The sequence below is a fragment of the Miniopterus natalensis genome, chromosome 4 (genome assembly GCF_054644295.1).
Source record: "Miniopterus natalensis isolate mMinNat1 chromosome 4, mMinNat1.hap1, whole genome shotgun sequence".
NCBI lineage: Eukaryota > Metazoa > Chordata > Mammalia > Chiroptera > Miniopteridae > Miniopterus > Miniopterus natalensis.
In genome coordinates, this window is record NC_142084.1 from 33,705,697 (window position 1) to 33,994,054 (window position 288,358).

Consider the following 288,358-nt stretch of genomic DNA (forward strand, 5'->3'; position numbering starts at 1 on the left):
CAAATTTTCTTGACAACAAATCCTGGTAACTGCAATAAAATACTTCTTTGCTATATAATTGCACAATAAATATCTAGAATTCTACCTGGAATTTGTGGGACACTAGCTATAATTTTGTCTTCCACCTTAATGGTATTATAGAAATGTAGACATTCCCTTATTATGATAAAAATATGGCAAAATAGACAGTAAATTAAAGTTAAAGTCTTTCTTTAAGAATTATTTATGCATTTATGGAATAAATATTCAAAAATAAATGCAAAATATTGATTCCTCAGGTTGGCATGTTTTCAGCCATAGTTTCTGAGTTTTTCTTCAGATGTGTGTGTATTCACAGAATTGGCACTCCTGGTGTGCCTTTCCCGTCAGATGCCGGTCGGTCAGTGACAACGTTGCCCTACACATGAGCACCCCCTGCTGACACATTCTGGAGACCCATTCCTGTTATTGTAAAGACGATTGATCTGAAGCACCCTTCCCACCCATGGTTTAGCTATGTGCTTGCATAGGTGATGTGGACTGACACGGTACACATAGTGACAGACAGAGCGTCATCTCAAGGACTTAGCTCGAGGCGCTCTGTCGACATTTGTCTCATATTTTAAAATAGCAAACAAAGTGACAAAAATGAAATATTTCCCTGTGCTTAACATTTTTTAAAAAACAAGTAGATTCATTTATAGCTGTATTAGTTTCCTATTGCTACTGTAACAAGTGACCACAAATATAGTGAATAAAAAGATTACAAATTTATTATCTTATAGTCCCGGTAGGTCAAAAGTCTGAAGGGACACAGTGGACTAAGTTCAAGGTGCTGACATGACAGGGCAGCACCCTTTCTGGTGGCTGTGGGGGAGACTCTGTTACTTCGCTGTTTCTAGTGTCTAGATGATGCCCCAATTCCTTAGCTCACAACTCTCTTTCTCTACTTTCAAAACAAGCCTCATGGCATCCCTCCATACGTTTCTGCCACAGACACATCTCCTTCTGACTCTCCCTTCCACCTCCACTACCATCTTTAAAGTCTTTTGTTATTACACTATTTCTACCCTGATAATCAGGATAATGTCCCTGTTTTAAGGTCAGCTAACTAGCAATGCTCATCTCCCTTTGCCATGTACCCTAACATATTTAGAAATTCTGGGGATTAGGACATTTTTTGGGAGGGGGCTGGGAATCATCTACTTCTCACAGCAACCAATAATCTATTAAATATGAAAATATCATCTAGTTAGAAACTTAGAAAAATACATATTTTCAGATTAATGTCTCAAAAATATTGCCACATGTATACTATTTGCTCAAACAAACAATAGTAACAAAGTTTCTTAATGTATATATTTTCTTCACATTGGAATGTACAAAAATAAAAACTGTTATGTTGGAGAGTGAATAAAGCTTTAAAGTAAAAAAAAAGTTGAATTAGAAACCCTATCTTATTATAAAATGTTCAAGATTTTTAAGATAAAAATACAGTTAGGGAATTTTATTTCATTGCAATACCAATCAAACAAACTTTAAAATATTACATAAAAGTAAAACAATAACTTTGTTTCCTTAACTGCAATTCCTTTTCAAAATTTTGTGGTTGGGCAATATGGAATCTTGGTAAAGAATACAAGTTTATTAACAAGATTTTAAAAAAATTCCTGCTTCACAATTTTCTAGGGGTGCTACCTCACTCAAGTCCTAAATCTTTCTTGGTGCTCAGATATTGCATCTGTCAAATGGAGACAATAATTAATAATAATAATAATAATACTAAATCTATCTCAAAAAATTGGTGTGAGAATAAAATAAAATAATCCATCAAAAGTAACTTCCACTGGGTGAAACACCTAGTAGGAAATCAGTGGCAAAAAAAAAAAAAAAAAAAATCATCTTTAACACAAAACAATCTCTATTCTGAGGTAACAAAAGCAGTTCTCATCTTTAACAATGCACCAGTTTAAAGTTTGCAATATGAGGAGCATGAATTCCTTCAAATCTCTTTCAAAGAAAGAACATGAATTTTAAGTCTATAACACATCAGTTTGGTTGGTAGACATCAATCAACCAATTTCATTAAGATTTTAGGACTATTAGTCTTTCTTCTTTTCTAAACCATTAAAGTGAAAAAATAAAAATAGTTTATGGATCAAAACCAATTAATTGTACCCTGGCATGCACAAAGTTCAGGACACAGTTGTTTTAGCTAAATAGTCAGGGTCAGAAAATTTAATGTGAATTCTTTCAGACCCAAAGAGTCATATCTTAAATGCAATTTATTTATTTATTTATTTTTAGAAAACAACAGAACACTCACACAAGGTAATGACTGGTTCATTTTCCTAAATGCTTGTTCTGCCCTTCTTATTTTTAAGAGAGAGGGACATACGAAGAAACGTAACTCTGACAACTTTAAGACTTAATTGCATGCCTCTAATGGGCACTGTAAGAAATGTTTTTAAAAAGTGAACAAAACCAGGGAATAGACTGACCCTTTCCTAAAGCATCACCCTAATGGAGTGGGGATATTTTAAATAAGCAATTAATTACATTTTATAAATAAAAACATCTATGCTAAGATTCCTGAGAAAACATGGAGGGTAGAGTACCTTAGAGAATGAGAATCGGGGTCTCTTTCAGGGGAGAGCTATCAGGCCATACAAGTCCAGCAGGGAGGGCGGCAGGCACTGACAGGGAAGGGTGGAAAATCACATGTTCGAGGGAGGAAAAGTAAAATTTGGGGGGACTGAATAATTACAGTGAGTGGTGTCAAGTTGGAATGAGGCAAGCTTTGGAATAAATAGTACATCAAAGACTTCAATTTCTGGTCTAGCAAAGAAGGAGCTGAGAAGCTGTCGCTCCACTCTAACAAATAAATGCTGAATTGGCTGAAAAATCAACCACTCTTCTTAGACCTGCCAGAGAAGTGAGGTCAAGGGGCAAAATGCTGGGCAGTTTGGAGAGAGAAGCAGATACAAAGACCCCCGCTTACCAGAGCAGAAATCCTCCTCTACCCGAACCCATACCAAGGGAGGAAACCTGAACTGTAATTGATGAGTCACTGGAGGTCCATGTGGATGAATCTGAGACATAAAACCTCCACACAGCCTCCGCTGTAGGAGGACACTCACACTTTGAGGGGTTTTACTTCCAGGAAACACTGCCAAGTTCTCATAGTGAACATCAGAGAAAAATCGCTTTTGTTTTCTGGAAGGACAAGAAAAAGAACCATTTTGAAATTTACCAGAACATGATGTTCTTCTTAACAAGGTCTGCTCTCAGACTAAATACGTCAACAGTGTCTAACCTACTGGGATTTTGGGGGGAGCCTAACTCACCTGGGGGAAATGAAACACCTAATTCTAGTCTACCTGTGAAGGTCAGAGCCCAGGGGCAGAGACTCACTAAAAGACTGAGACCTAATCATAGGACTATAGCACCTTTTACCCCCCAGCCCCACACCCAAGCTCACCACCACATCACTAAAGCACTAGTTACAGCAGTTCCTTTTACCCAGTACATCACGTCTACCTTTCAACAGAAAAATATAAGGATGATAAAAGGCAAAAAACATAGTTTGAAGAGATAGAGCAAACATCAGAACGAGACCCAGATATGGCAGGGGTGTTAAAATGATCATGCCATGAATTTAAAACAACTAATTGCTAAGAGCTTTCACTAGGCTGTGTTCCCCAGAGAGAAACAAAGAGAAGTGTATTATAGGAATTGGCTTACACAATTAAGGAAGCCAAAATGTACCAACATCAGCCACCAGAAAAACCAGGAAACCCAGTGGTTGTAATTCAGTCCAAGTTCGAAGGCCTGAGAACCAGAGGAGTCATGTAAGTCCCAGTTTGAGTCCAATGGCCTGAGAATTGGGGGTCCAATGGGATAAATCTTGTTCTGAGTCCAAAGGCCCAAGAACCAGAATGGCATTGTCTAAGAGCAGAAAAAGATGGATGTCTCAGCTCAAGCAAAAAGCAAATTCTCTCTTCCTCCACCTTTTTGTTCTACTGAAAGCCTCAACTGATTGGATTGGCGAGAAGAAAAAGTCACTGCACCAATTCTAATACTAATCTTTCCCTTCAACACCTCACAGACACACCCAGGCAATGTTTTACCAGTTAACTAGGCATTCCCAGCCAGTCAATTTTAAAATTAAACATCACAGAGTTCTAATGGAAGAAGTAGACAACATAAAAGAGCATATGAAATAATGTAAGCAGAGAGATGGAAACTTTTAGAGAGAATGAAAAAGAAATGCTAGAGATAAACAACAGCAACACTGTAACAGAAATGCCTTTGATGGGCTCATTAGACTGGATATGGCTGAATAAAGGATCTCTGAGCTTGAGAATATGTTAATAGAAATTTCCAAAACTGTTTATTTGGATTAAAAATTACAATGTAGGTTTTTCAATATTTATTCTTGAGTATAGAGAAATCATTGCATAGAGAAATCATTGGTAATCTTTAGAAAACATTTCTTTCAAATAACAAGCATGTTACTTTATTGTAGGCTTTAATGCAAGTTCTTAAAACATTTTAAAACCTTCATAAGAAACCATTTTTTACAAGTGTTAAACAATATGCTACTTTTAATCACCTACCTATACATTTCAATACAGCAATTCAAGATCAAGTAGCTCATTTAATATATCACTTTTTTTTTTTTCAGACTAAGTGTAGAAAAGAAAAGATGCCAAGAGATATAACTTTTCTTTATGTTAGGGGGAGAAATAAGCCTGTGAACCTAAGATACCTAAAATGATATTATTTATAGAAGCTAGAATATGAAAGGAAATAACAGGAGATGTCAAAATTGATTGAGACACTCAAACTTGACAGCTCTGAAACATGCAGGTTGAATACCTGCCACAATTTGTGAATGATTCTCTATCTTCTTAAACTGTATGGTTTAGCTAGCATTGTGATAGAAATGGATGAGCGAAGCCAAGAAATTACAATCCATATACTTGTTTCATTTTACTCCTATGTTATTCTGCAATAAAAATTTTTAAAAAAACACTGGAAAAGTACTTATTGAAGTTGATTGATATTTTTATCTTTAGTGACTATTTTTTATGTTACATATACAGAATTTCAAAATGTAAGCACTTTTAAAGAGCTTACTATTTTTTACTGAGGTGCTCACTTCCAACTTAAGTAATCTATTTTTGAATATACATATGTATATATATTTTTATTTATCTGTTACTATACATTTACTTGTATTCTCTCTCCGTGTGTGTATAACAATTCAATGTATGGCAATGAAAAATCTGTGGCAGCTTTAGTGAATAAGACCGGCTGAATTGCCAAATGCTCTAAATAACCAGGCAAGAAAATAGTCAATGAATATTGTCCAAGTTAAATGCACAGAAGACAGTTAGGGTCTCTTGGCTAATAAAGGGTAACACAGGCTAATTAAAGCTTGCTGATGGGGATGTTTGCAAGAGTCAGGATAAAATTAGAATGGAAATGAAATTACTTGATTTTAGTTAAATTAAAACAAGATAAATGGCAAACTAGGGAGACTTTTCTACTAATGTAGAGAAAGTCTTTTTAGTCTAAAGATCCAAACTCCCCTCATCCCCACCCAACATTTATAGTCTTTAAACACTCACACACACAACACATACAAAGAATCTCAACTATAGAAAGATTTAACTATTGTTATTTGAGTTAAAATACTGTTCTAGAATATTCAACTCTATTTTTTTTAATTTTAATTGATATTTTCTCATAAAGTAATGCCAACAATTACACACTTCTAGAGACTGAACATCTTAATGGTGTTCTCTTTTCATTGTAAATATTAAGGCCACAATGATACCTTTGTTTAAAAACCATACATTTTATTGAATAAAATTTATAAATTACAAATCCCCAAACAATTTTTCCAAAAGAAACAGTAACTCTAAGTAAAATGTACAGAACATTTATCATTTAACTTCCAAGGACAACAAATAATATAATATCCTCCTTTCTTCACAGATATTTTTCAGAGTGAGGAGAAAGTGAAATCATGACTTGAAAGTAATTTTGTGAACGTACAGTGACGTTCCCATAATATCGAGAGGTTAAGAAATGAATTCAAGATGTATTTAATATTTTAAAATATTAATTCTTAAACATTAGTAATTGGGCCAATGATACTTAAACATCAAGTTTAATGATTCTGTCCGACGACCACCATCAGGACCACCAATAAAATGTCCTGATCCAATCACTGTCCAAGAATATCACTGGCCTGCTCTACTTAATAGAAAACAGGGGGAAAAGCTGATAAGTTGATAAAGAGAAACACTATAGTACTTTCCTTTAGGGATAATGTACACTTTCTATTTGCATGAAAAATACATCCTTACTTTGGCATTTGTTTATCAGTCTGTCTTCTCATAATAGCAGTTCTGCTAGCCCAATCACGCCCAACCCACACGCCCCAACTTGGGCGCCTTCCCTGATTGATTCTGTCATTCTGTTCCCTACCTTTTCACGCTTGAACGCCACTAGTCCCCTTGCACGAGGCAGCGAACTGCTGCCCAATGATTGCAACCTTAGGGCCAGTTATAGTGCTTGGCAAATACTAAACTCTCCAAGGTCTTTTGAATAAATGAAAAAAAATAATGTATCAACATGATACCTCCAGATTGTATAGTATTTGCTGGAAACAATTTATGAGTAAAATGAACTCTCTTTATATAAATTGCATTTAAATATTTCAATGTATTCTAAAGGATAGCCAAATTGTCAGTATCATCTGTCAGAAAAGTTAAAAAGAAAAACTTATATGAGAGGAAGTTTGCTGAAACTAAATATGTGAGAGATACCTAGAAACATTTGTGCGATGAGAGAACTACTAGCTTTTTGTTTTACATAAAAGTTAAGTTTCACTTTGTTTTTTAAAACTCACTGACCTAGATTTGGAAATGCCAGGGTATAGTAGAAAGAGCATGTTATTTGCAACCAGTTGACCGATTTTGAATTTCAGGTTTGCTATTTTGTTGTTGTGTGACCACGGGGAAGTTCCATACACTCTGACGCTCAGTCACCTTGGTGGGCAAACTCGTATCTGATTAGCAATGTTTTAAATGAGAAAATGTCCCAGCACAGTGCTCACATTTAGAAGGCAGTTCGCAATAGTTGGTCTCCCTATTAAGCTGTCAAACCCGACTTTCCCTCAGAAGATAATCCATTCATTTATTTAATTTTCAGAAGTCAAATGTGAGATGAAATCACAATCCAACAAAGGGTTAAGCAAAGACGGGGGATTTAGTAACACCTCTCCCACTTAACGGGTGGGCACCATTAAAGAAAACATTTTAAAGCTCAATCCTCAGTTTCATGTAAATTAAGGACAAAAATATGCAACTTATCTACTTCATGAGAATGCCCTGAGGATCAAGTTAGAGAGGATGTGAGTGACTTGTCAATTATGTTAGTATTAAATTCAAATTAGGCTGAAACTAAAAGTATAACTTATCAAACTAAATAAAGGTGAAAGAAAAGTGGAAGAATAAACTTCACTGGGTGATCCTTCTGTTGGAGTGTGTCATACAATTCATTTTATCAAACGGATGTTTATTTGAAATAACAAGCACCCTTTTAAACCTACAAAAAATCACATAGAGAATTTATTCAGACAATAGTAACTTGAACCTGCAGATTTTTCTGTAATTAGAAAGGTGGAGATAGAAATGTTGTAGGAATCTGAGGCACAGCAGTTGCTGAGATTCCTGTATTAGCACAGGATGAAGCTTTGAGCATGTCAATAAAAAATCAGACTTAAGGTTAACAGGTAGAGGGAGAGTTGGAATGAGGTACAGAAACTAGACACCTCCAAGATGCTGTTAGTCCCAGACCCACAGGGGGTAGTTAACTTGTAAGTTCGTGGCAGAAGGATCCAGGTTTGTATCAAACACAGGGAGTGCTCTCAAAAGTAGTGACTCTGGGAGATTGGATTTGAAGGCAGGAAAGCAGTAGGTGGAACATAACATTGATGAGAGTCCATAACCACGAGGACAGAAATGAGTGGGTGAGCAACGTCTTTCTGTGGAAATGCCTTCCCTAATGGAAAGAAATAGGAGAAACTGATCTCGTTTGAGAAGGAGGGGAGGGCAGGGAGCGTCATCTTATGGGTGAACTGCAGGGAAATTGAGGAGCTTTATATAGGACGATTTATTATTTATTTATTTATTTATTTAAATCTAGCTTTATATAGCTAGATTTTCACAGGAAAGGGCGGCTGGATTTCACATGCCTGGGTATTTTCATGTAAAAAGAAAAGTATCACTAAGAATTTTAGAAATAGAACACTTTTGATGAAAAAGTATTAAAATATAGAATGATTGAGGATACTTTTATTATAATCATTCCAGTCATGAATTGTGGCAATTCTAACAAGTTTCTAAGAGGTTCTCATCTTTTCACCATCTTGTGTTGTTGTGGTGGTTCTTTCTTCTTGGTGAAATTTATTAGAGCAACTTATTCAGAGGATAGAAACTTTATTACATGTGTCTTAAGGAAATTAGCCATACACCTGAGGTGAAGTTTGCCATGGAGATAGAAGCTCTCTTAATCTCCAAACATATAAAATCTCTCATTTATTTGATTTTTTTATCAATTACTAAGTTATTACTTATTGATTCATTTTATTAAAGACACTGAAACTTTAAATTTACTCAAGACTTTAAGACCATTGAAATCCCAATCTGCTGGTAATGATAAAAGAAATGAGGAAAGATTTGATCACTGTCTCCAAAAAATATTCATTTTGTAACATCACCTTTTATTTACCCTGAATAATCTTTCAATTTCTTAAAGAATTATTAATCATAGTTTTCTTGCTACTTTAAAATGCAGATATTGTCATACAATGTTACAAAAGAACCTATAAATTTTTTCTACTCATACATGCACACCTAGAATACCTACAGTTATTTTTTTGTGAAGGTGATTTTTAAAATATTAATGACTTTAAAAATAAAGTATAGATTCTTACATAAACAGGTACTCATCTGAGAAGATCATTAGCCCTTTTAACCAAAATGCAAACAAAATTTATAGTTTGTAGTTTAAGGAACAGAATTTTATTACTGTTGTCTTAGTAAGGATAAATCATAATAACAGGCAACAAAAATAACTCATCTGTACACAATGTAATAATTGTGTTTAAATTATTTTTATTCTTTATAAATGCCAACTTTATCCATAGACTAGTAAAACTATACTGCAAGTGACTGGCATGCTAAATGCAATTCTTATTAAAGTAATATAATTCTTCCAAAGATACATTTCATTGAGTTATTTTAAATCATATTAACCCAAAACACTAAAATTAACAATCTACTACATTTTGTGTTAGCCTCATAAGTCAAACTCGAAAAGGAAATTCTGTTACTATGGAAAGATAAAGGAAAAGTGACTTTCAACTTAATGGCTTCTGTATCTGGTGGTGAGTAGAAAATTCAATTTTCTAGTCTGTATTCCTAAGATTTTACTATTACTCTTTGTTTGGGGAGTCTGACTCCAGTGTTTGATGTCTGACTGGTGACAGCTTTAAGCTGAATCCCACCCTCTTCACCCCGCGTCCCACATCTGATCAAGATGATAAGAGGGCCTGCCAATAACTGGAGTATTCAAATTATGCAAGTCCCTTCCCGCAAGAACCCTCAACCAGGCCCCACCCCAAACCACAGAAAAAAATCCAGGCCACTGTCCTTTACTTGCTCTCTCAAACCATCCAGGACCTGCTTGAGAGATTTTTCCAGAGATCTCAATTATATGTATCCCATTAATTTGCTTTTAGGATATAAACTGTGATTGAAACTGAGCATAAAAATGGCAGTTAAGAATGGTCTTAATTCTCAAGGAATCAACACTCTGTGGAAGTCAATGGTAGGTAAACATATAATTAAAATAGATATTAAATACTATAGTAGGGAGAAGCTATACAAAGGAAGCTCCTAAGTGTGAGAAACAAGTAGAAGTAAGTAAGCAATCGGGGTTAGTGAAGACTTTCTGCCTGAATGACTTAGGTTCTAAAGGGTGAGTAAGGCACAGCCACATAAACAACTGCGCTAGCGTTACTGCGGGAAAATAAAGCAGTATGGGGAAAAATTACGAAGGATTTCTTTGGAGAAGCAAATTCTAGATTCTGTTAGTTACAAGTATTTTGCCATGGCTAGAAAGTCTATTTTAAAGTAAGAAATGAATATAAATTTAGCCCTTTAATACGGGCCAGATTAAATAATCTTTTAAGGTCATATTTTGAGTTTAGATTTTATGACTATTTTTATTTTCAGCATTATTCCATAAACTACAAAATAATGACCCCCCTCATCTTTATATGTTACCTTCAGTGCACAAATCATTTCTAATACTTATCTTGCCTGTATTTTAGAGAAAAAAAAGTAGATGACTAATTTATTTTTCACTCAACACAACAAAAAATTAATTATTGGGCAAATAACTAGACCAATTGACATATGATTTATGGTTATACATAATAAAATCTATTTTATTTTATTTTATTTTATAGCAATTTATAATTGCTATCTCAATCTGTAAAATGGGTCCAGCATTATCTTTCCAATTTTTTTTGGCAAAAGACACAAAACTATTGTGGTGTGAACTTCATTTACCTGCCTTCTTTTTCAGTTAGAGACCCTTTGTAGTTAGCAGAGCCATATGACGCTACGTTTAATGACATGGAAGCAGACTTGGCATGTGCCTCTTTTCAACGTGTGAATTTTCCTGATAAGCAGACCTCGGCGATTACAACGTTCAGATGGTGTAGCGCAGTCAGGGATTTTCAGCCTTTTTCATCTCACGGTGCACATAAACTAATTACTAGAATCATGTGGCACACCAAAATATATATTTTTTGCCAATCTGACCAAAAAAAGGTATAATTTTGATTCATTCATATTAGATGGGGATTGTTGTGTTGGCTGTTGTCATTTTTTTAAATTTGACAATCCAAATGGAAAAGAGGTCACTGCCCCTGACTAAATAGTCAAGTATTGCATGTTTTAAAAATCCTTCTGGCACAGCCGTGTACTATGGCATACCAGCTGAAAATCGCTGGCACGGCTAATGGATGGTGGCGTCTCCCTTAGTCTAACTGATGATTTGCTGCAATATGAATGATTGACCAGGATATTCACAGAAGGATTACTGTGAGTTAGAAATACAGCTCATTAAGCCACTGAGATTTAAGGGTTAAATTACTGAGACTGCAGTTTGTCATATTAGTATAACATGTAACTATTAATATAACTTGTGAAAATGTCTAAAGACTACAATGGATTAAATTTAATAACCAGCAATAAGAAAACAAATGATGAAGACATGAGGGCAATAATGGAGATAATATCTTCTGAAATTTATCTCAATTCATTTATCCATACTTTCAAGAAACATTTAGTTCATTTCTACTCTATGGAAGCAGGGTACTCAGAATACATCACTTGTGGAGGTTTCTGTGGTAAGTAACAAAGAAAGACCTTGCCCTCCAGATTGTTATGGTTTATTTAATAAAAGAATCATAAGAGAAATTTTTAAAAAATAACTAGATGATTTAAGAGAGAGAAATACTTTATATTCAGCACTATTAGGTCAACATTCATGAATGAAATGACATTTGGGCTATGTCGAGTTTTTAATAGTATCTACGTATACCAAACTTGTCAACCTTTAAAAATAACTGACCCCCCGTAAAGAAGGTCTAACTATGGGAAACCCCGTCCCCCCTCTCATCATCCATAGTCATCCTCCCACCTGGATGTAACCTTCTGAATGCAAATTTTGTTAAAATTAGACAATAACATATAAATATTGATATTCATGTTTCCTAAATATCTGTGCACGTAGTTCCCTCTCTCCAGGTGCCAACTTAAATGTCCCTTCTTCATAAAGGCCTACTTTAGAAAGCAGCTTCAATTTTCCTCTTCAAAACAATAACCCATATGCTGTTACGTTAGATGTTTAAATATGTCGTTCCTGTCTGAATCTTCCACTTGGATGTAAACTCTATGACGGTAGGCACTGTGTTTTATGCGGCATATTTACCCAGCTCTAGTTTAGTCCTTGGAGTGTGATATTTATGGAGTGAATTAATAAACAAAAGAATGACAGATATCTATAATGACTATTTTCTGAACTTTTCTTTTGGAAGTTAAATAATTATTCCCTACCTTTAGTGACTAACAGTGTAAATCTACAGGGTGTGCTTTTCTATAAAGGAATAAATTGGATGTAAAATGTTTGAGGATTTTGATGGCTAACATATCTGAATAAGTATCACAATCTTTCTTTTCAACATTCTTCTGTATTTTGTAAGAGTGGTAAGATATAAATGAATAAATTGTTGTTTCCCGCCCCCCCCCATCAAGGACCTTGCAACCCTAAAGCAAATAAAACCAGTATATTTCACTGTAGTTTAAAAACACAGCTGGAACTGTTTACTCTCTAGACAAGTTTTGATTACAAACAGTACACTTGGCTTCTCTTTTCCAATCTCCTAAATAAAGCAGAGGAGTGACATCTGCGAAGTGAGTCAGAGAAGTGAGTCAGAGGAAAGCAGAAATAATAGCACTGATGTTATACATATTGTTTAACTTGCTCTAAGTCTAATATAATATAAATTACTAGGATAAATTTGAATAAGGTAAAATTGACTATTTAGTGGCATGTATGATTATGACTTTAGGGGGAAATGAATTCTTTATCACTTAAACCCTTTCATTTGAATGCAATAGTGGCATACTAAGATTACTTCATATCTAATATGTCCACTTTATAAATACTGGAGGAACCAGTATTTAACTCTCTCACCAGGTTTCATGGAGAATTAGGAAATATAGACTCAAGGTAACTCTAGTAGATTCCCAGTAACTGTAGTTTAATGCATTTTTTTCTTAATCAAAACTTTTACTTACTCATGACTTCTACTTTTATGGATCCTTGACTTCCTGATTTCTCTGTGTTTCAAATTGTAGTTTCCCAACACAAAGGTAAAAATTAGGTTAATTAACCAGCTACTAACCAGGTTGTACTTCATGTATTAGTGAGGCATCCTCTGTCCCACTCATAGCTGCTGCCCAACATACAAGTGTGACTATTTTTATTTCTTTAATGATACACTGATCCCTGATATTATCTATGTGGACAGTGTAAGAAGTTGGTGAAATAGTACAGAGCAGAGTAACTTACACATAAGTAATCCTACTTCAGAGAACTCTGTGGTTTAAAATAACAACTGTTTGTGTTCATGCTCAGAATGTCAGTAAGTCATCAATAACTAGAAAGCGAATCAAATCAGAAAACAATTCCAGATTTCAGCCCTAAGGTATTTCCCAACACCCCCATCCCTGAAACCACTTCTGGCAACATTGTTGGTATCTGAGTTTAGTTAATAAAGTAGAACTACTACAAGTAATTTGGGAATCATCCACTCACAGGAAATGGAGCTTAAGGAACTATGGAATGGGCTACGGAAGTCAATTTTGGAAAGTTTAGCCACGTGTTTGGAAAAACATTTACCAAAGACTTCTATCCTAATGTCATGAAAGGGGCTAGGGATCTCTCTGGACCCTCTTTGACAAGGTACTAATTCTATTCATTTGGGCTCTATCCTCATGGCTTCAGCACCTCCCAAAGGATAATAGGATGCTCCTATGATCAACGTCTTTAGAGTTTAGGATTTCACCACATGAATTTGGGGGGGGAGGGGGCGGGGTGTAGAGTGATGACACATTCAGTCCAGAGCAAGATTTAATGGGATGCATGACCTTCCAAAGATGCAAATCTCACTGTTAAAATGATATTTAATTAGAGTCTTGAAGGAAGTGAGAGGGTTGCCATTTGACAAACTATGGGATGAATGTGCAAGGCACAGGAACCAGCAAGGGAAAAAGCCCTGAGGAGAGACTCTGTGTAAGAAAAGTCCAGGTGGCCAGTGTGACCTGAGCTCAATGAGAGAGGGAGAGATGGTCAGAGAGGCTGATGGAGATTATGTCATGGGGGTCACAGTCCTACTTTATCAACAGGAATGTTTTCAGTTCCCGTTATTTGTAAGCAACCCCGGTAATCACAGGTCATTACAAATGTGGAGGAAATGACTCTTCACTCATTGTTCACAGTCTAGTAGTAGACACTCCCAGTGACAAGAATATCACAATCAAAGTGATAAAAACATGATTAAAGCCTCTTTTATGCACTACAGAGAGTAATTAAAGGAGCTACAAGCCCTTGTGGGATGATTGATGCTTGGTTTCGGAAACAATTTAATGTTTGATGTAGATTGTGGGTTCAGCATAGAATGTTATCAGCCAATGAAATTGAGACATTGATTTTCAACAGAAGAAATATCGTGCCCATGCAAATGGACAGGAAAAGTGTTTCAGGCATGTGAGGAACAGTGACCCCTTGGCTGAGTTGGAATACAGGATGTATTTCAGAGAGTCCTGGGGATACATAAGAAAAGCAGATTGACTTAGGATGGTGAAGTGCTTTGCATTCCACAAAGAAAGTGTGAGATTCTCCTACTGGTTTTAACAAACCAGTTCCAACTTTCACAGAGTCGACGAGATCCACTTTACTTGGTTATAGTAATATATGGAGGTAATTGCATTCGGTTAGGAAAGCTAGGCTGGACAAGAGAGACCCTAAGGCTATTGTAGAATTCCAAGCAAGAGTTGAGAAAAATTGAACTAAGAAAATAACAGTGAGTTGAGGACCAGAAGGTCACAATAGTCTTGAGAATCGCTTTGGAGACAGTGAAGGTACTTTTGGATGGGCCACCAAGGCCACCGAGGGAAATGAGCAATTTAGTCATTTTATACAAAGCTGCTTCTGATGTCACTTAATTTGGGTTGGTGATAAAAATCACAGTGTATATTACTTCAGAAAATAAGTAGAGGACATCAGTATCACAGGTCTCCAGAGAGAAGATCATGCCAACACTGTTTTATTTCTACCTTGACTAAATTAGATAATGAAGGAATGAAGAAATTATAATATATTTTAATTTCAGTAGAGTATTGTAGGGGTGTCTCACAAAATAATTTTTGGATAATTAAAGAAAATTGGCTTGCCTATGAATACTATTACATAGGCTATGGTTGGGTTGTGATGAAGGACCGGAAGTCAAATATAACATAAATTGTTACATATCTACTTCTGGGAGATGATGTCAGTTTTGATTAAATGTCAACTGAAAAGAAGAAATTATTTATCTTAATCCTAAGAAAATCCCAAATTAAATAGCCATACTGTTTTCTGAAAGATGATGAAAGTAGTAAAGTAACTAACGAACATCTTAGAATAAAGCTAAAAATATATTCAACTTGTTTTAAGCATCAAAACTTGCAAATGTGTAAATTAACAATATAAAATACAGCATTTCTCTGGCATCACACATATTTGCTACATAGTAACCCCAGAAACCCATTTCTAAAAAAAAAAAAAATCTTCCTTTGTTTATGATTGTTCAAATAAGGATCACATACAAATTTATGAAGAAGAAAAAAACCTTTTCATACCTAAATACACTTGTAAATTCAACAAAGGGGAGGTTTTAAATATAAAAAGCATTAGCCCAGAACGAATGGGGACTGAATGGAAGTGGTTGGAATATCCGATTTCCAAGAGCTAGAGGATCCCTGGTGATGGACAAAGAACAAAATGCCCCAAAAAAGTGCAAAGCAGAGCTACAAGGTGCAGGCAACACCTTTATTGATTTATTTTTCTTGATGTGGTAGCTCAGAGAGCATAAAGCCAGATGAATGATTCCAGATATTTTGATATTTCTGTGACCAAGCCCAGAGGGTGCTAAGGTGAGAGGAACAGAAAAGAAGACGACTAACAGAAATACTTTTTGAGTTGGTGGTTTCCATGACTATACCGAATCATCTGATACAATTTTGAATCCAATTTAAAACTCCTCACTCTTCTCTCCAAGGTCCTGAAAAGGCTGGGCCCTCCCCACCTGAGCGACGGCTGGGCTGCGTTCGGCCCCCTGGTCGGACCCCCTGACTCACAGTGTTGTCTGTCTCAAGGTTATTCTTAAAGAAACTGAGTAAAGGGGATTTTGTAATTTTGTTTTTGTTTTTTTTGTTTTTTCTTTTCAGTCAAAGGACAAAATCTATAAGATATATATTCTTTTCTCCATCTCCCAATATTCCTTTGAAATTTACTTAAGTCTGGATCCAGTATATATATATGTGTATATTTTAGTAAAAGCAGACTCACTGTTATAGGCATCCAGTTAAGATTTTTAATGAATTATATTTCCATCCACTTTAGTATTTTTTTCAACCTCCTCTATATTTTATCAGTGGATACTTTTCTAAGACCTAATTTGTTCAACAATTCAATAAACTTTTTTTTTAACTTTTTTTTACAAGGATCCAAGTAGCTACTGGGAACAAAGAGATGAAAAGGAATCAAGCCCTGACTACAGTGATAGAAGTATATCAGCATGAGCATGAGAAGTAATGGGATCAGTGGTTGCCAATATATTATCTGTGTACAGACATCATCATATGTTATTATACGCTTGATCCTGAAATGGTAATTTGGAGCAATGATTAGAAGGTAAAATGTCTGAAAACAAGTCAGCATACTGTCTGATTAGGTTCAGGAACGTCATGTCTTAATTTGTCTCCTCTGAGAGGCAGATACCAAATGTGATGAACTATGCAAAATATTTTTCACAAGTCCGGCCAGCGTGGCTCAGTGGTTAGCATTGACCTGTGAACCAGGAGGTCACGGTTCGATTCCCGGTCAGGGCACATGCCCGGGTTGCGGGCTCCATCCCCAATAGGGGGCGTGCAGGAGGCAGCCGATCAATGACTCTCTCTGATCATTGATGTTTCTATGTCTCTTTCTCCCTTCCTTGCTCTGAAATCAATAAAAATATATTTTAAAGATATTTAAGATGTTTTAAGTTGTAAAAATATATTTTTCTAAAGTATATTTAGGAAACACATGAAGTAGAAATTACAAAAACTTCAGGTGGGGGGATATAAAGAAAAAGTGAACAGAATATACATTAAAACAAATCCACAGGGTGATGTATCAACATAGGCTAAGAAACAGCGAATCTGAGGTGAATAGCATGTGTCATTAAATAGGCCCTGAGCATGTTGGACGGCAGATCTCACTGCAAAACACACCTGTAGCGTGATCATGAGATGAAAGGGTGAAGGAAGATGGCAACAAACATGGGCAAATTACCCCCAAGGCAGCCTTATCATTGCTAATTTCTAGTTCTTTCTATTACTAACACCAAATTGTCCCATCACTTGGCATTCTAAGAGTTGGTGGAATTACATAGAATACTTGAGATGATATATGTACAGTTAGAAAGACGACCAATTACTCTCAGTGATGGAAATATTTATATAAATGTTGAGAGATAGATGATGCTTGATGGCCCTTAGAATCTACCTCTTCAATCTTGGATTGCAGGGGACCTAACTGAGTGAAGCCGTCAGCTGTGCAGCTATGAAACCCACCAGATTTTCCATGAAACCCACCTCTCTCACTAGCTGTCCCCATCCAGGGACTAAGCAGGACAAGACTACTAAGGCTCTCCCATTCCTAAAGACACTGGAATCCGCTGATCCTGGGGGACTTTGACTCTTGGCTCCCCAGAAGCTCTGCTTGAACTCTCAGAACTGCATCGCGATACATTATTATCAGCGGAAGTCCCCATACTGTACATTAATATACTTGCGTGTCGCTGAGAGTGTGGATCTAAAATGTTCTCACCACACAGAAACAAACGAAAGAAAAACAAATGAAAAGGTAATTACATGGAGGGATGGATGTGCTAACTAAGCTTATGTGGGGAAGCAAAAACCCTGAGGCTCTCGCCCTCTGCCAGCAGAAGGCCCCAGCTGTATGAAAGTGACACAGCATCGTTACAACAGATGTCATGTTAGCTGACTCACGTCTGACCCATTGCCTGAGAACCACTCTTGTTCTGGTTCCTATAAAACTGGCCTGGGACTTTCAGGGGTGCGGTTTGTCCCCCGGGTACACCACTGGGAAGAGGCGGTTTGTCTCTTGTGTATGTCCAGCCCCTCTGCCGGCTGAAATAAAGACACGTGCCATCTCCTTCAGCTCCCCAGTTTTGCTTCGGACTGTCCGGATCCAGCGCCGCCCTCTGCGGCCTTGCCTGGTTGCGTTGCAGCTACCGTGGCAATCATTGCACAGTACATGTGAGGGTCAGGTCATCATATCATAACCCTTAAACCTGCACAGTTCTAGCTCGGTAAGGTTCCAGGTGGGGGCGAACTGCATTGCAGTTTGAGATGCTTCCACCCAGCCTCCCTGCTGTCCCCCCTCTCCCTCTTTCCTTTACCCTGAGTCCAAACTGCATCAAGGCCTGATGGGCCCTCTTGCTGTCCCCGGATTCCCTCCTTTTTCCAAAGTCATTGTTCTTAGTAAATCTCTTGCAAGGGTAGTTTAGTTTGGGGCTCCGCTTTTCAGAAGACCCAGGCAACTCATGATGTGTCTAAAAGTAATCAAATTACGGTTGGTTTGTTTTTTAATTTTCCAATCTTCGTATTGTTTGAATCACCATTTCAGAACAAGAACATGTGAAGGAGCCACCGCTTAAGAAATGTGTCAGCTTTGGGACTTTGTTTCAAAGGAGTTTGCTAGCTTTGTGTCCCTGTTGCTATTTTTGTGCTTCTTTGTTTCCTCCTTTTTGGGTGCAGCCCAGAAAAGGAAAGCTAAGGAAATGGGTTGCTACTTAATGTACAAGGGCTGAAAGAAAAGAAAAATAAAACAAAGCAGGAAAGCAGAGTAAAAAAAAATAATCACCTTGGAAGAAGAGCAACAAGGCAGGATAAACCCTGCAAAAGAAAAAAAGGAGGGTGCAGCAGGGCCTGACAGGGAGCCCTACAGCTAACAGGAAAATCTATCTGAAAAACAGAATTGCATCTCCACATTTAGTACAGACTCGGCACACTGATGATCAAATACATATTTACCAAATGTTCTTACTAAAACATTAACTTCAGTGAATGTCAGCAAGATTGAGTTTCACCTAAGTTAAGTTTGCATAGTCCATGGACGACCAATAGTGTGGGGAAGGCCTGGGGAGGGGGGTGGAGGGGGGTGGAGGGAGTCAATGGGACAAAAGGGGACAACTATAATACTTTTGAGAAGAAAGATAAATAAATAAATAAATAAATAAACCTTGAGTCATAGTATTTTTCACAGTTTCTCTTACAAATCAATGCACAGTAACACACTAAATTAAGACTAACAGACAGATGTGGCTAGACATAATCTTTCATAGTCCCTTAGAATGCTTTTAAAAATATACTAGTAATAGTAATTTCTATTTATTTTTCAAGAAGAAAAGTATTATCAATTAAAACTGGTTTAAACCATTTAATATGGAAAAATGTATTAATTATTGAAGATAAAGATGTAGATACTTACCAATTAACTCAGTAAAATGTAATAGGTGAACAGTTAATCAGAAAATCCAATCATGTACAAAAAAAAACTTGAACACGTAAAATAACAAAACAATACAGTAATTTTATATGTTGTTTCTAAAGAGAAATACTTAACACTACATTGGTGACATAAAAGAAATAATATGAAAAACTGAGATGGTTTAGAGCAGATATTCACAATTTTGTCCTACTGAATATATTCTTGTGAATTATTCTTTCAAAAGTGTTATCCTTAGTCAAGCTACTTTATTAACACCGTAGTATTGTTTGTCCTCTGTTGGAGGTGTGCATAATGCGTTGACATACAAAAAGCCTTCTGCGTAGGTACACACGTAAAACATACACATGTGCTTTTGAAACTGTTAAACTTGTTTGTTTGTTTGGTAGCTTATTGCAGCCTTTAGGAGATGAAAATAGCAAGAAGATGGAACTTCCCCTAAGCCTCCAGAAAGAAGGGCAGTCCCCCGAGCACCTTGGTCTCAGCCCAGCAAGACCTACTGGAATTTCTTAACTACTGAACTGTAAGTAAATAATTTGGCGTTTTTGTAGGCCACTAGGTCTGTAGTAATTTGTTACAGTAGCTTTCCCAACAGATACATTCCTGCTCCATCAAAATATGAGCCTGGATATCGAACTGTACCTAGTCTCTATATCTTTTTAAAATTATTATTCTAAAAGCTGCTAGTAGAAGGCCTGCCGGGTTGGTCTTTGCTGCCCTGTCTGTAGGAATGACTGACTGTGAGTATACAACACCCTTTAAACTCAATCACCTTTTAGTTTTTTTCTTATTTTATTTTTTTAAATATATCTTTATTGATTTCAGAGAGTGGAAGGGAGAGGGAGAGAGAGAAACATCAACGCTGAGAGTCACTGATGGGCTGCCTCCTGCACGCCCCCGACTGGGGATCGGGCCCGCAACCCGGGCACGTGCCCTGACCGGGAATCGAACAGCAATCTCCTGGATCCTAGGAGGGCGCTCAACCGCTGAGCCATGCTTGGCCGGCCAATCACCTTTTTAAAAAATAGTTTAAGTGAGTCTTCTTATTTTCCAGTCTTGCTAGGAAAGAAAAGTGGCTATGGGGAAAATGATGTAAATGGAGTATGGGAAGATGGTATGAAGGGCTTCTTACATTCCTTCCAAGAGAAAGGTTGATGACTCTGACTTCCTAGGCAACAGTTTTTCAAGGGGAAAATGTCTGGTTGGTCCAGGTTGCTTCACAGAGTAAAAGGTCTTCTTACAGAATCGCACCACAGCCCTAAATATAGAACCTACTGAAATCCACCAGTAACCATATTTCTAAACAAGAAGAAAGATTGGGAGCTCATTTAATGCCCACTCTCATCCCTGGGTTATAACCTCCTCAAGACTACTGACCCTGTCTTCTGTATCTTGGTTGAGTATTTCCTTGTCTAACTTTCTGCACATTGAAAATGTTCTGTAATGATTTAATGATTCCCCGAATGTTCACTAACCGGGAGGATCTCTTACAGGGTAAGTGTTTTGAAGTCTAAATGTTTAACTTTGTAGCATGGAAGGGCATAACATTCCTTCTTGTAGTCTTTTTCACACCCTCATGCTGAATTTATACACGAGAATTGTTCTTCAAATAAGGAAAGGCTTCTTGAACTTTCCATGGCAACATGATAGACAAGACTGTGATCTGCCAGCGTTCTAAGTCTTGCAGACACTAATAATAGCTGACGGATTAAGAATAATTGACAGTGTCATTGTGAGTGTTTGTACTAACAGGAAAATGGGCTTGACTGATAGCTGGAGGCAAAGGCAAGGGACTATCAGACAGAAATAAGTGATTTCACAGGCATTAGATTTCCGGTCTAGCTTAATAAACTCCCAGTTCTGTGGCCCATGGAAGGCATAGTCTGGGGTGTTCATACTATATGACTTTCCCCATGATATGTTTTAATTAAATTCAGGGCTGTTGGTAGTTTCTACTTAAATGACAAAAGAAAAGGGATCAGTAATCTTTTAAAAAGTTCTGTAGTTAGTGACATGTATATGTTACATTTAGGCATAGATTGAGCTACAGTCAAATGCTTTTAAAATCACCTGCCTACACTCTTCTTATTTTAGCCATAGTATGAAACACATTTTTTTTAAACCCATGTCATTATTCTAATTAGCACCCTTTATAATGATTTTGGGGAGGTGTTAATTAGTTTAATTCCATTAGCTTTTAAACAGAAAGCATTCATGCAAAAATACTCATTAATAGGTACTTGAAATTTAGGTCTTGACCATTAAAAAATTATAGCTTATGTCAAGGTTAGGCATGCCATGAAGAAAACCAATCAAGGTATTTCACAAGAATTTTATTAAGTTAAATATCTGTTATAGAAAAAACCTATGGTAGGTTAAAATGACCAATTTCATTCTAGCCCTGCTCTTTACTAAATGTCTAACTCTCTCAATCTGCTTCAGTCTTATTTTAAGGATCAGATAAAATGATATATGTTCGAATATGTTATACACAATAAAATACTATGTAATTGTATCAGAGGTGGTCAGCAATTCACAAAGTTTCATACAGTTTTCTGCCATAGAGTAGAATTTTTTATCCCTGACCAGGCATTGGGTCTTTTTTTTTTTTCAAATCTAAAGGGTGTAGCTCTCAGCACTGGTGTGTGAGTGAGGTGTGTGACCTTTCCAATCTTGGAGCTTAGGAAACAGGAATGCCTTTTCCATGATTTCTGTCCACCCGAATGCAGAGGACTTGGAAAATCAGGAGTCTGAGTCTCTGAGTCATCACATGAAAAGACATTTTCCTGCCACAGAGAGGTTCATTGGACTGTAATGTAAGCAAGGAAAAAATTGTGTTAGAATAGTTGAAATTTAGGGTTCTGTTTGTTACAAAATCTAGCATGGTTATATTATCAAATACATCCATGCAAGTATTTTGAATTAGCCTTAATATAGAAACATTCATACATTCACCTGCCTTAAGTGTGTACATTCTTCAAAATGTGTCTTGTGACAGAGGCGTCAAGATTTCTACATATTACACAGAAGATTGTTTTAGGAGATTTCTTACATATTTTACTTTTATAACTTATAAAATAAAACCTGTTTAGAAATATAAAGAAATATGTTTCAAATGATTGAGGTTTTAGGTAACCATGAGTATAAATATGGTCACCTTAGTATAACTCCCAAATTGTAGCTCTTGTCCCTGACCTAATGACTCGATGTTGCCCGTTTCCCAAGTTTCCATTCCCATGTACAACTGGGGCTACCCAAGGCATAATTTGCTCCTGTCCACGCCTGCTTTGCTGAAGTCTCATTTCCCAGCCCGCTGCCCTGTATCCCCCAGCTCCACGCACGAGGCATGAATCTGCAGCCCCCCCAGCTCAGCTGGAACCCGCGGTGGCAGCCTCGAGGGGACACACATCTGCCCCTGCGGGCTTGAGTTGCAGTTCAGAGTTCAGACAAGCTGAGCGTCAGTGTCCTGACGACGTGCTGAACAACACGCCTACAAAGCGAGGACAACGCCTTCCTTTCCTTCCGTGCTGTATTCAGTAAAATGATAAAAGGATGTTTGTCGCATTCTAGTCTAGAAGGGGCCCATGGACATTTTGCCTACAGCTTGGCTGGGCTCTAAAGATCCAAGGAGCAGCCACAGATAAACCCACGCAGAGCGCTCCCTCAGACTCTCACGCGTATTGCTAGCACTGGCTTTTCATTCCAGATGTTTCTTACTCAGAGGCCTCACTATCCAACCCTGCAAAGCCTTCAGTTCCTTCTACCACATCTTTATATGTCTAAATCCCATGTATGAAACAGAGTTTGCATGTCTTCCCTCCTGGCACCCTACGAGGAGCCCTTTTCCCAGACTCCGCAGAGAGCGGTGGAAGGAGAGGAGGGTGCCCGTCTTTCCTGGACAGAGGCACCCCTCTCCCTCTCTGGCCCAGCAGGACATTGAGTTCCAGAAACGCACACTGCCATCTGAGGTTATTTGCCTGTTCCTTCTGAAAATATTAAGACTGTATTCCAGGTTTTTGGAAAAAAGCTTAGTTTTAAGCTAATTTTCTTGAAAGTAGCTCTCCCATCCCTAATGGTAGCTGTAATTTCATGCAGAGTAGGAATGAAATATGGACGTCTCATGTGGAAATAATCTTTTTCCGGAGTGAAACCAAATTAAGAGAAAAAATGTTTAAATAACTACCCATGAGGGATAATCCTTTCATGCATTAGCTAGCTGACAATCACTCATGAAATATTAAATTTGACAAGTTTTTAAAAATATTTTCTTATTTCTATGTTCTCCTTTCATTTTCTTCCTAAATTTCAATCTGTAGAAATCGATTTTAAAGGCTACAGAGTCACACCTGAGTCTCGAAGTAGAAGTTCCACATTAGGAATGTTATGTTCTAATTATTAATAAACTGAGGTTCTTCTAAATACACAGATGTTTAAAAAAATGGTAAAGAAGCAGGAAAGGCAAATGCATTCAGTTCTTAGGAGTATAACACATCACACACATTGCCCTGCAAAAATTTCTCAGGACATTTCAGGAAAACCTTTTAAGCAGCAGTTCATTGAAAGGCTAGTTTAATTTATTCAACTTCACATTTCTAAAAACTTTTGACATTTGTATTTTGCCATAAAGGCAGCACAGTGGATATGGGTCTTGTGAAAGGACGGTTATTTTGCAATTTCAGATTAAGTCAATACGTGTATTACCATGTAAGCACTTTCATGACAGAAACTCAATAATCCTTCGTTTAACCCGGACTGAATACCATGGAACTGTCTAAACCTTATAACCTGTCTAGTCAAATCAGAAAGTCAGGACACATATCTAGTAACCTTGCATTTAAAAAAAAATCAGACCTCATTCAAGTAGGAAATGTCCATATTTTATATGTGTATGTCTATGAGAATATATAGCTATTAACCTTTTAATGAGAAATAATTCAGATAAAATTTATGCTGATTATCCACATGCAGAAATAGCTACTATACCAATACATAGTTTTCTAATTAAAAAGAGCATTAAATATTAAGAAAATCGATAATTTTGTAAATAGCAAGCTGCAGAGAGTGTTTAAGGAGGAAGAGGAACTTTGTCTTATTACCTATAATTTAAAACTCCAGGAAATAGGCTTTCCATACAAGATATCCCTATTTTTATAAATAAATATTGGCTATAGAGTAGACACCTATATCTATCATCTCATTTTGTTCTCCCAGAAACCCTGTGAGAATGGCAAGGCCGCTGTTTTTGTACCTGCTTTATGGGGGAAACTGCCGGGTCAAATGGCTGGAGAGCAGAGTACGCTTCCCCAGGACTCTTGTTTTCCTGTGAAGGTAGAGGTTTCTGATGATAGAATATTGCCCAGAAGTGAATCCATCCCCTAAATGTCACCTGACAAGTGCACTAAAGAAAGCTAAGCATTTCTTTCTTGTAACTACTAGATTAAGTCAAAACATTCTGTGATTGCCAATAATCATATCAAAGCAGGTTTTCCAATAATAATAAATGAAACATTTCAATCTAGGCCAGTTATCCTCTAGACACAACAGAGATGTTATTACTGGAACATTATTATTTATTAAAAACAGAGAGAATATTGTCTCAAAATAAAAATAATTAATTATGTATTGAGAAATATTAAACATACTTAACATTCAATATGTTTCCAAGGAAGTGAAAGGGTTTCTAGATAAAAGCAAATGTTTGAAACAAAATGTTGTAAAAAATTTTTAAACTGTTTATTAGCATCAATATCTCATTTATTTCTACATTTTATTTTGTTTTTTTTAGAACTAAAAGAGCACTGTTTCTAGTCCATAATAAATATAGCACAAAAGCAGTTGTTTCCGATAACCCACTTGCAAGGTCTATAACATTTAAAAAAAATACTAATAAAATACTTGATAGAATACTAGAACATGTTTGCTTCTAGGTGAATCATTAGTAATTTTTAATAACTTCTATCCCCTACATAGTCATTAAAGTAAGACAAGGAACTTCCCAAGTTATAATCCACTATAAAACTATCTGTAATGTGACATTGCCATTATAGGACAGGCTGGTTATTGGACAACTGACAATTACTCTGTGATGGTATCATAAAAAGAAAGAGTTATATGTAAACTATATTCACTTGCTTGAAGTTCATATATGTTGTAGTATTTGATTCACTTGTGAAATCTTGGGTGTAAAACTAAACAGGACTGTCAAATTTTAGATGAATGATATTTATTTAAGAATTTAAAATGTATGCAGAGAAAAGAGAAGCCGTATTTTAAGAAATGCAGTAAACACATTAATCTGATACACAAGTTATTATATTTATGGTATTCAGTGCAATATGTGTTTAATGGAATGTAGGTCATTTTAATGTGTATGTTATTGGCAACAAGTCTACATAGTTAAATATATTTAGACATTAAAATTTGAATCAAATAATCTGATAAGAAAAAAATAGCAAAAACTAACCTTTTAACGCTTGAGGGAAATTTAATAACATCCTAGAAATAAAAGAATAGGCTTACAGCAAAATGCATTCATTCATCAAGGTCAATGCTAAAAAATATATGTAGCCTGAAAGAATTAAACACATTTCTAATCACATAATTTTTGACTAAAGAATGACTTAAGAACCAGGTGGCATAATGTCCACCATTAATTCTTTATTTCCTTCAAGCCAAGTGTGAATAGTTAAGTGACCTAAGTGCTGGTGATAGAGTTTTGGTGTCTTTTGTCCTGTAATAAAAACACAAAAATCAATACCTTTAAGATTGGGAGATCCCCAGTCTTAAAATTTTATTGCCCATTAACCACTAATGTTTGCTTGTCAGTACATCTTAAAGTCCTGCCCTTGATCTCCTCTCATTTCCACCTATTTCCTTTCCTACACACTCTGCTGCACACGCGCCCACCTCTCTTGGAACCTCAGTGCTTTGTCCTGCTTTTGTTCACAGCTTTACCGCCCTCCATGACTTTGCTCACTTGAGAACATTGCTTCAACCACCACAATTACTCTCTTTTGGGTTAATATGGTTTACTAGTGATAAATAAATATGAGTGAATAACTTTCAACCATTGTAACAAGCAGAGAAAAAGTGTTAAACCATAAGCCCTGAATGTAAAATTTGTAAACAGTACTATAGTTTATTATTTCATCACAAAAATAATATTTATAGTTACATATCACCACTTTGTGAAACCATCTAATTTTTCCTCATTTCAGTTACTATAGTTATTGGTGGGTTTTTGAGTAACTTATTATAAAATTTATTAATGAGTACAGGATATGAACTACTTATAAATAAAACAGCCGGGAAAGTCACCCACATGCAAAAAAAGAAGGACATTAGATTATAGAATTGGCATAAGCCCAAAATTTATTTCAGGAAAGTGTTAATAACTTTCCCTAAACCTTTAGATTTTAGTTACCTTTTGAATATAATAAAATTTAACTTAGAGTTATTAACCATATCACCTTTATGTTTCACAATTATATACTTTATTTTCTAGTGAGGCTGATCAATCAACACAAAGGAACACTATTTCCTAAGCTGAACAACACTCACTGTGCTGTTTATACCACACAGAATAACACTTAAGGAATTTCAAAGTGTTTTTCTTTCCTCTTAGATATTCATTGTATTGGAAATTGGTTTCTGTTTCAGTTTTTACTCTCACTGACATATATTCTTGAAGAATGCATTCCGCTATGTCACTCCTTGTCTTCTGCATATCACTAAGCTATAATTACTCAAAAATTAAAGTGAAAGAAGATTTTTTAAAAGTACATTTTTTGGGGGAAATGGATCCATTTCCAAATATTGCATCCAATTATTTTGTGTTTACTGTGAAATCTATGTGTAACTAGGAGATCCTGCAGTAAAAACATCAATCTCAATTATTGCACTCTTAAAATTTAATAATGGTAGGTGCCTGAAGATAAAAGTATTTTTCCATAACCAACATTCATTCATTCAACTTGGAGAATTATTAGATACATATTCTCTATACTTATTAAAATAGTTTTAATCACCTCAACTAATGCTATCTTCTTATTTATAGTCTATAGAATATCTCTCCTATTTGTAGGAGAGATGTTTTAAAATCACTGGATTTGAATTCTTATATTTCAAGTTGTTGTTATGACATGCACAGATCAATAAATCTGATCACTGACAATTCCTCATGTCATTGCTGAAGCTCTCTTACATTTTCTCAGACTTTTATACAGAAAAGCTTCACTGACAAGATAAAGAAGTGCATCGTGTGTTCTAGTTAGAGCTGCTCTGCAGAGCTGCAAACTGCTGTGCACCTGAGGGCCATGAATGTGTAAAAACAACTTTACCGGCCATGCCCAATCATTATGCAATAAAAAAGCCATGTTATTTCAGCACTTAAAATGGTGTAAAGTGATTAATTTTCTGAAAGCTTAAATTGAAAGTGCATAAGAGTCATTAAGGCCATGCCTCACCTGGGTTTGTGAAAATATATTATCATATTTCTCTTAAAATCTAGCATGTTTTTTAAAGTCATAGAATATTTATTTTAAAAAACACAGAAATGTAAGTGACATAGATATTTAAGTCAAATTTACATATGTAGGTTCATATAAATATATACATGTGTATATATACTTATATAAACACATATAAAAATTTGTATAGTATATCTCATATGTAAATATATTATAAAGAGTTTTAAAATTAGTAATAGAATTAACCAAAAACTAGATGAGTAAGGTTTGGAATGAAAGTTATAAATAATAAATAATATTTCTCTTATTTTAGTGTGTTTTTTATAAGCACTTTTTAGTGTATATTCTTATAAATTATTAAGAACCATATGTATAGCTATAATTTAATTATAGCTATCTTATCCAACTCATCACATAAATATACTCTTTTGCACAAAAATTTTTGATAAGTTCTCTCCTCTCTTGCAAAGCTCTTCCAATCATTTCTCCATATTTTGTCATTAGAAAATTTTTAAAGGTGGTTCTCCAATGGTATAATATTAAATCACCATGAATTATTAAAAATTGCTAATGCTTCTAGAAGCTGTCTCAGATATTGGTAGACGATTGCTTCTGGGTTTTTCATTCCTGGTGCTTTCTCTATATATTGACCTTGAGAAGGAGGGCACTTCCTCCTGCTTCCTGAACAGTTAACAAACTGTCAATCACCTCCCTGGGTACCGATGTTAGGCCTTTATCCAGACTGTTGCTGAACATTAAAAGAACCTTCTGGCCACTTTCTCACTTCCTTCATTGCCCAAAGCATCACTGAAAAGTGTTGTTGAATGTGACACACCTTACTGAAGTTTCACAGTAGAAGAAGGTAATTCCAACACAGGGAAGAGATGGCTTCCTGCTGAATGCCGTGTGTCGTTGTTTCTAGAGTCTCAGGGGTCCTGCCTGATGGGAGGATGGGGGAGCTCAGTGGTCCACCCACATGGGCCTTCGCCTGCCCAGCCGCACCCCTGCCCCTCGCAGCCTCGCCTCAGCCGTCTCCTCATGCTTGCTCCCAGGACCCCTGCTCCATTTTTAAAGCATCACCTGTCAAGCACAGAATCCCTCTCACATATTTTACGGAGCAATTTAATTCTTACTTATCTCAATATCTCCCGTGGAGACAACAGCAAAGGTGCCTCGCTTTTCATCGCCAAAGAGGCCAATCATGATGTGGGGTTTTTTCCAGCAAAGATTAATTTTCTTCCTGTGAATGGCTCTGCCACCCTCTCAAAGAAAGTCATTTAAACTGCAAGCAACTTTTTAAAATAATATTTTTTTCTTCCTTTTTCACTAACTTGGCACAGAGCATTCTGTCAAAACCTGATATACTCGTTAACGTTACCCTGTCGTGCTGTTCTGTACCCTTTTCATACAGTAAGAAGAGGAATTTCACATCAAAATGCATTGTGTTTTTCTCAAAGGAGAGTTTAAATGCTACTTTTTATATTTTGGTAAAGAAACACAGTCAACCTAAATAAAATATTTTCAACATTTAAGTATTTTAATATATTCATCGACATCACCATTTATGCTTGTGTTAACATTTGCTACTTGAAATATAACTAGATCTATCAGTGAAATAGAACTGACTGTATCCATCTGTGAGTATTTGGTCAGTGATATGAACTTGCATTAAAATGAGAATGTGAAATAACATCTCTAACAATGCCTTAACCTATTTACTATATACAAAATTAATTTTTCACAAAATCAGGTGCTGTATCTGCCTTTTAATATTTATCATGAAAATTTATATATGGATTTAATTTATTAATTTGGTCACAAATGACAAGCACACCCTACTTGTTTTAGTTTTATTCAGGTGCCTATTAAAGTGTTTGCCAAAATAGAAAGGTACTGTTAATAAAGATTCTGACAGCTGCATCATAACAATCTTTCCTCTGTAGTTGTTGATTTTGACAATTTCTATAGGTTTTTTTTAAAGTCTAACACATAAACTACTGATTGGCATCATCACATGCCAGGCATATATGAATTGACATCAGACCAGGACAAATAAATAGAAATGAATCATGAGAAAACACATTTTTACTCATTTCCTAAATAAACCTTTTCAATGGTGAAATGTTTAATTGGAAGTATTTCAGTAAACTCTACTCAGAGTGTTCAAAATTTACATTGACAACATGATTCTATATCTATTAACAGAGTTTGGGCATAATGTAATATTTAAAAATAAATAACCTACATTACTTTTTCCCTGATTTCCTGATTTTTCTAATTAAAATAAACTGAAGAGTAATGCTAATGCATTAAAACACAGTGTACTTTCCATTGGCCTAATAAAAGTGTCATTGTTTAAGACAGTGTCTACATTTTTGTCCTTAAAATCCAACAAAAGATAATTTGTAACACCAGGAAAATCTCCATCTTTTATTTATTGCTATAAAGGATAACTGATCTTTGAATTATTAAGCAAAATTGGAAGGGAGAGGTGTGGGTAGGTAGAGTGGCAAAGTCCCATGATTATTGTTTTAGCCTTTTGCCTTTCTTTTATAAGGAGAAAGGCAGAGAACTTCTCAATCTCAGAAAATCACGCATGGGATAATAACCATAATGGGGGCAATAATCCGGCATACATTATAACTTTAAAAAGACTGGATTATATTCATTCAAATAATATTGAGCCATAACAAATATAAAATACTGATGTAGGCAGAGTTGCTTTACATGTGAAAGTCTCACTTTTTCCACACACAATAAAACAAGGGCATTTAATTAGCATTCTACCAAGCTGGTTTCAGTGTTCTTCATTAGCTAACTTTCAATTGTTCATGTCAAGCCTGTCTTTCTGCAAAAGGTCTCTGTCAGCCCAGGAACCCACTTGAAATAATTAGTATTCTGTTGGTGTTAGAACAAAGTCTGTAGAACAAAGTTATAACTAGAGACACATCAGCATGCTTGGGACTCCTCAACAGCCAGAGAACGGGCATGCTCTGTTCACTATGTTCTGTAGTTCAAACAACATTTCAGGTTAAATATAGTCACAGGTTACAAAATACTATTCTCTACGATCTCTATAAATGGCTTCATCTCTTTCTTGGTCACTCCACACTTTTTCAAAAGCGTAGTCAAGTTCTCTCTTAATCTTTCTCATTCTCTCTGTCTCTATCTCTTTTAACTTTATAATCCTTAAAAGAAAGGTACCTGTAATTATATTTCAAGGACAAGTATACCCCTTCACTCTACACGCTACTCAGGAAAAAAAAATAATTTCATCGAGTGCCCATTAGGGATGAGATGCTACTTTGTGCCTACATACATTTCCTTTAACCTTGGTGACAAATCCACTCTTATTTCAAATTTCAGACTATGTAGGCAGTGTGTCTTTATTTCGTTAGTAAGTAAGGCGTTTGGGATTTTGGCTGATGCCTGTTTCATGAGTCAGTGTTCTAGCAACTAGGCTATAGTATATTCTCTTTCTTTCTGCTACCTGATCATTTACAGTGGACACTACGCTCAAAGGAAAGGTACGGCCCTCAGCATCCTTTCTAGTTGCCGCGTCCTATTCTGCATGTCCAGGCATCTACAGCTAAATGCACCTTAAAACTGAAACCTAATATTTATCAAGGTAATCTATTGTTATTATTGTGTTACTCATTTCAGTCATTTTAAAAATCATATTTCACATTTCATTATTTTATCTTATTTTATTTGGGCAAGAACACTTAAGATCAGACCCACTCTGCCTTTCTGTGGGAATCTTGATTGCCGCCTTAACTCCTCCCCTTTCTCTCACGCCACATAAAATCACCAAATTCTCTCACCTGTATGCCATAGTAATTTCCTGCCTGGAGTCTCTATTAATATTCTTAATTACCCTCCCCCCCCATGTGTTTTTATCATAATTAATAAGCTCATGCTACTCTCGGGCTTAAAAACCCCACAATACTATTCACTTGCTCCAGAATACAGTTGAACATCCTGATCTGAGACCTCAGATGACAAGGCCTGTCCCTATCTACCCCTTGAGTCTTTTGTGAGACTGATGGCTTAATCCCTGGAATTGACAAGCTCCTTCCTGCTCAGCACTTTCACAGATTCTGTTTCTTCTGCTTCAGCTACTCATTTTTTTTTATTTCTTTGCCTGGCAAACTTCTACTTTCGTTGTTATTCCTCTAAATATCACTAGATCTTGCCTGGCCGGGACTGCCTCAGTCAGTGGTTGAGCGTCAACCCATGACCCAGGAGGTTGCAGTTTGATTCCTGGTCAGGGCACATGCCCGGGTTGTGGGCTCGAGCCCCAGTAGGGGACGTGCAAGAAGCAGCTGATCAATGACTCTCTCATGATTGATGTTTCTATCTCTCTCTCCTCTCCTTCCGTCTCTCTTGAAATCAATAAATAAAATATTAAAAAATATATATCACTAGATCTTAATAATCTTCCTTTATTACACTCTAATAAGTTAGCTATTTCTTTTACCCCATAATATACATTTATTGCATTTTTGCAATTTTGGCTTGTGTCACAATCATTGTTGAGAAATGAGTTTGTAATTATTCGTTTAATGTTTGCTTGTCTTGCAAGGTTATAAAGCTCCATGAAAAAAGGAATGGACTTTGTGTAGCTCACTACTGAAATCCCAGGTCCCAGCTCAGTGACTTTTTTTCTTTTTAATGAATCAAGACATAAGTAATTGCATTGGGGCTTACAAATTTAATTATCAAGTATATGTTAAAGAAATGATTCTCAGAAATTCATATATCAAATATTTTAGTAAGAGGTAAGAGACTAAAAATGACATATTTTGTGAGCAAGTTATTGCTTTGAAACACCAACCTTTGGGATAGTTGTTTAACAAAGTGATTTCAGGTATTCATTGTAACTTTTACTATATTTACAAATTGGCTGTTTCAATATGCACACATAAAGAAACATTAATATTTAGCTTTTTTTTATTTTTATTTTTTAGGGCTAAGCTTAAGTTGGATCTTGATTTGCCAGGGGAGTCTTATTAACTAGCATTTTTGTCATTGCTTTTATTCTTTTTAAATAACAAAAATACTTGAGGGATTGAGACAATTGCAAAACTCCAATGAAAGAAATAAAGTCATTCTAAAGTGCTAGTGTACAGTATCTCTATGATTTTATCACTTATAATAAAAAAAATTGGAATGTGTCCAGTGGGTAAGAGGTTTGGCAACAGGAAATACATGAGGAGAAAAAAATCAAAGCAGTTACATTTAAATGGATTTTTTCAAGAATGGCATGAGCATTTCTTCAATAAAATGAGCTTCCTTTATTCTATTTCTCAGTAGCAGTTGCCAAAGTTTAGATTACAATATATTGAATATATCTATGCCTATAAAATTTCATATTACTGGAAAGAAGGCTTATCCTATTTATGAACTATTTTATTTTTTAACTGTGATGATGTTAATTTGGGGTACGCCTTATAAAAAAAATCAGAAAATTTCCAATATATAAAAATGGAAAATATTTTTATTTTTCCAATGATATATTTAATCCAACTTTTCCTTTTTCTTTTTCTTTTTTCTTTTTCTTTTTTTAAAGTTTCTTCATCTTTATTGTTGAAAATATTACAGATGTCCCTTTTTTACCCCCATTGATCCCCTCCAGCCTGCCTTCCACCTCACCCCCAAGCCTTCCCCAGACCAATGTCTGTGTCCATGGTTATGCTTATAAACATGTAATTCTTTGATTAATCTCTCCCCACCCACTCCCCCACCCCAGCCCTCCCTCTGAGATCCCTCAGTCTGTTCCATGCGTCTATGTCTCTGGATCCATTTTGTTCATCAGTTAATTTTGTTTATTATAATCCACATATGAGTGAGATCATGTGATGTTTGTCTTTCTCTGACTGGCTCATTTCGCTTAGCCTAATACTCTCCAGGTCCCTCCATGCCATACCAAAGGATAGAAGATCCTCTTTTTTACAGCTGTATAGTATTCCATGGTGTGAATGTGCCACAGCTTTTTATCCACTCATTTACTGATGGGTGCTTGGTCTGTTTCCAGATCTTAGCTATTGTGAATTGCACTGCTATAAACATAGGGGAGCATAAGTTCTTTGTGATCGGTGTTTCAGGTTTCTTAGGATATATTCCTAGAAGTGGGATCACTGGGTCAAAAGGCAGCTCCATTTTTAATTTTTTGAGAAATCTCCATACTGTTTTCCATAGTGGCTTCCCCAGTGCATTCCCACCAGCAGTGTACTAGGGTCCCCCTTTCTCCACACCCTCGCCAGCACTTGTAGTCCGTTGACTTGTTGCTGGAGCCATTCTGACAGATGTGAAGTGATATCTCATCATGGTTTTAATTTGCATCTCTGATGATTAGAGACTTTGAGCATTTTCTCATGTGTCTCTTGGCCATCTGTATGTCCTCTGGAGAAGTATCAATTTAGGTCCTTTGCTGGGTTTTTAATTGGATTGTTTGTCTTCCTTTTGTTAAGTTGTATGAGTTCCTTATATATTTTGGATATTAACCCTTTATCAGGTGTGTCATTGGCAAATACATTCTCCCATTCAGTGGGCTCCCTTTCCGTTTTGTTGATGGTTTCCTTTGCTGTGCAGAAGCTTTTCATTTTGATGTAGTCCCATTTGTTTATTTTCTTGTTAGTTTCTCTTGCCTTAGGAGATGCATCAGCAAACATATTGCTAAGAGATTAATCCAACATTTTTAAGAGATATGCTAATAATATAAATACTTACACATCAATAATGAAAATGAAAATAAGCCCAAAATAGCAGTAGTAACTGTGCATCCTAGCCAATGGATAATGGAATGAAAAATATACACACAAACACATGCACACACATACACACTTGAAAATAAAAGAAACCAGAGGACTTTAACACATAAAAAAAGTTTGATATTTTGTACATTTTAGGGTAATGGACAATGGGTATGATACTGTAGAAAAGAATTTTATAGGTGCAAGCAATAAGATTTAAAAAGCAAATATACTTTACTGGAAAGAGCAGTGCTCACTGAGGAAACGGATGGGAATTTGCCTCTAATTTAAAAGAGAACATTGAAAAATTAAAATCTCTCATAAATTGCAATCTATTTTAAAAATGAATTAGAGGAATAAAGTGTTCTTTCTTGGTACTTATGCCCTAGCAGGGGAGAACACTCTTTTTTTGATATTGCTTATTATAAAAACCACAAAGTGTAAGTCTCCTAATAAGAAAAAATTATGTGGCCTGGCCAGGCGTGGCTCAGCAGTTGAGCGTTGGCCAAAGATCCAGGAAATCACAGTTCGATTCCTGGTCAGGGCACATGCCTGGGTTGCCGGCTCCATCCCCGGTCAGGGGCCTGCAGGAGGCAGTCGATCAATGACGACTCTCTCATCATTGATGTTTCTCTCTCTCTCCCCCTCCCTTCCTCTCTCTGAAACCAATAAAGACATATTAAAAAAAAAAAAAATTATGTGTTTAAGCTCTAGCCCATTTAGCTCAGTGGTTAGAGCCTTGGTCTGCAGACTAAAGGGTTGAGGGTTAGATTCGGGTCAAGGGCACGTACCTTGGATCATGTGCTGGACGGAGGTAACCAAACCATGTGTCTTTCTCACATCTCTCTCTTTCTCTGCCCCCTCTTCCATTCTCTCTAAAAAACAATGGGAAAAATATCTTCAGATGAAGATTAAAACACACACACACACAAAACAAAAAAATATGTGTTCAGAAGTTTTGTGCTAACTTTCTATGAACTTTTCTTGAGAAAGTTAAGGAGGATCTTATTCAAATAGCCACAAAAAATATCAATGACATAGGCAAATTAGGTTCTTTCTTATTTAACCAGTTGGATACTTTATCTGCAAATGTTTTTTAATTATCTAAATAATTTTCCACTTGCTTTTATAAAATTCACCATATTCATATCTATGTATCAACACAATATATCTTTTAATGGTTTAACTATCCTAAGATTAGTTAAAATTTTAGAATTGTAGAGTTTAGAAAGTATTTTATTTATATTTGTTTGTTTTTTATTGTTTTTCTATTTTTTAGAAAGTATTTTAGAAAAATGTATTCTTTAGACTATCTCTTATTGAAATTGAATCATAAAGATATTAAAGCTTTTCAAGCATGTGTGGAAAATACTGTTTAAACCTTTGTAAACTTGAGAAAGCAGAATGAAATAAATTTTGGCAATGAAAAGTCATACAAATATATATTTCAAAATGGTAATTATAATTAATAATACGAACATTTCCTGCAATCTGATGAAACAGTATTATTTATTTATAATTATTAGAACTATTATTTTCATATGAGTGTTTAAAATGAAATTACAGAAGAAACTTGCAAAAGCATTTAGACATGGATATTAGTACTGAGGGTTCTTAAACAGTATCAGAAGGTGATGCTTAAGAGTAAACCCGTGCACTGAAATACATTCCTTGAACAAATGAAAGGTTATTTCAACATGTCTCAAGGCCTGGTTTCTCAACAGGCTTGTTCCCCCCAAGCCTCCCAAAAGGAAGTTTGTGATCCCATTAGACCGTGGCTTATAGACTCCCCTGCCCCAGGTTTCCCCATGGTGGGTCACACATCCTCTAGGTTTCTGATTTCCTTGGAGGAAAAAATTAGCAAACACCAGCAGTTTCAAAGAGAAAGATGAAAAACTACCCAGACATCCTGATCCCTTTGTATTAGCTTCAAAACTCCCCAAACAGATAAGTTTTAGAACTGTTTGTTAAACAGGTGGAAGCCATCTGTGCCTTATTTTCTGTTTCATAGCACAGGACACATTTTTTAACCTAAATTAGTTCTCCTAACAATCTCTTATCAGCACTATATAGGGAGTCAGATATACCATAAAAATCTGACATACTTTTACAAATATAGCATGCAATAAAAGCATACAAATATATTAAAGGAAAGCACTTTAGTAAATTCACGTTGTTCCAGTTTAAGATTATTTTTTGCTTTTCGCTGTTCTTCAACTATGTTTTACTTCACTTTAGTTAACTCATGCTCCTCATGTCTGCATTACATGGTCTAAAATGTTTTTATGCTCTTTTAAACATACTAAACAGTTTTTAGTAAAAATAGAACAGCAGCGCTTACTTACAGAACTCTGTGCTATTCAACATCACAGGATGTTCTCTTAGAACACAGGCCTCTGCCTTATCCGCAGTGTGATTGCCGGTTCCATACTGAGTAGAACAGGGTAAAACGCTATGAAAAGTATATGAGAAAATACATGTCCGAAGTCCTAACATAAATTGGACATAAATTTTAACACTAAGCTTACATTGTAGGTTAACATATCAGCACAAGATAAATGTTTTTTGAATTAAAAAAAAAAAAAAGTTTCTCCAGATGTCATGAAGAACGTTCTAGATAGGCAGATAGGAGGAATTAATTATTTTAATCTGTTTTAAAAATCAGTCATATGTGGGTATACTGTGTTGTACAAGCAACAAACTAAGTTTGAATGAAATTTCACAACTTTTGAAATATTTTCATAACATGTTCCATAAATAACACAGTCAAGAAGCTAAAAAAAGGAGAAAATAGCACTTTAATAAGTGAAAGTAAATTTTGAATCTCAGTGGAATATATTTTGGTACAATTCAATTAGCAATTTAATAGAAATAAAGCAATTAAAATAGTAAATGTTTATGCCTGAAACAAAAATTTTCTTTTAAAATCTCTACCTTGCTTGATAACAGATGTAATAGTCTTTTGTTCATTCAGTACTTTTTTCAACAACTACTGTACTTACGGAGGCGGTCTTACAGTTCCAGGTGATGTTCTAGAGTCTGAGAAAGAGGCAATGACTAAAATAACCTCCTTAAGCTCTGGAGCCTAGGTTCTCGTGGGTTCCGATATATCTGTGACTGACACATTTGTTTATCCATATATGCAAAATCAAGTATGTGTAATTTTCAGATAGTGATATAATCTTGATGCCAAATGAAGCAAATGTTACTGTGGGTTTGTTCTCTCATAGTCTCTGTAGTACTCTGCTTTGTATGTACCTACATATTCAACTTTGATATTAGAGGCATCATCTCAGACACTGAGCTGACAATTTTTATTATGACAAAATCAGAGAATTTATCTGATGTGTTACCATTGTCCCCAAAGTTTCACAATTGCAGGACTCACCTATACAATCCATATTTCTGAAGATGGGCACTACCATCAACCTTGGCTATCACTGCAGTGCCCAGCCGATCTCACTGCTCTAGCCAATGCCCCTATCCTCTTCTCAACACACCATCCAGAGATCCTTTAAAAATACAAATTAGCCCTGCCCAGTGTGCTCAGTGGTTACAGTGTCAGCCCATACACCTCAGAGTCTTGGGTTTTACTACTTGTCAAGGGCACCTACCTTGGTTGTAGGTTCTTTCCCTGGAGGCAACCAATTGATGAGTCTTTCTCACATCCATGTTTCTCTCCCTCTCTCTTCACTCTCTCCCTCCTTCCCTTCCACGTTCTCTAAAAAAAAAAAAAAAAAAAAAAAAAATCAATGGAAAAAAAATACCCTTAGGTGAAGATTATCAACAACAAAATACAAATTAGAAAAAAATCACTCATAAAATCGGACCTTTACATCCTCTCCAGCTCATGTGGCTAATTTTTTCTTTTTCTGTAGAACTGTGGAAAATAGTTTATTTGTGCGTTATTATTTTTTTAATCCTCTCTCTGCCCACAGGAATATAAATTGTACCATGTCTGTTTTATTTACTTACATATTTATTTATTTATTTACAGACAGTTTTGAGTTCATAATAAATGTTGGGTCAGTATTCCTTGAATAAAGGAAAATTATGCTTTCAGGCTTGATTTTTCACGTTTTTAAGTGTATTTGGCGAGCCTATGGAGATTCCTATTCTTCACATTTCAATGGCTCTCTCTCTCTCTTTTAAAATATATTTTTATTGATTTCAGAGAGAGAAAGGGAGAGGGAGAGGGAGGGAGAAACATCAATGATGAGAGCGAATCATTGATCAGTTGCCTCTTGCAAGCCCCCTTACCAATGGGGATCCAGCCAGCAAGCAACTCGGGCATGTGCCCTGACTGGGCATTGAACTGTGACTGCCTGGTCCACGGGTTAATGGTCAACCACTGAGCCACACTGGCAGAGCTCAATGCCTCTTAATTCACCTAGAGTTTTACTTCAGCGTTTTTTTATTTTACCTCCTATATATTACCATATGCTCTGTCTTTGGCGTTTTTCAGTCACAATATATGATTTAGCCATTTTAATTTTAATATGTGATTAAAACTAAACCAAAAAAAAAAGATATTTAACTAAAGTAATTGGTAGAAAGCATACTAATGTTTTAACAATGTATTACTAAGAAGAAATTGGAAGAAATTTATTATGTATTTCAGAAAATTAGGCTTATTTTTAAAGAATTTTAGATAAAGACACTTTTAAAATTACTCAACTCATATCTACAGCGTCGTTTTCAACGGACATTCTGGAGGCTTTCCAGTTCATTAATTGGATGTTCAGATCAAAATGCTTAACAGCTTAAATTTATGAAAAACATAGAATTTTAGATAAAGGCACAAAATACAAATAGGTAGATAAATAGATGATGGGTAGGAAGGCAGACAGATGATAGATAAATAGGTAGATGTATATAGAACGAGTTTACCAAAAGATCATGCCTCTGTAATCTTAGGCAGCTTTTCTGGATATGCTTCATCAATAATGTATAATTTACTTCAATCTGCCTTGACCTTACTATACATATCTCAAATCAATCATGGCTACAACCTTTGGTATAAATTAATCCAATAATTATCTCACTCATGCTTTAATCTTATCGATTTCAAAATGAATCACATTAATCTTGTTTCTGCAGAATCTAATCTGTTAATCCCATCCAGTCTAGTTTTCATCAAAGTCAAAACAATACAGTAACTGTGCCCAAGTCCCTCAGGTCTTTCCTAATTGTCCTCAGTTAAGAAGCACTCTTGTGAACTAGTTGCTTATCTGGGCCACCTAGAATGCTAGTGTAGTCTTTCCGATCTCCACCAAGTAAATCTTATTTAAATCTTTAGCTTTACTATATTATTTTTAAAAATATATTTGTATATGAATTTTTAATATACATATATTTCTAAAAGTTTTTTTAAATTTTATGCAAAAGCTGTGTGTTCCTAATTTTTTATTCAGTAGTATATTGCTAATATTTATCTATATTTTTCATTTAATTATAGTTCATTTATAATAATATTCTCTTGTGTGACTTTACCAGAGTTTATGTCCATCTCCATTGTAGAGGAATAAAGTTGGTATTTGCATGACACCTGAGGTAGCCCTAGGTTTTGAATGTTATGAATAGGACTGATAAAAACTTTCTCAAACATATCTCTCCTGGTGAACATGTCCAAGAGTTTCTTTTATATACAAAAGTATGATGAGTCCTATGGAATAGGAATGATCAATTTATACAGTACTGTCAAATGTTTAATCAAATTTTTATGAAGGTAAATTACAAATGGTTGTAAAGCTTAAACAGTTATTAATAGAAAATGCAGTGGAAGAGAAAAGAGTTTCAGAAGAGTGCCCAGGTGTGAGGTGAACACATAGTGTCTGTTTCAGTCAAATACGTCCCATAACTGTCTAACTAGTATTGTTTTATCGTTTAAATTTTTCTTTGTCTTTTCCAATGCTGAAAACTAAATCTCTATCCACCATCCCATCATTGTGACAGATCTAGAAAAGATGTCACTAGCCTTATTACATATTAAAATATATATGTATCTATGTGGGTGTATATATGCATATACACACATATTTTAATGAATTAATCCACAGTAAATAATACCAGTCTCATCTTGTAAAATAAATAGTCTAAATTATGGTTTAAAAATTATTTAAACCTTGAAGTTGTCATTTTCACTCCTCAAAAAGCAGAGCTAATAAAATTAATTATTCAAACATAATAAAATAAAAAATTTTGATACACTGTTAGAAAACTTTGAGTATTATAAAATAACTTTAAATATGAATTTAAAACTAATTTATTATTGATTACTGTTGCTATTAAGTAAAATACCATTTTAATTTGGAATAGAAAGAATTAGGTTACTTGTCAAACAGTAGTATGCCATGCAATTGAAACAGACAATTGTGCTTTGTATTTAAACAGACCAGCTACTTAATATCCACATTAAAGCACCCTTTTCTGCTTCTACTACAGGACTTCTTAATATATTTTGAGGCTTTGATAAGTTATTATTAACTGTTCGAGTAAACCTTTTCTTACACCATTTCACTTTTCTTTTGCAAAAGTCGTAACATTGAAATTGCTAATATTTTTTTATCCTTACTTGCCAACTTCATTCTGCAAGTAACATGAGAGGCTTTACAATCTGCGAAGCAGGTTATGCCATTTTATTGACATAAATCAAGTCATAAGGAGCTCATTTTTGTTTCTCTATGGAAGAGAAAGAAAAAGGAAAGTTTCAAATCTCATGAAGACTTTCAGAACTAGGATGATAGGCAGGTCCTAGTCCTTTGAGGCTAAATCAGGATTGTTAGAGATGAGACTGTTCTTGGGAACCTTGACCCTCTATCTCTCTCTCTCACCTCTAATCCCAAACAGGCCGGTTCACTTTCAAATATCCTCAGGCTAATTATTTCCTGATTGATCTTTAAAAATGAGCTTTTCACTTCCTCATCAAACAGATTTGTGCCCCTCCCTAAATCTTTTGTCAAATGTACTTATATAAAGATATATCCTCCAGAGGTGACTTTAGTTTTCTTCTGTTAAATAGGTCATCCTGAAACAGAATGGAGACCAGGAATTTAAAACTTTTACGCAATTAAAATCCAGTGTTATATCTTTGTTACCATGCTGTATCTTTCATAGAATGTGAATAAATATGAAGATGAACTTCTTCAATAACCAATGGCAAATTATCTTGGAAGTTAGTCTTGACAACAGTAGGGTTCCCAGGAATACCTATTTTGTCAGTCAGCACATTTGCAATGAAATTTCTATATTAGTCACTAAATTAATGCAATGACCTTCAATGACATAATGTGCATTTGACTTTCCTGAACTTCACCTATTGAAATTCTATTATTCATACTTCAAGGTTAAGTTCAGAGAAAAAGTTTATAAAATTCCACTTTAAGTTGAATTCTATTATATTTTTGCTAGAGTTTTAATTTTACACTCTGTTAAATATGGAATCTTTATTTCTCAGTGTTTGACTATATCTAGAATATTGGACCAGAGTATGTGGTTTTCTAAGCCAAGATGCCATGAGTTTCATTATGTAGATTCATTACTCTTAAAAGCTAGAGAAGTGAAGTATTTGCCCTTAACCCCATACATACAAGGCTGACTTCATGGGTGTGGGGGCTGATACAGTTGGACAGGTCTCCAGACTCAAAAGGGCCTCAGTGCTTGGGATAAATGCCATCTGTACACTATCTTGAAATTCTTAAAAATTTTACCTTTGAATTTGTTATGGGATAATGGAGCATATCCCAGGGGCTTGGCCACTGGGCTCACCCATGGTCCCGCCCATATTCCATCACCTCATGTTGTCTTCCCAGGATGTGTTCTAAATAGCTTTCTTCCCACCCCTTGGTGTCCCAGGACTTGCCTGCCTTTCCCTCTCTGTCTCTGTCCCTTGACCTCTGCTACATACCCTTCAGCCCTGACTAATATCTGTAAGCAGATGGAGGGGAAGAGAAGCCTGTGTTCTGCTATTGACTTCTGCCCTTCTCAGGGATCTGGGTACAAGTATGGGGAAGAGAGGGGATTAGACCTGCACACTCCATGACATCTGAAGGAGGAGGTGGCAGGCATCTCTGTCCTAGGTTGGCAACACCATACTATGTTAATTAAGCAAGTTTGAACCTCTTGCTTACTGTTGATCCAGGTGTCAACAGAGGAGGTCCTGGAATGAAGGTTGCAGTTCCTTAGAGGTCACCCTTCCACTGAGGATTGAGGTGGTGGATTGTTGGAGGGGAAATTGATTTCATAGCATTTAAGTGGGGCATTATGCCTCAGTCTAAGGGCTGGTAAGTGGGGAATCCTGGCAGATGGTGGATCAGATTCTGTTAGTGTCTGCACTTGCCCAGTGAGTATCTCCATGACCAAGGCAGCATAGCATTAAATATAGAATAAAAAACACTGTCACATGCTACAAATAGATACTGAATGCTCTATTGTTAATGATCAAATAAGTACAAATCTTTGAATTCTATGTAAAAAACACGTTACAAGATACAAATATGGTATTAAGATACTATTAATGTCATATCCATACAGTCTTCTGCAAATTTCAAAGTAGATGTTCATATCTATTAGGGTGTACCTAGAAAGCAGAACCAATAAGAACCAATATGAATAATATGTGATTTTCATATATATAAAGTATGTATGAATTGTACACAGTGTATGAATTACAGTAAGGATCAGAATTTATGCAGTTGTGAGAGCTAGTAAAGAAGTCTCTGAAGGGCTCTTGCCTCTGCTTGTGTTGGTGAGCCTATCACTGTATGTTAGCAGAGTTGGCAGTTATGAAGAAATGGGCATGGAACAATAAAGAGTGAGGACAAATTAGAACCCACATGAACAATCTATAACCTACAAGGACACACTGAAACCCTCATCTGTATTTTATTGCATTCAATATCTATGACATGGTTGACCTGTTGGGATCTTTACAACAGAAGCTGGGATCATTTACAACAGAGCTACACAAGTACTGAACCTAGAAAATTAGTTACCTAAAAGAGGAGTTGTCTATAGACCCACCTTTTGCCTCATACCAACACGTGTTTGTGTTCCAGGGACACCTGGCATGATATAACACCCTTTTCACAGTATCATGGTGCTGCTTCACTTCCAACTTTAAACTTTCATGCAACTATCTCTTGTTGACCATCCTTCAAAGGAATCACAAAGGAAAAGGAATTCAAAGGGAAGTTAGGTAAGTGAACACAGCACATGGCCACCATAAATTCCAATGTTATTCTACATCAAACATGTCAGTGTTTTGAGATATTATCAATTAAATAAATTTTATTAGGAAGACTTCTTTCTGAGGAAATATGCTGTGAATCTCATTTCACTACATCTCAAGACAAGAGTGGTTACTACCTCCTAAACCCAAGATTAGTGAAAGAAGCTACAAATAAACTACCCATTGAACTTGATATACACTTTTGTGTGTGTGGTTGGCTGGATACAGGGGACAGTTACATGACTCACATCTTAGAAAGTGAAAATGATGACATCTACAGTGTAAAAGTAGAAGTCAAGGAAATAGCTGCATTGGCTTATGACAGCTGGTCAAATATGTATCATGGAGACCAGGTGAATAATCATAGTAGAGATCCTTTCATTCTTATTCTAGGTTCCTGAGATAAACACTCTGAGGATTCTTGTTCAAGCAATATATTAGCAGAGTGCATTCAATAAAAGAAGGGTTTTATTAGTGTTTTATTCTGTGCAACAAATTATGACAAAGTTGGCAGATTAAAACAACCCTCATCTGTTATCTCAGTTACCAGTGTCATCTCTAAGCTGGTTGCTCAGCTGTAACTTCAAGGGACCATTCCCTTACTACATCATATGTCTAGCAGCTTCTGGGTGGTGTGCTATGTGGTAGGATCAGTTGGTCCCATGTTTTGTAACCTCAGCTGCCTCTCCTTAGCTGTAAATATGTTCCTTAAGCCTAGCAGATATTATGCCAGATCCCTTATCATAAGACACTTTTTGAACTTACTCATAGTGGTGATGGTGAAGTGCTATTTGAAGTAAGGCAAACTTCTACCCATCCCAGTCTAGAGGAAAATTTTCCAGTTCCAGGGATGAAGGGGTCTGATGTTAGAAGTTTCTACCAAGTAGTAGGCTGATCTCCACAAAAGTTGGTTTCATGGATTCAGTGTTGGAGTCTATTGCTTATAGGTCAGATATCCAGGGGTGACCTTCATCAAATCAATATTGATGAGAGAGCAGATGTTACTGATACCGTGAATACTTCCAACTCTGTTATCATGGCAAGTTCTCTCTAGAGAACAAAGGAAAAGTCCAGAACTATCAAGCAGCTAGAGGCCAGAAAGTTAGGTCCAACTGGAATTGGCCAGCCCAAAGAAGTAACACTGCTTTTTATAGGAAATTATTGTAGAGAGGTCCAAAAAGAAAGCCTCTGAAGAAGCTACATGCCTTATCATGAGATAAGGCATAATCTTTGAATAACTTTCTTCATGAGAAGCACATGAAGGCATTGTTCAGTAGACTCAGTTACATTTTTATCTCCCTTCCCTATGCTTAAGCTTCAGAGATATCAGGAAATATGGTTAGTAAGTAAAAAAGAGAAGATATTAGGTGTTTAACTAAACACCTAGCCTGGAAAAAAGCTTTACTTACTAAATTGAGGCTATATTTGTAATTTAAACTGTAGGTTTAAATTAGGTCTCTGAATTTCTTATAAATTGGTCTCTGAATTGCTTATGAGTGACTAGAAAAGACATGAGCATGTGGGAATGTTTATTCACTGTCAGGGAAAGAATTACTACATCCCATGAGTCTTATTTACTTCAAAATATTGACTACCTAAGTATGTCCCACAAATTAGAAATTGACAACTTTTTTGAAAATACAAAGAGAAAACATAAGATGTAAGTGCTTTTCATAGACAGAACCTAGACTGGCACAGACCCAACAAACACTATAAGAGATGAAGTCAAGAGGTGCTTGAACAGGAACCCGCAGATCTGGCAGTGACCTCACATACCTAGACTTGATGTCAAACATGATTACTAAGAGAAGGTAAGAAAGTTGGCATAGTGAACACTAAAATTATACTCTTGTCAAGAAGGCTTGAATCTTGGCCCTATTTCAGGGAAAGGGTGGTTCATAGGCCTCATTTTTTTAAATCTCTCTTTTTCCCTACTGTCCAATAGGTGTGCTCAAAGACGCAATATTTGACAGATGATATATGATTTTCAGTCAGCTCCTTGCAACTTTTACCCCTCACCATACATTTATTTTCAATCCATGACTTCTTTTGTTCTTTTTTTTTTTTCCCCAAAAGATACAGAGCTTTTAATTTGTTTTTTATTTTTCTGAAATACTATTCTTAAAGCAATCTGTATCCAAAACACTTTGAGAAAAGGTGTTGCTTAGCAATACTAACTTCAACAATAAGAAATGAAGAAAATACAACTCTTTTCTTCGGTGTTTGTCTAAATGGTATCCTAGTTTTGCTTCTGCATTTTCAAATGATTTCCAATGCTGCTTACATTACTTTCAAAATAGATTTTATAATTTAAAAATAAAACATTGTTATAATATTTTCCCAGATTTCCAAAATTGTATTTTCAGAAAATCTGTTGTACAGGTAACCAAGGCATAGCTAATCGCTTGGGAGGAATATAGTTCAATTACAAGCCAAGAGCCACACTGATCTAAAACTTCTGAAGGCCAATTCTGTAATCCTGTAATATGATAACAATGTCACAAATCATTACCCAAGAAAACAAATTATTTAAATAAGGCACTTATTCCTTCAAGAAATATGTCATATTTTTGAGTTAGCTAAATTTAATACAGAAAATTATTTATGAAGATAAAGTTGTTGATTTTTCAGATTTAAGATGTGAGTACGATTCATATCTCTGACTGTATTTTGGTCATGTAGTTAAGTTAGAATATGGTTCTAGCTATTAACTTATGGTGTCATAAATATAACATTTACATCATCAATTTATGCCCTCAAGAGCAAGAAAACACATGCAAACTCTTCTGGAGACTATTAATATAATGCAAAAAAGGGAAGTACATATTTAATTACATTAGTTGCATAGAATAAGACTTTTGTGTATCAATTCCATCTTCTGTATCGCCACTCACTTCATATTATAAACTCCCACACATATGTATGTCTGTGTTTGCTTTTGCTCTGACAGAGAATAGTACAGAATGATTCCAGCGCTGCAATTATTCAATAAAATGTTATTTAAATAAAAATGTATCGTCTATTGATGGGCACTTGGGTTGCTTCCATAGCTTGGCTACTGCAAATAACATAGGAGTGCATATATTCTTCCAAATTATTGTTTTGGGTTTCTTCAGAGATATACCCAGAAATGGAATTGCTGGGTCATAAAGTTCCATTTTTAATTTTTTAAGATGAATGGATAAAAAAAGTTGTTGTACATATATACAATGGAATATTAATTAGTTGTAAGAAAGAATGAAATCTTACCATTTGTGAAAACAGAGGGATCTAGAGGGTATTATGCTAAGTGAAATAAGTCAGTCAGAGAAAGACAGATGCCATGTGATTTCACTTATATGTGGAATCTAAAGGACAAAATAAATGAACAAACAAAGCAGAAGCAAACTCATAGATACAGAGAACAAACTGATGGTTGCCAGAGGGACTGGGGAGCTGGGTTAAAAAGTGAAGGGATTAAGTACAAATTGGTAGTTAAAAATAGTGGGATGTACAACGTAGGGAACATAGTTAATAGTAATGTAATAATTATGTATGGTGTTAGGTAGGTACTTGAATTACTGGGGGGATCATTTTGTAAATTATATAATTGTCTAACCACTGTGCTATACACCTAAAACCAATATGAAATAATGTTAAATATCAACTGTAATTGAAAAATAAATTTAAAAAGAACTAAAAACCATATGATAATATTTTATTAGTGTATACATAGAAGAGAATTAGTAAGATCTTATACACAGATAAGTTATTGTATTGACATTGAGATACATATTTTATTATTTACATTTTATTTTCCAGAACCAGTTGTCAAAAAGTTTTAAAGCTTTTTCCAGTTCTCTATAAAATTACCTGTACTATCTTTGTTATACCCAATACAATTATTTAATTTTTGATACTAATTAGTGCATTTTTAAGTTAACAAATAATTTTATCATTTACTCTTTGTCAGAAAATCCAGAATATAAAGATAGTCTATAGCTAAAAATTTTATGATCTTGGATTCAAGTATAGGAGATAAAACTATAATATAAGAAAAGTTTGCAATTGTCATGACTATGATATTCTATAGCATTTCAGAAGGTACTAAATCCTTCCAAAAGGAGTTAGCAGTGAATCTTTGAATTTAAAGATGACTTTGAGTGAGACATAAAACAATGAATGAAATTTTACTAGGTGGGTATTGGATATTGAAGGTAGACAAGTAGGTTGTGTAAAGGCACACAAACATAAATAGCTTGTTTACTATAATAACACGATCAAAAAGTCCAACCTGTTTAACCACCTTCTGTGTTTGTGGTTACCTTTGATGTTTTCTGAGGGGAAGTTGTAGACAATGTTCATTTAAAGTCTACTAAGAATAGGTAATCAGTTAAAGTGATATAATTTAATGAAAGTTGTGTTCAGAATGAGTGCTCATATGAAGAAATTAAAGTTTAGTTTTTAAATTTTGCTTTTTGCTGACACTTTTCACATGACTTCATGTTTTTATAAATAGGTTGTTTCTCATAAGTTTATAATATTAAAAGCTAATGTCAGCACACTATATTCTAATTTTTTATAACTTTTTAAAAAATCTTCACTGAGGATATTTTTTCCATTCTTTTCAGAAAGAGTGAAAGGGAGAGAGAGAGAGATGGAGAGAGGGAGAGAGAGAAACATTGATGTGAGAGAGACACATTGATTGGCTGACTCCTGCACTTGCCCCAACCGGGGCCAGAGGGTCGAGCCTGCAACCGAGGTGTGTGCCCTTGGCTTGGACTGAACCTGGGACCCTTCGGTCCTTGGGCCAAAGCTCTAACCACTTAGGCAAACTGGCCAGGGCATCTCTCTACTTTTTTTGATGTAAGCCTCCACGAGTTCCACCAAACTGCCTCTGCCCACTGGGATATGACAGGAAATGGGTAGGAAGGAAGAAGTTTTATACTCTCCTGCCTGAGGAAATCTGACTTTATATATTTATATAATGTGGTTCTTTAAGTTTTTCTTTGAATACAAGATGTGACTTAAAAATAAATGAACAAATCAAAACTTGGTAAACTACTGCTAATAGAGTCTTTATAGCAAAAATGTGAAACCCTTAAAAATATTAGGTAACGATTACCTAACAATATCAGGTAAATGTCATCACATGAAAGAGAAATATTCAGAAAAACACAATAGTTTGAACCAAAAGAGCAGCAGAATCACTGAAAATTGCTGTTATTGTTGAAAACACCTGGCAGAATGATGTGAAACCATTCTTTCACCCTAACGCAAAAGTACTAGGGCGACCTTCTGTGCAAGGTTGGTGCAAAGCTGAAGACCGTTCAGAGGCCCCCTGCCCACCAAGGTGATTGTAGAATGCCCAACACAGGTAGCTACCTTTCTGTGACTCAGGTGACCTGCTCTCAAAGATGCTATTATATTGTCCCCAGAGCAGGTCATACAACCAAGCTGCTTTGTGTGCACATCACTTCAAAAAGGTACTTGCTCATAATTACTCTAGGGCACATGGGTTTATGTCACATTACAGAGTTGAACCAAGGTAGTTTTGTAAAGTGGTTTCGGAACTTGCTTCTACTGAGGCTTAATTAAGTATCAAGGACTCTACAAAGGATATACCATAATAAAAAAATATTGTTAGACTAGTGCTATGCATGAAAGAACTAGGTATCTGTGACACCAGGATATGGTTTTCTTATTAATCAACTTTAGTTATCTATACTTTTCAAAACATATAAGGAATTCTCTCTTCTTTATATAATCTCTTCATTCAAACTTTTGTTCGACATTAAATTTTTCTCACAAATTAACACATTTTTCTTTCTTTTAAAACCTACCAGTGACACTTTTTGAATATTTTATTTTTTTATATCATTGATTTGGAATATATACTTAAGAATTTTATTAATATCAGGGACCATTATAAGCATAGACAAAACAAAAGAAATAAAATATTTACATTTGAGGAACAAAATATATCAATGTCATTTTATTTATGAGGATTAAGAATGTGTTATTTAAGGTGATGAGTATGAAACACCAAATCAAATGAGCTTTTTGAACAAAGCAGTGTCTGGATTTAAAATGATAAACACATTAGGGATCAGTGTTATGGTTGGTGATTGGTGCTTTGATTTTTAAAGATTATTTTACTTAGAAGCAATGCACATGCTTCATGTTTTTAAACTAAATATATCAGTTCTTATAATTCTTCCACTCCTCATAATTCATGTAATATTTAACACTAAATTTTTTATTATACTATTTTCAAGTTTGAAAACACCTCTCTCCTTTCAAAATATATACTATTGAATGTTCTCTTATGAACATCTGTACTACCATCTACTGGATAGGTAAGTATATATCAGCAATCATATTTTTATCAACCATTCAAAACAGAATACAACTAATTTGAAATGCAAAACAGTATCATTTTTAGTAATCAAAATCTGCCAGTCAATAACAATAATAATGAATGATTACATACACATATATCATACTGAAAAATATATACATATGCATCTGTACTGTATATAAATTGCATATGTGCACTGACCATAAATTTTTTAAATTAAATTGCACAATTATTTGGCATTTGATTGTTTACTAAAGCTTTCATTTTTATCTCATGATCTAAATAGTAGTTTTCAATTACTTTTTGACTATAGAAGTCAAGTAAAGTTTGGATGTAGTGAATTAATTTTTCATCTGTCAACATTTATGTACCTTTGTTTCCTTAATGGCATATTTTTCAAAGCAGTAATACTCAAATTGTGAATGGATGTCAGATAAAGCATCTAGGTGAAATTCTGAAATGTAAAACAGAGCACTATATTTGCAAGTAAGAATAGGACAAAAGACTCATCTTCATGGACATCGAAGCTGCCTGAGTTCACTAAGCACTATAACGACTTAGCGTTCGTATCAGGAGAATGAAAAACTGGACGCATGGAACATGCACAAATGCTTTATTGTAAGAAGCCTGAGCTTATATCCTGTAAACTGTTAAAACCTGAGCAATTTAAGTAACATTTCTGAGACCCAGAACAGACATATTATCACTTTTGAGGACATCAGAGAGAACTGATATACAGTGCCTATTAGCTCTTCTTGTAATAGCAAGATAATTAGAAAACATTCTGGATTATTACAATGTACAGACACCTTTGAATTTATTTTGCATTCTCTCCGGGGACTCCTTAGTCAGTTAGCGTTCCTTAGTCAGCCAGTGTGTGCTGATGAGTTCACAAGAGTAGTTTAGTCAGCAACGAATTGGTTCATTGTTTGAAATATAAAAGAAACATCAAAGTTGACTTTATTTTTACTCTCAATGTATGCACATAATGAGACAATGTATGTGTTTTACCAGTACTTCTTTTGGTTCCGATAATAAATTGTTTGAATAATGCAGCAAAATATGTAAGCCACAAACAAAAAAATAGATTGTATCTTATGTAGATGGAAATTACTTTCAAAATTAAGGACTGTATCCAATTAAATAGTGGGACAGCCAAGTCATAAATTATTTTATTGTTTTTGTTTTTAGTGTTGGTTGTTACTATTTATTGTTAGACAAGACTTAGTAAATAAGATCAACATCCATTTGAATTTAGAATTGATTTGCAAGACACTGTTTCTTCTGGGTGAGTACAAATGGATATTTATTGGAAGTGAAGAAATGGTTAAAAAACAAAACAAAACAAAAAAACCCCCAGCTACTTAAAGTCAGGCATATTTAAGGAGCTCATTATTTCTACTCAAGTACCCACTAAGTATAGTTGGAAATCAACATTTAGTGATTTTGGTTAAACATCAGAGTAAGAATGTATAATCTCAAATTACAGAATCTGTTTTTGTTTTGTTTAGGAGTTGAAATAAGGATAATAGAAAAAAATTACTTTTCAATAAAGTTTAGCTACTGAGGTTGGCAAGTAATAAGATAAATATGTTGCTTTAGAATTATTTACTAGAACAATGACATCTGTATATCTGCAGTTAAACTTTTATGAGTTTTTCTGTCCGGTGTTGAATGTTGTAAAGTGTTGTAATAAATTAAACAATCTCATTTATGTTATTCACAAAGTTTTTGTATTCTATTTTGTAATAACTTTTAAGAATGTAAATGTTAAAAGACAATTTATATGCTATTCCAAGAATCAAGATTAAAAAAAATTAAATGTATTGGGGTGACACTGGCTAATAAGATTATATAGGGTTCAAGCGTCCATTTCTATGATACATGATCTGTATATTACATTGTGTGTCCACCATCCGAAGTCAAATCTTCTTCTCTCACCATATCCTCTGCTAACCCTCACTCCTTTCCCTCTCATATTAGACATTAGAGCAGTGTAAAATACATTACAAAATATAGCATCAAAAGTAAAATTAATATAAAATTATTAATGATAATATGTTGTTTTAACTTTCAAAATCATCCTTATAAAACACATTATTCATATAAGTGAAAATAAGAAACTACTTTTTCAAGCAAATGTATTAATTATATTCTGGTAATTAGTGACAAAACTTGTTAAGTATAATTTTGTAAGATTTACTTACTCAATTTTGATAATGCCACCTATTTAAGAAGTTCTATAATGGAGACTAGCATGTATTTTAAATACTTTTACAAAAAAGTTTACAATTTTTGCAAAATCTAAATTTGTAAATTTTACAAATTATAATTTATAATTCTACTGTGAGCAAATTCATGTTTCCAATCATCTTTACTTTCTATTATTTATCTAAAGAAAAAAATTAAAAAGAATAGCTATGATCAAGTGTCAATAGCATGTTCAAACAACATATAAACGGCATTATAACAATTATTTAGATTTTGCTTTTCAAAGTGATTATCTGGATTACATTTCCTTCTAAACAGCTTTACAATTAAAGCATCACATGCAAACAACTTAGCAGAATTTCTGTTTTATAGTAGTTTTGTTATGCATGTTAGTTTCATTCTTTCATTTTTTAAATGATTCAAGCAACTGTTTCCCCTACTTTATTGCCATTCTCTTCAGCCTCAAGAGTATGCAGAAAAAATAACTGGCCCCATCATTTGGAGATTCTCGGTTTCAGAAAATCAGTTAAGAGATATGACAAGCAGAAGGTCCACAGTTAAATAGGCATATAAAATCTCTTCATTTGCAGGGTCTTAATATTGGTTCAAGTTAAACTAAGATTATTCTTGGATTTATATACACATTCCCAATGTCAACACCAAATTCAAGAACATTAACATTTCATTTTCTTCTCCATCTATTTTTTTTTTTAAATTTGAGCATCCCAAGAAGCCATCCTTTACACGTACATTTTAATATATCCAATGACTTCTTCTAATACTGAAATAAAATACATCAGGAAAGCACTAAATTTGAGACTTTATCTTGTCCTTGTGTGTGTGTATGTTTCTTTAATATCTTTGAATTTCCCAAGCATAAGAATAGTAGTTTTGTGATTATGCATCCTTAATAAAATAAAAATAAAAAAGTAAAGACAAACTTGCCATAATCATTATCCAACCCTCTGAGAGCAAATTAGTTTCTGGTGATCACCTGTGAGAAGCAAATATCTTCCTCCAGAACACTGGGGTTCTATTTCTGTTACCTTTTCTGGTACAGTAAACGACACTTCGGTGCCTGGTGGAGTTCATTTGCCTCTCAGGTGTACCAGGCTCACTGAAGTATCACACGATAATATTAACTTGGATTGTAAACTCACTGAGCCAATTCATATCATCCCCAAGTCTGTGCTATGCATAGTACCTAATTAACTGTAGGTAACTGTGCTTTCAGTTTGAATATTGTCCAGGAAAAAAATTAATTTTATAAGAAAAAAAGGTAGAAAATTATGAGCCATAGCATTCAAAATTAAGATATACATTACAGTTTTTCTTATCAATAGCATATCTAATATACTTAATCTGTTCACTTTTCTAGACCTTAGTTTTATAAAGTAAGTTTATTATCTTTCTATGAGCAGTTGTTGCTCTTTTTAAAAAACTTGGTAGTTTTAAAAATATCTTTTATAGTGCTGTTCTCACACTTGGTATTGCTGATTTCATTGCTAACCATTTCATTTCACTTTTTTTCTTAGTCACAGAACAGAAAAGTAGAAGAAAGCTAAAACAAGAAAATTGCCCTTTTTAACATTACATAAAAATTAGTTTTATCCCATAAACTTAACTCTTATACCCTTTCCCAACTTCAACTAGAAAAAAATGTATAGTATTAGAATTCATTTATACCCTCCAACTAAGACAATATATTTCCAGAAACTTTGTCACATGTTAACCCCTTCCTTGTTTCATACAAAATATATTAAAATAAAGGAAGAAACACAAAAGAAAAAGAAAAAGATCAGTAAAGCAATAAGCCTAGATTTAAATTTTTTTGAAAAACATATATGTATGATTTCAATACAGCTAATACAATGCTCAATTGTGTGTTTGTGATGAAGACAGTAATAAGCAATAGAGGATAATTTTAAAAACAGTTATAAAATCATTTAAGCTAGTCTTGAGGAAACTTACTGTTAAGAGAATATTATATATCTTTCTTTTGGTCCAGGATAACTGAAAATGCTAAAATCTTTTCCACACCCCTCTAAACGGACTGTCCAGTCTCGGTGGCCCATTCCTCTTTAGATCACTCTGCGTGTGGCGGACCAGGTGACACCACGGAGCAGCAGGGCGAGTCCATTTGGAGCTGTCTGAAAGTAAGGAGCAGAATATAAAAATTATTTCTTAGAAGTTGAATGGAGAATGGTAAAAGGAGATTAAGAATCAGTTTGCAAGGGGGGAAAAAAGAAATTAAATGGGGGTTTAGACATAATGAGAGGAGAGAAAAAATAGAGAAAGAGGAGGAATCAGAAGGGATTTGTTACATGATGGTCACTAATTTCCCTTTGAGGCCCAACTCTCAGGTTGTCTTAACGCAGGCAGCTTCCAAATCTCCATTATGAATTAATTTTATGTTAGATTTTCCTTATAAGTATTAAAATTTGCAAACTCTTCTCTTGGAGCCTGTTTGTTTTTTTCTAACACCTTCCTACTTGTATAGTCTTCAGATGATCGGTGGCAGCATTACCTGAGATCTTGTTGGAAATGCAGACATCGAGCCCTACCCCGACTTAACCAGACCAGAATCTGCAATACAATAAGACCCCAAGTAATTTATAATACATATAAATTATAAACCACATATTACACATATTTCATTTTTTTAAGTAAAACCAATTTAAACTCTCTGAATTGTCAAACCAGATTGAGTGTAGAAGAGCTCCTTGAAGGCTTGCATGAATTTTACACTAGGAATTCAGGATTATATCAGGGCACGCTATGGAGAGAAGCTGGAGGCCGTGGCGAGCAGAGAGCATATATAGAAAAGACTCTTGGAGGCTAACGACAGCTTTCTGGCAAAGTTAGGAAGAGTAGTGTAACTCATGGTTCCATCTGATAACCTTTGAAACAAATGTTAATCAACATTTTACTGGGAATGAAGGAAATCACTCATTACCTTGCATCTCTGGTGTGTCGTGTAAGAATACATTGGGCCTTAGACATTTTAGATTATAGCAAGGTGTCTTCGCTGAACCCTAAATTTGTTAGGAATCGGTCTTCAAGAGTTGATGCCCGTCTTTTGTTTGTGGGTTATTTGTTTTTTTTAAAGTAAAAGGGAAAGAATGGGAACAATGAAAAAAGTGTGGCACTTTCTGAAACTTCACTGACACCAAGATGGTGTTCTGAGCTCCCAAAGTCAGAATGGATGAGGTTATTATTACTTTATCTTCACAAAACCATGTGAAATTAAACACCATGGAATACTGGCTCTAAAAATATCACCAAAACACCTATTAGTAACTTTATTGCTTCTATGAAAAGGGAATAAGTATATAATTTATATTTTATTTATTTTATCCTGACAGTAAATACAAGGTTTCTGGATCAGAGGCAGATTGATTATTTAATTACAAAATATTCAAGTACTGCTTTTCATGCTTCATTTTCCTCCATGGGGCAACATGGTGAGAGCCAGATGGAGGCTGCATGTGGAGGAGAGAGGAAGGGGACCCATACTGGGAGAGGAGCTCAAAATTACAAAATTGGAAGCTTAATATATGTGTTGGCATATTAATCCCCACTCCCCTCTGGAGAGAGAGTTGTCTTTTTCACTCTGGAATGTAAACAAATCTTCTGTTTCGAAGACAAGGGGAAAGTCACCTAGGTTGTCACACCTTTTAAAATGTAATGAATGGCGCTGGATTTATTTATGTATTACCATTTGAAACATAACTCTAACCCCAACCCTACAGAACAGAACAAACAAAAGGAATATTCACTTGTCTAGTGTTTTCAAAGGATAACAAGAAAATCACATGTGTATGTGCAGCATACTCACTTTACAATCCAAAGCATGATTTATTTTTTCTTTGTAAAACCTATTTGGATTTGTAAATAAATTAGAATCATTAAGTCGTGAATCAGATTAGGAAACTGAAAGCAAAACAGTTAAATAGGTGTTTTGGTAATATTTTAAGCTTTTAAGGAAGTAACAAAGATTATTTGCAGATAGCTCAACCTCTGCATTACTACTGGTTAGTAAATTTTGCAAATCCCTAATCCTATAACAAGTTCCATAAAAACAGGCTTCCGGAAAAAGAAACTTTACAAAGTTAGCCATGAAAAATCCTTCAATAAAGAAACCTCTCTAACCTTGTTTAACTCAGTTTGCCAGACTTAATTAACTGTAGAATCTTTTACTTTATACGTCTTTTAATTCAGAACAACTAACACAAATACTTTCCAAACTATATCAGATGAATGTTTACTGCGATATTGCTCTATCATGAATTTGAATAGCACTGCCTTGCTGTGTAAAATGTGGACCAGCAGCGTGGGAATCACCTGGGACATTGTTAGGAATACAGTTTATCACTTTGAAAAACTGAATAAGAATTTGAATTTTATAAGACCTCTCAACGAGTCACAAGCATATTAAAGTGAAAAAAGCAATAGTACAGAGCCTGGTTTTCGACCATGGCTGAACATTACAATAATGTGGAAATCTTTTTCTAATACTAATGTCCTGGAGCCACACTAAAAAACTTCTGTAAGTGTTTTTGGGAAGAATCCAGGCATTTTTTGGAAAGTTTACTAGATGATTCTAATTTGCAGCCAGATTTGAGAACTGTAGATAAAGAACACTACCTCTCAATAAGCATGATTATGGAGGTTTTTCTGTCTCAATTAATAGCAACTTCATATTTACAGTAGTTAAATCCTTGCAGTCTTCACTGGCTTTTCACATTTTTTTCACACATCACATTCAGTCCATCAGGAAATATACAGGCACTGTAATCCCACTTTTAAACAAGTAAGAGTATCAGAAACAAGGTTTAATCTCACACTTATAAAAATCAAACATTATAACCCCCTCAAATGGACCAAAACCATGAAGCAGCCATTTTCAAGACACTAGAATCAAGAAAGTAAGGACAATGAGCTCTGAGAAATGGGCAAGGAATGAGGGAAAACCTACAACCGCCCTGACTAACTGACTCAGGGGAGTTTCCAGGCCCCCAGCTCCGGGAGTCAAATGTTTTGTTGCTGTTGTTGTTATTGAGACATAATCAACACATAACAGTATATTAGTTTCAGGTGTACAACATAATGATTTTATATTTGTGTATATTGCTAAATGATCGCCACTATAAGTCTAATTAACATCCATCACCACTCATAGTTACACATTTTTTCTTGTGATGAGAACTTTTCATATCTCTTAGAAACTTTCAAATATGCAATGCAGTATTTTTAACTGTAGTCACCATGTTGTACATTATTTCTCCATGTTTTGTTTATTTTAATACTGAAAGTTAGTACCTTTAAACTGCCTCCAACCATTTCACTCAATCCCTCACCCTGCCTCAGGCAACCATCAGTGTGTTGTTCTCTGTATCTATGATTTCAGTTTTGTTCACTTGTTGTTATGGTTTTAATCTATTTATTTATTTTGTTAATCATCAACCCAGAATATTTGCTCCATTGATATTTTAGAAAGAATCAAGGGGGGGGGAAGAGAGAGAGAAACATTGATGAGAGAGAGACACATTGATTGATTGCCTCTTGCACGTGCCCAGACCGGGGGCAGGGATCGAGTCTGCAACGGAGGTACATGCCCTTGACTAGGATCGAACCCTTGACCCTTCAGTCTGTGGGCCAACACTCTAACCAATGAGCCAAACGGACTAGGGTATTGTTGTTTTTTTAGATTTCAAATATAAAAAAGGTTGTATGACATTTGTCTTTCTCTGTCAACTTTTCAAAATCTCGTATTGAGTTTTCTAATATTTGAATCCTTGTTTTCTCAATTCTCTTTCAAAATCAGCCTTTTGCAAAACAAGTTCTAGTTCCATTACTTCAATAAATCACAACTCACTTCCATGTAACTAAACCCACTGGGAATTTTTCCTTTTGGTATTTACTCTAGAAGCTTCCTAAACTTTTGAATCTTTCTCTTTCTTTAAACTATCTTCCTTTGGTTTTCTTGACATTAAACACTCCTAGTTTTTCTTTTTCTTCATGAGTTCTTATCTTTGAAGGCTCACTTTCCTCTTCAGTGTAATTAAAATCTCTAATCCATCATTCAAACTTGGGTGTTTGCTTTTATCAATGACCTCCACTCCACTTGCATAGAGATGATCATCTAATGTGTACCTCTAGCCCAGTCTTCTTTTTTCTTATTTTATATTTCCTTTTGGATATTTCAAACTTAATATGTTCATAACTGAAAATAAGACTATCTCTTCCAAACCTGGTTTTATAGTATTTCTATTCCTTTTCATGAATGTGAAAAAACACGCATCCACCTAAGAAAAATAATAGCATAGAAATAATGCTTGATGCCTCTCTCTTCTTCAAACCCTCTTACAAAATTTCTGCTGATTTACCTCCTAATTATTTCACAAATTGATCCACATTTCCATGTCTCTAGCAGCACATTGCATCTAGCCTTTAAAGTTTTTCATTTTGAACACTGCAGTAGATTCTCAACTGGCCCTTATAAATCTACTTCTCCCTCGCTCAAATCAATTTTCTATAAGGTAGATTTTTTAAACTCTAAACGATAATCTGATCATGCTGCTTCCTGATTAAAACTTTACAGTCACTCTCATTGCTCTAAGGATATAAATGAAAACATTTTTGTAATTAGAAAGGCCCTCATGATCTTGTATCTACTAATCCCTCCAAAGTTGTTTGCATCGTGTCCCCTCACTAAAGACTGGAGGTATAAGCTTGCAGTGCTGGTCCCTCCACTCTTGCCTGAGTAATTCATAATCATCCTCTTCATTAAACACCTCTTACTTTATGTGATTTTCTTTCATCTCCCTGCCCACGACATGTTCCCAGAGCTCAGTATATCATTTTTATGGTACATCACAGTTGCATTTTTACATTTTTTTGAATATTATTGCAGCTTCTATTTTTCTTTCTTTCTTAAAAAATCAATGTTTGTTTCCTCCACTAGACTTTACATTCCAGGAGGGCAGGGTCAGCATACATTTCTGCTCATCACCTTCCTCTATGTCTGATATTGTGCTAAACATATAATAGGTACTTAATGTTTGTTAAACAAACAAACAAACAAAAAAAACAGATATCTTGGTTGAGACAAGAGATGGGAACTTGAGTTAAACATTTTTTAAGGCTCGTATAATCTTTGTTGTGTTTTTTGAGGGATTTAAGATCGTTTTTTATTACTACTTGGAGGACAGAGCACATAGTGTACTTTACTGTACCTTCAATCTATCTGTCTTCCTCGAGTCAAACATTTACTGAAAACTCTGAGTGTCTGAGCACAGTTGAAGCCCTTTGCTTTGTAGAAGGTCTAGCAAGGAAATCTGGTATGAGTTCTTTTTCTATAAGTTGGTCATGCTCTTGCTAGAGCAGCATCATAAAGTTCTTGAAACACAAAGCAGTAGATTCTGGTAAGTTTGACATGAAGATTCTTTTTTTTTTTTTTTTTAATGTGTCTTTATTGATTTCAGAGAGAAGAAGGGAGAGGAAGAGAGAGAGAGACAGAAACATTGATGATGAGAGAGTCATTGATCGGCTGCCTCCTGCACGCCCCTGACTAGGGGTTGAGCACGCAACCCGGGCATGTGCCCCGACTGAAACTGAACCACAGTCTCCTGGATCCTAGGTCGATGCTCAACCGCTCAGCCTTGCCAGCCAGGCTGACATGAAGATTCTTGATTCACTGAGAGAAGTTGTATATACCATCCCATGTCTTTGATTTCCTTTCCTTCCTTGAAGTGAAAAATGGGGTTAAAAGTTGGGCTGAGATAAGGGATTGTAGTAATGAAGGTGGCGGAGAGGTTTCCTCCCAATGTACCAGCAGGGGGCTGTTAGCTGGTTTCTTAAATCCACCAGCTTGTGATAGAATTATGACTTCACATTCAAACGTTTATCTGCCTGCTGACACTTATGGCACTCCAACAACCAGGGAACTGAAAACTGGAATAACATAACCGTCAGAATCAAGAGAACAAATGATCAGAGGAACGGGGCTTTTATAACAGAAAGACAGGCAATACAACGAAAAAGTAATAAAAGCAGTAAGGAAATAAAGTGAATTGTAACTTCAAAGAGGGTTTGTAGCTTGCAGCAAAAAACTAACAAAAACACATATCTTTATTTTCTACATAATTTAATAGATAAATTTAAGGAAAAGCATGAACACTGAGCAGACCCAAATTAGTGCCCTGGAAGATCAATAGAATAAAACAGTTAAAGCATGAAACAAGAAAGGAATGAATGAATGAATGAATGCTGAAGTATCATAATGAAGAAAGACTCAAGTGACATAGTGTGTAGATTCAGAAGATCTGAAGATTTAACAGTTGAATGATTGTACTTTTAGGAGTAGAAAAACAAATGCATTGAGAAGAAATAAATAGAATTAAGAATGGTAGAATGGGACCTTAGCAAACTTGAATGTGTAAATTGAGTTTTCAAGTAGTTACAGGTAAATCTGGTAATAAAAGGCAACCATCTGAATAAGAGGATGTCCAAAATGAATAACAACTGGTAGCATCCAGACTCTAACCAATAGGCACCCATACCAGCTAAAATTCTCAGGTGGCGTTACTGGTACTCATGACCAGCATTCAGCCTGGAATTAAAGGTCAGTTTTTTCAAATATCCTCACTCTTTCAAGAATCTAGCCATAAAGAGTTATTATTAAAGAAAAAAATTATTTACTTCATATCAGATGTCCCACTTATAACAAATATAGAAGAGACAATTCTAGACAACTGAGAGAACAGGGCCCCAGATACAAGGTTTACCCAGTCAAGGTGTATCATTCGTCTGTCAGGACAAAAGTATTTTGAACAAATCAGAAAGGTTTTCTTATTGCAGCACTTCTGAGATCCTTTAACATTCTAATTTGAGTAATAAAAATGAGAGAAGGATGTATGATGTATAGCATGTCAAAAGGTGTTTGGCTAGAGAAGACCAATCTTTTAGGAAAACTATATTGTGGGAAATGCTGAATTAAATTTTACAACATTTGTTAAACATTATAATGTTGTCATTAGAATTTCTGAATGCATAAGAAGAGTTTCTGAGGAAAAGGTCCTTGCTTGTACCCCTGTTTATGGGGATAGGCCAGAACATTTTAAAATTTCCTTTGTAATGTAAAATAATTTTGGAGGCTTTAGTTTTCTGCACTTAAACTGTAATAAAAAACAAAAGGAAGATTCCCAAAAGTAAAATGTATTACATAATAAATTGTTTATAAAATTTATTGAAATCAAGTTAATTTCAAATCGTTTTTATATATACTAAAATGTTGCAGCTATAAAAAAGAAGGATCTTTTATGCTTTGGCACAGCATGAAGGGAACTAGAAGGTATTATGCTAAGTGAAATAAGCCAGGCAGAGAAAGACAAGTACCACATGATCTCACTCATATGTGGAATATAATAAACAAAGTAAACTGATGAACAAAATGGATCCAGACACATAGAAGCATGGAACAGACTGAGGGATCTCAGAGGGAAGGTGGGGAGGGGGGAGTGGGTGGGGAGAGATTAATCAAAGAACTTATATGTTTATATGCATAACCCATGGACACAGACACTGGTCTGGGGAAGCCTGGGGTTGGGGTGGATGCGGGGTGGAGGGGATCAATGGGAGTACAAAGGGGACATCTGTAATAAATAAATAAATAAATAAATAAATAATCAACTAAAAAATTAAAAAATAAATAAAATAAAATGTTCATTGGTTCTTCTATCTTGATATTTTAACACACACATAGTAAATAGATGACAGGATTTTTTTTTAAACGAATCATCTATTAATGAATAAATGAGTAAATGTAGTATTTGAAATGAGCAACTAAAATCCAAATTATAATTTTTTATAAATATGCTAAATTTTCATATAATAAGAGTTTATGGGGAAAAGGAAAAGAGTAGAATTGGTGATGATGGAAGAAGAGAAAAAAACACAGTAGAGTAAGACATAGAGACGGAAAGGGCGGGAAGCAAGGGCAGGAAACAAAGAGAAGGAAAGAGAGCGTAGAAACCCTTACATAGGTGTTGAAAATAATCTCAGCTCACTCTGTAGCTAAAGGTTAAAAAAATAACTTAATTGCTCTATCTAAACACACTATTATGCCAGTTGTCTGGGACAAAATAAATGTGTAATTTTATATTTAAAAAATTTGTTTTTCTATTTTAATTATTTATTTCTTTTTCCATCTCCACTTATCCCCTCCCCCACCTCCACCCCCTCCACCCCTCGGTAACTACTGTTTTCCATGCCCATGAGCTCTCTCTCTTTTTTTTTCTGTTTTACTCAATCCCTCCACCCCCACCCCTCGACACCCCCCCACCGCCCCAGCCAGGTGCCTGCCTGCTCTCGAGTCTGTCTCTATTTTGCTTGGTAGTTCAGTTTGTTCATTAAATTCCACATATGAGTGAAATCATATGGTACTTGTAGAAATGTATATTCTCGAAAAAAAATGGCAAGACAAGCTACAGAAGTTAAAGCAAATTTCACAACCAATAAAGTATTTTAGCAGCATATAAAGAATGAAGATTCTTGAGGATAAGTAAGAAAACTGAGACATTCCTTATCTCATCTAGATGAAACTATAGAATGGGACTTCAGGGTGTTATAAGTTATTGTCAATTTTCAAATTTTGTCTCAAATTTGAATTTCTTCTGTCGAACTCTATAATAAACACCATGTTCTTAACCTCTAAATAAATGATGTTATACACAGTCGAGCCTTATCCTTGGGTAAATATTGGATTTTTAAAATAAACATACATAATTTATGTCTGAATTTCCCACAGTACTTTACACATTGTCTTGCTCAGCAAGTGCTAAATATTTAATATATTGTTTAAAATTAACATCATTAACAGGATTAGACACTATAATAGATCAGTCTAGTTTAATATTATTTAAATCAGATAGTACTTACTCCATTTAAGGAAAAAACTGTTGTTATGTTTTCTTAAATAGGAATATGCTATCTTTATATGTTTGATGGAGTGATCATATCTATTAATATTTTCAGTGACCTTTCTTTGCTGTTTAACAACATTAGTGCAAGTAACAATCAGTCTTGCTATGACTGAGATTGATATTATCAATTTAAAAACACATCAGACTTGTATCTGGAGACTGTTGATTTTCAGTAATTAGACACACTCTAATGTTTCTAAACAATATTCACTTATTCTAACCAAAGTTTCTCACTTTAACAAAATTATATCTAGAATTAATGGAAGCACTGGAATTTATAAGTGTTATATTTATAAACCAACATAAGTGAGCACAGACTCAATTAGATTAAAGATATAGTGCTGATTTTCTGGGGGTGAGGGAGGAAATACCACATACCAGTAATAGTCAAATCAATATTAATGAACTCTTTTCAATCTCAATCTGCAATAAATATGTAAACGTTGGTAACAGCCCATTAGGTCAGTCTCTTCATGTAAATGATCTTTGTGTTAAACTTTAGTTAGAAGTACTAGTCAGTGTAACAGCTGAGGTAATTCTTGTGATGTTGATAAAAATTAAAAAAAAATAAAATTGAAGATTAATAGACTGCCTGCCACTGATTTTACCTGGTTTTAGGCCTTCTTCCCTGGCCTTTGTCACCCACCTGTGAGGCTGCTGCTAGCGTTTAACTAAACTGCATGACCCTCAGGAGTGTGCTTTACTTCTGATCATTCTTTCACCCTGAAAAACTGAGTTTAAGGAATTAGAATGGCGATGCGACCTCTCCAACCATGAACATATCCCTGTGTGATAACAAGGCGAAAATTGTTTTTCTTACAACAGTCTCCTTTTCAAAGGGGAAAACTTGAGCTCTGATGTTTCCGGTCCTGTTGCTGTTCCTGCTCACACACACAGTGCCATGATCTGCGGCGCTTTCACTGAGGAATTCCTCTGTGGCAGGAGTGAAAAGCCACAGCCAGCCGCTCCTATTACATATTTTTTTAGACATGAACCCATCTCTACAGGCTGAGCAGTCTCCATTTATGTCATATACACAATGTGCTCTTGCAGGATCGAACACAGACAGCATTATTTCATTTCATTTGAAGAAGAGACTTGCGTTGCAAACTCATTGCCATCCCTCGGGTCTTTGAAGATGTACCACATTTTGAAGTCCCGTAACCTAGTGGCCAATTTTAATGTCAACCAACCATGACATGAAATGAACAAGCAAGTGGCAAACAGAAAGCTGTTAATTTGTGTACGAAGTTAAAAAGAGGAAAACAAGGGGGAGTAAAAGCAGTTAGTTTGTGCTTCTACAGCCCAGAATGCCCAACTCATGTCCTGGGGGAGCGACAGATCAGTCATTTAATGCTGTGGCAACACGTGTGACTTGTCTTTCACTAGCGCGCACTCCCGCAGGTTCAGGCGCTGCCAGGAGGCCTCCTACCCGCTTTCACAGAGGCGTGGAAACTGGGATGGTTTAATAACGCTGTTTTGTTTAAGTTCCTTTCTTATCTTACTCCAAACCAGGTGTTTTTCTTTCCCCCTTTGCTTTTAGAACAAGTACCCATTAGCTTCATTTATGAAGAAAGTGTTTAAAATGTTTGTGATTCAAATGACCTACTTTCCTCTGGATTCCTTAGAGCGCCCTGACTGCAGCCAGCCGAGGGTTACAGCTGCCTGTAAATTACCCAGGCTTTCTCCCCGCTCACAATCTGCCCACATCATCTGCGAATAAATAACCATAAAAAATAAATGGAGAGGAAAGACGGCAGCATCCATCTCCCTTTCTGAAAAGTGTTCTGTTGAGATGTTGGTTAATGACCTAAGCAGTGTCATAGATCCAAAGGATTTTTCGCCCCTCCGGCCCACCCCTGCTCCTACAAACCTTCAATTTAACTCTTATCTGTTTATCTGTTTTTAAGTAGTATTGCTCAGAGTGGATAAGCGAGTAACTATTTAGATGACTATATATAGAAGTCATGCAAAACAATCACATAAAAGTGTAGATAACTAGATATAGAATTTTTAGGTACACTACAACTTCTTCAAACATTTCCTAAGCACAGCCAGGGGTCAGAAGAAAGCAGTCCAAATTCTCTATTTTAACTAACAAAGCCATATTTATTTTAGGAAATGTTATGTTATTTGTAAAATTAATTCCTGGGATTATTTTGCAATAATATAAATCATCATGACTTATTTTTATTAAGGTGTAGAGTACTTAAACATAAATTGTGTTGTAAAGGAGCTTCATATGTAAAAAGTAGTGTCCATGAATTGACAATTTAAATTACTACTTCAATAAAAAATATTACCCCTATTTAAATTGATAATTCCTCTTCTAATGAAACTGTCTTTATTTAAACTACTTGGTTGCCTTCTTGGAACTACTTCAAAAATTTATATTTCTTTCTTAAAAAATTTTAGATTTTGTTTGTTGGTTTTAGAAATGATAAAGTGACATAGGTTAGTAAAAGGTTTTCAGGAAAAATCAAGGACTGTCACAGTGATTTTGAATGTTCAAATATGTACTTTAGAGTCAAAATATAAGCAAAATCTAAAAGAGAGATATTAAAACTTTTAGAGAATTGACTGCACTGTTGAAATACAAATGTAGCCATCCATAGTGATTGATTTGAAGTACAATAGATATTTAAGAACATAAACTTCTGCATATTTGTTTTAAAATCCTAAATACGTTCTGTATATTTTATATCACAGTATTTTAATTAAGAAGTTTGATATTTAATATTTAGTAAAAGGTTAATTTTGAGCTTTTAAAGAGCTATAAGCAACCACCCCTCCTCAACATAAAAAACACAAACAAATATCTTCTTTTTGTTTTGTTTTGTTAATCTTCACCCAAGGATATTTTTTCCATTGATTTTTTTAGAGAGAGTGGAAAGGAGGGAAGGGGGGGAGAGAGAGAGAAAGAGAGAAACATTGATAAACATCCAAGTGAGAGAGACTGGGTCTGAGTATCGAACCTGCAACCCTGGAAATTGAACCTGGGACCCTTTGATGCATGGGCCAACACTCTAACCACTGAGCCACACTGGCTAGGACACAAATATCTTTTAATTGAATATTAAGTCACTAGAATTAAAATGTTATTTTTTGTTTTTTAATATTGAGAATTATTTTTTAAAAACCTGTGGTTCTAAAATATTAAACATTTTATAAAATTATCTTCTTTATCTAGGACCTATTTTTAAATTTTTTGCTTATTTTGAACAAACTATTCATCATAGAAAACTAAGGTCTTCATAAATATGCTTAATTGAGAGAATGTGCAAAGTTATTAAAGAAGAAAACAAAATTACTTAAAATATTGAAATTTAAATGAGGCTGTAATTTCCATTACCTAGATGGAAGACACTTTTTGAAACACATTGAATTACAAACCTTTGAATGGAAAAACATTTTATTTTAAATAATTAAACATTAACTTTATAATATTTGACCATTAGCTTGTTCACAAAAGACAAGTCTTACTCGATTTGAATCAATTACTAACTGATTTATTGAAATTCAGTTACAAGACTTGCATAATAAAAGTAGTTCAGATTTCTAAACAGACTTTACGGGAAAAAAAAAAAAAAAAAAGCAGGAGAAAGTATTTTCTATTGTTCAGGAAAGCCCACAATTATAAAATACTGAAGAACATCAACTTCAAAAGGAATTTTCAAAGCTTTTAAGATTTTCTCCAGTTTCTTATATTTTAAAATCTGTTATGGCACTAGGTTTATAAATAACTACCTTAAACTGTAAATAGATTTTGAGTATCTCAAACTATAATTTCTATTTCATATAATTTTCATCCTTGAAATATTACAATTTTTATTTATATTATCAAATATACATGAGAATGTTCACTTCTAACGAGCACTAGTTTGTTACTAGCTCTTTAATAATGAATCTGTAAAAAATATGTATTAAAAAATACATATTATTAGTTTTAAAATCACAGCCCTTCTTCACATTCTTATTTTACAAAGTTTAAACATATGCTGTTTGGGTTTTTTGTTCGTTCATTTGCTTTGTTTCTCTGCCTGCTCTTCGCAGGGGAAGTTTGTGGCTCTGTCTTTTCCTTTTGTCTGTGATTCTTTACATTGATTTTAGATTTCCCATGAGGAGCATGCTGTATAAGATTACGATGATGAAGTTTTAAGGTAATTATGTTTCTGCAGCAAGAAGTTAAATGATTGTGCATGTGTGAGTGTTTATGTTTTCACTCCCTAAAATATTAGGAAGTATCAGATGCCTTAGAAAAAATTGTCATCAGATCTGTCAAAATGCTAGAAACATTTCTTAGAGAACCACAACTCGATTTTTTCACTTAATATATCTGGTTTTGGTTGCCTAGAAGACGTCTGTAACAGAGCATTAACAAATACTGTAATTTGCTGGGGTCAGCGAGGTCTGTAGCTTTGAGATTGAAAGTTGTCTTAAATTATGCTATCAGCTTTCCAAACCTCATCAGGCTTAACCCATTTAGGCGCCACTGACTTCTCGGAATCACCAATAGAACCCGAATCAGAAAACCGCAGAGCAGCCAGTCTCCTGCTATCAGAAACCTCAGTACAATTTTGCGTATTAATATTTCAGAAAGTTTGTAGGAACACATACTCCCTGCTGAGCACTACAACCAGCTCAGACACAGTTACAGTCAGTCAACTGGGCCAGAGCGGCTGGCTGCTCCCTGACTGTCTCTGGACCTGGCAATGGGAGAGAGAAAAAGAAAAGAAAATGAAATGAGTGCCTTCACTTGATTTATGATTAATAAATTCCCATAATTGGAGATTCATGTAACCAGTAAATGGAATAACATAAGGTTACAGGAAAATGCCAATTTTATACTGTAATGTAGCCATAAAATTGTGAATACAAATATTACTTTACTTTTCCAGGGGAAGCAATTTTTGAAGGTTTTGGTGAGATCACTAGTTCTCCATAATGTTCTGCAAACCTTTTCATCTAATTTTCACCATGTGTTTGCCAAAATAGAGTCTAAGAGATATCCAGCATAGTAGTGCAATTACATATATTTTGTAATTTGTAGAAAGATAAGTTTAGTAATGAAAACCCATGTGGACTTTTAGTGACTTTTAGACAGGTGTGCAATAGAGCCAAATATAATTTTTGTATTGATAACCAGTGACCAAATTCAGTGAAATACAGTAAAGCTAAATTTTAAAAATAGAAACAAAGCAGAAGATGAAACTTTAAAGGATAGTTGAATAAATAATTGATTATAAATAATAAAAACTATGCATATCAATGATCCATTTGTTTGTAATGGGAAGATCTAATAAGACTTACGTTTACTTACTACACAATGACACATATTCATAGTGCCCTAGCTGGAAAATATTTACAGAATCTCCTAATAAGGAATGGTTTTAATTAAGAAAAAAATGTTTAAAATGAAATCAAACCAAAGCAAATGAAATTGGATTATTTTTCATTAAAATTTTATTGCTTGGCATACTACCTAAAGAAAATGACTAGGGCGTTGAAATGGTAACAAGCTTGTTCTTTTTCATTTTTCTTTTTCTATAAACAAATGATTATAACATGCATATTTTCCATACTGTATAAATCTGAATATGGCATTTTCCTTGATTTATATAATTAGAAATGAAGAACATAAAAATCTGTTAGGTCATCATAGTCCTTTGATGGTGCTTGAACACTATACTTTCTAGCTGTTGTCAACTGCCTGGTAACACACAGGCCCTGTCCAGAGCCAGGTCTCCTTCTAGTGGCAGCTCTGCCATGAGCTATGCGGGTAACATTGACAAGCCAGCTTCCTACCTCTAATGTGAACTGACACCTGAGAACCCACACAAGATCCCTTATTGTATGGCTACATCCAAACCTTACATGTGCATTCACACACACATTAATATAAATGTGTTCTACTGTGTGGATGTATTTTATTATTATTCCTTCACGTCCTTGAGCTTTCATTAAAGTATGTTTGCATAATACTCAAACATTAGTAGTCCCAGATCTGACCTTTTTTCTTAGCTTTTCACAATATTCCTTTGGTTGCCCTAAACATCTGTGTACTGTTACTAAAAGCTTGGGCTTAAATTCAGTCATACATGTGTTCATGGACAAGCTCATTCAGTCTCAGTCTGAAGTAAAGAAAATGCCAAAATCTGTTCAATAGAATTGTTTTGAATATTAGATGAGAAAGCATAAATAAATTGCCTAACAGTTTATATTAAGATTTTCATTCTTTATGAGATTAAACTGTCACTCAATTTGATTAAATTAATTTTTTTCTCTTGACTTGTGATTGGCTGGAAGATTTAAATAACATTCCAAACCCTCCATACTTATACTTGCCTCCCTGGTTATGAAAACCATTGTTAGTTGTACCAATATCAAGGAAGGATTGGGAGAAAAATGATATGTGTAATTATTGCAGTCTCAGATCTAAATGTTTTCTTAGTCACTGAAGTCGAAGAAATGTACTGAATTACTAGACGTATTGTCATTGCATAGCCACAATTGTTCATCTTGTTTGTCTTCTCAGTGCATCTGAGGTTTGACCTGTAGCATGGAGTTGCATACTGTACAAATAACTTCTAGGGTCAACAAATTACTCTTTTGTTGGGTACAAAGCACTTTGCACCCCATAGGTAGATCATAAAAGCCAAAATGGAATCCTGGATTTTTTGAGTGTGGTTATGATTATTGACAATATTGATAATACTATTCCAAAGTCTTCATCTTGGGCAAATGGAGGAGAATTTTGACAATATCTACTTGATCACCTAGTCAGATCACCAACAGAAACTTCAAGAAGCCCTTTGAAGGTATCAAAACTTTGCTTTCCCCCATTAATGAATATAATTTTTCTCCAATTCTATTCAGCACTGGCACTTTTGACTTTCCTCTCTGAATATATGAAAATGTTAGAACATTCTGAATACAATGTCTAGCAAATCCCATTTCTTTTTTTAATTGAATTTGTTGGGGTGACTTTGGTTAATAAATTAATACAGGTTTCACGTATACAATTCTACAATAAGTCATCTGTGTATTGTTTGTTTATCACCCCAAGTCAAGTCTCTTTTCATCACCATTTATCCCCCCTTTACCTTCTTCTACCTCCTTCCCTCTGGCAATCACCATAATGTTGTCTGTGTGAATATTAACCCCTTATCAGATGTATTGGTGAATATAAATGGTGTTGGGAAAATTGGGCAAATATATACAAAATATTTCCCCATTCAGTGGATTATCTGTTCATTTTGTTGGTGGTTTCCTTTGCTGTGCAAAACCTTTTTAATCTGATATAGTCCCATTTGTTTATTGTTTTTCTTTTAATTCTCTTGTCCAAAAAGATATATCAGAAAATATATTGCTACAAGAAATGTCTGAGATTTTACTGCCTGTTTTCTTCTAGGATGTTTATTGTTTTGAGTCTAACATAAGTCTCTTTTGAGTTTATTCTTGTGTATGGTATAAGAAGGTGGTCTAGTTTCCTTTTTTGTATATGTCTGCCCAATTTTTCCAACACCATTTATTGAATAGACTATCTTTTGCCCAATTGTATGTTTTTGCCTCCTTTATCAAATATTAATTGACTATAAAGGTGTGGGTTTATTTCTGGGCTCTCTATTCTGTTCCATTGATCTATATGTCTGTTTGTATGCCAGTACCATGCTGTTTTGATTACTATGGCTTTGTTATAGTATAGTTTGATATCAGGTAACATGATTGCTCCAACTTTGTTCTTCTTTCTCAAGATTGCTGCGACTGCCCCGCCGGGCGTGGCTCAGCGGTTGAGCGTCCACCTGGGATCCAGGTGATCGGGGTTCGATTCCCTGTCAGGGCACATGCCCAGGTTGTGGGCTTGATCAATGACTCTCTCATCATTGATGTTTCTCTCTCTTCCTCTCCTTTCCTCTCTCTGAAATCAATAAAGATATATTTAAAAAAAAAAAAAAAAGATTGCTGTGACTATTCAGGGTCTTTCGTGATTCCATATAAATTTGGGGGATATTTGTTCTAGTTCTGAGAAATGCGCCATTGGTATCTTGACAGGACTTGCATTGAATCTATAGACTGCTTTGGGTAGTATGGACATTTTAATGATGTTAATTCTTCCTATCCATGAACACAGTATATGCTTCCACTTACTTGTATCTTCAGTTTCTTTCTTTAGTATCTTATAATTTTACAAGTACAGGTCTTTTACATCCTTGGTTAAATTTATTCCAAGGTATTTTATTTTTTTGGAAGCAATTGTAAATGGGATTGTTTTCTTATTTCCCCTTTGTGATAGCTTATTATTGGTTTACAAAAATGCAACTGATTTCTGCATCTTTATTTTGTATCCTGCTACTCTAATGAATTTATTTATCATTTCGAGTAGTTTTTTGGTAGACTCTTTAGAGTTCTCTAGAAACAGAATCATGTTATCTGCAAATAATGACAGTTTATTTCCTCCTTTCCTATTTGAATGCCTTTTATCTTTTCATGTCTGATCGCTGTGGCTAGGACTTCCAGTAGTATCTTGAATCAGAGTGGTGAAAGTGGACATCCTGTTTTGTTCCTGATCTTAAGGGAAACACTTTTAGTTTTTGCCCATTGAGCATGACATTGGCTGTGGGTTTGTTGTATATGGCCTTTATTACATTGAGCTATGTTCCCTCTATTCCAACTTCACTAAGAATTTTTATCATTAATGGGTGCTGGATTTTATTAAATGCTTTTTCTCCACCTATTGATATGATCATGTAGTTTTTGTCCTTCATTTAGTTTATGTGTGTATCACATTTATTAATTTGCAGATATTGTACTAACCTTGCCTGCCCGGAAACAATCCCAGCTGATCATGCTGTATGACCTTTTCATTGTATTGCTGGGTCCGATTTGCTAATATTTTGTTGAGGATTTTAGTATCTATGTTCATCAGGGATATTGACCTATAATTTTCTTTCTTTGTAGTGTCTTTATCTGGCTTTGGAATTAGGATAATGCTGGCCTCATAAAATGAGCTTGGGAGTCCTTCCTCTTGAATTTTTTGGAATAGTTTGAGAAGGATAGGTGTTAGTTCTTGTTTGAATGTTTAGTAAAATTCACCTGTGAAGCCATCAAACCCAAGACTGTTACTTGCTGGGTTTTTAAAAAGAAATTTTTATTACTGCTTCAGTTTTACTAGTTGTAATATGTCTATTCAGATTCTTTGATTCTGCCCAGCTGGGCATGGCTCGGCGGTTGAGCATCGACCTAGGATCCAGGCGATCAGGGTTCGATTCCCGGTCAGGGCACATGCCCGGTTGCGGGCTTGATCAATGACTTTCTCATCATTGATGTTTCTATCTCTCTCTCTCCCTTTCCTTTCCTCTCTCTGAAATAAATAAAGATATATTTAAAAAACAACAACAAACAGATTCTTTGATTCTTTCTGATTCAATTATGGAAGATTGCATGTATCTAGAAATTTATCCATTTCTTCCACATTGTCCAACCTGTTGGCATAGAGTTGTTTGTAATATTTTTTTTAATAATTCTTTGTATTTCTTTGGTGTCAGTTGTACTTCTTTTGTTTCTGATTTTATTCACTTAGGTCCTCTTTTTTTTTTTCTTTCTCAAATTCCATTTTTAAAGGAGTTTTCAAGATCTTCATTGTTTTCTGAGATGATTGCTGTTGCACTTGCAAATGTGTATCACTCGAAGGAGTGTTTAAAAATATACCTGAAACCTGGTTGGAATTTTGTTATTTGAGTCAAGGGCCTTTGGTAGCAGGTGAGTGTAGAGATTAGGTATTCTAACAAGTGTATGTATTCATTTTTATATTCTATTTAAATTCTTTTGGTTATAATGTTACTGGTTAAGAAATACTCAGTGGTGTCTCATTAGTAAAGTTATATACATTTCCCTCAATCAAAATGTCATTTTCTAGTGCTTTTATTCATTTGCTTAAATTAAAGCGTTCTTTACATTTCAGTTAGAAAGTTCACCTGTATTTTGAAAAAAGATTCTGTCTTAATGTATAATTTATATAACACTTACAGATTTAAAATATACTCAACCAATTAACCAGATAGCCCTAAAAGAAATAGAATAAAATAAATTACTTATGATAGCTATTATTTCTTCATTCGTATATGTATCAGATATGTGTTAAGTGGTACATGTTGTCTCTGCAACTCTGTAAAACTGTAGCTGGATGTAGATATAGTTGGATTTAGGCATATCTATTACTTTTAGGTTTGGTATTTAAAGTGATAGACAACAGAGCATCTGCCTCATATGTAATCATATGTGTGGAAGACTAAGTTTGGCTACACTGAGTGAATGAAAATGATGTGAAGTAATTACTTAGGAAAAAAGAACCTTTCAAAGGAGTATACAAAGAACTTTATGGTATAGCTTCTGGGCGCTGGATTTTAAGTGAGAAAAGACCAAAATTTCTCAGACAAGCAATTGTATTAACTCAGCCTACAAATAATTTGGCACTTTATGCACCACGTATCGAAGTTTTTACTTCCCCCAAATGTTTTAAACATATTGATTCAATTTTAGAAACAGCACTTGAGGCTTTTATTCACCAAGATTAAATTAGCAGGTTTTGAGAAAAGCCGAAAAGAGGACTGAGACCTAAATACCTTCTATAGCATTTTAGAAAATATAAAACTGTTTTAAAAAAATTCTTAGAGACCATGAATCACATATTCAAATCCAGGATATAACACTTATAGACCACCAAAGTATTGCTAACCTGGATGTTTAGGGGAGTAATATTTCCATGGTAATGACCTTTATTTTTTTTATATATTTGTTATTATCTGTGTATGTCTCAAACCAAGTTAATCGTTACTGTTTAAGACAGTTCTTTTTCTTTAAAATGCATCTGTGAAATGCTTACATTTACCTTTTCTTACACAACAGATGTTCCACAGAAAAGTTGTGGGGGAAAAAGTAATCTTGTTTTGCCATAAAATTGCATTATAATCATAAAAGTGTGTTCCCTTCATTTTTTATATATCTTCAATTTACCACACTTTCTAACACTTCACATGCATTTTCCTTTGCCACAGTCAGATAATCAAATAGTTTATAATCAAACCTGTGTGAACTGTTTTAAAAATGAACTGATAGCAAGTCTCCACCTATAGTGATTGTGATTTACTTCTCTGGAGTGAGATTCAAGCATCCGTATATATGAAGTGCTTTCCCGTTCTTTCCAGCCTTCAGCTGAGATCTAAAAGAATTAGGGAAAGGTAAATATAACTAAAATTGTGGTTTCTTTTTTTTTTAAAATATATCTTTATTGATTTCAGAGAGAGGGAAGGAGAGGGAGAGAGAGGGCTAGAAACATCAATGATGAGAGAGTCATTGATTGGCTGCAGCCCGCAACCCGGGAATCGAACCCTGATCGCCTGGATCCTAGGTCGATGCTTAACCGCTGAGCCGCGCCCTGCCGGGCAAATTGTGGTTTCTTGATTCGTAAATCAAAATTCCTTGGAAACAAATGACTGATGACAATTTTACGTATAAAGTTGTTATATTGGCTTTCCCCCCCCCTTCCTTCCTTCCTTCCTTCCTTCCTTCCTTCCTTCCTTCCTTCCTTCCTTCCTTCCTTCCTTCCTTCCTTCCTTCCTTCCTTCCTTCCTTCTTTCTTTCTCTTCTCTTTCATTTATTTTAAAATGATTTTAGACTTATTAAAGTTGTAAAAATAGTAAGATACACATATCTTTCATTTAGCTTCCAATAAAGTTAACATCTTACATAACCACAGTACAATTATCAAAACTAAGAAATTAACATTGGTATAATACTCTAAACCAAGTTACTGATTTTATTCAGATTTTTAATTTTCCATTCATGTTCTTTTTTTCATTTTAAGATCCAATCCAGGGTCCCACACTGCAATTAGTTATTGTATTGACTTAGGCTTCCCAAATTGTGCCAATTCTTCAGTCTTTCCTTGTTTTGTCATGACCTTGACATTCTTAAGTGTTCATATACCATAGTATGTTGGTGCTGGAGGAGGGGATTGGTTCATATGTTGTCAATATGTCTTATTATCACTGATGTATCTTTGATATTTTGGTTAAAATGGTATCTGCTAGATTTCTCCAATGTAAGTTATTACTATTTTTCTCTTTGTAATTAATAAATATTTGGGTTGAGATACTTTCAGAATATACAGCTATCCTATTTCTCTCATACTTTCACCCACAATATTTTTTATTTATTGACGTATTAGAGAGAAAACAGCCTTCAACACTACCCATATTTCTGACACCAATTGCAAGTTTGAAGGTCTCCAAGATCACCCTCAGGTTTGATAATTTGCTAGAAGAACACACAGAACTCATTGAAAGCTGTTACCTGCACAGTGACAGTTTGTTTATTTATTTTTATTGATGAGAGAGAGAGAGAGAGAGAGAGAGAAACATTGATTTATTGTTCCACTTATTTGTGTATTCATCGGTTGCTTCTTGTATGTACTTTGACCAGGGATTGAACCCACAACCTTGGCATATTGGAATGATGCTTTAACAAACTGGGCTACCTAGCCAGGGCACAGTTACAGTTTATCACACCTAAAAAATGCAGACTAAAGTAAGTCAGGGGAAAAGTGCATAGGCGGAGTTCATGAAAGTTTCAAACACAGTTTCCATTTCTCCTATCATTGTTGAGTATTAGATAGCTCTATTTTCCTGCATGGATATGTGACACTAACACATGGATGCCAACCAGGTAAAGTCACCTGCACGTCAGTATCCAGAGTCAATGTTGTGGCTCAATCATGTAACCGTGGCTGGCCACCTAAATGGATGACCTTAATCTCCAATCCCTCCAAAGGTCAAACTGGTACCATGTGACTCAAAGCCCCTACTCTAAATCATATTGTTAAGCTATTTGATATGACTAACCTCTACTCTAAATCACTTTATCTTGAACAAAGACCCCTAGACAAACCTGGACTTTTTAAAATCAGGCATGACATTTTAAAGACTTAGAGATTACCTCCCAGAACCTGAGAGCAGTGGCCAGACTGCTAAACCAAGACAAGATTCCAAAATGTGACGAAGCCAGCCCAGCATATCCCCTTTCTGATTTCTACAGCTTTAGGGAGACAGCTGCTATCTTATATCACACTATTTTTTGGTCCTGTGAGGAGGTACTTGAAATCGAGTAAAACTCTGAAATTCACCTGCTCTCTCTTGTTCTCTTTTTTTGTATAGACAATATATATTTCATCTTCAAGTGTTGTAAAACCAGGTCTAGAGTTTATCAGTGAATGATGTCTGGCTACGTCTGATTAAATCAGGACTGCCATGTAAGAAAGGTAACTGAGCACTAGTATGGCTGTTAATATCAGACAAAGCAGATTTCCTGCAGGAGTATTACAGGAGATAAAGGGAGAAATTTCCTTACTATGAAATATTAGAAGCTTAAAGAAGCAGTTCAATGCAGTTCCCCCACCCCTTCAACAAAATGTTTGGTTTTATATAGTCACATATATTTGTGGCTTATTGAGGACCTACGAAATGAAGAACAGGCCTTAGCAGGTCTAGATTATGTGGAAGAGGCCAACTGAGTCCTTAGTAAATGGTTTTTAGAGACTAGAGACCTATTTTGGCTAATTTAAGCAGGTGTGCTAAAAAGAAGGCATCTCAGTTTTGCCTCGTACTAAGTATTAGTAAAAATCTGGATTTAGATTGCTAGTGCCAGGCCAAGTAGAAAATAATGATCACGATGCCAAATGTGTATTTTTTTAATCTTTTATTTTCTTTAATAAGTATGTCTAGAAGGTAATCAATTTTACTAATGACATTAAAGAATCAACTTTGGTTTCATGTATTTTATCTATTGCTTATGTTTTTTTATTTCATAGATTTTTATCATGATTATATCATTATGATTATATTATAAAAATATTATTTCCTTTCTTCTAGCACTTTACGCTTACATTATTTTTTATTTTTTTGGCTCCTAAAGGTAGAAACTTATGTAATTGAGTTTAAACAGTTTGATCTTAATGTAGCAACTTAAAACTATACACTTCCATCTAAGCAATGCTTTATTGCATCTCATAAATTTGGAGATGTTTTTTTTTTTCTGATTTCTTTTTTTTATGATTTTTTTTCTGATTTCTTTCTTTGACTCATGGGTCATTTAGAAGTTTTTAATTTTTAAAAATTTTTTATTTCTCAATATTTAGAGATATTACAGATATCGATATCTTGTTGTTTCACTTTTTCAAATGCATTGGTATTTGTTTTTATATTCCAGCATATGGTCCATTTTGATTAATGCTTCATGTACACTTGAAAAAGGATGTGTATTCTGCAGTTCTTAAATGTAATGCCAAATAAAGTTTGGTTAGGTTGAGGTGGTTGGTATTGTTCAAATTCATACATTACTGAGAAGGATATTAAACCCTTCACTCATTATTGAATTTGTTTCTTCTTTTAGTTCTGTTAGTCTTTGCTGTGTGTAGTTTGAAGCTCTTATTAGGTATATATGTATTTGTACTGTTTAATCATTAGGAAATTTTCCTCTTTATCTCTTGTAATATTTCTTGTCTGAAGAAATATTAATAGCTACACTAGGGCTCTTATGCTTCCTGTTTGCATGGTATACATTTTTCTTCTTACTTTTAAGCTATCTGTGTTTTTATATTTAAAGTGTACCTCTTATAGAAAACAAGAGATGAGTCTTGTTTTTTAACCCAGTCTAAAAATCTCCACATTATTAGTTCATTTAGAGTTAATAAAATATTTATATAGTATGTATATTGTCTTGCTAAAGATGATAATATTTACTTTTATTCCTTCTTTTTTCTCTCTTTTTCTGTTATAACTCTACATTTTACTTTTTTAGTGGTGTCTAGTATATAAGTGCCATCACCTAGTAGATTTTACTAGTTCTTACTACACATACATACAAACTGTAACTATGTGAGGTATTGGATATGTTAACTAACCTTACTGAGGTAATCATTTTGGAATATATACTTGTACCAAATCATTATGTAGTACACTTTAAACATATACAATGTTATATGTCAATTATATTTTAGTACAGCTGAAAAAAGACCATTGGACATTGATAAAATCTGACCACAGAGAAATCCTCACTAAATCTCCAATGAAAGCCATACAGATGACATTTATATTGATGCAATGAAACTAGAAATTAAACACAAAATGGCAGAACAATAAATAACTAAATAACTAAACAAATAAATAAGGAAAAATCAATGTTTATGGTAAAATTTAGGGCATAAGGAAAAGAAGAGAGGAGGCATTATTGAAATGAGACCTTTTCTTTGCTACTAGAAACACAAGTCATAAAAATATCTTGTCATGCTTCTTACCAGCATTTGTAGAAAAGACAGGGGAAAAGGAATTGTGTTGATCTACATTATTTGATTGCATCATTATGTTCCATAAAGTGTGCTTGGTTTGTTAGATCTCATTATATGTGTTCATGATGCAAAAATACAATTTCAAATTCTATTGTTATTTTAAATGGCTAAATCATTGTAGGACCCTACAGATGCTGACAAATATTATTTCTTTATGTAGCAGTCAACATTAAGTGATAGTTCATATACATATGAAGACTAAGTTAAAGAAACAATAGTAGATGCTGTAAATTACCCCAGAAAATGAGAACAAAAGCACAGCAAAAAAAAAGAGGAATGAGTTTGCATTTATTATTTCCATGCACCAATGTGTTCTTTCATACCATGGTTGATAATTTAAAATGCTAGGTTCTGGTTTGATTTGAAAGAATGGGAACTTTCCTAAGTGATTCATTAGTTTGTGAAATTATAATATGATTTATTCAAAATCACATTCCTTATCTGAAACAATAATCTGTATTATAGACAGAAAATGTGTTAATATGTTATCTGCAATGAATAGCATTTGCAAGTTAGGCCTCACTAAAAGCAGCCATCTCTGCTTTTTCCACCTCTCCCCGATTAATTTATTTTAAGTTATGAAACCTAAATAAATATCTTCAAAACTAGCAATAGGGAGTGAGTGTAAGATTTGTGAGTGAGATTTTATGAAATAGTTTCCCATCTTGCACAATAAAACTTTGACTTCAGTTAGAATTATAGCACAAAGAGGATTTTGAGGCCCATTCTTTAAAGTACAAGAAAAACAGCCTGGATTATTTATATTATTCAAATTCAGTGGATAAATACAAATGTTGGTTTAGTTTTACTTATGTGAAGCAAGAAAGTAAAATAAACAATCTATTTTCTACTTTTTAGGAGTAATTTATTCATCTTAGATGTTCAAGTAATATAGAAAGGTATTATAATATAGTGGTATGCAGGTTTTTTTAAATTGTGCTCTTCTTTCTTTTTTAAAAATACATTTTTATTGATTTTAGAGAGAGAGGAAGGGAGAGGGAGAGAGAGAGAGAGAAACATCAATGAGAAACATTGATCAGTTACCTCCTGCACCACCCCCCCCCACCAGGGATCAAGCCCACAACCCAGGTATGTGCCCTGACTGGGAATCGAACCCATGACTTCTTGGTGCCTGGGATGGTGCTCAACCAACTGAGCCACGCCAACTGGGCTATTGTGCTCTTATTTCTAACACAGACTGTGAGTCTCCAAAAAGAGCACTCACTTTAGAACAAGCACTCTTCATTTTCTTTGTGTGTCTATATTTTTAAATTTGGTTTTTGACCCTGTGGCATAGGCATAGTGCACTACAGGAAGCCCATGCCCAAAATTTCAGTGGTCCTGAAATCATAATGAAGCAGTGAGTTGGTGTGATAGAGGAACGCTGCACTATGTCCAGGACACTTTCTCTGCTTTTGGCATCACCCCCCTTTCCTTATGCTGTTTACTGTGTAAGCCTTTGGAATATAGTCAATTAAAGGAACGCAGCAGGAAGTAGGTGAGGTTGTCTTATGGGACACACGTGCAAGCCACAGTCCCCGTTGATCAATTTTCTGCATCTTTACCAATGCCTCGTTAGGCCGCCGTTCCTCTCAGCTTCTGCAGTTTCCAAAGGGGTTTCTCTGTTCTTTCCTCAAACTCACACATGGAAGTGAAACGTCTTTTACAAAATAAATCAGACTATGTCTTTTATGCTTAAATTGTTCTACTGTCTCTATTATACTCAGAAAAAAATTCAAATATCTTCCCCAGGTACTGGCTCTATGTCACTGGACTCTGCCTAGCTTGTCTGGCATCTCCCTCCTCCTTGCTCAGTGGTCCCCAGACATCTGACCTTTTCCTGTTCCCTGAGTTTTCCAAACGTCCTCCCATATTAAGACTTGAACTTGATACCCCTTCTGCCTGGAACTTCAACCCGAGAGTGCTGCATGCCTGAATCCCTTTCTTTTCAGGTCTCAACGCAATCGTCCCACCATCAGCAAGACTTTCTATAAAGTAACTTAGAACCTGGAAGTTCTGTTATTGCATCAACTTGTATGTGGACATTTTCTTAAAGCATATTTAAAAATATCAAAAAATGGTTTATTCATTTTTATATGATTATATGTGTTTTATCATCCCACTAGAGTATAAGTTCCAGGAGAGAAGGGACATAATTTTCTTTCTCACTGTGCTATCTCCTTGGTGTACTACATAGGTAATCAATAAATATTAAATGAAAGACTAAATCTAAAAACAGATGTGTTCCCTGATTCATTCTTGACTTTTTTACCACCACCTGGTCAGGGAACTAGTTACAAGGGTCTTTATCCCTGTTCTTGCCAATGACCAAACTGCCTATTTGTGGATGTGAAAGCAGGTTTTCCAGGTGAGACAGTGAGTTAATGCAAATAAGAAAACCCCGAGGACAGAAATGAGACTCACCCTCTGCCAATTTGGACAAAAATTGAGTCATCTCAGAAAAGTCGTCAATGAGATAATACAGTATTACGATCGGGTTCTAGAATCAAACTGTCTGGGTGCACATCAGGACTTGGCACTTACAGGTGATGTTAATTTGAACACATTGTCATCCCATCTTCTCTGCATGCTTATTCTTTCGTACACTAAGGGACAGTATGATATCTGCCTCATGGAGTAATTATAATAAAGTGACGTGACATATGTCAAATTCTTAGAGAAAGGTCTGCAGTATTTTAAGGGTTCATTAAAGCTTAGTTATTACTGTTTTAATGCCCCATGTTAGTCCTACAACCTACGCTGAGAATAAAGTAAATTGAAACTGCCCTGCAGAGTAGAAACACTGGTTGCCACTGGCTCAGTTGCTTAACACCGAACCCCAGCTCTGCAATGGAGTAAATCCCATTCTTAAGCATCAATGAAGATGCTTAGATATAATTTTGATCTTGTATCTCTTAATAAGATAAAGTAAGTAGCTCCTTAAGCTGTCAGTGTGCATTCGTTTGGTTTGTCCATGAGCAGATCAAAGATAAATATCTGAGTACCAGCAGCAAGGAGTGGGAGGGTGATTCAGGAAAATGAAAGCAGCTAAAGAAGGCTACTTTTCCTTCTTCCTTTTAGTAGCTATGACTAGATGATAACTTGAGAATGAAGCCAGAGAATCTCTTCTCTTAGACTTTTTAAAAGATTTATAACTTCACTAGAAGATTTGATGAAAGTATTTTTTTTTTTCAGATTGCATAGACATCGACACCCTTAAGAAAATTCCACTTGCTTTCTCTAGAAAATAAATTTATTTATATAGATCTTTCTCAACCAGAGCTATTCTGTAAATACATGATTAAGAAAAAAACAATAAACCCATGTCATAAAACTTGTTTATTCAAAAACTAAGGTTGCAAACAAAATGATAGTATGGTCTGCTATGGTAGGTCTTAAGCCATTGTTAAAGTAGGAGGCATATTTGAATATATATATTGAACTGAATTGAAGAACTACTTCATACTATGAAATAATATTTTAAAATTTAACCTCATTATTCCATTGATCATCACAATTTTTCTGTCTCAGGAGAAAACTCAACATAGAAATTATATATGCCTATAGCAAAATCTTAAAGTTTTTACTAGATGCCTGCTCTCCAGGGAGTTTTGTGGGTTGCAGAGAAGGAGACTTACAGACACAAATATCTTCATGTCAATTAGACACTTCCTTGCAGACTCTTGGCACCTCTGGCACCCAACAACTATCTCATACACTGAACAGCTGAGGACTGGAACAGCACTCATGGCCCTGCCCGGAGGCCCACCTCCAAATCTTTATGGTTATCAAACTTTCACTGTGATGTAAAGCACCTGCCTGGTGTTGCCTCACACACACACTGCTCTCCACAAGCACCAGAGAAGAAGTGCTGGAAGATGCACACATGTGCATGAGGGGAATAGAGTGTGAACTTTTTTTTTTTTTTTTTTTATGGAAAAGTTGTATAGTTGTTCAAATTCCTACACCTCCTTGTGATTTAATGGGAAACTTTCTCATGTTTTAAAACACTTAAATTAGTGTTAATACAAGATTTTTAAAAATGTTTCTTTATTGTTGAAACCATTACAGATGTCCCCCTTTTAACCCCACTGATCCTCGCCACCCCACATCCATCCCATCCCCAGGCCCTCCCCACACCAATGTCCACGCCCATGGGCCATGTCCATAAACATACAAGTTCCCGGATTAATCTCTCCCCACCCACACCCCCTTCCCCTTCTTCCCTCTGAGATCCCTCAGTTTGTTCCAAGCTTCTATGTCTCTGGATCCACTTTGTTCATCAGTTTATTTTGTTTATTATAATCCACATATAACTGAGATCACCTGGTACTTGTCCTTCCCTGACTGGCTCATTTCACATAGCATAATACTCTCTAGTTCCCTCCATGATGTGCCAAAGGCCAAAAGGCCCTTCCTCTCCACAGCCGCACAGTACTCCATGGTGTGAATGTGCCACAGCTTTTTATCCACTCATCTACTGATGGGCACTTGGGCTGCTTCCAGATCTTAGCTATTGTAAACTGTGCTTCTATGAGCATAGGGGTGCATAAGTTCTTTGCTATTGGTGTTCCTTAGGATATATTCCTAGAAGTGGGATCACTGGGTCAAATGGCAGGTCAATTTTTAATCTTTTGAGGAACCTCCATACTGTTTTCCATAGTGGTTACACCAGTCTGCATTCCCACCAGCAGTGTACTAGGGTCCCCCTTTCTCCACACCCTCGCCAGCACATGTCATTTGTTGATTTGTTCCTGGAGCCATTCTGACAGGTGTGAAGTGATACCTCATTGTGGTTTTAATTTGCATCTCTGTGATGATTAGGGATGTTGGGCATTTTTTCATATGTCTCTTAGCCATTTGTATGTCCTCTTTGGAGAAGTGTCTATTTAGGTCCATTGCCCATTTTTTAATTGGATTGTTTGTCTTCCTTTTGTTAAGTTGTATAACTTTCTCATGTTTCAAAACACTTAAATTTGTGTTAATGTAAGTTTTAATGGGAACCACAAACTCAATTGTCTGTATGTCATATATAGTTCTCTTTTAGTCTTTCCCACCAATACAGTAACTATTTCATATATATGGATATTACTATGGATGTATAATGGTTTACATTTTCCACATGGCCATGGCATTATGGATACTTCTAATTTGATATTTAGATAGTATGCTTATACATACTTGGAATAATTTTTTTTATATAAGTGAACTCTTCTTAATGAAAAAACCACATATATAGGAAAGTAAGAATTCAGAGCAAAAATGAAAATCAGGGAACTATCAAAAAGTCTTCTGAGTAGATGACATATATATGTGAACATAAAAAATACCTTCATTTGTATATTGATTAATAGGTGTGAGTAGGTGTGATTGATTCAACACAAAATTACTTAACACCTTCTGTGTTTGAGCCAATATGTTTAGATTGAAGTAGTTTCCTTTCTAGTTGAAAAGATAGATGATGAAGTAATTAACTATATTACTATATCATTAGTGCTATGATGAATGTTTGATTCAAGTATAAATATTTGAAATTGGGAATTAACCACTGACCTCTTGGTACATGGAACAATGCTCAACCAACTGAGCCACACCAGCTGGGCTATTTTCAATTTTTTAAAAATAAGACTTCCTTATTTGAAAAATAACAGACTAGGTAGGTAATGACTAATACGTTATACCACTGAAACAGTTTAAATATTTAGTTATATTTCCACAAACATTGATGAAGCCCATACTACATACTACACACTGTGCTATATATTTTAATAGGAGTATTATTATTAATAATAATGGTGATAATAGAAACCAACACTCATATAGCTCCTGATACATGACAGGGACTTTAAGTGCTCTATGTAAATTAACTCATTTCTATCAGTGGTAAGAGAGAGTAAATGCTATGGAGAAACATCTGACCTGTGAAGGAAAAAGGAAGTGTCTGTGCTAGAGGCATTCATTGAAAAGAGGAGAGCCTGGGAGGTCCTCACTGAGAAGGAGACCTTAGGCGATACACATACCCGGCAATTTTCCAAGCAAAACTTTCAGATATCTGCCTAGTCAAATGCCTGGTGTTTCCATGGAACATCAACGAAGCCTTAGTTGGAAAAAAGGGGAAAGTAGTTTGAAATGAAATTTTTAAAGTGGAGTAATGGGCTCATAATATGTATAGATTTATGTGTCATTCAAAGGATTACAGCATTTATTTCCAAAGAGTGGGGAGTTATTGAGGGTTTTTTTTTTTTTTTTTTTCAGAAAAGTGTGCGTGTTCTCTTCTGATTGCTTCTGTTTTCTCAATGAAATAGAAAGTAGATTCATTAGGTAAGAGTGAGGATAGAGATGTTAAAAGTTTAATGAGAGAGGGAAGGTACAAAGCAATTGTCTAGGAGCAGGAGAAGTAAACAAACTTGGAAAATGTAGTGGCATTAATTGTAGGAGTGTTCGTGAGAAATGTTGCTAAGTAACTTAAACTGAGCACACTCAGCATGAATAAACTGAGAAGCAGTCAGATTCAGAATAAGAAGGTAAGATTGAAGCAAATTGTTTTGTATTTGTTTTCATCTTTTTCCAGAAAAGTATAATAAAGCAGGAGGTGGGCAAAGCAATTCAGCGTGGACAAATGAATGATTATATCAAGGGGCTCTGGTTAAGCAAGGAAATGAAGATTACAGTATTCTCTAGCTTGTGTTTGGACATACCAATGCTTTTTTTCCTCAACATAACTACGTGGAATAAATACATCTTACAGCATATCTTGTTGAGACTCAGATGTTACCCAGCGGTTATACCATAATTTTAAGAAAATCCAAAAAGTTTAGCTTAAAATATAATGTGCTTATACTTATTTCCAAAAGAACCATATAACCTAAACCCAAAGAAGTTAAAAAAAAAAAGTTTGTTTTTTATACTGTAGAAAGCCTGTTGAACATATCCAGTTGATATCAAAGGAACTTTTATTAATAAATCTCTGAGTGAACAGATAAAGGGAAAGTGATATTGATTTGTAAATAAATTTCTGTTATTTCTTCAGGAACTGTTATATCTTTTACTGAGTATTGTTCTTCTGTTTCTTATATCCCTGTTCTTGAGGGAATAGGAAAGCTCCCATACTATCAGACGGTAACTTCCCACTATTTATTAGTTTCCTGTTCTGCTAAAACAAATGATTACAAACCCAGTGGCTTGAAACAACCCAGATTTGTTAGCTCCTGCAAGGTTAGCAGCCTGACACAAGTTGTGCTGAGCTAAAATCAGGTGTCCACAGGGCTCTGCACTCACTTTTCAGGAGAGACTGAGGGGATTCTGACACTTCATGAAAATATATTTCTCTTTCCACTGGTGAAATTGTACTCAAAAACATGGCCCTGCGCTTTTGTGACAGTGCTCTTGCCTTTTTTAGCACCTAGAGTCCACCTCCATTCCCTGGCTCAAGGCTCCCTTCAGCTATCCTCGGTGTCGGGAGGCTGCATCTCTCTGGCCAGTCTTTCATGTCACATGTCCCTCTGACCAGTCAAAAATGTCCTCAGCTTTTAAGGTCTCATGTGATTAGTTAGCGTGGGTAGCTAGCTAGGTATGAACAAAGGAGACGGTTGCTGACCGGGCTAAGCCTGATTAGGTCCAGAAGTGACAGCTTCCCAGACACCCCAGGGGACAGCGCACCCTCAGCCAAAGGGGCTGAGTCCCTGAGCAGGCAGGAAAGACCGGCTTTCCAGTCTCCCCTGGGAACAAGGGTGGGGGGAGGAAGAGGATGGGGCGGGGCCGAGGGGTAAACCGTCAGGGGGGAATTGCTTTGCTGGGCATTTGCCCAGGGAGAAGCCCAGGTGGTGAGGGGGAAGGCCTTCTCCCAAGCACATGCGCAGTAGGAGCCACGTGAGACAGCGGGGCTTTGAGGCATGCGCAGTAGGAGCCAGGTGAGGCAGCGGGGCTTTGAGGCATGCGCAGTAGGAGCCAGGTGAGGCAGCGGGGCTTTGAGGCATGCGCAGTAGGAGCCAGGTGAGGCAGCGGGGCTTTGAGGCATGCGCAGTAGGAGCCAAAATGACGACCATAATGGGGAAGACCCCAGCTTGGGCAAATGTGGGAAAAGGATCAGGCAGGATAAAGGCATGAAAACCCCCGAAGATCCAGGAAAGGACTTGGGTAGGGGGCTGGCCCAGCACAGTCCCAGGACAACCCAGGAGACAGGCTGGACAGTTTGAAAGACTTGTTTCTGAATCCAAGGAAACAGGAGGAGGGTTAGCAGGGACTCAGGCCGCTGCTGCGGGAGCCTGGCCGGCCCACCGTCTGCGTCCTCGGGGGAGTTTATTCCTTTTCACCCCGGTACGTCGTGCCACTCGGCTGTAACTGCTCCCAGGCTGCAGCGCTGAGATGCTCTTCTTGCAGCTCCGAAAGCGCCCGTCGGCCGGCAGCAGGAGGCCCGGGCGCAGGCCGCGGGCCCAGCGCCGCCCCGCCCGCAGGCCCCATGGCCGCCTGGCCGCCGCGCGTCCTAGGGAAGGGGGCGGGCTCGCCGGACGTAAGGGAAGTAAAACTTCCAAACTGTCATGTGTCCCCTTACGTGTGCAATGAAAAGGAACTTAACGGATACTTGTTTTTACAATCAAATAACCCCTTTTATTTCTCAAGGTGAACGGCAAATAAGAAGCCTGACTTGCTCTCTGTGATAACAGGAAAGGGAAAAACGATTCTCCCCCCTCTTTTTCCTCCCTGCCCCCCCCCCCCCCCCCAGTCTCTCGGTCTCTCTCCCTATCCAGAAATAATAATATGTTTGTGTTTGGAATATAATGAAAAATATTCTTGTTTAATAAATCAATTCATGACAATGTCTTAGAAATTTTATTACTTCAACATAAATTTCCCCGATTTCAACTTTAATTATTTTCCCCTGTGTGCATGCGATGCTGCCTATAAATTCTCCTTTGTCTGCCTGACAGAGTGGGAAGGATTGTGTGTATTCAGATGGTATATTTTAAACGCACGGGCTACACGGAACAGCCAACGCGCCGTGGAACTGCTGTCAGCGCAGGAAGGTTTAGGTTGTCGCCTTGAGACCCAAAAGAAAGATCTGTTCTATCCCAACTTAAGTTGGTTGTTGCCGATTTATGTAGCTTTTATTTTCTTATATATTATACAATCACAGAAGTCGCTGAGAATATCAGGGTCATTGGAGAAGGTCAGCTGTAAGACTAGATGAAATGATCTTGGAATATTGATTGTTCCTTTGCAATAGTCTAGTTCAGTAGCCCCCCCCCCCCCCCCGACGTACCTTCTTTTCACTGCTCAGCCATTCAGTTAATGAGGCAATGCAGTGATTTCAGTGTAAGACAAACCTTGATTTGCTGCCAATAGTTTCTAGCTCAGCGCAGTTCCACTGGCACAGTGTTAAGTCCTTGATTGATGTACTTCAGTGTCACTTCCTATTCCCTTTAGCTGCCTTAAGTCTCCTATGACTTGTCACCACCTCAGAGATGTATTTGTTCATTTTCTGAGTGCCACACTAGATCACAGGGTCTGTGAAGAAAGGCAATTTGTCTCTTTTGCTCACCAGTGTATCCCTAGTGCTGATAGTTACTGGCATATAGTAGGTGCTCAAAAAATATGTGACGAATGATTGCCCACATGCTTAAAGAAATATGGTTAATTTCAGTCACAATAACCTTGGGAGGTTATTACAAGCACCACATCAACTTTATGTTTTAATTGCCTTCAAACTATTTACCTTTGTGGCGTATGTTTAAAACCTATTTGAAGAATAAATGAGTCCATTAATGGGTATTTTTCACATATTCTCTAGCTTTAATGATTTTAACTCAATAACTAGCATGTCAGTGCCATGCTGAGTTCACACTGTATGCTGTCAAGCTACGTAATTGTGTGTGAATTCCAATTTGTTGCAAATATGCTTTGAAAAGTCCTTCATGAAGAGCTAAAGGCTTTCTACTTGTTAGTAGTCTAATTAATCTTGTGTTTCTTTGAATTTAGGTGATCCATAGTGTTTTCCATAGGTTTGTTACTATTTGATAATCAGTTACAACTCTATGAGATCATTTCTATGTTAACCCATATAATTGTATTAGTATAAGTTGATCCACAGTTGCCAAGAAACCTAGTGTTGGACATTAGGCATCAAGGATATAACTTTGTTAAAATTATGCAAAGCTTGTGTACTGAGATTACTTTTTTTAAAGTAGCCATTCAGTGTGATGTACTTTTGACAGATAAGACTGACAAAAATAGCAATGCAGATAACTGTATTTTAATGTAAATTTTATCTACATATTCAAAGATTCAACTTTGTGAATAAAAACCATACAAAATATTCTTCACAATGGAAATGACTTAAAGCTTTTAGCATATTTGTGGGAAGGAAAACTGACAAATTTTACTATAGTTAAAATTCCCTTTACTCAAACTTCTGTAAACTTAAGTTGTACATATGGTATATACATATCTTAACATTAAAAAATTTGACAGCTTAAAACTATTCAGTCTTGCCATGTACTTTTCTTAACTTTTGACTCCGCATGTAAAAATTTAAATTCCTAATTTTATATTTATTCCATATAGCTACAACATGCCTGCTTGAGCAAAACACAGTATTTAACACTGAGGCACTACCCATTCTATCTTAGTAATTTCATAAAATTGTTCTACAGGTATGATATAGATTTTGGGAAATAATAATTTCCAGGTTTTAAGAACATTTTTTAGTTTAGCTTTTTTTTTTTTTGTATCTGCTTTCCAAAAGACAACTTTACACTTTGGTTGCTTCCCCATATCTCCTATTTCTTTCATCTGGAACTTCATCCACATACACATCTAGCTGATAAGTGAATATATATGTTTTTGAGAAATTAAAATCCTTCATCTTTTCTCATTTCTACCATCAAATCTAATTACAGAGATGGACCTACATGGACTTTTTCTTTCTTCTTTTAAAATGGGGCAAACAACTTTTGCCTTCTCAAGATCACTTTTCTCATATGGAGTCATCACTCTGAATATCACACCTCTCTTTCCACAGTTCTCTGCTCCTGCCATTAGTCTTTGTTTCTCCCACATTATTAGTCCCCACAATTTATGAAATCATTTCTAACAACATTTATATTTAACAATATTGTCTTCCTTTAAAAATGTATTTATTGAATTTATTAGTGTGACATTGGTTAATAAAATTATATAGGTTTCAGGTGTACAATTCTATAATACATCTTCTGTGTATTGTATTGTGTGTTCACCATCTCAAGTCAAATCACCTTTCATACCATTTTAATATTGTCTCTTTTTAGAAACATTTTTGTTTGAGCTTAAATTATTCTCCAGATACTCTATCACTTATCTTCACAAAATTCTTAAAAGAGTAGATCAGCTATGCTGACTCTGTATACTTTCATACATTTATTTCTCCACCCATTGAAATCTTATTTATGCCTTCAAAATCCCATGGATGCCCATTTGGCCTTAGTTGCTAATAATAGCTTGAGTGCCATATTTAATCGACACTTTACTACTGAATAGCTTTTAGCAATTTATATTTTGCTAAATATTATTACATCGATTTTTAAAATTTATAGTCTTTAAATTGTTGTAGTATAATATAAAAAAATTAAAAACTTTCTGTATTTTTAACCATGTCTTGTTTAAATTTGCATGTTTGTTCACTTTATTTTTCTGAAAGCAAGGCTTTTCAAATAATGTCTGTATCAGTTAAATATTGTGTAGCATACCACCCCCAAGTTCAATGGCCTTCAAAATCCATCAAATCTAACTCATGTACAGTTTTATTTTATTTACTATACAGTGCTAGTTCCTCAGACTGATGAATCTCAGAGGGAAGGAGGGGGTGGGTGGGGGGAGATTAACCAAAGAATTTATATGCATGTATGTGTGACCCATGGACACAGACAATAGTGTGGTGAAGGCCTGGGGCGGGGAGTGAGTGTGGGTTGGAAAGGGTCAAGGGGAAAAAAGGGGACATCTGTAATATTTTCAACAATAAAGATACATTTAAAAAATATACAGTGCTAGTTCCTTTATCACAATTTGAATTTTTTGTGATTAGAGTTTTGTTTATGTATTATATGTCTTTTCCAAAAGTTTAAGTTTTAAAAAGGTAGGCATCATGCCTGTTATGTTCAGTGTATGTATCCGATTTCTAGTTCAGAATGAGATTATAGGAAATAATCAAACATTTGTTTAATAAGATACATTTACATTTAATACATATGTAATTCACTGAGATTGTTTTTATTTTTAAATCTTATATGTGAAAGCATATGCTATCCCATTTGTAGTTCTTCATAATTGGTAAGATAAGTTAGAATTATTTAATAATTTAACACAATTTAACATTTTTATGGTATTGACTTCTCACTCAGATATTTATCAATTTATTAATTTAAATATATTTGTTGAATGTATATTATTTTTGGCATATTTAGCTAGTCTCTGAGGAATCAAAGACAGGGTGATGTTTACAAGAGAATTCTAAGGACAGTTGTCAAAGAAGTATTTCACATTTCTAAACTCTTCAGAAACAAATTGGTATAGAATAACAAGATTACATGTAGTACAAATTTTGTCTTATTGCTGATTAATTCTAGAACAAAATTTTCCTGAAATTTTGTTAATATTTATGGTTATGTTTTCCAAAGGTGTAAAGTAAAAGAATTTTTTAAATAATTACTAGACTACTGAAATGTGACCCAGCTTATTTAAAAGTTTAAACTTTCAGAAACATAATGAAGGTCAGTGATATCAACTCCTACAATCTCTATTTTTCTATAAAAATAAACACCTGTTTTTCGTTTTATAAAAGCAATAGATGTTTGTTGTAAGAAAAAAAAAATATATATATATATATTTGAAGTTGTACATGCACTGTGAAAATCATCTTTGATCCTAACGTCTTAGAGATAACCATAGTTAACTTCTTATACTGTATATTTATTATTTTTTATCAATTTATACACAGGTAAAGAAAGGTAAGGTTGGTATAAAAGCATTAATTCGGCGTGATTAGAGGAGCATAAGAAAAAAATCAATTTTATCTTGATGTTAGAAACTCTTCTTTGAGTGGGTTAGTAGTTAGGATTGAATCCCTTGAGAATGAAATATTGCCATAAGAAACTATTCAGTGATATATTAAATGATATTTGCATTACCCAAATTATTTTATGCTGTTTATGATTTTTAACTTTTGTTACCTTAAAGATAAATGAAAAAGTTCCTAATTATCATCATATAACAGATGTAACAGGTTCCCTTTGACAATATAAAAGTCCCTCCTTCTCTCCCTTCTTCCATCTCTCCTGATAAAAATAGAAAGTAGAATGTGAAAGAGAGGTGGAAAGAAGGGCTATGATATTTTCAATTTTATCCTAAAAAATAGGGAGCAAAAGCATATATTTTTTTTTGATTGATAATGTAAGTAATGGAACTTTTGTTACATGGTTTCATATTTCAGAAGTGGTCATTGCAAAAATAGTGACTTCATAAATGTAGAGATGATATGAAAATAAAAGTCAATAATTTCTAGCTGTGATAAATGAAAACATAATGAAATTAACATATTATTTAGAGATAAAATAACCCAAAGTATTAAGAAACAGAAACATATAATTAAATACGGTTTCCTCTGAGTACTGAGACTAAAAGTGAAGAAAAATAAGGAAAGCAACTGTGTCTTTTTGACCTAAATGTTTAAATCTTGTTTACTTTCAGGCCTGGCCAATGTTGCTCAGTGGTTGAGCATCGACTTATGATCCAGGAGATGGCGGTTCAATTCCCCATCACAGCACATGCCCGGGTTGGGGGCTCGATCCCCAGCACAGGGCATGCAGGAAACAGCCTATCAATGACTCTCTCTCATCGTTGATGTTTCCATTTCTTTCTCCCGTCCTCTCTCTGAAATCAATAAAGATATATTTTTTAAAATATTACTTTCATAAGTTGCTTAAAAATTTAAATATAGAGGAAATAATGTGAAAAAAACATAGACTACAATAGTCATTTTGAACACTATATAATTTTATATCTCATACATAATTTAAAATTTATATTTTCCAATTTCTAATCAATATTCCAAATATTTGGACTAATATCTACACAAGTACATATACAATGACTGTGAAGTTTAGAAATAAATTTCACTTAGCTACCATCAAGAGAAAAAGTTATCAAAGAGAAGTAACTGTCATTTAAGAATGAAATGGCAAGTTCTAGCACTTGCCGGCTGACATTTTATCCCTGCACCTAACTATTCTGTTTTACTCTACATTAAATTCCAAGTGTGCCAGGGTCTTCACATGCCTTTTCTCCACTTAGTCTTATTCTTCAATAATATAGAAAACAAATTGCTAGCAGGGTGCATTTTTACTTTGAGAATATCTATGTCTTGACTGCCCTTCTATTATTTACGTTTCCTGTCACGCCAATATACATCAATAAAGGGCCTGAGAAGACGACTTCTGCAGAGACATTTATGTTTGCAGCATCGCCTGTGTGTTAAAAACCCATGACTCGTAAAAAAAAAAAGAGAGTTGCTCTTTTGTAGTATCGGTTCAAAAAAGAAATAATCACTTGGGAAATTTTACTCTGTATCTGCTGCAAAGAAACCCAGCAGAGAAGAAAGGCCTGCAAAACCATAGAAGGCAGTAAATGTCAGAAAAGGTGGATCATTCTTGCTTGTAGCCATAAGGGCATTTCACTTATACTCAAGCTCATTGTTGTGCTTAGTCAAGTATAACCTTATGTCAAGCTCATCTCTGCACTGTGGAACTCGAGATGGAACTACAGGTAACAAACTCTGAAATAATGTAGTGCCCCCAATTTAGACTAGAACTTTGCAGCAGTTCAATTCTAAATAAACTTTAATTGCAGTTAAAAGGTAGGCCAGCCTTGCATATGCTATGTAAGTAAATCCAAATAACTCTTAGATCTTATGCTTTTTCATCTGTGCAGTATCCAAGTGCGTTTAACTGTTATATAGCACAGTGAAGGAAATGAACAATTGTGAACATCCTCTAGGGCAATGTACTACTTATTTTGATATATGTGTGCATGTGTGTGTGTGTGTATACAGTTCAATTTTCATAGTGCCCTGAAATGACCAACATTTGATAAAAATCAGCAATTTAATTGAAGTAAGAAAAACATATAGGTCAAGTATATTGACATTCCCATCTTGTTTTCCAAACCAAAAATCGTAAGACAAATTAGATTTAGTTTGAACATCAAAAATGGTCAAAAGTACAGACAAATATTACCTCCAAAACTCCAATTGTTCAAATGTCCATGGTTTCTAAATTTAAAAATAATTTTTGAAAGTTGCTTGACCTGGGTTAGTCAAGGTTTCAGTGGTTCCTCACTTTGTTTACATCTAAATACTGGCGAAAACAGCTTCCCTGTCTCTGTCCAATATATCTCACAAGATTTCTCCATGTACTGGTATTGTTTGCTTTCTCTGATCTCCATATGTGCAGGTTCCTTCACTTTTCTTTATGTTCAGAACATCAAGTTAATATAACATCTATTGTTAACATGGCTATAATTTTAACCTATATTTAGTACACATTATGATTGTTTCTGGGATGGCAATGATTGTGTATGGAGTTGAACGGTTTAAATTTGTCTTATTGGATGATTAGAGCCTTATGACCACATCAGCATGAATATTCTGTAAAATTTTGAATGACTTATATGTCCAGATATGTATTCTGTGGTTAATCAGGCAAGTTTGTATTCAAGAAAACAGCTTATTAGACTAATATATCGGGATTAAAAAAATCAATTAGAATGATGTTAATTAATACTCTTTTCACTTGTTTCTTTATGCTATATAGAGCAAAATACGTTTTATTATTATGATTTAAAAGTAAACACTAGTAAAAAAAAACTTGGTTAAGTCACTAATACACAAGCCTCAGTTTGTCACAAGAAAATTGTGTGTGATTGAGATGAAATTTCTGTATTTTCTTCCATATCTAATTACTAATAAAATTAAGGGGATTCCTGGCTAGTGAAGATAAACGTGTAATGTACCAAATATACTTTTTTATTTTATATTAAATGTCTTCTTTCTTTAGAGATGAAAGTTTTATGGATTTAGTCAATTCCTGTAGAAATAAAGAGCTCATGCCTGTGTTAGATGCTATTACACTATTAAGTGGCATTCCTAGAAGAAATTTTAAATTTCAGAAAAATAGCAAGTTACTGAATATCAATATAGTGAGAGAAGATGTAACCAATATTTTACAAGCTCCTACTACATGGAAGCCATGCACATTTGTCTGGTTTTCTTTATTATCTTATTCTCCAGTGTCTAGCTGAGTACCACACATGGTATTCATGTGTCTGTTATTTGTTAAATGTGTGACCCATGTCGAGTAAATCCCCAGGACAAAGGTCTGATGTAGAGATTAGTACCCAAGTAGCAGATGAGAAAACTGCTATGTAGAAGTTAGGTAAGTTTGAAAGCTTGACAAGTTTATAAAACATTCAAATCTACAACTCTCTGACTCCAAGAACATTTTGCTCAAGACAAAAATTAAAATAATGTACATTTTAGTTTTACAAAACAGCTAGAAAAAATTAAAAACAGTAAATTCACTTTCTCTTTTCTGGAATTTAAATATTAAAACCATTTTAACAGTATGTATAAAAATCCACTTTACTTTCCATTTCATTGCCTTCCTGCTGCTATAAAATGTCAAACACTTTATATACTTGTTGAAAATACTGAATTTAAAATACTTATAAGATAATGATTATTTTTAGCTTTATGGGTGTTTATATTTCAGAAATTGAATTTTTAAAATATCAATTTGGCACACCTTAATCTTTATGAACATTAATGATAACTAGAGTTTCTTCTAATTTATATTTGTATCAACCATTATAGAGCAGATGAAAACCATTTTTACCCATCAGGGGGCAATCTATATTTAGTTTAATTTATTCTCCATTTAAAATTCAAAGAACTCATAATAATTTTGTATAGTGTCTATTCAAACAGGTGTTTAACAATTTAACTTTAATTACAGGATAATCATTAGGTATAATTCAGCACTCAAAAATCTTCTTACGCTTTTTTTTTTTTTGCTGTTTTTCTGAAATCAAAGCATAGAACTATTTCTTCTGTATATATAATACATAAACAATTATTTATGTTAAATTAATGTTAAATATCTTAAGCTTCAGCTCTGATCAAATCATATATTCATTCTTGGTTTAGCTTTGCATGAGGTAAAAACATACATCCTCGAGGCCCCCAGAATGTCATTGTTCAGATTTCTGAATGTGTTATAACAGCAAAGGGGGTCTGACAGTAAATTTGAGTATTTATAATTTTCATCCCCGATGGTGGTTGAGAGTCTTTGGTGAGAAGCTAGAGCCACTGCATTAATTCACAATAAACACATTGAACTTACACAGATTCATAAGTAAGTGGATTCTGTTGTGCTCTTGTTTTTGCTTCCACCATTTGAATGGGTCAAGAGACATTGCTAAAAAAAAGAACTATCTGAGAATAAATTTTTACTTACCTTATTTTATGAAAGCCACCCAACATCACCTTCATATTATTACATAAAGCTATAATTTTACTCAAGAGAGCTAAACTAAAATACATCTTACTGTATCTCAAAAAAAAAAAGGCATTTTAACAGTGTTAATGCACAATACAGATAACATCAAACACTGATTAGAGTCTCCAAACTGTGACCTTTCCTCTTGTTGATTGGGAGCATGGGCAATTACTATTATCTGCGTTCCCCATTTATAACATTTTGTTTTTATACACTATTGTTAATAGAATTATAGGTCATTTAAATTACACGTGATGCTAAATGTTTCTATATCTGAGATTGGTGTAAACAGAAGTCTTTAAATATTACGAAAGCCAATTGTCTAAGGAATAGTCAAAATAATAAAATTACCTCATTTAAATGTATATTTCAGTAATCTCTAAAGTCATCATTGAATATTATTATTAATATTTTTAAAAATATATCTTTATTGATTTCAGAGACAGGAAGGGAGAGGGAGAAAGAGAGAGAAACATCAATGATGAGAGAGTCATTGATCGGCTGCCTCCTGCACGCCCCCGGTTGGGGATGGAGCCCTGGCATGTGCCCTGACCAGGAATCGAACCTTGATCGCCTGGTCAACGCTCAACCCCTGAGCCACGCATGGGCGGGCTGAATATTATTTTTTATTGAAAGCTCTTTGAGATGTAGGGAAAGTGACATTTTTGCAAAAATTTAATCAAAGTGGTAATATTTTGACTGAAAATTCAAAGATAAAAGTTCATATTGATTGTCACAATGATATGATCCAATATTTTTTGAAAGATGTAGGGATGTGGATTGTATAATCTTGATATGTAAAAGGTATGTGTTTATTTTAACAGACAATTATCAGGTTTAAAAGATAACATGTTCCAAATATTTGTTTGGAATTCTAATACGAAAACTTCTAAAAAAATTTACATATAAAAATATGCATAATAACTATGCGACCATATGGCCCACAATAAAAACAAAACCATATTATGGATAATTTTATTAGAGAGTTTAATCTAAGATGGCAATGAAATCATCTCATTGCAGACCACAATCAGAAGAACAGGACTTAAAAAGCAAAACAACCAAAAAACAGGACTTCTTTCTCTCTGGTTTGCCCCATTGTCAGGCAATAGATCATGAATAGATCATGAATCTTATAGGTCATGGTTTCTCTGAGGATAAGCTGTAGTAGATGGGGCAACGATCTCCAAAGAGACCTGTTCATGATAATTTACTAGATTTTTAGAAAAATATATTAAAATATTTTTTCTGAGGTGTCTATTTTGCATGCATTCATTAATGCATATATTATATAATAACATAATGTACAAGTGTGTTTAATCATGTATAATAATGTATATTTTAGTATAATATGTAGAACAAATATATTTACTATGCTTTGGGAGCTTAATCTGTCTTATTTTGTTTTGTTTGTACATAGCATGCAGAATTAAAAAAGACAGACATTTATACACTCCCGGCTTAGGAGATATTGGGCCATACACAGGGTGTCCCAAAAAAATGTATACACACTTTAACAGCTGATAGCTCAATTTTGAAAATGAAATATATTTTAATAAACATTGCCTTTATAATTATAAAGTGTGTGTATACATTTTTGAGACACCCTATATTTATAAAAGAAACTCAGTTATATTTCTTATAACCGGGGTATTGTTGGTTTAATGGCTACCTTTGGGTTGAGGCCAAGCAAACTAGGCCTGTAACTTCTTCAGTGAGACACATTTGACTGTGGTACTTAGCACTGTTTTTTGTTTGTTGTTTTTTTATGATTTTCATGGACAGAAGGATTTTGTAGGCATATACCGTAGACAAACAGAATACAGTGTAGAGAAACAGAATACACCGAGTGGAGCAGATAGCAAGCTTTGGGATTATAGGACAGCATTCCACCTAATATGTGTTTTGAATATTTGATGCAGAGAAAGAAAAGAGAAAAAGTTAATGATCTATTTACCATTCTCCTCCCCCGGTAAAGCGAACTGACACTGTAAGCAGTCCCCAGCACTCCTTCTGAAAGCCAGCCCCTTCAGTAATATATGTATATATTCCCTGCAAAGTCTCTATCAAAGTCTCAAACATATTGTCCTTGGGATTTTGATTCTAATAAGAAAACAACAACTTTTGTTTCAGTCCACTACAGGCATCAAGACTGCAGTCAGTAGGTCTATTTTGATATGCTTCTCCAAATTTAGGCTGACAGGTATTTAAAACTGCTTTGGGACGATTTATTAAAGAACATTTTAAGAGAAAATATCTTATGCCACCCATATATTCAGTTTATGGCTATATAGTTACATATTCTGAGCAAAGGGAGTTAAAATATTTAAGCTACTTTGCATTTCCAACTCACCTGTCAGGTGTTTAGGCATCCTGGAGGAGCCTGAGCACTCTGTAGATATTATAAAGTTTAAGTACTGTACAGCTGTGGATGTTCTTGTTTTCTTCTTACGTATTTAACTAAGTTTCTGCCCTCTTCTTAAATGCTGTAACTGCATCAGACAAAGGGAATGTAAGGAACAGAGCTTGGAATGAAGCAGTGCTCTGTGTATTTGTACATGCACAACAGATGTGCAGTAAAATATTGTGAGCTTTGAATCGATAGGACTACCATATAAATACAAAGGAATGAAAGAGGAGATATAAATTATCATTGATTTTTGCTCAATATCTCATCAGTATTGGAGAAGCTGCAGCTTCCTTACCAGACTTAATGAACGACTTTTTGCTCACAGTTTTCCTATTACTTCTGAGATGCGACTAGTCTGAGGTGCAACTATAAATATAAGCACATTGTAGCCAGTAAGAGGCGTACACATTCATAAAAAATAAATTTCAAAATATTTCAAGGGATTTTTAAGACCCAAAATGCAATGAGAAAAGTATTTCTTTAAGAAGACATTTTTCATAATTTTCAAAACATATTACAAATCTCAAAACATTAAAAAATGTATTTGGTTTTCAAGTTGTCATTAAATATAGGTAACTTTAGAATAGGAAACATTAAGACATAATTTATCATGTTTTAGAGAAGTTTAGCATTTTATGTCTCCCAAAACTTTCCTTTATTCCTTGCCTTCAGCATATCTGATAATGTCATCGCCTTTCACTGAATGACAGGCTCAAAGCCCTCTTTTTCTCAGCACCTTCTTTCAGTCACCACGAGATACTGAAGGTACACTTGAGTAATTTATGACAAAGTCTTCCAACTTTCCATTTCTATTAGTCGAGATACTTGCAATTAATTGCTTGGCATATTGTAATAATTTTTAAATTATTTCTGTACATCTTTGTCCAATTAAAAATGTTTAATTGTCCTCCATTTCTATATGAGTAATGAACTTCTTTGGCCCGAATTCACGCATGTTCTCTAGCCACACCACAAATGTTTCCAATATTATATGTAATATAGATCAGACGTTCTGTGTAAGATGAAGTAGATATCATTCCCTAATTAAGTCCATTTTTTATTGCCTTTAAATTATTACCCTATCAAATTCCTATATAGCTTTTCTATTAAACCATCACTAATTAACTTTCCAGTCTTCCCTATTTTCTGTTTTATTTTGTCAAATTTTGTATTTTAAATTTATCAAGCTGTCTTACAATAATTTTAAAATCGAGTATAATATATATGTATTGACTTTTAGTTTGATTACTACATATGATTATATATATTATTACACACACTATAGGTACAACTAGAAATTTCAAAAGATGAATAGAGTTGTTATTTTATAAGCTCTCTCTGTTCACCATATCCAGATGATCAACTTACCCCCAAATTTAGTACTTTAAGGCTACAACTATTTTATTACTTGTCACAGCTTGGAGCTGTGAGCCAGGAATATGGGCAGGGCCTGCTGGATGAGTCTTTTGTTCCATATGGCATGAATGAACATCACACAGTGAAGGTTAGCTGGCTGGTGATCTTAAGTTTTAAGGAAGTTCCATTTACATTTATATACAGGAGTGGGCAAAAGTAAGCTTACAATTGTTATTATAGAAAGTAATGCAATAATTACTAAACAATAATACAATAATAAACTCTGTGTTTTGCATACTCACAAATGTAAACGTACTTTTGCCCACCCCTGTATATATATAATAATACATATATAGGGTATAAAATATACCCTTCTTGAGGATGACTATAAATCCAGATCAGCTAGATTGATAGTTTAAGCATATACCTAAACACCCATTCCTACATGGCAGTCTCCGAGTATTTGAACGTCTCCTTTTATCAGAGGCTGAGCACGCCAAGAAATACATCAGGAACATGTATATTCTTCCAAGTGACTGGTTTGGAGTAATTTATTGCCTTATATTTAAAAATTCTTGACATTTCTATTTTTAAAAAGTTCCCATTTTCTTGTAGCCATACCTAATACATGTAAAAATATGCATTATTGTTTTAAATAAGTACACATTTCAAGTAGTTTTCCCAGTTTTCAATGAATATTCATAATAATAATTTTATAATAATTCTTGTGGGATATAATATAAAAATTATCTTCATTACTTAACATATTTACAAGAGTAATATTGAGGTTTTTATTTGTGATCATAGGCTATGTGTGTAGATTTGTAACTTATATGGGAACAGAGAAGCTGTTCATCTTAATCATTTTTTTCTTTAGTGTCTAACAATGTGTTTGGCACTAGAAGAGACAGTACATTAAATACATAAATGAAACACCTGAAAGATTTGGTTGAAATCAGTGACTTCAGTTCTCATTCAAGTCAAAACAAATGATCTCTCAGTAATTCTCATTTTTTCATGTGAGTAATTTATATTGAGGTTAATACAGATATGAAATATAGCATAGGCTAATCACTACCCACTAATCATATACTTAAAAATATTGATTTTAGAAATTTTCATATTATTGCTTTCTGCACAGTCTTTTCTGTGCTGAAGGATGTCATATCTAGGCCAATGTTTCTTTGCATTTCTGTTCTAAATTCCAGGACTCCTATTCAATCCTAAATATGTGACATTTTATAAACGAGTTCATTAAAATATTTGATGTTTATTTATCACCAAGAGCTTAACAACATTTACTTCTCTCTCAAATTCAAAGTTCGTATAACAGGACTAAATTTAATGCTTTTAGGGAAAAGGCATTTTAATTAACAGTTTGATAAACAATGATGAAAAATGATACACATTTTTATTTTTCTAAACAACCTCTGGCACTCCTATGTTTCAAATTTAAAAATATTTTTTTATACAAGAACTCAATTCCTGTATTGAATTTATGTTACTTCACTAAAAAGACATAACTATAAATTAAAGAGCAAAATTAGGAAAAAGCATAATGCTTATGTTAAAAATTTTCAATGGTAATATTACTTTCTTCATAGTTTGAAAAGTCATTTTTTAAGGAATGCCATTGCAATTCATTCTTTAAATATTTCATTCCGTCAAAAAATGGAATTATTATGGGCAAATATCTGCTAAGGTGTCTAAATTAACGCATATCATTAAGGCAATATACACAAAATCATTCTCAATTATAACATAAAATCATTCATATAAGCTCTAGATTACTTCAGAAGCATATGAAAATCTTTCCACAAGTATTTAACATCAAATCACTATGACAAAGGAAATAATAAATAAAAGTATCTATCTGAAGATGTTATATTCTTGAAATTTATTATGACCCTGTTTTTAATCATTTATGAAAAGCATTTATGAAACAGCAAATTGAACTAAATGTGTTTATGACACACTCCCAGCACCATTAAGAAAAACGTAAAGGAATACTATATTTTAGGAAATAAAAAAAGAGTAATACAAAGCCCTTATGAACAAAGGGAATGATCAAAGAGACAAAGTCAGTCAATGAAGCCAATACATTTTGGGCAGGTGGAATTCAGCTAGAGGAGGAATGATTGATATAGCGAGGTTTAACTGCAACCCAGTGGGCTAAAGAAATAGCTGTTCTTGAGATGGAATTAAGTTTGTGCAAATGGTTCTTGTTGTTATTGTTCTTAATCTCTTTCTCTGCCTAATTTGTAAATTAAACTTTATCATAGGAATGTATGAACAGAAAAAAGTATAATATATGTAGGGTTCGGTGCTATCCATGGTTTCAGGTGTCTACTAGGGGTCTTGGAATGGATTTTCCATGGATAAGAGGGAACAACTGTATTGTGGAAACTGGTAGTGTGGTTGAATTTGAAGGTAATTCTGTCGTGTGGTTATAAAAGCTGGTCCCTCTCCGACCTCTATTTCCTAAGCAGGGAGAAGTGAACTGGTATTTCTGCAGAAGAAAAAAGTTAGACCCTTCATTTGGTGAAACCTCATACATTGATGTGTGGGAGAAGCATAAGGCTATAAAGGGAGTTGCTAGAAAAGAGCACACTCCTTGGTGAGTCCACCTCTATCACCTTTACCCTTTCTATTCCCAGAACGTTAAGAGCCAGAGGTGTTCCCTCCTCATGGGAAACATACAGGGCACTTGTAAAAAGAGATTCAGATACTTACTTACCTTTGGGAGTGTGGGGCAGAGAGCAAAATGGCCTGATTGCTATCTGACCATTTATTTATTCAGAAGTCAAACACAAAACTCCATGGATATGTAGAGATTATTCTACTTGCATATCAATCTTTGAAATGTTCATTTATAAGTTATAATACATGTTCCATGACTACCCTCTGCTCTCATCACTGTTGAACTCTATCTTACTATTCTGCTTTAGTCCTTGTAAAGTTTGCACAAACATTTGCATTTTTAAAAATTTTATTTGAGTACTGTTTTATTGTCTGTACCTCAATATGATCAAAGCTGCATGAGTTAAGGAGCTCCGTCTGGTCTGCCTTGTTCAGGGCAATAGTACCTAATGACATTCTCCTGGGGTGGCGGAGGTACTACTTACGCATTTTCTAAAGGCAGTGCAGATTTGTAGATGGGACACGAATGGAGAGAAGGGGCTGGTCTTGCAAATATATGAGCAGAAGGGTTCATGAACAAGTAGAAGAGTAAACACAAATGTCCTAGGGCATAATCTGACAGAAAGAGGGCTATCGCAGAGTGAATGAAGTAGAAAATAGCATGAAACAAGTAGAAAAGAGATAAGCCGAGGCAAAGTAATTCGGGCAGAAATTTCACGGCACCAGTCTATAAGATTGGCCTGAGCATATTTTCATTTCCTTAAAAAAATATTATTACATTACATTATTATCTATATTATATTTTTACAATTGTTACAGTGCTCTGCACTTGAGATTTTCTAAATTATATGTCTAAATCCAGAAAATCAACCTTCGCTACATATTTAATGAAGTTTTTCCCTAAAATTTTTGCTGTTTTACCCCAAGATTTCAATATATTCTAGCTCCTCTTTTAACACCTCCTGGCATAGGATAAATTAGTAGAGACAGCATACAATTATAATTCTAGTATCCCATTTGAGGCAATACTAATAACAGACATGCCTTTCACATATATCACTATGACTTGCCAAGACTTACATATTTTATTTGTTGCAGTAATGTGAAGTGTACACTCTGAGGAATATGCACACAGGACAGACATATCAAGATAAGACTTATTTAAGGACAAGGGCATTTTTTATTTGCATTTATTTTTCTTAAGAGGAAGAATCTTATTAAATATATGATGGCTGGTACAGAGTCTGAGTTTTTAAAAAATATATATTTGAGATTTTTAAAAAATATATATATGTTTTTATTGATTTTAGAGAGAGAGGAAGAGAGAGATATAAACATTACTGAGAATTTCTGGAAATATCCATCAGCCGCCTCCTGCATGCCTCGGCTCTAGGGATGTGCCCTGACTGAGAACTGAACTGGTGACCTCTTGGTGCTAGTGAAGGTGCTCAACCAACAGAGCAGAGCCCACTTTGAGTCCTTAAAGGAGACTATAATCGATGACCATCTTGGCCAATACTTTGCCGTGGCCTGCAGTGTGATGACTAGATGTGGTCATCGTAATAAATAACATTTCTTGTTCTGTACTGAACCACAGCTTGTAGGTTCTTATTGCAGTGATAAAAGTGAATCTACAGAGTGTGCTGTGAACTTTACCTGAATCCGGGAATCCAGAAATATCACTCCAGGACAGAACTTGTCTCTCCGGCGCCCATACTCTGAGTCCCATCATCCCCATGATATACAGCATGTTAATCTCTCAACCAGAATCTGCCCTGGAGGCAATAAGCATAATAGTTTCATTTTGCTGCATCTCTCTGGAGCCAGATTTTAGCCATTCCTAATGTGCAATTTTGCAGACTCAGGTACTGAAAAGGTTGACAAAGTGGCAGGAAATAAAAGCACTCACATCAAAGCCCATATCTAATGATAGAAAGTTTACCCTGAAGACTTGAATGACTTCAAGGAAGAACGTCAGAGTAATTGGGAGATTTTTGAGATATACACTGTAATGAAAATAGAGTGATCATCAGTGGAGGGCTGGGGTTTTCTATTTGCTGCATCATTTTTATAGCATTGTACACTATGGCACAGCGTGGCCCTCGGTGAATTTTCTCCCTTGCAAATTTTTGTGTTACATGGAAATTCACAACCCTGAATTTTTATTTATGAATGTGGCTTTTGATATTCAAGTTTTTATTTTAGAAACAGGGGCTTATTTGTCCTGTCTGTATGTCCATTGTAGAATTGGTAACTTTTGGTAACGAACTCTGGAGTCTTTCAAAAATAGAATACTATAGAGGTAAAGCACAAGCGTTTCCATATTGAAAAGTAAAGACTTCATCAGCTAAAAGTGACAAATATTTTATAGTAGAGTATTTATTAACTGCGTAAACATTACACTCATAAAATGAATAAGATGTGAATTCTCAAGGAACTGAAAAATTCCTGAAGAGTAATGAATGTTCATCCAATAATTTCACAACACAATGGGGACAAGGTAGCGGTAAGAGAAATGCAAACGCAGATCTGGGACATTCCAGTATTTGTACACGTGTAAACATTTTTTTTACCTAGGTCGTTTGAGACAGTTTATCAAAGAGGTAGACAGTGAAATAATCCTTTAGGCGAAAGAATAGTCATCATTAACTCTTGACATGCATGTAGCAGATATGTCTCTGAGGCTCCTATGTGGCCAGCACAGTTCACCTCCAGAGAGGGTGTCCCCATCCCTATTGAAAATTGCATGGTAGCCAGTTACTACCACTCCTCCAGTTACTTCGCCTTTCTATCTAGCACTTCTAGCCTGTGTCAATTAGTCACACACTCATAAAGCAGAAAAAAATCCAAACTCCTCAACAAGGCCTACTGCCGCCTCGTAGGCTCTTTACATGTTTGATCATAATCCAGGTCTTTCGCATTTGCTTTCCAATTCATTCTTTTACTCTGCTACTCTTTTATTTACACAGCCAGTTCCATCTCTTCATTCAGCTCTAATGCAAATGTCAACACAATTTAGAAATCTTGGAATCCACCATAAATTATCACCCCTTCCTTCCACCCTAGGTGCACTCTATTGCATAATCCTGATGTACTCTTACTAAAACCATATGATCAAAAAACAAACAACCCAATTAAAAATGGGCAAAGGACCTGAATAGATACTTCTCCAAAAAGGACATATAGATGATGTATGAACAAATGCTCAATGTCACTAATCATCAGAGAAATGCAAATTAAAACCACAGTGAGAAATGCAAATTAAAACCACAGCTGTGCACCTCACAGCTCTCAGAATGGCTACAGTCATTAAATCCACAAACAAGGATTGGCCAAGATGTGGAAAATAGGAACCCTCATGCACTGTTGCTGGGAATGCAGGTTGGTGCAGCCACTGTGGAAAATAGTAGGAAGTTCCTCAAAAAATTAAAAATGGAACTGTCTTATGATCCAGCGATTCTAATTCTGGTTATATATCTGAAAAGACTCAAAACACTAATTTGAAAGAATATATGCACCCCTATGTTTATTGCAGTGTTATTTAAAATAGCTAAGATATGGAAGCAAGCCAAGTGCCCATAGTGGATGAGTGGGTAAAAAAGTGGTGGTAGATATGTACAATGGAATTTAATTGTATATTAAATGAAATGAAATCTTACCGTTTGTGACAGCATAAACAGACCTAGAGGCTATTTTGCTCTGTGAAATAAGTCAGTCAGAGAAAGACATATACCACATGATTTCACTTATATGTGGATTCTAAAATACAATATAAATGAACATACAAAACAGAAATAGACGCATAGATTCAGAGAACAGAGTGATGAGGGTTGGAGGGGGTGCGGTCTGGGAGAATGGGTAAAAAAGATGAAGGAATTGAGAAGTGCAGAGTGGTAGTTATAAAATACTCATGAGGATGTAAAGTACACCATAGAAAATATAGTCAATAATATTGTAATAACTGTGTATGATGCCAGTTGAGTACTGGAAATATCAGGGGGGGTATTTTGTAAAGCATATGATTGTCTAACCTCTGTGCTGTACACCTGAAAGTAATACAAAATAATATTGAGTTTAAACTGTAATTTAAAAAATTAAAAATATTTAAAAACCATATGAGCCTGTACAATTATTTTCCTTATTCATTTAATTACCTGCTTATTATATCGACCATGGGAGAATGAAGGTTTTATTAGTTCGAGACTCCTGTCTGTTCTTTTCATTGCAATAGTATAGGATACAGAATATTCATTTAGTAAATATATATCCACATATTTCCCCCCTCACCTTTTTCTGGGTGGGAGACTGTTGAATTCCCCACTTATCAGTCTTTCCATGCATAAAAGATTACCTGCTTAAACAATAAGAGTTTAAGAGTATCCATTTGAAAATAATTTAGGAACGATCAAATCTGAGACGGTGAACTAAAGGAATGTGGAGCTGATAAATGAACTTTACGCCTTTTCCTGAACAAGGTGAGGTGCCACACAACAGAAAAGGTAGTGGTCTTTGCCATCAATCTCACCAGGTTTGAGTTTTACCTGTGCTGTGGGATTTGAAAAAGTTGTGTTCTTTGGAAGCCCACCTCTCGTCTAAAAAGGGGAAAAAATGTATAATAACACCTTTTTCAGCTGTGAGAATTAAATGAATTAATTTACATGAAAGGATATGTTAAAAAGCTTTCTGAGGCACAGTTGCTATTCAATAACTGTTTCTTCCTTCCTGTGCTCTTTTCCCTTAACCCCTCAGGCTAATCAAGGTTCCAGACTAGTCAGCATTCGAATTTGCATCAGGCCTACGGGGTGGTGACTAATAAAAGCCTGAAGGAAAACATTTTGCCCTGAGCTTCATGGGCAAGTATTATTTGAGATCTCTGCCATAGAAATGTTGGAGTTTTAAATGCAACTGCAAGAGGGAATATTCATTAAATTAAGACCTACATCTTAATTTAAGAAAGCTAATTGATTTGTGAAGAAAAAAGCTACTCCTTGAATGTCTGGTTTTGGAAGATATAACGCAAGAGTAAAAATGTTTAAAGAAATCATCAATATCCTTGAGATTTCAAATGTATTTTCACATGGTAAAAAAAACTGTTTTCATTATTTTATGATCTTCCATATGTTTGAGTATGTTATCTTTTTATTATAGCCTAATATTTTTGTTTTGTTCTTTATTTTTATTTTTTCATTAATAAATCTTAAAAGACATTTACTATATCAAAGAATAAATTCTTTAAGATCTATTTATCTTTCACATTCATTTATTGGTTTTCTAGTTCATTAATTTTCTTTCATCGGTTTTCTTTACCATTTTTTGCTATTGTTATTGTTGCAATTATTAAATTTAAGTACAAATATCTTCTCTTTAATAATGTTGGAATAATGTAATAAAAACAAAATCTCACAACTGACAAAACACCTCCACAGGAGTAAAAGACAAAGAAAACGTTATCATTGAATGAACATTAAACCAGAATGTGATTCGCATCACGACCTATCCATTAAGAGACTGGCATGGAGGAAGTCTCACCCCAAGCTAAGAAGATATGACCCATAACATATGTGCCCTTAAGATAAATAATAACTGGTCCTTAAGTAAAAGAATTGACAGCCACATTTGTCACACACAGTTCCTCTAGATTCACCTGGTAATTGCAATGCCCTTCTGTGTTTACTAATTGGCTTAAATTCAAAGGAAAACTAAACATTCCTCTGTGAATAGGGACAGAGTTTCAATTTGAAGGGAGTTGCCTGTGGAAGTTGGACTCTTACCTTCTCTAGAAACTGGGGAATTTGGGCACTCTTTTCCTTGATGATTAGAGTACCAAAAAATGGTCCTTGAGAAACACTTTTCCAGGGTTATAAATCAGGCAAAAAGCTTATTTTACTTTTGAAAATATTTCCATGCATTTGAAAGAGACAAAGAAAGAACTTACAATTACACATTTTGTAAAGCAAATGCTTTAAGAAAAGGGAGGGTGAAAGATGTCTTTTCCTTTATTTTCAACAGGGAGAATTAATTTGTACTTGCCCTTATAAATGAAAGCTTTTTCAGGCTCTGAGCTTCTGCTCAGATTTGGCTTTGCCAGAGGCTTCTCTCTCTGCCTCCAACCTTCAGCATTTCCAGCCTCCGGTGAGAAACATTAATTGGGTTAGATCTAAGGAACAGTGTAGCTTGGACTCACTGGAGCGTCCGTGCCCCCAGCATTCCTGAAAAGAACCCAAGAAAAAGAGGAAATGTGATTCACAAATCACTGTGGTGGAACAGATCAGAAAAATTCCTAGAGAGTTATCCTTAAATGAGAGCATGAGGATGTGCTCCCTAGTCTGATACAAAGGAGAGGGCCTGGTACTGGATTATTTTTTAGCAAGGACCACACCTTGTGGGATTCTGATGCAACTGTACCCACTTTGAGGAACACGCATTATAATGCTGAGAATCTGGGGAAGATGGAATGTGTGCAGCTCTGTCTCAGAAACATTAATCTGATGGCTGAACGTACATGGGAGACTGGAAATGAGAAAGCAAATTTGGAATCAAAGCAGGAAAAAAATCTAGATTTAAAAGCTGGTAAAATATGTACGTATTCTTGCTATAACAGACTCAAAAAAGTGATAACAACGACCCATCAGAATGTTTAGCCCTCTTCTATGCCCCTCTAGCATTTGATAGGGGTTGATATTATTATCTTTTCAAACAGTCCCCCTCAACATTGAATACTTTAACTGAGTACTTGCATTTTATTATTTCTTTTTCTAGGGTTGTTGTTTTTTTTCCAGTTTTTTATTTTATTTTATTGCTTCTTTTATATCCCTTGTTCCAAAACACGGGATCATTCAAGTCGAACTGGCTTTTGCTGTTCCTCTTCTCAGTTTCTGCCTCAGAATGATGATATCCAATCGTAACTTAATTTCTCATCAATACCTTTTTATGGTGATTTTCACCAATGGCATTTTCATTAGCCTCAGTCACCATCTGCTTCTTTTGACTGCTGGAGAGCACATGGTGGTGGTCCTAGAAGGAATGCTCAGGCAGCCAAATATATTAGTGATGTATCTGATCTCCTGGGAGGCAAGGAGTAGGAGTGGGGTGACTTGTAACACAACTCCCAAATCCTTGGCGAAGTGAAAACTAATGTGGGTTGATCTGTAAAGAGTTTTTGAGAGCTGAGGAAGAAGATGTGTGCGTGAACTAGGCATCTAAAAGAAAAGTTAAATTAAGAGCTTTCATAAAGGGGATAGAATACTGCATGGGGCATGGTTTCTGTGGTGGAAATGTAAATAATGCAAGAAAAACAAGGGGCCTAGAAAGAAGTTTAAGTATCAGAGCTTTTCGATGCTTTAACTTCCAAGGGTGTGACCTGTAAGCTGCATCTGGTCTATAATAAGCGTTAGACCAGATGTTTACAAGATTCTGTAGATCACCCAAATGTTATGAATCTATAATTCTTACAGCCAAATAATTTAGAGATGTAATGTTTAGTTGATATATTTTATTAAGGCAGTGTAAGGCTTAACCTTGATTCATAACTTTATTTATAAATCTTATCCTAGGCTCTGAATTTGATTCTGCCCAGCTTTGCCCACAGAGTAGTAATTTAAAGTTTCTATTGATGCGGTGAGTTGGTAGAGTTTCAGCACCTGGCTTGAACACCGAATCTCTGGGAATCGATGCCCCAATCTGCAGCAAAATAGCATCCTCCACTTGTCCCAAGAGATCATCATGGTTCCCACACAGTAGCACAGAATCAGGCATTTCGGAGAGTCAAGAGTCACCGATCTTTCCTTTTTAATTTTTATTCTGACTGTAGTATGTGAATGTTGCAGCTGTACATGGCTAGAAATCTATTCTTTTTTTTCTTTCTATTTTAATAATAATATGATCAGTAAGTAATTATAGGGTTAGCTCACCTGCCTGCGTGCTTATGTTCTGATCTCTCTGTTCTTTTATTTTTGTCTCTACTCCTTCCCTATTATGCAGTTTCTTCTTTTCAAATTCCTGAAACTTACTTAAAAACTGAACTTCAGGCCACTGTACTGATAAGGCCTTCTGTGTTTGAATATGCTGTTAACTCAGCTTAGCACATGAAGGACTTCAGTCTGTCCCAAAATGTGGATCATCACAGGAGGAAAAATCATCATGCAACATACCAAATATGTGCTGTTTTAGATTAGTTAGTGCTGTGTTTTGAAGAAAGATAGAGGAGGGCTTACCAAAGAAGAGCGTGAACCTTGGTGTCTGTTGGTGCTAAGAATTCATATTGTTCTCCAGGTATTTGGTTACTGCTGTGATGCCCAGGGCCGAAACCACAATTACTATCAACGACCTGGCAAGTGGGTGTTGGTTGGTCTTCTAGCACAATTGGTACTTTTATCAGAGGAAATTGACAATGGAAAATGTGTATTCAAATGGGAAATAGTAAATATAAAATTAGTCCGTTTACGACTCTTGAGAATTTTCAGTCACTGCTAAGTCACAGGCAAGGTGCAGATGTGTTTGGAGTGTGGAAGGCTTGAGAACAGTTCTCAAAGAGTTTAGACTGGCCTCTCTGCAGTTCTGCTAATCCACTTTCTGAACCATGTCAGTGTGGGCATTTGATTCCCTTGTGCGTTTGGTAACTGAGTCACCAGTTTTTTTGGGTCTCTTAGCACTAATTCTTTTATCACCCACCCCGTGCCTGCTAATCCTTACTGTGACCCTCTTTTCTATTTTCATACTATAGTTATTCCTCTGTTCAGAGGAAAGCATTCTGGTCTTCCAGCCTGCCTTAAGTCAGCATCAGTAATTCATTTATTCTTTCATAAATATTTATTGCATTTTTTTCCTTTGCACCAGTTCTTGTGCTAAGCAGTGAGGATACATATTGAATCAAGACTCGCATGGTCCCTATTCTTAGAGCTTAGAGTTCTTTGGAAGAGAAAGATGTTAAGCTAGTAATATCTACAGAGCATGGTAAGTGTTAGGATGGGGAAAGTAGAAGGATCTTCGTGACTTGTAACACGTGGAACTTATCCTGTTAAAGAGTCAAAGAAGGCCTCCTGGAGAAATAGATGTGCAAGGTGAACTTGAAGGATGTTTTGGAAAGAAGAAGTAGAAAGTGTGCTAAGTGTAGGAAAACTATGAAAATGCCTTCAGATGAGGTTAGTTGAGTATATTGGAAGAGTATTAATTAATACAGCAATTTAACTTTATTTCAAAACAAATGAGAAGCTGATAAAATGTTAACAGTTAAAATTGGATGTGGAGATGGTTTGGAGACAGAATGATCAGAGGAAATGCACAGCCTCTCAGGTGGCATCAGCAGCCACAGTACCTCAGGTTCTTGCTCACACTGTGACTTGCAGATCATTACTCTCCCACCTTCTTGTGACTCTGGAAAAAACCCCTCTTTTTAGAGGCTGAAGCTACTGGCCACATATCTACAGCTCAATAGGCAGTCATTAAAGGCTGACAACTGAAAGCAATTTTTTTCCTTTAAATCATTCCTTTGGGGTCTCACTTATGTTCTTAGCTCTCATTCTAAATTGGATCTATATTTCTAGGTCACGATGAATTTTAAAATCAATGTGTTCACAACTGAATCACAGAAGCATAGAATTCTAGGAAACATTTTTTTCTTCTTGTTTTCTTAAAATAATCTCTATCTGACACTTCAGAATCATCTTTAACTTTCTCTTCTACTTTTACTATTCTAGTTGGTCCAGCTCTTTCCTCAGGAACAGCATCTGTCTAACCTATCTCTCTGCTATTATCTGCACCCTAATATGATATGTTTTAGCCCAGATTTATATTAATAACTTCAAAGCATGAATCTCATTATGTTGCTTATGTCCAAAAAGATCTTGGTGAGGTCATACTTGGCCATAGGATAAATAAAAAAATATGTATTTAAACTCCACTTGAAGCAATCTTTAATCTAGCCATATTTATTCAACAATATCAAAATAATTACTCAGAAGCTCTCTGTGTTCTAAGATCTGAATATTCCTCTGTGATTTAGCTTTTGCTTTTGCCACAACTTAGAATTCTCTCCCTATTTCGCTTCTGTGCTTCTACATGTCTAAACATTGCTTATCTTTCCGGGCAGCACTCAAATGCTGCCTTATTTATGATTCTCAAAGCCAGCATATACTCTGATAAAATTAAATTGGTAAGAGAAAAGAATAATTACAGGCAGAACTTGGAAAAGAAATTCAAGCTATCTCTGAAAAGCATTGATATAGCCGTTAATGAGTGGAAAACAACAAAAACAGAGAGACGACTGTGAAACTACTTATATTTCATAGTTTTTAGAAATTCTGTCCTTCGTTCTAAGAGTCAGAGAATCACTTCAATAAATATCTAAGCAACTAACAAAAATTAAATCAATTGATAAGTAAAATTAAAACATTTGGTGTGAATTGATACAGAGCCGTTAGAAACATGCAGTTGTATTTGTTTACCTTGATTCTAAAAGATCTTAAGGGAGAAGAAAGAACCGCATCTAGCACTTAAAGTTGTGAAAGTAAAACTATAATGAAGCAATGGAAAGAAAGAAGTGGCGTTTGGATTGACAAGAAAATGCAACACTGAAAACTGAAGGAAACTTTAAAAAGATGGAGGTTCTAACACAAACCACACAACATAACTGCAATAACATTTAATTCATTTTTGTGGGAAAAGCTGAGTCACTGTTGTCCTGTTTTGAACTTTCAGTGGTGCCAGGATGTATTGAAGTTGATCCTTAGTTCAGTAAACCATTTATTTTGGCTAACACAAAATGCTTTTCTGAATTTCTGCAACAGGTATAAGCAGCTCTGGAAAACTAATAGGCACTGTACGTGGGTGTATGTACACACATATATGGGTGTGTATATATGCTAATTATACTAAAATAAAAGTACATGCACACATACAGATGCACATATGCATACACATTTATTTCCTTTGTTAAAATATATATGTGGCAAAAATATAAAAAATTATGAAAAGGGCATCTTAAATATAGAAAGGTAACAATGTAAATTTATTTTGTTTGGTTATAATCATGATAAAATTATTATTTAATCTTAAAAAATAAATCACAATTTTGAAATTAATAGCAACACAACGCTTTGAAATACTCTTTAAAATGTGTCTTATTATCCAATGATTATTTAATGTTGTAATGAATACACATCAGAGATTTGAAAGATATTATAACATACTTTTTTTCTATTTTTAAATAATGTAAAATAATAGAGAAACATTTCTAGAAGAACTGCAGTAGTTAAGTATAATAAAATAATTCACTGTACTGGGATACATTCCAAGAAAAAAAATTCTGAAGAGCCTTTCGATCTAATAAATTTATTCTAATGCCTTTTTCTTTTTGGTAAGTGCTCACTAATTTTGGAGGCTATCAGCAGTTTAAAACACTTGAAAAAATTTAAACATGAGAATTCACAATGTAATCATGACTATTTAAGGTCTCGTATATTCATGCTATTAGTCATCACAATAAATACTCATTTCAGGAGATCTCAGTATCAGTAGCGCTGGCTGAGAATCAGTCCAATTTTCCTCTTTGCAACCAGAATTAAATAACAACCCATACAAACTTAGGAGAGAGAAGAAATTTCAAACACTTCCTCTGAGATAGTCTCTTGAGCTAGATTTTCTTTTTTGGCAATCATTTAATCGGGAAAGGGCAAAAAGGATTCTGCCTATGACCAAAGTCCATGACCACCAACTTTACAATACATTATTAATAGGTTTTGCTCTGCAGAATTGTTCATTGAAAGCATTTTAAAATAAAGAAATGAAATGATGATACACCTGTTTCACTGGAATGTTTATGTGAAAGGAAACTTTCCAAATAGGGTCATTTTATTTGATTAAGCATGTTTCTTAACATTACTTTTCACAAATTCAAAAGTTTTAGTTGTTAAGATCTACAGAGTTTTTACATAACATAGATGTATAACAAATGGATCAATGGGTTGATCTATTATAACAATCTATATGATATTGAAAGTATCCCACAAATATTTATTGAGCATCTGCTACCAGTCAGATACTGTGCTATGTGCTAAAGAAAATTGAAACACCTATAACACATATATGTTTAAATATGTATATGATATATTTGTAAGATACATATATTTATAAGTAAAATATCTAAAATATTTTTGTAAATAGGCTCTAAAATTTTTAATACTTTGGTAATTTTTAATTCTGTGTTGTTGGTTATTTCACACACACACACACACACACACACACACACACACACACACACACATGAGATTGGTGGCCAAGAATGATGCATGACTCCTTACTTTCAAGTCAAAATGTGACTGGAGTATTTTACTTTAATTAGTAGTTTATCTACTTAGTAATCCTACACTACTATATAAGCCCTATTTACAAAAAAATCTATAAACTAACAACAAAAGCAAAAGTGAAATTATAGCAGATATTGTGGAATGGTTTGCCCAGCATCTGTCTTCATTTCCAGTGTATCTCTCTATCAGTAATATCTAAACAAGAAATACAGAAACAACAAATAAACAAAAAAAATAAAATAAAATGTTTTCTCAGGCTCACTTGCAGCTAGGGTTTTGGATGTGAATTGGGCTTCCTGAATTGTTACACTTGTGGAAGATCTAGACACAGAAAGTCAGAGTCCTTCTTGCTCCTTCTGGTGCTATTAGCAAAGCTGGTACAGAGTCATTGAGCTTTCAAGAATAATATATTACCCTTAGCTTCTTGAAAGACCAAGAGGCATGGTTCTGCCAGCTGTGGCCCAATGGGGCAATCAGTTGTCCCATCTCTAATTTTCTTTTTTATCAGGAGTTTGTAATAGGTCTAACAGAAGCACCTTCCTAATTCTTGAGTCACAACTTCTGCAGTGTATTCTTGAACTCAAATATATACAAGCTTCTCCTTGGACCCTAGCCTTTACAGGCATCTCCAAGTCCTTCTAATAAATTGGTTTGCATGTAATTTATAGTATAAAATCATTTGCTGATCAAAGTAGTTTTCATAGTTGCAGTTTTCCTAATCTGGTCGTAACTGGTGTATCAACCATCCAAACAAACATAATTCTTTAAACTGTGTAACAGTTCAAATATCGACAGAATAGTTCCCCAAACTAGGGTTTAACTAGTGGTTAACAGAGGGGACTAGAAGGGAAAACTTTGACTTGTGTGTTTTATCATACAGAAATGGCAAACTACACAAATGAATAATGATGTGATTATAATAGTCCAGTTTTTTATGTTTGGGGGTGAAAGGGTGCCAACTTAATAAATGCAAAAAAGTGAAACTTACCTCAAGAATTTACTCTTCACCCTTTGTCTTTGAGGTTTAGTGAAATTAAGTATTCAAACACAACACATTATTTTGATAGCATCGTAGAACGTCTGTCTATTGATAGAGATATTGATATAAACATTCATATATATTCTAGTCCTGCTGCTTAAAATTCCATCTATATGGAAATTTATAACTTTATTCTCAAACTCTTCTCCAAATGCCAGGCTTGTTTATTCAAATGTCTGTTTGACATCTCTTTGGATGTTTTGTAGGCATCTCAAATTCATCTAGAACAGCTATGCATCCCGGATTCTTCTGCCTCCCACATGGTCTCTACTTCAGGAAATATCACCACCATTTGCCATCTGTACTCATCTTTCTTTTTACTCTCACCAGCAGCATACATCTTGGAAAAAATATATATTTTAAATGTATGTACTTTTAGTTATGTCCACTGTTATGACTATTATGTAAGCACCATCATCTCTCCTTTGGATATTTCACAGGCCTTCTAAAGAACCTCTCTGCTTTTCCTCTTGACCTCCATAAATTATAGCCTCTACACAGAAACTAGAAGGATTATCTAAAATATAAATCACATCATAACATTGCTCTGCTTAGTAATCTCCAATTACTTGGAATGAAATAACACTTGAAATAAATTCCAATGTACTTTACGTGACCTCAAATGTCTGACCTGCTTTGCTAATAATAAAATCATGTTGAGCATCTTTTCATAGATTTAGTTGCCATGTGTATATCTTCTTGGATGAGGTGTTTATTCAGATATTTTGCCCATTTATTAAATTGAGTTATTTGCTTATTGTTGGGATTTAAGAGTATTTTTTTATATTTTGGATATGTATCCTTTATCAGACATGTTTTACAAATACTCTTTCCCAGTCTGCATCTTGTCTTTTCATTCTTCTGTCTTTTACAGAGCAGGCATTTTTAAGTTTACTAAATTTCAACTTATAATTTTTTTTCTTTCATGGATCATACTTATGGTATTGTATCTAAAATGGCATTACCTATCCCAAGGCCACAGGGTATTTCTCCTATGCCTTCTTCTACACCTTTTACACTTTTGCACTTTATAGTTAGTTTTATGATCAATTTTGAGTTAATATTTGTCAAAATTGTAAATTCTGTGTTTAGGTTCACTTATTTTTACATATGGACATTCAATTTTTCCACCACCATTTGTTAAAAAGACTATTCTTTCTCCATTAAATGACCTCTTCTTTTTTGAAAATATTTTATATTTTCTTTGTGTTGATCTGCTTCTGGGTTGCTTATCATGTTCCCTTGATCTATGTGTCTTTTTTTTTTTTTTTTTTCCATACCATGTACCTTGATTACTGTGGCTTAACAGTAAATTTTGAAATTGGGTGGAATGATGCTCCAAATTTGATCTTCTTTAATGTTTTCGTGGCTACTCTACATCTTCTGCTTTTTCAAATACAGAATCAGTGATGATGGCCAACTCTTAAAGTTAAACTACTCTAGAAGCTTATGATTTTCTATAAGCATAGAAATAGCAATACAGCTTATTGCCCATTTTAATACATTTTCAGAACTTAGAACCAAAAATAAGCTATTGATGTTTTGAAGACATGGGAGAATTATCAGCTCCTCCATTTGAAGTATTTTTAAAATCCTCACTGTTTTTATCATTGTATATTCAACACATTTTGCCTGGCATTCTAGGGATTTAAAAATGCCTATTGTCAGTATAAAACATTTCCACTTATTTTATTTTCAAAGGAGTTCATGGTTATGAAAACGTTAAAGAATGCATCATTTTTGTGTGTAAATGTTACAGGCCAAGACATATTCATATTTTAAAAAGCTGATTTAAAGAAATGATAAATATTCACTTGGGGGAAAATGTCAAAAATCCAAACATCAATATATAAAACTTCCCCAGGAGTTAATACTCCACAATGTGGATTATTAAAATCTACCTTTTGTAGAGCCTAAAGATTAAAGACTAAGATACTGAATTGTATTTGTGGAAAACTTAAATGATAAAAATTAGAAGATGAATTTTGAATACTTGTGATGCTAACAAATCAGTTTTACTTATACTTGTCAAGTCAAAATATGATGTAGACCAATGAATATTCCTCTTCAACATGCTTTTATATCTACAGGGTACCATTTGTACCCCACTCTTTCTTAATCAAAAAGTTATTAATTTTTTAATATATTCACCTCTTCAGAGGTTACTGTATTTCAGATGTTATTTGATTCTGCCCTTTACTCTGTTATTCAGTCAGATGCAGCCTAGGAAATCTTGTTTAAATGTTATCATTCAGTTAAAATGAGAGACTTAGGGTAGATGCTCCATATGTTGCTTTTGTTTTCAATATTCTTTGATTCTGTGAGTCTATAATCTGGTTGTTTAATTGTACAACCTCACAAAACACATGTAACTTAAAAAATAACAGAAAAATAATGAAATGAATTTTACCTCTCTCCCTCTCCCTTCCTCTCTCAGAAATCAATAAAGATACATTTAAAATAATAATAATAAAAAGATAAATAATAAAAAGATAAATAAATAAAATAAATCTTTACCAACTTTAATTGTGCCTCTGGTTGCAGATATAGATACCAAAGCAGAAGGAAATAGTAAGTCCTTGGAAGATCAAAACAACTAATATCAACTGCTGAATTAAATAAAGAAATACTGGATGTTGGCTTTTCATCCGCCAATGTAGTGAAAGTTACAGTCTTTTATTTAGAAAGTGAGATTTTTTTTAAAAATGTGTGTTTATTATTCAGAACAGAGTCTTTAATGTGAAGTTTACCAATCTCTTTCCTGGTTTAGTCTGCCCTCTTGATGTATGAAAACTTTTATGGTACAGGTTAGTTTTCCCTAAGGGAGACTATCTCATTGTGAAGCATCCCATATATCTTCCAGAGACTTTTAAGATAGAAAGCATTGCACAATTCAGTCATCTACAAGTCCTATAGCATAAGTTTCAAAAGAATGTTGTCTTAGGTGACTAGTAGGGTGAGCATGCCCCATAAAAGGTTGACTTTCAATGCATCTCATATAGGTGTTGTAATATAATTATAATGTCAGTACTCTTACTCAACAAAAATGGCTTTTAAGTCATATTTCCTCCTTCTTCAACTTGTATTTCCAAACTTTTGAAAGTAAAACTCATTTTCAGTAGTACTTATCTACTCATTGTATATTAAAGCCATTTCATATTTCTGAATTTTGTTAAGAGGCACATTTTCCTCCCATTATGGTACAAAGATCATCTTTTCTTTATCAGCTCTAACTAAATAATGCTGATATTCTTCACCTTCATACTATGTCCTTGTGGAACATACATTTTTTCGTTTATTTTATGACATTTTAAATTCCTTCTTTTGCATGAAGTTCATTGTGTTCTAGAGTTTATCTCTCATGCAAGATTTATACAATATATAGGCTGTGACAAAATTACTTATGCCTTTGTATCCAGATCAAGACCCTCCCCAAAGTAGGAAATCAGTAAATAAATTAACAAATGTTTGTTTTGAATTCAGTTTGTAAAGATCCACAATGTTGAAATTTCTTGCATTAATAATAGATTAAAATGAATTGCAAAGGAGAAGTGAAAGAATAAGAGTCAGAAGCCCCAAGTTCAAATGCCAGAGCCACCTCAGTATTTGGACAAAATTATTAATCATTCGAGTCTATTCCTTGCATTCACAAAATGTTAATAGTAATGATTCTCCAGCTCTTAGCATTGCCATACTGCGCCTTCAAATGAATTAATATCTCAACAAATACAAAGCAAACCATCCCTAGCCTGGCCGAACTGGAAGGCGCCTGCTGCCTGCTCAGCCCTCCTTGACTGACTTCTTCAGTGTGGTTACCCCCTGAGCTCCGGACACCTCACAATTACGTAGATGGCTCACTGCATATTTCTCACAATTGTTGCTCTATGTATGTGCATTACAGTCTCTGTGAATGAATGTTGATAACAAGGCAAAAGCCAGTTTTCACTTGTTTGCTATAATGATATCTAAAGCTTCTCTAGTTCTCTAATTAATGAATATCATTATCATGGAAGACAGGATATATACAAGGAAATATTACTTGGCCATGCAAATAAATGAAATATTATCATTTGCAACAGCATGGATGGACCTAGAGGGCATTATGCTCAGCAAAATAAGTCAGTCAGAGAAAGACAAATACCATATGATTTCACATATAAGTGAACAAAATAAACAAACAAATAAAATTGAAACAGGCTCACAGACACAGGGGACAGACTGATTGATGGTTGCCAGAAGGGAGAGGAGTCAGGAGACTGGGTAAAAAGGTGAAGGGACTGAGAAGTACAGATTGGTAAATAAAATAGTTATTAATTTTCTGATATAATATTTTCTGATACTGATGACAAAGGACTAAAATAGTCATGGGGATGTAAAGTACAACATAGGGAATATAGTTAATAATATTGTAATCACTATGTATGGTGCCAGGTGGGTACTTGAAGTATCAGGAAAATACTTTGTAAAGTATATCACTGTCTAACCCCCTGAAATTAATACAAAATAATATTGAATGTAAACTGTAATTGAAAAAAAAATAAAGAAGACAGAATATAAAGCAATATGTGTTAATACCTAGTATTTCCTTGTAAAATTTTAATAACTATATGCTTTTGATATACTAATGGTAATTTTCTGAATAATACTTTCTGACGCTGCCAAAAAAGGACTGAAATTGTCTGACCAGGCTTTACAATAGCTGAATAGCCTATGAGACAAAACTATGTAGTGCATGGAAGCATGCATAAAAAGTTAAATTCATTATAAGTTTTCTAAGAGCAGAGAGGTTAAAACACTTTGTGTATAAATTAATGCAGCAAAATCATGATGCAAATGATTTATGACAGCAGCTCTTCTTATTGGATTGTTTTAGCCTTTATGTTAATTTTTTAGAGTTAATTTTAAAAAGCATGTGTTATTCAGTCCTAGATAATTTTATTGTCTATTTCATAACTAATTTTATCTTGACTGCAATATTTTTATATGTTTCAGCATAGTATATTAGACATGTAGACCTTTCATGATTCTGTTCTGGTTTCTGAGATGCAAATGTTTTTTGTAAGTGGTAACATGATTATAAAATTTCACTTTAAATAAGTATAGTATTTTTACAAGCTTCACTTAGCCCAGATGAATCATATTTCAAGAACAATATTGTTTCTACAACTAGACCAGCGTCTCAAACTCAGGACCATTGAAATTTTGAGCCATACAGTTCTTAGGGGAGGGAGGCTTTCCTATACTTAAAAGACTTAACATCCAACCACCTCCTTGCCCTCTACCTTTCCTGGGGGTAAAATCAGACCCAGCTCTTACCATTAAGTTAGACCAATGGAAAAATCATACAACTTAGAAAAATTAACTATATTAGTATTACATCTTTGCCTTCATATTCAAATAGTTAACATTTTATATTAATCTATATAATATTTCTATCCCTTTGTATTCCAACCTATGACCCTTTAAGTTATATTTGACTTTAGTGTAAGTTGGCAGCTTCTGAGCAGCCCCCAGCTCCCTTTTTGTTTGCTCGAACTAATTTAATGACGTAGGTTATTTCTGAGTAGCTCTTCCCAGAAAGCTGCTGTTTTTCTAACTTGTAAACTCTTCACTGCACGTACAAGTTTAGTTTATAATATAAAAACTGAAAAATGTTGCTTTTACTCAGGTGTTTATAAAGAAAAATTGTGACTTATTCTACATTATCAGCTACAGTTTTGCAAATGCGTGTCTTGCAATAATACACTCTTTCGATCGAGCATTAAATTCAGTCCTCACTGAGGAGCTGGCAAGGCCATGCGTGTGGAGAGAGTAAGGAAAATGCCACCGTCCTGGGTGTTTCCAGGCCTCCCTTTCCTTTTCCTGGTGCAGTATTATATTACCTGCAGATTTGTGGTGTTGCACTCCCCATATTTCTCTTTTCTTAATGGTTGAGTCCTTATACCAGACAACCAACAATATATAATGGTTATGATCAGCAAAAAGACTTAGTTTCAATTTCTGGCTCTGCCATATATTAGCTGAACAACCCTCAGTCATTCATTTATTCTCTTTAAGCTTCAGATTTCTCATTTGTGAAATAAGAGATATTATTAGCTTGGTTCAAAAAGTATGTGATAAAGCCTCAGCTGGTTTGGCTCAGTAGTTAGAGCATCGTCCCTTGGAGTGAATGTACCTCAGCTGCAGGCTCCATCCCAGACCCTGGTCAAGGTGGGTGCAGGAGGCAACCAATCGATATGTCTCTCTCACATCGGTATCTCTCTCTCTCTCTCTCTCTCTCTCTCTCTCTCTCTCTCTCTCTCTCTCTCTCTCTCTCTCTCCCTGTCCCTTCCACTCTCTCTGAAAAGCAATGGAGAAAATATCCTTGGGTGAAAATTAAAAAAAGAAGTTTGTAATAAATCTATTATACGTAAAATGCGTAGGACACTACCAGCACAAAGAGTGTTCTATAAATGTTAGCAGCTGCTAATATAGTCATTGTTATTATACAAACAGAAATTTTCAGGTTTTTTAAAAAAACCAATAGTTCACAATATAGAGCTAGCTATAGTTCTAAGTATTGTCTAATTTTATGGCGTAGGTTACTGTTAGCCCTTAGAGATGTATGTGTCTTCTAATAAACTTTCTGAAAAAGGAATATTGACAGCTGTGCATTTTGGAATAGATACTGTGCACATATACTGTCTTTCTTTTTCTTTCCAGAAAGGAAACTTCCAGTATGGTAAAGACTGATAGTCATGTCCACTATTCAAAAGTAAGTGACTCTTGTGTTTTATGTACCTAGAGTCATTCCTCTATTCCTCTGGGGTTTGCTTTGTTGTTTCATTACCACAAAGGGTAACCAGTGAAGGTTTTATGTTTAATGTCAGTTTCAAAATACTATGTGTGGAAAAAACACACAAATAAATGATCAGGATAACCTTTGGGTTAACTATTAAATTTAGAAAGATAAATAGAAAGATTAGAATTTGGATTAACTGGTATAATAAAGATTTTTTAATGAGTGGAACTCTTTACCATTATAAAGTAAACAGGCAAGGTAAAATATTTTAAAGGGGAAAATGCATCTGAAAGGAGAAAGAAAAGTTTTTTAAAATGAGATACTGTATAGAAGCTTGGGAAAGATATTCATGGCCAGAAATATCCAGGTATTATAGTAGATTCAGTGAAAGAACAGGTTAAAATAAACAATGGAGCTTGCACATTGTGGCGATCTTGTCACATTTCTTAGGTGCAATTTACTGTGTAAGATATACAAAAGCTTTGCTGTTCATTTAAAACATCGTTTATTGACTGTATGTAAAAATGTCTATGAAAAGGCAAATCACTTACTTTAGCTCTTTGACAGAATAATCACTTGTTAATAGGATTTCCATATTTGGAATACTTATGTATTAATGTATTTATTGGTATATTTGTGAGTTCATTTATTTATTCATTAATCAACAAATATTGATATGATTCCTACAGTGTGCTTGGAATTGTACTGAGGGTGATGGTAGAACACTAAAAACAATCCACGTTAAAAGTTTCTGACCTAGAGTTTAGATTCTACTCAATGAAATGTCAGTGAAACTCACATGAAATGATACATTCTGTGGGAAAGATCAATTAATTGCAAGAAATATAGTCTGTGGAAGCTTTATGTAAAATGGGGAAATCAGTGAAGACTTCATGGGTAAGGTGAAACATCAGTAAGAATTGGAGATATAAGGGAAAGAACATCCAAGGCAACGAGACTTGCATGTGCGAAGGTCCTGAGGTAGAATTATGCAAGAAGACCCGAGTGTTGGAGCAGAACTAGCATGGTGGCAAATAATAGATGAAAGTTTGGGATGTCATGGTTTAGGACTTTGTGGGAGCTTCAGGTTTTACTCTGGAGGAGAAAGGAAGTCATTAGAAGATTTATGATAATGGAGTGGCATCAATCTAGTTATTTTTAAACATACCAAAACAAGGGAGAAAGCAGAGAGATCATTATATGTCTTATATTATATATGACATACATTGTAAATACTGTATTGTTAACAATAAATATTATTATATTAAATAATAATTATGTTTAAAAATTTCAAAAATATGTAAGATTAAACTGCATATTGCCTAGCATTTTATTTATTTTTAATTTATTTTTAAAATGTGTTTTTATTGAGAGAGGGAGGAAGAGAGAGATAGAAGCATCAATGATGAGAGAGAATTGTTGATGCGCTGCCTCCTGAACACCCCCTACTGGGGACCGAGCCCAAAACCCAGGCATGTGCCCTGAGCAGGAATTGAACCATGACCTCCAGGTTCATGGGTCTACACTCAACCACTGAGTGTAGACTAGGCTAACTGGCTTGGCTAGGGTTTTATTTTTTTATAGATATATCTCTTTTAAGAAGGCACTTAAATGAGAAAAATAAAATTTAAAGCAGGGCTTATGTCTGAAGAGGAGAAAGTAATTATATTTAAAAGTAGCACCCAGAAGGCATAAACAGAATTCGAAATGTTCCCTTTTAAAGGGATAATTTCAGTCCATAAGCATGCATTTCATTTATATATTGAAAACACTATATAGACATTTTATAAATAATTTTGTGTAAATTTAATGTTTAGCTTAATAAAACATTTAAAACATAATAAATGTGAGAGGAAAATGATTAATAAATACCAGAGAAGTCGTAATTTGAAACCAGACCTTTACAAATAGTTGGATTATTTGGGTCTTTTCTCCCCTGTCCTTTCTTCCTGCTCATCATGCTTGCATAGTAATAAAAAATTAGTGTGTAAATATACTCAATTCTCTAAATCCAAGAAAAGAGTCTGAAGAAAACTACACATATCCAGAAGAAACATACAACTGATACTTCCAATCAGTCTTTTATTTAGAATTGCAATCAACCCGGCTGGTGTGGCTCAGCGGTTGAACATCAACCTGTGATCCAGGAGACTGAGGTTCAGCGGGACTTGAACCTCGATCTCCTGGATCATAGGTTGATGCTCAGTGGCTGAGCATCGGAAATTGGGGATTGAACCTCATCATGCTTGTGTTGCCGGCTTGATCCCCAGCAGGGGGCGGTGCAGGAGGCAGCCAATCAATGACTCTCTCATCATTGATGTTTCTCTCTCTCCCTCTCCCTTCCTCTCTCTGAAATCAATAAAGATGTATTTTTAAAAAATGGAATTGTCATCAGACAATCAAAGATCCTGAGATACTTGAGGATCATAGCACTGGAGAGATAATAGCATTAAAGATAAAAACTAAGAAAAATTGTAAAAACGGTCTGTTATTACACTCTGAGTTTTCAGAAGAGATTTCAGTTTTAAATAAAGAACAGACTTGCTACAAAATGAAATAAAAAATTAAACATTTTTATTAGAAATTTAAAATATTATATTACAAATTTGAATTGGCTATAGATTTAAGATTTTATCTCTGGAAGATAAAATTGATTAAATTTTTATATTTCAGAGCCAAAAATCAGTGATATGAAAACTACTTGAGAAAAACTGGGTTCTAGTTTTAGGGGATTCTGATTTTCATTTTATAGCAGTGCTAGGAGACGGGTAAAAATGCAAGGGAGGATTGCCGGGGTCCAGCCCCAGCTGTCCAGGGGTCCCCAAAGGTGTGGATGGCAGCAACGAAAAATGACAGAAGGCCACGGAGACAGCGTTCAGAGCATCAGGAGAACCAGCTTCTTTTTATTGCCTTGTTACAACTGTATTTATACGATTTGATTTTATTGCTGGTTAAACAACATGACATCACGCCTTGTTCCCTCTGTTTTGGCCTTTCACAGTTAATGAGTAGACCTTCTTATCTGACCTTTGCTAAAGAATTTACATCTGTTTAGGTATGTTAATTTTTGTCTCACCTATTGTTTACATTTCTCTAGGCTATTCTACAGGTTAATCTCTAGTTTGTTATTTATATTCTGAAGTTACTATTTTATTGCTCTGCCCCAGAGCTAGAAGGAGAATAGCTCAGCCAGCTTTTCTACGTGAAGGTTAAGCGAGTCCTGAGTAAGGGCCTGGAGCTTGGCGTGATGGTTTGTAGCTGTGGTGACTGGCCGCCCGGCTGGCACCTGCCTCAGTCTCCCCGCTCACATTCCCTGCAGCAGTCCGTCCTCACAGTAATATTCTGTGTATGATTATTCTGTGTCTGATAAGGGTCCAGGTGTAGATTGAAATCATCTCTTTCCTAGGCTGCTCTTTCCCTGTGGGGATTCCCAGAGTTTTCCATTAATGTAAACATCCCCCAGTAATCCAGTCCTTAGTGGGAACTCACTGGTGGCCTCCTCGTGGATTGCCCTGCCCCCCGAGTCAGAGGGCCCCAACCCGGCCTTCCCCCCAGGCCTTTTTCCTAGTGGGGAACTTCCTGGGGTAATGGGCCTGACAAGTCCTAAACTTTCTGCTGACAGCCTGAGTTCCTCATAAGGGGCACAAGATTTCCCCGCACTCCTTGGGGCTTTTACTGAATCATTGCCTTTTCCAGTCCCATCCGACTCCCCTGCCAGGGAAAAGTTTCCAGCTAGGGCGATGCCCTTTTCTGGTGCAGTGACTCGGGTAAGGACACAGAGCGTGAGGAAGGGGAATAAGCATGGGAAGAGGGACATGCCACACGCCAAGTCCCATGGAGCGCTGGCTGTGCAGATGCCTCCTCCTGGAAGGACTGTGTCAAGCAGCAAGCAGAGGATATGTTCAAAGATATAATTAAAAATAAACTCAATACCCAATTCATATTCTTTTGGTCTGGTAACCTGATTTCCCTCTGTAAGAGTCGATGTGTCCCAGTTTCTCTGGAGACGTAAACGCAGGTGGTCTAACTCCCAATACGGGGCTATACCACCGTGAGGGTCGAGAGACACTTTAGTTCAATGAGACCGAGCCAATAACTCAAGTTTCAAGAAGGGAGACAGAGACAAACATAAAGCAAATCCCACAGGGTTGATTTACCAGTTCCCGATGGTTCTCGGCACCAGCAGGCCACCCGGAGGATCCGCCGAAAGACACACAGGAGGTCTGGGGGTGCGGCCCGACGGTGTCGGTCACCGCAGCCCTCTGGAAGCTCCCGCAGAGAGATGCGGGGAGAGCGAGGCAGGGGCAGCTTTCCCGGAGCTGGGGACGAAGTCTGTGGGGGGCAGACAAGAGTCCCAGGATGTGGCCGAAAAGCCCCTGCTTTTAACAGCTGGGTTGAAGGTGTGGTGCGTCTTCAGTGTGTCTTATCGGGTCCCACAGAGCGCGGGCCTGCTTGGAAGCCGGGGCTACAAAGTGTTGATCTTATCGTGGCAGCAGGCCTCACAGTTACACTCAGTCTACTTATTTCATATCTAATACACACATCAAACTTATATTCCTGACTAATACACACACAAATCTATTTCTATAACACGATGCCACTCTTATGCACACAAACATACTTCTCTACTCTAGGTTAGGGTTAAGTCCGTGACTCATGAAAGGTTAATTAAATATTTTCCTGCTTTTAAGTGTTTCATATTTCTTGTTAAGTAGCCTCAGTTACTGTTGTTTTTCTTTTTGAGTAAGGCCAGGACTTAACATTATTTAAGAAGATCTTTAGAGAATTTTCTTCAAAAAATAATATTTTCAATGGGGCAGCATGTATTCTAATAAAGACCAAAAAACTAATTTTCATAAGAACAGTGGTTTTCACAGTATTCCCTTAGATTATATTTTAAACTACTGTAATGTGGAAAACAATGATTACTCAGGGAATTTAATCTTTCCATTAATGTAAAATATGTCTCACTTACCCAGATTCATTGTGGTTCTCCTACCAGTTCTTTAGTAATTCTTCTCAGTTGCCGTGGCTGGTTATTTTCAGGTCCCTGATTCCTTATTTTTGATATATCCAAAGGAGTTCTTGTCTCTCTCTCTCTCTCTCTCTCTCTCTCTCTCTCTCTCTCTCTCTCTCTCTCTCTCTCTCTCTCTCGTCATTCCACTAACTGTCCAAATGATCTCATCTGGTCACATGCTCTAAATACTATCTATGCATTGATGAAAACTAAATTATATTCCTAGCCTGTACTTCTCCTCTGAACTTTAGGCTGAATCCAAATAGAGGCTTGACACTCTACTTGCAAAATATGTAACAGGCATCCCACTCCCATACTTGTGTCCAAAACCAAACTGCTGATTTCTCTTCTCTCAAACTTTCTATTTCTAAATCAACCAGCCTGTTTCTCAATTGCACAGCCCAAAACTCTTGGGGTCATTCTGATGTCAATCTTTTTCATACATCTCCACATCTAATGCACACCAAACCCTGCAAACACAGCCATAATCCACGCCTTTCACACTCCCATTCACCATCACAGAGATTTACAAGAGCCGTCCAACTGTGCCACCTGCTTCTAATCCTGCCCAGCCGGTAATCCACTTTACAATATACAGAGTAATAAGACTTTAAAATGTAAAAGATCTGCTTACTCAATGACTTAAAACTCTCAACTGACTTCCCACCTTTTCTAAATAAAAGCCATTGTCTTTACAGTGGCCACCAAACCCAGCAGGATTCCTCTCTTACTGTTCCTGACTAAGCTCACTCTGTCCCCAGACAGCCTGGGTTCATTCTTTTACTGCTTTTGGCCTGAGATGTTGAGTCTGCTTTTATCTTCCTGTAACGTTTTTACTGTGGCAGCCTCCATGGATAACTCTTGTCACTTGTTTAGTTCTCTTGCAAATATCCCGCTCTCAGTGATCATTAGGGAAAAAAGCTAATAACTTCTGCTACCCTTTCCAGGCAGTCTCCAGACCCCTTGCTTCCAAAGCTTGAATCACCATTTACACAATGTATAATGACCTGCATTCTTGTCTAGTGTCTGTTTCCTCTTTCTGGGATGTAAGTTCTAAATTGGGATGAGTTTTTGTCTGATCTGTTCATTGCTGTACCCTAAGCATTTAAAAAACCATTTCACTGAAGAATGACTACTGAAGGAATGGTTAGATTGATCTATCAGAAAAGAGCTGAAAATTATGTCTCTGTTATAATCAAACATTTTATTGGCCACTTGTTTTGGGGCATTTGTAAATTACTCAGAGACACAGATTTTATATGCAAAATATAATAAAGCGTTAAGGCAATTTGCTATAAATAAAAAATACATCGGAATTCAATACTCTGATAACAAAGTTCATTGAGAGCTGTGATTTTCATCTGAGTTTCAAGACCTTAGGCATTGCTATGTAATGAATAGATGATCAGTTTGAAAATTAATTCATATTTTTGTCCTATTACTGACTTCCTGAGAGATCCTGATCATTTTATTTAATCTAGATTTACCATACACAGAGGCAGTTAATTATTCTATCAAAAGATAATATGTAAATGATATTATATGTTCATGAGATATTCTGAATTTTTCTTAGAAAGCTATAAACTAATTTGAAGGAGAGTTTTTAGGAAAACAAGATGGTTGAGCACATGTTCTAGTAAAAAACCATGCTTGCCACAACTTCTGACACACCCCAGTCAATCCCTCTGTCCGGCACTTTCTTTTAGCTCTTTCTATGTCACCTCAGAGACCACTAAATGAGTGAGTGCAGCTGAGTGTTCGCACTCCTGACTTTTATCATCCCCAGGCAAACTGTTGCTGAGAATTCAACCAAACATCTGTTTCCTCACCTAATTCTCACAACTAGTATAAGAAGATAGAGATTCAAACTATTTATAAAAAGTAACAAGTAAATAAGCAGATTTGATTGCTTATTATTATTATCTCAGTACTTGAAATTGGCATGAAAAATAATATACTGAATCCAAGGAGTCTATTTAATACTACCCAAATTATTATTATTAGAGAAGTAAAATTATTTTGTCTTTCATGAAAATTGGTATTTATAATACCATAACTAACAATAATATTAATACTAGAAACAATAATGAATTAAATAATATAAATAATAACATAACCATTTTAAATGATCACAGATTCATTAATACAAATAATTTCAGCAGTAACTTGTCATGGTTATAGCATTTCTTAGACCAGATAACTTACAGTGTCAAAACTTTGCACACACAAAAAAATCCTAAAAAGATATGTCTTCACATATTAAAAATTAAGTGAAAAATGCAGATGATCTCTGGGATATTTCTAATGTATTTTTAAGTCTTCATGCTCTTTAGTGTTGAGTCTTTCTCTATAATGGACTATATAACTAAACGGCATTTAAGTTTATTATATGTAAACTCACATTTTCTGAATAAATATGTAAATTATAGTCTACCCATATAGATAGACCAGAGATCTTTTGATCACCTAGCTAGAGCTATAAAAAACCAAGATTATAAAAATGTCACTAAGTAGAGAAGCAAGAAAAATACTTTCATCTCTGTTTTCTTCAACTATTCATGAGTTTCTTCAAGTGAATTCTGCAGGAAAGACTCATAATTTTACTTGAGGACACAGAGCCTTAGTCAGTATATTATATTTTTAGTTCAAAGCATGCAAGAAAACCAAACCAGCAAAGCAAAGTTATTTGATGTTGCTTTGTGTTAGAATCCAGGGAAAATAACTACTTTGATCAATTCTCCTCCTTGAAAATGTCCTGTAGTCGACCTGCTCAAGAGTAGTCTTTGAAAATGATTGCATAGTCTGTCGATCCTGAATTGAACTTGGTTCATAGGTTTTGGAAAAGGAAAACAAGACCAAGTTTTCCAAAATTTACACACTTTATTAACTTCTATCTTGATTAAATTTTAAAATCACCCCGTTTTAGTCTCAGGACCCCAAATTAGAAATAATTGTGATGTATTTACCCAGATTGCAGAAAATAAATATGTGAAAATGTAAAATATTGTTCCAACATATGAAATAAATGGCCTGATGTTAAATACCTTCATTCTATATCATATATTTAGAAAAAAAATGTTTGTCAAATGAAAATATAAAATAACTATCTAAAAGCTTGTTTACAATGGAGATGTAGTACTTATTTTATAATCAATGAGGAATTAAAAAGCAAACTTTTGAACCAATACATATATAATTGCTTATTTCTGTGTTTAACTAGTTAAGATTATTTTTTTAAAGGGCAGAAAACATGGTATTTCACATGTGGGAAAGATGTAAAAATTATTCTGTGTTACTGATATTATTTATTATGTGTCTGTTACATTTTAATCATTTCATTACATTCTAAATAATCTTCAAACAAGCTGAGAAGTAGATATTATTCCAGTTTTATTATGATGATTGTTATTATTCCAGAATCTAAAGGGCAATCACAAAGCTACCAAGTGATCTTGCTGAATTTGAACCTTGACCTATCTAGCACAAAGGATATCCAATAAAAGCACAGTGCTATTCATGGGCAGCCACATCGCCTCAAATAGATTCCATGACTTAAGAAACTGTTCAATGTTTAGAGGTAACACCAGCAACTTTATCTTATTTAAACTATGAGTTTTATAAAATGAAATTATCCAAAGTCATCGCTCCCAATTCTAGAGATACTTCTACAATGAATGGAAATAAGAAACTATCTTGGTTGAAGTTTTGTTACAGGAGCACAAAAATGTGTGTAACCAAATTTGTTCCCTGTAATTTGCTGAATGTATGCAGACTTTAAAACCCAAATACAGAAAATTTTACCTGTTTTTAAAATTTGCTTTTATAGATATTATCCAGCATCCAGATATGCATATACTTTGGAAGAATAGAAATTCAAATGTTTTATACACAGTAAACAAAATAATGTTTTCAAACAATTCAGTATGATTGTCAGGGAAAACTTTCTGATTCTTTACCATTTGTACAAAATTGTGCTTTTAGTATAGAAGCAAAATGCAATCTTTTAAACTCTCTGATGTTACTAAAATGCAAGTCAATTACTTCTATGTCTTCTTAAAATACCTTCTTATTGCATACTAATAAATTCCAGTTATTCAGTATATTTGAAAAGATAAAATACTTTTTAAAAGTAAAAATGCAAATGTCTTTATTTCAGAAACTTCAAAGTGAAACAAAGAGGAATGAAGTTTTACATCTTTGTTTAATATGGACTATTAACTACTTTTGGCTATACAAGATACTTCTGTAGTATATTTAAAGAAATATTAAAATGTAGAAAAGATACTAAACATATCATCCAGCAATCCTCTACATGTAAGTTGCAAAATATTCTACTGATAATAATTATGTCTTTATTGAGATATTTTTGAAATTCATGCATTAGTTAATATTTATCTTTAACATCCCTTAAGATTAATAAAACCATCCATACTATATAAACTCTATAAAAAAGGGACTAAATTAATAAATTATTTGAATAAACCTTAAAGATCTGTGGAAACTACTATTTGTATGCTTAAAGACACTACTTATAAAAAGAGATTTGTAAGCAACACTCCAGAAATTTTTCTCTAACACTTTTACTTTAAAATATACATTGCTTTATCAAATATTCAGTTATGTCGATCTAAAAGAAATCAGTTTTTAATCATCTCATTAACATTGTGTCAAAATCTATATCACTCTTTTATTAATTTAGCACATCTCTTGTATTATGATAAAATAGAGTGAGGAAATAGATGAAAAAAGTTGCAGAAAGCATAGTGGGATAACCATGATTTTTAAGACACTCAATTTTCCTATTAGAAAATATCAGGAAAACTTTGATGGAACGAAAATTAGAAGAATCAAAGTTATCTAGTTTGGTATTGTAATTGAATTTAAACAACATTGGAGACTAAAAAATGTCAGGTTTTTATTGCTATTTCTCTTTTTATTATAATTATCATATTACTGATAATAAAGTTTATTTTTGGTCTACAAAAGAGAATTTTAAGAAAGCACCCTTACACAAAGGTGCATTGTCTCCAAATATACTTTGAGTTAATTTCTATGAATATTAAAAAATCCTCAGGTGTAAAAATTCAAATAAGGTAATAATTCCAATAAAGTGCAATTCTTATATTTTCAAAAGTTGAAACTCTAGCCAATAAATATTAAAATTTGGGCTTCAGGAGCTCTAATTTCTAACTCATTTTTTTTAGCTCTCAAAAGTAGGCACAGAGCAATTTAAGTCTCTTAGACTCCAACTTAATAATATTTAAAATCAAAGATTTAGGTGAAGATTTGCCGTTTGAAAATATTTTCAAACTGCTATAACCCCCTTAAGTGCCTTAAGACTCTACTGGCTCATTCCTAGCCCTTCACTATTCCTCTGGCGGGCCCACAGGGCCTTACAGAGGCAGGAGCCTTTTGTTCGGGGCTTCTGTACAGTGCAACGATTCCGCCTGTTTGTGCGACATGTCATTCACCCCCACTTGGTGCCGTCACGGGGAGAAAAACAGAACAACGGGGAGCTGGGGCTTTTGCCTCTTACCCACCCAGCCGCGGCAAGTGAAGTATTGAAGTTATTTCAGGCTCATTGTCTTCATGCACCAGCTTGACTCACAACTTTGTGTGTGTGTGTGTGTGTTTGTAAGCCACAACATTTTATTCCTAAACTACTTTATGGAAAAAAACACATGTTATTATTTTACGTGGCATATGAAGAAATCATAGCATAGAGAGAATGCTTTGCTCAGATTCACATATTTATTTACTAGAGAAGTTAAATTTTCATTTGGTGTCTTCCTCTAACGCTTGCTATTTATTTATTTGCTTAAAATCTCTTGATGCTATTGATATAAAGTTTTCTTGAGCCTTTAAATTCCTAGTGCCACTCTTTTATTTATTTGCTTAAAATCTCTTGATGCTATTGATATAAAGTTTTCTTGAGCCTTTAAATTCCTAGTGCCGCTCTTCAGAAGCAATTAGGATTAATACTATCATCATTTGTATCACTATAGTAATATATACATATACACACACATACAAATATATACATATAATATATAACTCTTAGGTAAAATCTTTTGCAATTTTCTTTTACTTAAGAAAATATTTTTATGTATTTTATAACTATATTTATATGCATGTCTTTTTAATGCATTGACAGTGATCCTTTGCATTTAGTCATCTATTTCTATGGCTATTTAAGGTTAATTTTTATTTTTCTTACACATTTTTGCTTTACAAAAGATCCCACATTAATAATATCTAGGCACATATACAGATACACTGTCAGGTTGAATCCTGTCCTCTCAAAATTCCTGTGTTGCGTTCCTAAGCTCTCAGCACCTCAGATGTGACTTTATTTGGAAAGAAGGTCTTTCTTTATAGGGGTATTCAAGTTAAAGTGAGGTCTTTAGGGTTGCCCCTAATCCGGTATGACTGGTGTTCTTCCCAAAAGGGGAATTTGGATACAAACATGCATGGAGGGAAGATGATACGCTGCCATCTGTAAGTTAAGGGGACGGGCCTGTAACGGATCCTTCCCTCAGCTTCAGAAGGAAACAGCTCTGACACCTGGATTTCAGACTTCTAGCCTCCAGGACGGTGAGACAATACATTTCTATTTTGTAAGCTACTCTGTGGTACTTTGTTAGGGCAGCCCTAGCAAATTAATACACAAATACTTTCAAGTAATTGTTTTGTCAAGTTGTACATTTCTTACAAGTTTTGCTATAGAATGCCAAATTGTCCTCTGAAAAGTTGATGTCAATTAATATCATCTATAACAGTTCTAATATGGGAAAAATATTTAAAAAGTTATTCTTCCATAATTTCTACATATGAGAAGTGCTAAGTGTTTCTTTGGCCAGAAGGAAACTGATGACTATAGGTGACAATCTGCCTCTGGAATATTTTTCTAACATCCAATTTGTGACTGTAAAAGTGTGGAAGGATTTGAATCAGCATATGGAATTTATAATACTTTAATGCAATCCAATGCCTAGATTACGGAATAAATTTTAATTTTTCTTGAATGCTAATCTAGAATATAGTCAGTACATGGCAGAAAGCTGGCAAAGGAATATTATATGGATGGATGGATGGACAGATGGACTGATGGATGGATGGATGAGTGGGTGGAATGTATTTGTATTTAAAAACCCTGAGAAAACCAACTCTGAGCTCTCATTGCTCCCAAAGCCATAAACTTGGTTCAGGGACATCAAAACATTCTGAATTTTAAACTACAGGGCCAAAAAAAAAAAAAAAGCAGACTTCAATTTTCTTTTCAAGGATATACAAGTTTTAAGATTTACTCTCTACAAGTGTATTGAAAATTTCCCCATTGATGAAGAGCCCTAAGATGATTGAAGTCACAAGTTTGAAAGGATTGTAAAACTTTGGGGTAGAAATAAAACCTTTTTTCCCCAGAAGATTTTCATAGTATCTGTAACCGGATTATGTTTAATGTTTTGTTGCTTTCTTTTAAGTCAGATTTAAGATAACTCTGAGTTATTCAGTTTCTGCCATTTTGGTGTAGCTCATTTTAAAGAGGCATAGACGAAGCCAAAAATGATTTATACCCATCAGCATGTCACACTTTTTTTTCTGCAACTTTTAGGTAAACTCATTAGAATTCCAGAACTCTTCCTACATTTGTGATTATATTTGCCAATCTCTATAGTGTCACAATCCCAGTGAAGTTTTATGTTTTCTCTTCCACTACAATGAAACCACATGAACACATACCTTTTAAATTAATTCTACTTAGGCTATGCAGTTATCTCCTACAAAAATGCCTGACATGTGCTCAATTCTCTGGAATTACTTAGTGATAAAGTAAGGAATGAAATTAGCTGACAGTGATAACCAGTAAGGCAAACTTGGATTTCAAGTTGTAATGTTTTACTTAATAATTGTATCCCACAGTTGAAAAATACGCCTAAAGTTATTTTATATGTGAACTAAAATTTTTAAATAGTCAACTTGTCAACAAGCCTTTCCTTCTGACCTTCCACATGTACGTGGTTCATGCCACCCTTCACCACCTTCCTTGGGACCATCATAAACAAAACCACTCACATCTCTTACCTAGATCATGACTGCAGACTTCTCATGGATCTCCCCAGTTTGGCCCTTGCTCTCCTTCAATCTTTTCTCAGGCTAGGAGCCTTAACAATTATTGTAAACTCAGTTGAATATATCATCCCTCTGCTAACACCTCCCAATGAATTCAAATCTTATTTTTTAAAAGGCCTAAGTTCTCTCTTCTCTCTTTTCTTACTCTTCTTCAGTTATGCTGACCCCTGGGTGTCTGTCCATCCATTCTTCAGACAAATTTTCACTATTAGGCTTTTTGTATTGGTATAAGTAATTATATATACAAGCAATTATATATATAATTTATTGTATATAATTAATTATATATACAAGTAATTATATATATGTTATATATATAATTTTTGTATTGATATAAGTAATTATATATATAATTACATATAAGTAATTATATGTGGAAGGTCTCCCTCCCTCAACCCTTACCCCTCATGGAATTTTGCATTGGTCCCTGACATGCTTCAGAACTGTGCTCATGCCAGTTTTTCTGGACAACGCTGTCTAAAAATGTAATCTAGCTCTCTCCGAGTGCTCCCTGCCCCCTGCCTGCCTTTCTCGTCAACTTTGCAGTGTCACCATTTAATGTAGTTGATATTTATCTTGTTATTCCCTCTTTCATCCTTAGAATGTAATCTCCACAGGCAGCAACTTTTATTTTGTTCACTATCTCATGTATCTGTTATTATTATATCAGCATTCATTCACATTTTGAATAATTATAATTTTATTATTTAACTAAGAGAAATCTAATTAAAGATTGTGAACATAATTTTCTCATATGTAAATCTCTTAATTACTATATGTAAATCTGTTAATTGGTATGTATAAATTAAAATGAGATGAGGTAGTAATAAGTATGCCACAGGACAATTCTGTATTATTTAAGGAACTCTAGATATATGTATTCAAGAGCCCTATAATAAGTCTTACAATATGAAGTCTAAAGTAGGGTATATTTACTAAGGTCTGCAACCTAGTATCCTTTCCTCATGTGACCTTATATGATTGTGACCAGGCAAATCAGTTCTCTCTAGCCCTTAATCCCAAATTAAGGACCTGGGCTGCATTTGCATGAGCAAAGCTCCACAGATGTTCAGGCAAACAACACAGATCACATTTTTAGGAGGATACAGCATCATTTGATATTCTTTATAGCAGTGTCATCCTCCTGTGAGGGCAATTGATGATTTAAATTGCATTTTTAATCCTTCCTTCCATTGTTCTGGTTTAGTTTCTATAGAAAGTAAATTAAGGAATTACTAAAGTAATGTGTAAATATGTAAAGGAGAAGAGAGACAAATATGAATTTTATTTTTCTAATTATATTCAACCAAGAACATTAGGAGTGTATTATCTTTAAGATTTGTTTAAAAATTTTTTTTCTGATCTGAAAGTATTTAACATTAATAGAATTATGAGGGTGATCTAGTAGGTGTAATGTTAAATAAGATACAGATTGAAAGTATATCACTTTCCCAAAGATTTTAAACATTTGAATATGTTTTTAAAAGTCATCAAATATTATATGGAATATTTTAAATAAAAATTGGAAAAAATATTCCATGAACAGTTTTATAATTCCTTTGAAACTTGTAATTTTTTACTCCAAATTTTCTATACCACTAACACACTTATTGAACTTAAAAATAGAAAAACTGCTTATCCTGTTTTAATCAAGTTACTTTAATTTACACAGTAGCTCTTTTTCACTTGCTTCTTTATCTGAACATATTGAAATGTGGGCCAGCTTTAAGAAGAGAGAAAGTAGTATTTTCCATTAGCATCTCATCAAGATACTCCTGCCAAAAAAACTTAGTGTAGTGATAATGGGGGAAAGTACCCTTGATTACCATTAGAGTGAATTTTAAAATGGTTGTAAGAGATTTCTTTAGGAGAATATATTTTATATTTTAAATTTTACTAAAAAATGAAAAATTTAGAAATATCAATAAAGTCATGCATCAACATTTTAGTGTAATTTGACCTTCAAATGAAGAGAAAAATATTTATGTAAAAGTACATCTGTTCACCTTTACTTAATTTCTTTTCTTTTCTTTTTTTTTTTTAAATATATCTTTATTGATTTCAGAGAGAGGAAAGGAGAGGGAGAGAGAGGCAGAAACATCAATGATGAGAGAGCCATTGATCAATCCCACAACCTGGGCATGTGCCCTGACCGGGAATCGAACCGTGATCGCCTGGATCCTAGGTCGACGCTCAACTGCTGAGCCACACCCGGCCGGGCACCTTTACTTAATTTCAAATAAAAATCTCACTACACTACCACACTGATAAAATGAAAAAGAAAAAAGAAAAGAAACTCTTTTAAGTAACTTTCATTGTGTTCTTCATAAATACTGAATAAAAATACTTATCCTGCTTTACAACTACCATTGACAATGAGAGATAAGACAAAGAATGGTATACAAAATTATACACAATTGTGCAGAAATCTGTGTAACTTAAATGTATAGAGAAATCATTCCACTTGAGAAAGAGAGAAAGATGACTACAAGTAGAACACTCATAATCCTAAACTTGCTGAATGCCTACCTGGACAGGTAGGAGGCATATATAGAGAAGCCACCAGAGGCAGATACATCATATGCTTGTGTGTTGTTAGTGGTGGGGACTGTGCAATTCATGCATTTTCCTGGGGTGCAGAAGGAAGCTGGAACTGAGGCCTAACCAACTGTACGCTTATGGCCATACATGTCCAGTGTAGCTAGGATCTCTCATTTTCCATTAGAATCTAGAAATCTCAATTAAGCATAATGTCCAATTATTCAAAGTTATTTCAAAAACAGAAGAACGAGGGAAATGAAAGGGAAAAATTGGGTCCAGTGGGAAACCAATTAAAAACTTCTACACAGGAATGCCTTTGGAAAGAGAAACATCTGTCAGTCTGGATCTGTCTTTATTAATGGGTTGTGATTAGGAGTAATTCATGAGATAAGTTTGGATAAATGGGAAGGATTTATAGAGCTTGGAACTGAAATCTTTTAAAATGCTCTGTTCCCATCTTCACACATGTAAATTCAAATCTTTCATTAGGTCTTTGGACAATTGAAGGTCAGGACTTGAACGCTGGGATTTGGTAGCTGGAGGGTAATAGCAGAAACTCAGAAGGATGGAAAAGTTTACATGTGGAGTGACAAGCTAGGAAAAATTTTAGAAGGCCAATATCATACTTGGAAACAAATCTACAAGCTTTGTAATTTTATTACAATTTTACTATCATTATTACAAAATTAATTACAGTATTGTTGTCATGTATTTCTTTTAATTCTATATTTTCAAAAGATAGGCCACATTAGTGAATATAAATTTATTTTGGGGGACCTGTATTAACAATCCAACAGGACAACATAGGTTTATTTAGAAACACATTTTTATTTAGATATTCTGCAAAAATAACTATTTGAATAAGTTTATAATGATGTAATTATTTCTTTAGAATTTTTATTTTCAAACCCAAGGGAGGTCACCCAGGGCGTCTGACAAATGCTTCACGGTGCACTGGTGGAGGTGAGAAGTTGGAACAGGGAGTCCAGGTCCCTGGCCCCACTTCACCTGAACACTACCTGAAAACCACTGATTGGCAATTATCTAATTGTTATTTGTACTCTTCTTATCATTTCTCCATTTTTGAACAAGGAAATCTTTAAAGAAGTATTCAGAGAACAGAAACAACTCTTGGGGAAAATATATAGGACAGAAATTTAATGAAAATTTAAGAGAAGGATCAAAAGATAAAATTATTTACTTCACAGAAAGTAGCATAAATAAATAAATAGATAAATAAATAAATAGATAAATAAGGGTAAAAAGAGTGTCTGTGGTTGGAAGTCAGTAAGTAATGCCTAAAGTTGCAAAAGAAACAAAAAAAGGACAATATAAAACCATTATTTAGCATTATTTAGCCAAACAGGGATGCATAAAAATACAAATCTGATAAAAATTAAAATGGTTTCCTCTATGGAAAAAATAGTCCAGGTACTCTTATGTGCATGTATCTGTGTGATTTTGTGTTTAAGAAGCCATGTAGAATTTTTAAATTTATGAACATTCTTAAAAATAAATCCCTTACAAATAAACAAAAACAAATGCAAACGAAGGTAGGCCTAGAACTTCTATTATCATAATAGTATCTCTTCATCTATTTCATAGCTTCATATTATTTATTATTTACTATATTCCAGATACAATTATAGATTTTGTGGGAACAAACAACAAACTTGCCCTCATGGGGTTTATATTCCTGTGCAAGACCAACAGTATATGCCTCAGTAAAATACATTGCATTTCCTGAAGACAAGTGAAGTGAGAGAAAACAAAGCAGGGCTGGGGGATTATAGGCAGCAAATGCTACAGATAAGAAGTGTGTGATTTTCTCTTTTTTCCTTTATTTTCTCCTTCCTTCTTTTTTTTTTTGATTCCTTCCTTCCTTCCTTCCTTCCTTCCTTCCTTCCTTCCTTCCTTCCTTCCTTCCTTCCTTCCTTCCTTCCTTCCTCTCTTCCCTCTCTTCCTTCCTTCTCTCCTTCTTTCTCCCCTTCCTTCATTCCTTCATTCTTTCTCCCCTCCCTTCCTTCCTTCCTTCCTTCCTTCCTTCCTTCCTTCCTTCCTTCCTTCCTTCCTTCCTTCCTTCCTTCCTTCCTTCCTTCCTTCCCTCCCTCCCTCCCTCCCTCCCTCCCTCCCTCCTTCCTTTTCCTTTTCTCTCTCTCTCTCCCTTCCTTGCTTCCTCTGTAAATAAAGCTTTTCCCTGTGTTGGGAAGTTTTTATGTATTTATACCACCTCCAGCGCCTGCTGCGCTCCAGTGTTTGTTTATTCTCCCACCCCCATCCTCTTTCTACCTCAAATCTGCTGACTACTCACCACCATCCCTTTGCCAAAACAGTATCTATGTTCTTGTCTAATAAAACATTTTCCAAAATCTGGGGGGAAAATGTGTGATTTTCCACAGTAGACTCTAACATGAACATGACCTTGTCCTTCCTATGTGTGGCTTATCTCATTGTTTTCTGACTATTAAAGTGGCCAGTGCCCCCTGTGTATTTCACATAATTGCATAACTACTTCTGCTTCTTCAAATCTGCTTTAGTCAGTGCTTTTACAATTACTTGTTCTTCCTGTCATCCTTTCTACTTCACAGTGTTTGCTGTTTAATTTCCCTGCTAAATCTACACTATTACCCATATTTACCCATTCAGATTTCTAAGAGTAAAATTAAAAATGGCCCTGCTGGTCATTGTTCCAGTAAGCTATTCCAATCAGGACTCTTCCGTGATAACATCCACGGGTGGCCCTTGTATGAAGTGTCCACCTATGAGCTGATCAACTGTGGCCGTGGCACGTAATGCAATTCATTGTAAATGAGAGCGCAGCAGAGCCCGTCGGCAAGGAGGACTAGAAGGGGTATATGTGGCTGCATGACCCTCAAACAGAGCCTTGGAAGAAATGCATTGAAGGTAGAAAATTTTGTTTGGAGTATAACAGGCATTAAAGTAAGAATAAATTTATATACTTTATGCTGCTACTAATTTTCACTTGTAAAGAGATTTGGCTTGAAAGATTTTTCTGCATGGAGATAATACTATATTAATAGTTAAAGCTCTATTTCCATTTATAAATTATTATTATTATTTTAAATATATCTTTATTGACTTCAGAGAGAGGAAAGGAGAGGGAGAGAGAGATAGAAACATCAATGATGAGAGAGTCACTGATCGGCTGCAGCCCGCAACCCGGGCATGTGCCCTGACCGGGAACCGAACCCCCATCGCCTGGATCCTAGGTCGACGCTCAACTGCTGAGCCAGGCCTGGCCGGGCATCCATTTATAAATTATTTAAATTGAAATTAATTTAACTTTTTTCTTTCCTCTCTTCCTATCTTTCTTCCACACTCTCCCTTGACTCTCTCTCCCTCTCTCTCTCTGTCTCCCTCAGTTTTTCTCTCTCCCTGATCTATTCATTTATTTCCTCTTTTGTGCTTCTTCAGCACTTTTTAAAAAAATATTTTTTACTAAAAGAGAAAATTTTACAAAACTACTAACTTTTCAGATGACTGAGTGTTCCATTGTTCAAAATACTTAGCAGTGTCTCACATAGTAAGAGCCCATGGTACCTTTTGAAATGGATGTTCTAGAATCTAGATAGAAATGTGTTAAAACAAAGGCAGCCTAACCCCATTACTTACATTGTTAATAAATGGTAATAGCTCATTCAGCTTTTGTAGTAATAATAACCTTTTCCTTTAAAACAGGTCTCAATAACAATCATCACCTAGTCTGAGTGAAAAGTTGGCCCTGCTGGGATAAGTCATGATAAATGCATCAGAAATGCTACAAGCTTTCCCCTCAAATAATTTTCCCAGGAAGTCTTTAAATTACTTTAAATATATTTTATAAAAACATATTTGTATAGCTACATTATGTTAGAAATGAACCAATTTTATGTAAATGAACATTCTGCATTCTGCAGATAAAACATGCTAATTTTAACAATTTCAGACATCTGTGAAAGAATTTCTAAACTACCCAACTGGATTAAGCTGACAAATATAAAAAAGTAATACATGGTTAGTCACCTTTTAATTCTTACATTTACATTAAACTACCACTTCAAAGGGCAAGGGTAATTTCACACTTTTAAAGTTTTTAAATTGCTTTTATTTCAAAAACAAAATATGCCAATATTGAAACACAGTTAAAATGATTTTTTTCTTATTATGACTCGTATTTTAAATATATATTGCATAACATTTCTTTATCTTGCTACATAACTAACAACCATACAGTTCTATGAATATTATCTTTAACTCTTTATTCCTAAGGTTTTCTACGTTGAACATGTGCAGATATTTAATACTATATGTATAAGCATGCCTTATAAATGGTTGTGGCTATTGAACAATGACTATTTACATACAATTTACATATTTAAATGTATACTTCCAGTATATGTTCAAGTTATAGAGTGATCATTGAATACTCACATGCTTATACCACCAAATAGGTGGCAGGCACTTTTGTAAAGTAAATGTGAACTCATTTATGAGCTAGGGTCTATGAATTCCACAATTACTTTTCAGTGAACTGGGGAAAACATAGTTTATAGAACTTTCTAAAGTCATTTGATTAGTATGTATTCCAAGGTTCAAAAGCAATCTGTCCTCAAAGTCACAATATAGATGCTTTGGGAACACTAAAAGAAAGCAGCTTATGATAGAAGTTTATTATTTCAGCTCAGATCTTGCAGTTTATGGTATATTTCAATACTAAAATTATAAATGATTCGGGTAATATTAACTTTTTCTTTTGCATGTGACATTTAAGTATCATTATGTTTGTGCCTTAGGATAGCATTTCCCTTTAAAAACAGCTGTCAGGTAGTATTAATGAAAGTCAAGGCCAAAATAGATTTAAAATATTTGCCTGTCAATATCATAAATTGTGATTTGTACCATTTAGTATAATGAAGCTTAAACAAAAAATGAGATCTATCTGTAGAAATTATTTTCCATTTAGTTCATTTTTTTTCCTTGTAAGTAATTGTCACCATATCCTTCAAGCCAATGACTAATTTTTATTTTGCAAACTGCTGTTCACATGGCTGCTTGAGTAAGAACTAAAATTCAGGATTTCTATTTAGTGGTAGGAGAATGAGCAGCTGAGAGATGCTATTTACTCGCCCCCACAAGTACTCTGGGAAAAGAGAATTGGCAGGAATGCATGGATTTTAGGAAGCGAAAACAATAGCCTGTGAGTGCAGTAACGTCTTGTAGCCATTCATACCAGCCAGAAAGGGCTGATTATTGGAATTCCAGGGATTTTAAGAGCCAAATAAATCTTTCATATTTCTAAAATTGCCCATGGTGGAAATAATGACACCATAGGAATGGACAAACACTGCAAAACAGGAATTTTTTTGAGAGAGCCCATTATTCAATATTTTCTGGACTAGGGAACTGCCTGCCTGAAGCTTCAGGTTGAAAAGAGGTGGGTGTCAATGCCTTCCAGGCAAAGACCATTAAGAGTAACCTGTAGTTTGTACAAGTTGGGCCACCTGGTGAAGAATGTCACCACAGGAACTGCGGGGCATCACTGTACAAGAGTGTGAGAAAGGAGTTGGTGTGAGACTTGGCTTTGTGCTAGATGGCTTGGGGGAGTGTAAGAAAGAAAGGAGTTTTCTCTGGATTGGATACTGTAAGGAGATAAAGGTTATTAAAGGCTATTATATGCTTGAGAACCTTAATAAATCATATCTAGGAAGGAATATTTGATGAAGGCTGAATTTGGTAAATTATATTATCTGAGAGAGGGGAATGTTTGCTATGTAGCCTGGACAATGTTCTTGCTTTGGCTGTGTTCAGGCTTGACTAGGGAGTGGTCTTTTTTTTTTCTTTTCTCTCCATCTATCAGGTTGAGTGGCCTTATCTGATGTTGGTGTTGTGTGAGAAGATTTATGTTCAATAGGAGAAGAGCAGGGCTGTGCTGATGGTGTCAGGACTGCTCCTAGATTTCAGAGGCTGCTTTTCTCTTTCACATACTGTCAATTTGGGTATGATTTTTGTACAAGTTTACTGATCAAATAAATAACATCACCCCCTTATAATGTTTAAAGTTATGAAAACTATAAAAGTGCATTGAACTAAATTGAATCATTATTCTGACAAACTCAACAATAATTAGGTTTCATAGTATGTCAACTTAAAGATGATTTTCAAGATCTTTAAGTAACTTAATACCTTGGCCTGATTTAATTGAGTTAAATAATAGACACTTAATAGCTATTCAAATAATTTCTAAGATAGAACACAGAAACATTTACTACTTGCATAATTTTAAATTTACATAATTTGCTTCAAAGTTTTAATGCTACAGAAAGGCTATGCCTTTGATCCATGTTAATGAAAAAATATTTTTTGCTACTTTGAGGAGTTGTATAAGAGATGTTTGTGTCTGTAGAAAGTTATGTTCATTCAGGACTTCTGTTTACATTCTAAAATACTGGTGCTTGACAGATGCTTCTTAATTATCCCTCTCACTTTCTTAATTATCTCCCATTCCCCAGTTTTTTTGTGAAGTAGTAGGTAGTTACTTGGGCTAGGAGTTATAATTAATACAAGTGGTTGAGGTTATACTAGAAGCAACAGTGACAGAGAGAAACATATACTGTGTTCACTAGAAGTGCTGGAAATGAGTAGGTTTATTCGATATGTTATCATTCACGAGTAGTATGAACATTGTCATCAAAGAGATTCTCAGCCTTCCTAGGATTAAATTTGTATACATAAAATATTATTAAAATATATTATATATATTTAATACATTATAAAAATCTATTTATATATTTCATAAAGTGTCTTTTTTATGAGAATGTTGGAAATGAAACTTCCCTGTATTTCGTATGCTACTGAGAATGCCCTAGCCTCCTGAGACATGGAAATGTATGTGAATTGAAGCTTGAGAGTGTTTGCTTTCACTTCTCCCAGAAATATTTTAATTTTCATTAACCGAGAGTGATTAGAGCTGTAGTCATTTATCGAATTAATTGCTCTGATCTGAAAGGATAAAAAACTTTTATTATGCCCCCTAGGAATCCAAATGGTTACAACCTGTCCTAGGTCCCTAGGTTAAGACTGAGGAGAATTGAAGCACTACCCTATAGGTATTTACTTGTCAGAGGGGAGGATGCTCAGAATTGGGTGACATCTCTAGGTTATAAAACTGGTGACACTCAGACACTCAGGTTCATCTGGCTCTTAGAAAGGTTCATTTACACTGTGAAGACAGGGTTGACAATCCTTTCCTTCCAGCCTCAAAACCATAAAACGTTTTTGTTTTTTTCCCCCATCTCTTTTTGGGAGTAGAGGAAATTAGCAATCTCTCTGTAGTATACCAATGGGGAAAATGTTCACTGTTCCTCATCTTCAGGGTGTAATCCTTTCATAAAATCATCTTCAGGATTAAAGTGTCGGGGACTGATGCTACGATGTCACTCTGCCTGTGCAAGTGAGGTAACGTCTTACACCCTTGACTAAGCCTGACAAAACATGGGATTGCCCATAAATTGTCATTGTTCATAATCATTCTGCTTAGAGAGTCCTGGTGATTGTTTTCCTGATATTAGATAATATGAATCAAGTCATAGGAAACATCACATTGGTTATTTATTTTAAATGCTTACTTCACCTCAACCTGCTTTAATTTAAATGTACTATCTTATAAGTCAGTTCTTTTAAATTGCAGATGTGTATCTAAATTATCATAATATGTTATAAAAATACAGATATTTAGGTTCTACTTCATACTTACAGAATCATTTTACTTGATATGTTGTTGGTATATTCTTGGTATTTTCTGGCATGTTCTTGATGTATTATGCATATTAGATCTCAGTATTATTTTATGATAAATATCAACATTTTTTTCTCTGTAAAAATTATATCCATCAATTTTATAAGGACAATTTTAACATTCACTGGCTTATTTGAAAATATGCTTAATCATTGCCCCTAATTATATCTTGTCTAATTTTTTTGGGGAAAAAACACTATTTTATTTTATTTTGCATGCTATAAAAACAACCATTTCCTTGTCACTTCCATTATTTTTGTCATGGATTCTCATCATAACCTTCACATTTGAAAGTTATCAGTAATAAATTCACCATGACTTTATTAAGTGTCTGTCATTTACATATAGGTTTTATTTTCCTCTGATGCAAGCTTAAAGGACATGCAATTTTCTACAAGCCAATTTCTTCATCAAAGAAAGACTATCTCAGAGCCCTATGAAAAGGACTATATCAGGTACTTTAAACCAACGACACTTCAAAGAATAGATTTGGGGTATAGGCTTCTGATGTTATAGCTTAGAAGACATTCAAACCACACCACTGGGTTGTCAGCATTTCCAACTCTCTTTATAGTTAGTGTTAACCCAAGATCCAAGAGAACAGGAATTAATTACATAAAACCAAATGAACCAATGAAGGAAATGTAATTATGCAATTTATTTGGAATATTGTTGACATTGTTTTAATGTTCCATTTTCTGAATATATAAAAAAGTGCTTTCTCTTCTTAAACTATCTCAAACTGTAACTACTTAGTAGAATATGCTTTTGAGAACTGAACTGAAACATTAAAAATTATATCTGATTATCTATAAAAATATATAACTAACATTGAACTTCTAATTTTAATTGTTCTTTAGTTTAAAACTTATTTCTGCAAAAGATAATGTGAAGAGCACAAGAAGATAAGTCACAGACTGGAAGAAAATATTTGCAAAAGACACATCTGATAAAGGAGTATTATCCAAAATGTGCTAAAATCTCTTAAAACTCAACAATAAGGAAACAAATACCTTGACTAAAAAATGGCCCAATGACCTTAACAGACACCTGACCAAAGAAGATATACAGATGGCAAATAAGCATATGAAAAGATGTCCTATTCATACGTCAATCAGGGAAATACAAATCAAAACAACAATTAGATATTACTACATACATAGAATGGCCAAATCTGGAACACTTCACCTCCAAATGTTTTCAAAGATGTGGAGCAACAAGAATTCTCATACATTGTTGGTGAGAATGCAAAATGGTGCAGCTACTTTGGAAGGCAGTTTGGCAGTTTTTTACAAAGATAAACATATTCTAACCATCTGGTCCAGTGATCATGCTCCTTGGTATTTTCCTAAATCAGTTAAAAAATTATGTCCACAGGAAAACCTGCACAGGAATGTTTATAGCACCTTTATTCATAATTGTCAAAACTTGGAAGCAACCAAGATGTCCTTGAGCAGCGAATGGATAAATAAACTCTGGTGCAGTCAGACAATGGAATATTGTTCAACACTAAAAAGACAACACTTTTTATTCAACACTAAGAAGTCTTGAGAAGTCATGGTGGAAAGTTAAATGCACATTACGAAGTGAAAGAAGCCAATCTAAACAGGCTACATAATGTACAAGCCCAATTATATGACATTCTGGAAATGGAAAAACTATGGAGATAATAGAAAGATAAGTAGTTGCCAGGGCTGGGGAGAGTGGGGAGAGAGGCACAGGCAGGGCATAAAGGCTTTTTATGGCAGTAAAAATACGCTGAATGATGATGTTATAACTGACATACATTTGTCCAAAACAAGACCAGGAGTGAACCCTAAGGTAAACTATAGACTTTGGAATCATTATCGTGTGTCTGTGTAGGTTAGTCCTTGGTAGAAAATGTACCACTCCAGTGAGTGATGCTGATAATGGATGTCTATGCAAGTGTGGAGGCAGGGTATGCGGGGAATCTCCGTACCTCTCACTCAATTTTATTTGTAATCTTAAGCTCCTCTAAAAATTGTATGAGTATATAGCTATATATCTATAATCTATATATCTATAGATATGTAATCTATAAGTTTCTCACTGACACCTTACCTTCTAAATTATAGAAAATTCTTAGTGAATTTTCCTACTTTTTGGTCAGTGGTTATTCAATAACATTAGTTCGGTAATAATCTTTTCACTAGGATAGATTAGAATAATTATTTAATCAGATATAATAAAACCTTATTTTTTTTAAAAAGGTTGACTTTAAGGAGCCAAAGCTTACAAAGCCTCATGGAGAACACTGGCCTGCTCCCTGGCGGGCAGGGTTCTCAGCCTTACAGATAACAACATAGATACTTCCTGTCAAGTTAAAGACCCATGGAACATTTTAGAGATCTCAAGAGAGGAATCTACTCAATAAACACTACAACTGAAATCTGGAGTAGACTTTATTGAGCTTGGCTTCTTAGTCTTGTGAGAGATAGCAAATCATAGGGGTTTTAAATAGTCAAATCTGAGATTCCTTATGAAAACTTTCAGCATAACAAATATAAGAAGGCTTGTAGGTAAATGAATGCTCTTGCTGCACCTACTTAAACAAGCGGGCCATACATATAAAATCCTTTTTATTTTGCAGGAAAGAGTAATGCTTTCTCAGAATTATTTTGATAAAAAGGAGGAAATACTATAACAACAGATACAATAAACAGACAAGATTATGGGCATCTCTAATGAAAAACTATGTAGTGATAGAAATCATCCTGATGGGGCTGATTATTTAGTTGACTTTGAGCTACTTTACAACTCAGTGAGTTGTTGATAACTGATAGCAATGCAAAATCATTATTGTTTGTGCACATGCAAATGAATTCTGTCCAGTGAAGCTTCAACTGACGCCTCTCTTTCCAGGAAGAAAGCCAGTTTTGCATCCATATGTAAATTTATTTCAACCTTCCCTTAGTACATATGAAATTGTACCCCTCTGATTTCTACTTTGATCCCTTTGTAACATCTGCCTGATGCACTCATTAACAATGAGATAAGTGAAATATTTTACTTGTGTTCATTTTTTGAAAATTATTCTTTAGCTCTTTCTCTTTGCAGACCCACATGTACGTATACAGAGTATTGAGGGAAAAGAAAACTTCACCTTAAAATTTTATATTGAACACAGTGTGATTCGAGTTTAACAGGAATAATTCCATTCTCTAGCACATGAGACCTCAGGAATTCTGCTATGAAAAAACTCTCAGTAAAAATATTTTTGGAGGATGTATATCAATAAAAAGAAACAAATCCAGGAGGCTACTAAAATCATATAAAAGTTAAAGCTTAACAAATGTACTAGTAATATTACTATTATTTAAAACAGACAAATAAATAAAAACCTGCCTCCACATTAAAAGTCCAGACATAAAGAAAAACAAGTATATTTTATTTTAAATGCTTTATTAGTTGCTTTAATTATATATTTGATTTAAGGAAATGTTTAACTCTATGTAAATAAAAAATAAGAAGCAGTACGCTTCTGTTGACTGACCTTTAAAAATTTTTTCATGCCCTACCAGTGTGGCTAAGTGGTAGAGTGTTGGACTGCACAGTGCAAGGTCTCTGGTTTGATTCCCAGTCAAAGGCATGTACCTGGGTTGCAGGTTTCTTCCCAGTCAGGGGGGAGTGCCAGAGGCAACCAACTGATGTGTCCCTGTCACATGGATGCTTTTTATTTCTCTCTCTCTCTCCCCTCATTCCTCCCAGTCTGTAAAAATCAATGGAAAAAATATCCTTGGATAAGGATTAACAAAAAACAAACAAATAAATAAAATGATAATTTTTATGAGAAATTTTATTGTGTAGCAAAGAATGAATAATTTAAATTTTAAAATTCAATTTAATTGTAACTTGGGGTTAATGTATTTCAGTTTGGCCAGCGTGGCTTAGTGGTTGAGCATCGACCTAGGATCCAGGAGATTGAGGTTTGAGTCCCAGTCAGGGCCCAGGCCCAGGTTTCTGGCTCCATCCCCAGTGGGGGCGTGCAGGAGGGAGCAGATCAATGACTCTCTAGTCATTGATGTTTCTATCTCTCTCTCTCTCCCTCCCCCTTTCTCTCTGGGATCAAGAAAAGTACATTTAAAAAAAAATAAGAAACTGTATTTTAGTTTAAGATACTAATTATAAAACACAAATAATGTTTTCTAATTACAGTGTATAATAAACAGGTTAAAATATGACTTATTTACTTCTTATAGTGCAAAACTAAAGGCCTTATGAATAAAAAGTTTGAAAAAATAGACTAAAAAGCAGCAAATTGTGCATTCTTCAAAATAACTTTTAATACTTTTTAACCATGTGATAAGTAAAAATAGTCAATCCATTGAAAGTATCTGTATTTTTTTTTTTTAATTTTTAAACATTTAAAAATTTTTGTGTTTGATTGCCATAGCGCTATCTCAAATCCTCTGGGGGAAATCATCTGGAAGCTTGTGTCTCCTCTCTCCTGGATTCTCCCTATGTGTCTTTATTCTTTGTTGATTTTAATCTGTATCTTTTTGCTGTAATAGACTCTAACCATGATTATAACTGTTTTTGTGATGTCTGTGAGTCCTTCTAATGAAACCTGGAAACTGATGATCTTGGGGATCACAGACAATACGTAGTGAACTATGGCAACAGACAACTTAAATTATGCATAAATTGACTTAATAGTAATTTATTTTGAACATTATGCAAATAGATACAAATGGTGCTATAACAAAAAATCTCAAACAAAAAGTTTTAGGAAACTACTTTAAATATATTGTTAGCAAACATATTAATTACTATATAGTTCACAGTAGTTACATTTAACACATCCATAGTGGTATCATAATAGCAGAGCTGGAGTGGACCAAGACAGGTGGAATGAAGTGCACTTTTTTTCATTAAATAAAAAGATTATTTGCCCAGTACACCAATGGGATGCAAGCAAGCACTGTCATGACAAATATACAGAAATATGCAGATCAACATAAAACAGTTATTTAGTTTAAATGGAGGGAAACCTCTTTAAATGGCTAACAATATCCTCCCAAGAAGAATCTTTTCTTCAGTTAATTAAACATTTGATTTAAGACAAAATAATAAGTCGACGCTTTAATCAGTTTTAAATAAACTGCTTTGCTAAAACAGACCTATGTATTTGTTCTCCCCAATGTTTGGTAAAATAATTAGGAAATGCAGTGTTTTACTCAATAAGTTTTTTTTTAAAATACTCATAACTAGTTCTAAGTAGCATGCTGCAGAAAGTAGAGTATGGACCTGAATTTCTAAGATTAGCCAGTCACTCGTGAGATCTTAACAAATCCTTTCAATTAAATGAACACCAGATTTCTCATTTGTAAAAAGTAGATAATGATAAAACCTTTTTTGGCCTGCTCTCAGCTGCAGCTATGACCATGGTGGGAGGGTAGGGGGAAGATTTATGTTTTCTGGCTCACACATCAACCAATCAATGAGTGATGGCTGTTGAGAGATAAATGCCCTGGCATCCTTCCCTTCATATAAACAATCCAGGGTCCTTTCATCAGGTCTCGGAGTTCTGAGGGATTTGAGGCCCTATTGCATATAACAATGATCTATAAAAAGCCTTCACATGGGCTTTTTGTTTTCTCTGTGTCATGCTCCCTGCTTTCTCCCTACCACTTTCTGGGTCATCTCCCCCCCCCCCCAAAAAAAAAGTATCATCTAAGTCCTAAGCTCAGGCTCTACCTTCAGGTGATCTCAAAATAAGGCAGATGAAAAAACAAAAACAAAAACCAACTCAATTTTCAATCAATGTTCAATGTACTTTTTCATCATAATTTATTATTTTTACTTCATAGAATATATTGTGGTTTTTGTTGTTATAAATACCCAGCCAGTTTTTGTGAGTTTCCTGAGTGCTTCAGAAATGCATGCTCACTATTTTCAGGGTGTATATTTTTACAGTTTAGGACCTTGGCTTCCACCTGGCTTATCTTCAACTGTGCATGCTATCCTACCTTCCCATCCTATTTTCACCATGGTTATAGAGAGGGAAACTGAAGAATAAAGAGCTTAAGTTACTTGCCAAAACCAAACATTTGGAAAGTTTAGAAGCCAAAAATCAAACCTAGGCACTGTCTTACCCTAACCACTAACTGTTTTAACCAGTACGCCTTTCCACCTTATAAAGAATGACCCCATTAAGATTTACACATCAATCCTCTGCTTTTCTCCCAGTTCCTAGAACAGATAATACACAGCAGTGAGTAGAATCCCCAACACCCTGAGGGCTTCTTTGTAGTTGTTAGAATCAAGTGAAAGTCTATGGTGGGGGGAGGGGGAGAGATTAAACAAAGAATTTATATGTATATATGCACAACCCAGGACATGGACTGTGGTGTGGAGAGGGGCTGAGCAGTGGAGGAGAGTGGGGTGGAATGGGTCATTGGGGAGGAAAAGGGACATCTGTAATATTTTGAATAAAAAAAAAGGAAAGTCTATGGTCCTGAGCCTTCCTATTAAGGGGGTAAAGGAGAAGCAATATTAGATTTAGTATTTTAGGGCAATGATATCTACTATCTTGGAAAATAGGTGTGGATTATTTTAAATTTGATCAAATGGGAACTCCAGTTGCAGCTGCTATTCCAGTTTTGCTACCTTGGAGCAAGGAGTAAGGGCTATTGACTTGGTCACTCTGCATATAACTTGAAAGGACTTCTGGAAGCAGATTACATTCACTGAGAGGGAGAACAGTAGATTTTCATCAATTTAAGTTTATGTCAAATGTACTACTCTGTCAAAATATGGTGCGTGGAGTTATTGACTGTCTAGACAATCCATTAAATATCACTTGCCAAATCCATTAATGACACCATGATATTATGATGCGGTGAGAAGTTGTAGTAAATAACTTAGATATTTTAGTGAAATACGTATGTGCCTGAGGGTAAAATGTTTTGAAACCTCAAACGTTAAGGGTTTTCTACAATAGTGAAATTTGATCTAGTGGTTAAGGGTTCTACTTCTCAAACCCAAATGTGCATGTAAATCATCTGAGGATTTTAGGGTTAGAGTGGGGCTTGGGATTCTGCTTTATTCAAAAGCTACCAGGTAATCCTGATGTTGCTTCAGCAAAGCACACTCTAAGGAGGAAGGGACTAACCTATATTTAAAAACAAGTTGCTGCATCTTGCACCACTTACAAGTTTGAAAGACATACAATGCTAAGCAAGCCTCTTCAGATTCTGAAAGCAAAATGTATCATATTTAGGTGGACTTCAAGCCATTCATCAAGTAACTTGTGAAGTTTCTAATTTTTAGGGGTGTCAAAAACCAAAGAAGTTGTGTAGTGAATCCAGGCTGTGGGGCAAGCTTCTCTGTCACCTAGGCCTTTAGCATAGCCTACCCAATAGTGTCCCACATGTTTCTGGTGAGTAAACAGTAGGGGCTTCTGGAAAATATGATGAAAAGGACAATGTGATCTCTTCAAAGAACCATAGCACACACCAAAGGAGTTTTTATGTAATTCCTCCCTTTGCTGATAAATAATCTCCTTCAGGAAAGTAGCTTAGATCTCATTCCCAGGCCTTCTTGTAGATTTTATGTTTTATTTGTGACTCCAAATAGCATTTGATCAAAGGAGCTTCTTGTGAACTGGTTTCTTTCTCTTCCATAAGCCGGGTGGGAGTAGCATCTCTACATTATGAAGTGGACATGAGATTGTGCACAAACAGTGTTTAAATAAGTTAGCACAGATGACTCAGAGTCGCAGCACCATTGACGACCTCATGAACTGTTCACTATGAGCAGCTGAGAGCTGAAGTGAAATATTTCATGGGTCTGTATGACATTCTGCCATTGGGTAGAAATGGTCTGCTGCTGTACTTCAGTCCTTCTCATGGTTGGCTGTGAAGGACAATGACAAAGGAAATTTGATAAAGGACTAGAAAGAAAATGATTGACAAGAATTGACAGCCCAGCCGGGCTAGGATCCAGGAGATCGGGGTTCGATTCCCGGTCAGGGCACATGCCCAGGTTGCGGGCTGCAGCCGATCAATGACTCTCTCCCTCTCCCTTCCTCTCTCTGAAATCAATGAAGATATATTTAAGAAAAAAAAAGAACTGACAATTCTTGTCAATTGTAAGAATTGACAAGGATGTACAATAAAGGGATATGTGGTTGAGTTTCTCAGAATGAGTACCAAGTATGCAGATATTTGTCATCTTGTGAAAGTTCACTTTATTTCTCCTTGGCAGACAAATCCATTAATATTTAGGTGGACCATGTGATTCGTCCTTTGAATATTAATCCACTTTTCTCATTAAACTCCATGGTGCTTACATGATGGACCCATGCACAACGTAGCCATGGTAGCAGAGTTCGAGCTTAGAGGCCAACAAACAAGATTTGCCTATATCAAAGTTTGGTTTACTGCTGCTGCTGAATGTTAAATTTACAAAAAACAGAAGCCAAGTCTGTGGTCTTCTATGGCACCGTTCTCCAGTGAGGATCACTCACCCTTGCAACAGATTGAGTGCACTGAACTCTTTCCATTGGATACCCTCCATCACGGAAGAGGCCACGATTTGTATTCTCTACTATTGACATTTATTCCGTTAAGCATTTTCATGGCCCGATGGCAAAGATTTTGCCAGCATTGCTGTATCAGGCCTTATTAAGCTCCCTGTTCATTGTCATGATGTTCTGTACATGTTTCCAAACAAAGAACAGATGTCACAGCAAATGAGGATATCAGAGTACCGATGCCTGTGGAACTCACTGCCCAAACAACACGTTTCAGAACTTAGTCATTTAAGTCACACTTGGAGTGAATGGATGTGAAAAAACTTTATAAAGCTAAAAGCATGAAAAGAGATTGAAACAAGCAAGCATTTTTCTTAGACTATTCATTACATGTAAATAAATAAATGTGTATTGATATTTCTATGAATTCAGTTGAACCTGAGCTTATGTTAAAAATTTGAATGTTGGGAAGACAAGTAAACATGACGCTATTTAAAGTTCAGAAAGAACAGACTTGTTTTATTTATTTATTTATTTTTGCAAAAGTACCTAAAAGTTGTAATTAGTTCTTTGACATTTTATTCTCAAATTCCCATATTATGCAGGAACATTTTTCAGGAATATTATTTATTTGGGTTAATTTTGGATGTATTCATTTCATGTCTAGTTAATTTCACTCAAAAATTAGACCATGCCGGTGATGCTGGTTACAAGCCAAATCTGCAAAACAAAACACACAGTTCTGTAAGCTTAAATTCTCATAATTACTGCATTCGCATGAAAGCAAAATGCAGTTTGCTATGTATATTAATTATTTTATATCTCTGGATACCTCTTTAGGATTCAAATGTGAAAGGAACAAAAAATTTATGCCACTCATGAAATAATTTAAAATACTTATATAATACTCACATCGAGCCAACATTTTTGCCCATTGTATAAATTAATACAAATTATTAAGCCCCAATTTATTACCTTGAATTTTGTTTTCTAGTCACCATTTTTCTCAAATATAGTCCACTCATTTTGTGGACTATTTTAGTGAGTATTTTTTAGAGTTCTAACAATTGAAGCCACAATAAACACAGGCAGTAACACAACACTGATCCAAAAAAACATATAGCTTGTCATCAGTAACATAACTGGAGGCCAAATATACACAGCGAGCTCACTGGCCTTTTCTCTTTACAATATAGTAAGGTACTTGCCTTTAAAGATACTTAAAAATATAATTTTACATTTACTTCTCTAACCCTGTTTACCTTTTATTTTCTTGTGCTGGTGTATTCATTAATTTCCCCAAGCAGAGTTTTTCCCTTATTAGGACTGCTTTCCTTCAATTTTCCCCGACCTTTGCTTTTCACTACAGATAAGTAACATTTGATCTTTTTTGGTTATCAAATTTTGACAGGTGACAGATTTTTTTTTTTTTTGAGAATGCACTCTATTTTTTAACTTCTTTTGAAAACTGACTTTGCTCATTTTGCTTGCTAATCAGCTCAACCACAGATCTGACATCCTCATTATCATAGTTATGTCCAAAAAGATGCAAAATTTAAAATTAAAATTTTCAAAAGGTGGAAAAAGAGAGCAAAACCACTCTGCTTTTATGATCTCATTGTATTCTCCTCTTGGGCAAGATGGCTGTTAACCTTGCAGGTTATACTACTTTTCTTCTTCTTTTCTTTCCTCTGCATTATGATCATTAGTGATATAAAAACTCTCCCTGTTTACTTTGTTGGCTAATAGCAGCAGAACATCTCCTAAGATGTTTCATTTGCTTTCCTCTGCAGTTTTCATAGTCAGCAGGTAGTGTTTTAATTGTTCCAATTCTACTCTCTACCCTTGATGGATTTGATGTCCTTTTTTTTCTTTATTTTTATTGTTGACACTATTAGACATGTCCCCATTCCCCCTAAACTTTGTCCCCCCTCCCCCCAGCGCCTGCCCCCCTTCCCTCTGGCCATCAGCACGCTGTTACCTGTGTCCCTGGGTTATGCCTCTATGTTCTTTGGCTAATCCCTTCACCTTTTTTCATCCAGTCTCCTCTCCCTCCTCCCCTCTCACACTGTCAGTCTGTTCCTTGTGTCCCTGCCTCTGTTTCTATTTTGTTCCTCAGTTTATTTGGTTCATTAGATTCCTCATATAAATGCGATTATATGGTATAGTGCCCTTCCTGTGGCCTGGCCTACACTCATGCGAGCATCACCTCAGGGGCTCCTCACCATGGCTGTTTTCCCCTTCGCATCTGGAAACCCTTTTTTGTACCACAACCTTTTGCAGTTCTTTGAAGTCTTCTCATTTTGTGGATCACTAAGGCAGGTCATGAAGCTGCCGTGATGGGATGGGGCCGGGCCCGGGGGGCGGGGGCTTCTAACTGCAGCTGGGAACTTTCTTGGAGAATAAACTTTTAAACTTTTTAGACATGTGCTAACTGACAATCTAGAGACTGCAGAAAAAGGATATTGGTGTCTAAATAAAGAGGCTGCTAATTTCACTGAAACTGTTTTCATTTACCTAACATACTAGAAACTTGGATATTATCTTGCTGAAAAACATTATATTTTAAAGTCTACAGTGCCAGTTGCCAAAAGATAAGATAATTTAGAGTAAGAAAAAGAAAAATGCATCTTTATATGGACATGTAACCTCTGTTAGGAATAACATTTTCCATCCAAATAGTAAGAAACAGGTTCAGTTAAATACCATATCTATCTGCCCTCCATAAGATATTGATGTGGTATAAACCATCAATAAAGACCATAAAATTTATATACATTAAAAACTTGTCTTAGTATATTTATGACATACAAATAAATAAATGTGCATTGATATTTCTACAAATTCAAATGAACCTTGTGCTTATGTAGAAATATTTGAGTGTTGGGAAAATAACTAAATATGAAGATATTAAAGTTGTGACTTTATGTGGATAATTACAATAATAATGAATTACTACCTCTTCCTCAAATGTCTTTACTTTATATGTAGACACAGGTATCCTACTCTATATCCAACAAAGCATGTATTTACTTCTCCATTTGTCTCATAAAAACTTGCCAGTCAGTATGTACTTTGGATGGGTCACTTCTCTTCAGTGCCTCATATGGTCCCAGTTCAGTACCCTTTCACCACACTTAGAAATTGCCATTTAAATATATTTATTCTGAGTATATGGCATAATCTATTATTACCAGACCCCCACTGAAACTTCCTCAATTTTATCTTAAATTTGATTTGTATATTCCCATCTCTCAGTCTAGCGTATAAAATGAAAGGTGATTTATTATATTTATATCCTAGAACCTTTAACTCAGCCATATCTTTTTTCCAGTTTTCCTTTTTCCAATGTTCCCCTGTCTCATGCCTTCTGTCATTTTAAAGTGAGTGTAACATACCAATGGATATAGAGCACAAGTCCCTTCCTTTTTAACTATTTTATTTTCCTATGTACTTGTTGAACCTCAACCAACCTTATAATCCAGGATATTTTGTCTTGACACATGCTCACATAAATATTACCTAACCTAGACTTTAACACTTAGGAAATCTTAATTCTTAACTGTCTGCATATCTAATGCCACAGGCGGTTTTATTGGATCCTTGATTAATTCTCTGTAATAAAGTGGGAAGAAGTTTGACCTTTATAGTCATTGCTAATCAAAGAAAAACATGTATATAGTTCTTTGTGTAAATTGCAGTTATGCTGAAATTAATTCCCATATTGCTCAATGCTTCATCTCTCTCTCCTCTCTCTGCTTCTCAAGGTTTAAATTTGTTTTGATTTCCAAATATTGAAAATCTATGTCCTTATTTTTTAAAAAGGAATCTTCTATTAAATGAAAACTTTCTTATTATCAAAGTTAAATAAAAAACGTAATTAAGTTAAGCAAAGGTCTGACACATAAGAATTATGGCTTTGAATTTATTTAAGTGTAAACTGATGCTTTAAAAATATGTTATTCCTGCTTGTTACTATATACTTTTGTGATGTAGGTGAAATACTTTGCTTTCTGTATTACAACTATTTGTTTCTAAAACACTTTTTTTTTTTTTCAAGCGTATTAGAATTAGGAAGACTTTTATGTGTATGTTTATTTTTACTTAATTTGAATGTAGACCTTTTTTTGTGTCTTAAAAGAATAGGAAGGATAACATTCTTGGAATTAGTTGCCACAGAATTTCTATATAACACCAATAACATATAGAAATATTGAGAATTTTAAAAGCATACCATGAAATGCAGTTGTTTCATTTATTAAGAGTAGAAAATTAACATGTGGGGTTTTTTTGTTTTCTTTTTTAATCTTACAAATAGACAACACGACAACATATTTTCTCAAGTAAATAAATGTATTTTCTTTCCAGATATACCCCAGAGAAAACTTCCTTTATCAGCTTCTACCACACACCTGAGATGTTTCCAAATTAAGTATAGCTTCCAATATGTTTGATACAAAATACACAAACTAGTTTTCTGAGAGAAAATTGTCCTGACTTAAATTTTATTCAGAAATATTATAGAACAACTACTGTACGTACAAAAGAACTGTTATAGTTGAAATATGTGATTTTAAGGGTTTTGATCTTTGATACTCTATAGTATTTCCACCAAATTGAACTTACACACAATCTTTATTTTCTTATTTGTAAAATGTGTGAATTTAAGCTGAGTATTCAGCTTTAAAACTGAATACTGTTATGTCTTCTCTCTCACCATTTTGCTACACTTTTATTTTTTCCCCTCAAAATGGGACTACAATTCTTTTCTTTCCAGTATTGGTTAGTAATAACTTCCTATATATCAGATTTATAAATAAAATTAGTTAAGGGAGGAGGAGGAGAAAGAAAACATAATTATTTCAAAACAAATAAGAAATACAGAGTCTGTGTTTTTCAGATTACACACACACACATACAATGTATATTTGTCTGCCTGTCTATCTATCTACCTACCTACCTATCAATATATCTATCTATGAATCTACCTATAAAATTTAGTCTTTAGAATATATAATGTATAAATCTTTGCTACATGTATTCATTTATAAACACATTATTTTTCTATTTAATGGAAATTTAATGTTGCTTTATATTTCATCATACCAACATTGAAATCAAATTTTTAAGATATGTTTAAACACTCAAACAATACACAGAAATGTATGTAGAAAGCCATAGCACATGATATGTAAGTTCAACTTGGAAACTTGGTTGTGTGTGGTCTCAGAGCAGCATAATACCATGTACCAGGCCGAGAAATTAATTTGAAAGTAAAAATAAAATTGTTAAAACATTTTTTAAATTTTTGGCACCTGCTTGCGTTCTGGTGGGCTCTGAAAGGAGCCCCCTATTGTTTTTCTCTAATCTATCTTGGAGCTGACAGGGGTACAAGTTACAAGTCACAGCTTGCATATTGTGCCCTAGGATGACAAAGCTCAATGAAAACAATTATTTCAAAACTCATATCTCATTCATTATTAAATCTATGAAAAGAGTTTTAATTTCCTGTGCAATTACATAGTGAAATGTCATACTTTGGATGAAAAAAAGATTAATTGCTTTTGATAAAATACTTTGTATTTTTGTTTGACTTTTTGGACATCCATTTAATGTAGTGGTATCATTTCAATCGAATGTGCTTCATATCACACAGAATTATTGTAATTTTGCAGAGGAAATATTGTTTAATTATTTTCTCTTCACATAATGGAGTAAAAATAAAATATTAATTCTTCTTGACTCAAAAGCACCACAAGCCACACTTTAGTTTTTAAATTACATTGGAGACTCTTACAAATGAGCAATTGCAATATGTGAGTAATGTATTTTGCAAGAGATTCAAAGGTTACCTCAAGTGACATTTATATGTCATGTGCAGACACAAATTACAATTTCTATCATTTGTATTTGTTTTCTACTTACCAATGATTATTAAGTAATCCATAACAATGACCAGTCACTTTCTTTCTGTCACAACTATGACACCAATTTATTCTCTCATAAAGGATAAACTAATGGACAATGAATCTTCAGGAAAATAAACTGTCCAAATACTGTGAGCCATACTCTGCATAGTGACAGAATCACGAAGCCCCTGTGAGACTGAAAATAGCATTTGAGAAATAGTGGACAAGACGGCAACCACGACATTTTGACCTATTGCATCTAGCCCACTAAAAGCTTGGCTGTGATAGAATTTAATTATTCTCTTGTGTTTCTGAAAATAGCTGGAATTGGCATTCAATAGGAAATTAATATTTTAACAATTTCACCTCTCTACAGAAAAATATAAATTCATATTTAGTAGTATTCAGACTTCAAGTGCCTATTACATTCACTGGTATAAGACAGCAAATAATAAAAACATGGAATAATATATAGAGTGAATGGTCTGGATAATTAGAATACAAGAAGGATACAACTCTCTATTTGCAGCAGTTTAATATGATTGACAGCCTGGCCCTGGCAAAATGTGTTGTAGGTCAGGAAGGAGTTTGATTGGCATGTACACTTTGGAAAGCTTACACAGCACCTCATCTATCAGAAACTAATGTGGGAAATGGTAAGCCTTAGAATCAGTACATTTATTTTTTTCTAAGAATTGTACATCAACTGGAGTCATTTTGTAGCCAAAATTTTCTTTTCTTTTGCTGATTTGTATAAAAGAAAGCTAGAAAAAGATAAACGATGGAAGATTGCCTTTTCAGAGGTAGCAAGAAAGACTGTTTCAGAGAAAGCATATTGAGCACCAGAAATAAAATTTCCATATTCACTTATAATTTTAAAATACTCATTTAGGTAAAGTGTGGAAAGAAAATTTACTTTGCATGTATCAGTCATTATTTGTCAGTAATGAAGTACTGGTTATCATCCTGTAGCTGTAATTTAAGGAAATGTCAATAAACCTCTATCATCCAGAAACTGTGAATTGGAAAATTGAATACTCTTCAACTTGATGTTTATGCAAATTTAACTCTTTAATTCATAGTGTCAATGGAAAATAATGTTAGCATATAACTTTTAACCATTACATTGAAATCTCCTTATAACATGTAGAGGCCGAAACATATAATAATATGCATATTTTAATTGATAAACTAAAGTTCAAAATCTGAGCTCATTCGAATACAAAATTTGAAAGACTTTTAATCTGAAATTATGCATGGCGTGTTAAGGATAATTTTTGAGCTCTGTGTACAAAGAATGAACTATAAGTATTTTAGTTACTTGTGCATCTCCAAGACATTCATGCAACAGACACATGACTATGATTATTTATTTTTATTTAAAACATTTCCATAAATCAATAGTTTCTTAATTTTAAGAATAAATAGATTAAAGAGAATGATGAGGTAAATAAAATAAACATATGAAGGTCTGTCACACAGTTGCCATTTAATTTTGTATCTTTCGACAAGGATTTGGCTTGTCTCTATAAATTCTACAGAATGAAAGAATAAAATAAAGCATAGAGATTATACTTGGCAATATTGAAATAAAATAATGCAAGGTCTTTTTATTTAATCTAAAGACACTATGCATAAACATGTGATTCTCCGTTAGAGTTTATTATTCTTAAAGCCCTAACAATTACTGAATCAGTTCTGACCTTGTAAAGGACACAGGCAATGGTGTGGTGATTGCCTGGGGTAGGAGGCGTGCAGGGAGGTGGAGGAGAGTGTGGAGGGGTAAATTGTGACTTGACTTGGGGTGGTGAACACACAATACAGTGCACAGGTGACATGTAGAATCGTGCACCTGAAACCTGTATAATTCTGTTAACCAGTGTCACCCTAATACATTCAATAAATAAAAAGGGGAAAATGAAATCATGATAGTGATACCCTAGTATCTCTGGCTTACATATTATATTAATCATAAGGAATTTATTTCAAACTAGTTTATGCAAAAAACAAAAGAGAAATAAATTGTTTTATATGAGTGAAAAAGCCTGATCGTAACACTGGAAACAGGCTAAATTGGATGTAGATATTCAAATGCCACTAGGATATTGTTATTTATTGTTGCTCTGTTCCTGTTCACCTTTAGCTTTTTCTTTCCTGTTTGTTATCTTTATTTCCAGTGTGTTCCTCTTGATAGAAAAGATGGTAGTTCCAAGCTTAGGAGGCCCTATAAGTTTTCAGCATTCATGTCAATTATTAAAGCAAACAAAGAAGCTTTCTGATTTTGGAGTTTATCTAATTAAGTATGTGATGGAATAAGAGCATACATTGAGGATGGCAAAGCAAATAGGATATAAGATAAATAAAAATTATCAAATTAATTTTAAGTTAGAAATAATACTACAAGGAATATTAGTAATACATTTATTTTTGTTCACTGGTAATAAATATGCTTATGTAATTATGAAATTAGAATTAAGATAATGTTTTAGATTATAAAACAATCTCATCCATTTACAGATGTGGAAACTGATTTCTCAAATGGCTCAGTAAATAGCTAAATGAAAAACACTGAGGTTGCACCAGAGTGTGCTAAAATTGATAGTCTAGGCTACAATGTTGTGGCAGAACCTACTGCCCTGGCTGCTTCGCTGGGCGCTGATTATCAACTTTGTCACGAAACTGGTTTTTGTGGTCTGGTTTCTTGTCTAGCAAGATCTCTTACCACCCTGCCTCTTGTACGCTATTTATATTTAAGCAGAGAGGGCGGTTTTTACAAACTTCCAAAATACGTGATTTACCAATAAGGACCTAGCCTGGGAATGCTGCGCTTTTTGGATTGAGACTAACACGTTTATTGGAAGGCCACAGGAAGTAGCCAGCATCCTTATGATTTCTAAAATTTCACCTTTAATTCCAATTTCAGTATGCCCATTTTCTGAGTTCCTAAAGAGAAAAGTATAGCACCTAACCAGTTGCCTTGCCACGCCAAACACAGGTTGACAGGCTCTAAGCAAAGGGTTAGGTTATAATCCCTACACTGTGATCTTTCCTTGATTTAATCAATCCTAAAGTTTAGGGATTTCCACTTAAGGAGACCTTCAATGCTTCACAATTTTTATGTTGATCATGGTTCTTTCAGGTACAAATAGCCTAAACTCATGAATAACAACAACAGCAACAAAAAGTCCATTGTGTTTGCCTCCTTTTTGTACTGCTCTGCTGTGTCTGGAAATGCTCTCATTCATTCTGTCTCTCGTAACTCAGTTTTCCCAGGTGTGGGTTTAGCACCTGGTGGCTAAAATGACCAATATCTTATGCCAGGCATTTTCAAGCAGAGCATATTAAGTAGCTGTTGACCCTGAGGATTAGGCAGAGAACAGAAGGATAAACATTTATGCCCAGGAGGAGCTTAATTCTAGGGAGTTATGATAAACAATAACAAATGAATGTGTAGGATATGGTGATACTTTCTGGGAGGAAAAACTTATTTGTAGAGCACAGAGTGTTCTTAGGGAGTGCCAACAGTAGGTTATTCTAGAGAAAAGCTTAAATTCCAGTGAGGGGAGAAAAAGAACACTCAATAAATGGATAATTTATATACCATTTCAGTTGATGACAGGTTCTATAGAAAAGAAGATTGAATATTGTTTGTAAAGAAGAAAATAGGGAGCACTGCAGGTAGCTAGAAGGAGAGAGATGATCCTTCTCAGGATATGTATTCTCTGTACTCTGTCCCAAGATTGTCAGCTGTCTGTCGGGAAATGGTATTCTAATTATCTAGTCACTGTCTCTGATGTGTGTCTCTGATGTGACTGGTCATTCAAGGAAAGAAAGGGAAAAGTGGGAAAAGCTGCTCATAGAAGGAAAATATGTTTTGTTTCTAGACAGCACGTTCACGATTCCACCAGAAAAGGCTGCAGGAGTTCCATATACACTCCTTCCTTAAAGAGTGGCACTTAAGAGTGGTGCTTCCCCAGAACTATTTCTGCTGGTATCAGTTCAACACTGCATTTGTACTGAGTTCTTATGAACCCTTATGATGCAAAAATAATGCTGCAATCTTAACTGAGCTGAAGCTACTCTATAGTTCATGAAAAAAAAAGAGATTTTTTTGTGTTTTTTTAAAAATATTTATTAATTTCAGAGAGAGGAGTGGAGAGGGAGAGAGAGAGATAGAAACATTATTGATCAGCTGCCTCCAGCCCTCCTCTGACTGGGGATCAAGCCCACATGCCAGGCATGTGCCCTGACCAGGAATCGAACCTCGATCACCTGGATCCTAGGTCGATGCTCAGCCTCTGAGCCAAGCCTGGCCGGGCAAAATGGGATAAATTTTAAATCTTATGGTCTTTGTTGTACTTGTTCTTTAGGAACTTGAAGGAGAGCTTGTCTTACGCTATGTCACAGGTGATAGTTGCTCAAGCTTCTGTCTCTATTCCTTCCTCAGTAGGAATCACATCCATGAGGGTATGCCTAAGCAAGAGTAGATGTGTGTCGTCCTCACAAACCCCAAAAGCATCTTCTAAGGATCTGTATTCAGGAGAAGCAAACTTTTACTCCAGGCCTTATTCCCAACACAAATCAACTCAGGCAAAAATTGGCTACAGATTCTGGATACACAGATGCCACAAAATCGTAGTTTAGGGTTGTTTTAAACGTCACTGCTTCCTCATTTAGAACTTTCTTCTTGCCTCTCTCAGCTCACTATTTATTTAATTTCAGGAACTTCCATGGTCTCAATAGATAAATAATTTTTTGAGTCTTAAAATACTTATTTTCATTCCCTTAAAAGCCACCATTTTCTTGAGTCTTACTATTGCTTTTCATTTGTATTTACTAAACAGCCAATTTTTGTCTAAACTTACCTCTTTCTTATTATAACATATTTTGTATGTAAAATAGGAAGCAATTAACACAATTATCTCTTTTTAATTCCCTAAAAGTCAGTGTGGAGCAGGATTTCCAAATATTTAGCTGTGAAATTGAAGGAACTGTTTCTTTTCTGTCTGCCACCCAATGTTAAGCCAATCCTTGGCTTCCCCCCCATTCTTTTTTCTTCTTCTTCCTGTTTTTCTTTCCTTCCTTCCAGTTTTGAATGTCATACTCTCATTTAAAATATTCTTTCTGTATTATTCAAAAGAGGATTAAGGCTGAAACAATATATTTCCCAATTTTAAATAGCATAACAAAATAAAATCTCTCCTTTTTTCATATTGAAGTTTACTGTGGGCTAGTTGGGGGGAAGAGCTCAGCTCAAAGCAGCATAGAGCATCCAAAGTCCTCTCTACTAAGTTAGTGGATGCAGAAGTACAGTAGGGTTAGAGGGATTTATATTTTTATGACCCAATGATGGAATTAGCATGCCAACACTATTGACAAGAAACAGCTCAAGAAATGTTTTAAATACACTTTTGAATGAGAGAATATAATCTTCCATGTGGAACCACATTTACTTGGCTTTAATTCAATGGTTATTTACTTCAGGATTTCAGCGCTGTTTTAAAATCCTTTATTTGGAAACACATCCTAATTAACAGGTGAGTTTCAAAATTATAAATATTGTAGAATTGAGCATGTATATTTTAAAATTTTGAGATGATTTAGAGTCACTGATTTATACAAAAGAAATTCATTTTGCCCCTCTGGAGTGGCTCAGCAGTTGAGCATCGACCTAGGATCCAGGAGATTGTGGTTTGATTCCCGGTCAGGGCACATGCCCAGGTTGTGGGCTCAATCCCCAGTGGGGGACATGCAGGAGGCAGCTGATCAATGACTCTCTCATCATTGATGTTTCTATCTCTCTCTATCCCCCTCTCCTTTCCTCTCTCTGAAATCAATAAAGATATATTTTTTTAAAAAAAATTAAGCTAATGTAATTCATTTTATTAAGTATACTTGATTACTTCTCCTTTTGTATCATGAAATGTGTTTTTTGTTTTTTTATTTTTACTTAAAATTACTGTTTATCAAATATACAAATTCAGGAAGAAAGATTTATACTGCATTTCTTTTGTGGCTATTATTAATATTATTCACTTAATTTTATTATAACAAATAATTTTATCCACAAATTGATCTACTCTTAATTTTGCTATTATATCTTGGAACGGCATCTAATGTTTTTGCTCCTCATATTATCAGCTGTATAAATGTACCTTTTAAATATTTTGCTTTCTCCACAAAATTGTTGTAGAAATGAATTCAGAAGTCAACTGAATTAAAATATTTTAAAAACTACATATGTGTTGTACCATTAAATGAATGTAAAAGAGTTTGGAGCTTTCAGTTTCCTACATCAACCAGCATGCCCACATTCTTAAATTGAATGCACTGCTCTGCTGAGAATGGGGGAGACACGCATAATGTATTGACTGTGACATGTAAACATTAAACAGTTTTATTTCAGGATATTGTATTAACTTTGAAATTAAAAATCTGGATGCAGAATGTTATTTTATGTGTCATATGTGCTGTCTCACCAATGAACCTGGGTTCAGTTTACCTGCCTTTTCATTTACTAACACTGTAACAAGGAGAGTTTTATCCAACCATTTTTTGTCTCTATTTCTTCATTTGTTTCAGGGAGATATAAAAATACCTACCTTATATGGTTGTTTGGATGATTAAATAATCTCAGGCATATAAAGTATTGACATAAAGAGACAATTTGGAAACGGCTCATATAATGTCAGTTTTGTCAACTCATGATTATCAACATAAGCAACAAAATGAAATTCTTAAGTTGGTATATTACAGGGAAACATGTATGTCAAAGCCAGCATATATTAATGCATTGGAGAGGGAATTAGTCTGAATAATTGGTGTGCTTCTTGACCTATAATCATTGTTTGAACTTGAAAAATAATGAATAAAAGAAAAAGCATACACTGAATCACAAATTCATTTCATTCTAGTGTTATCATTAGACAGCTCTGTGTAAGATTGCATTTGTACGTGTTTGACTATTAAAATAAATTATATGTATATATGCACACATTTATAGGTATGAAAAGAATATTTAAATTTGGAATATATATTTTAGCAGTTGCTTTTCAAAAATTAATAACATATAATGCTTTTATTTTATGAGTAACCAAAATGAACTGAAATGCAATATACAAGTTTGTAACCTTTGCTTTCAGAATAAGGGAGGAATTTATAGTTTATGCAGAGGCTATATGACATTACTTTTTAGCTTAGTGTGGTATTATAGAACATAAAACAAGCAGAGTGGTTGCTAGAAGATGAGCCTGTAAAATTAGTTTTGGGCTTCTTGTAAATTTTGAAAGTATGTACAGGGAATCAAAAAGGATGTACTCAACTCTTAAATATATAGGCTTTCTGGAAATCAGTGTTTGATTTTGTAAAATGGAAATAATCATTTCTTCCAATTACTTAGAGAAGCTTTAAGAAAGTAAAATATTTTAAACACATTTAGTTAGGTTAAAAGGTGCAACCAAACCTTTTAATATTACCAGGCAATATCATAATAAGGAAATTTGAACATCTCTAAATTTATAAACTATGCATCACCTTTTCTTTTTGAATTCCCTACTCACACTATCATATTATAAATCCATAGAGTAATAATACATAACCTTCATATTTTAAAGAAACAGAACTAGCCTTTGCCTGTCATGTTTTATTTTTTCTAAGTGAGTAGATGTCCTGAAGATAGAAACTGCTATAACAACAGGATAAATTATGAAACTTTGATGTGTTTCATGCATTTGTTGATAACTGATTATCTCACCTGGCTCTTGATCCACTCCCTCTGATGAAAGATGTACAAGGCTTTGCAGAATGAACAGCCACATAAAGGTGCTGTAGACTATCACAGCAGCATTTGCTATTATGAGTCAGAGAGCAGAGATAAAAGCTTCAGTAGCAGGCTTACTAGAAGCCAGTATTTTGTATTTAGCAATGATAGATGATAATGAAAGAAAAGAAGGAGAGATTGTGTTTTGTGTCATTATTCGTTGTTACTCATAGACTCTCAGTCAGGGGCACGCTTGTGGGTGTGGGTCATGGAATTCTGGGTTTCTTTGCTGTACTTGACAAGTGAATTATTTTAACATCTGAATACTTAAAGCTCTACTAAATGAACAGAGATGCCTAAAAACGGGAGGAAGCATTTTTAGGATAATGCATTTGTGATCATCTATAAATTATAACCAGAAATGAAAACTTTACTCTTTTTTACATTCTTGAAATGTATGTAGACCAGCTAAAACACTTCATTAAATGCATTAATAATCCTAGGGCTATTAAACAATTTTGTTATAATTATATATATATATATTATATATATAAAATATAATATATAATATATATAATATATAATATAATATTATATATTATATATATATGATGAAAAAGTGATTATACATGGTGAAAAAACTTAATGGAATGAATTATTTCAAAATATAATTGAGTAACACTAATATTTAGATATATTTAACAATGATAAACATTTGCCACTGGAATGGCTAGCTAATCATTTTTTAAAAGTATAAAGATAGTTATGAAGATTGTTCTATATCCTTGAAGATAAATTGCTTCCTCTTCCAGGCAGGCTCAGTTATTTTTCTGTATAAATTTATTTTTATTCTTTGGTTACAAAAGATTAATTTTTATTCTCCTGAAGTTTACCTGTGGTTGTTGTTTTTCACTTCCTTTATTTCAGAAATGTACATACTGTGTATCAAGCTTTAGCATTTTAACACATTCATTTAGTAACCAGATACAGAAAAAGCATTTGTGTGTTTGTTAGTCACTAATGAAAAGTTTGAGTTTAGTGACTTCCAGGGAAAGATAATTCCAAGGACGGTTGTATGCAAAAGATCAATATGCACAATGTCAAATCTGTATATCTATGATGCATGGACTAAAACAACAGTTGCTCCATTATGTGGTAAAAATCAGTGTGGTGTGCTATACTTTGAGATACTTATGTGATTTCACCTTTCAAAGAGCTGAGCCACGTCTCTAAATGATTGCTCTTGAAAAATCCAAGCAGATTCAGCAGGATGCCTCAAAATGTTCCTCTTCACCAGCTAACAAGGCATCCAAAGGTTTCTTACTCAGTATGAAAGAGAAGTCCTTCTCTTCTTGATTTTATGAAGGGTTCCTTGTACTCCCATAGAAGTGAGGATCTAGGCTTGTCCCCAGACTGTGAGTATTCACTGCAGTTAAAAGGCATTGGAGATATATAGGAGTGGGCAAAAGGAAGTTAATAATAGTAATAAATGGTACAATAATTAATAAATAAATAATACAATAATAAATGTGTTTCGTGTACTCACAACTGTAACCCTACTTTTGCGCTCCTGGTGTTTAATTCCACAAGCTGTCACATGGAGACTCCGGGGAGAGGGGCCTGCAGAGGTCTCCTTATGTGAGTCTCTTCCATATAGTTTATTATTTAATTTTAATCCTCACTTAAGGATATTTTTTCCATTGCTTTTCAGAGAGAATGGAAGAATAGAACGGTGGGGAAGGGAGGGGGGGAGAGAGAGAGAGACCAATTGCCTCCAGCAGGCACCCTGATGGGGGACAGGGAAAGAACCCACAACCCTGTCAAGGTACATGCTCTTGACCAGAAATCGAACCTGGGACCCTTTGGTGCACAGGCTGGTGCTCAAACCACTAAGCCACACCAGCCAGGGCAAACCCAGTGCCCAATTTTATAGCCAGATCTCTTCTTCCGTATTTCTTATGAAAATGTCTCACTCGTTATTTTCTCGGCCTATCATGCACCTCCCTCATCAGGACGCCTTTATATGCCAAGGTAGCTGATGGCATCTTCTTGGTAGGCTGAAGGGGAGACTTGAAGTAGGCGAATTTAGACAGTTACAAGGGATATTAAATAAACTAATTTCTATTATGGCTAACTCAGATTCAAATTTCTTTAGCAAATAAATGTAATTCTCATGATTAATTTTTATCATTTTGAAAATGCCTTTTCCGTTCTCCTGGGTTGGTTTCTCTTTCTTGACTTCCCTCCTGTTTGCCCCTCGCTGGGTTTGGCAGGTGAAGTGTTATGATGATGCCTGAGAAAGATGAGAAAATTGAAAGCTTTCAAATCTCAGTGTTTATTAGCTCCACATGTGCAGTTTTTCAATTGGCAGTTTAGTGCTTTCCATGGGGGTATCACTTATTTTATGTGCACTTTAAGACAAATCCCATTGGAATTTTAAAATTGAAAATTACAGTTTCATATTTTGTTATGCCCACTTTCCATTTTCAGTCCTCCCCTCCCCCCTAATGTTTGCTTTCTAATTCTAGTATTTAGGGAGATAATTCTAAATATTAATCATAATAAAAAATCTTATTTCTACAGGAAATGCATTATTTTCTATTTTTGAAAGATTTGGCCTTTTTTACTTATCTTAGGTTTTTCACACTTTTAAAGATACAATATACCTAGTCTGATATTCAGTTAACAAAAAACTCAGATATATGTTACTGCAGCATGGCTAAACATTTCCTTTGATGAATATAGATATCAAGGTACAGTTGCCAGCAGTAAACCTTAGCCCCACTCCCCCACCTACCTGTAGACCTAAAAACGATAGGAAAACCAAGGTCTGGACTCCTTCAGCCTTGCAGAATCCACACTTTGCTAGGCATTTTGAATATATGCTATTTTCAAAGGCATGTCTATTATGACAAATGAACTCGAAGCAGTGATACCTCCCTAAGTTGCTATTACTCATGCTTGTCGGAGACTAAAAGCCCATATTGTAATTTAGGAGCCCATAAAGCTCTACACTTCACTCTCCAAGAAAGTTTCATTTCTATTCCCTCATGATTATTGTTTCTGTAAAAGTACCATTTATTTTGTTACAAAATTTACAGAAAACTTTAAGTGCTATAAATCAAGCTAAGCTCTCCATATCTGATATGTCCCAGATAGGGAAGACTACATGAAAGATGAATTAGGAGCTGAAATGTTAGGGCCTCTAGTCTTGAATAGTATTTTAATTCAAACTACTATAAATTTATAAGGATAGAGTTAGGAGAAGAGAGGTGATGAATGTCTCATTATGCCTATAAACCTCCCTAATTCAATAAAATATTTCTAAAAATTAATTTTACTTTATAGGCATCCACAATGTGGTAGGTAGAGATGAGGTAAATGATATTATAGCTTAAGAAATCTGAAATCCAAATCTGAATGATGTCTTAATCAAACTCAATGCCTTACCATTATTCTCTTTTGGCTCTCTAAAGGCAGAAGAGGGGATACTTGTCCTCAATAAAATAATGTCTTTATTTATTTATTTTTTTTGTCTCCAGCAGAAAAATCTGATGAAATTGATTTTTATTCTGCAAATAGCAAAGTTAATTTTGTAATACACCATTCAAACCAATGGCATGTCTGATTTTTTTTATTAGAAACCAATGTAATAAATATTCAAACTGTTTTATATAATTGAATATATGTCCCCAAGGAGAATATCAGATAACTTTAATTTTTTTAAGCCACTAAAACCTGGATCTTCTTTTCTTTCCTCTGTGACTGAAGGAAACTGCTATAAAATGAGAATGAAACTACATGCTTCAGAAATGGATTTAACAAGGAGTGCTAAAATTCAACCTTGCATTAGTCATTATAATTTTTTGACACTGTCTTAATGTGTGAAGGAAGAATTGAACTCTAGAGCTAGAGAGGGCATCGTTAAAAGACAAGATTGCCTTTCTGTGTGGCAGGTATTAATATTAGATCATTTGCTTGGCTAGGAGCAGAGCCTATGAGGTGTATGCAGGCCACACAAATTTGGTTGAGATTGAAAATCTTTCTTCCTATATTTCTTTCTCCTTCCTCTATACTTTACCGATGAGTTAAAAGAAATATGACTCAGTATTAATTGGTTTTTCTGCTATATTCCACATTTATTACAGAAAAAGGTATTCCATTCGAATGCTTGATTCAAATAAGCACATTCTGCCTTATCCTTGAGGCTCTGACTACAAAATATCTTGTTTTATGTTTTCAGAAAATCCAACTTGCCTAGAACCTGAGAAATTCTCTTATTTGCAATGCCTCCCTTCCATGAGTATTATATACACCAGTCAGACATAACTCAAAACAGTTATTTTCCTTCAAGATAAAAGAAGATAGTTTCTGATTTTTATGCATTTTTCCACCATTAAAACATAAATTTAATTAAATCAGGGCTTGAAATGAGGCACCTCATAAAAATAAATGTATTTTCTTTTCCAAATATAGTTAAGAAAAAATGGGAAGAAGAAAATAAAAAAGAAGTGAGGAGAGGTGAGTGATTTTCCCACATGTTTATTCACTAATTTGTTACAGTCCCTGCTATGTAGACAGAGGAGGATTGTAGTTAAGACCAATGAAATTGGAGCCAAACTGGCTGGGTTTGAAACCTGGCTCTTCTACTTATATATGAGGCTTGGAACAGGTACCCTCTCTAGGATTCAGTTTCCTCTATTGTTAGATAGAAAAAATATAATAGTTCTCCCTACTAGATGCATTTTTTTTCTCCTAGAGGCATTTTTAAATGAGCTAATATTTCTATATCACACAATACTACATAACTTCTTAAATATAAATATCTGCTCTCTGTTGTGCCACATATAGGTTGATTTAAGCTTTTTGTAACTTTCTTAGCTGGGCATTTGATTTTGTAATTTTTTACTTAAGTGCAGGCTTAAAATAGTATTGACCATGATATCAAATAAAGATACCTTCTTGATACTGCTGGCACCAGTTGGGATATAATTCTCTGTGGGTCTCTAGCCATTTCTGTGTATCTTGCTAGCAGAAATAGCAACTGCCCTTTGTTTTGTCTGTCCCATAAGGATAATTGTGTAGTGAGTAGCCTTTGAAGACAAGAAGAAAGGACAGCCATGCTTCCTACCCATTAGCAAAGATTTGGATTCTTAAGCTTAGGGTCCCTTCTTTAAAGCAACACTCTGTGTTAATGGCATCCAGCTGGGTCCATCCACATTGCCCCTTTGGGACTTGGACAAAGGGGGAGCTGATACAAATAGGCAGATGTTCATGGTACTTGTGTCTAGAATTAAAAAGTCCTTTATCTCTGACCCAGGAATCTGTTTCCTTGGTCCATGCACCTGGGGCAAGTTATCTTGTTGCAGGTAGAGTGAACTATCAGACCCTGCACAGTTATTGACAGAACCTTCCAGAAATCATAGTGTAACACTCCTACATGTGTATTGGTGCTCTTCATTTTTTATAAACAACTGAATGAAAAACATTGGATCTAAATATAAATGGACTTGCAAAAGGTATTATAGTTGAGATAAAGGCATTTGATTATTAAATATCTGCTTGCAAACAATGGATAAGGCCAGTGGGTAGGATCAATAGCGTTCTCAAATGCAGTTTCCCAACTGTGTGCTGCAGCTCATATAAGTGCCATGCTGGCTGGTGTGCATAACTCAGATGTGCTGTGGCCCACAGGTGGTGGGAATATGCCTTATTTGTCCAAACATATCGATACTCATCAGGCTTTGGACAGTAGGTAGGGTCAGGGGCCACATAAACCCCAGTCAGTAGTTGTGGTCGGAGGAACCTGCTCAGCTTATCTAGTGTGACATTATTACATGGTCATTTTCTCTATGTACATGATTTCTTTAAAAAAGATTGAGAAGCACAACTCTGTGACAAAATAAAGAATAAAAACAAAGCTTCAAGTCATACAAATGTGAGCTAAAATTAATTCTAATGTTATTTAATAAAAATTTAAATAGCAAATTTCCTGATTTTTTAAATGCCAAATTATGAAATATGACATAATAAAAATTTCTTTAAAAAGCCATTTCATTTATTTAATATAAAATGCCCTCTTTACAGAGATTTGTAACCATTTAAACATTAGGTTTTTATAATCTGAAGATATTCCACGGTATTAATTACCTAGTAAGCTTAACACTTCTTTTCTTTCTTCTATAAATACATATTACACGGCTATACTGTTTAATAAGTAAGGGATAGGCAACTCTCTATTAACACATAGAATATGGGGCATTTTCAGCTCCTTTAGAGAAGTATTTCCAGAAAACAAGAGGAGATTGATTTATTTTGCCTTCCTGCTGCATTGTCTTCTTAGTGTAATAATAGTGATTGCTTCCTTTTACTGCATTTCACTCTCTGTTGGGCACTATGGGGAGTACTTTAAATATATTTTATAATATTTTTGCTAACCTTGTAAGTTAAATATTATTATCACCATCTATTATGTGACCAAATGAGACTTGAAGAAATTGAACACTGTGTTTGAGTCATAAACTCTGGAGCTGGAAGTAGATGGAATATGTTTAAAGCAAGATAGAGATTTACAACCAAGACTCTCCATTGTCAAATCTAGAAACAACGGCTTATAAGAGACACTGACCCCAGTTATTTAAGAGTAACATAGAAAAATAGAAAATAATTTGCAATGTTTGATTTTATCTGTATACTGTGTTATAAAGCACAAACATGCCACTGAGTTCTCTCCACCCCTGACCAAGTGTTCACTTTCAACCCAGAATGGCAGACATGAACCAGGAGTTTCTAATGGAGGTGACTGTCTTAAAGTTTATGTGATCCTGAGCTTCAGACATGAAGCATTCAGATGTTTAAGTGATTTTCACATTTAATTATCTTATAGTCAGTACTCAATAAACAGTCCTTGCATGCATTTCTGAATGATCTATAATTAAGGCTTTTGTTCTATCTAGTTTGTTGCAATTGATTGACTGTATTTTACATGTTGGAAAGGAGGGCTTGATTTTTCTGCAAAGAGGAAAACTTCACAGTTTTCCATATATGGGGGATGTCATTTTGAGGCCAATTGCCAATGACTGGCTACCAAGGAAATTTGCCAGACACTAACAAGGTAGAAAGAAAATTAACAGGCTGCCGCAGATGGGCTGGGTCAGTAAGTGCTCTGCTAAATGCCTCTCGTGTCATGTGTTGGGTGACTCAGGCTCTTGCAAGTCCAGATTTTCATCTTTGAAATGGTGATAATAATAACGCCTAATTGTATGAGTCTCCAGACTATGTAAGGTCATATATGTAAGGCATTTAAAGCTATGTCTGACTCCAAAATTGGCATGTGATAAATTTAATGTCAATATTTATTATTGTTATTATTGAATATTTGTAATAACCCTATGAACAAAGATAGTACTGTTTTCTTCAGTTTGCAAAGAACAAAATTTAAACTTAAAAAGAGTAAGAAACTTGCCCGAAGCTGAACAGCTGGTACATGGTGGAGCTGAGGCTGGAAGCCAGGCGGCTCCGGCGACTGCACATGTAACCCTCCTGGAAAGCTCGCTCTCGGCCCGCGGCCTGCGAGGCGGCGGTGCCTTCCAGCACTGTGTTGCTGGCTAATTACTCTGGCGCCCAAAAGTATATGTCACCAACTTTAATCTACTTTCAATATGTTGTTGTTTATTTTATCATTATATAAGCAGTCTATGCTATTTTGATATTTTTCCTTAGCACTTTTGGCAACCTAAGAAGCAATTAATGCGAAGGTGTCACTTTCTGAATATTTATGCTGCTGCGCTGTGATCATGTCATCTTTTCTTATCAACTGTAGAAACTAAATAATTACATATTAATTTGAAATCCTATAGAATATAATTCAGTGGTTACGGCAAACCACAGTTCTTAGTGTAAATCTTTTCAAGTCAGATTTTGACACAGAAAGTTATGACTAATCAGTAATGATTTCCTTCAAAACCAATTGTAATGGATCCTCATTGAGAGATCCTGGATTAAAAACTCTGATCTGTAAGAATGTATTGCACATGTCTAAATGATCAAGTTCAGATAAAAAATGCAGATTCTACCCAACCTTTAAAGTCTTATTTAGAATGAATGGTGTTAAGACGCGCTGCTATATTTGCCTGAAGGCTCATCATTTAAAAACATGCTGTCCTTTCCTTTCCCATAACCAATGTGCTTGCTGTTCTCTCTAATTCATTAGCCAACCCCCCAAATCAAGCCCAAACCAAATGGCACCTTCTCTGTGTGTGAAGGTGGCTTTCTCCTATCACAGACAATCATGGAAAAACAAAGCAAACATTTTAAATGAGGGAATATTTCTTTGCTACTATAATTACAAATATATTTTAAATTCAATAGTGTCAATACTGTGTAGTCTGTATATGTAATACAAATGAGTTTATAAAACATCCACTGACCAGCCAACTAATCGAATTTTCCCTTCAAATTGTTATATACATATATCTATGGAAGCATTTTGTAGATAATTGAAAATTAAAAATAATTCCAAATTAACTGAGATTTCATTTTGTAATGCCTTGGAGGATTTTAATGCCTCTAATTATTTTTCGTGTTAGCTATGGTCTTTACTAGGCTCAGGAACCAAGGGACTGATTACTTGTGGATATGTTTTCCATTTGTGCCCATCTGAATGGAAAATTGTTTGCCAGATTTACTTACGTACTTTACTAATGATTTTCTGCTTCAGTTATATCAAATCAATTTTGAATTCCTGAATACATTGGAAAGCAGAAAAAGGCAAACCAGCAAAATTGACTGAAACCCATATCATATATAAATATCTCATTTTATTAATTTAATAAATAGATATTAATACTCAGTGGGATATACGATATGTCATAGGTGCTTTATAAATCACTATGGGAAAATTATCATTTCTCCAAGTACAAACATTGACAATTCTTCTTTTGTATTTTTCATGACTTTATTCTTGTCAAAATAATGAATACATTTTGATTAGTGTTAGTCTTAAACACTACTGCAAAAATAATCATTACAGTATATGTTATTTACTGTGTGTTTGGTATGGGTTCAGGCACTAAACTAAGTACCCCACAATATTTTCTCATTAAATTGAATCCTCACATTATGTACTATGATAATTTTCATTCAAAATATGAAGGAACAAGGACAAATGGAAGTTAAATAGCCTTTCCAAAGTTAAATAATCAATAATTGTGAAGCTGGCATTAAAATCCAATCACTACCACCCCACTATATAGTCACTACTGGGAATGAATTACACTCTTATTTGTCAGGTTACACTATCTCTATTTCATAAAGCAAATAGGAGTTTGACTAAGCTAATTTTTGACTGAATTATTGGAAGATGGTTCAGATGTAAAGAGTACTGAGTGACTTTTGCCTCTTGCCAGACATGCAACTTTTGGTAATTCATGAAAATTTGGAATTCTCAGGGCTTCAAGTGACTCCTTAAAGTGGAAATATTATCTCACAAATTTGTGAGGATTTAACAGTAATGAATTCATAACTTTAACACCTAGAGGAAATGGTAAGGTGTTTTTATTATGTTCAAAGGATAGCATTTTCCTCAAATATTTCATCATTTATTTCTTCAATTTCATCTTAATTACCTTTAGTTAATCATGAGTAAAATTTTGTAGCAAAATCCACTGACTCATACAAAATGGCCAAAATTTATGATCACCAACTTCTCGTTCTTTTTTAAACAATGTATTTTTTATTGATTTCAGAGACAGAAAGGGACAGAGATAGAAACATCAATGATGAGAATCACTGATAGGCTGCCTCCTGCACGTCCCCTACTGGAGGTCGAGCCCAAAACCTGGGCATGTGCCCTGACCTGGAATTGAACTGTGACCTCCTGGTTCATGGGTCAATGTTCAACCACTGAGCCACACTGGCCAGTCTCTTGTGGTTCTTAAATATTGTCTCACAACCTCACTTTAATTCAGTCCCTTAGTAGCTGACATTGTCTGTCCTACTGTGGAGAGAAAATTGAAGCCATCTAATAAAAATGTCTTCCAGGATTAAAGATAGGATCTTATTTACATCTCCATCTATTTTTACTTCTTTCCTTTCTGATGAACCAGAGAAGCTCTACCTCCTCCTATTTAAATCCAATCCACCCAAACCTTCCACATTCTTTGAAATGTTGAAAAACTGATACTTCTCTCTCAGGTATCCAGCCATTCAATTGGTTCATTTGGATTGGCCTTGAAACACTGTGACTATTACCTTAGGGGCTTCCAAGTGAGCTGTGTCTCTGTAAAGCCATGGCCTTGAGTAATCCCCTCTCTCATTAACTTTGGGGTTGGTCATATGCTTTGCTTTAGTCAATGGTACGTTACCAAGCATGAAACAAACAGAGGATTGATAAGCACTTGCACATTAGGACTTCCTTTTTTTTTTTTTTGTAAACTCCCTCTACTAAGCTGTAAGAAAAAAAAGTGACATATATACAACAGACTATTATTCAGCCATAAGAAGAGATGAATATTGCTATTTGTGACAACATGGATCCATCTTGAGAATATCATGCTAAGCAAAATAAGTCAGACAGAAAAAGTCAAGAACCATATGATTTTAGTCATATATGGGATATAAAACTGAAAGCAAGAAATGAACAAAAAAGACAACAAAATTTCATAGACACAAACAACAATGTGGTTACCAGAGGGAAGGGGGAATGAGGGTTAGTAAAAGAGATCAAATATATGGTGACAGAAGAAGATTGGACTTTGGGTAGTAGGTACATAATGCAATATATAGATGACGTATACTAGAATTGTACAGCTGAATCCTATATAATCTTATTAACCAATGTCCTCCCCCCCAATAAATTTAATTTAAAAAAATAAAAGAAAATGAAAGTTAAACCATATAGTGAGCTGGAGGTCATGAGGAGGAGTACAGAAGCACGAGGCTCATGAGATGAAGTCTTGTTGGGCCTTCCAGCTAGAACCAGTGACCAGCTAAGTATAGCTATGAATGATCCCCACTGATTTATCATGTAGAGCACATAAGTCACTCAGCCAAGTCTTGCCCAAATTAAAGACCCACAGAACATATAAAATAACAAATTGTTGCATCTTTATCTATTTCATTTTGAGGTACCTAGTTATGCAGCAATAAATAACTAAAGCAAACAAGCCAAACAATTTCCTCTTAAAATAACAAACATAAAAATATAACAGAAAAACAAATATTGACACATAAAACTTGATTTAATCTTATATCCTCTTCTTATTACCATACATATACCCCACTAAGAAAGTTTTCATCACTCACTATCTGAATATTTCCCAATCACAAACTCAACCTTCAATCCACATAAATATGTCTACTGCCCCATTCCTCCAAAAACACACCACAGCAGGAGAATCAGTGGCTCTCTTTTGCTAAACCTTATATTTCTATTCCTATTTTTTTTCATTTTTAAATTAAATTTATTGGGGTGACATTGGTTAATAAGATTATATATGTTTCAAGTGTACAATTTTATGATACATCATCTGTATATTGCATTGTGTGCCCACCACCCAAATAAAATTTCTGTCAGCATATATTTGATCTCCTTTCCCCTTTACTGTCACCCTACCCCACACCCTTCTGGTAACTACCATACTATTGGCTGTGTCTGTGAGGTTTTATTTGTGCAGAAGCTTTTCAGTTTTATATAGTCCCATTTATTTATTTTTGCCCTTACGTCCCTTGCCCTTATTTCCCTTCTGTTGGAAGCAAAAGAAACTTCCAACAAAGCAAAATGTCAACCAACTGAATAGAAGATATTTGCAAACAACATCTTTGATAAGAGGTTAATATCCAAAATATATAGAGAACTCATATAACTCAACACCAAACAAACAAACAATTCAATTAAAAAATGGGCAGAAGATTTATTCTTATTTTAGATTATCTCTTAAAAGCATTCAACTCTTGCCCTGGCCAGGTGGCTCAGTTGGTTGGAGCATCTTTCCATATAACAAAAACATTTTGTATTCGATTTCCGGTCAGGGCACATACCTAGGTTGCGAGTTAGATTCTGGGTCAGAAGGTGACTGATCTATATTTCTCTCTCACATTGATGTTTCTCCCCCCTCCCTCTTCTTGTCTCTAAAATCAATAAACATATTCTCGGTTGAAGATTAAAAAGAAAATAAAGCACTCTATTTTTGCAAAACCCCTTCTTAAAATGCTTTGGTCAATTTTCTTTATGTTTCCTAATTTCCTTCTCTTACCTCTCGGTCTGGTTTGGGAGTGTCTTTTAATATTTACCCTCCCTTATTTTGAAATTAAGTGTTCAGGTTTTTAGAGATCCATCCTGAGTCCTCCCATCTCTTCCTCTTTGTCTCACTATCTAAGATCAACTTCCTTGCCTTCTTAGTTTGCCACCTATACTGAAATGGCTTATAATATTTTCTAAAATTTCCTACTCGCATGAAAATGGTCATTCTTCACAAAATTATGCAAACTGAAATTCAACCTTCACACCTATCTCAAATTTTATATTAAATAAGTGCAAACTTTCTTCTGATTTTACTTAAAGATTTTTGAATCATCCACTTCATCCATAATCACCACCCGAAGTGATACATATATAATTATTTTTGAAAGATATTTGGCATCCTACTGATGCTCACTTGTGGGAATTTTGTTTGATCTATTAAACATAAGATTAAGTTTGGGCATTAAAAAATCAAAAATGGTAAAGAAAAAAAATAAATGATGAATTGTATGCTTCTGATATGGGGTAAGAGGTTTGACCCCTTAAAGAAGATAAGATGTGTCCCTACTCTTAACAAATGTTAAGACTTAAACAATATGATGTAGCCTATATTCCAGCATGTCAAGTGATAGATTGCCTATTTTGAGTCTTACTGTCTGAGAAGCTAGATGTCTATCACTTTTTAAACTTTTGCTCCATGCCCATCACAGGATAAAGTTGCTAATAATAGAATGTGGCCCACTTTTCTGAAATGGTAGGAGCAACTTTCTCAAAAGTGAGAATTCAGAACAAGAGAGAAATGTTCCTTCTATTTTTATATGAACTTGCACTGTTAATAACCCATGTGCATACAAAGTAAAAAAACAGGTTAGCAAATAATTAATATTTTCTCAGAGCCACAATATTAGTTTACACAATCACAACCCCTATTCTTCTCTTTGTCTTAACTTTTTTTTTACAAGGGTGTATGTTTCTAGCTTTGGAATAACTTTTAAACTATCTGATCATAAAGCAATTCATTGCTGACATATAATTATTTGCCTTTCTATTTTTGCAAGTAGTCAGAGATACCAGTTGTGAAATATGGCTTTAAACTTGCCCTTTCTGAAGTTGACAGCTATGTGAATTCTCATTAAATTTGTTTGTAATATTTATGACAGAATGCATGCATGAGAAAATATTTTGTTAATTTCATGCATATAGTGAGGCCTACAAGAAAACCTGCTCCTTTGGATATAATTATATAGCCATGAATACTGTTTTAAAAACTGCAGTGAACCTGTGGTAAGGCTGTAGAACTCTAAATTATACAAAAATTGACATGCTTATTCTTGACACACTCATCAGACCAGGACTAATATATATTTCACTTTTCATCATGTTGAGAAAAAGATGGGATTATTGTTGATCTCCAGTTTCTGTTTTGTATGTTAATTGCAAAACAAAAATAAAGGTAGCAAAACTCAGAGTTTTTATTAATGTGTATTTTTCAAGATGAACCATAAGTTATGCATGTTTAATAGAAATCACTGTAAGCATAGGACAATAAAAGTTAACTGCTAAAAAAAATGTTATTTTTTCCATAAATAAGTCAACGCGATAAAATATCTAATTTTTTTCAGAGAAAGACTCCTACAGTTGTTTTAGAGTTGTATCAGACTACAGATGACAAAGCACTTAGCAAGCCTCTATAGAATGCAGTTATATAGTTATTATTCAGCAGAAAGAGGAGTAACGGACTAGAAATATTCTTATTTTTGTGATTTTTCGTAGTCCCCAGGCAGCAAGCTTTTACAAATTTTTGAAAACACGTTTAAAGACTTTAAAGGCATGCTGTCTCTACCTTTCCACTTTTTTGCTATTAAATGTAGGTTTTATAAGGCTTCAACAAACTATTTTGTATTGTTCTCAAAATAAATATCCTGATACATAATCTTAGTGCATATATGTGCATATATGTGCATATATGTGCATATATATATGTATGTTTATATAAAAATATGTACTTTATATTTTCCTATTTGACTAATTTGTTGATGCCTGTTACAAAACGTCATCATAATAAATTTAGGTTGAATTAACTAAATGAAAAGATATAGCAAAAACTCTCAATTGAGGGTAAAATCTCCACAAAGAAGAGAAGCTCAACAATGTATGGTATAGATTTTAGATGGAAAATTCTATCCATCGACACATTCACACACTCATATTTATTGCAAAATCAGAGTTTAACTGCAGAGACTAAAGTATGTTTATCAGGAATTTTAACAGTTTTGAATTAAGTTGTTGAATTCATAAATTATAATATCAATGTCTCCAGGCTCAGAAATCTGATGTCAGCCCACAAGTGTTGGATCTTTCTTTTTGGAATAGAGAAACATTATTATGCTCACAGGTATAGATTAAAAATGACAATTTATTACTTTTAAGTGTGTACTATAATGCTAAAAAGATTCAAAGGTAACTTCTCTCAACAATGAATGACTTGTCTGTAGGTCAATTATAAGAGGAAACCAAATTATAATAGTAAGTTTACAAACATGGACTTGGGACATGGGAGTTTCATCTTTGTCACAAACTTTACTCTGGCCTGAAACCAGAGTCAATTCTTGAGATTCTGCCTGTGTTAAATCTGATCTAATTTGCTGATAATTTTTATAGTTTAATTTTTATAGTTTAATTTTCAGAAGAGAAAAGCATTTTTAAATTCATGCTGGGTAGAGGGACCTCCATGAACTCTTCACACTCCTACCTCCTCGTTTTCTACGCCTGACAGATAATTGGTATATATTATATTTTATACTAAATTATTGAGAAAAAATGATTGAATAGATAATGTTTTTATTTAAATATGTATTTTCCAGAAAACATTCTCAGTGTCATAGATCTCCAATTTGTCTAATTACTAAAATGTACCTGTCCAACACTTTCAGCCTTAATTTCAAATTTGATCTATACATTCATTTACCAGCTTAATTCTCATTTGTGATAGAAAACATAGATGAGTATATAAAATGAAGGCCATAGTCATTTCAATGCTATGGAAGCATTCACTTCCCTGAAAAGAGCCAAACTCGATATTTTGCGTGATTGAACATTACAAGTAATTAAATACAGGTTGGTTTACAAATATATAAGCACAATTAAAAATGAGAAATAATGTAATCAGAAATTACCCATAATTAAATGTAGATTTCCTCCCGTTCAAAAGTCAAGACTGTAAACAGCTTTTATATAATATTCTTATGTGAACTAATTTATATTAAGGTTTTTATTGTGTAATGTAATCATTACAACCTCTGCGAGTTTTATTTTTATCTCAGGTTTTCAAATGTAGAAAATTATTAAGTGACTTGATCTCCATAATAGCAGAGGGAACTCATTAGAGGGAATTTCCAAAAGACCAGGACCTCTCACAGTCAGTAACTTTAAATACGTGAGAACATATTCAGCAGATTGTAGAATGACTTTCTCAGTTCCTTCCTCTCATTATTCAAAATGCATTCCCTCTCTCTGTCTCTCTCTTTCTCTCTCTCTCTCACACACACACACAGTTCCTATCCAACATAAACAGATGTTGCTAAATTCTCTGTTTCTGTCTCTCTGCCTCTCTCTCCTTCCTAGAATTTTTACTTATTAATAACCCTAACCGTTGCCCTAATAAACAGCTGGAAAGGGCAGATTCTACTTGACCATTATAGGCAACGTACTGGTGCTCCTAACAGAAAGCCACGGTGCACGTTACATGTAACCCACTGATCACTTTGTCTGTAGTCACCCACTCACTACACAAACAGGGCATCTGTGTGCTTCTGTATTAAATGAGTAGCAACTTAGCAGAAAGTAAACCTGAAAACGAGTTTAATTATCTATATGCAATGTTTTCCTCAGTTCTCTCTCCAGCTTAATAAAAGGATATCAAACCGCTCTATCTGGAAGGTAGGATAAATTCTAAGATCTGTAATCATCAGCACAGAAAAATGGGTGTTCTGCTGTTAAATACATCTTAAAATGGTTTGCCATAAACTCTCTGCGCAGTGGACACATTGCAGAAAGTGCTGCAAGTCTTATTCGAAAAGATCAGGTCTTAGATATGTCATGAAGTTCTCACAGAAATAAACTGCTGTAATGTTTCTAACTCGTCCATCTCTCAGACCACTGATGCATTTCTAGAGTAAACAGATTTCCTTACCATTTCAGGGGCTGATTCTTGGTTCACTGTCATGCTGAAAGAAGAAAGAAAAGTTTTAATACATAAAAGCATTCATTTCACTGTTCAGCTTTTCTGTTAATGTAATGCCTTAAGAAATTCACACAGGGGTTTGGGCCGTGGTTGTGGCATTAAACCACACTTTAAGTGCCTCCATAAGATGCAACAACATCATTACCTTGAATTAAAGTGCAAGAAAAACACTCTACTGGGAGCATTATAGTATCCTACACGAAGAAAATAATTCATGAGCACTCGTCATAAAATTAGCTTTATTCCTACATTCTAGAATAAGTGATAGAACATTCTAAAGAATGTGTCCTAAATCAGTAGCAAGCTGCCCCTCCTAAATCTCAATAGCTCTCTAGGGTAATCTTCGACAGCTGGGTGCTGTTAGGATTTGTTCTAATGGCGACAGTGTGGGATACGCTAACACAGGGCTTATTGCCACTTACCCAGCAAGGACATGAAATGAGGTGACATGGTAATGAGTTGATACAAATGACTTTTGTAACTTTCACACTGCTACCAGGCTGAGGCAGGCAATCAGAGGGAAACTACTGTCTGCCTTTCGTGATGGTTTTAATGTGTTCCATTTGATTTAATGCTGCTGGTAGGCAAAATGTGAAAGGAAAGTAGGTCACTGCCTCTTTGCTTTGCTCAGATAACAGGGCAGTACTTACCTGGTTTATCCTAGGAGTTATATTTACTTTTGCTGATGACAAAGAGATATATTTTGAGCTAGAACTTACGCTATTTATGGTAAATGTAGTTATCAAATACTGCCCACAGTAATTAGAGGTAATACAAATTTATTAATGTAAAATCGAATTTATCTACTTCCACATTTTTCGGAGAATAAAGGGCTCTCGTAGAGATAATCAGCATCTCAGCTTAAGAATTTCTTGTTAGGAGCCTGACATAGTTTGTGAACATATGTAACTGTCAGCCTTGTCATAAGAGCACCATTGTCACAGAGAAATTTCTAAATCAGAAAGCTTGGTATGTTTGAACATAGCAGTTGCTGAAATTTTAACTACATAAAGTAAAAAGGACTTTTTTGGATAGTCTTCCTGTTTTTCTCATTGCGCTTTCAATAAAAAACTTCTCACAATAATTAAACTGGCCCATGTTTAAAGGCTGAACTCATTAGTAAAATATGTCACATTTGTTGACCTAATTTAGTCTCTGACTTTTATTATAAATGTCATTTTATATTAAAGTAAGTAAAAAATTAAAAATCAATATATTGGTTTAGATATTTCTTTTTTATTTTCTTATTATATTTTTGGGGGTGACACTGGTTAATAAAATCATATAGGTTTTAAGTGTACAATTCTATCATACATCGCATGTATATTGCATTGTGTGTTTTTTAATGTGGCCAAGTAATATATTATAAAAAGGGAACCCTTAAATTTTGCAGTGATTTTATATGTGTGTTTGTTTTTCGAGTATCCTAGCAACTTGCTAAACTTTAGGAAAATAGCTAAAACGATAACTTCCATAATATTGGTAATTTTGAATGCATGCAATCTTAATTAATATAACAGGTGTCATTTAAATGATTTGTTTAACTTTCCCCCCCTCCTTCCTAGCACAGGAAAGGCAGGTCTGTGTGAGATTAATTAGATAGATGCTGACTGCTACATGCTCATTAGTGGAGGGGAAACCAGTTCCTGCCATATGTTGAGCCGTTACAGGGATGCTACAGGCTGGCCTCTGAGTCCATGCCCTCCACGGGAGGCAGTGAGTCAAAGTGAGCCCAGCCTGGGTGGGACAAATTGGGGGCAGAGCTGCTGCCGTTGCCCAGCAACTCCCCCACCCCATTGCTCTCCTGCGGAGAAATTACCTTTTATTAAAAAAGGGCTTTAGCTATTTACCCTCCATTGGCAGCTTCTCAGCCAGGGACAGCCAGGCTGTATGCATTCATGGTAATGAGAAAGGCTTTGTTTGCTATAAAGGCATGGCAGGAGGCTGCAGAGATGCGATGGAGGTGAGGAAGGTCAATCCCCTTCACTTCTGTGTGAAGGACAATTGAAGCACTTTTTTAATGATGATAAAAGGTAATTTCCTATATGGTAAAATTTAGGAATAGAATTCATTTCCAGTGCAACAAGTATCTATAGAACATCTACGTGAAAAGCAATATGGAAAATGCTGCAGATGTTAGAATGAGTGTTATGAAAACTGTAAGTTCTAAAGTCAAATTTCTTAAGTTAGAAGAATATGCTGTGTGTGTGTTTTTTTAAACTCTTAAGTATTTCAAACTAACCTCATTTTAAGAGGAAGCTTAAGCAGTATTTGAAAACTGTTGGAGAGATTTTCTCCCAAATGTGAGGGTATGGTGATGATTTGATTTAGAATAAGGCTCTGAGGTGTACCCATCGGTCACTTTGGGAGTGGGGGAGCTGTGCTGTCCCCAGTGGAGGGTGACATCTTCCAGAGAAAAGTCATACAAAATAAATGCCAGAAGCACCCTGTTAAGTTGTGTTGAGTGGTGAAATCTACTTAATTGCTCAGAATCCAGAATTTCAAAAATAAAATAAGACAAAAAAGAGAAGAGTATTACAGATGGTAGATAAATTGGACTAATATAATAAAAAAGAAAAATAATGAAAGTGCATCAGAGGAGGCAACATTAATTTCACTTCCTAAACTTTTGCTTCAATCATGTGTATGTGGTTTTTGTCATAGTTACAATATAATGTTTTTTTCTGTTGATTATGGTCAAAGAAGTTTGGAAATCTTTGGTCCAGATTAAAAGAAGTTGGAGTATAAGAAGTAGCAGGTCTGGCCGCTGGTAAACAGGGTCCATGTATATGTGTCACGGATGCCAAGGAGGGAGAAAACAAATCCTGATTTAGATGTGTGCCCCGTGCTGAAGGTCACAAGCCTTCTGAATAGCCAGGCTTGACCTGAGATCCAGCTGCTGCTTCTCTCAGTGTGCTGTGGCGTAGGTAGTTATAGACATCATTCATTTGACCATGGATAATTATTCCCCTGGGCAATACATTGGAAACTAGCTAGGATAAAATATACTTTTCTTTTTTCCTCAATACAATGTATATTTGTGCAACACTACTCTGGGCTCAGCATTTAGGTTTCAGACAGTAAAAGAGTAAATATGTATTCACCATTTCTCAGGAGCTCAAGAATGTATAATATGGAAGGAGAATATTTATTGGACACAAGAATTTTAGATATATAGGTAAATACAAATTAACTAATAAATACAGAAACTATAATATAGTATGTTAAGTATAAATATAGTAAATTTAGAAGCAAGTAGGAGAAATAAATCAAAGAAGCATTTTAAAGTATCACTTGAAATAAATACGATCAAATTACTACAATTTGAAAGATAAAATTGGAGAAGAAAATTGTAATAACTGAAAATGTTTAAAGTTACAAAGTATGAATACATTGGGAGAGCTTATTAAATTGTCTAGTTTAACTCTTAATTGCATGTGTAAATATATAAAAATTATATATATATTATATATTATTTACTATAAAACATTACAGTTAAATACCAATAAACCTTTCCAAATGATGGTGATTTTTTATAAATTCATTCAGTGATTTCTTATCAATTTATGTCAGGTAGTATGCAAACAATAATCCTCAACCATATCTCCCCATTTTATAGATGAGAAAGCTGGGGCCAGACCATGTAACTTGTCTAATGCCACTGAGCTGGCAAGATGAAGTCTAGCCCTGAGTATGTAATCTGAATCAATTTGCTATTTTGTTCTGATTCATGATCTGGTATATTTATCATATATTTTCTGTTCTTTAATTTTGTGCATAAACAAACCTGCAATTAGTTATGTACATTTAGACATAAGTAACATATATTTTCATTACCTTCAAAAATAAGCGTGCCCAAGGAGCAATTCGAAGCGATGAAATTCTGAATGTCTCTTTTGGCAAACCTTCACTGTCCACAATGAAACAGTGGATGGAGGCTAAATTCGACTACGAATCAGGCAAGCAAATACAGCATTCCACAGTCTATGAAACAGTTTCATAGCCAATACATGTACTGAATTTCCAAAATGTAGAGTTGTAATTTAATTTTATTCATAGCTGTCAAGTACCAAAGGCCACAAATAAAATAATAAACTCAAAAGAATATTAAAAAGTATACCTTAAATAGAGTACCAGGCAGATTTCTGCAAGATTAATAACAAGTTATTAAATTTCTGTGGAACAGTACAATACAGATACAATGGATCTAGATATAACAGTATTTTGGTGTTTTTTTTCAACTTATGAATCATTTTGTGGGCATTTTGATGTAAGTAATTGAGTTCATAATCTTTTATCTAGTGCTTCTGATTTCTTCTCTTTTTGTACCATACTTGAATTTTTCTGACCTCCCTTTTTCACTGTACACTAACTGCTTTATCTTTTTTTCTTCTCTTGACCCTTACTATGAATGAATTCACTACTTTTTTTGACTCATGTAAAAATCTAGTTTAACCAAATTTCTACACTCTCAAATACACTCATATTATGCCATTTACAACATGGTATGTCTTAATTTCCCCCAGTTTCTATGCTCTTCCCTTATGCTCAGTTGTCCTGTGATCCTGCAGAGAGCAGCTCTGCTGTGAAGAAACCACACCCACTTTTAACGGAGCACCCATGATTCTAAGTAAAATCAGTGCCTAAGATAACAAGACCTTTCTGTGGGAAACTCACTATTGCATGAAATCATGCATTTGTTTACCGGTGCTATGGCTTCCTCTCATTTGTATGGACAACAGAAATTCAATATCAATGTTTGTCTCAATAGATCAGAAGACAGAAGGTATGAGAACAGATTCTAAAAATATCCAGACTTTTCCCAGAAAGTAGTATAAATTTTGGGAGATTGTGTCACAACATAGGACTTTTTAATTTATAAGATTTAAGTAGAAGGTCTTGAACTTCTATAGTAAGTTCTGTCACTTCGTCAACAATGGGACGAGAATAGATAGGATATAGTTAAAGGTTAATGTTCGCATGCCACACAGGTCACAAATAAATGTTTTATTTCTTTGGGAATCCCAACTTTTATTGCTATATAATTAATTACAAGCGCTAGATGGTAGTTGTTAAAGGTCATAGGGAAAGAGGATTTTAGTATTCCTGTTAGCAGAATTGTGCAAAGAACTTAGGAATAGAAAAAGTACTCAATCGTAGGTTATATACTAACAATAAATTAAAGAATGGTGAGGAAAGAGAGGTTTTTGTTCATTTTTTTTGTTGGCATAATGGGAATCCAGAAAACACTTTGTAAATTTTCTTTTTTTTTATGCTTTTGGCTTCGAATGTGTACAAATTTTCAAACACTATTTGTCTTAAATGTTCATTCTTTTTGCCCCTTTCTCTTTGAAGTACCATTCTCACACCAGTGGGACTGCTTTCTGCCCCCAACGGCTGACCACTGAAATCGTCTCATAGGATACAGACACTTCATTGCTACTGTGTTTACCCAAACTCTACCCTACCTCCAGAAGTTAATTTAATATTACATTAAAATATTCATGGTGAGAGAAAAAAAGGATTACAAGAAAAAAAATGTAACTCAAATGTGAATGCTATGTAGATTTTAATTGTTTTATGAAATATATTTATTTAGTTTGTTTTTCAAATCAGAGAAGTGATAGGAATTTGTCACCTTAGGTTAGTTATGAAAGGGTTAACTGTTTAGTTAGGGATAATGAAAGATATTACAGTTATAACTGTGATATTCCACCAATATCAAGATATATATATATGTGTGTGTGTGTGTGTGTATGTATGTATATATATATGTGTGTGTGTCTGTGTGTATATATGTATATACATAAGATTGACAATTATTTCTCATTTGTGAATTTAAAACCATTGTCCAGCTTTGCATCATATCATTTTATTCCAATTTTTTTTTAGTCTGAGCTACTTTCTATCAGAACCCTAGCTGCAAAGTAATACGGCAGTAGACTTTTAAGGAAGGGAGCTATTCAACTATCTATCATACATACATTTATATCTTTCTAAGAAAATTTAAAGTTAATCATGATCTCTTTCCTCCTTCTAATTAAGGCTGTTAAGTTAAAATAATTTAATTTACCTCTAAGTACCTTCAATTCTAACTTGTATTATATAGTTGTCTGGAATTTTATTCTGCCTCTCATAGGTAAATATAATGATATAGTCAGTATCTACTGATTAACCAGCATATTATGGTAATCTATTTTTTCACAATTGCTTCTTGCTTCAGTGCCCTCTCTGAGCTCAATTTTATTCTAAATTATATATACTTCTAGTCATGATCTAGCGGTAGTAAGTTCATTTAGATTATAGCATAGAAAAACAGCTTTATTTTATAATCACTCTTCAATGATGAATAAACTAGTGTGCCTGTCTAGCTTGGGAGTTATTTTTTTCTAACTAGTTAAACCTACTATTCCACTCATTTCTGCATCTATTATTGTTAATACAAACTATGTTATGTGTTGCCATTTCTTTCTAAGAATCCACTCCTTCATTCATATATTAAAATTCTTTGTCTTTGAATTTTTTACATGTAAGACTAGTCTGTGATAAAGCAGACATATGTATATTCAGTTATAGTGATCTAAAAATTTTGTCAGAGACTCTAATTTCTTAATTCAGTTTGAGAACCTATGCTTTTCTTTAATTCTGAGAAATGCTTAGCTGTTATTCTTTTAAATATTGGTTCTCTCAGTTTTCCTATTCTCTCCTTTTGTGAGGCATAGTTGGATATCCTCAAGCTAGCCTCTTGTTTTCTCATTTCTTTTTCACACAGTCCACTTAGATATCTGTCTGTGCTCTATTATAGATGATTTTCTTCAAATTTGTTTTCCAATTTGTCAATTTTATCTTCTGTTCTCTTTCACCTATTGTATAATTTATTTATGCTTAACTTCAATGACCATACGTTTATTTATAAATTTTCTTATTTATTTCTTATACTACATGTTACCTTTTAGAATAGCTTTTTTCCCCTTCGATTCTATTCTTTTACCTCTGAACACATAAACTTACTTATTTTGAGGAAACTTGAATACTATGCTATAAACTTAGATGCAATATTGCCCTTTTTCTGCTTACTTGTTATATTTCATGGTAGTTTACTTCCCCATGCAATTTGTATGCTTTATTTTATCTTCAGACTCAGTTATTTTTCTTTGGGAACCCAGAATGCTATGAGTTGCAGAGACTGCTGTGTGACAGCTTCCCACTTACCTCTGCATGGATTCTACAGGTTTCATTGATTCAAGGCTGGTGTTTATATTGATTTCTTCTTGGGTTTCTATTGATTTTCTTCTTAAGTAGTAAAAATTTGGATCCACACACCTGAAGGGTGCAGGCTTGGGTTTTTCATTTCTCACCCACTCATAATTCTATACAGTTAACCAATATACTTGCCAAATCTCTAGGTTGATTGGCATAATCATTTGAGTGTCTATTTCCAGGAGAGAAACTTTCATTTTTTTCCAGGCTTATGTAGGAAAGTGGTTCCACAAAGAAAAGAGCCCTCACTTTTCCTATGAATGCCTTAAAATGCCAATTAATGTATGTATAGTCAATTCTGATGGCTCCCATGGGGAATATTTTCTCCCCCATGGAAAATTAGGCTTAAAAATGATTTATTCAAGTGTTACATGAACATACAGGGGTATACTTATGAGAATTGAGAGGTTTGGTATTTAAAAAGATTAAACATGCCTTTAAAACCAGCACTTCCGATAATGATAGGACTTTTACCTTACAATCCCAGTTATTTTTGTGTGTATGCTTCCTGATGCCTGAAAACTTATATATTTTGTTCTCAAAGTTTATTATTATTATTGCTATTTTAATTAAATATTATATTCAGTATTTGTGTGCACAGGGTGTGTGTGTGTATGTTTGTATAATTATAGGGCTGTTTCCCACCTCGGTTTAGTCCACTACATTGGTCAGATAGCCTCTACCTTTCACACACTGGAGGCTTGTTTTCTTACTGACACTGAGAAAACTGGGCCTAACTTCCAACTACAAATGTCTGTATCTGGACCAATTATTTATTATTTATTTATTTATTTATTTATTTATTTATTTATTTATCTATTCATTCATTCATTCCTTTATTCATTCATTCATTTATGAAATTCCAGGTCATTTGGCTTTCTGTTGAACCCTCAAAGTTTCTTGCTCCATTGACTGGAATTCTCTTCAACTTTGTGTGAGAGACCACCTCCAACACCATCCATCTCTATAGATTGCATCTCTTATAACTATCTAGAGATGTGGTAGAAAGATGGGACTGGTGCACCTTTATCTCACCAAGCACAGACACCATGTAAATTACTCATACATAAATTACTCATAATACTAATGCAGAATGTATAAGGCTGAAAAAGTTGCTAAGTACAATTAGTCTCTTATGGTGTATAGTCTACATATATCCATCTTCACTGAATTATCACTGATTCTCCTTCATTTCTTTTTTTAACTTTCAAAGACAATTTGGAGATTGAACTCTGAAGACATTACAGCAGAATGATAACTTTTAAGTTTTATTTTCTTAAGCTCTACACCTTTTCATTATTAAGTGAAATGGAGCTATTGTTAAAAGAAGGTAATTTCTTATATAAAATTAATATAATAGCTTGGTTTATCCTTAAAACAAATAAGTTTAGTTTATATCTTGTTACATATTTTCTACTTCTCCCTTAAACAATAATTTTCTTTAAAGATTACTTGAATGAAATTTAGAACCATTAGTTTGATATTCCGCTTCTGTCTCACTATAATTAAGATACCATTGAAAATGATTACCCATATTTCATCATCAGATTTTAATTTTTTTTAAAAATATTTTTTAAAGTTGGAAAGCACTAACTCCATTGTTCTAATTACAAAAAAACTTAATGGTAAATAACTGCTAAAGTAAACATTGATAAACCAATCATATAATTTACCATAGTTGTTCTCAAATCTGAAGATGCATTATAATACTTGGGCATCCTTTAGACATACCAATAGCAGATCTATAGAATGGAGTGAATGAAGTCTAGTTTTTTTCTTTAACCTATTAGGTGATTCTAATAGGTAACTAAGGTTGAAACCATTCACTGACTACTATACTATATTGTGCTAAATAAATTATAATAAAACAGAGATTCTTAAAAAGGTAGGAAGTGTATACTAAAGTTTTGGATACAGAGTACCACAAATTATCAGGGGAAAAATGGTACTTAAGAAGAAATATGCATCAAGAATTTTAAGGAATAATACATTGACATTGGAAAGCAGCCAATATATACAAGAACACTCATTTTCATGAAAAAAAAAAAAAGTATATTGGTTTAAAATTTTTTCACAAAAGCTAATCATTGCCTGTTTTAGAAAAATTTGTACATTTCCAATGGGTAGACTTTCAGAAATATTTTTGTTTTGGGAGATGAGATGATGACTGTGGTCAGGACTTCTACTGACATCAAGGTAATAATTTTCCCTTAAGTTTAACATCAAGAACTTTCAGCACGCACATAGTAAGCCTTTGTTTGATTTTTAGTCTTTACTGAAACACTCCCATAGTGTTGACACGTGTTTATCTTCAATATGATTAAAATGTTGTGTTAAATGTTTACATATATAAAACCTAGGCTGCACTTCTAATATTTACTCAGGTTAGACTATGAGTTATAGAATGGTGGACTTGATGGGTAATAATACTCTGACAAAATTGACTTCTAGCCCAGCCAGCATGACTCAGTGGTTGAACATTGACCAGGAGATGTGATCCAGGAGATCAGGGTTCAATTCCTGGTCAGGGCACATGCCCAGTTGTGGGCTTGGTCCCCAACTAGGGGTCCAGGAGGCAGCAGATCAATGACTCTCTCATCATTGGTGTTTCTCTTTCTCTCTCCCTCTCCCTTCCTCTTTCTGAAATCAATAAAAATATATTTTAAAAATTTGACTTCCAGTATTGCTGTTGCTTAAATTATAAGTAAGTTTGATTGTTTCCTTAAAATTATATCTTTTTGTTTATAATCAATTGACTGGGGAAAGAGAGTACTTAAATATTCTTTTTAGTTTTGGAATTAAAGCAAGATAAAAAATTATTCATGGTATCCCTTAGATTCCAAACTCTTGTATTTAAATCTCATCTACCACCTTTGTGACCTTACTCAATTTTGTAAGCTTCAACTCCTGTATCTACAAAATTGGATAATAATATTCCATATATCATTCAACATTTGTGATTATCAATTTTCAGAATTTCTTTTGTATAAGCAGTCACATCATCTGCAAACAATTACTCTCACATCTTTGTTCTAGTATTAATGTCAATTAATGTTTTTATTAATTGTTGTAATGGTTCATCCAACTACTGGCAATCTTGTCATCTTTCTCTCACCTCAAAATCCATGTTCTGTTTGACTAGCTCTTATCTGCATGTCAACTGCCATCTCCTTAACCTACTGCTCTATCTGTGCTGGGGCATCACAGCAGTCTATTTACAGCTCTCAGCTGCAATTCTTACATTTCTCCAGTCTATTTATTCCCACAGAGACCAGAATTTTAATTTTATGTCAGTTGATTACAAAATTATGTGATAAGAACAATATTTATTATAATATTATGTATGATATAGTATTATGTCATATTCTGTAATATTATGTCAGTTGCTTTCTTAAGCCCTTGAAAATGTTTCCCCTTACATTTAGAATTAGTTCAAAGTTATGCATTAATTTGGGGTCATCCTCTAAGATAGTCAACAAATGCCTACATTATCTGCCCATGATCCTTTCTCTATCTGCTCCTCCCCCTCCTCTGCTACAGCCACACTGATATTCTTCCTTACTCTTAAATAGTCTCTGTTCTCTTTGCCTGTAATTTTGCCCATATATTAAAATGAGTTACTTCTGCTATCTCTTTGTCTCTTCTGAAATGTCACAACCTTAGAGATGATTCCTTTCAATACCCAAACTAAAACATCACCCTGTCACTCTGTCACTACTCAATTTTATTTTTATTTTTTATAACGCTCTTTGCTGCTGGACATTATATCTTTTCTGTCTCTGCCTTAAAATATAACTTCACTGGGGGCAGCAATTTTTTTTAATGTTCATTGATGTACCCTTTGTAGTACTTAAAGCTGTACTCAGCGTATGGTAGGTATGTAATAAATATGTGTCAAATGAGAAAACAAATGCATTAGTGAATTGGTAAAAACTTGCTGACCAATATTGAACGATATTAGTGATAGCCTGTGTTTCAGTTATGCATTGCTGCATCACCAAATACTGGTGGCTCAAAACATCACAAATCCAAGACTTGAGGAGGACCCAGCAGGGTCATCACTGCTTCACCTGGCATCAGCTGAGACAGCTTGAAGCCTGGAGGCTGAAACACTCCAAAGGCTCACTCTCACATCTCTGGTGGTTGAAGCTGTCAGCTTAAACATCAGCTGGGACTGAGGGCAGAACACCTACATGTTGCCAGGCCATGTGGCTGCTTGGCTTCCATACAAAATGATAGCTGGGTTCCAAGTAAAATCATCACCATAGAGAGAAGAGAGACAGGTAAAAGGTGTATGGCTTTTTATCATGTTGTCTGGAAAGTCAAACAATGTCACTTCTGCCCCATTCTGTTCATCAAAATGTGTGACTAAAGCTGGCCCATATCCAAGGGGAGAGATATTAAACTCTAGTTTTTAATAGGAGTGTCAAATAATTTGCTGACATATTTGAAAATTATTATAGAGTGCATTGTTATTTTTGTCCCCATTTTAATGAAATTGCCTCTAGGGTTTTCCTATTATATATATTTCCTGCTCAACAATAGCAAAGACAAGATTGAAAGCCTAGCTTATTACAAATGAATTATTGAATAGGGTTTATTTTGATTCCTCATCAAAGAAAAATTACACCTAAATAGCTATCAATGCATATTAAATTGGTTAAAAACCCAGTAACATATTTTAAATATTTTGAAATACAATGACACAAGCAACTTATTCAGTGACATGTAGTGAGTGTCCTTACTGCCTCATTAATGCATATGTTCCCCTCTCACCCACATGGGCTCCTCTTCATCTGCCATTTTTATTGTCAACTTGACAGCATCTATGAATTTATTGAACATTATTGGGACTGGGAGTGTTTTCAGTGTGAGGCAAAAGTCATACCTTAAAATTTTTTTCAAAGTATTACCTGTTTTTTTTTAATCTTCAGCCAAGAATATTTTTTCCATTGCTTTTCAGAGAGGTGGAAGGAACAGAGAGAGAGAGAGAGAGAGAGAGAATCATCAATGTGAGAGAGACACACTGATTGGTTGCCTCCCACAGGTGCCCCAACCAGGGCCTGGGATTGAGCCTAGGCATGTGCCCTTGGTTAGAATCAAACCCGGGACCTGTCCCAGGGCTGACGCTCTAACCACTTAGCCTAACAGGCCAAGGCTTTGGTGCTCCCTTACCAAAAGCCAACCTTTCTCTCAGCAAAGTAAATATGAACAAATTTAATTTTATTGGTACTTTAGGATTAAAAAGAGAAACATTTTCTACTTCTATCACTTAATTTGGGTTATTAACATAAAATATTTAGATACAATATTAAACTACATGCCAAATTTCTTCTTTCCTCTAATAGTAGTGACTTCCTTCTGACATCAGCTGCTGTCTTTTCAAACTTAGTTCTATGATGCTGACAGATTTAAGTTTTTACATAGAGGAGGCTGCCTGTGTGTTCTATATACTTTGTAAATGAAAAGGATGCTTTTTAGGAGAAGCAGATTCATGAAATAAAAATATGATTAGGTTCAATAATATTTCTACTTATTACAAAAGGAAAAAATTACTCTAATGGTGAAAATGTAATTATAAAATGAAATCTAATGAATAATTAAAGAAAGCACAATCAACAATCTTAACACAAATATGAGACTAACATTATTTCAAACTATGGTAAAAATGGTTATGTGAATGTTTTAGTAGTTTTAAATATATTCATGTTTTATAGTATACATAACACGGTCAAAAAGAATACTACAGTGCCTTTTCATGAGACTTCCTTATTACACTCTCAAACAACGAAGGAGACATTTAGAATATTGACAGATTTGATTCTCACAGGAGAATCTTGAGGAAGAACACGTGTCTTGTCTTTCTTTTGGATAGTTAGAAGTAAACTTCCATTATAAAAGAGAGATTTTTATGATTAAATTTTTAACATACAAAGGCTGTGTACAGCTTCAAAAAGCCAAAGTGATTTTAGCTCCAAATTCTTTTTCCTCCTCAAATATTAAAGGTATTTGCAGATCCTTAGACCTGTTTGTCTACTTAGACAAGTTAAATTAAAATGCAAGATGGTAATCTATTGTTAGATTATTTTTCCAATATTGACAATCAGTACCCTTTCATAATGAACTTTTCTCTGTACTCGCTACTTCAAATCTTTTTATCCTGTACCCATAGGATTGAATGTGATTATAGAAGATAAACCTTAGTAATAAAAGATGAAAAGAGGTTATGACATTCTTATTAAACAGAAAAGGCAACTTCTTTTGATTCTAATCTTATAGTTACCAGCATTATTAGAATGTTATTAGAAGTACAGGAAATAGGCATATTTATTCATAAGTCCTACTCTCATAAATTAGAGTTTGTAAAGAGCAGAACTTCTATAAAACTAGTACATTATCATTTTCCTGTTTTCTTTTAAAATGCATAATGTGAATTATTTTTCTATAGAATAGATGTTAAATAGATGAGTATTTGTTCAGAAATAAACTAAAGTATTATTGGAAATCAATATGTTCAAGAGGATAAATGAGAGAGAAAAAGATTAATATTACCTGAGCTGAGTATTCCAGACAATTTACTTTTTCTATCTTTCTTGAAAAGACAAAGAAGAGGCCAAGGTACTTCTTTGTAGGTAGCAGAATTCAAACTAGCTAGTTGAAGTGGAAACGGATTTATTAAGTACTAGAGACAGCTCACCAACTCATTGGGAGAGAAGAGACTCTAGGCTTAGCTTCCTGGATTACAGAAATGGGCCACCATAAGAGTCACTGTCAGGAACCTCCAAGTCAGGAAGCTAATAATGCTGCAAACTGCAGAATGAATCCCTTTCTGTGGCAAATTTTACCAAATTAAAAAGGCTTTTGGAAAATTAGGAAGTCATCACTACAATCAACAGTCTAAAGCCATACTGCTGTGATTATTTTACTCAACTCTTAAAGAAGTCCATCACGAGTGAAGTTAATTACAGAAACCAAAATCACATCTGGCCATAAGGTAATTTAGCAATGTAACTACATTCCAGACTCCATATGCTTAAAGGACATTGGAGTGGGTATTGAAACATTGTCAACTATATCCACCAAGGTCCCCTCTTCCCTTTGGCTACTTAGCACCAAGAAAGATCCCTGTTCCAATATCAATGGTAGAGAAACAAATTCTCTCAAAAGCTAACAGCTTCAGACCCCACTTCATTTCTTTATAGTTCCTTTTTTGGGTTTCTTTGCACCTTGTAGTCAACTGTTGATCAGGGCTGCGATCATCTGAATACTCAACTGGGCTGAACGTCTAGTATGGCCCACTCTTATGGCAGACATTTGGGATCTCTCTTAGACTAACACCCATAAAGTGGCCTGTCCATGTGACCTGGGCTTCCTCACAGTGCAGCAGTTCATGATTCAAAGCACGAGTGTTCTGGTGTACAAGGAAAATACTCCAAAAAGGTTTTTACAACATAGTCTCTGAAATCACATATTATCACTCTGACATATCCTATTAGTCTCAACAGTCTACACTTATACACACCTATATTATATATATATATATATATATATATACATGTTATATACAGTATATACTTATATATGTATAAATAAGTGAGAAGAGAAAATACAGTTACAGATAATCTTCATTGCTTCAAAGGTTCTCAAGACTTGATTGGCAATTATAAACTCTCAGATGTCTGTACTGTTGCAGAATATCATTCCCATATTCCGGCATCCATCAACTGCTACTTCCCGATCAATAGGTAATATCAACAAGGTGTGGTAAGATAATTAAAGTCTCTATGGAATGAATAATGCACAACAAGTAGAGTGCTGCATAGCTTTAAGCAGACTAGTGAAGATTTATTGTTTGACCTGTTGGAGGAAAGCATAATACTTCCTCTGTTCTGATTATTGGGATAGAGAAAAAAATCATAACATTTAACAGATCAATAGTGGCTTAATAGGTATCAGGGACAGTATTAATTTGTTGCAATAAAAATATTTTTAAAAATTCAAATAAATAGAAATGGTCATCACCTAATCAGGTTTAGAATAATCCTTTATTATTTTCTGAGACTCGCTTTTCTTCTTCACAGGTCAAAAAGGCAAAATAAATAGGGGTGTGACAGAAGCCATTTCTACCCCCTCTTTGATGTTTTTGATAATGACCCTAAGTTTTGTAAAACCTCCAGAGATTCATTACTGCTTTTGATTTGCTGTTTTGATATGGACAGGGAGCTTTAAAAACTACCAATTAGCTTGCCAACCAATAGCCCTCACTCCACAGGGAAGTACTGTGGGGATTTTTACAAGTGTCTGAGTGTTTATATTCTAACCACACACTCAGGAACTGGCAAAATCACCCTTGTGAGTTCATAAATGGAGTAAATTCCATTTATCATCTGACCCCCATAAACCCTCACTCTGACCAATGAAGCACTATGGCATTCTAGATCCAAGAGAACAGAATTAGTTCAGATCCAGTGTTGAATTATCCCAGAGAAGAATATATAAATATATATTTTTTCCCAATGTGACTTGTTCTAGTAAATCAAAATAAATCTCTTAAGGGAAAGACTGGGAAGTAAATGTACCGTATATACTTAAATGCCTTAAACCAGATATGTGGCTTTCCCTTTCTTTAAAAGAAAATCTATTTTTAAGAGAAATTAATATATGGGAATTTGGTGAGATACAATGAACCTCCACCTCATAATTCAAAGTACAGTCTTGATGGGCTAATACATTTTTTTAGGGATCATATGACCTACTAGGTGCTAACAAAATTTCTGTCAGACACACGATTCTGATTATATCACTTTTCTCTTCGGCTGGTTCAATAATCACTGCCTCTATGGTTAATTGGAGTGCTGTATTTTTGCCTTTATAACCAGAAGAATTCTATAATTACTATTGAATAATGAATGAATATCAATGGAAGCATTTCCCATTTTTATTTTCAGCCCACAGAAGATAGCCATTTATATTATTACATCTCAAAGATGCTGGTACTCCCCTTATCGATGGCATTCTTAGTGGCTTTGTAAAGAAACTATCCTCTTGAGTAAGATCTGAGGATCTAATTTGTGACATGGGGTCTATAGCTGATAACATTGTTTTTGTATGATTGAAATTTGTTAAGAGAGTAGAACTTAAATGTTCTAAACAACCCCCACCCTCCAGAAAAGAGGCAAATATGTGAGGTGATGGATGTGTTAAACAACCCAATTAGGGAATCCTTTCACAATATATACATATGTCAAATCAAATTATTTTTTACACTTTAAATATCTTACAATTTTATTTGTCAATTATACCTCAATAAAACTCAAAAAGGGAAAAAGTTATTCTCAGATCCTGCTTAGTAAACATGCTTAGAATGAATATCATGTCTATTACCTTATTGTACTCTTAAAATTATCCAGCACAACAGCATTTGCAAGTTTGATGATTATGTTTTTAATTGTTTGCTCTGCAAGAAAGTTTAAAAAATAATAAACAATGAAAAATTATATGTTTATTTTAAACTTGATTCCAAAATGCAGATTTAAAATGTGCTATATTTAATGTAAATATCTCAATCTATCCGCTTGTAGGGGTTGATCTTCCATATTTGGCAATAAATCAATAATGTCTTTTAATTTATTTTAACATTTAAACATTAACTTTAGAACTGCACAATTTAAACTCTCTGACAAACGTCTTGCTTCTCACATAGGATGTTAGCTGAGTAGACAGGTTACTGAGAATAGTGATACGATATCACCTTCAGCAAGATGATTCTCCTGCTTGCCCCCTCCCTCTAATGGAACTCAAGAACTGCTCAAGTGTTCTCATAGTAGCCCTAAAAATATCTGTGAGTAAACTCATCTCTCGAAAACAATTTTATCTGTGATCCAAAAAGATGTCGAAACTGAGGTAAAGAAGGAGTTGTTAGCTTTATTTGTTAAAAAAAATCCTCATGCCTTACATTAGTGAAAGCACATTAAGCGTATATATAAAAAGGCCGACACAATTAAAGAAAAAGCTGAATGATTATCATCACTGTTTGACTGAATCTGCATTTAAGAATTTCTGTATCAAATAGTGATAACAAATAAGAAGACCTGGTGGCTCAATTAGACTTAATCAGTTGTTTCTTTACTTCATAAGAAAGGTCATTTGGATGATATAACTGTCCCTTTCCTGAGGTTTTTTTTTTAATTCTCATTCGAGGACACAGTTAAAAAGAGGAAGAGAGAGAGAGAGAAACATTCATGTGAGAGTGAAACATCAGTTCCTTGCCTTCCATATGTACCCTGACTGGGGATTGAACCTGCAACCCAGGTATGTGCCCTGACTGGGAATTGAACAGGGAGCCCTTTCAGAGCACAGGATGGTGCTCAGCCAACTGAGCCACTCCAGCTGGGCCCTTTCCTTACTGTTCAAATTTTCCATTTGATCCTAATCATTATGAAATTCGGAGGCAGATAGCTATTGAAACACAAATGAAAATGGGACGGAAGAGGAAAACTAATAATCTGTGACCTATGATTTGAGCACACATTTTGTGACATCTCTCGTGTCTGAATTTAGAAAAGCTGCATAAATGTAAAGGTTCAGCACAAAGCTTTCCATTCCGTGGAAACTTCCCTCTTCCATCCAGGTAACTTTGTCTACTCCCCCCCCCCATCAGTGGCACACATTTAGTCGTTTAATTCTGCTTATATCTCCTCTACGATGCTCTGCACTCTGAACTTCTTAAGAGTGAGAAGCAGCTTTAAGGCCTGTCATTTCTCCAACCCGATTGCACATTTTGGGTGTTTTAGCCTATTATTAATTATTATTCTTCTAGTCATATTCAATTTTATTTTAGGAATTATATAAACAGTGACTTAATTCTATCACAGTGAAAACACCCAATTGCAGAGGACTTTCCTTCAACAACGTGCAGGCTCTGCTCTAGGCTGACTGAACACTGACTGGTTTATACTGAATTTCAGAGAGAGGATGAGGCCTGGTCCCAGCTGCAGCAGCCAACTAATCATTTTCTCTACTGGACTTTATTTGGATAGCAGAGGGAAAGAATCCTTAATTTAAAAAAGTTCTTAAGTTGGATTTAAGCAAGGTATCAGAGGACATACCCAGATGTTTGGGCTTGAGATAATTATGTAAAATTCATTTTACCTCTTTCTTTCTTTCTTTCTTTCTTTCTTTCTTTCTTTCTTTCTTTCTTTCTTTCTTTCTTTCTTTCTTTCTTTCTTTCTTTCTTTCTTTCTTTCTTTCTCTCTCTCTCTCTCTCTCTCTCTCTCTCTCTCTCTCTCTCTCTCTCTCTCTCTCTCTCTTCCTTCCTTCCTTCCTTCCTTCCTTCCTTCCTTCCTTCCTTCCTTCCTTCCTTCCTTCCTTCCTTCCTTCCTTCCTTCCTTCCTTCCTTCCTTCCATCTTTCTTTCTTTCTTTTTTATTTGATATGTTTTTCCCCCTTTTATCTGAAATCTGCTTAGAAAAACATTGGCCTGTAGCTACATGTGCCAAAAAGTTGTCATCAAAGGTATACCTGCTGCTTCTTTACATTCCTGTGCTGTTTATCTGCATCCATAATTCATTTCTTGGGAAAAAAAGAAGAAAGAAGCAAAGCAGCGAAAAAATATTGCCAAAGATCCCTTGAGAGCCTGACATCAGAACACAATTCATTTTGCATCTTCTGATCATCTTGTCACACAAACGCACCTTCTCAGTGCTTCCTTATTTTTTTTAAAAATCTAAAAATCGGATTACTATTTTTTGAAAGGGAGACCGAAAACATTATTTTTACTCCTCTCATCATAGGACAAAAATTATGAAATGCTATCATAGCTTTTATGCATATATAGAAAGCTAGCTTAATTTTAAAATTTTTTAATGGTACATGTTCAACTAGGTGAAGGCACTCAGAAAGGATGCATTTTTTAACAACAAACGCCGTGGTAGGTGGGGGAGCTGTATCAGGGTGGAGGGTGCTTACTTACCCTTTCTTTGTCCTACAAGAATCCAACATTCCTCATTTGGAGCCAGAGAAATGTAAACAGATTGGGAATATGTAAGGAAAGCGTTTTCTCTTCATTTTCAAAGGATACAAAGTGACGATACAACGTTGGAATGACGACTGGACAGTGAACGGGCACCAAAATGTGTCAGTCCTTTGCCATTCATCTAACTCTCCTTGTCGGGAGACTTAGCCAGGGCAGGAAAGCGGTTGTTCAGGTTTTCCTCATTTTGTGGACATGTTCTCAAAATTCCACATGAATGAGTGAATAGAAGGGGAAAAACCTTAGTATCCCCAGTTGGCCCAGAAAGTGCAGAAAAATGTTGTGATGTTTCAAAGGCCGTGAAACTGGGTATTGACAGAAGCTTCATCCCCTGGGAGGGTTTCTATGAAAAGACTTGAAGTCTGCAGAAAAACAAACTAGTTTCTCTTCCAGGCCTTCAACTTCAATGATGTGTAACCTTGATCGAGTTAAACTGCTCTGTGCCTCAGTTTCCTCATTTAAAATGAGCAAATCATGGCATCTACCTACCTGTTAGGGACGTTACCACTTAATGAGTATGAAGCATTTATGCATAACCCATGGGCACAGACGACAGTGTGGAGAAGACCTGGTGCAGGGGCCGGGGTGGAAGCGGGTGGAGGGGATCAATGGGGGGAAAAAGGGGGACATCTGTAATAGTTTCAATAACAAAGACAAATTAAAAAATTTTTGTTCAAAACATATACAGAATATCTGTGAAATTAGCACTGTAAAGTGTATAAAATAGATTAGGACTCACATTTGGGAAATAATCAGTAATTTTATAATGCAAAATGTTATCTCTGAAACACAGGTTTGTCTGATGCTAAATTAATTCCTACTTTGTGGGTGGGGCCTGGGGTTTAGGGGGAGATCCACTGTTTCCAATACCATGTAATAGTTTCAGGAGTACTTTTCCTCTCACTGCAGGGCCAGGGATGGTCTTGGTACATGCCTTTCGCCCAGTCCGTCCACCCTTTCCAGATTTCCAGTGCGTGAAGGTAAAGTGGAACAGCACCTGAGCTTTTGGGAAAGCTGATGGGAAAAGACGTTGTCAATGTACTTCAAACGAAACGACCGGCACTTTCAGTCTCCTGCTAGCCCTATCTCCTCCCTTCTTTATCTCTTCAGAAGGGGAACTCTGGGCACAAATAAACCTTTTAGCTTACTTTTTTGCTCCACATCAAATGTCCCTCAGGTTGCTAATAACATCCAATTATTTTCTCCCTGAGATGGGCCACAGCAAGATTTGGAGCCAGGGATGTATGTCAGGGTGTTCACTGGGGTGTCCTCTGAGCTCCAGGAGCTGGCAGGCCTCTGTACTAGCATTCTAATCAAATGTCTAATTATCCGTAAAGCTGGACAAATTGAAAGTTGTTGGCATGATACCAAACACTAAAACAAAAACTCCACATGGAAAATGAAAAAATAAAATAAATTAAGTCACAATACACTTTTAAATAAAATTTATTGGGGTGATATTGGTTAATAAGATTATATATGTTTTAAGTGTACAATTTTATGATACATCATCTGTATATTGCATTGTGTGATCACCACCAAAACCACATCTTCTTCTTTCTCCAAATGTCTAATTTAGTGAAGTGGGGGGAAAAAGTCATTATCTGCATATATTTAGAAAAAAAAGTGATTTCACAAATATAGATTAGCTATACTAATTTAAGTGATATGAGATTTTATTTCCTTTAAATATATACCTAATTATTTAAATTTTACAATGCTGGTACTTGTTAAAGTTCCACTGTGCAAGGTGGATTTGTTTTTATTTGTTTAGAGATCTTCTTAAATCAGCTTTAAAACTTTATGATAAGCCTTTACGATAAATCCTAAGGAAAAGCAACTGAATCAGATATATTGTAATCCATTTTAATCTTGAATTAGTATGTAGGGATCTGTAAAACAGGTATAGAAACACCAGTACTAAATTGGCTCCCAGGGAATTAGATTAAATAACTCTTCTGGTTTCAATCTGATCTAATCACTGTTATATAAACTCAACTCAGCTTAAGTATTCACAAGGTTAAATTATTAGAGAAAAAGAGATTCTTTTTCAGTGGACAAAAGTCAAGACACCAAGAAAACATAACTGGACAATTAGCATAGCAAATTAAATAATTAAATAATTAAAGAGGTAAATTTTCCAATTGGATAATTTTTATCACTCTCTAGAGAAGAAAGCAAATGACTGTCTAACTGTGCAATAAAAATAGATGGAATGTTTTGTATGATTGAGAACTTAAAAATAAATCAAGTTTGTGAGGATCAATAGTTTCTATTCTGTTTTAGAGGCTAAGTACATTCAAGGAAACTTACTGAAATTTTTGGAAATAGTGAAAATCTGGAGCATAATATATTTTGAAATATATGGAATTCATGCTATAATTATGTCAAAATAAGTTCCAACTTAATAGTAACTAATATGCATTATATGAATAATATTTCCCATACATTTAGATAGATATGAAAAGGTGAGGACTTTAATTTTTCTTTTATTCAATCTTAACAGATTAATAAGTAATATTTTATTATATTAGCTTTGAAAGAAAAACTATCATAATTCAAGTTTTCAAAATGACTCAGTAGTGAAATTTCAGCTTTCATTTTAGCTGTTAAATTTGTTCTTCTTAAATTTATAGTTAAAAAAATATAAAGCAAGCATAGTTATTTAGATCTAATATTTTGAAAGTAAAAATTAGATACTTTTTTAATATGCACTTATTTTATGGTATTTAAAAATAAGAAAAAATAAAGTTTTCAGAAATTGTAATAAAAATTTTATATTGGATAGTTAAAAATAATGGTATATGCACCACATCTTTTTTATCCATTCATCTACTGATTTACTCCATGGAATACTATGCAGCTGTAAAGAAGAAGGATCTCTTACAGTTTGAGACAGCATGGAAGGACCTGGAGAGCATTATGCTAAGTGAAATAAGCCAGTCAGAGAAAGACAAGTATCACATGTTCTCACTCATATGTGGAATCTAAAGGACTAAATAAATGGATGAACAAAATAGATCCAGTGACATGGAAGTGTGGATCAGAGTGATGAATTTCAGAGGGAAGGTGAAAGGGGTTGCAGGAAGGGGTTAACTAAAGAACTTATATGCATAACCCATGGACACAGACAATAGTGCTGTAGACCTGGGGAGGGGGGCTATGGGGGCAGGGTAGAGGGGGTCAATGGGTGAAAAAAGGGGATATTGCTTTCAACAATAAAAATAAATTTTAAAAGATAATGAAATAAAATAAAATCAGCTGGGAAATAAAATGCACAAAAATGGTAAAAGTGGCTCTCATGGAATCACTGAATGTTGGGATGAAGGCTGCCATATTTATTCTTTTTTGTATATCACTAATTTCTTTTTTTCTAATTTATATTAAATTTATTGGGATGACATTGGTTAAAATTATATAGGGTTCAAATGTACAATTCTATAATACATCATCTGCATATTATATTCTGTGTTCACTAGTTTCTAAATTTTCCATAATAAAATAGATAAACAAAAAATTCAAAAATAAATAAATAAAAATAATTGTACAAATTAAGGAACAAACTAATTTAGAAAAGTCTGAAAAGGTAAAGTCAATTTTTATGTTGAATCTAAAACCATTTATTATAATTTACTACATATTAAAATATAATATTTAAGAAATATGTCATCTGGAAAAAGCATAAGTTAAAGAATTCTTTATTGTGTTTAAAATGAATGATAATTAAACATTATAGAGTGAAGTGTAAAGTCATTCTAGTTCATTAATAGAAATTATATTTTTGTAGCAAGATTAGTATTATTAATAAAGGTTATACTTTGGTGGCAGAATTAGTAGTTAAATGCATTATTTTAGAAGTTTGTATATTTTCTAAATTTCCTCTATGATCTTGTATTTCTGTAATTTATTTTAAAAAATTAGTTCTTAATGAAATATTGATTATATTAAAATACTTTCATGCTTCTGGACCCCGGTAACACCTGCATGACTCATCATGAGTCACGAGATGACTTTGTGGCTAGAATGTCAGTTAAATATAATGAGATACATGGTGTCAAACAGTTAAATGAGTATATAACATTGATCTATAGAAACACAGAGATTGCACAATTTAGATCAGTCTGGGGCAAGTTAATAAAGCAGTCCAAAATGGCATGTCCTCGTGTCCCAGACCATCATGCCACTTCTTTCTGTTACACACATGACTCTTTTCATTTTTTAATTTTTTTCAACTCACATCTAATGGAAGGTTCACTATAACCAGCTGGAAGAGAAAGAAAAAAGATGAAGATGAGTCACAAAGAGCCCAGCTCCTTATATGGAACAAGCTGAAAATGGATTGTTATCATATTACAGTTTCACTTAACTGAAGAACTAAAAAAGTCTTTTTTTTCTGTTCGAGTATCAGAGTGTGAGCAGCACATTTGGTCATTCATGTTGTCAAGAATGGCCTGACTTACATGGATTCCTGGTCAGTGGCAGATGGTATGGCCAGTCCCCAGAAGGTGTAAAAATGGAAGAGCCAGGAGGCCAGGAGCAGGATATTTGGAGAAGTAACAGGTGGTAGACTGATGGGCATTTGCACAGAATGTATGGATTTTTGTGTCACCAGAGACTGCTCACTGCAAAGATGGCTCTCCATAACCAGATTTACAGTCTGAATTTCCTTATGCATATCACCTCTATCCTCTGTCACCTCAGTGTTTGCACAACGAGCTCATGGATGGAATAACCTTGGTGGCAAAAGTAGAGGATGTGCACATGCCTTCAAAAGCACGAGCTCTCTTTCACCAAGACCAATCTATCTACATTCACTGCAAAATATACAACCTGCCAAGTGCAGAGACTGACACTGAGTCCTTAATATTGCACCATCCTTCAAGGTGACACATTAAGTGAGCTGCTGGCAGGTGTATTATATTAGATTTCTTTCCCCTATTGTGTAGTGATTTATCCTAATAATAATCCATATTTGTTGCAGATATGAAATTACCTTTACTGTCCAGTGTTTCTGACACACAATGACTCTGGAATGCTTGATCTAACCCCCACATGTCCCACACATTGTCTTCAGCCAAAGATGCATTTACAGTGGAACCGATATAACAGTATGTACTTGATAATGGCATCCAGTTTACTTTCCATGGACCTTATACAGCCAACAGATAACATGGTAGAATGGTCTGTTAGGCTCTCAGTAGAGGCCAGCTTAGGGACAGCATCTTGTGGGACAGGGCGCTTTTCCCTAGGGTATAATATATGCTTAAGCAGATGCTGATACGATCCTAAAGATATTCGCCTTGAGAATTATGACTTCAGTGTTCTCCAGCAGAAGTTTTGTCAGTCTCTGCATCTTTTTTCCTGAACTTTTGTCCAGAGCTATGTGCAAGGCAGACCTGTAGTGCCTGGGAGTTCCCACTCACTCCACATTTGTAGCCCTCAGTCATTGGCAGAAGGATTTGGTATAGAAATATCTCAATTACTTGCCCTTTGTGTGGATATATTTCCAAGTATTTTCCTGTTGGGATTAGGTTTCATTATCTACAGAGGAAGGTGGTTTGATAATGTACCCTTTATTACCTGACTCAATTTATCACTCGCATACTATTATCTCTTTCATTGCTCAATTAACATATTTACACTTCATGCTTATCTCAAGCTGGAACCTGGACAGAATCTATGGCATGTGGAAACCAAGGAGGAGCTTCTTCTTGGTAGAGATTGTGGCTCCTAGGAGATAACTCTTCTGCCAGGGGAAATATTTAGACACTCAATTATCAACTGGTCACTTTGAGTCCTCATTCCGATGGAGCAATAAGCAAAGAAGGCAATATCCTGGTGGGATATCAACCCTGAAGAAATACACAATGGGGAACGGGGAAATAGAACTGGCTCTTGGGGTATTTACTAAGGCGTATTTTTTTGGTTCAGCACCCATGGATAACAGCAAGCGGTCAAATTGAAGCATCCACAACTTAACAAGAAGTCAGTTAAAGTTTAATTTTCAGTCTGCCTCTATGTTATTTGTTAGTTTAACAAATAACATATAAGTGAAATTATATAGTAAAGTCACTAATCATTTAAAATATTAAACATTAAAAATTTTAAAACATTTAAAAGTATCTCACTTTAAATCACTAATATTTTTTAATTTAAAAATTATGTTTATCTGTGAGAAAAAGGTTGTCGAAGTGAGCAATCATTGCCACCTTAAGGAACAACAACAACAAAAATTAAAAGAGAGGAAATGAGGGTAAACATGATTTTGAGAAAAGCTGATCTCAGTTTCCATAAGATTTAATTACTTATGAGAATGTAATATATACATATATATGTGTATATATATATCTGTTCATAGTCATCATAAGCTTATTTAAAAAGAAACTTCCAAAGTATATGCCATTTATATGTACATTTACATCTATACCTATGTTTTTATATCTTCAATTTCTTAATTTTATCAAAATAAATGTATAACAACTTAAAGTGATAAATGGAAATATATACCCTACTATTTTGAAAATGTTATTACTTTGGCAGAAGAATTATAAGTGAGTTAAAATTTATTCTTTAATCTCTAAATATTCCATAATATTAATGTGTTATATTTATGATTTAAAATTAGTGTTACTGCCCTGCTACTATGGCACAGTGGTTGAGCATCCATCCAGGAACTAAGGACACACACTATTGTCTGTGTCCTTGGGTTATGCATTTATGCATATCAATTCTTTGATTAATCTCTCCTCCCTCCACGCCCACTCCCACCTTCCTTCTGAGATTTGTCAGTTCCGTGCTTCTGTCTCTGGATTTATTTTGTTCATCAGTTTATTTTAGTCTTTAGATTCCACCTATAAGTGAGATCATGTGATACTTGTCTTTCACTTAGCATAATACTCTCCAGGTCCCTCCATGCTGTCCCAACGGGTAAGAGATCCTTCTTCTTTACAGCTGTGTAGTATTCCACGGTGTAAATGTCCCACAGCTTTTTTATCCACACACCTACTGATGGGCACTTGGTCTATTTCCATATTTTAACTATTGTAAATTGTGCTGCTATGAACATAAGTCAGTTTTAAAATGACTTTGTCACTCATCTTTATAGATATAGTATCCCCTAAGAAAAAGTAATATTATCAAGCTTTTCTTTTCATAAGTCTTGTATCATCAAAAATGAGCTTAAGTCAAAATGTTAATTCCTCATACCTTGTTTTTTTCTAAATTTCTCCAATGTGTTTACATGTATGGAATGTCAATTATCATATAGAACTCTAAGACTTTCAGTTGTAAATCATATTCAGTTTTAATTTTAAAAATATGATTTTATTGACTTCAGAGAAAGGAAGGGAGAGGGAGAGAGACAGAAACATCAACGATGAGAGAGAATCACAGATCTGTTGACTCCTGCACGCCCCCCCCCCCCCCCCCCCCCCCCCCGGGGAGAGAATCCGAAACCCGGTTATGCGCCCTGACCGGAGTCAAACTGTGACCTCCTGGTTCACGGATTGCCACTCAACCACTGAGACACACCAGCCGGGTCAGTTTTAATGTTAACTACTAATTTATTTTTTTCTCCCTGTATCTCGGTGCACTTAAAACCTCAGTCATTCCTGTGAACACAATGAAATGATACATAAAGTGTAACAAAATATTTTACAGTATATATACAAGTTCACAAGTAAGAAAAGAAAATCTCCAGGGACCAGAAATGAAAGAGAAACTCAGATACAGGGTATTTAACAGTTATTAAATTCAAACAGTGCAGACAGGTATTAGAATTATTCCTAAAGATTGAGATTCTTACACCAATACCATGCTAGTGTGAAAGTGAAAATGAAATCTCTGCAAAGAGTCATGAGTTCCAATGGGCTGAGGGACCTCCTTGGACCATGAATAAGACCGTCACTTGAAATAATTTGGAACCACAGGAAAATGCTTTCCAAAACTGAGAGATCCAAATTCACACCACTCAAATTGTGTGGGAACAGGGAGCTAGAAAATTAACAAAAATCTCAGCTATCCCTAAAACTCAAGTGAACCTGAAATGTCCCCATGGGGAGATACCACATACACATGCATATAGGACTCTCACAGGTTAAAAAAAAAATCTTTCTGACCACTTGGTCTCAGTTTAATTTTTGAAACACATGAAGAAGAAAACTTCCTTAAAGACACACTAAAAGCATAAAGATATTGCAAACATAAAAAACAAGTTTTATAAAATTATATCTAAAACAAAATTAACCAAAACTGGTATAATACTTGTCAGATAAAATAGATCTTTAGACAGCAAATAATACTAAGGATAAAGAAGGTTATTATTTAAATAAAAAGAAAACATTTCAAAAAAAAATATAAAATTTTGAATCTCTGTATAAAAATATATTCTTAAAATCCATAAAAAGAGCCATTAACAGAATTATAAAGCCAAGTCCATAAGTTTGTAAGCTTGGCTCAACTTTTTAATAATGCTTTTACAGAAACTGACAGATAAAGTATATATAATATTTGAGCAGTACAATTAAGAAAATGGATATAACGGTAATTTATGAATGTCAGACATTTGTGTAGGTGTAAATGACAATTTATTTTAACTCATATAGCTAGAGAAACCGCTGAGCATGTGTTAACAAAAACACAAATTAGTTGTTAGCTAAATCATTGCTTAAAATTACACAAAACTATCCTTAAGTAAAGGAATGGGAAATAAATTATAGCACACTGTTATAATGGAAAGCATAAAGAATTTAAAATGAATAAATTAGTTTTACATTTAAAGTGGGGTTTTTGCACATGTTTCTCTTAATACAGTGTAAGAGAAGGTCCAAGGGGGGGAAGTGGTGATGGAAGGAGACTTGGCTTGGGGTGGTGAGCACACAATATACGGATGATGTATTACATTTAAAGTTTTGATTCTTAAAATCAGATTCTCAAAAGTATAACGATAGTTACAATAAGCTTTTAGAAGTATTCATCTAATTTAATTACACCTAAATTGTAAAAAAATTTCAATATATAAGGGATCGTTGTTAATAGCTGCAGGCATATATCATACACTCATAAAAGCAGGTATAAGGCAGCAACTTGTCCATTTGAATATGTGGCCTGCGAGGGGATAAAACAAAGGTGAGTGGAAGATAGTAGGACTCGAAATGTGTAATAGCATTACTGTTTTTGGAAACGTACGTAAGGCAAATATTAACATTTGTTAAATCTGGATACTGAGTGAGTGTTATGTTTCTCCATAGTCACCTCTAAGTTTAAAACACTACAAAACCTTTCAAAATATTTCAAGAAACGTGGAATTTCCATGCACATCTGCAACACTGTTTTCTGCTTTGCTGAATGCATCAGCTGCAGGCAGGCGGGGTGGCTGGTCTTAATCGTGCTTTTGCTCTTTCCTTTCCGCGGTGAGCAGCTGGTCTGCTGCCGGAACTAAGTGCCTGTTTCTAGGGCAGTGACTGAAAACAAAGGGGTCCCTTCCTTCACAAGTGTCCCTGGCAGAGAAAGCGGATGGGGACTGTGAAAGCACAGCAACATGCGACGGCTGCTGTAAGGGACGCACTGTGGGCCATGAGGATGCAGGACAGACAGGTGTACCTTCCAGGGCAGGGACATTTCAAGCTAGTGCTTAAAGAACAGTTAAGGTTTAGAAAAAACTGTTGGCAGTTTGGTTGTTTGGTAGGAAACAAGAATAATTGTTCCAGCCCAAGGAGGATCTTAAGACAAGGGAATCGAGCACCTTTGAGGTGCTGAATGTAGCCCAGCACGACTAACACGTCCCTGAATTTGAAGGAAACAGTGAGATCAGATCAGATCAGATCAGATCAGATGAGGAGTTTTGGAGCCCTTGAGGGAGGGTATCTTACGAAGGGGTAAGAATCCACTGTGCAGCTTCTATAGGTGGAAGTACTGGATTTTATTATAATTAATATGGCAGAAGTATCTGTTTGAAGCAGGTGGATGGGCTGTTGTCCAGGAAATAGATGTTTATAGGGTCAACCAGAACGAAAAGAGTCAGAAAGAATGAAAGAATAATCATTTCAAAAACATATTCGATAAGAAATGATACAGCTTGATAGTTAAATAGTGATGTGGTTACAGAGAGTGAAGCCTTAATTAGCCTAAATTTATGAACTGGACATAGTAAAGAACACTGAGTAATATCAGTATTTAAGAAGTTCTGGCAGAATTAGTTTTGTGGGTTTTTTGGTGTTGTTTTTTTTTTGTAATTCAGATTAAGGAAGCCCCATGATGTTAGGTTAGTGGAAGTAGGAGATACAGGAGAATAGGCTAAAGTTCTTTTCTAATCAAATTTATCAGGGGACACTGGTTAATAAAATTGTATAGGCTAAAGTTCTTTAAAGTTTTTGTAATAGTCTGAAGGAGATCAGCAGAGTAACTGGAGTGTGATTGAAAGAAAATAATTTTTAGGGATTTGTATCTGTTTAAAGGCTGATGCCAACAAACAAACGAACAAGGACTTTTTTATCTTCTTCAAAGGGTCTCTGCAAGAGCTGTGCCTTCTGCACAAACTGTTCTTCTACCAGAATTTTTTCTACCAGATAACCCTATGGCAGGGACATTTCCCCTATTGCAAGCTGAGCTGAAATACGACTCTTCAAAGTCTCTCTCTAAATTCCAGACTTCATACTGTCCTTTCCCACTAAAGCTCCGATCACATTTGCACATCTGGTCATGTTATCCTATTTCATCTTAATCAGCTTGACATTTCATGACCTATTTCAACTTTATTTATAGTCATTAGACTATTTATTTTCTTTAAGTCATGATAAATTAAATGAGTTGACTTTCAAATGCCATTTGATCTCTGCTTTCCTAGAATAAATACAAAATTATATGATTATAACATACATGTACACTGCTTAACCTTGTTTGCTAACATTTTATTGATGATTTGAAATTATATACTTCACAAAATTTCTCTCTGATTCTATTTATAAAACCTTTGTCAGGTTTTTGATATGAAGGTTTATCTGGTTTTTATAAAAAGTTGGAAAACGCTTACTGTTACATTCTCAGGATTAGCTTGAGTAAGATTGGTGGTACTGGTTCCTTAGATGTTTGCAAGCTGTCGTGGGTGAAACCATCCAGTGTTTCTTTTGTGGATCATGTATAAGTATGTGCTGAATATCTCTAACGCACATAGGACAAATCAGATTTTCCAGTTCTTCTCGGATCATTTTGGTAAACTGTGTTTATCAATAGAAATTTGTAATTTAATATAAACTTCAAATTTTATTGCCATAAGCTTTTCCTCAACTACTTATTCCTTTTTATGCATGCGAGGTTCAGAGTGGCATCACCTTTTCTCTTTCTGATATTGATTCCTCTGCCTTCTTAGTGTTCTTCCTCAGCTCTTCTAGGGGTGTTTCAATTTTATTAGACTTCTCAAATGCCAAGTTTGCCTTTTAAATTCACTCTCTTGCAGTATTTTTCTCTGTCACTTACTTATGCTCTGATCCATATTATTCTCGAATACAATTTGATACTATTTCTGTGGTTGGGTACTTAGTGGATTTACTTTTATTCTCTCTTTTATTATAGGCAATTGGACTAAATACTTCCCTTGGAGAAAAGCTTTAACTACGTCACACAAGTTTTGGTATGTCGTGTTTTTATTATCATTCTGTTCAAATTATTTCCTAATGTCCCTCCTAAATTCACGAGTGAATAAGATATGCCAGGTTTAATTCTCAAGCATTTGAAGATTCTTAGTTATTTTTATTACTGGATTCTAGCTTAATTCTTCATGCTCTCTTTGATTTTCATCATTTAATGTAAATAGTCACAATTTGCCCTGCCTTGAATAAGAGAGTACAATGAAAGTGTTCTTTTACCAAGAGGTATTTTTTTCCCCTCAACCCAACAGCACAAAACTTTTGGAGTATTATCAAAGTAACAAGATCTATTTTATGTATGCACTAAAATTACGTTACCATTCCAGGGACCAGTAGCTTAGGCATAAAAAGTAACGAGATGTGTAGAAAAATGCAGCAGGGAACTCTGACTCCCCATGTGATTGTTTTTGCTCTGTGATTGCTCTGAGGATGACCACTCCAGGCAACATCAAGTCCCAAATGTACTCACCACTTTACCTGTATTATGTGCAGCCCGGGAGCTAATTTCAACAAGACCTAAACATTATTTACTGTTATTTCCAATCTTCTTTCTACTTGTTCATCTTGTTTATTTAGAAAAGAATTCCCATAGCCTGAATTGGTGAGAAGAATTAAAGTTCAGGGAGAAATAAACTATTTTATTTCCTATTTTTCAGCTAACTCACCATCATAGGACAAGTGAAGTGAATTGAATTGAATATTCTTGACATTGAAATTTTTTTCTTACTGTTTTCTTCTCTGGGTGTCTTTTTTAATTAAATGTACTGGGGTGTCATTGGTTGATAAAATTATATAGGTTTCAAGTGTACAATTCTATCATAATATATCATCTGTATATTGCACTATGTGTTTACCAAAGACACTGGGCTTTTAGAAAAGAAAATAAGGCTATGTATTTGAATACAGAATTAAATAAGTAAAGCCACCAAATATTTATCCCCCTAAATTTGGTCCCAATGAATGATATCCTTAATTTGCTGATATCTTCCCTATGGTGCATATAACTGGTGACAGATACAATCGAAGAGATGACAGCCGGATAAGAGCTTGGCTGCTGCTGACATTGATCCTTTAGCTGATTTTTTAAGGTAGGAAGCCCATGAGCTGAGTCCATTTTCAAAGCTGGACCCTGCAGCAGACTTCTCCAAACTCCATATAATTACTATATATAACTCTTGCAAGTTTTAAAATCTCCATGGTGGCCTCTGGATCAGTAAGACATGATCTCATATTTTATTAATAAGAAGTGGGGGCATTTTTTCTATTACCTTTCTTTGCTTTAAGGCTTACTTGTTAGAAATGATGCCTGTTTATTATTGTCTCAGCTACTTTATCTTGTTCAATGAAATCAAGTTTAAGTCACTGGGAATAAATGAACTCTTATAGTTGATTGTTACTGTCCAGTTAAAAGAAAAATCTTCTATTTCTTTATTAAATTGCTTTTTCATTTTACATAAAATTGAATATAAGTCATTTTCTTTATTTCAGAAGCATGGCAATCACAAAAATATCTTTAAAACCCTTATACATGGCAAGACCATGTTCATTATTACTTATAGTGAGCAACTTTTGAGAATGAAATGGAGCAATGAAATAATTTAAAATATACATTTTTGAAATATTTATTGATCTATAAATTTGTTAATTTATATACTTTGACCTAAAATAAATTTCTTTATTTAAATGTAGAATTATCTCTTACATGTGATATATGTGAAATACATATTATATAATTACATGTATATTGCATATATATTATGGACATAGATAAATTGTCCATAAGAGAAAAATCATATTTAAAAATCTAGTTTATAGCAATTTTCTGAATACTAACATAAACAGAATTGCTATCTTCATGTATAGCCTTGTGGTTTAATTAGTCCTTTATCTATATTTATCTATAATATGTTGTCAGTGATATTTTTCTGAAGACAATTTTTCTATAAAAAGTCTCTCTTTAAAAAGAAAATAATTTTATTCTTCAAAGATTTATTTCATGGTTAATTTGAAATTATGGAATCTTTAGTTGACTCTTCTCTGACTGACCATAATACTTTTAACTGAAGAAACAGTTTCACCTTAGGCATTGAGTTAAACTTAGAGAAAATTCTTCTGATTTTGTTAGATTTATGTTATTAGTTTTTTTCAGTATTGAAATATATAAATATTTTAGCCCAAATATTTCCACAAGTATTATCTTTTACTTTTGGTCAACAAAACTTCTAATATAATTTTTTTCACAATGAAAAACTCATTAAAACCTCTGGAATATGTACTAAAAACCCTGAAACGCCAATCAGAAAGACTATATGCACCCTATATTCATAGCAGCATTATTGACAAAAGCTAAGATTTGGAAACTGCCCAAGTGCCTATCAGTAAATGAATGGACAAAAAATGTGGTACATTTACACAATGGAATACTATGCAGCTGTTAAAAAGAAGGATCTCTTAGCCTTTGAGAAGCATGGATGGACCTGGAGACTGTTATGCTAAGTGAAATAAGTCAATTAGAGAAAGACAAGTACCATGGGATCTCACTTATCTGTGGGATCTAATGAACAAAATAAATTGACCAACAAAATAAAACCCAAAGCATGAATGCATGAAACAGATTGACATACTTCGGTGTAGGGGTGGGAGAACAAGAAGAGATAAACCAAAGAACTTATATGCTTATATGTATAGCCCATGGACACAGACAATAGGGTGGTGAAGGCCTGGGGGGGTTGGGGCTGGGTGGAGGGGGAGGAAAGGGAGGAAATGGGGAACATCTATAATACTGTTAACTATAATAATATATATTTATTTTTTGTATATATTAAATGTATATATTTAACAAAAATAAAAATAAATAAATAAAACAAAGCAAAAAAACAACTTGTCTCTATATTTAAGATACAATATGTTGAATGTTTGCCATATTTAAATGCTATGAAATCACAGGCTTTCTCAATTGAATTTCATTCTGGATCAGACTATTAATATATCCAGTGAAAATGGGTGTTATATCCAAATATTCTTCCAACAAGTTAGGATATAAATAAAATATACATATACACACACACACATATATATGCACACACACATGTATATATATAATTTAAAAAGTAAATCTTGTGTATGGTTGCAGATTTTCTCATTTTGCTTTTGTGTAAATAAATGTTAATGTCTTCTTGTTTTCAACAATGACAATTCTCTAAAGCAAAACGATTTTAAAAATTTGGGGCATTGCATTCATTAACTAATTGGTTTAAATTTTTCAACTAATTTAGAGTAAAATGTGTAAATTTGAAAGACATTAAAAGATCAGTATCAGTATAGTATGCACATAAGTTTATTGAATAAATATTTATTTAAAGGTTCAAAAATAACCAACTTCCAATTGATGATGACATCAAGGTGAAGGGGAATTTTCTCTATTAACCTTCAGCTTCCTTCTAAACTTTTGTACTGCAATTACCCTGCCTACTTATAAATTATCTGTGCATTTTGACAGCTGTGACTTCCATATTGATTGTTAGGATATTGTATCTTATTGAGAAGCGCATTTGTGTGTGTGTGTGACAAGCGATTCCAAGTGTGTTTTTATTCCATAGATTTCTTAATCTAGTAACAACAGGGTTTTTACCATGATGCTGTGCTCCACCAATATTTGTTTTCTAATTATTATCTCAAAGACAGCAATTTAATCTTCAGTGTTAAACCTTTTAACAGAGCTTGCAATAATATTTACACTAATAACAAATGTTTTACCTTTGAAGAATAAACTTCCAAAAGCTTCATGAGGCTTCCATAGTAATAGCGAACCATTATAAAATTAGGTTAACTGAGTTTGTGTTTGAAGCATCTGTTAGATAATATGATATAAAACAGGCAATATTTAGCTCCCCTGCTAATAATGCCAAGATGTTAGGAGCTATTGTTTCACATTTCATATGTGCGCAAGAAAATGTGGAAATTAAAAAAAGAGCAAAATTAATCGCTGCAGTCGTGGCGCTGTGCCATTTTGATCCGCCTTTTTTCAGGGAGTGTAGTGAGGCGACAGCCTCCAGAGGCTCCACGTGGGAGCTGCCGCCGCAGGTGAGTGGAGACCCTGCCCCCCGCCAGGGGCCGGGAGCAGCGGCCAGGCCAGCGCCTGGCGGCCCCTGCGCAGCGGGGCCCCCTCTGCCGGCAGGGCCTGCCCCGAGCCCTGGCCCTGCGGAGGCCCTGGGGGCCTGCACTGCGGCCTCTGCCCTCCCCGCCAGCTCTCTGTCCTCACGGGCTTCCTGATGCGCCCCCAAACCCACATGCGGGGCCCTCAGCTCCCCTACTTGGAACGTGCTTGTATCTGGAGATAAGGCCTTTGAAGGGGCGCTTAAGTGAAATGATCAGCATCTGCTGCTACATGTGTAAAAAAGTTCTTCCCGCTTTAGCTTATGGGTGGTTTTCCTCCTAAAGGTCAGCTGGGTCTTTTCAGGGGGATCTGCAGAGGGGCGGGAGGCGGGGGTGGGGGTAGTTAGACAACCATTCCCCTTTGATCTCATAGAGTTAACTCTTCTTAGTTGAAAGTTATTAACGTCTACCCATTTTGTTATTAACTGAATGAGATTATCAATGTGTAAATCAATGTATAAAAATATATTCTAACCATACATACTTTTCCTATGGAAATAGTTCCATTTCCACTTTTTTCTATTGTAAAAATAATTTTCAACTATTGTTACCAATTATGTAAATGCCTGGCTACTATTTTATGTATTGTTTAATAATTTAAGTGACTCACATTGTTTCTAAGAGAATACTTGGCACATTCATATATCATCTTGTCATGAATATTTTTTCTTTGTATCTTTAGATATTCTTCAGTAATATTACTGTTCGTAAATATTGATGGCTAAGTAAGATCCTGCTTTACAGAGTAGTCTCCACTTTGGACATATTTTTGTCCAAAACTGTGAAAATATAAAAAATAAAAATAAACTATTTCACCCAAATAACTATAATAAAAATTTTAAAAAGGAAAATATAACAAACTATTAAGAAACATTGCACTCTAATTTTTTTCCAACTAATTTGATAAAGAAAAATAAATCCATACTATGGATTTTTTTACTTAATTTATTTATGTTTTATTTTAATTTTGTAAAGAGCCTTTGGCATATGTGTAAATACAACTATTTTATATTTAAGCAAACTGGGATTCAGAGACAGAGACCTTACTGAATTTCCTTTTCCCAGTTTCTCCAAGTGAAAGAACTAGAAATAAATTTAGGAGTTCAGACCTCACATCCATTTGAGTTATGTCGCATGTAAGGATGTAACACTTAAGGTGTTACACTGAGTTAAGTACAGATATAATGTGACAATAATCTCTAAATGGTTAAGAAATAAAAGTGATGGAAAAAACAATACCGAAAATCTTTATCTTTGACAAGGAATTGATATCACTGACTTAGAGGGGCAGATGTTAATAGCCTAATTAATTAAGAAATTTCTTTATCATTGTGGTTCTTAGAGCATCCAGAGGCAAACCATAAAATCAGCAGCAACAGCAAGAACAACAAGAATAAAGCTACCACTTTTTTGTAAATTATGGCACTGTCTCCTAACTCACTGGGAAATTAGGTAACTTTCTGAGAAATGAGGTCAGAATTTTAGAGACAAACACCTCATGAAGCTAATTTGGAGATGTCCTACATTTTAGCGATGTTTTATGAAGAAATGGCAGACAACACGCCAAGATTTATCAAACCTGTCAACCCCTAGCCCTTTCTGACGGGTGCAGGAACGAGTGATGGTGCTAAAATAAACCTGCAGCTTTAGCTAGTAAACTGAATGTGTTTATAGGGGACACAGATGGTGTTTTTATCTCATTTTCCCGTTGAATAGTATGACTTCGAAAGTGAAAAGAGTGTATGAAAAGTGAAGTGGTGGCCAGGTGGAAGCCGTGGAAGAAATGGGTTTAGTTTGGGAGGCCTGGAAGGAACTGGACACTTCTCATGTGACCAGGAAGAATGGATCTGGCAGGCGTTTGGTGATCTGATTAAAATCATTTTAAGCTAAAATGTGGAGAGAAGGAAGCAAGTATGAAATTAAACATGAAGGTATCCCATGGTTAAGAATCAGAAGAACCATGTGCCATTTGCCCATTAAGTAGTCAAAAAATTATTCAGAAAAGATTATAGAGAGATAACCTGTGATTTCAGTGGCTTGTAAGCAATAAAGAACAGTAAGAATCACAAATAATACATAAAATTTTCTTAGTCAGTTGAGACTGATTTAATTAAAACATATACCAGTGTTTTACATGTCAGTTATACACACACACATGGAGAGAGGAAAAATACTAACACATTAATTGAATATATATGTTGAAATATATACATAGATTTTTTGAAAGGTTCCAATGTTGAAAAATGCGGACATTTTTAAATTAAAAAAAATGCTTTCCTTAATAAAGTTACTATGTATTAAATGATATTAAAATATTTTACATTCCTTATCTCAGTATAATTTTCCTACGCATTCTGTGCAGGATTTCTTAACTCCATGTCTGTTACTTACTTATTATGTAAATATGGATATATTTCTTATCTTGTCAGAGAAGGAGGGTTATATGCAAACTTTAGCTCCAACTTTATGGATGGGCCTTGGAAAATTTCTTTAAATCTGTAAGACTCTGTATATTTTTCTGTCAAATGGAATGCATACTTTAATTCCTGTTGTCATGAGGATTAAACTGAAATCATTTATATAACAAAGAACTTAGCATAACTTTGGGATATGTCAAGTCTTCATTCCCTACAACTGCTCCATCTTCCCTCTTCTCTTCCTCAGATCAGCCTGCCTGGAAGTCTGTGAACTATTCTTGACTATATCTTCCTAGTCATCAACTATCCTTATCCATTCACTGATACAGACATTAAATATCTGCAATCTTAAACTCTTCATTATTGTGTCTGAGCTCAGGTCCATGGCGTCTATTACTTTGAGATTTGTAATAGCCTATGGATTAGTTTACTTTTTTTTTTTTTTTTAAATATATCTTTACAGATTTCAGAGAGGAAGAAGGGAAAGGGAGAGAGAGAGAGAGAAACATCAATGATGAGAGAGTCATTGATCGGCTGCCTCTTGCACGCCCCCAACTGGGGATTGAGTCCATAACCCTGGCATGTGCTATGATGGGGAATCTAACCTCAATCTCCTGGATGCTAGGTCGCTGAGCGACACCCAGCCAGGCCTAGTCTACTTTTAATTTATCCATCAAGCATGTTTGCAAGAGCCATGGCTCTCCCTGACTTCCTCAAACTCCTGGCTTTGATTGTGTTTTAATTTGTTGGTTGGTTTGTTTTTAAACAACCAGGCATGCATTTAAACTTCTTACAATATCATCAGTTGTGTTTGGAGAACCACTCATTTTCCTTCACAAAGTCCAGTAGTTTGGCCACACCACAAAGCTAGGTGTGAGCATCTCCTTCAGGCTTGGAAAAATCTGTGTTTTTCATCCCACATCCTACATTGATTGATTTGGGAACATGCATGTGACCCAAGTAGATCTAATTATAGAAGGTTAATGATAATTCAAGAATTATTAGGATACAAACAATCCTTTCTGTTTGAATTTAATGTATATAGGCCTGAATTTTCTAGTACCAGTTTTGCACACCTCAAAGAACAAACCAGACATGCTTGTCTGAGCATGAAGCCATGGAAAGAAAATCTGATCTCAGAGATGAATGGTCTTGACCAAGGTCCTTGGACTTTTCAATTATCTAAGCCTTTATTTATGTATTTGGATACCTTAACCACTGCCTTTCTGTCTCTCACACTCATCTCCCTATATTTCTTTGGCTTCAGATCTCCACACACACACACACACACACACACACTTCAATAACTTTTCCCTTCTCCTTTTCCATGTTGTGCCTGTCTTTTTATTGGGATAAAGTGGAACTATTTGCAGTTGTTTCTGATGACCACATAGGTCCATTACTATTTAGAGTCAGGATGACACAATACTCATCTCCTGCCCCTCATTCTTCACTTTCCTGCTTGGCACAATGTAAGCATCGAATGATTTTGAACTGACTTCTATAAATCATGTATTTATCGAAGGAAAATTTAGAAAACTGTTTCTCAAATGTATGCTTACAAGTCTATAGCATTTTTTAAATGTGGTGTGAATATGTTTCATTCTGACTTAAGTTCACAAAGTTAGGGGAAAAGAAGGCATGTATTTACTCTATTGCAATACAGTTTTCACAAAGCAAAGGCTAATATTTATTGAGCATTTACTATGCAACAGGTCCTATGTTTTTGCTTTCCATTAAGCTCTTCTATCAAACTTATTATAGATATAGTATTAAATACTTATTACAGATAAAGCACTGATTTTTTAAGATGAACGTTAAGTGGAGATCATAGTTAATTAGAAGTAGAGGCAAGGTTGGAACTCAAGCATCTTAACTTGAACATTTATATTTCTAATGATTACACTGTGTTGTATGCAAATGCTACTGTTTTATTATTTTGAGGTTGATTTCCTATTTGTGAATAAATTTAACAAGTTTCCCAAAGTATTAATTGAACTCAGTCTCACTAGAATTTCCAGCCAACTGCACTGTATGTCAGGCCAGCTATCACATTTCTTGATGCCTATAAGGCACGTAAGCAGAGCCATTCCCATTGAAATGTTCCCCCACCAGAAGTATTTGTATCCTCAGTCTGCTTTTTTCTGGCTAGAGAAACTAATTTATTTCTCCATGTGTCAGTTACTTCATCTGTTACAATGGGGAACTCACCACAAATTTGTTGTTAAGAGTCAATTAAATTGGGCTTTGCATATGTAAACTAAGTAAAATTAGAGGCATTCAGTAAAGTTAATTTTTTTCTAAACACTGAAAGAAACAAAAAATGAAGTACATTTGAGAAAAATTGATTCATCCATCTTCAAGTCATGAGAAGTCTGTCGTGTTCAAACTAATAGTCATCGTCTCTCGTATTTCAGTTTTGTGTTTGTGCTTAAAGGTGGCATATTGCCCCATAATTTGGTCAAGTGTTCTAAGAATGAATGTTGTGAACCCAATCTTTATTATAAGCTTAGTAGTAGCCAAAAAATTACAACAAATCTTGGCCAGGTTCCTATCCTTTAGTTTTTCCTTTCACTTGTCTTGAGTTAAAAAAACGAGTATATTGGGAATATTAGAATAAAGAAAACTCATAGGTTATTTGGGGGGTTGGAGAGAGAATAACATTTAGGAGAACTGAAAGAAATATACAAGCTTATAAAACTTATATACAAATTTGTATAGTTTGGGAAATGAATAGAAATAATAATCGGAACATGAGATAAATAAGAAAATTATTAAATGGAAGCAAAATGCACCAAAATCTTGAAGAGAAGTAAAGACTGAGATATAATCTTCTAAGAGTCTTTACCGTGGAATTCAAGGCTCTCTGGGATGAACCTCAGGGACATTGATCTTTCTTTACCTTCAATTGCCCTGTGCTTTTTCAGCTACTTGCACTTAGCTGGCCTTTAACTGCTTCACAGATGAAAGAGTGGGCTCGGTGGTTGCATAGGAAAGCAACAGAATTCAGGGATAAAGCTAATGAATTTCTCTATTAAAAGGTTCTTCAGATGCTTTTATTACGATAATCGACGTTTTACGGTAAATTAAGTTGATGATTTTAGAGTGTCACTCAAAACAGCCTTCCAAATGCAAGATCTGGCAAAGGTTATGATTCGCCATTAACGCTGACCACAGAAAGAAGGCAACACAAGCAACAACTAACAGTTGCAACTAAAAATTCGAACTGTTTATTCTACTTCCTCATTATTATTTTTAGTACCTCGAAACTCAAAAGTTAGTTTCTCTATTCTTTAAACATATTGAAACTCACTCACTTATTCATGCATTTTTCATTTACTCAGGACTCTTTTTTAACAATGCTTGCTCAATACTTGACTGTTATAAATACAAACAGGCATTATAGTATTTTTTCATTTGTAATTCAAGAAGCCAAATAGTTTACTTAATTAATTATTCATTTCAATGAAACTGAGCGTGCCTGTGAAGCTAAAAAGAAATATGAATAAAACTATGTTGTTAATGAACTCATGAGCAAAGTGTTCAGGCCCTACCAAACCCTACTCTGCACAGTAAATTAATTCCGTCAGTAAAGCTTCTTCAGATAGAATGGGTAATTAATGGTAAAGCATGTACATTAGCACAGGGACTTCTAATAAAATATCCTGACCCAATCATGTTTAAAAACCTGCTGATCTCAATTGAGCAGAGAGAGTGCCGCACTGAAAATTCATTCACAAGGTGATCGAGGCTCTTGTTTTTCTTATAGACTAATGATAGAAAAACTCAATTAGCTTTCACATGTATTAGAAAATAATACTTATTCTCTGTCCTTGCTCATAGAACTTGTAGAGCAAGTGTAGGAAATCCAAAAGCATCAGAGACATTTAGAGACATTTAAATAAACATCATTTTTAATTTAGGAGAGGCTTGCTTGGTGGACCTATGTGACACCATAATAAAGTGGGAGCAATAAATTCCTTTTTGACTCATGAAATGCAAAATTTGCACAATATAAAATTTGGTCATCTTTATATAAATAAGAACTAAAACTACGTTTAAATAATAGATAAGCTTTTATTTATATTAAATAGAAACTGAATAAATGAAATCAATTATTCCAACTTTCATAGACTATTAAAAAATTAAGAAAACATTAATATTTGAGGTGACTTTAAAAGAGAGCTAGTCTTTTACAAACCACACAGCACTAACCAGGAAATCTATGGCACTTATAGCACTGATAGTTTTTCCGTTAACTAAATAAAACTCAGGTAAAACTATATGAATGGTGATTTAATAAACCTTCTTAATCTTTTGTGATTTTTTATAACTCATTGAATACTGTACTATCTAAAGTTCTGCTCTCATGCAGATTTATAATTTTTGCAGGCCTCAATAGACTCATAGCAATTAGGATTAGCTGACCAAATTGACAACTAGGCAACTCTCCAAATCAAATAATTTCAGCATTTGAAATCTCTCTCAAAAGCTTGTCACCAAAGTAACTCAAATTGAAGTAAACATGGCAGGCTTTCTTGTTTTCTTTAAACTCTTAAGTAAGTTTCTTTTTTTAAAAAGAGAGAAAGTACACAGACCTATATATTCTGGTTTCTGTGGAGATGGTGCCAACATACCACAGGCTGTTGGCTCCTTCCCTCAAAATCAATACTGAAGAGAATCTAGAAGCAAGAGGGAAAATAAACATGAATTCCAGGAACTCCAGCAGCATCTAAAAACTTGAAAAATCTCTGGGGATTTCAAAGACTCTTTTGAATTAATATATGTGTGGGAATTGAATTGTTGTAACCCAGACAGGCGAGATTTCAGAGGCAGATGTAATGAAGTGGATTGGAGGAAAACTTTTAGAAATGTTTTTCTTGCCTCTCCCCAGGCTCCCTTTGACAAGCATAGCTGGTTTCCTCCAGGTAATATCAGTGCAGCACAAACTCTGTGCTTGGATGACAAGCTGAACACAGCATTCAATGGCCAGCTGCCCTCGGGCGTTCGCGGCGGCTGCCCCTGATGCAAGTGAGGCGGGACAGCTGGAACGCACGGTGTGGAGGCAGCCTCCTCCCACTGCTGCTTCCCCCTGTGTGTAAAGGTTCAGCCAATTTGCTCTCACCCATGATGCTTCCATCCTTATACCTGTTCTTTACAGCAGAATGGGGGAGAGGGAGGAACAAGTCTCATTTTCTTCCTAGAGCACACATTAGAGATATCGCACCTCTCAGAAATTACCTCACTTCCCAATGAACAGAATTCAGTCACATTGTGCCCATAGGTAGCAATAGAAAAAGAAAAAAAATTATATATATATATAACATATATATATATAATTTTATATATATATAATTTTATATATATAATTATATATATATATGTATACACATACACATTTTTGTTTTTTCTGGGTGAACATATGCCCTATAAAACATCTGAGGATTTAATTACCAAAGAGAAATGGAACATATTTGTTGGGGTACAACTAAAGCTGCTTCCATAGTCCAATCCATTCTCTTCCCAAGTATTTCTGCACACCCATCTCTTTTTTAAAAGAAAGATAAACTCTTCCACTCCGTGTATGAAACAATGCAGAACTTCCTGCATTTACTGCATCCAGCTCAAAGTTTGGGATCTTTATTTTCGGGTCACATGTGAACTTCTTCAGGTTATCTTGGGGCAGTGGATCACACATACAGTTGTGTACTGGTCAGCACAGTAAAAACCCATCTAGAAATGGAAAGAATAAAACATGGCACAGTCACTGGTCAGTAGCAAATTCCAGATCTTATGAAATATCAGAAACCTTCTTGTCAGAAAAAAGAGTATATACCTGAATTTAGTCATCTGGCCATAACTCGTTTTATTTTCTGAAAGATTCTCTTGGACCTTTCCTTCCTTGGCCACATATGAGCCAGCACCGGAGAGCATGCATTTCTGGTCTCTACAAGGCTCTGGCAGGCTGATTGCCGCTATTACTTGGCAACCCGAAATCAGAAAATGCTTAAAATTAGGTCTGGAGAATATGTTCATACATACTAAACTTAAAACTTTGTAATATCTCTGATTATTACCTTGTGAATGGCACAAACAATCTTGAGCAGATATGTCTCCATTATTTGAAAACTGCAGACAAGGAGATTGAGGAAATGCTCATGAGCACGGGGTTATTTTTTAGAGTAATAAAAATGTTCTAAAATTTTGTTGATTGCGTAACTCTGAATCTGCTGAAAGTCACTGAACTATAAAAAAACAAACAGAAAACTATGATCTGTTTCAGCAAAGAATCTACAAATGTGGTCAACAAACAAGTGATGTTCTAACATATAGCTTTGTTATTTTACTTTTGTCTTACTTCTAAAGAAAATATCAGCTTTCATGTTGAAACTGTACTTGTTCAGCAGGTGCAAGTTGAGGTTGTCCACGGATATAAAGGTTTGGCCAAAATCAACAACAGCATTTTATAAGAAACAATTGATAATTTGGAATTATTAATAGTATATTTTATATTTTATTATTATTGTAAGTTGTGTGCTACACATCTTTAATATCAGTGACATTTATATATATATATATATATAAATAAACACATATATACATATATATGTATATGTATTTATGGAGAGCTGGTGGTTAAACATTTACCAGCACATCATTGGCCATCAGGTTGGTACACAAAGTTATAGTTTAGGCATTTTTATACATAAAATTGGACAAAATAAGTATTGGTGAAGGGAAGATTATATACAATGTGACACTATTTATTTAAATGTACATAAATATCCAAAGGCACTATAAACATATATGTGTACATATATGATTTTTTTAAGGAATATGAAATATATGTAATTAGTATTACATGTATATTATTAAATGTTTATATATGATTACTATTCATTATAGTTTTTGTTCAGCTGATCTTTGGATAATAAGATTGAGGTAGGTTAAAAAAATGCTTCAAATATATTTTTAAAATATATATGAAGGTGGGAAATGGGTGCCTACATATGCAGCATATTATTCCTTGTAGGTTATTGTATGCCTGAAATATTTCATAATTTTAAAATCTTTAAGAAAGGACCTGAGTCCTTCATGGTATCTTTGATTCTTGAAAAAATAATGCAGTACCAAGGTATAGTAACAATATGGAGTTATTTGCACCTCTCATAGGTCGAGGACGGGGGAGGAAAGTCAGAGAGAGAGAGCGGTAGAGAGCCACCACGTGAGAACTCCCTGCTTTATAAGACTGACACAGCAAACGCAAAAAAGACCTGACATGATTGGTGTTAGTGAAGCAAATATTTCTAAGGCTCTTCCCATTCTGCGGCTCTCCTGCCAGTAGCTCCGTTTGTTGAAACTGAGTAATAAACTGAGAAGTAAGGTCACGTATCGGTGGCCACTAAGGGTCAATCTCTCAGTGACAGAATAGGGTGCAGAAAGCAGAGGATGCCTCTAGGGCAGCCAACAGCCCTGGTTTGCTGTCTGACAGAAAACATTCCTTGGCTGAAAATTTTGCATCCCCAACCTGGAGGATGCTAAAAGTCTCAAATAGCTGCCATAGCCTGCTGGGTGTTCCTCACAAGAAATAGTAAATAAAAGAAGACGTGACTAAATCAGCATGAAACAGCTACTGTAACTGAGCACAGGCTTACATGCATATTCATAACTTTGTTTTCTGCCACACACTCTGTTTCCTTAACCCGCCACCAGCACCTAGGATGAACCTCATTTATTATCAAACTGCTTTAAGACCCAAGTCTTCATTAGCATTGTCTTTAAATAGCCTCAGTATTTTTCCATTACCAAAGACTTACTGAGCAAGGTACTGTAGGAGGTTGCATCCTTGGTCATCTTGGTATCAGTGCAGAGCAGAGCAGCTTTTTCTGCTTAGGAACTAATCAGCCACCACATAGTTTAAGGGTCTTCTTCTCTTCATTGGTTCAGAGGCATGCAGCGCCTATGATGGACAGGGAGTTGTCTCAGCTTCTAGGTAAATGAGCTCATTGGCACGGTCCATGTGGAAGCATTTCTCCATTACACACTGGAACCTTCGAACCAGCGCTGTCTAGTGAGTTACTGGATATAGTCGTAAGTACTGCCATCCCCACCCTGCATCCCTTGGCTTGTGAATCTGTTTCTGGCTATGGAAGAGACAGCACCATGTACGGCTACTGGCTGTTATAAAGTGAATTATTTAGGAAGCACTCCAATCTTGTAGGGTGTCGTCTGCCAGCTGGAATTGAAACTGAGTGTTCTGTGGGTTTTAACATAATTCTGTCAAACCAGCTGCTTTTGGACTACAGAGCACATGGTAAAAATATTCTGTGGGTGTGGCTCCTAATCTGTACTCTTTGTCAAGCTATCTATCCCTTCCCCAGAAGTGACCTTTAAAGGAAAATCATGACAATGGGTAGGACCTTCCGGCAAAAGCCCTGTGGGCAGGGCTTGAAATATTTTTGCATGAGATATCTTTTTCCCAAGGGGAGAAAAAAAATGTCATTGCCTTCTTCATGAAAGAAAGTGCCTTATATAATAATGAGAGCTATTTCTTTTCCCTGTTGAACAGACATCTAGGTACATAGCCACAGATTGGTCCAGGGAAATGCAATATATGCAGTTAGTCACATCTCTGGCCTCTGTTTCAAAGAGACCAGCTTCATTTGAATATACACCTGTCCATAAACTGGCTAAGGCCTGGGGAGTGAGTCTGAGGTGAGTTAGGTTTCTGGTAACCAGACATGGATATTTTCCCTCATATATGTTTTGGGCTCCTTTACCAGAATATCTATCTGTTGCATTTTCATTTCTCATCTTTGATTACTCATTGACCTTGATAAAGCCAGGGACCAAAGACCAATAAAAACACAACTGTAGTCAATCACAGTTAAGTTTATTATTTTGCTGTAGCAATGAAAGCATGCTGGAAGAATTATGAGATGTCTTTGTAAGGAAAGGAAATTAGAGGATGTGTGTGTGTGTGGGGGGGGGGGGGATGAACCCCATGATTTTTTTTTTGTTTTCTTCTTTTTTTGTTTTGTTTGTTGTTGTTTTTTTATAGGGGATGCCTGAGGGCCAGGGCTGAGGCTTGGTCCAGGTGGGTGAAGTGTTGGGTTTATAAAGAAGGCACACAGGGTGCAGTGGGAGTCTACGGGTTGTGCTATGTGGCTTGATTTTTGTGTGGCGGGGAGTAAGTGTGGGTCCTGGTGGAGGGGCAGAATAGGATAGTTTGGAATGCCCTGAATGTCAGAGGTAGCTCAGGGAATGGTTGGATTGACCAGGAGCTACTACTGTCACCGTTCTCTCCAGAGGAAGCCAGTTCTGACCTCCCAGGAGTTCTAAGTGTGCCAATTGGGAGTCCTAGCATAACACTACCAGAGGCCACTCTTGCCGGACTCCCCAATAAGGCATCTGGCTCACAGCACCTATCAAGCAAATCCCAATCCTCCTCGACCTCCCTCTACTCTGGGTAACAGTGTTATGCTACCTCTCTCCAGGGACCTGATCAGGTTCAGGGGAACCTCTGACCCAAAATCTATGGAGATACCAGACTTTCTGAGGCCAGGGCAGGGGACAGAACTGCCTCTTCCTAGTGCACAAATCTGTAGCCTTGCAGAAGACAGCAGGCCCTGAGGCAGTGATGCTGGCTTCTGGCCCCAAACTCTGGGATTCTAGTAGGACATCTACCAAGGCCCAAGGCTACAACATTAAGATATGTGTGTGGTATATACCATATGGTATATAAGATGTGACATCATTGCAAATAATTGTTTTCTTTACTTCTTTTTAGATGTTTGGTTATTTTGAGGCTGCATAATATAAATGCAATTTTGCATGCTCAGATATAATTGTGATATGGTCTTTTGTTACTCTTTCTCATTTGTTAATGTATAGAAACCCAACTGATTTTTGTATGTTGATTTTGTATCCTGAAACTTTGATGAGCTTCATTATTAGTTTCAGATAATGTTTTTTTCTAGCAGAATTTCAACTATTTTTTGAGTTTTTTTCTTCCCTTCTGAGGTAAGGCATTTAACAAAAACAGTCCATTTTAGAACCCCTTTTTGTTTTTAGAGAATAGCTATGTCATTTATGCATTGTATTAAACAAGAGTCAAAAGGGAACGTTAAGTTCTTAGGTCTTGATTAAGGATTTCATAGAAAAAGGGGGAGTTCAGTAAACCCTAGGGTCATTTCAGTCCAAGAATATTGTTACCTTTCCTGTGAGAAAGTGAACAAAATACTGATTGTGTGAATCTAAGTGAAAACTAAGAAGAACAGAAGTCTACCAGTCCATCAAAAGTGGGAGGCCACAAGAACTAGTGAAAACAGAGTTGTATTTGGGTTAAGTTCCACCAGAAAGTGAAAGATCTCAAGCTTGTTTATAGCTCAGAATCTCGTAAAGCTTTGAGAGGTCATACGAGAGTGTAAAAGATCTAACGGAAAGATTATAAGTCCCCTTTTTATGAAACCTTCCACATAGACTCAGTCTTTTCTGTTTGGGTACAGTTGATGTTCTAATGATTTATGCATGGAAGAGTCATCATTTCTAGAGTCTGTGAAGAGCTTTGATTTCACTGTCATATTTCTATAGAAGTTTTTTATTTTATTAAGTTTTCTGGAGTGGTATCACAGAGAGAAAGAACATATGTTGGGTAGTGAAGGGGCCAAGAATTACTATTAGAGGTCTGTTTTTGTGTTTTTTTAATCCTCACCTGAAGATACTTTTTTCATTGATTTTTATTTTTTTTTTAGAGAAATTGGAGAGAAGGCAAGAGAGAGAGAGAGAGAGGGAGAGAGAAACATCAATGTGACAGAAACACATCTATTGGTTGCCTCACGCCTGCACCAGGGGATCCAACCTGCAAGGGAAGTACGTGCCCTGGACTGGAAATCAAACCCGGGAGACCCATTGGTCTAAGGGCAGATGCTCTAACCAGTGAACAAAAACTGCCAGGGCACTGTTAGAGGTTTTTAAAGGAAAGAGTTTTAGAGGCACTTTAAGTCTCTACCACCTGAAATATACTTATAACTCAGAAGAGGTAGTACAAAAAATAGAGGAAAGTCATTCCTTGGTTAATGTCAGTAGACATTAGGTACTACAGTCCTACTTGGAATGCATTCATACTCCCTCAGGATTAGAAGCTTCTATTACTTTTTCTACCTAGTAGGATGAGTAAATTAGTTTTCCATTCACCATTTTATTAATAACGTCAGCAAGTTTTCCCATAAAAAGAATTTTGTTGTTTTTGTATTATTGCCCCCCAGGGAGGGGTAGACTCATTTAAATGCTATTATTTTATTTTTAGCTGTATTTAAAAGATTTTTTTTTCAGTCTAAAGTCTCTTAATGTTGTTATGCCAAATGCTGAAATTCATGAAGTGAAGCAATCTGCCAGCCTATCCCTTGTTTACATCCCAGAACAGCAATTCCTGGTAGCAAGCCATGCACAAAAGAGTAAAAAGGGCTGTGAAAACATCAACACCCCAGGTTGTCCCTAAAGACTGTCTCAGGGTTATGATGAATTCTATTGATTTGCCCTTTTGCCATGTTTGAGACTGGATTACTGTCCAATCTATTATTAAATGGAAAAAATGCAGTATAGTTCTTTGAAATTGTTCTACTTAATATGCTCTGAGATATACTAACTCAGTACTGTAAAATTAGCTCAATTATTTTCAAGTGTTGCCAGTTTTTCACTATTCTTACATGAGTGGCCTGTCACTGTGTTAAGTATATCATCTGAATTCTGTTAGAAACCCTACGTGATAAAATTCTGGAACCAAAGACCACCAGGAACACATCTGTAATTAAACAAATTTGCATCTCACTGGCAAAGGGCAATGTTACCAGAGGAAATGAGGAGCATCTTGGTAAGAATGAGTTGGGGGTGGGCAAATGATTGGTTATCTTAATAATTTTTGTCAGGCCTGGCCAGCATGACTGAGTGGTTGAGCGTTGACCCATGAACCAGGAGATCATGGTTCTGTTCCCAGTCAGGGCATGTGCCAGGGTTGCGGGCTTGATCCTCAGTAGGGGACGTGTAAGAGGCAGCCAATCAATGACTCTCCCATCACTGATGTTTCTCTCTCTCTAAAATCAATAAAAACACATAAAAATTTTAAAAAATGTTTAAATTAATTTTTATAAGAACCAAAGCAAACAGCGGTTTCATTGGAAAAGAAGTAGTAGTCAATTGTTTCAGACAAAAGGGAAAGATGTTTGGTTATTTTGTGGCTGTGTAATATAACTGCAATTTTTCATGCTCAGATATAATTGTGATATGGTCTTTTGCTATCCTTTTTAGTTTTTGTCTTGCTTTTTCATGGTCATGGATTGATCTTGTCTGATATTATTGATATTCTTAATTTTTTTCCCGTGTAGTAGAGAATATAACTGTTGGTTTAGCTGTCAGCGGAATGGAAATTTTTTTCAGCCTCACCACAGATCCCAGCAGATAAAACCACCTTGCTTACAATTCTGTTTTACTGAGGTTATTGTACGCACTTTCTCTCTGATCATTAAAACTTACCACCTTTTGTATGCTACTCTGGTCTTGCAATGTTTCATTGACATCACAGAACTGAATCCTGTCTTAGTATTCCCACAGTAACATCCTTCCCAAATTGTAAACCCCCTTCACAGCTCTGCAAAAGGCAGATGCTTATTCATTCACCCAACAATTAATTGATTAACAACTTGGTGAAATACATGTTTTCCATGCCCACCCAAGATATGGCTAGGAATGGCTGCTAAAGCTGTATGTGATAGTGTAATTCAAATATTCCTGCATTCCTGAGCCTTCAGACCCTTTCAGAGCTTAACAAGGACATCTCATGGATGCAGGCCACTTTTGATTTTAGATTAGAATCAGCCAACCTAGCAGATTATCTACCATTCTTTTGTGTATGAGAAAATAGATTAAATCCTGAATCCCAAATCAACAGATGTAGCACAAATCAAGATTATATTTCATCCTTCTTAGTCCAATGCTCTTAGAATTAAATCCAATACAATCTTCCCAGACTCCCATTGACTCATATTAATAAATTCCATAAGTATTTCTCTGTAGAGGCTATTTTCAGTGTTGGCCTTGAACCTTTCTGTTTTATGTTGGGATCTTCTACTATATGTTGGAACTCTTGTTATGATGGTAGGAACAATACCATTGGTGGGTTTGGGTCTCTATGAACATCTGAATCCCCTGGAGGGGAACTGCGCTTGGTAAATAAAAATATTTTTATGTGGGAGCAAAATTACTTGTTCCAAAGAGGTAGGGTGCATTACCTCTACTGGCTGTTTGAAATTGAAAACAAAAAGCTGCATAAAATAAATCAGAATTAGAAAAAAAATTATACTAACACTCATAAAGAAAATACAAAAATAATTATTATATGCAGATTTATGGCAATAAATAAAAAATTGAGGGCAATTTCGCAGAGAATTACAAATCACCTACACTGATACAATAATAGAAAATAAATCAAACAATTGACAGAAGAAATTGTAAAGTTGAAGTTCTACCAGTATGATAGAAACTCAAAAGAATCAGGTATTTAATTCTTGGGTTTTCTCTCATCCTAAAATAAAAATAAAAACTTATATTAAAATATTTTTTAGTTATTTAAAAATTTATTTGGTTTGGGCTTAATAAAAATCAAATATTATGGAAAGTTGGAGTAATATAAAGAGTATAAAACTGAGTAGGAAAAATTTTAAAATCATTAGGTCAAAAAAGACACAAGAAAGATGAAGTGATATCATGTTTTGACTAGATAATTACAGGGTTGGGAACTGGACACTTTTGTGTAAGTTTGAGGCATTTTTAAATAAATGCAATCATCTCTTTTTCTATTTGTAGTGCCTATCAACATTTAGAATGTGTCCATGTCCTTCTGGGAACTTATTCTGCAACAATATTTGTGCTTTATCTAAAGTACAAAAATGTTTATTGCAGTACCCAAAAAGTGGTAAGAAAATGTGTTTTTTGTTACAAAGATTTAAATAAAAACTTATTTATCTATATGAAATTCTATGAATTACAAGCAATTTAAAAATAGAAATATTTCTAAAACCTATTCTTAAGTGATTACGTATTACTCATAGGAAATTATAGATACTAATTTATGTAGAAAGAAACTGATATGTATTTATAAATTAACTATTAAAATGCATTAAAATTCTGGAAGATTTACAAAATTTAAATAGAGCAAAGTTTAGTTGATGTGGAGGATAAATGGATTTTTAAGGCTTAATTTTTTAAAATTTTATACTCACATTTAAAAAAATGAGAATTGATTATCTAACTGAGATAGGCAATAATTTAAAAAGAAAATAAAAAATAACCTATAGGTTAATGCAAATAATTTAAATGTCAAGAATATTTCATTTTATTTTGCTAAATATAATTTAGTGAAAAATCTTCTCAAGGAAACCTTGTGTTGTTATCTATCTCTTTGGTAAATAAATTGCTATTTATTTAAAAACTACCAGCATGAATATTCCAACTTACATTACATTTTCTAAGAAAGCTCATGACTGTCCAAATGAGCAGGATGAGCAAGTAAATGCCGAACACGCCGGGAATAACTGCTTAGCATATGCTATCCTCACATAATAAAAATCACAGTGCAGTAACATGTGAAACTGTAAATGTGCCATTATGATATTTGAGTTTTAGAGCTTATTGAAATGTTTTGTTCTTCTTGTTTGTCTTTTACATTTGCAAATTATTTTATTTTCACTTGATGTGAAAATGATACTAACACTAACAGTGGGTTTTTAAATGGATTGTAAAGGCCTGTGTAATAGTAAATTACATCAAAATTTATTGTTATCCAATGAAACACCACATTCACAAGCAACGTTTTCTTTTTTTCAAGTGATTTTATTTCTATGGACATCAGTGTACAAATTAGATCAAGTTTGTTATTATTGAAGATTCAGGCCTGGCTGCTGTGGCAAAAAATAAAAATAGAAGATAGAAATTTCATTTCCATCTCTCTTGTATAGAATGGACAGGGGTAAAGGATTCATAGTGATAAAGGAGCATTGATGCCCTTGGGCTCTTTCTAATTTATATGCTGCTCCGGTTCACGTGGTCACTGATGTCCTGAGTCAGGGGGAAAGGGGAAACACGGAGCAAGCGGGGTGCGTGCCCTTTCCTTCGCGGGAACAAGCAGACTGCGTGCATTTCCACACGCTGTTGGCGAGCATGGCCACAGGGCTTAGTTAGCACCAGCCGCAGAGGCGCTGAAAAGCGTGGCCTCCAGCTGGGGTTTCAGGTACCCAGCTACTTTTCAGGATTTTTATTACGAGAGAATGATAGAAGGGATATTGGGGATTATGTAGTCTTTCAGAGGTTTTTGTTAAAAAAAGTTTCACATCACTCAAGAGGAAGACTTATGGTGCTACTGAGATGATAATAATTATGTTAAATTAGCAGACTTCAACTAAAACACGAAGCCAATAGCTGTAAATAAAATGGACAAAGAAGTTAGCTCCTTCTTTATTCTTTCTCCCTAGTTATTCTTTTGCATTTCCTATTTCCTAACTCTTTTAATCTAAAAATGTTCTACTAGTGTTCTGCTGAGATAAATAGGCAGACTACACTATTATAGTATAGGCTGATTTGTTTTGATTTTATAAGGAAAAACATATAGACCTTTTGTTGTTACTTTCTCTTTTTAAACTGAAGAAAGAAAACCTCCCTTTAAAGATGAATGCTTCAATTTAGAAAATAAGTCTTTTTATAAACTATTTATCTTGGAAAGATTTCTGCATGGCTATTGCATCTTGTGTTTCCATTTCTGTGTCTGATGTTTGTATCAATATCGAAAGTAATGACTTTAAGGAAGATATTTCTGAGTCTACAACCAACAAACAGCATCTTCCAATAAATATTATTGTCCAGTTTTCATTGGGCTTCCACTGCCTTAAAGTTCCAGGAAAACTTAATTCTACTGATTATTACCAAAGAAGTATTTAAGATAAGCAGAAAAATTTGATTTTTATTGCTATCAGGTGGATCTTTCCATAAATTAACATTTGGTCAATTTGAATGCTGGGTTTCTTCAAGATTTTTAATCTCCTTATTGATTTCCATTTAATTACTGTAAAATTACTGATAAATTATTCTAAACATATATCACAATTCACTGCAATGTTAAATTTCAATTAAACATTTCTATAAAAATCTAATTTAAATGTTTATGCATTTTAATATAACAAGTTTTAATCACTTTTTCTGTGAGTAATATTTCTTACAAGGATTATTAGATCTATATAAAACTAAATCATATTATTCGAGAGAGCATAATTTTGTTTTTATGTTTTGAAAAGCTATTTTAGTCCACATATGCACATAACCACACAAAAGTTCTCAACTTTATTTTTTACTTTTTAACTCGTGGCATAATTATTTTCTCTCTTTATATTTATCTTATTTGGTTCTCTCTTTCTCTTTCAATAAATATATGAATAAAATATATTTTATAAATCTTTCCCAAGATGTTTAGTAAAACAAATGAGACAATAATGGTAAAAACACAATAATCTCCAGTGACAGCAAAAGTAGTCGGGGTGTAGTGAGGATTGCTATGAATGGAAAAGCAAAGCTCCAAATCCAGAATGAGCTACAGCCAATTGTCACCCTAAGAGAACGAGAATCAGCTTTCCAAACCTTCTCTTTTCTCAGTGGAAGCCAAAAAGGCAGATTTTTGTTACATGTCCTAATTTTTAAATGTTCATTTATTAAACATCATCTTCCATACAACCATTCCCTTCACTGAATTTATCCTAAGAGCCTCCAGGTTTTGACTTTACTGTTCATATGTGAGTGTTTGCATGTATTTCTCTTGTCATGGTTTTCTTAAATTGATATTGCTTAATTTAGAGGAATATAATTACAGAGAGATGCTATGCTCTAAATGATAACTATCTGTGCGATGTAGTTTCAGAAATTTGCAAACTTTATGCCCTCATTTATTATTCAATTACTGGTAGTATCATTGCTGTTTCAATAGCTGCTAAGATTTAAGTAGTGTCAAAAATTGTCAAAATTTAATGATCTCAGTTACTAGGCTGACAGATCAAAATGATCGATGGTGCCTCAAATTAGAACATACCTTCATTTTGACTGTTTCTTAATTTCAACATGTTGTTATATTACCAACAAGCAGACAAGATATCCCACCCAAATACAAAAGGAAAGTTCTGTTAATTAAGCAGCAACAGTGTGTCTATACGTCACTGACCTTTTCGAAATTCTCTTTTTGTCATAAACCATTTTGCAAAGACATAAAAAATAAACAAAAGGTCATTGTTTAAGGCTATTTTTCATAAATGATTAAGGGAAAGAAAAAAACGGTTTTAGTTCTGCATTTTTGCATTATTTTATAAATGATATTTTTTAGTTAAAATTTTTTGGAAAATTTTGTATTAAGGGTAAATAAAACTAGTTAAATATACAGAATAACAGTGGCTCAGTTCTAAAGCCCTTGGGATCAGCCACTAGGATTACATAAACCTTTGATGGGTTTGCATGTTAAAGAAATCTGCCCTTTCTTTTTGATGTGAGGATTACATTTTAGGAACAGATTTTTGCACTTTTTCTTGCGGGTTTAGCAAAATGTGGGTGAGTAATTTTCATGCAAGTTTATAAAAAAGCAAAATGTTTTGGTTAATTTTACAGATTAGCTACTTATAAAATGTAGGTTCATCTCATATGCATATAAACGCATACATTCCTGTATAAAATCCTAAATTCAATAAATTTTTATTGAATTCTGTCAACTGATAAACAGTGTTCTTGGCATAAAGATACTGTAGTAACGGGGGAAAGACACATTATGCTGTAATGAGAATCCATGCCTGTGCTGGAGACAGAATTTATATATATATATACATACAATTAAAAATATGTAATACCAAAGGGACCAAGAAAAGAAATTTTGGACAGAGTAAACAACAATCACCGATGCTCTGAGGCAAAGAGGTCATGCCTGGAGTGTTCCAGAAACAAGGAGACTGATGTAGTTACAGAGTGACAGAAATAATAGAGGCTCGATTACACGGAGTCTTGTAACTCATAGAAAGAGCTTGGATTTCTGTTCTGATAATCTAACCTGATTTACATCTTAACAAAATCACTTGTATTGCCATGTTGAAAAGACATGAAAAGCAGCGAGGAGTAAAGACAGTGTACTAATGAGAAGATGGTTACATAACATGAAAAGTGTGATGAAAATGTGGCTTTGCCCAGGGCTGTGACAGATGGTTAGATTCTGGATATATATCTATATATAGATATATAGATATATATCTATATATATCTATATATCTATATATATATATGCATAGACATGAGAACAGTGAAATAGCTTGCTATGTAGATATCTGGAGAAAGTGTTCCAAGCAGAGGGTTTGCATCTGTCAGTGCCTTGAGTGCCTTGAGGTGGGGACGTTCCTGGAGCACAGGACTAGCGAGGAAGCCGGTGTGTCTGGGGCAGAGTGACTGTTGGAAAGTTAAAAGGAGGTGAGGTCAGAGAAATAACAGGGGACAGGTTAAGCAGGACTGAGTATGGTGCAGGAGAGAAAAAGAGACATCGGAGACAGCAACAAGGGCCGAGGGCCTAAGTAACAAGGAGACTGAGTTGGGTGGGAACCGAAATGGGAAGGCTGGAGGGGATATTGGTTTGGAGGTGAACATCAGCTTAGCTTAGCGCAGGCTAAATTTGAAATGTGGAAGTGTCAAGTATGCTGTTAGATATTCTGGTATAAAGTTTTCATAAGGAAGAACTTGTCAGACAAGATAAATATGTGAGTTATCAGCATTTAGATGAGATCACAGAGGGAGTAAGATAGAAGGAGAAGTGGTCCCCAGACTGAACCCTGGGCTTTCTATTATTTAGAGAACGAGACGAAGAGGAGACAGGTAAAGAAACTGATTAAAGCCTGATCCATTAAGTGAAGCCAGTAATATCAGATTACTCCCTATTTCAAATGCTTTGATTTATTTTTAAGTGATAACCTGGACATATTATGTATGCTGATGTACAGATTTCCATGTGATCTCATAAAGTGTTTTGGAACATATGAACTATTTAAGTAAAATTTTAAGAATAAATTTGTTCTTGTATTTTTCTGAAGTTTAAATGAGAAAGTAATAAAAAACAAAAAACAGGTTACCTATAGATTTGGAATGTAGGAGGGAAATGAGAAATGATGCAGGACTTGTAAGTGGATACTTTTTTATATTCTTTTTGAATTTTGAAAAGTAGAAATATATTATGCTTTCAAAAATAAAACCAAAAAAATTTAGTCATGATTATATTCTTAATGGTAACAATCGCTGATCCAACAAGACTTGATTTCCTGGTAGCTTTAGGCTGAAAAAAATGAAGCCCAATTCTACTCAAAACACATTTATGAATTTAAGAGACAATCTGCATAAATTAGGAAAGTTGATTTCAATTAGAAATTATTTCTCACATTTTCTATCCTATATCTTCAACACTTAAAGATGTTTTCACAAACAAGTTTCATTCTACACAAGGAAGGATCCAGTTATCTTTTCCAATCATGTATTTTCTATCAGTTTTGACAGCTTCGTAGGGTATTAGGAACCCATTTTAAATGCTTGGCCTTTTCTGTGTGAGGTGTTTTTAAAGGTTTTTAAAGGACTTACCTTTTCTCTTTTGCAAGATTTCCACATTTACAAGCTTACTACTAACTATTGTGTTGTTTAAATGAAAGACTGTCCTGATAATTAATTGGAGGCTCATGCACACCTCGTTGCCATATCTTATTAACATCAATGTGAGAAGAAGCAGGATGCTGGAATTACTGGTTTTTACCTGCTTCTGCTCGGCCTTGTGATGTTCACCAAGGTGAAAATGTTGACTATGAAGAATGTAATTATATAACAAACGGCAGGGGTGTTAAGGTTAAAATCCTTGCTTTACTGATCTTAAAGGAAACTACAAGTCTAGGCCTGGGAGTGGCTTCTGTTTATGAATTTGACCTCCCACTTCTGTTCTCTCTTTTAAATTTCTGTTAGATAAGGTTTGCAACAGAGGTATAATTCAATACAGATTTTTTGTTTTTTTGTATTTCCCTCTCTTTAATAAATACTATTTCAAACCACCAGAAGGCATGTACCATATATTTGCATTTAACTGCTGCTGCTCCAGACAACCAATTGTAAAATGCATTTGAAGATGCTTGGAAATAGAGCAACCCAAGTTATCTGACAATAATTTGCAAATGTAAGTTAGAACCTAATTTAAGAAATATATTCTAAAAGGCTATTGCTAAAAACTAAATAAATGGCTTTAGTTAACATTTAATTATCTATTGAAAACTCAATTATCCCAACAATTCCTTTTACTTGAGATCTTTTTGAGTAATTAGAAAACTTTAAAAATGTGATTATTAAACACTATGTGATTTTCGTAACTGTAGAGTGAGAAATAATTTGCAGTTAAATATACGTTTAAGATATTGTTTGAAAGAACTCATGTTATTATTATGGGATGGAAATACATTATGGCTTTCAAATATGTATTTTAATAAGCATATAATTCATTAAATGTAACATATTTAATGTGTAGTCTTTGCCTAGCACTGAGGAAGATATGAAGCCATTTGCTCCACTCAGATGTTATTACTTAAATGATGAGAGTAAGATTTAAAAATACGGGAAAGCCATGCAGATGAAGGAGAATATGAATAATGTAAAGCAGAGTAAAGAATTTAAGGAAGGAAGAGGGACCTTCTAGTCAGAAGGGCCCATAAGCGGTTATTAGATTAAGGATCAGGACTGGTCTTGCTGGGCAGGTTTTCCTGGATGTGGCAAATGGAAAAAATAAAGGTAAAAGGTTTGGAAAACATACTAGAGAGTTATTTGTTTATATCTGCAGTCTGAGCATAGGGCAGTATTTGTAAAAAATGTTTTACCAGAACACACTTTTGAAAACAATATGTGTAGATAGTATACCCTCAGGATATGTGCTACAAAGAGAAATATATTTATGTAACTAGATAAATATGGTCTAACAGATGTGTTCATTACTACAAAATAATGAATAATTGATTTATATGTTTTTATTTACCTTACAAAAGAACAAACACATTTTAAAAGCTTTTTTATTTTAAAGAAAAAAAAGAACAAAATATTCAAATAATAAAATGCAAATTCTGTACTTTCATTTATTTTTATGTATAGAGTATATGTTTCAGTTAGTGAGTGATTTGCATCTATATAATTTTGAAAAGGTGTTTTTAATTAGTTACTCTCAAAAAATTATTTTGTTTAAAAAAATTACAAATTTTCTCATACATGCTCAGACAACTAGGGGGAGTGAGCTATATTTGATTATTAAAAATAACAAGTTTCTGCCCTGGCCAGTGTGACGCAGTTGGCTGAGCGTCGTTCCCTGCGCCAAGAGGCTGCCAGATCGGTTCCTCGTCAGGCGCATGCCCAGCGTTTGGGCTCAAGCCCCAGTGGGGGGTGCAGGAGGCAGCCCATTGAGGTTTCTTTCTCTCCCTCTTAAAATCAATAAGAACCATATTTGAAAAAATAGTAAATAAAACCAAAAAGTTTCCTCCTGAACAGGAAACACTAATCCTTTCCTCATGTCCTTTATAAAATAGCTTTTCCTTTGCGGTACAGGGTGATGTGCTACGCCACACATGTGTTCAGTGTTATACTTGAGTTTTAGAATCAGGAGGAACTTTCAGTCCTGGCTGTACCGTTGACTACCTGTCTGACCTTTGGAAATCAAATTCCCTGAAACTTGATTTCCTCACCTGCAAAACAAGAAGAATGATATTTCCTATGTAATTAGCTTGTAGTATTTGAATAAGATGGCAATTTTACGTCACTTAGGAAGTGGTCTGCTAGAGGAAGGAATAAGTAATATCGTTTTTTTAAAAAATAGCTGTACATACAAAAATATTTTAAATTGAAAACATCAAGTAGATGCACAATTATTGTTAAAGTTATCAGTCATATTTTACATACCTTTAATTAGACAGGCTCTTATGCAGCAATTATAGCAACATATTTTGTTGTGTTATATAAATTATTTGGGAAGGAACTCTTCTGGGACTTTGGAAGGAGTGTCTTGTTGCATTTCTTGGCTTGACCCACATTGACAGGTAAATCAGTTCCTCCTTTATTCTCCCAAGGTCATTCCTTCCAATTGTGCATTCTCCTTGATATTCAGGCTTGCAAGCCATCCTTTGAAGTTGTAGACTTGTCTTATTCCTGATAGATCTTAAGCTTCTTTTAAACTGGAGTGAAGTTTGTGTAACAGTTCTAATCACCAAAGAATTCTTTCCAACCAGTGAGACTTCCTCCCTTACATTTTATGGGCTTTATATTATCTTATAAATGAACAGAAGACTTTAAAAAAGGTATTACTTATATGAAACTTTAGTTACATTTCCAGACTTCTGATCATTGTAGTATTTTTAAGTGATGCTTTGGGAGGAAAATAGAAAAATAAAACCATAGGTCTTATGATGATTTTCAACATTCAACAGTAGAAAATAAATTACTTAGATTTATTTGTTTGTCATCTATAAATAATGTTTTGGAATTCTTTGTTTTGCATGTCATTTAGGAAATTAATTTTTTCTATAATCTTGGTACTCTTCTAACAATACTCAGGAGAAAATCCTGTCTCAACTTCTTTTTTAGTTCTAGGACTCATTTATGCAAGCCAGGAAACTCTCCAAAACATCATTATAGGCGAGTTTCAGAGCGTGAATCATTTTTGAGTTATTTTGTGCTTCAGCCACTTTAATTTATGGAAGAGAACGCCAGAAACGTATCAAGGGTTATATTAGTACTACGTGCTAGAGCTAGCATTTGGACCTGGTGGGGTGTGTGTATGTGTGTGTGTGTATCACATGTTTATTTCACAAAAAGCAGCATAGTCAACACTTTATATTTCATTCTGCTTTTCTATTTAACAAAATAAGTAAATATATAATGCATCCTAGGAATAACTGCATATCAGTTCACAAGAGCTTCATTTTTAGGCCTGCATTATACCTTCTTTTAAAGGAGTTTTTATTTATTTGCATATAGTTTATATTTATTCATACCACCAATAGAGAGTCATTTAAGAAATTTCCAACAGTTTGCTATTATATCTGATGTTAACATTAAAAAAACACACCTGTGAGTGGATATGTTATTTTATATGTGTAGAGGTGATTCTTTAGGGCAAATTTCTAGGAATAAAATTTTATTATGTTCCTTGTACAGAAAAAACAAAAGAGCCCTGAATGCCAAGGAAAATTTATTAGCAATGATTTTCAACCTTTTTCATCTCATGGCACACATAAACTAGTTTCTAAAATTCTGGGGCAGACCAAAAAAAAATAGATTTTTTGCTGATATGACAAAAAATAGGTATAATTTTGACTCATTCACACTGGATGGCTATTGTGTTGGCTATTGTCATTTTTGTATTTGACAATCGAAGGGAAAAGAGGTCAGTTCCCCTGGCTAAATAGTCGGGTATTGCACGTTTTAAAAATTCTTGCAGTGCACCGGTTGAAAATCCCTGGCCTACAGAGTTCCACCTGCTCCTTCCACCAAATAAACCCTGGCGACACACAGGAAACCCTTCCTTTGAAAACGGTTTCTCTTCTGCTTAAAGTACTTCCTGGAGGCTACGGTGAGCCCTATCTGAATCATCCAAACAAGGATTTGCTAACTCAAACATCCTCGTCATTTACCTCAAAACACTAAATCCACGTAGGGAAGAAAGTTATTATTAACCTGACCATGAAAAAAAAATCAGTAAGATAAAAATTCAGTGTATTCTGATGATGACAAGACTGTGTTTGTTTATTGACAAACTAATGATGAAGTATGAGGAGTAATTCCTGCATGGTTCAATAAAAACTAAACCTATCCACAATAAACATAATCCTCTTAAGTCGCTTGATAATGGCTTCTGACATTGACATTCATGGTTTTATAACTCTCATCTTGAAGATTCCAACAAGCTGGGTAATATTTTTTAAACATGTTCTGAACGACAAACCAAACAAAGGGATTACTGCTACACACTCAGAAATAAAAATGCTTAACCCTCCACAACTGTACAAAATAGAAAGTAAAGAAGCATGCAACATCCGATTGCAACTACATTAAAAATTTAGGTGAACAGGATTACCCAGCTTGGAACGCAGCCAGAAGGGGTTATCATGGTGGGATAACTGGCAAGTGCTAGCTGCTAACCCAAACCATCAGCTTCTGTTATTAAAATAACCTTCTGGCAGTGAAGGTAAAGTTTTATGTTTTTGAACTTAACATACACATATGTCTAAATTTTTTCAACACTGGTTATTATGAAGGATTTACTCATCACAACTGCAACTGCAATTAATAAACATTTCATGTGAAAAAACACTATCTCAAGTTATTTGGCCTGACTTGTATTCTTTCTTGGAATTCAACTCATTTTATTTCTTTAGTAACTGATAAGTTTGAAATTGGGTGACTCAACTTTTATTATAAAAATTATAGCCCTAGCTGGTTTGGCTCAGTGGTTAGAGTGTTGGCCCACGGACTGAAGGGTCCTGAGTTCCATTCCAGCTGAGGGCATGTACCTTGGTTGCAGGCTCAATCCCCGCCCTGGTCAGGGCTTGTGTGGGAGGCAACCAATCAATGTGTCTCTCTCACATGGATGTTTCTCTCTCTCTCCCTCCCTTCTACTCTCTCTGAAAAGCAAGGGAAAAATATCCTCAAGTAAGGATTAAAAAAAATTATAAAAATGACATGTAGTGTTAAAATTGAACATGCGTAATCTCATTGCCCTAACAAATGATTTACATACTTTATTCTTACATGTATTTATACAAGTATGATCTATCATTTAGCATATATATTATGAAATATAATTTTGAATCGGAATATATTTTTCTTCAAATATTTTACACAAACTACAAATATAGTCCATATGACTTTTGATAGGGCCCTTGGGCTTCTATTTAGCAAGAGCTAAAACATCTAATGTGTACAGATTTTGAGAGATTTTTGATATTATTTTTCATCTTACTGAATAACACAAAGTCACATATGACCTGTAATAGGAAGATCTATAATGTCTGTTATCCTAATTTAAAATTGTAAATGATAAATCAAGATCTATCCTGACATAAACATTTAAGACAGAAAATCAAGTCTCAGAGGGCTTGATAGGCTTTGAGTTGGCTGGTGGAAGAATTAGGCCTTGAATTCACACTATTTGCAAGTGTTTTGTTTATTATCATATACATTCTAAAGGAAAAATAAACCAGTTGAATAATTCTGTTATCCATTGAAAGATTATTCTAGGATAAAATTCTATGGAAGAGAAAGATTTTGAACAAATGCTCCTTTCCAGTTATTTTACTGCAAAAGTCACATCAACTGGATGCTGAATTCACTAGAAAACTGATGTTTTTAGTGGCAAAGGCCCTCCATATTACTTTCTTTTTTCAGTTCAGCCTACCAATAATAATAGTGTTTCTGGATTTGTAAATGCCATTCTCAACAATCAAGCATCATAAATATTAAAGAAATACAAAATCTAATTTTTTGAGCAAGTTATAAATTACTGGTGGAAGGGGAGAGGGAGACAAGCATTTCTAAAACAGCTAAACAACATTGCAGTTCAATCTGGTAAGTTAATACAATATTTACACAGTATTTTGTAGTAAAAAGTTTTGTTCATAATTCTTCTGACTCTTCTTAAGAGAGAAGAGTCAGAAGAATTACACAGGGCAAGACAGCCCATTGTTATAGTTCATAAAATTTAGCCTCTCGAGGCTGAAAGCTGCAGGGGGCAGGTGGAGTACAGATCTAGGATAGATTGCCATCCACAATATTTAACTGATAAATTCCAACTGTGATAATTTCTTGCAGTAATTATAATCCATCTGTGAGATGACATTAGGCCACCTACTTTATTAGAAAGAAGCATTATATCATAGGAGAGTCTGTGGGTTTTCTATCAGTACATTATAATTCAAAAAGACATTCATGGTCAAATAAATTGCAGAAATGTTCTTGCAAAGCAGTCAATGTAATAAATAGATTGAGAAGAGGATAATATATACCTTTTTTTCAACCCAGAAACAATCTTGTCCTTTATTTACAAAGCTCTCGTGTCGGTGCGCTGTATGTTTTGGATCCTACTCTTGTCCCCGTCTTTATAATAATGTTTGTGAAAGGTCTATGCCATCTGTAGACATATATACAAAGCCAAATCCAGTACAAAGTGGGGAACAGCAGTTCTCTATTAGCCTTCATGCTGTGAAAAGATTTAGAATAGATTACTGCCCGGCCGGCCTTGGCTCAGCGGTTGAGCATCGACCTAGGATCCAGGCGATCGGGGTTCGATTCCCGGTCAGGGCACATGCCTGGGTTGCCGGCTCCATCAATGACTCTCTCATCATTGATGCTTCTCTCTCTCTCCCTCTCCTTCCCTCTCTCTGAAACTAATAAAGATATGTTTAAAAAAATAATAAAATAAAATAAAAATAGAGTAGATCATCAAAGAAAATATACCTTGCCTGGCCGGTGTGGCTCAGCAGTTGAGCATCCACCAATGAACCAAGAGGTCAGGGCAGGCACATGCCCCGGTTTTGGGCTCGATCCCCAGTGGCAGCGTGCAGGAGGCAGCCGATCAATGATTCTCACTCATCATTGATGTTTCTATCTCTCTTTCCCTCTCCCTTCCTCTCTCTGAAATCAATAAAAATATACTTAAAAAAAAATAAAGAAAGAAATATACTTTATTTTATGTCTAGGCAAAGTATGTTTTTTCTTAGTGTTGATTTCAGGAAATTATTACAAAACTCAAACATTCTTTCTTGACAGTTGAAGTCAACATAATTTTATTGACATAATGAGAAAAATCTTGCTTGTTTTTGTCATGTATTTCAAACCTATGTACTATAGGGCTCAGCTGGAAAAAAAAAAAAAGGTCCTTCTCATGTAGCTGTATTTATAACATTATGTGACAGCGGAAGTAGAGACTCTAAAAACTACATGATTATTAAAAAAGGAGTAGATTACTAAATAGAGCATTAAGAACATAGGAATTTTTAAAAACACATTTTGCATCAAAGCAGTGATACAACATATTGTTTCTCAATTTGTGAAAGCTAGTCAGGTCATGGCACAATTTCTGCTCTGTAAAAGACAGAATTCTGTGTTATCCAAGTGACTTGCCATAGAGCAGATGGTGAGAAAGGGAAATTAAAATCCACAGTTTTAAATGAAATATTTTTATTAGGAAAAAATTTAACTTCTATATAGTAATTTTATGACTCATGAAGAAATAGAGAGGTATTTAGTTACTTTTTGGTTCTTAATTTTGTCACATACTTGTTCAAACTAGAAAAAATCTACTCTGTTAATTTTCACTAAGTTTTACATAGTGGTATTTAATTAACTTTTTACCATTAAATTATCAGTTTTTCTGTGTTGATCTCATTCTCATTCTTCTTGGATGTGTTTTCACTAAGCATACTTGCTGAACATGCTTAGAAATTGAATTGAAATATCTTTATGTAGCTTTTCCTCATTGAACATATCTGGATACACATATATATAGACTTGAACCTCAGAGATAATTTACAGAGGGTGGTTGATAGCCACTTTTCTTGATGTCTACTTTACAAATGATCATGATTAACATTAAATTAATTATTTTTTGAATTTTCATGTAACTTTACTGAAGCAGGCAAGGAATTTCTTTCAATATCCAACTCTAATAAAGCAACCTTATAAAAACCAACAGAAAAAGATCAATGTCAAACACAATTGCAGGGCTACAAATCTGAACTGGTATCTCCGGTTTAACATGTTGGGAAAGTAGGAGCACGTGTCTATGATACACTAAGTAGTGTTAGCTATTCCAGGTAGGATTTACATGTTGAGGGCCCCTTCATGTCCCACCATTCCAAGGACTGGCTCTGTTAGAATGCAACGTAAATTGGAAATCTCATATATAGAATGTTTCTATGGCATAGTCTTTAATAATAAATGTAATACTCTACTCTGCTTTGGATGTTTAAAATATTACTTGGGAGTTGATGACCATGAACAACATAACAATACAAAAGCAATAATGCATGTAATGCCTCTTATGACCCAGGTCTTTATTTTCTTCACAAAGTTGTTGTAAAATAAAGTTTTTTAAAGACTTAAAAATATTATTAAGTGTAAATTCTGCCTATTTTAAAAAGTTATATCTCTCTGAAATTTGCACATTTTACTTTCTTGTCCAGACTTCATTCAGTGTTTTAGAACAGTTGAACTTTAAATTCTGCTCTCCAGGAGATCTTTAAATTGTCTTCTGTTGCACAAGTACTAATGTATAATGCAGAAGGTTTACAAGACCTCAAAGATTTTAAAAGCACTGCACCGATGGTTGAGTAGGATGTGAAGTGTACGAGCTGCCTTTAAGCCACTAATAAGAAAATCATTTTCACTTGGTTTAAATAGGTGCCCTCATTTGAGGACAGTTCATTGGACTTAAAAATGAGCATAACAGCCAAAGGGGCAATAGCAACCTGATGATCTACAGAAATGCTTGCAGGAATGAGTGAGACCCTCCTTCAGCTCCCAGTTCAGTCCCCTCAAGCTTTCTCCTCCAGAGCTTCTTGTGCATGTGCAACTTTAGTTCACTTACTCAGTACTGGAAAGGAAAGTAAAACAACCCTTTGGATCAAGTCTGGTACAATTCTGTAATACATTTCTTAAGACTAAGTATGATATCTGGTTAACGATATGGTATAGAGTCATTGTTTTTCAACAGTCTCATGGGTTTCCTGATTTCACTGAGATGCTGCTGCTGTTGTTGTTTGTGTTCTGGGTGAAACCAAGTGGATGGGACTTCAGGCGCCTAACCTGCTTCAGCCTGAAAATAAACAAAGAACTTACCTGTTTTATATGGTATTAGTATAACATTCATACTTTATTGGAAGTGTTTTTAAGATTTTTAATAAAGATTACTTTATTCTGATTTATAATGTTTGGGAAAATGTTAATTAATATAGCATTATTTGTATAGCAATAAACTTAAACTTGAAAAAAGAACTTCTGTATTATGTCAATATAAAAGGGGGAAACCTGCATTGAAATACGGTATAGGTGTTACAAATCTAAACTCTTAAAATATATACAGGAGTGTGCAAAAGGCAAGTTTACAATTGTTCGTATGGAAAAAGACACACGGGTTATAATTATTACAATAGCTTTATTAATTCTGTGTTTTGCCACCTTATAACTGTAAACCTACTTTTGCCTACCCCGGTATTTATTTTCAAACCTAAAAATAAGTAGTAATTATTTGTTTTGTTAAAGGACTAAAGAAGCAAAACTATCCTTGAAACTAACCAGAATGTAGAAAATCATACTTATTTTTTTAAAAAAGCAAATTTTAAAGAATTACTTTAGGTGGAAATGATACAACAACCAACCCACTAAATGAAAAAAAAAACATAAATATGTGCTCTTTCAGCCACCAAACTACTGAAAGATCAGGAATCACGTTGTCCCTGAAATGACTGCGTTTAGTTACTCAAACCATGTTCCTCTCCCTCCCTCTCTCTCTCTCGCTCAGTCCCCTCTCTCACTCTCCATCTCTGTATTTCATGTTAGCATATGTCTAATTCACAGCTTCCACCTGTTCTGTTGAAACTAAGATTTCTACATTTTGCAGAAAAATAGGACCATGAGCAGTTCTGTGGTTAAATCCTTACCCTTTTAGTATTTCACAATCGGAGAGGAAGTGTTCCTACAGGCCTTGGCGAATGCCTACAGGAATCTGGTGAAGGGGTCTGGTTGGACTGGCTGTCCATCCTCAGGTCATAACAGCTGAAGGATAGGACACTATGAGCAGTTCAGCTGTGTCGTTCACTCACCCGTGTGACTGGAGGTGAGAAATGGCATCCCCTCTGCTAAAAAGGGGTGAAGTGGCAGACACACAAACATTTGGCAATTGTGTCTTGGAGCACTACCAAGATTCTTATGATAAGCAAACCAAAACTATATTTTACTGTGCTTTGCTAAACAATTGCTTCAGAGTTTGACTTACCCAAAGGAGCAGAAAACTTCATCTATTTAATCTGTTTCCAGCTTTGTTTGTTTGTTTGTTTTTCATGAGGATGCTCTTAGCAAAAGGCTTAGATATTTTAATGCCCTTTGGCACATCTTTTAGAAATTTATTTTAAATTAATAATGCTAGGTAAATAAATACAAGCTTACTTGCCTTTTTCTTTACATTCAAAGATTGCTTTTTTTATTATAAAGACAGGCAATAGATTTGTACAAAGCTATTTTTAAAAGAGATCTTCTCTATATAGATTAAACCTATTCAAAAAGAGTTATTATTGGTTGGAACACTGTAAATGGCCAAGACAAATTTTCTTCCCTGACCATATATTTTAATGATAGATAGTAATCAGTTTTCCCTGGTGCCCTCAATCTTATCCTTACTCATTTCTTTCTTTCTTCCCTGCCTTCTAAGCTCCTCTGTATAACATTTAGTTAACATTCTTTGCTACTATTTTTTCTTCAAATGGTAGAAGAAATATCCTTTCACAGTAAAAAAAAAAAAAAAAAAAAAATCTGTCACCATCTTACAGATTGAGGTCAGTAGGAAAATGTTATTCCGATTAGTCTTCTGAAAACATCACTTTAAAAATCAGGTCTTTATAAAAGTTATTTTCCTTTTACAAAGCACAAAGTAGGAACAGCACCTTCTTCTGATTGCTAGGTTAACAGTTTTACTCACCTTATCTTCATTAGCCTCTTAAAGACTAGATTTTAAAACCATTTTACAAGCTCACCTGCTGTGTAAAGCCTTTTTCTTCTTTTGAATTTGATTCTGAAGGCATATCTTGAGTTTCAACACTGAACAATCGGTACCTGATGGAGGGAGCAGATAATATTCTCCGGGAAAGGTTTTAAGGACTTGACCATGTCTCTCAGGGTAGCCTTTCCCCGAGCACCAGGCAAGTAAGATTCAGAGATGGAAACACAGAAGTGAAAGGAGGAAGAAGGCAGGGTGAACGAGTCACACATGATGCAGAAAATGAGAAAAATAAATGGAAGTAAATTCACGCCTTCCATAGTTGCTGAAATTTGCAATTAGATAGAGCATTAGTGTAAATACTTATTTTATTTTTCTCAGCATATACATGTGCTATTCAGATAAACATGATTGGCAAATACTAGAATCGTCAGTTCTTTATAATCATGGTTAGAGATAATAGTCTATTACCCTAATTAGGTTATGTCCACATTTTGCAATGTGGGATGTTTTTTCTTTTTGTTACACTGCAGCTATTAATGGCACATACAAATTTTTATATTAAGAGTTTGGGTAATAAAGGGCTTTTTACTGTAACTGACTTGGGTGCTTATTTTTCTAAGCCATGCGTTTTACTATTATATTTAGTTTCACTGTGAGCTTATTTTTGCTAAGCTAAAGTGATCATTATTGTCTATTTGCTTTAAAGTGAATAAAAGTGTGACACTCTCCAAGTGGGGGGGAGATGGAGAATCACATGGAAAAAAGCCTTAAAAAAAAAGTAAGGGTGATAATTGGTTAATTTATCCTGTATAACTCTTTTGAGAAAAACTTGCTGTCTTAAATACCAAGTTTACCATTCCTAGGAATTTTTACTTCCTTTGAATATAATATACTTAAACAGACAAAATTATAGAGACAGAGAACCAATCAGTAGTTGCTGGGAGTTCCTAGAGGAGAGGAGAGCGTGGCTGTGTGTATACAAGGGATCCCTGTAATGGAACTGTATCTTATTGTAGTGGTGGTCATATGAATCTACACATAAAATCGCATAGGATTATACACATACGCACACACACACATACACATGAGTGCACGTAAAATTGGTGAAATCTGAGTTAGTTTGGTGGATATTCTCAATGTCTAGTGTTGTAAAAACTGGGAGAAATGTTTGTGCTATTATACCATAGTTTTGCAAGATGTTACTGTTGGGAGAAACCAGTTGAAGGTATATGGAATCTCTCTGTATTACTTCCTCTCACTGCATGTTTATCTGAACATCTCACAATAAAAATTTTAAAGTAATATGTCTTTTAGAAAGCAAAAGTGTATTCTCTGAAGGCTTGTTTATGATTCACAAAAATGTTGCAGTTTAGGCTGCCCAGGAACTCGTAAACGTTTTAGCTTATTGCAGTAACGGCAACTACAAAAGCAGTACAATATGTATTGTAAAATATATAAAATATTTGGAACAGCCCATTAGCCAGACTATTATATCCCGTGGTAGATTAGATCATTGCTCCACAATATTGTTCTCTTCCTCTTACCTCTTTGGACTTTGACCATGTGACTTACTTTGACAAAGAATTGATAGAAAAAATGTGAGGAGAGGCCTGAAATGTACTTGTGTGGTTGGGCTTGCCCTGTTCTCCCTTTGCCTTTGCCAGGACGGAAGACCATACCCCCGGAAAGCCATCAGTCCCAGAAGAATGAGAAATGCTAGGAAAAGAGCTGAACCAAACCCATGGTCAAGAGCTGACCACAGCTGTAGATCGATGAACTCCATTCAAACCACAGGCTCAAGAGTGAGAAATCAGCTTGATTTGCATGCCACCGCTTTTAGAGTAGTTTATTATACAGCCTGATTGTGGCTAGAATTATCATAGAACAAATAATTAATGAGAATAGATTTCAAGATACTCTTACTGAGGTTATGGTTTAGGGAAAACAGAATGTGGTATAGAAGAAGCACATACCACAGCTGACAATTATCAAATACCTGCCTTCTCAAAGTGGAATGTAGCATAGGTTAAATTAAGTAGAGATTTTGATCTTTTATCTTTTCCTCTCATACCCCTTAATGCTTTATTTTTCCCCCTGCCCCTAAATTCATAGGATTTTAAAATGTTTTACTGGAACTGTGGTTACACTTTAGTTTTTCATTGAAAGTGAGAGTGGTTAGTAAATTAACAATCTCTCCCCCCAACAATTTGATCTTGATTTTTGCACTGATATAAGTGCCATGAGAAATATAACATTGTCACTTTTGTTTACTGCAGCATCACTAGTACTTAAGCATTTAGTAAATATGAACATGTATTGAATAATTATTCAACCTCTTTACTTTCCTATTCCCCTCTGAATGTATTTACTGAGTTAGGTATATCACTCTGTTTTTATAAAAGTCAGTATTAATGATAGGAAAACTGTCTGGATTTTCTGAAAAATATGGTTGTACATTTTGTTTATTGTGCTACGTTGTATAATCACCTCCGTGGCAATTTCTCTAGATTTTTACATGAAAGAAGACAAATATTTGTTATGATGAATTGGCATGCTTTTATCAGCTGATAAAAGAAACAAAAAACATAACATTTCTCTAGTTTGCTTTGTCTTCCAGGAGTATGAATCCAATTTAATGCTCAATAATAGTAACTCTATAGTGTTACTAAATATATAAGAAGCATAATTTTAATTACCATCATTTCTTTTAACTAAATGAAAATATTTTTCCACCAAATAGAAATACTTAAAAATAAACCCAAATCTAAAATTATTAAACTTTCTGAAATAAATATTATTTCACCAGTTTAATGCTTTTATCTTTCTAAGAAATACTGAAGCCCCACAGTGTGTGGCACTGTGCTAGGCTCTAAATGTACAGAAATTAGTGTTATATCATCATGGAACTTACCTTCTTTGGGCAGACTAAAAAATAATATCTGGTATATAAATAAATGATTATGTTACTTTTTAAAAAGAATAAAGTGCTCTTAATATAAACTTATGGGGAATGTGGGGTTTTGGAATGGATGTGGGAACTGTGATGGAGCAGAATGTTGCAGATCTGGATAGGACTTGACATGTTGACATGTCAAGAAAAGACTTGGAAAGTGAAGAACTTATGAAAAGAGTTATTGCTTCCTAGGCAGAATGCAGGAAAGGTCCAAGCTAAGGAGGAACATGGGTTACACCAAGAGCTACAAAAGGAGAACTGGACACTTGTGTACTAATCAAGAGTGAATGTTTTTTAAGGTAATCTTGGAAAAGTAAACAGGGATTGTGACATATAAGAGTTTGGGTTGAATTCTAAGGACAATGTGCACCTATTGAAAAAAATTAAGTAAGGAAATGATAGGTTCTTATTCAGAGTTTCTTTAAATGACTGTTTGTTTGGGGGAAAACTACTGGATCAGAATAAGCAGAAAATTACTGCAATCACCCAGATGAGAGGTAGTGATGGTCTGAACAAGGTCGAGGACAAAAGAAAACTTTAGTTTATGAAATGTGACCTAAGATAAGTGATAGTATAAATAACACTAAATGAAACTATTAAATTGCATATTTATTTTAACCCATGTGGTTAAGGTTTTAAAATAGTTTATTGTAATTTATTCTGAATATATATGTAAAAGTAAACTCTAGCCAAGAAAAAACACACAAAGATTATGATGATATTCCAAATACTTACTTCAATGAAGTAATTATCGGGAAATTTTATTTGCTTATTTATTTATTTATTTATGTATGTATGTATGTATGTATGTATGTATTTATGTATTTATGTATTTTCAATTACAGTTGACATACAAAATTATATTAGTTTCAAGTGTATGCCCAGTGGTTTGACATTAAATAATTTACTAAGTGTTCACCCTGATAAATCTAGTACCCACCTGACACCATACATATCAGGAAATTTTATTTAGTAGACCTCCAGTTAATGATTATGACATTTAATTGATGATTAATATTGGAAGGTGGTAGTAATCAATTAAATAATGTTAATATAATGCATTATATCTGTATTGGGCAACGCCATATGAAATTCTAATTTATTTAAGAATTATTGGCAAAACGTGTTATGGATAGACACAGTAATATTTATATTTAAAAGGAAAACTTAAAAAGAAAATTGTTTTTATAAGCTTTCTTAAATTTATTTGAAGGAAGGAATCGAGTAAAAGCTAACACCATTTAAGAGATCATTTATAATTCAGAGGTATTTTTACTTCTAGATTTAAATGTAAAGAGATAAATACTGGTTGAAAGGAGATGTATAGTCCTATACCTCTCACTTAATAAGCAGAACATTCTATGGTAAATAGTCGGAACTTATAATTTAGTCAAGTAGACTCATTTAATTCATTACAAATTATAAAGCAATTGTTGATGTCTTCAAATAAGAGGCTCTAATAAAGGGAGCTCTTCAATAGAATTTCTACTGATTTATGTTTAAATATTAATATTATTTCTTGTAGGGGAAAAATGATTTACTTAAATTTCAGGGCTTTTTTCTAGTAAAGGGGGAAAGCTGGAGGATTTTAAATCTATTATTTCCTTACGATTGGAAGAAAGTGCTTAAAAATATATTTCCCATGCAACCACAATGAAACACAACTATCACACTGAACAGTCAAATTTATAACACAGGAAATAAGTGAAGTATCATAACCAGCAAAATATGCTTAAAACATGTTACCAATTTTAATGACTGGACGGATACAGAATTGCTGTCTTTAACATGGTTGTGCCTACTTTGAAGTTCACAGTTATTTCTTCTTAGTAAGTGTACTTTTTATTTTAAAAATATATTTTTCATTTAAAAAAATGTAATTTCTTGTGATATCTTTGAGTATATAAAGACTTAAGATAAGTTTTAATAGTAATTAATAATGTCTTCATTCATAGAGATTTCTCTCTGTGATTCAACTTAAGATTTCACTTCTAGTCTTAAAATAATAATAATATTAAAAACTGACTACATTTTTTGAGGTTCATCAACTTATATTGCCATATGGGATGAAATACATAATTAGATAAGGAGGTGAGAAATATCTGGAGTAAAGTAAAAATATCTCTACAAAAGTATCCATGTTAGTAATACAAAAAGGCAGTGGACTTCTGTGATGGTTAACTTTTAAAAGGAAAGTCAAGTTGACATACAAAATTAACCATCACAGAAGTCTACTGCCTTTTTGAATGACTATAGTATACATAATATATAACATATATGTTATATATAGAAAGTGTATATTTTATATGTGTACATATACATATATTTTATTATCTAAGAAACTTTATTATTTAAAAATTACCACTTTTCCATTTTCTATCTAGAAAATTAAACCCTTTAAATTTTTTTCTAGCTTCTACATAAGGGTTGTCGAATACTCCACAATATACTAATCTAGATGTTATGGTACATGCACACACTTTCAGGCTGTTTATACTCCCGGTCACCAGTACATGCAAATGAGAGGGAGGGGAAGCTATGAAACTCTACAATTGTGTCCACTTGATTGGTCCCTGGTACTGACCAATCAGTGGAGACCACTGACCCTGAATGAACCCACCTGGAAAGCTGATGAGTATTCTATTGAGGCCCTCCCATGATATCTCCCCTAAGATTTCCACCTACAAGAGAGATAAATAAGCTCTGGATGAAAGACCTAGTGCATGCTCTCGCCCACAGGAGCATGTCTACGCCACTTCCTTCTCCCTTCTTCCCTCTACTGGACCTCAGGAGACTTGCAACCAGGGGAGCAATGGGCAGCGGCAGCTCATCCTGGGCTAACCCCCTGAACCTGCCTCCAAAGCCCCTTTCTCTTTGACTTCCCAGTGAGCCAAAGCAGCCCAGCCTGGGCTCTCCTGTTGTTTCTTCTATGCTCTCCCTTGTTTCACTGTCCTAAGTGTGATTTTGCTGCGGCCAATAAATTCTTGTTTGCTTTGCTGTACTTTGTCTCTTGATTGAAATTTTTCCATCAAGAAAACAAGAACCAAGGTCTCATCATCTCTCCAGTAACATAACCACTATGCTCTGCACCTGAAAGTAACACAAAATAATATTTAATGTCAACTGTAATTGAATAAAAAATTTTTAATTAAAGAAAACCCACAAAAACTGTTTCAAGGGCATTATCTAAAGTATACTTTAAAGCATAGCAGTTTTTACCTTTCACAAAACTGGGTTATAAAATAATTCTGTTTTATAGTGCATTCTTTCTTAGAAATCTCATTAAAACACTCATATATATTATACACACATTATTTCTGTGTCTATAGAAAACTTTGACTAGTAAGACTTCATATTCATATTCTCTTGGAATCAGGAAATAAAATGTTATGTGAAACTTCATGTTTAAAATGGATAAAAAGTGATAAAATAAAGTTTAGAACTCTACCATTTATTTGGCTTTTCTTTCTTCTTTCTTTCTCTTTCTTTCTCTCTCTTTCTCTCTCTTTCTCTTTCTTTCTTTCTTTCTTTCTTTCTTTCTTTCTTTCTTTCTTTCTTTCTTTCTTTCTTTCTTTCTTTCTTCTTCTTCTTCTTCTTTTCTTTCTTTCTTTCTTTCTTTCTTTCTTTCTTTCTTTCTTTCTTTCTTTCTTTCTTTCTTTCTTTCTTTCTTCCTTCCTTCCTTCCTTCCTTCCTTCCTTCCTTCCTTCCTTTCTTTTCTTTCTTTCTTTCTTTCTTTCTTTCTTTCTTTCTTTCTTTCTTTCTTTCTTTCTTTCTTTCTTTCTTTCTTTCTTTCTTTCTTTCTTTCTTTCTTTCTTTCTTTCTTTCTTTCTTTCTTTCTTTCTCAAGGTAATCTGTCTTTCCCTAGCATATCACTGGTCATGCAGTTTAGACCCTCTGAGAGTTCTTCCCTAAAGGGAACAACTAGGCCTTAGTTGTATTTTAGCTCCAGGCCCAGAAAAGCAGTAAAATCTGACAAGTGACGCAGTGGCTGCCTCAGGACCAGCTACATTGACTAATGATCTCCCTCCCGCCTTAGCACTGACGGATCAGTGGACACCATGACCCTGAAAGAGCCCACCCGGAAAGCTGATTAATTTTCTATTGAGACACTCCCCTGAGTGCCCAGCCTTTAAAACCCCTGAAAACGAACACCCCAGGGAGCGCTCTCCCCTCTCCCCATGGGAGCATACCAGTGCCATTTCCTTCTCCAGCCGAGTGGACCCCAGGAAACTTGCAAGCAGGGGACCAATGGGCAGCAGCAGCTCAACCTGGGCTAACCCCCTGAACCCGACTCCAAGGTCCCCGAACCCATCCCCTCCTCTCTCCGACTTCCCAGGGAGCCATAGCAGCCCAGCCTGGGCTCTCCTGTTGTTTCTTCTATGCCCTTGTTTCACTGTCCTAAGTGTGTTTGTGCTGCAGCCAAAATTCTTACTCTCTTTTCTACAATTTGTCTCTTGATTGAAATATTCCCCTCAAGAACACAAGAACCAAGGTTTCCTCATGGTCTCCTGGTAATACAATGTGGTTCTTATTTTCCATCACTGATGTTGAAATCACCATTTTACCATCTGTTTCCAGTAGATTGATCTCTTTTGTTATTTGGAAATTCACCATTAGTTGAAAGTATAAATTAATAACTGAATATGTGTTCTTGGTTTTCTCAATGACTGATTCATGAAGTAGCTCAGAAACCCTTGGGATATCAAATTGAACTAATGAATTTTTCATTAAAGGTCCTATTATAAACTTTTTATCTCCTGAGTAAATACCTAAGTTAAAACCTAGCATTCGCCAAAGCAACTTACTGTTCATTCTTATGTTAATAAGGAGGCTAATTGCAAATTTCCCTAGGTAATCTCAGCGTCAATTATTCATGAACTGCTGACAGCAGACTTGACATTTCCGAATGACAGCTCTCAATCCTTCTGCTTACAAGTTTTAATATGTGCAGGATGATTTAAAAGACTTTAAACATAAAAGTTGCCAAAAGTAATTTGAAAATAATAGAGGGGGGAAAATTTGAAACTCAAATACCCATGTGTTAGTTTTGAATATATTTAAAGCTAACATATTTTAGAATTTGAAAAGCTTTAAGGGGATAAAACAAAATATTATTTCAAACTTCCCTTAAAATTATATTGTTTGATTGGTGTTCTTTCATAGAAAATATGCTATTCCAAAAGGAATCCATCAAATGGATATATATATGAAATTACAGGTTTTCTCTGAATCTTCAATAAGATTAAATTATAATACAAAGTAATGCATGAACACTGACTGAAATTTGGCTCTATAACATTTTGTTCATATAGGTGATTTTTTTTTTTTCTATAGTTAATGAGCTTTGAATGTTTCTGTTTGTGGCATCTACTGGCTGTCATGTTTGTTTATTAACTCATGGTCTATTGTTTGGAAGACGAACTTGTTCTCAGCAGTAATTGTTTTTCATGGCAGGTCCAAGTTCTTGCATTCCTGTAAGGGGAGTTCATGTTTGCCACTGTCTCTGAGGTTTCTTGGTTTCTCACTATATTTTAAGATAATTTTATGGTTTAGAATCTTGTTGGCATTGAATTTAAAACTTGTACTCCACACTTTTACACTTCTATGGGTCAGTTTCTTTTCCTTTCTTAGGATATTCCCAGACAGGGCAGTTTTTCTGGTCTGCATTTCAAGCAGATAGCTCATGGCAAGAACATGAATTTTTGACTTGAATTTTTATCCTAATATATAAGAAACTATTAATTTAACCAGCATTTCTATAGCTGTGTGTGTGTAAGGGGGATGTACATTAAGGGGTTCCCCCAAAATTTTCTGCCTTATTGATTTCATATCTAAATAATATTAAAACATCATTTAATGTTCTCTATAAGGACAACTAAAGCAAGCATCACTTTACAATGAAAAATTCATAGTAAGGCATTTGTTCTAATCATCATGTGAAAAATGAGGGGTTAACTCCTGGACAAAAATATCCAGTATAGAAAGTCCCAACCTCTGCAGTGAGATCATCCAGTTTTTCAGTGGACAGTTCTTCTGCTTACCTAGGGGAAAAGAATAAGCACTGACCAATATTTCTTCTATAGAGGAAGGGAGGGGCACAGGGAGAGACAGAAAGGAAGGATGTGACCAGCCTAGCTTTTCCACAGACACTCATTCTATTTATTTCCATGGTGACAGTCCCTCACTTTCTCACTTTTAAAATCTGATATAGGTGTTTCAAACTTGAAGTCTCTCAGGTCAACCAGAAAGACCAACTTGTCATGTTTTGTAGACTTCCTTGGAAATGTTCTTGAATATATAAATACGCATACATTCATACATACATAATACATACAGGCATATCGATAGATATATGTAGTCCTGATCTGGACGATGGAGTCCTTCACAGACCCCAAAAGACCTTCGTTACCCTTATGGTTTTTTCAGATTCTTCACTATTATGAAATCGTTTCTTTTGGATATCTCTATTGCCATTTCAAAGGGACTTGGGGGTGTGTATGGAGGGGGGCATTTCTCAGTTGGCACTTTCGATCTGTAGACTTCCTTGAAATTGTTCTTGAATATATAAATATGCATTGAATATATAAAGCAGGGATTGCAAGGCCTTCTTTCCTGGTTCTTTTCTTTATTTACATTTTTTATCCAAAAGAATGAATAGGAAAAGTAATATTTATAGTTGCAAACCTGAATATTCCTTCTTCTCTGTGTTCTTAACTAGGTGAACAGAAAAGTCTGGGTAACCACTACACACACACATACACACACACATCTGTGTATTTTAAATATATATTTTGGAAAGAAGAAATATGTAGTTGTAGAAAGTACATATGTAAGTGTTGTGGGACCGGGCAGTGATTGGAGCAACAGACATCCCTCAAGACACTGGATAAACTGTATAAAACTGTCCTAAACAGGACTCACACCTAAAATGTATGCCTAATCCTCAATAACAGATTAACAAACTAATGATTTCCTACATTTAAATAGCCAATTTAATTACCTTAATCCACCATTTCAATACAATGCCATTTTACTACAATCCTATCAAGCTATTTATAATTTCTCATTCATGTAATGATGTTTCACATTCCTGAGCTTTTGCATAAGAAACTCACACAGAAGGACTATTTGGTCTTCTTACCTTTGTTTAAAAGGAGACAACAGGCCCCAAATGGAGTCACTTGTGCTGAGCTCCATATCACCAAACCTGGACCTAATACCTACTCCAGTTACGGCTTCAGCATCTCCCAGGTGTGTGACCTTTAACCAGTCAATCTGGAGTTTCCCGGTCAGCACTACAGAGGTAATCAGCCCCATAGACTCCTTCCATCACCTGTAAATAGGTGAACTTGCCTGAAGCAATCCACTTTACACTAGAAACTTCCTTTTCCCACTCCCTTCTGTCTATAAAAGCCTTCTATTTTGTACAGCTCTTAGAAGCTCCTTTCTAGCTGCTAGATGACTTGCTGCCCGATTCCAGAATTGATGAATAAAGCCAACTAAATTAGATCCTCAAATTTACTCAGCTGAATTTTTTTTAACAGATCTAATTTAGTTCATGCTAAAATTTCTGGAATGTCACCACAAATAGACCTAATCCCCACAAAACTGTACATAGGTATCCATGACCTATCTAAAGCATATTGGCGAGTGTCCTGAAATTGCCTGATTTTTTTTTCCTTCTGATTCGTACTCTGCTAGATAGAAAGGTCCATCCATGTCGTGACTGATTTTGCAGCCCAAGCTGTAGCTTGGTGCTTCATTCCCAGTAGTACTCAATAAGATTGTGTTGAATAAATACATCAATTGTGCTGCTATCTTTATCTTCATTTCTATTTGTGTCCACGTTTGCCGACTCTTGAAGTCTTTGCCGCTCACTGTCCTTGTCTTTGTCATTCACTATCCTCACTCTCATGCACCTAATGCTTACAACTTGCCAACTGTGTGCTGAACCCAGTGGCTGTACTGATGCTGCAACATTAATCGAGCTCTCCTCTGGTTCTCTTTGTCTCTTGTCTCGATGTTACACTTTCACTTTGCCCAACTACTCATTAATAATTCTCAGGGCTTCGGGGAATTTAACCTTTGGCCATGGAACCACAGCTTTAATTACCTGACTGCTCACATTAATGGTCTTCCAGGGAGGGTTCAGTGACCACAGAGCTACAAGGCCTTGCACTTCTCAGTTTGTGTACTCATCTGGATTTATGAAACACCTGGCTACCCAAACCAGAAGTCAAAGGGCCACTGTGGTTAGTGTAGTTTCTATGATAGAAGCCTATTGAAACAAAAAGGCTTAAAGTGGAAAGTTAAAGAGAGTTTCTCATCCAGTTTTTCCCATCTTCCTCCTTGGAAACTGAAGCACACACATATTTGCACACAGGTGCACACTCCATTTCTTATATTGTGTTTTTAATAAAGAAGTAAAACGTGATTGATATTTGTCTGTTTATGTGCGTTTGTTGTTATTGTTTAATGGCAAAGGGAAATGTGCCTGAAGAAGAGTAATGGACTCCTTCTGATTGTCACGCCCCTCTTATCTGTCACAGATTTGGTTCCCATTATCCCATTCTTCTAAGTTAACAGCAAGGAGTGAAGTGTTATTTATCAAATTAGCACTAGAACTAAAAGTCCTTTAACTCTTTCTTTTAATGATGACTCTGTGTTACAGTGACATTTTTAGCTTTATAAAATAAAGTCTAGTGCAAGTTAGTGTATTTTAGTGGATAAGTGCATGGGTAAGGGGGTCAGATAGACACGAATTCACGTACTGACTCTATTGCTCCAATGTGTATCCTTGGGAAATTTTCCTAACTTTGACCTCTGTTTCTTCACCTGACAAACTGAGAGGGATTATAACAGTAATCCTCACACAGGATAATCCTAGGGAAACATGAAGCTATTCCAAGGGAAACTCAGGCAGGAACTTTTACAAAGAAAGCTATTTCCAGATGCTGACACCTGGAAGTAAACTGTCTTAAAATTGACCTGATTGAGAAAATGCCTGTAATTAAGACCTTCTACAGGTTTTCCTTCTTCCTCTCCTCTTTCACAATGCCCTCTCTTCCACTTTAGGAGAAATTCATACTCCTCACCCACATGAAATCTTACCAAATTGCATAGCCAGTAGGTGCAAAAACTTCAGGTCATTGAAAAACACAGTAGGAAATGTCTTCTTTAAATAAGGCTCCATACCTGTCCTCATTTATTTTCATTAAGAACTGCGATCAGAATAACATTTTACTTCTTGTGTTGAGTAATCATTTATACAAATTTGTAATCTCTGCATACAGGTTTGAAAAGTTACGTGCTAATAGTTGCTATAAGGTTAAATTTGGTAGGAAAATTTATTTCACTGTCAATTAGATATGAATTGTAATTTAAGTATGTGTTTGTGTTTCAGGAAGTATAACATGGTGGTTGATAAGTCTTTTAATCATAAATCAATTTCAACAAAGAACAGGCAACTTACTATATAGAAGAAAACTACCAAACAGCCAATCAAGTAAGAAAACTTGTAGCCGTAATGCCTATTCTTTTAGGAAGAAACAGAAATGTGAAATAAAATGTGTGAATTATCTTGATTAAGCAGAAAACAATGCATAAAAATGCTTCATTTCTTTCTCCTCCTAAAAAATTTTTTTCCAAAAATCTGTGAAAGCCAGGGATGATGCTGAATAACATTATTATAGTCTGAAAAAATTTTATCCTGAAATTTTAAAACAAATATGAGACAATATTTCTCAAAAAGGATGACTTGACAAATATAATTATATTAACTTGAAGCAATGTTTAGACCCTGCATTTTTACTGGAACTAATATGAAGTATTTAGCACCTGAATTACATTTTAAAATATTCACTACCTGTACTAAGCATCTGCCATTTTTTATCTTATCTCTTATAATGCAGTTGAAGTACTCTTCTTAATGTATTGTGTTTGACAATATTCCATATCATTTTGCTCAAAAATACAATATCCTGAATATCATATCTGGAACAACAATGACAATATTCTTGTGAGATTTGGGAAAAAACCTTAATAAAGGAAACAATAGATAAGAAATTCAACATTGCTAAAGAAATATTTATCTTAAGTACTTGATCTGACTAATAATCCCCACTCTATGGAAGAGTTGATTATCGTGAAAGTATAAGAATTAATGCAATATAATGGTACATGTTAAAATTCTAGTAAGAGCCTTTTAGGGGTAGAGGATCTTGGAACTGCAGCTACAAAGTTATTGTGAATTTGCAGTCTTAGTTACTAGGTTTGAAGTAAAATACTTTTCTCTGCATTTGCTAAGAGTGAGTGACATAACAAAGTAGTACAGACTAGGTGGCTTAAACAACAGAAATTTATTTCCACACAGTTCTGAAAACTAGAAGCCCCAAATCAAGGTGTCAGTCGTTTTGGATTCTCCTTGACTTGTAGATGACTGTCTTCTCCCTGTGTCTCACATGGCCTTTCTTCTGTGGAAGGGTAGCCCTGGTCTCTCTGTCTGTTCCAGTTTCCTCTTCTTATAAAGACAACAGGCAAATCGTGTGAGGGCCCACCCCAATGACCTCATTGAATTTAATGGCCCTTTAAAGGCCCTCACTACAAATAAAATCACTTCCTGAGGTACTGGGGGTTAGGGCTTCAACATGTAAATTTGGGGGACAAAATTCACCCCCTAACAACATTCTATGTTGTTTCCATTAAGGAAATGCAAATTACCTCAATTGTTATCTTAGAGAGACCTTCCAACATGTGATAACAGAAGGAAAATAGGACAGTAAGGAAATATTTGCAAGTATTTTTAAGAGTATTTAAATTACTGTATATTTATTTCAGAAGATCTGATCTTTTGTTTAAATATATTGTTTTAATAAGAGACAGAGTAAAAAGAACACTAGAAATAAGCTGATTAAGCTATGTGGTAAGAGGTGACAAGAGCAACTCCCCACTTATTCCAACAGACGCGTCTGTAACTAAGTGTCTTCTACACATGGATGTTCAGAGGTGTATTGACTCTCCCTATATGATATTAGATATTTGATTTTATTCAGCAAGTTGTGAAAGTGCTATTAGAAAGAGTAAAGTTTAAACATTAATATTAACTTATAAAGATAGTACTTAAACAGAATTCTTTCTAATGACTGATCTTATACATTGAAAGTAAGGATAAAGTTATAGTTCATAATATTTTGGTTTTTGTGTTTTTTTCAGCCTCAGCAGATTTAATGCAGTGTCCAATACATGTCACAAGTGAGTAGGGATACCTAGGGACCAAGGGTGAGGGGTGAGATGTAGTAACAACATGCAAAGAAGTGGACACCAAGCAACTTGGTCAGCCTGAGTCACATGAAGCCATGAATAGGGGAAGAGCCCATGGTCACCAGGTTTTCTGCCCTGAAGGTGGTCTAAGCCACCACCTCCCCAGCCACCCTTTCCTGACACCCTCCAGTCCTGCCCAAGGCAGGCAGCTCCTCTTTCAGTAGAATGGGACTGAGTGGGGGCTGGGACAGTACCAGCTCCTGGTCCCAGCCCAAGCCAGCAAAGAACCAGGAAAGATATTGGTTAGTTTGAAAGAAAGCCTGCTCTTTTCTAAGCCCAAGATAATATAATCAATGCTTAACAAAGGCCCTGTGTGCATTTGCTTGTTAGTTATTGCAGGCCCAAGGGCAGTGCCAGTGGCACCCAAGCTCAGCCTTGGTGGCAGATGTGCAGTTGGGAAACTGAGGCAGAGAAGTTCTGCATCTCTGGGTCCTGGCCCTCCTGGGCCTGATAGGTGCGGGTGTGGGCTGGGGGCCTCAGAGGCTGGACTTCTTCCAAAGCAGGACAGAGCTGAACCACTTGGTTGTGGATGAGACACCAGGCAGCTGGGGAGAGTCCTTCCTTTTCGCTCCAGTAACCTTGCCACTGTGCTTCAAGTCCTCCTGTCCCTGCTTCCTTGTAATGCTTTTCTTGTGACTCTGTGGAAGAATCCTATTTCCACCTGCAATAATGGTGTATGAGGAGTAAAAATTAAAAAAAAGAAAAAGCAATAAAGAAATAACTGATTTATAAGAAGGAATAAGGCAAAGAGAATATTGAGTAATCAGGAATAATTATTATCACATCATTACACAATGCACTTTATTTTATTTACTCCACTCATCTGACATGAATTTGAAAAATGTTAAATAATTAAAATTTTGAAAATAGTTTAAAATGCATTTCAAAACCAAAAGTAATTATTTAGAGTACTTAGGAAAATGCATTAGTTACTAAGAGTGTGGGATATCACCTGTGTTTTTTTGGGTATCAAACATGATTAGCACATTCTTTTCTTTTTTATAAATTCTCACCAGAGGATATTTTTTTCATTGTTTTTCAGAGAGAGTGGAAAGGAGAGTGAGAGAGAGAGAGAGAGAGAGAGAGAAACATCCACGTGAGAGAGAAGCGTCTACTGGTTGCCTCCGGCACGCACCCCAACAGGCCTGGAGATGGAGCCTGCAGCCAACCTACGTGTCCCTGGCGGGAATCGAACCAAAGTCCTTCAGTCCGAGGGCTGATGTTCTAACAATTGAGCCAAACCGGCTAGGGCAGCACATTTTTTTAAAAAATTGCTTACTAGATCAGAAAGAAGCTCTTTCAGAACACTGTTGAAATTTATATTTCTTAAATAAATTGATTAAAATATAAAACAGCATTTTAATTACTCAGATTATTGAAACAAAATTTTTCACTGTGTTTAGAAATTAGTACACAAAAATAAGTTAGTAATGATGAACACTTAAATATGTTTAGTTAATTAAGTCATACTAATGAGCTAACATCTAATGAGCTTGTTGTAATCTTACAAAGTAGTAGATCTATTTAAACTAATCTCCCTTAAGAGAAGCTATTTGCTTCCTCTCTAGAAAAAAATAAAAACAAAGGAACTCTTATTTTCACATGGTAAATTATTTGCTTTATGATTATAATTCTGCATATATATAAAAGATCTTGTGTGTAAATATATAATCTTGTATATATAATGTATAATGCATATATGCCATGTAATCATTAATTAATTTATATGATATATTTATATCATATATGTATACAATTTTATAATATAATGTACATATAAATATATATACATACATTTAAATATAATTGTTATGTACAATTGATTAGTCTCATACAACTTTCTTTAATAATCCTGTATAAACATGTACTTTTAATATGTGCATTTTTAAATATATCATCCCCTTACCCTCAAAAACATTATATATATATATATATAATATATAAACATTTATATATATATAAATACACACACACACATATATATATAACAAATTTCAAGCTATACTTAGCTATTTTGAGGTTAAATTGTTCGATGTTATCTATTATTTTTCTATTAATTATTTACTGGTACTCCCATAAAAACAAAAGTTTGCTCATTTTTATTTCCATGACTAAACCAGAGCAGCAATATTCTAAGCTTATGAAATCAATTCTTCTAAACATTAGCTGAAAAAGCACAAATCTATATGAATACTTAAGTGAAATATACATAAAGTAGTGATTAGTGCAAGAGAATAATGCCATGAAATGTACCAACTCTTGGTTCTTATCATGAAAACAGAGGAAGATTCCAAGTAGAAGGAAAGTAAATAAACATTTCAAATTAGAAAAAGAGCAGTGGGACTAAATTTTACAGGATAATGGAAGTGGGTTGAATGTTAAATCTATTAATATTTGCAAAGAACTTAGCATAGTGCTTGATGCATTCAAAATGCTATATACATATTTTTAAATAATAAATTAATTCCATAACAATGAGAGAATGAAATGATTAAGAAAGCTATTTTTGTAGTTATGTAAAAAGAAGATTAAGCAAGAAAATGTAAGAACAAAGGCTTTTACATAAGCTATTCATGAGGTAAAATAGAATATATTCAATCAGATAATAACCCTTATTATAAAGAGCTACCTCAAAGCTCAACTAGAATTGTTTAGAATTCACTAATCTAGTGAATTCAATTTAACTGAAAGTATTCTTAGTAAATGTTGGAGTTAAAATTTTAATTATGAAAAGAAAATTGGACAATAGGTAAAAGATATTAAATCATGGAATAAGCCACTAAAATTAAGACAGTGTTAAATATAATTGATTTGATGACTATGGTGTCAATAGCTGTAAAACCAAAAGACAGAGAAAACCTGCTTATTAAAAGCAAACCAAATTAGCCCAGCTGGCATGGCTCAGTGGTTGAGTGCTGACCTATGAACCAGGAGGTCACGGTTTGACTCCCTGGTCAGGGCACATGCCTGGGTTTTGGGCTCAATCCCCAGTGGGGGGTGTCCAGGAAGCAGTCGATCAATGATTCTCTCTCATCATTGATGTTTCTCTCTCTCTCCCCCCTCTCCCTTCCTCTCTCTGAAATCAATAAAAAAAGATATTTAAAAAAATAAAAGTAAACCTAATTAGAGTACACAAGCTGGAAAAACTCATGCAAACAATTATAATTGCACCATTATTTGAAAACTTTGTTTTAAGATTTAAAAAAGAATAACAGGAAGCACAGATGGATACAGCAATAACATGTAAAATTTTCCACTTAAAACAGATTAAGTTCAATAATCACATTGGACTTCTAATATAAGCACAATCTCTAGCCAGCAGAGGTAACCTACTTGGCCCTTAGTGATAAATGCTCTAATTTTAGTGTTTCGTTGCCTCTCATTTCAAATGTTGGCTCGATGTAGTGATTTGGAAATAAATGAAAACATCTTTAAACACATAGTTGGATGAAACAATTGTTAACCTTCCCTAGTTATTTCATTTCATTTCATTTCGTTTCAAGTTGCACTTGTAACCAATGAGGCTTGGGCAGACATACTAGCATAATTTAAAAAATAAGAGTTACGAATCAAATGAGAACTTGTTTAAATGTTATTGTTTCAAACAAAACATTGTATTTATACTTAAAGCACTTTTAGCTGGCAAAGCCTAGAAAAATTTATTGAAAATGTCAAAATTGAACTTAACCAAAACATAAATCTAAGGCAAATGGTATTATGAATGACTTTTAGTATAAATAGCATTTGAAATACGCTTCTATGTGTATATAATGGTTGCAATAATATGGAGGACAGAAAACTATTCAACATTTCTTTAAGTTACAAAACGTAATGGAAACAGAATATCATAAATCAAGACACTTAAGTCACTGTAAATTATAAATACTAAATATTGCCCTAAATTTCAGTTCTTATGTTCTGTTAGAGACAATGTTCTGTCTTTCTGAAATGTATTGCATCTACTACTTTTTTACATGGAACCAATTTGAATAAGAACACGTGTTTAATTGAGCAGTTAATTAATATGAAAATGGCTGTCAGTCAAGCAATAGCAAATGGCTATTTTCAAAACAATGGCTTAATGAATTTATCTTTTTCTCTCACTACAGTTTGCATGTAGACCATTCCATAATTGTTGTTTTTGATATATGTTCAAAATGCAATCTCTACATACCATGAAAGTCAAAATAAAAGTGCACTTTTCTGAAAGTGTGCTTTGTTACTGAAATATAGTCAATGAATAGTAAGTATTTTAGAAATAACATATCTGGCTCAAAATAGATATTTTAAATGAGATATCTATTTGTGGAAAATACTTCATATTGTCAATACTTATGTCTAAGATTTTACTTCTTTAGAGAGCTATAGATTACTTAAAATTCTAAGCAAGTCCTGGCTTCTTTGGGTTACATATTCCTCTGAATCCCAAGAATGGAATTGTTCTATTGACCTAATGATTGGTCCTAATTTGCAAGTGGCAATCCAATTCTTCTTCATAATAGAGGCAAGAGCTAGTAAATATGAAATCCAGGGGCATCCTCTGAGTTGCTCTTTAGCATTCCCAGGGTCAGTAAAGTTACTTGAAAACTCCAATGACAAAAAAGAACTACAGATACATAGATATTTCAGGGATAAAAATTTATTTTATATCGTAATTTAAAGACTGATAAGTAGACTAGGGGCTCTTTGAGTACAAAGGGAAACTAGAAGTACGGTGTAACAGAAATAATACCAATAAGTACGTGACAGATACAGAAATCAGAACTTTTGTATTTATGCATATTATCTTCATAGCTTTGTTATGTATATATTCACACTTGTTGATATATTACTTATGTGTTTGTATATATGTATGTAGATGCATATTTATATATACTACTAATATATTTTATTTGTATATCTATATGCTAAATTTATATACACTTACATTACTGTACATACTTCATTATTATATAAAAAGTATATAATACTTTATTGTATTCTACATTAACATTACTAATACATATGCATTCATTAATAACACAGTATATATAGATTTGTTTGTGTGTATTTATACTTCCCAAGGCTGTCATAAAAATTATAATAGCTAATCAGTGTAAAGGAGGGAATATTCCCTTGTTTTGAATGGTAGATAAAATAGTAACATTTACACATCATGGTTTACCCAACCATAAAGTACTCTGTATAATATATGAACTAATAGCCACATAAAATCACAGTTTATATAAGGATGCTATGTTTATATTTTGATGAAATAATCATTTTAAAAGCAAATGTAAACATTTCATTTTCCTTTCAATTGTGTTCCATGCATTAGTAGTGGTCACACATGAAATAGAGAGTCATGACATCCTGTTTGGAACTTGCATCTTAGGTGTTGTGAAGCTTTTCAAATATTGGATATTGAGCACTAAGAAACTATTGTAAAGAGAGGACAATCATATTCTCAGATCTCTTAATGAGAATGTCAGACAGACAACTTTTAGATACATGAATCTAATCACACTAAAATAAATATGCTGGAAAAGTGGAACTTGTTAAAAATGTGTTGGTTCTTCTTTGTGAAATGGTATTAATCTTGTTTTCCCTTTTTCCCTTTTGTGTTTCTGGTCAAAAAATGTTGATTTTTCTACTTTGTTTTTACTTAGTAAATATATTTACACTGTTTTAAAAAGAATCTTAGACTTTGTATTCTTCTTAAACATCAGTATTAATATCTTAAAAACATATTTCATGATTTCATTTAGGTTATACATATTTATCAAAGCACTAATATCAAATTACAGATAATTTTGGTATAAGTAAAACCATTGATTGTGAAAAAACAATTAACTTGGAAATAATAAAGTGGATAGTACTGATTAGATGTATTAGTTTTTAAATGTATTTGAGTTTCTTTTAAGAATGCCTTGTTAAATTCACTTTTTAGCATGTTCACAGTTGTTTTCATTAAAAATTCGTCTATTATTTATTTCACGATGAGTGCATTATTATTAATATTATTATTGTTTTGCCAAAGTGATTGAATAAGTGACCTGCTTCAATACCTTTCTCACATTTCATATTTGGAAGTTCAACTCAGCTACATTCATTTAATGCTTTATATGTAACTGGATCTGTGCCAGACATTGTACTGAAGTGCGAGTACCCCAAAATTGGAAACATCTTTCTCCTACAGGAGATGTTCTAAATAATGAAGATATTACCAGAGGAAAAAGATGTAGAATAAGGAAAGGAGCAGAATTCTGTGGGAAACTAATTTATATATAAGCATGTAAAGTTATTGACATTTTAGTCTGTGACAGTGAAGAAATCAGTATTCCTTCTATCAATATGAACTAGGAAAAGAATCGCCAGAATTGGCATTCAGGAAAAAAAAAAAAGTTTTTCTTGAAGAAACACTTCTTTTCATAAATAATGAAGGTCATGCTGAGTGCCAATAAGTGTTAATGAAAAGAAAGTGTTAATTCTGGTCTTAGAATTAGTAAAAAAATTTCTGAACCTCCAAGTTAAAAGATAAATGCAACACTGAGCTACCCATACTGGGAAGAAAAATAAAATAAGAACCTTTGCCTATGATGAAAATAGAATTTCATCAGTTTTGCAACACTGATTGCTAATAGACAGGAACAAAAGTTCAGGTATCCAAGGGAAAAGAATTGCGGTGCAAGAAAAACAGTGCTAGGTGAAGATATATTACCAACTTAGTACCTGTTTTTATTTTAATAAATAATTCCATAATATTTAAGTAAACTCTTTTTAGGATAAAGATGTTGCAAAAAAATATTTCAATATGTCTTAGGAATGTATCAATTCCAGTCATGACATATATTTCCTGTTGGACTAGGTCTCTCTAAAAAAATCTGTAAAAACGGACACAGCTTGTATCTCTACCAGCTTCTAATCTAAAGAATTGAAGCTTGAAGCACCTTGCTAGTTTTATATTCTGGACTTACTTTTGTTTGAGTATGTTTATTTTTTTCATAATCTCAGGAAATTTTTTATTTGAATCCAGTTTCTCACACATTATCCAGTTGTCATTGGGGAATTTATAGAACATATTTTATTACAATAGCCAAGGAGAAGCTGTGAATATTTACAATACATATAACTCAGATAAATAAATATATGGTTTGTACTAACTTTGGTGTCTTTGTTAACTTCATAAAGGTACAGTAAAAATAAGAGCCTTGTATTAAAAAGCTCAAGTTAACCGTAGCTGGTTTGGCTCAGTGGTTAGAATGTCGGCCCATGGGCTGAAGGGTCCTGGGTTCGATTACCACCAAGGGCCCCTACCTCGGTCGCAGGCTCCATCTCCAGAGCTGGTTGGGGCACTTGCAAGAGGCAACAAATCAATGTTCCCCTTTCTCTCTCTCTCTCTCTCTCTCTCTCTCCCCCCTTTCATTCTCTCTGAAAAGCAATGGGAAAAATAAACTCAGGTGAGGATAAAAAGAATAAAATAAATTGAAAGAATAAAATAAATAAATAGCTCAAGTTAATTTAAAAAGATAGATCTTTACTCATATATGTTGCAGAAACTTCTTACCAGAAGAAATATCAAGAGGAGAGGTATTTATTATTTTCCTGGATATAATATTCTTTTCAATAGCTTTTCAGATGTAGCAATTTAAATAGTTAATTGAAATTTCTAATAATTCTAATTGTTCCATAATTCCTATCACAGCCTGTGTTTTAAAGAACCTGTTTTAAACAGATCAACTTAAATATTACATATCAGATAAATGCACCTAGAGTTCAACTTAAATTTTATGTATCAGGTGCAAGTACCTAGAATTTTACATATCTGGAAAAGAAAACTAGATGCCTAGCTGAGAATATTTGTTTTAATGATTTTTCTTATCACTTATTCAGCAGCAATAGACACAATATCTGCAGAATACTCAATCACCAAATACTGTTATTAGAATACATGTGTGAATGAGGAAAGCGCAGAATACATTAGCAGCATTTCAGAGCAATTAACTGAGAACACAAAGCCACCAAAGCAAGCCCATTATGCCATCATCTAGCTATTCAGAGCTGATCCATGTTGAGAAATGACATCAGACCCCTGAGAAGGAGCTGAGGAAAGAGAAAGAGGTGTGGATTGATAAAGTATTATCCCATTGGGGTGCAATTTGGCTTAATAGTGGGATCTCTCACTAACTCTCATTAAAAATTAAAATCATTGGTAAGTGTTGAACAGCATTGCCTGCGTGAGTGATGGGGGCCAGAGAGGAAATTATCAGTTAGTAGATGGTACAAGTGAGAAAGGTGAAATCTACAGTGTCATCAGGGAAGACACGCACAGTGGAACTGGGATGTGCTTAGTGGAACAGGGGGGAATGCAAATTAAATGGTGTCAAGCCTTTCGCGATGTGGGGTAAACAGGGCACTACTGAGAAACAACCAAAACCCAGGGACATCATCAGCCCAGCACTCTTGTTCACTTCAGTTCCACATGCCTCTTCACCACAATGCGGTTTCCTAGTCACTTTGATTTACTGTCTTTTTTAAAAATTAAAAATTATAAAAATTATAAATTACAAAAATTGCCTTTTTCTAGAAATTATATATGAAATTGGTACATGTTAAATTTACATAGTTATGTGTCAATTATATCTCAATAAAAATAAATTTAAAATAATTGGCAATAGAGAAAATGTCATTAGAATTTGGCCTAAACACTAATTACAGTAAACTTCCATACTTCTTTCATAGTAACAGCTTAACTAAATAACAGCTGAAAATTACTCTTAAGGAACTTTTACTGATGCATTCGACTCTGTTGTCAGCGATGCATTTCATTTATCAACATAGTTCAAATTCTGACCTTATCAAACTAAGCCCTTCTGTGTTGTTAGAGTTGATAGCTGAAAAGATTACAGAAAAGTACAGCAGAACCTCCTGGGTTATAATCTAAGGAATACAAACTAGAATGGATTTCACAGATCATAAACTAAAACATAAAATACAAAAACAAGTTCAGAAAGACCTAATAGTTCCTTCTTAAACATTCATTACCATTAACTATTTCTCTTTACATTAAAAAATTCAATAAAATGCCAATATGATGCTTTCAATATTTCATTACTTTTTCTTTTTCTCTGATTTCTTCTCCCTTTGAAGATAAAATAGGTACTTTAATTAGGATGCAATGGGAATAAATTTAGAATTAGCATATGTTGGTGTTCAATAAATGCAGCTTTAATTATAACCTTTTCCTGTTTGTTTCAACGATTCAGAAAAAAGTACATCAGAGGCAAAAAATGTATCTAAACATTTAATATTTAATGATACACTCCCTGGCACTTAATTTTGATTCATGTTTGTGTATTTTCAACCCTAAAGGCATGCTTATCTTTCTAGATGGGGAATAAAGTCAAAGTATACATAGAAGCCTCATCATTGCTTTGCATGGACTGGAGAGTTTGGTTCCCTACCTGGGTTTTCGCAGAACAGGTCTGGGAAATACTCCGTTTCCTGAAGAAACACTGGAGTGAGTGGGTCCGTGCTCCAGGCACAGTCCGTGGTAGAGAAAACCGGCAAGGCTGTCTATAAAACACAAAGACTGTAACTGACTTTATTTTCCTAATGACAGTGTTGTCTGTGCTGGTTACCTAAACATTATTAGGATTTTGACAATTCTTTTCTCAGGCATTACGCTGAGGAAAATCAAGTGAGTTCAAGCACTTCCAGAAATTTTAGAATAGTTCCAGGAAGTATTTTCTCCCCAATTTTGAAAGGCAGAATTGAGTTAATGACTGCAGGAACATGCCTGTTTATTAAAACATATTTGTTCTAATTTATCAAATTAGAACTTCAGATAAATTACCTCTGGATATTTATATGTAGAAAGTTATGCTATGTGGGGTATATATTTTCCATTTCAAAATGCATGCAAAAATCTAGGTTTTTCTCCTTTATTGCCCAATTAATTTTAATTATTTTACATTGTATGGCCTCCAAATATCTTTATAATAGTCATCTTTGATTTTATTGATAACAAGGGAAAACTGCAGGCCACTTAAAGAATATTAGCACAATTTTAATGATCAATTAAACTGAATAAACTTTTGGTCTCAACCAATTAAGTTGTATATAAAAATATGGGTCCAATTTCACTATCTGCAGACATACAGGGAAAATAATTGAAGTTTAAAATATATGAAGTCATGAAGACATAAAAATCTTACCATGTGATTTAACTAACATACCAATGATTTATATTTCTAATTGGATCCCAGGATATTATACATGGTTTCTAGGTTTCCCAGTTTGGCAATTTATCAACAAGGTGGCTAAAATGTCATATATTTGCAATTAAAATCGGAGAAAAGAAAACATAGCACTCGAAAAGAAAAAAAAGACACATTGCAATGAAATTAAGAAAATAAAAACCTACTAGATATAAATAACAGTTAACTTCAATTTTGTTGAAGGTTTTATATGTTCTTTCTGAACCTCTGAAAGTGATGATGCTTTGCAGAAATCAACCCAAGCAATTAATATTTGAAAAAGGAGGCAAGAACATAAAATACAGTAAAGGCAGTCTCTTCAATATATGGTGCTGGGAAAATTGGACAGGTACATGCAAAAAAATGGAACTAGACCACCAACTTACATAATACACAAGAATAAACTCAAAATGGATAAAAGACTTAAATTTAAAACATGAAATCATAAAAATACTATAAGAAAGCACAGGCAGCAAAATCTCAGACATCTCTCGTAGCAATATGTTTGCTGATACATCTCCTAGGGCAAGGGAAACACAGGAGAAAATAAACAAATGGGACCGCATCAGAATTAAAGGCTCCTGCACAGCAAAAGAAACCATCAACAAAACGAAAAGGGAGCCCACTGTACGGGAGAACTTATTTGCTAATAACACATGTGAGAAGGGGTTAATATCCAAAATATATAAGGAATTCATACAACTTAACAAAAGGAAGACTAACAGTCCAATTAAAAAACAGGCAAAGGACCTAAATAGACACTTCTCCAAAGAGGACATGCAGATGGCCAAGAGACATATGAAAAAATTCTCAAAGGCACTAATCATCAAAAAATGGAAATTAAAATGACAACTAGATATCACCTCACCCCTGTCAGAATGGCTGCCACCAACAATTCAACAAATGATAAGTGCTGGCGAGGGTGTGGAGAAAGGGGACCCTAGTACACTGCTGGTGGGAATGCAGCCTGGGGCAGCCACTATGGAAAGCAGTATGGAGGTTCCTCAAAAAATTAAATATAGAACTGCCATTTGACCCAGTGATCCCAATTCTAGGAATATATCCTAAGGAACCCCAAACACCAATTGCAAAAAACTTATGCACCCCTTTGTTCATAGCAGCACAATTCACAATAGCTAAGGTCTGGAAACAGCCCAAGTGCCCCTCAGTAGGTGAGTGGATCAGAAAGCTGCGGGACATTCACACCATGAAATACTACGCAGCTGTAAAGAAGAAGGATCTCTTACCCTTTGGGACAGCATGGATGGAACTGGAGAAAATTATGCTAAGCAAAATAAGCCAGGCAGAGAAAGACAAGTATCACATGATCTCTTTCATATGTGGAATATAATGAACAAATAAAGTGATGAATGAAATAGATCCAGAGACACAGAAGCATGGAGCAGACTGAGGGATCTCGAGGGAAGGTGGGGTGGGGAGTGGGTGGGAGAGATTAATCAAAGAACTTACAGGCATATAGGCAGAGCCCTGGGACACAGACAATGGTATGGGGAAGGCCTGGAGGTGGGGTGGATGCAGGGTGGAGGGGATCAATGGGGGAGAAAAGGGGGACATCGGTAATACCTTCACAATAAAGATAAATTAAAAAAAAAAAAGAAGCTGCAAACTGTCATTCTTGGAAGCATTTTTTTTTCAGTCTATGGAGATCTTGGTTCTAAGATTGTCTTCTGTTTGGTGCAGATAAACTCTTATAAATATTTTGTACAGGTCTGAACATTCTTACATTGACAAAACTAAATGAATTTGAAATTCTAAAATTAAAAAAAAAAAAGATAGTAAGTTTGATTTCTGACCCCTTTTCTAAATGAAGAAATTGAGTCAGGGGATTTAAATAACTCCTTCAAAGTCACACAGCCAGTAGGAGGCCAGAGTTTGTGTTCTTTACTATTATTCTATAGGAATAAATGTAAACATTTTCTAGTCTGAGGGCTTTAGGAAGGTGATGTAACTTAGTGGGAAATAAACTGGGTGGTGAATTAAATAACTCATGTTCCAGTCATAATACTTTACTAAGCAAAGTTGTGATCTTGTGAGACCAAATCACTTGATCTAGTTAATTATTTGGGTATCAGTTTTTTCCATTATAAAATAAGGCATTTATTTAGATTATCTCTATGATCACTTCTAATTTTGTGATTTTGTGAGGCTATAATGTAAGGATCATAGGATATAAGCATTCTCTACTAATTTAACAGAATTAGGTAATAAGAAGCTTGTCAGCTGCAGCACTTATCCATACACAATTTCTCCTGAGAATTACTTTGATTGTGAACAGGATGAACTTCTAGTAATAAACAGTAATAAAATGCCTCTCTTTCCTAAGTATTGTTTGAAGTTATAATAACTTAAATGAATTAACCAGCTTTGGAAAGGTCACTTTTCCAATAAATGGCAAATGAAAAAAAAAGGTTAATAAAATGAGTCAGACTCATAAATTGTTACTTACAAGGGTCATTCTGTCTGGCATCTATATGTGCATAATTATAGCCAAAGCTCTAAAATTGTACAAAAAGCTTTCTGCCTTTTTTTTCAGTCGGCAGAGTGAAGATTATATCTAACTGCTGCATTTTCACGTGTTTGAAAGCAGCCTCTCCTCATAAATGTGCAACTGTTCTGGATGGAAACAGCTGCTAGATGTTTTCTGCCTAGAGATGTGTGATAGGTAGAGAGAACGAAAAATCGAGTGGCTTCCACTTTGGGAAGGGGGGTCTAGCCTGGGGTTGAGAGTGGGATTGCTGCAATTAGAAATCTATCATAATAGGTAAAAAGAAACAAACAAAGGCATAATTCATGTCAGGACTGGTACACATACACAAAATGTAGAATCCAACTTAAAGAACAGAGAAGTAGATGTCACCTATTACCTGTTTCTTTCTGTTTGCTGCCACCTGGGTATTTGCATTAGGGGCTGGATTGGCAACAGGAGTTACATTGATGGGAAATTCCATTATAATCCTTAGGAATCCCTTGGAACTTACTTTGAAGAGACTCCTCAGTTCAAATTCTTTATTCAAGAAAACACACACACTCTCTCTCATGCACACACACGGTTGGATCCTAGCTTGAAAGGAGCTGTATTTCTTCAGGATTTGGGTATTTTTTGTAAACCAAAAAATTGGTACAAAAGATTTGTCTGGAGTCTTTTTGTGTGGAAATCTTATTAGTTACATGAAAACTCTTTATCTTCTGAAAGCAAAAATGAATGTAAGATATGGTTTAGATCCAAAGAAAGGCCTCAGAGGCAGAGTGGCAGGACAGATTTGACCACCTCGTGTTAGAATCTTGTTCTCTTACTCAGTAGTCAGAGAGATGGAGAAAGAGAAAGAGAGAGAGAGGCAGAGAGACAGAGAGACAGAGACAGAGAGGGACTGAAACTGAGAGAAACCAACACACTTCAAATTCTAATTATATAGTAAGCACAGGGAATCAAAGACAAGCAGGACCTAAGACTTAAGATATTTACAGGGAATATTATATAAAGCAAGGTAAACAAATAGAACATCTGTGGTAGCTTTGATCATGGGGAGCTCAATGAACCACACAATCCAGACTGAGCGAAATCTGATGTACCACTAGCACGATTTCCGAAAGGTAGGCCAGAGTTATTCAGCTAAAAGGTAAAGGAATATTTTTTAATTAAAATAGTGAGTTAAAACTTCTGATGGAAGTTTTAACTTCCTCTTCCCCCAGTAGCTAATTAATAGCAACTGTACAAGAAAATAAAGATTATTCCAATTAGTAAATAAGTAAAGATATAAATGATTATTTAGTTGAGAATAGAGAAGAGAGGAACAGCTCTAGTCTATTTCCATACATTAGAGTCTCTACTAATAAACCAAAACAATACTCAGTTCTCACTTATATCCCCAATACAGTGAATGTGAAACCTGACCAGTTGTTTGTGTTTTTTATTTTTCATGTAAGAGTAGCAGGGAAACTCTAGGGAGATACAAATGAAAAAGCAAAATGAGGAATGTGGACAGCAGAGATGGTTCCAGTTATAGAATGGAATAATGAAATGATTCTAAGCCCTTGAATTATTCACCCACCACCAAATAATTAAAGGAATATTGGTACAAAAGCCTTAACAAAATCGCAGAGGAGAGAGCAGAACTAAGGATAGTGAACACTACTCCTCCCAAGATTTTTCCTCTGCCGTCCCCTCAGGCAACAGAAAATTGGTGGAATGAGAAGACATTTTTCTTAAATCACAACTTGGGGGTGGCTATGGGGACAATTTCAAAGAATTAAGGGAAGCATTAAACCTGAGTAAGAGGAGGCCTTACTCAGTTGGTTAGAGCATCATCCTGATGAGCCGAGGTTGAGGGTTTGATCTCAAGAAGCAACCAATGAATGCATAAATAAGGGGAACAACAAATCCATGCCTCTCTCTCTCTCTCTCTCTCTCAAGTCAATAAAAGAAAAAGCTCATGGGGAAGAATTAAAAAACAAATAAACAACCTGAGCCAGATGAAAACAAACAGCTTACAGTTGTGGATTCATTCTTCAGGATGAAGTAACCTGCCCTGCACACAATCAATGAAAAATGAAACCTAGATAAAAACATATCTCAGCATAGAGAAGATAATTCTACAGCCTTGCAAGATACAAAGACGACTTAATTAGAACATTATCTTAATATGAAGAGCAATTAGAGGAAATGATAAAACAGCAGAATGAGATAAAGAGGGGGATTGCAACGAGAAGAAGTTGAGGGCCAAAACAGCATGATTGTGCAATTATCAAGTAAACTGAAAACACCACTAGAATTGAATCATATAAAAAAAATTAAGATAATAATAGCATACATATGCAAAACAAAATGGTTAAAGCATTTAGAGATACCATCCAACATCAACATAATTGTTGCCTTGTGTTAGGGAATCAACAAATGGAATAACGATCTATTCAGATATACTGCAGGAGAATTTCCACGGTGTGTGTAAGGAAACAATGAATTTACAGATGGTAAGAATCCTCTGAGTTCCAGAATAAACAGAGATATATACACTAATTAACCTATTAATTCTTGAAGATCAAAGACTAATTACTCAAATACATATATATTAAAAAGTGTGTGTGTGTGAGAGAGAGAAATGATATGATAGAAAGATTTCAGCTTTATTAAACTTTCTTAGCAACATTTAATGAAAGAACATGTCAGAAGGCCTAAAAATCAGGAAGAAAAGTTTGACTGGAGATTAGCACTCTGCACACATGCTAGTTCCTTTAAATGGAATCTATGCTGTCCCTCCTTTGAGCAAGAGAGCAAGTGGTGCTGCACCAGATTGGAACTCAGCCCATAGAAGGGCCAACACTACTGCTTCCCTCTTTGATTCTTGTGCTAAAATGTAGGAAATCTAGACTACCCTGTTGAAGAGAGAGACAGGGTAGAGTGTCATTAGGTACCAGGCATGTGACTAAAAAGCCATCTTAGGTGTTCTAGCCTCAGCAGTTAGACTCATCTCGGTGAAGCCCCAAATATCATGCAGCAGAGGCCAGCTATCCTGCCAGACTCTGTCCGTATTCCTGGTGCACAGAATGCTGGGGGGGAAATGTTTGCTGTCTTAAGCCACTAAGTTTTAGAGTGTTTTATACAGGAAGAGGTACTTAAACACTTACTTTAATTAATCACAACATGATTTAAAAATAAGAGCAACAAACAGACATTTTCAAATATTTCCTTTTAAATGAAGGAACACAGCACCTACTAATAATTTTTAGTTAAATTATTATCCAATCAAAATTGGTTTAAACATTTAGAAATGGAAAAATGCTGATAAAAAAGAGTAGCTTTGAGCATTTAATTCCCTCAGAAATGATAATGTTACTGACACTTTATTTTTGATATAAACAGAATTTAAATTATATGAACTTGGACAATGTTAAAATAGTAATGTAACTAAGCAAAATGACAGTGAGGTCAGAGGCAACTGAAGAATTAAGCAGTTGCTATTATCATCACTTTCCTTAGTAGAGTCAATTAAACCACAGAGCTTACAAGAACTATATTGACTACAATGCCTTCCAAACATTCTTAACCTTAGAATTGTCAGAAAGTGGTATTCTTAATTTAATACATACATTTATTTGGGTAGAAACAATTCTTCCGTTTTCATTTTAGCAAACATAAAGTGTTATAATATTTGAAATGACATCTATAGCATTTCTTAGAAGTGTTACTTTCTTTTCATCTGTGTATATACATTGAATAATGTCTATAGCTGTGCTGTCCAATACAGTAGAAACAAGACACTTCTGGGTATTTCAATTTAAATTAACAAAATTAAATAAAATTAGAAGTGCAGATTTTCATTTTCACTAACCACACCTCAAGTGCTCAGTAGTCATAGGTGGCAAGTGACTACCACATTGGAAGTGCAGAAATAGAGTGAGGTTACCTAATGTTAACAGTGCTCACTTGTACTTCAAAATTGGGGTGTTATTTTATGTTTTACTTTTGTGTTTATATTTCCTAAATTGTTTGAATAACTTTTGGTGTCTCTGTATCATTTCTTTACACAAAGAAAGCAGAAACTAAAATTATTTTTCTCTTTAAAAGTCCAGAGGGAAATAATACATTATTAACAAAGGTTAATTCTGGGTGGTGCAGAAATGGAAGATTATGATTTTTATTTTTCTATTTTTAGCATTTTAAACATTTCAAAAATACAATATGGAATAATAGTAACTCTCTGTACTCTCTGCTCCATTTTGCTGTAAACTTAAAACTACTCTATTTTTTTTCATCTGTTTTATTTTGCCTAGCATGATATTCTCAGGATCCATCCATGCCTGTCGTAAATGGCAGTGTCTCATTATTTCTTACGGCTGAGTAGTAATCCACAAAAAAAACTGTTGTCAGGCACAGACAAAAGTTTGGTAGTTACCAGAGGGGAAAGGTTGGAGGGAGGAAGAGAAAGGTAAAGGAGGTCAAATATATGGTGGTGGGAAGAGACTACGGGTGGTGAACACACACTATACAGATGATGTAGTATAGAATTGCACACTTGAAGCTTATGTAATCTTGCAAACCAGTAGCACTCCAATAAATTTAATAAAACTAGTTTAAAGCAACTCTAAAAATAAAATCTATTGAAAATATAGAATGAAAATTTATTGAGAAAATATTCTCATTAAAATGAACAGTGTTTAAAAAAACTTGAATATGAGAAAGATCATGGTGTATATGGGAACTGACGAGTTGTTTCCTATAGCTGCCTTCTTGAAAACGATTAGACAGAATTAAGACCGAAGAAGTAGGCAGAAAGTCTTCAAGAGCTCTCTGGATTGCTAAAATATTTGGATTTTATCTTAAGTATGTTAAAGAAATGAGTGAAACATAATGACCAAATTTCTTTCCTTGAGGAGTTGGATGCATGGCAGAGCAAAGAATAATTTATGGATTTATCGAGGGTTCTAGAGAGCTCAGTTCTATCTTACGTTAGCAATAACATTGCTTTAGAGATTTGTTTCACCAAATAAGCACATTTTCAATGCAGTGCCTAGCTATGATAGCTTCTCTTTAGAAACAGCAGCAGCTGTGGCAATCTGAGACAACCTATGTGAGCACCAGGGATCTTGGCATTGAGCCCCCTCAAGCCACAAGAAGAGAGGGAAGAAAAATAATGACTGTTATTTACTATCTAAGAGGACTAATTAGGAGAATCATTACAACACCACTGAGGATAGACCAGAAATGGGGTTAAGGGTGTATTTTGAGGAATTTGTGATGACAAAGGTAAAGCGGTGTTTTTTATACCTCTAGTGTGTCCATAAATTTTACCCACTAGAGTTGTATAACATCAAAAATGCACATGCTACATAAAACCATTTAAAATTTAGTTTTTAAAAAATAATATACTGTGGCAAAATGGAGAGGACAATCAGTTCTTTATTAAAACACTACAAATATAAGAATCTGGGTTGTCTTTATTCTCAGGTCTATTAGCCCCCCTCTGGTTGACCCAATGTTTCTCAGTGATTTTCAAACTCTTTTGAACTATAGATACGAAATAAGGCATTTAATTCTGAGGTAACCTACATATTTCTTATCTCTAACCCCTCCGTCCCTCACAGGCACTCACATGAGTGCAATCCCAATTTTCCAAGTGATGATTCTGGCCAAGTAGTGATACTGTTCAGCTGATTACGCCTTCATCTCAGATACAGTCTCCTCATTGAGCTTCTCTGTACACAGTAGACTCTCTCTGAAAGCAGCACCGCTGGCGTTCAGTACTGCGCACTCGATGATTCTTTATTGATATTGATTTCTTACATTCATTGTTATTATTATTACTGTTATACACTTTTGCTTGTAAAGAACAGTGTTGCTTGGAGTAGAGTTCATATATGGTATTTTTGCCCTTAATTGTTCTCCAGTGAACTTGCTTACTAACATTGTCAGCAGTATTATTTTTGAATACAAAATGTGAGCTGTATTGCTTTGAGTGAGTTTGCATTTGTATTTCTTGCTCTGCTAGATTAAAAATCACTTGATCATTATGAGTGTGCTTGCATCAAGCACGTTATTTTAGTGCATGAGTAATAATACTAATAATGATAATAACAATGACAACAGCAACTACGTACAAGATAACTTTAAAGACAGAAAAGAAAGTGCAATGTGACGACTATCAAATTTCCCTTTACTAGCAATTAAAATCACTTGGGAAAGAGAAAGAAGCCAAGCAAAGTTAGATTCAGAATGCTGAGATAGTCTGTTAATAATAATAAAAAAAAAAGCAGTAATATTTTATGATGCTAACATTATGAAATATTTTTAATCTCAATTATCTTCCTGTCATGCACTCTTATTTTTTATGTAATTGATAGAAGAAAAAACACAATATCTTTATTTGTGTTGCATTAAACACACATATGTGTAACTGAAACTGGATACTTCTATAAACTTGACCTAGTTTTACAAAATGTTTTAAATATTTAGAATTAATATTGAGTCTTAGAATATAGCCAATCTCTGAAAAGAGTATTGTTAAAAACAGTGAATTGAAAATAAATATTTCTTTTTAACCTAAAATCTGCTCCTATAGTTCTGAATAAAAGAACAGTGTTGGAGTGACTTGAAATTAAATATTCAAGATTTCATTTATCTTACATTCTCTTTAATATTAGTAATAAAAATCAACCTGCCCATTACTCCAAATAAAATCCAAGCAAAGAGAATCATAAAGTTTTTTAACTGGGAAATATAGATATTCCTTATGTCTATTAGAAAACAGCAAATCTTCCGTTTTGTTTTGAATATGCTACCTTTAGCCTCGGTTCTGCATTATTTGAGAATAACTGTTGTGAATGTTGCCAAGTCCTGCCTCTACACTGCTTTGATGTATAGCAATGTTGCTAAGCGTGAACAGTCAGGAGACAGACTGCAGAATTACAGTCCTGCCCTTGCTTCTCTGCCCTCCTCTACACAGAGCAAGAAGCAAATTATGGATCCGTTCATAACTTACTGACTATGAATGGATCCGAGCTGAGTGCAAATCCCACCTTTGCTGCTATAATGCTGCCTAGCCTTCAATGAGATCTGTTCTTTATCAGGCTGTTTTTCTTTTTTATTAAAGAAAATGAAAAATTTTGAAAAGACTTATATAAATCCCCATTAAATTGTCCCTAATCATTCAAATTAGACTATTTTTATTAAGCCCTAAGATTCAATTTAGCAAAGAATGAAATGTATACATTACTTGAAATTCTCTCAACCTTTGTTATAGCTCAAGAGACCACCTTCCTCAACTCAACTCCAATGATAGTCATTGCTAAAAAAAAAAAAATGCAATGAGGAAAATTTTGAGGCCACAGCTTCTTTGAGTTCAGCAAGAGAGAATATGATGATTAATTAGTGATGTCGAAGGGTCCAGTAGGGTTGTGCATTTGCTAGTGTTGTAAACCATCAATCATGGCCTAGGCATGGTTTTTATGGACAGCATGTGATTTCCTGTTGATATCACAAGTCCTAGTATGACACAGTAAGAAAAAAATAATTGATCTAAAGCAGAAGGTTTAAGTCTCAGGGACAATGGGCTCTTCTTAGCTCTTTGATTTTGCATATGTTTTAATTCTTGTTGGATCTTTATATTTATTTCTAAAATTAGTTCAAAAATATATATTGATAATGCTTTTATAAAACATAAATAATTTATGTGAAAATGCTATTGCAATTATATTACCCTAATGTTACCTTTCATAATTTTATTACATACACCATATGTATAATGTACATTTATATTTGATATGAGACCTAAGTCTGCATTGGATTTTTTCTAAATGATAAATGCAGCCTACTTCAGTGGGTTGTAAAATTTGTACTTTAGCTCTTTGAAATCACTTACTTATTACATTCTAAAGTTTTCTTTTTTCAGAGATGCAGA